The sequence below is a fragment of the Bos grunniens genome, chromosome 23, assembly GCF_055505025.1.
Source record: "Bos grunniens cultivar Pamir isolate PY7600 chromosome 23, Bosgru_T2T1.0, whole genome shotgun sequence".
Taxonomy (NCBI): domain Eukaryota; kingdom Metazoa; phylum Chordata; class Mammalia; order Artiodactyla; family Bovidae; genus Bos; species Bos grunniens.
The window spans coordinates 53,820,484-54,108,112 of NC_141187.1; the positions used below are offsets into that span (position 1 = coordinate 53,820,484).

General features: G+C 47.9%; 2 protein-coding genes and 5 long non-coding RNA genes across 16 annotated transcripts; 1 reads left to right on the forward strand and 6 right to left on the reverse strand.

The window, feature by feature from the left end:
• Window positions 1–3,827: 3,827 nt before the first annotated feature.
• Window positions 3,828–21,127, reverse strand: IRF4 (interferon regulatory factor 4). Of its 3 annotated transcripts, none has more exons than XM_086370958.1 (9): window positions 21,053–21,127; window positions 19,601–19,876; window positions 18,436–18,622; window positions 17,605–17,693; window positions 16,825–16,966; window positions 14,758–14,865; window positions 12,391–12,744; window positions 9,106–9,218; window positions 3,828–7,216 (listed from the first exon to the last, which is right to left on the reverse strand). In XM_086370958.1, the coding sequence occupies exons 2-9, from the start codon at window positions 19,814–19,816 to the stop codon at window positions 7,073–7,075; spliced, it is 1,353 nt and encodes a 450-aa protein (XP_086227084.1). In that variant the 5' UTR covers window positions 19,817–19,876; window positions 21,053–21,127; the 3' UTR covers window positions 3,828–7,072. The 3 variants fall into 3 exon arrangements, with proteins under 3 accessions (XP_086227084.1, XP_086227083.1, XP_086227085.1); XM_086370957.1 differs by having other exon boundaries at window positions 16,825–16,969; XM_086370959.1 differs by lacking the exon at window positions 14,758–14,865 and having other exon boundaries at window positions 16,825–16,969.
• A 17,482-nt stretch (window positions 21,128–38,609) lies between these two features.
• On the reverse strand, window positions 38,610–40,989 carry LOC147347885 (uncharacterized). Its single transcript, XR_015152918.1, has 3 exons — window positions 40,875–40,989; window positions 40,276–40,410; window positions 38,610–39,336 (listed from the first exon to the last, which is right to left on the reverse strand). It is a non-coding gene; the product is annotated as an uncharacterized LOC147347885 (long non-coding RNA).
• A 1,055-nt stretch (window positions 40,990–42,044) lies between these two features.
• On the reverse strand, window positions 42,045–43,241 carry LOC147347886 (uncharacterized). The gene is made up of 2 exons (XR_015152919.1): window positions 42,547–43,241; window positions 42,045–42,441 (listed from the first exon to the last, which is right to left on the reverse strand). It is a non-coding gene; the product is annotated as an uncharacterized LOC147347886 (long non-coding RNA).
• Window positions 43,242–50,201: 6,960 nt separating this feature from the next.
• DUSP22 (dual specificity phosphatase 22) lies at window positions 50,202–99,427 on the reverse strand. Of its 4 annotated transcripts, none has more exons than XM_086370961.1 (8): window positions 99,287–99,427; window positions 88,547–88,580; window positions 83,714–83,796; window positions 66,282–66,331; window positions 57,953–58,027; window positions 55,559–55,730; window positions 55,198–55,270; window positions 50,202–52,919 (listed from the first exon to the last, which is right to left on the reverse strand). In XM_086370961.1, the coding sequence occupies exons 1-8, from the start codon at window positions 99,305–99,307 to the stop codon at window positions 52,873–52,875; spliced, it is 555 nt and encodes a 184-aa protein (XP_086227087.1). In that variant the 5' UTR covers window positions 99,308–99,427; the 3' UTR covers window positions 50,202–52,872. The 4 variants fall into 4 exon arrangements, with proteins under 4 accessions (XP_086227087.1, XP_086227088.1, XP_086227086.1 ...); XM_086370962.1 differs by lacking the exon at window positions 50,202–52,919 and adding an exon at window positions 53,820–53,983; XM_086370960.1 differs by lacking the exon at window positions 50,202–52,919 and having other exon boundaries at window positions 54,004–55,270.
• LOC147347888 (uncharacterized) lies at window positions 99,366–107,034 on the forward strand. Of its 5 annotated transcripts, XR_015152915.1 has the most exons (5): window positions 99,391–100,342; window positions 100,436–100,492; window positions 102,045–102,199; window positions 106,050–106,138; window positions 106,732–107,034. It is a non-coding gene; the product is annotated as an uncharacterized LOC147347888 (long non-coding RNA). The 5 variants fall into 5 exon arrangements; XR_015152914.1 differs by lacking the exon at window positions 100,436–100,492 and having other exon boundaries at window positions 99,375–100,342; XR_015152917.1 differs by lacking the exon at window positions 102,045–102,199 and having other exon boundaries at window positions 99,390–100,342.
• A 128,959-nt stretch (window positions 107,035–235,993) lies between these two features.
• LOC147347889 (uncharacterized) lies at window positions 235,994–239,284 on the reverse strand. The gene is made up of 3 exons (XR_015152920.1): window positions 239,188–239,284; window positions 236,743–236,907; window positions 235,994–236,222 (listed from the first exon to the last, which is right to left on the reverse strand). It is a non-coding gene; the product is annotated as an uncharacterized LOC147347889 (long non-coding RNA).
• Window positions 239,285–283,478: 44,194 nt separating this feature from the next.
• Window positions 283,479–286,993, reverse strand: LOC147347890 (uncharacterized). Its single transcript, XR_015152921.1, has 2 exons — window positions 286,813–286,993; window positions 283,479–284,210 (listed from the first exon to the last, which is right to left on the reverse strand). It is a non-coding gene; the product is annotated as an uncharacterized LOC147347890 (long non-coding RNA).
• Between the last annotated feature and the right edge of the window lie 636 nt (window positions 286,994–287,629).

Genomic DNA, 287,629 nt, shown 5'->3' on the forward strand with positions numbered 1-287,629 from the left:
GATTTGACAAACACTGACACAAAGACCGTGTTCCTGGGAAGCTGAGGACCAAGAAGCCTGGTGTCTTCCCTGGAGGCACGTTTCAGATGCTTCAGGGGAGGGTGTCTCTACAGTCATGTTGCTTCAGTGGATGCTGGGAAATGGGAATAAAACAATCACACCCACTGTGTGTTTACAAACTGCCACTGCTTACAGTGACGCTAAAGCAGACATTTAAACTCGAAAAGTGAGTCAACCTAAAGGGTTTATTTTTTAAGTACTTTTACATGTATTTTGAAAAGTCACATTTTAAATGATAACAGTGAATTGAATAAGGATATTTGTCATAGACCCCGGGGAACTTTTTGGCCAACCCAACAGTAACTTTAGGGTTCCTGAGCCTCAGTTTCTTCACCTCCTTTACTGAAGGGCATCCTGCCACTGGCCAGGGAGAGCCTGCCCACGCCCTGCTCTACCATCCCTGGATGAGGATGGCCGGGAACACAGTGGGTCTTCAGGAAGTGCTTCAGAGTGAATAGCATTTGGTTTAATGTTCCAACCAGTGTGGTGAGGGCGTGGAGAAACTGGAGCACCTGTGCAGTGGTGGTGGGCAGTGGTGGTGGGCGTGTGAGCCCGTGCAGCTCTGTGGAAAGCGATCGGAGGGCCCTCGAAAGGTAAAAGTGAATTACCTCTGGTAATATGCCCCAGAGATTTAGAAGAAGGCTCTCAAACAGGTATTGTATTCACATATTGACAGCAGCATTATTCACTGCAGCCCAAAGGTGAAGGCAACCCAAATGCCCATCTGTGCAAGGATGATGGATGAGCATGTGGTCCTTCCCCCAAAGGAACATCACACAGCCTTAAAAAGGAAGTCCCGACACAGGCCACAACATGATTGGACCTTGAGGACATTATGTTCATGAAATCAACCAGTCACAAAGGACAAGTCCTGAAGAATTTGACTTACATGAGGCCCTAGAAGCCTCTGATTCATAGACTGAAAGTGGATGGTGGTTTCCAGCGCCCGAGGGAGGGGTAGGTGAGTGAGTATTCTTGGGACCATTTCAGTCTGAGAGACGAAGAGCTCGGGGACGACGGTGGTGATGACTGCACAGCGTTAGGTGACGACTTGGTGCCACTGAGCTGTGCACTTAAAAATCATACATTTTACTTCTGTGCTGTACCGCAATTAAAAATCTACATCACTGTTCTTTTCCTTCCTGTTTTCAAGCAACCTTCCCTTTTACCATTCACATGAGGTAAATAGTAGAACCAAAAGCAGGGTGAACCTGCAGGAGCAAAGAGGATGGGGGAGGGGGGAGGTCCCCAGGGAGGGTGGGGTGATGGGGGAGGGGGAGGTCCCCAGGGAGGGTGGGGTGATGGGGGAGGGGGCGGTCCCCAGGGAGGGTGGGGTGATGCAGAGAGGGGTCACCTCAGACACAGAGGGGCCAGAGGAGCTCAGCACAGTATAGAGCTTCCCTGGTGAAGAGATCATTTTGAGAGGAGAGTGTCCCAGGGGAAACAGCAGAAAGACAAAGGCCCAAGGCGGGGCGGGCCGGCAGGGCAGGGCTGAGCGCGCAGGCCCCTGCTTCCCGCCAGCAGGGCCCCGTGCTCACGCTCCGTGCCCTGGGAGACAGGCCACCGTGCAACCCTGACGAGCGTTTCTCCACCGCACATGCTGCAGTGGCCTTTGCGTAACCCACACGTCCCACACTGCCTTCTGAGTCTCGAGGGCAGGCCCCGCATGCACCAGGATGCGAGGCCCAGCACCTGTCTTCAAGGACCTTATGAAAGAAAATTAATGAACAGAGACTACAGCACAGAATGCAGCGTGACCAGGGTTGCGCCGCACACACAGCAGGTGCAAATCTAAGTCGTGGCTGATGTTTTTAAGAAATACGTCGTGTTTCATTTAGCAGTGCAATTTTCATTTTAGCTCTTAGTCCACCAAGGGAGCTCGACCTCTGTTCCCTTCGGATCGCACCCCTTCACTCGAGCTGGCACTAAATTTGGTGCTGGCTCTCAGTGTGGCCTCCACTCAGACACCCCCAACACCCGTGGCTCAGCCCAGCCCGGCGTGGAGCATGGACTGCTCCTCCGGCACGCTCTTCTCAGGTTTTCTCCACGGTGTCTCTTTCCAGGAGCACAGCTGGCCTTCACCCGGGAGAAGCTGATGCCTGGACACGCGTACCTTCTCACGTGGCCCCTTTCCTCGGCTCTGAGTATCTTTCTCTGGCCCGGGTGAGCGTCAGAGGGCTGAAGGAGCGGTTGATCTTTCTTAAACTCCCAGCCTCCTTGAGCCCTCCCTTTTCCCACCAAGGACCAGTGCTGTCTTTCTGCCGGGGAGTGAGCCAGGCGGGGTGTGGGGGGTGTACACAGTGGGGCAAGAAACGCCTCCAGAAGGGCCACGGTCGGAGCTGGGCCCTGGGTGAGGGGCAGCGGCCGGGCAGCCAGGAGAGGCTTTCCGGGAGAGGAGGCACCAGGCTGCTGTGCGATCCTGACCCAGAGGAGAGACCAGAGGAGGCAAAGACCCCTTATCTGCTGAAACGATTCTCTGCGAAGCCACCGTCATGCCCACCTGATGGGAAGGCAGGGGCAGGTGGTGGTAGGTGGGAAGGAGAATGGTAATTTCTAAAGAAGTGAAGCAACAGCTTTCAAAGATCATAAGATGTCCACAGATTCCAAACTTCTGACCATTAGCTCAAGGACTGGGATAAAATGAACCTTATAATATTTTGGACCAGACGCCCACTGACAGCTCCAGGGTCCCCACCCTCCAGAAAGTCTGCCCAGACAGCTGTGGGCCACACGCTGTCCCCTGGCAGACGGGGGTCACTGAAGAGTTCCTGGCTCACCAGGTGCCCGGAACAGCCCAGGACTCATAACTAATTCAGAAAACACTGACCCAGTTGCCCAGGTCAGCTCAGGGACAGCATCTCCTGGAAAAAGATGACCTCACTTGACCCCTGGAGCTTCTTTGCAGAGAGATGACATGGAAGATGATGATTCTCCCAGCAGAGGCATGCTTCATGTAAAAGGAAATGCTTGTCGAGGAGACTGAACCCGGACAGCCAGACCTGCCCTGTGGGTGGAGAAAGGCTTACCCCTGTGGTACCTGACAGATGCGGAGAATCACCTGAGACTAAGCTCAAGGGCACAGAATCCCTTGAAAGCCTCTTTCAGATGTAACGCACAGACAGGTTGTTTGAATAAAACTTGCTGTGAGACTAAGTCCACCTACAGTTTCTGAGCAGACAGAGCCCCCAGAGCAGTGTAATAGTTTATTTCCCCATTATTTTGATTTGGTTACCACTTAGCAAATCTGAAATTATTCAGATCTAGCATTCTAGGATTCCTAGATGCGAAGGACACGTAGGCTTCTGAGAGCATCGCACAGTCTCCAGCTGCAAGGATTTTAACAGCACAAGCCGGGGCAGGAGCCGGGGGCTGAATATCTGGGGGAGGGGCGCAGGCCCTGGGGTGGGGTTCTGTCTCATCTGTGCCCCCCCGCACGCAGCTTATCACTGTCCACGGTCTGGATGCTGGTGAACTGACACCCCCTTCCCGTTAGCAACAGCGACGAAACAGAAGGAAGCGTCGACACAGGTCCTCAGCTCTGAGACCCTCACGGTGGTAGGGAGCGAGGCGGGGTGCTGCTTGACACTGGGACGCGTGGCAGGGTGTGTGTTGTTTTTTTTTTTAAACAAGCTGAACATGTGAGATCTGATTTTTGGGAGGCTCACAGCAACCAGGAAGGAAACAGGCTGCCAAATGCAACAGAAGGAGGAAGTATTTAAAAAGCTATCAAGATGAGGGTTTAATAACACACACAGCCCATAAAAGACTGCTTTTTAAAAAAATCTTTATTAAGATTCTAAAATATCACAAATATAAATCTGCTTTGAAAAGCAATTTACAGCAAAATTCATGACAAGATTATGTACGACTGTCCAAGGACTGTTCAGCCTGGAGCAGTCCCAGGAGGGAGGTTGGGCTGTGGGAGGCCCTCTGCACCTGCAAAGCCCCCTCCCCAAGAGGCCAATGGCGAGTCTGCCCTGGAGGAGGCTGGCCTGTCTCTCCTGTACTTCAGCTGTGCTCCACACACTTGCCTTCTTAAAAGCCGTGAAAAGAGAAACCGGGAATCGGCCCTCACAGTCTTCCACATCGGGAAACAGGGCTAGACGAGACCAGCCCCCACACACTGACACGTGTCCAGCTCCGAGTTGGGGCCCGAAAGGCGAGTTGCAAGATGATGCACACGGCAGGATAGACCGTGTGAGCTACACCAGTGAGCTCCAGCTATTTAGGGAGACAGGTAACAAAGATGCTGAGCTTGTGGAATCTCAGCACCTTCAGAGGAGATTTGCCTGTGGAGAAAGGGGGGTGATGTGACCGCAGGAGAATGGAAGGGCTTACGCTGTGTCTGGATTTTCACGAATAAAATGATTCACAGAAATAAAAGACAGTCACTGGTGCAGGCTTCCCTGGGGATGCAGTTCGGTCACCAGCCTGAGGACACAGCCCATGTCAGACCTGCACCTGTGCTTGCTCGCAGGGACCTGGGAAGAGAGCCTTGTTCACAGCTGAGCCCACAGATGCCTCTCTGCTCATGCTGGGTACAGCTGGACTCAGGTGGTCCCCACGGTCGTGGGCTTGTTGGGCACGTGGAACAGCTCCTCCATTGCAAAACAACTGCCTGGCTGGATCTCCGCAAGGTGACCGAGGAGCTTCCGAAGCCGTGGTGTGAAGGAGCTCTCCGTGGTGCTTCAAAGACACTGGTGTCTGCCCGCGGTGTGCCCAAACCTCAGGAACAAGAAACAAGCCAGGGGTGCCCCCGAGACCTTCCCCGCAGACCTAAAACTCTTCCAAATAACAAGGGCCTAAATTCGACAGCATCCTCCACTAACAGCAGGCTAGACTGAACTGCTGAGCCCACGTCGGGGTCCCTCACCCAGACTGCTTCCTGGTTCATCTGCTGCCCCACGCTGTGGGTCCCCCAGACCACAGAAAGCCACCACACACATGCGCTATGCATGTGGACGGGCTGTGGCCCCAGCCAACAGCATCTGCCAGACACGGAGCTCGAGTCAGAGCAGTTTCATGTTGGAAAAGGAGACGAGGGAGCCGCACGTCTGCTTAGAGGGTGGGGTGCCGGCCACGCAGCAGAGCCACGCAGTGGGCCCGCGGTCTCCTGCCCCCTGGGGGTAATGTACCCCAGATGCTCACATCTATAAGATGCATAAGTCACTGTAGCCCACGGAGTGCAATCTATTGTCAGAAGGGGTTCACTCCGCGTGGCTAATGAACTGCTTAAACTGCTCTGAGGGCCTCAAGGTGGGCTTGGCAGAAGTGCCCCAGAGCAGATGAATCTGCACGTGTGGGGGCACGAAGGACCCCTGAGATTTTTTAAGTTTGTGTGTTTCTGTAGAAAAGTAAAATCTGTTGGAAGAATCAAATTCTTCTTGTGGGTACCTCTAAGGAGGAGAATTTGGATTGGCAAAGGGTTTTGCCTTTTTATACTGTCTAACATTTCCGTAGTTAATATGTATTATTTTATCCCTAAAAACGCCTGCCAAAAAAAGAAAAAGAAGAAATGACATTTCCAGGCCTCACTGCTTACTAAGCTGGATAAAAGCGACAATCTGTCTAATGCAAGTTTGCTGAATGACTTAAAGACACAGACTAGGATAAGAGAATGTTGGTTCGAACACCGAGCCTAGAAGTCATGGCAATTACTTCCTGCTGCTGCTGCATCGCTTCAGTCATGTCTGACTCTGTGCGACCCCATAGACGGCAGCCCACCAGGCTTCCTGTCCCTGGGATTCTCCAGGCAAGAACACTGGAGTGGGTTGCCATTTCCTTCTCCAATGCATGAAAGTGAAAAGTGAGAGTGAAGTCGCTCAGTTGTGCCCAACTCTATCAACCCTGTGGATTGCAGCCCACCAGGCTCCTCCGTCCATGGGATTTTCTAGGCAAAAGTACTGCAGTGGGGTGCCATTGCCTTCTCCAATTACTTCCTAGCAGGACAAAAATAAGCTGCTACACCATGGTCCAAATATCAGTACTTTTCCAAAAGGAACAATGAATAAGTGGTCAGGTTCACTTAAGCAAGTAGATATCTTAGTAATTCTATAAAAAGCTGTGTTTGGAAAAAGCCCAATAATTTTAAGGCCCTGTCAAACTGCCACTGGCATGAGGAAGCGTATAATATACAAAATAAGCAAAAACAGCTCCCTGGGCCTGCAGTTGCTCAATCTGCAGAGCCCCGTCCTGCCCTCGCTCGGGGCCTCCCCCAGGCCAGGCGAGGGCTCCTCCTCGTAGTGTTGCCACGGTAGCCGGTCTCCTAACAAACAGGACAAGAGGGGAAACGCTCACCAGGCTGCAGAAGCACATCTTGGGCTGTTGATCTGTCAATCTTTCTCTTTTTGCTATAGCAATAATTTCTATAGCATTAGAGATAAAAAGACAAACAAAAAATATCTTAACCAGTCAGTACGAAGTGACAAAACACGGTGCTCAGGGTGGCCCTAATGCTTTTGGCTTGAGAAACACCACAGGGTCACACCAGCTGCGTTCTGGGCCTGGGGGTTCGGGGATTGCAGACAGGAGGTGGTGGGCCACCCAGGTGGGGACCCCCGGAGCCGAGTCTGTCCTGCCGTCAGCGTCCCGAGGCACGTCAGCCACAGCGGCTGGCGCACTCCTCCTCTGGGCAGAACGGCCTCACACGTAGGTTCTACTTCCCTGAGAAACAGGCTGGCACTTGGGCGCCTTCGTGCCATCCTAGTGGTCAGCGACGAAGCACAGGTTTCTCGGTCCTCATGAAAGAAAGAGTTCACATCAGACTGAAGACTGCAAGTCAGTAAATGTAAACCACATGACGATGAGTTTTCACATTGTCATCAGGGTCCACAGAAGACCCTGAAAAGCATTCTTTCTTCTGGAAAAAGCTCATGTGTCAGGTTGATTTTCTACCAATGTTCTCCTCAGGAGGAAGTCCCCGTTCCCACATTTCACAGAGAAAGAGCAGGGGCCCAGCCAGCTGCTCTCCTCGCGCGTATTCACGCGCGCGCCGTCTCTGGCCCCGGGGCTCTCACTCCTGGATGGAGGAGTGGCGGGGGGGCCTGTGGAAGTCCTCCGGGCCGCCGACGTGCTCGGGCAGGTCGTAGCCCCTGAGGAAGTGTCCGCTGTTTTGCTGAGCAAAATAATACAGCTGTCTGGCCAACAGAGGCTCAACCTGCAGTGAAGATTGAACAAGACATCATGGCCATCTGGCAATAACCCTCCACACCTAAGGACACGGTCACACGTACAGTCAGGTGCTGCGACCGTGAAGACGTGTCACGTGAGGAGCCTTCTGGAGGACACACCGACCTACAAACAGGATCTACTGAATTCTACGCTTCAGGTGAACGGAAAGGTAATAATGCTGTTTGTAAACCAACTGCCGCTTGAAATTTACACTAAGCTAGAACTAAATGAAGCACATTGGTAAAATGACCACATTAAGGGTGGATTCACGGTGCGTGCGTGCTCAGTCACAGCCGTTGCGTCCAACTCTTTGCAACCCTATGTTCTGTAGCTAGCCAGGCTCCTCTGTCCATGGGGTTCTCCAGGCAAGAACACCAGAGTGGGCTGCCAAGCCGTCCTCCAGCGGATCTCCCTGACCCAGGGATCAAACCTGAGTCTCATTAAAGTTTAAGGTAATCCAGTAAGTTAGACCAATGGACTTAATTTTCCACATCTGCCGTTTAACAGGGATGGTGGAAAAAGAGACGTTAACTGACCCCAGATGCCTCTAGTCTCAGTACGAGGGTGGAGCACATTCACCGAAGAGTATTCAGTGCTCAGCTTCTTCTGAATCACAGTAAGAAACGAAGCACATTCGTCCTGGCAGGTGTGCGAGTCCACATACAGTGGCTCGAGCATAACTCATCTGAAGCCACTGAAGCAAATCCAACTCATGGTAAGAGGAGCAAGGCTCCTGGGCGCACCCAGGGTGCCGGCCGACTCAGGCCAGCGCGTGCCAGCCCCGAGACTCAGACGCAGGGCTCACCACCGTCTTCCGAGGTGTTGTGTGCCCGCGCCGAGGTCATCCAGGCCTTGGACAGTTGTTAACAAGAAGCCGTTATCATATCAGTAACTGTTGGCCAGTGAGAGTTCACGAGAAAACTCCAAAGGTTTATGGGGACTACATTTCTGCTGGTTGGTCAGTTGTTTTTTGATTTTATGACCAAGAAGCAGGGGTTGTGTGGATACATATACATGTATGGCCAAGCCCCTTTACTGTCCACCTGAGACTATCACAACATTGTTAGTTGGCTATACTCTAAAATAAAACTAAAAGTTTTTTTAAGTTTTAATTAAAATCTTTCTTAAAAGACGTGACCTGAATTCTATTATTGTTTGGTGTGACTTTCCCTGCTGCTATTTGTCACCTGGGCCTGTTAATAACTTTCACAGGTCACAACCACACAGACGCTTCAATTTCAAATTTGAAAATCCCAAGTACTCAAAACTCTGCTTTCTGTGGCCAATCAATGCTACATGTTATTTCTCTAAACCTTCCTCTTTCCTTTTCTGTGAAAGGTGTTTACTCGGTGCAGGTGAGCCCACGCTAGACTCTGCTGGAAAGCGTGACCTGGCCTGAGCTGCCCAAAGGCCATAAGAGATTCCGCTCCACCAAACACACATAGCCCTCAGCTCCTGACAATTAAATAAATTCTAATAACCAGAAATAAAAGAGGATGGGGGCCTTTTGGAGGGGGCTTACACAATACTCAAGTCAGGGGGAAAGCTTCCCCTTAAGGGAAGATCAGCTAGAAGGCATTTTTAAAGTAACATTAAATGTCAAGAATTTTAAAGGGCAACTTTTAGCCCCATCCTTTTAAATCCCTATGAAATGGGAATATGACTATTTCCTTGGAAAACAAAACAGATGGGACGGGTACAGTACAGGCCAGAGGTCACCCCCAGTGGTGATGGGCAGGTGTCCAGGGCGGGGAGGCTCTGCTCGCCGGACACCCTCCCTCCCAACCCACCCAGGGTCCGGAGCGCTTATTTCCCATCTGAACTCCTCTAAGTGGGGCCCTGCCCTGATTCACGCGAAGGTAACCGGACACTCACGTGGGCAGTGATGAGCTTGCGCTGCCTCTGAGGATCTGGGAACTCCTCCCCGAAGCACAGAGTCACCTGGAACCTTGGCAGTGGCCGGCCGTGGTGCGCGAACGCCTGCAGCTCTGCAGACCAAGGAAGAGGTTCAGAGACCCACACGCTGGACACGGGGCGGGGATGGGAGCCCACGCAGATGTGGAGGCCAGACAGCAGTGAGGGCGGGACCAGAGGCGGGGTGCACATGAGTGTTCCCACGGGTCTCCCCCTGCGCATCACCTTCACCTCTAGGGGGCTGCACCCCAAGAGGGGGTGCTCGTTTTGCAGCTTTGGACCCACAAGGAGGCAAAGGTCTTAGAAGGAGTAGGGGAGCCCGAAAAGGAAATGGAGCTATGTTGAGCCAAAAGAATCGTTTACACAGAGGAGAATCTACTTTTTCCAAAAAATCAGAAGTTTCTGATTTGACCCAGAACCTCCAAGCCACAGTCTGTGGTGCCCACGACCTCCGACACCGCAGAGTGCAGGATGTTATCTTGGAGACCCAGTGACTCTGAGCTGCTTCCCTCAGAAGGGAGGGTGGGATGAGGCCCCGGCCCCGGGCCACACCGGCCCACGTTCACCAGCGCCCTGGCCCCACCCCCAGAGCACATGTCAGTCCGCAGAGGAGAGGCTCACATGGGCGCGGCCGCGTGTGCACAGCCGTGGTGGCCTTATCAGATGTGCGCGCGGGCTGCGGGGCTGTCCCCAGGAGGTTGCAGATCCTGAATGGGTAGATATCAAAGATTTCCACTGTTCTCTTCAACCGAAGAAGTTTCTAGCTAACTCAGTGGACCATTGACTTCCTGCTTTTTTTTTCTTCCAGAATTCAAATCAAACCTAACTGACTTCAGCAGAACATGTGCCAGGCTTCCACACTGCGAGGGGGCGGGGGTGACACCCACGCCTCTGCGTTGGCTCAGTTCTCTGAAACAGTTGGCTGAGAGGCCTGGAGGCTCGAGAAGGTTCGCGGGAATCCCTGACTGGAGGGGCCTGTCTGCACAGCTGCAGCTTTTAGTTCACAGTTTCCTCCTCGAACCTCAGAAAACACTTCAGACAGAGGTTGCACCAGCACAGAGCACAGCCCTGGGTCACAGGGAAAGAGCAAAACCGAAGCAGCTCCTGGTCGGAGACAACATGAGGGATGCACAGCCCGACATGAGGGACACACAGCCCCCCATGAGGGACACACAGCCCCCCATGAGGACATGAGGGAGCACACAGGCCCCCATGAGGGAGCACACAGCCCCCCATGAGGACAAGAGGGAGCACACAGCCCCCCATGAGGGAGCACACAGCCCCCCATGAGGACATGAGGGAGCACACAGCCCCCCATGAGGACAAGAGGGAGCACACAGCCCCCCATGAGGACAAGAGGGAGCACACAGCCCCCCATGAGGACATGAGGGAGCACACAGCCCCCCATGAGGACATGAGGGAGCACACAGCCCCCCATGAGGACAAGAGGGAGCACACAGCCCCCCATGAGGGAGCACACAGCCCCCCATGAGGACATGAGGGAGCACACAGCCCCCCATGAGGACATGAGGGAGCACACAGCCCCCCATGAGGACAAGAGGGAGCACACAGCCCCCCATGAGGACATGAGGGAGCACACAGCCCCCCATGAGGACATGAGGGAGCACACAGCCCCCCATGAGGACAAGAGGGAGCACACAGCCCCCCATGAGGGAGTACACAGCCCCCCATGAGGACATGAGGGGACACACAGCCCCCCATGAGGACATGAGGGGAAACACAGCCCCCCATGAGGGAGCACACAGCCCCCCATGAGGACATGAGGGAGCACACAGCCCTCCATGAGGGAGCACACAGCCCCCCATGAGGACATGAGGGAGCACACAGCCCCCCATGAGGGAGCACACAGCCCCCCATGAGGACAAGAGGAAGCATACAGCCCCCCATGAGGACATGAGGGGACACACAGCCCGTCATGAGGGGGCGTATAGCCCCCCATGAAGAAGCACACAGCCCCACATGATGGGGCCCATAGTCCCAGAGGCTGACAGCCATGTCCAACAGAGCTCCCTTCCTACAGCTGCGGGGCCAGAGACACCCCAAGAAGTGAGGACCCCTTCTCCAGGATGAAGCCCCTCCCACCCACAGTGAACCTTCTGAATCCAAGACCTGTTACCTCAAAGAGACCCAGAGCCAGGCTCTTTCAGACTTGGCCACGGACCTCAGACTCCCGGCTCCTCCTCGAGCCCCGCGGCAGGCGGTCCACACGCTGGGCCCAGGGTGGACAGCCCCATGTGTCGCGAGGCCTGGGGGTTGCTGCCAGGGACCAGAGGCTAGCTCTCCCTCCTCCTCCCGGTTTGCCTCTGGGGGAGGGTGAGTCACCAGGGACATGTTTGCTTGGGCAACGAAAGAGAATCTAGAGCAGCCTCAGCAAATGTGAGCCACGAACCCTGGAGCTGAGCATGGTCTCTGCTGGCAGACTGCAGGGGCTGTGCTCCAGGTGAGCTGAATCAAGAAGCAGCTTTGGGGAAGGGGAGGCCCAGGAAAGCCCAGACACAGGCTGTTTCTGAAGGAGGCGCTTATACAAAAAGAGCTAAGGATGAGGGAGAACCAGCTCTCTGCCCAGAAGAGGCCTGATGATGGGGGCAGCCGAATGGGCACAAGACGGACTCCCCCACAAGGTGGCCCAGGACTCACAAAAGCCCAGACCCGATTTAGCTGCCACGAAATCAATACTAGGAAAACAAAACCTGGTGACTCTGGAAAATGTGATTTGAAATCTAGAAACAACTCATAATTTCCCCTCTGCAAAATCAGTTCAGCACACTCACCGGGGTCCCACCTGCTGGGAGACATCTGCTGAGGGTGACACATCTCACAACCATGAGCGTTGGCGACACAGCTCTACCTTAAACTTTTCTAGGAACCGTAAAAGAGCTGAAACACCAGCAGATATGCTTGCTGAGACCACTTGTGCCAGTAAAACAGGAGCCTTATTGGCCGGTGAGGAGTAGGTACATCCTAAAATTTTAAGACCTCAGCCTGAACCACAGCCCCGGGACAACCTCCCACTGTCCCCAGGCCCCCGCAGATGGGGTGACAGGTGAACCAACAGGAGACCTACTCCAGAGTCGGGCCTGGTGGGTGCAGGGCCGCAGAGAAGGAAGCCCTGCTGAGGGACCTGCTGCCATGACCCTCGCGGGGGCACACCAACCATCAGCAGCTCCACACTCCCAGGCCCAGCTCGCACAGGCGCCCCATTCCGGCCAAGCCTCTCCACCTCACCTGACAGGAACTGCTGCGTGTCAAACAGCTTGCAGGTCTGGTCTCTCTCCAGCTTGTTGGGCCGGTCGCTGCATATCGCCAGGGGCCCGTCCCAGTAGATTCTGCTCTGGCACAGTCTCTTGGCATAAAGCCCATCGGGGGCCATCCAGAGGACCACGCCCCTCTCCAGGTGGCTCAGCAGCTTCTCGATGTTCTTCCTCTGGCTGTTGTCCTCTGGGTAGGGAAACAGGACCTGGTCCAGGCTGCTGGCGTCGTAGGTGTGGCCGTGGGAGATCCGGCAGCCCTCGGGGCTGGATGTGGTCAGCTCCTTGACCAGGACTTCCCGGTAGTAGAGGCAGATGTGGAGCCGGCAGTCTGCAAGCACAGCGCTGACGGTCAGTGCGGGCTCCGAGCCTGGGGCTGATACTCAGCAGGGGGCCAGGCGACTGCCCGAAAAGAGCATCCTTGGTGGGACGCCTGTACCAAGGAGTCTGGGGGGAGACACTGCAAGGCCTATGACCCTCTCTGAGGCTGAGCCCGCCCGATGGTGGAGGACTTCTGCATCAGTCTGTGACGCTCTCTAACCCAGCATTTTTCCAAATGTGTGGGACACAGAATCCGGGGGAGAGCTCAGTAGTGGTGATGACAGCATTCATGTCTAACGCACCACGTCACACGCCACCAAACAGAGGTCGTTTTAAGCCTGGCCGTCAGTTTTGACTTTGGAAGAAGTACCCTACCTTAAATAATTCTTATTAGCAAAAAAGTACAATGGTCTTTCAGAAAAAAGGCAAATATGTCCACAAATCCAAAACTACACTAAAAACATCAGTATGATGTCATTTAGGAAAAGAAAATCACACACATAGAAACACACTGAAGTCTGGGGAAGGACAAGCCTCGATGACTGGTGAGCTCTGAGTGGCGGGACTGTTTTTATTTCACATTTTTGCTTTGCTGATTTTTACCTTATTTTCCCACTGTGCATATTCTACTCTTGTTATAAAATTACCTCGTGGAGGAAACAGCCCAAGCGTAAAGGCAGCTGAGACGCACCTTGCTCTCTGTTTGAGTCTGAGGATGGCTCTAGAGTCGTGCTTTCTCCAAAACTAAACAATATGAGCTCATTTCTGAAATATTGCTGATTTTAGAATCCTCTCTAAAATCTGACCAATGGCCTGAAAGGACCAACCTGGTTTGCCGAGGGCCCCAGACCTGAAATACGAGGGGCAACCGTGTGGGGCTCAAGCCTGAGTGGGTGGCCGACCTTGGATAAACGGCTAGGATGGTAAGCTGTACTGAGCGCAGCCAAAGAAACCCACGAAAGCCTCTCATTCCTCAAGGGTAGGTTTTGAGACTCAGACAATCCACATTACTGCCTCCAGCCGCCTCTGCCACTCCTGCCGCTGTGAACCCCAAGGAGTGGGTGTTGGCTACCCAGGGTTTCATTTCGTTGAACGTCATCCGAAATCACGAGGTCACAGGGATATAAATAGCTGTTTATTTCCTACTTTCTAGGCACGCACTCAAGTCTTAGGTGCTTAAGGAAAGGGTTTGAAAGTTTCTAAAAACAACACAGGCCTTTCTGCTCAGACACCTCCGCTCCCTCCACCATCCAGGAGCATCTGAGAAAGGCAGCAAGCCTTCTTCAGAACCTCAGAACCAGAAAGAGCCCATTGGCCAGCCCAGCTCTCCCGGGAGCAAGGGAGGGCCCCAGCTGTGCTCTCTTGAAACCTGGAGAATCCAGCTTGTTTCCTGTCGCTGATTTTCAAAAAGGGCAGGGAGCAGGGTGAGAATTCCAAAGCATAAGCTACTCATTTTTAACAATGCAAGTCTCATTTTAAAACAATCAAAACATTATCTAAAAGATAAATATACATATATCACACCTGCTTAGTACAGCTCAAGGTGTTTTCCATAAAACAGGTGAGATGGCTGAGATCCAGGCCTCTTTTAGAGATGAAACTCTAAAGACCAGATCTGATCTGGATTTGTTTGTTAGACACACCACACTCAGAGGAAGAGCAAGATGCTGGTTGCGAAGGCACCGTACGTGATGGGGAGAAAGAACCCAGAGCTAGCATCCTGGGAAGCCCACAGGCCACCTGTCTGCAGCTAAGCCTGCAAGGACGATGAGGAGCCCTGCTGTGTGGTATGAGAAGCTGCTGAAGGGTGGGGGGCCCTTGGCAAATGGAACTGGGGCAACTGCACATTCCTGGAGAGCTGACACGGCTCAGATCCACCTGGAGAAGTGGGCCAGCCTGGGAAGCTGGCCCCGGATGCTAACTCTTCTACCCACTCCAGACCCCAGCTGCGCTCACGGACCCCTCAAATCCACCCAAAGTGAGAGGACCCTCGCAGACGCCGCCTCCGGGGGGCCCCACTCACCTGAGAGGGCCAAGGCTTCGGCAGACCTTATGCTTGGCTCTATGGGGATCCCGGGGGCCTGGGACTCAGGCGGGGCACAAGCATAAAAGGTTCCTGTGACCTGGCAACCTGCATTTGCAAATAAAAATCAGATGCCGTCTAACAGAGTCCCTCGGACACAGAGGGAAGTTGCCTCTGCCTGAGGGTGGCCCGTCAGCCCCGGGGGTGCACCAGGCTGGGAGGGAAGGGCCTGGGCCCTCTAGTGCGACACTGCCCACCCACACACACCCCTCCCGAGAGGCGAGGAGGCTGAGGTCCTACTGAAAAACCGAGGCTGAAGAAGGACGGAGCCTTTTCGTAGCCGTAGCCGGAAGGAACCTTGGCGTTGCCTCTGCAATCTTCCTCCCTCTCTCCCTTCCTTCCTTCCCTGCTTTTTTGTCATTAACCCCTCCAGCGCCTCACAGTCACCTGTGTGTGTGTGAGTCTGCTGAGAATGTTTGAGACCTACTGTCCTGGTCACTTTCCAGGCCACAGGGCAGCGTTCACCGTGCACGCCAGGCTCAACCCCCAGGTGTCACTCGTCTCCTGGCTGGAAGGCTGTGCCCTGTCCCTGCACAGCTGATGGGCAGGGTGACTGAGTCCAGAGGCTGTGCGATTCACCCCATGTGCACAGCGAGCTCACCGCAGAGCTGAGCCCAGGTTTCTACATGAGTTCCAACCTCCAAAACCCTACACGTTGCTAGGCCCGGTTCATTAGTTGCTGCTCCTGGGTTCAGGAGGAAAGGGAACCACGTCTCCAGCCGGCACAGCAGCTGTATTGCGTGAGGTTAACAGAGAGTGTGTGCCAGAACCTCAGTTGGCTGGCGCATCATGTAAGGTCACTTATGTGTCAAGATTTGTCCACCAGCCTGCCCTCTGCACCAGGGTCACTAGTTCAGCGGAGCTGATGCACCAGACCCGGGTCTGAGCTGCATAAACCTGTCCAGCATCAGCTGACTCTCCCACCACAATATGGAAAACCGACTTTTGCTTCAAATCACTCCTAAAAAGCTAATAAAACCAAGTTTTGTGATTAAAAAAAAATATGTCACTCAAAACCAATCTTAAATCATAGGCTACTTCTTCAATTCCATAAGCCAAGAGTGAGCTGGACATGACTGGGAAAAGGAGCCGATACTACCAGAACATTCAAAAGATCTAGGTGTTGACGGGTCTCAGGATTGCTGTGTAAACAACTAACTCACAGGTCCTGACGGCTTCTGCTCTGATGCCCTGGACACACTGCGTGGAATTTTCTCTGCACTTAGCAGACGAGTGCTTCTGAGACGGGCCTCGTTCTGAGGGTGGGGGAAGGCCTCCAGGGGCCACGGCGTCCAGTCCAAGAGCAGCACCTGCCAGGCCCTCTTCTGCGGAGACCTTCTGTGTTTCCTTCACAGGATTTACACGGCCCTTTCCTACTATCACCTCTAATCCCAGGAACGAATGCCTGGACACACCGCTGCTTAAGAGAAATCCTCTGGGTCCCTGCGGGCTGACCTGGGTGCAGGAGGGCTGGGCCACAGCTGTGGGATGCCAGCTTTACAGATGTGTAGACAGAGACAGTCAGGATTAAAGGACGGTCCAGCCTTCTCTGGGAACACTAACAAAATCAACCACTTCTTGCCCAAGATTAAAAATAAAATTTAAGATTGTTCAAGGAGGGAGAAACATGTTAGCTTACTAAACATAAAGTCGGCCAGTCTGAATTCTGATGTTCCCTGTCCTGTGTAGCTGGGCTCTGGGGTCAGGGGACCTGGAAGTGGTCCCCAGCCCTCAGTCTCACTGGGCAGCTGTGGGCATACTGCTTACATTCTGTGAAAAGCAGGGCAGCTTCCTGGGGCCTGGCGTGACCCCTGGTTCCATGACGCAGCCCCGAGTCTGTCCAGGCACACGGTGGGCTGGGCACCGTGGACCTGGAGTCCTCTGGGACACGTGCCCTCCTTTACCGCATGCAGGGCCCTCCCCGGCAGCTCTGAGCAGGGAGAGAGCCACGCGACTGCCCTGAGGTTAGGCCAGGAGGGGCCCTCTGGCCACAGGCCCTGCCCTTACCATTTTCACAGGCTGGGCCTTGCCAGTGGTGGCCGCGGGGTCCGAAGGTCACGGGACACTGATACGGGATCTCTGCGTGCGGCTGGTCTGGGACGAACTCCCTCCAGCCCCGGTCATGGGGCGGGATCATGTAGTTGTGAACCTGCTGGAGGAATCAGAGGAGGGCTGGGGTGGAGAGCGGCCAGCTCAGGGTCAGCCTGGGGGAGCCCTCCAGACTCCTCAGGGACCGCTTGTGTGGGGGACAGCCAAATCCTCTTATTATCAGAAAAGCTGTGGTGGAAACTCGCCACGAAGAATCGAAAGCACAAATGAGACAGTGCTGTAAAGCGACGCTTTATGTGAGGCTTTATGTGACGCTTCATCATATGGCTAAACCAAGAGCCCTGCTGGGGGTTCTGCCTCCCTTCCAGCAAAGTGAATAAAACAGAGCTGGAATTCACATCGAAAAGTCTGACGGGGTCAGCTGCCCTGTGGTTTCACATGATAAAGCACTGCTTCCAAAATCTTTGGCTTCCACAAAAGGTCTGTTTCCCAGAAGATTTCAGAGTCAATGGGGAAATCTAACCAGCAAGCAGATACACCCACCCTCATCTCCCTCTCCTCAAACCAGCAGCACCAGGCAGAGACTGAAACATTCATCCAGTGACCTGGGATGTGGCTTGGCAGTTTGACAAACAGCAAAAACAGAGTTCTGTTTGCTTCTGTTCACAGGTCTCTCCCGCACGTAGGGTCTGGCCCAAGTGCCTCTCGCAGGCCGAGTCTCCCCTGCCCCTCCCATACCTGAGCAGGCAGTGAGGGGTAAGGAGTCGGCATGCTGTACGGGTGGCTCATGGGCATCTGCGGGTCCTCCAGGGTCAGCTGCTTCGCTCCTGAGGGTTTGGGGAAAAGGGAAATGCACAGTGTGAAAAAGGAACTGACAGGATGAAATGCCAAATCTTAGAAAAATACCTGAGAGTCTAATTCCTAGAATGCATAGCACAGTGTTGACAAATAAGGCATTTTTCTGCAATTCCCTTGGGCAATTGTTTGTCTGGGCCATTAAACTGGTTCCTACAAGGTGCCACAAAGCGAGCACAAGTAGAGAAGCCCGAGGACGATGGGCCTCGTGGCACGAGCTCCCCCAGCAGATGTCCATCTAGTGAGGTCACCTGTGGTTTGTTAAACTGGGCCCTGCTCTGGGTCAGAATCTTGGAAAGTGGGAACCTTAGTTTTAACAAGCAGCCCAGTTGACCATGGCAAAGTCTAAATGTTGACACTTCTCTTACTACAAATGGTAACGATGTGTAGATCATGAACCTTCCCTTCCTCAAAATGGCTAATCACGAGAGACAGATGAATAAGTAAAGCTTCAAACAGCTTTCCCATTTTTGGCTTGGAAATCTGGCCCATATCTTGGGAGAACAAACTAGAAAACACACACATATGCACATGCACAGCAGGAGACCAGGAGTCTGAGACATTATCCTGCACTGACACCACGGGAACTTCAACTTGTGACCCAGAGAAGCTGGGAAAACCGCCTGCCAGGCTTGAATGGGAGGCTACAAAAGCGGCAAAACAGGGAACCGTCGGGAGGCACAGGTGCAGGCGGCCCCGGCCCGGGAAGCCCACCTTTCTTGGCTCCCTCGGGGACGATCCGGTACACTTTGTAGGGGTCCGAGATGTCCAGCTGGCTCCGCTCCACCAGCTCCTCGAAGTCGTTGCTCTTGTTCAGAGCACACCGCAGGCGTGTCTTCCAGGTGGGAGGGTCTGGCTTGTCGATGCCTTCTCGAAACTTCCCTTTAAACAGTGCCCAAGCCTGGTGGGAAAGAAGTGGGGAAAAGTTAAAATGCAGGTCTTTCAAAAAAGAATCTGGAAATTGTATTTCTAAAGGAAAGAATGGCGGCAGGGGTTTCAGATCCACAGGAATGTGGGACAGAGACACACACACAATGTGTTTATGAAAGACAGGTAAGATTGAGGACCCGCAAGGCCCACCCACCCACTGGAGCAGTTAGGCTGGAAGCAAGGGCAGAGCTGTGGGCTGAGGGACCACCACATGGCACCTCTGGACGTTAGGGAGCCTGAGGCAAGCCTTACTCTTCGGGCAAGTTCCCTGAGGAAGTCCCCTCCACGCTCTGCCCACAGGTGGTGGGGCTGGGCCTTAAAGCACTGGCCGCTGGGTGAACTGCCCAAGGGGAAAACGGTCAGGACAGGGACACACACACAGGGCAAAGAGAAACCCCCAGAGAGAGGCCCAAAGGAGACCCTGAGAGGGAGAGAGAGGAGAAAGAGGAAGGGAGACACGGAGAAAACTTTCCAGGGAGATACTCGGGAAGAGGGAGTCACACAGAGACAGTGAGGTAGAGGGAGAGACGCGGCCGAAGGACTAGAGAGAGCCTTTAGGAGAGCGCTGGCCAGAGAGGGGGCCCGAGGGAGGGACAGCGTGGAGAGGGGCGCAGCGCACACGCCTGCCCGCGCGCAAGGAAGAGAACAGTCGATCCGCGGAGGCGAGGAGGTATCCAAAGTTCCAGAAAGAGGGCCCCAGGGAAAGACAGGCGCAGCCTTGGCCCACCCCTCTACCCGGCGGGAGCGCGGACGGGCATCTGACTCCGGGGGACCGCGCGCTCCACGCGCTCAGGCGTGGCACCGGGTCCGCCCTCTGCGAAGTTACCAGAGGAGCCGCGGGACACCCGCGCTCCCGCACGAGGCCCGGCGCGCGCGGCGCGGACCGGCCCCCGGAGCCCGGGTCGGGCTGCGCGCGGGCCCTGGCCCCTCCCAGTCCCGCCCTGGGCACCTTGAAGAGCGCGGCGTCCTCCTCGCGGTTGTAGTCCTGCTTGCCCGCGTGCTTCCAGGGGATGCGGAAGATGCTCTTCTCCTCGTTCTCCCACACCAGCCCCGGGTACTTGCCGCTGTCGATCTGGTCGATGAGCCACTGGCGGAGCTTCCCGTTGCCGCAGCTCACGGAGCTCATGCCGAACTCGCCGCCTCGGCTGCCGCCCTCCAGGTTCATGCCCCGCGCGCCGACGCTGTCCCTTCGCAACCCAGGCTCCGCTCCGGCACTCGCTCTGCGCTGCGGGGAGAGGAGGAGGCCCTCCGGCAATGACCACGAGGCCGCAGAGTCTCGGAGGCGGCGAGGCGCGCGCCGCTGAGTCTGTGACGCCGAAGACCCGAGAGAAGGCCCTTCTCAGCCGCCCCGGCTCGTGCATGCCCTTGGCGCGCCGTCCTGCCGCCACCCTGAGCCCGTCCGCGACCTCACCTTCTGGACGCTCCACTCGCATTTTCCCCCGCGGCCCGCGCGCTGCCCAGACTCAGGGCTCTGATCTTCGCGCACCCCCGAAATCCGGCCGCCACCACGCGTGGCCCTCCGTTTGCTCACTCGTACTCCCGCTCCCCTGCCCAGGCCCAAGCCGTGGACGGTCCATTTCCCCTGCCACGGTCAGTTTTCGCCCGCGCCCTCTCCCGAGCCCCCACTCCCGGGTGGCCCCGCGTGTTCCGCACGCGGGCTCCCCTGTGGCCTGGCTTTCCAGGTGCCGGGCGGCGGCAGCTCCCCCGCGGCTCTCTCTGAAACCCGCGCACTCTTTGCCCCAAGAATGCCCCGGAGCCCCAGGCAGGTAGCAACGACCAGGTGGCCCGGGAGCCACATGCGACAGAGGGACCTGGCCTCAGGCGGCGAGCGCAGCCTAGTCGTGGGGGATCCCCGCGCCGAGCATCAGCCGGGCAGGGAGGCCCGCGGGCGGAGCGGGGGCGGGAAGGTGCCGGGAAGGCGGGGGTCGCGGAGCGCGGGGCCCCTAGTGGCCTGAATTTGGAGCGCCTCCTCTTCCACCACCGGTTGGGAAGCCACGAGCTCGGGGCCGAGGTGAGTTTGAGCCCAAGAGCGAGGAGCAACAGAAACAGCCTCGGGAGGAAGAAGGGTCCGTCCCCCGCGGTTAAGCCTGCCGCCCGGTGTGGGTCCCTTCGACGACCCCCTCGGCCGCTGATGGCCCGGCGACCTCGTTATCACATCCGGTCCCGCGCGTGGCCTCCCGGGGCCCGGGCTCGGCCGACCCACGGACGCTGGGGCCGCGGGACTCCCCGGCCAAGAGCAGATGGGGTGGGCGTCGGGGCTCCCTCGAGGGGCGTGCTCTCTCCTGGCGCCGACGCTGGGGTGCCCTGCGCTGCCCCGAGGTGGACCCCGCACGGCTGGCCTCGCGCCGGCTTCCTGCGTTCCCCGGCTCGCAGCCCTGGTCCTTCCCGACCCAAGTCTTACCTCGCCCCGACTCGAGCTGAGGGCAGCGGTGAGTCCCAAGTCCAAGCAGTGAAACTAAGCCTCCGAGGTACGAAAGAGGAACTTTATAAAGCTTAAAAGCCGCGCTTGGGGCGGGGCCTACGCGGGGCGGGGCCAACCGGGGCGCCACCTGGCGGGGTGGGGGCTGCGGGCGCAGAGCTGGGCGCGCGGGGCTGGTCTGGGGGTTCCGGGCAGAGCGCCGGGCGCGCGGGGTGCGGCGAGGTCTGCGGACAGAGAGCCGGGGGCGCGGGGCCGGAGCTGGGCTAGGGGCTGCGGACGCAGAGCGGGGGGCGGGGGGCGCGGGGCCGGGTCGGAACCCGGGCTGGCGGAGCGCCGGCTCCCAGCTGGGCTCGCGGGGCTGGTCTGGGGGCTCTGGGCAGGGAGCCGGGTGCGCGGGATGGGGTAGTGGGCTGCGGACCGACAGCCGGGGGCCCGGGGCCGGGCGGCGCTGGGGACGCACCTCGAGTCGGGCGCACGGGCCAGGGGAACCTCACTCGGGCGGTTTCCTGCCGAGGGCAAGGCGCGAGGGGACCTCGCCTCCGCGCCGGGACCGCTGAGCAGCAGCTCAGCTACGGCGGCGCTGTCAGGGCGGGAAGTGGGGGCGTGCAGGAGCGGGAATCTGGTGCGAAGGGGACTGGGCTTGCAGAGCTCGTAACCAAAGACAGAGGACTGTCCGTGTCGACCGACCGTGGGTGGGTGGGGGGCACCCTTGGCTGTCACCGAGAGCCCCGCCCCTCCGCCGTGTTTAGAGAACATCACACTCATTGAAAAGAAAAAAGGAAATGGCCCAGATACCTTGAGCTATAAACTGCGCTCACACGCTGTCTGCTCTTGAAATGCTCGCATCCTGCTGGTCGGCTCAACTGGAGGACTTCAGTAACTGAGACAAGCACCCCCAGAGCTTTAGTTGCGGCAGCAGGAAAGAACTGGAAGTGCCCTGGTCCACCTCTCAGTGGCATAGTTTTAACCTCAACGTGGGAGAAACAGTTTACAAGTGGGAGTTTAAATGGCCAGAATAAGAACAATATTTAAACAGAGGGATTTTACTTAATGTTCCAAGATCTAACCACCTCCCCCCCACCCCCCACAGCATCTTGAATGCTTCAGCATGTTTGTGTAGTTACCAATTTCAGGTAAACCGTCAGATCACTGGTTTCTATATGATTTTAGACCACCACCACCCTAGGTCAACTCGCAACTTTTGAAAAGCTTTTGATTTCACTTATTTCTCAGTTTTTCTTTTAAATATCAGGCCACTGTCTCCCATCCAAAGAAACAACCAAGCTCAGCCTAGAGCAAAACAGCCATGAGGTACAGAGTGGGTAAGCTTTTCCTCAAACTAACGACTTTCTCAGAAATTAACAGGATGCTCTGTTTTTATTCACTCAAGTAAGTTTTCCACTATCAGAGTCTATGTAGTAAACAACAGGGTATTTTTCAAAGAAAATTCTGGTCACGGCGGTTTTCCTTCCTTTCTTCTTTCATGGATTCATTCATTCAACAGATATTTTTGGGGCCCCTCTACCTGTCAGGAGCTGAGCTCAGCACTTGGATACTTCAGCCAACAAAGTGGACGTGGCTGCCTCCCCGCTGCCTTGCGCTTTAACCAGTGGATTGCTTTCCCCAGCGTGCTCACCAGCAACAGAAGGGAGATTGCTCAGAACAAATACGGCCAGCTAGAGCTTTCTGCGCTTCGCACACGTGTCCTCTGCCAGGACTCGGTTGTCTCACCGTTCCCCTCGTGCACTTTCAGACACTGAAAACCACATCGGCCTTGTTTTAAAATGTGATTGCAAACCTTCAACGCCATCTTCTGGCTTACTCCTGTGTCATAGTGATCTACCAGAAGTGGTAGTTTCTCTGTCATGATGAGGTGGATACAGAGAATCATGTGTTCTAATTATTGAACTCTTGAAGTCCTCACTGCCCCAGGAGGTGGGGAGGGAGGGCTTGGCCTCACCAGTTAGCTGCTCACTGCAGACTTTTCTTAGTCACGGCTGAAACAGAAGGGACAGAAGGTTTAGACTGACCCTCCCCCACACGCTTGAGGAGATCTGAGTGCCCCTCAGAGAAGACTAGACTTTACCTTCAAATGGCGCAACCTGTGAAAAGGTGAAAGCAAGTAGGAAATCAGTTAGTTGAACGTGCATCCGAAACAGAGCCCATCAGCGTGTTCTGTGAGGGGTTATTTGCTTCAGCCACTTGTCTGGATGTCCAAGTGCTGTCGTAGACGGCGCCACAGGAGCTCAATTTTCACTTCACATTTATCATAGAGAAACCATAAAAAAAGTTGAATTTACCTAAATTCAGTAATTTAGAAATCAATCTTTAAAATTATACGTTCACATGCAAGAAAAGTATTTTAGAAAAACTCATACTAGATACAAAAAAAAACTTGTTTTGGATAAAACTATTTTCTCACTAATTTATTTTTCAAGAAGGGAGGAACTGTTGTTCAGTTGCTCAGCCGTGTCCGACCCTTTGTGACCCTGTGGACTGTAGCCCACCAGGCTCCTCTGTCCATGGAATTCTCGAGGCAAGAATACTGCAGTGAGTTGCCATTTCCTTCTCCAGGGGATCTTCCTGACCCAGGGATCGAACCCATATCTCCTGCATTACAGGTGAATTCTTTACCACTGAGCCACCAGGGAAGCCCAAGGAGGGAACGACAATGTATTAAAAACAGTGCAACTACATGTATCATTGAAAACATTTATAGGGCAGTGGTTTTAGGTGCTTATAAAAATCCAGGAAAATACTAAAAATGTTTGGTTGTTATGATGTAGTTCATTTAGATAAATATCTCCTCTAACACTCTTTGGCTGTTTGTATGCTGCTACTGCTAAGTCGCTTCAGTCGTGTCTGACTCTGTGCGACCCCATAGACGGCAACCCACCAGGCTCCCCCGTCCCTGGGATTCTCCAGGCAAGAACACTGGAGTGGGTTGCCATTTCCTTCTCCAGTGCATGAAAGTGAAAAGTGAAAGGGAAGTCACTCAGTCATGTCTGACTCTTAGCGACCCCATGGACTGCAGCCCACCAGGCTCCTCCGCCCGTGGGATTTTCCAGGCAAGAGTACTGGAGTGGGGTGCCATTGCTGTTTGTATGCAGTGCTAATTATTACCTTTGACCGTGGCACCCTATATGACAGTATTTTTATGTTATTATTGTATTATTAGTAATATATAGTAGGCCATGGAATTCTCTCGGCCAGAATACTGGAGTGGGTAGTCTTTCCCTTCTCCAGGGGATCTTCCCAACCCAGGAATTGAACCAGGGTCTCCTTTACCTGGCAGATTCTTTACCAACTGAGCTATAGGGAAGCCCCTGAGTTGGTGATGGACAGGGAAGCCTGGCATAATGCAGTCCATGGGGTCGCAAAGAGATGGACACGACTGAGTGACTGAACTGAGCTGATTGGTTATACATGCTACGTGGTAGCACAGTAACACAGTGTACGCCACTGGCGCAGTGCGGGGACGCCTCTGTGTGTGCTGGGCAGCACACCCCGGCCCTCTAGTGAGGCTGTGCGAGCGTGTTATGGTGCTCGAGTAGTAGACCATCTGTGCCACTAAGGCATCACGGTGCTCTGTGATGGCATGGGGCTGGATTCTGCAGACAGTAACGTTTCTGTGTGGTGTCATTAACAACTCGACGCTCGGGCACGGAGGCAGCAGCCCTGGCTCCGACTCCCGAGGCCGGAACTGACCGAGGTTTTCCCTTCTGACTTCAGTGGCGCTCCTGGCTTTCCTGTCTCCCAGCGTCCTGCGGGAACCCAGGCCTGACACACCCTGTGTACAACCCGTCAAGACTCTTGTCACTTATGCGTCAACATCCAGAGAAACCTCAGAGACTTTTCCTCACTTGATCTCCAGCTGAAGCTGCCCCGGGGGCAGGGCGGGCAGCACCCAGGCTGTGCCCAGCTAAGGAGAGAGAGATGGCCGCCCTCCGAGACCCCTGCGGCTCCCCTCGGCCACGTTCCGTCCTCCCTGCCGCCTGCAGGGCCTTGGCTGCTGTCGAGATGGCTCCTAGGCGGGTCTGTCTGCTGGGGGCAGCACTCCCAGGGCAGCCAGGCCCCTGCTCCGGTGAGAGAGGAGAGGCCTTCCGCTGCAGAGGCTGGCTGCAGGGACCAGGGAGACTTCTCCCAACCCTAAACAACTGTTTCCTCGTCTGCTCTCAGAACCAGCGGCCTTTCAGGTTACAGTGAGTTCAGAGTAAGAAAAACGGCCTTTTCTTCAAGCCGCTGACCTAACTTTGGTCTCCACTTCATTCTTCTCCATACAGCTCCGTTCCACACTCAGAGCATCCTGCTCGCGAATATTTCATCCTCTGGGAAGTCTAACCTTATCAACCACTTCCACAGAACAGGAGTTGCAGTGGAATGCTCTGGATGGAAAAGACAAGAACCTTAAATGCTGTCGCCACCACACACCCAGTCTAAAGGCACTGAGCTGGACTTTCCACCATGACGAATCCCTGGGCAATATCAACAGTACCCCTAAAGCTGATCGTTTTTTATGCAGGTCTGTGTACACTTTTCCACTTAATTCAGTGGCCTGAGCTTCTTCCATGAAACAGAGCAGCCTGGAGCGTTCTCAGAGCCCAGGCCTGGCTGGGGACCCTGTTGCGTGCAGGCACAGAGAACAACCCCCTGCCAGGCATGCAGGAAGATGGGTCTGCGACTTTAATCAATTACATGACAGAAAGTCACAGAATCAAAGATACTGTGTAAACAGCTGTTCCCTCTTGTCTCCTCTTCTTGCCAGTGTTCTGAGAAGCCTCTGTGACGTGTCTTCCTGACTCTGCATCAGCAGTGACATGGCTTGAACAAGGGACCCTGTGATTCTGCCAGCTCCCTTCACCAAGCCAACAAAAGGGCAAATGGTTTGCAAAGACTTTGGGCAATTTTCTGAAAGTTGAAGCAATAGGTGAAAAGCCAATTCCTCCCATTTGCAGCTGGGTTATTCTCAAGCTCACCCCTTCTTCCAGCTGGACACTGTGGGGCACGCGTCACTTGACACATAAGAAGTGTAACCCTGAGCCTTGCGGGTCCTGTCGGGGGCAGGCTGTGATAACGGGCTCTGCCCGGCACCCAGTCCCTCCAGTCTCAGGGTCTTGGAACCACGCAGGCTGCCTCTTGTTTACACGTGGCCATCACCACTCTGAGAATTCAGGCCAAGCAAGCTGCATGCACCCAGAACGTTCCTGGTCACACAATGTAGAGATGGTGCTGGTTCTCTGAGCATTGTCTCACCATGACCCCTGCACCCTTGGTGGGAGGTGAGGACTCTCCATGGAAAGCAGGAGGGCCTGGGTGAGGCAAGAACCCAGGGCCCCAGGGAGAGCAGGGGCTCTCAGTCCAGGGTGCGTGGAGGGTGGTCAGAGGAGGGCAGAAGGGGGCCTGGGTGCAGAGAGCTGGAGCTGAAATAAGGTGTTTCCAGGCACAGAGACTGGGGGTGGGGGCAGCAGGTTTCGGGGTGAAGAGGACACTGCGGGCACACCTCCCCGACATGGTCGCTGGGGGTGATGGCCCCGCTCCCCCTAACTGCTCCCACGCTGGCCCCCTGAGCCACCTGGGCAGCCAGTGGTGAAGACTGTGACGTGCAGGTCTTGCCCTGCTCCCACCGCTGCCCCCTGGGTGGGGCTGTTGCTCTCGCCTCCTGCTTGCGTGTGGCCAGCGTCTCCTGGGGGGCCTCGCTGGGGGTTCAGTCCCGTCTGTCTTAGTTGAAGGTCCCCAGACTGGACGCCTGGTGCCCTCAGAGCCCATCCAAGAGCACTGGCCTGCATCCTGCCAGTGCCTCCCCTGGGCAGGGCTGGGGTCCTCCTCACCCCCAGCCAGGCTGTCTAGGACCCTGACCCCAGTGGCCAGCCTGGAGGAGCAACGGGGCTAAGTCTGAGGGATGCATGTTGTCTGTGTCGATTCCGGATAGGGGAGCAGCAGCCTCGTAGGAAGGGGCGCTCCTGCCTGCTCACAGCTTCCAGGACAGGTTGCAGTTGGGCTCCGCTCAGGGACCCTGCAAGCCCCCTCATCCTCACCTGTGCCCACCACGGGCTGCGCCTGGCCAGCTTCCCTGGGTCTGGAGGCCGGCACCTCTCTGGAGGTTCTAGCAGGGGAGCCGAGGGCGACGGTACAGGAACTCGGGGAGCCTGAAAGTGGGGCCGGGGTCTGGAGGGGGCTTCCATGGCCAGGAAGCAGCCTCGTCCCCGTTGCCTGGAAGTTGTCGGTTCCTTGCTTGCTCTGTGCTTTCTGTGTTAGACGCCCTTGACGCTCAGCTGTTTAGAGGCTCTGTACGCATTAAGTGATTTTAGCTTGAGTTGCTAACCTTAATTTGGATACTAAAAAACTTTCTTTCCGCTACTCTCCACAGCTTAAAAAATCTGAACATATTTTCTCTTTAATGCTCTAAGGTCTTCATTTATGAATGAGGATGTTTCACCCTGTTTCTGAAGTGTGAGGGGGCCAAGTCTGACTGCGTCTGAGGACACAGGTCGTCCACTGAGCCCGCCACGCTCCCAGGGCTGTGGGAGCAGATGCCCTGGGAAGTGCAGTGTGGATTCTCGGCTCTGGGGGGGCCAGGCCTGGGTCTTCCCTCAGAAGATGCACGCAGGACGCCGCAGACCACGCTGTTCTGCCCCTTCCGAGCTCGGTGGGTGGCAGGGTGGCGCCATTGCCTGTCCACGTGCTAGTGGGGAAATGAGACAGGTGTTAGGGCTCCATCTGAGAGGTAGACACTCGTGAGTGGGGTTGGGGCACTGATGTCAACAGGACCTGCTGGTCCGTGAGGCCACGCAGCTTGCTGCAGCCCCCGGCCTCGGATCTGTCACCGGCCTTTCTGCGAGGCCTCCAGGACCTGGCCCTCACGTGCCAAATCCCCGGCTCTGCTGGTCCTGAGGAACAGCTGCCCACCGCCCTAGCCACCCTCCTGCCCTCCCGTGCCTCCCGCATCTGAGCGCTTGCTGCCCAGCTCACCTTTGTCCAGCGACCATGGCGGGAGCAGAGGGGTGGCTGGAGGTGCCCCCCGTGGAGTCCCATCTGGGGGCTGGACTTCCAGCCTTCAAAGGTCTGAACGGTCTGTGTGGCCAGGGAGACAAGGCAAGCAGGGTGCTCATGGCCCCTGGGGAGTGACAGGGGTGGGCTGGACACTGGCAGCTGTCCAGCTTCTTGAGAGCTTGCAGTGGGTGGTCTTCATAAGGCTTACCCTGCCGCGGCCCCGACGCCAGCAGCCAGGGCAGCTCTGTGGGAATGACCGAGGTCCCCGCGGGTGCCCACTCTCCCCCTGCTGGCCCTGCCAGTGTCCGGCTGTCCTCGCCTTCTGTCCTCTCTGCTGGGTGTGGTCCCCCAGCACCCTGGGAAGTCTGACCCCAGCAGCTCCTCCTAGGTACCCCGTGTCCAGGAGGCTCTCATGGGTTACGGAAGTAGCCTGTGTCCTTCCTCCTGTTTAAAGTGAAATTTGTCTTGAAACTCCCCTCAGAAAATCCCTTTCTCTTCTAAAGGTTGTGCTTCTTCAGCTCTTTGCAAAATCGTCATTCAAAGCCAGTAGGCAGGGCACTTTGGATAAGCCCATGGACCTGAGTGTCCCTTTCTGCTCACTGAATTCTGTTCTGTTTTCGGTCGATATTGTCTGGAACCAGCTTATACAGAAGTAAGGCCTCACAGGAGCAGTGCTGTGCACACCCTAGTTACACTTCTTTGGCTCATGCACTTTGCTTGTATCTTGAACAAAGTGTTGCCAGCGTCCCTGATGGTCACAAGTGGTGAATGGATTCTTACAGGTTGTTCTCCTAGGTGTTTGTTCTGGGTGACCCGCATAGAATCTTCGGGAGGCTTAACATTTTGCCAGTTTGTGATTTATACCAATTTTTATTTTATAAATTAATATGTCATCCCTCTGGGGGATACATTTTTGTTGTTCCTTGACTTCGTAGCATCGATAATGAAAGTCTTCTAACCCATTCTTCTGTGCCTCCATCTTTATAAAATCCTTTTTAAAAGTTTACTAAAAAAAAAGCTCAATGAAATTTCCCAATTACTTCAAAATTTCTTCCTTTTGAAAATCAAGTTCAGGGTCCATCAGCAAAGTCCTTATTTGTTTCCTTTGCATCTCAAAGCATCCAGTTGATGAGTGTGTATGAGTGAGTATGATGAGTGTGCTGTTTTTTTCTCTTAGCTAACAGGATAATGCTCAGAAAAAAAAAAAAAGCTTATTCTTGAAGCCCTGAAAATCACGCACAGGTCTCAGTGGGTGGTGCTTCAGTCCTTTGTAAGGAGGCCCCATGAACCCCCCATGTCCCTCCATCTGTTCATCCTGAGGTTTCTGTTCTGTTGTCCAGGTGTCTCGACCTGCAGCAGCAGAACCTCAGGCCCAGGCTTGGCCACAGGCTGCAACCCCCACTGTGGGACCAGGTCTCGGAGAAGCAGAAGCAGGTGCCCCAGAGATCCAGGCCCGAGCACCTGTCCAGGTCCCACCCTCCTCCATGGGTCAGGGACGGTCCTCCCCTCGCAGCAGTGGACAGTCCTGCGACTTCAGGGTCCCCTCTCTCAGTAAGATTCTGCTGTGGCCCCTCTCGTGGGAGGCAGGGCTTGTAGAAGCAGGGTCCTGAAATCGGAAGTAAGGACCCTACTCTCCCTTTCAGGCTGCAGTCATACCTTGGATCTCTGCAGAGATCTTCTTCTGAGATTCTCGGGGTTCCTGGAGCCAGGCTCCTAGGAACCCAGGAGGAGGGCCCGCCTGCCCCCAGAGGAAATCTGGTCAGGCCACTGGAAGGGGGCGGCACTGAGGGAACTCAGCGTCACAAAGATGGTGTTTGACCTGGAGCCTGACGGCGTCAGTGTTACAGAGGACGGGAAGGACGTTCGAGCTGGGGCCCTGTGGGAGAGCGTGGTCCGGACGAAGGGGGACTCGGGGAGAAAGGGCCAGGAAGCCCACGAGAGCCTCAGGGAGGGAAGCCGTGGGACCCGCACTGTGTGGGCAGGACCCTGGCTGTCCAGCATCACTGGAGTCCAGGGTGCAGACTTGGACACTGGGCCCAGGAAACTGCATTTCTGTCCACTTGTCTCTGGGGTCCCGGGACCACTCACTCTGGACACAGCTGGGAGAAGGGGGCCGGGGATCAGGAGGCCACTTCACAGCGGGGGCACTAGGGGTCGGAGGAGCCGGCTCAGCGGGCGAGAGATGGGGCGCTGCTTGGCCTGGGGGTGCCAAGACGCAGGCTCAGAGGGTGACCGCATTCAGGGTGGAGGATGGGAGCCGGACGGGGGGTCAGGGCCGTTGGGGTGGACTGTCCTCTGAAGAGCAGTGGAGTCCTCCTCAGAAGCCTGGGGGCGGGCAGACAGGCCCTGGTAGGCAATGAGGTGGGGGTACTCCAGCCTCTCTGGCATGGTGGGACCCCAGAGTGCTCAGGCTGGGGAGTGGAGGTCAGGAGGGACACGCTCCCCAACGTGGTCCTGTCACTTCCCTTCCAGGAGGTTTCCTGGCACAGCTTTGGGGTGGCCCTGATGCAAGCCACCCAAGGCGACTTCCTTCAAGGCTCCAGGTCCTGGAAGGACACGCGCTGGGGCAGGAGGGAGGAGAGGGTCGGGGGGGAAGGGCAGGGGCGCCCCGAGGAGGCAGCAGCTCTGTGGAGGCTCTTCTCCCAAACCGAGCCTGGACTGTGACGCTGCCCCACCCCGGAAGTGGGGAGCTGGCTGCGTGTGGTCAGGGACCTGCTCCCACGACTGTCCCCACGTGGCCTGCCCGTGTCGGGAGGTCAGAGGTCCCCACAAGGTGAACCTTTGGCTTAGGGGGCCAACCTCGCCTCTGGCCGGCAGCTGCCACACAGGGCTGCCCACAGAGAGCAGGCAGGACGGGGCGGGTGCTAGGGTTCTCCTTAGGGATGAACCTTTGAGATCAGGGGGTGCTAGGAGCACCCATGTCAACAGATGGGCGGGACACAGAGCCCCTCAGCCACCTGCCTCCTGTGAGCGGAGCCCAGTGCGACCCGCATGAAAACCACGGCACAGGAACAGCCCTGGGTCAGACGGTCCTTCAGGTTGGAGACCATTGGCCTCCGCTCCCGTCACTGTTCTGGCCGGTCACCCACGCTCGCTCTCCGGAGGGCAGCCCGTGAGGGCGGGGCGGTGTCCGCACACACCAGATGCTCACAGCTTGATGCCACCTCCTGCCCTGCATGTTCTTCTAGCCCCTCAGTCTATGCCAGCCCCACGCTCCCCTTCTTCTTGCTGTAAAATTCTCCTCCAACGTCTTTGATGCAAGTTATGCATCTTCACGCTGGTATGCTTTCCTGGATTGTCTGAAGTCTGGCTTGGACTGAAGCTCTTGGCAGGGAAACACAGAATTCCACTGTCAGAATTCCAGGATGGTCTTCTGGATGCGTTGGGTATTTGGGCAGAAATACAGAGATTTACTGGGCTTCCCAGGTGGCTCTAGTGGTAAAGAACCTACTTGCCAGTACAGGAAACAATAGAGATTTGGGTTCGATCCCTGGATCAGGAAGATCCCCTGGAGGAGGGAAAGGCTACCCACTCCAGTATTCTTGCCTGGAGAATCCCATGGACAGAGGAGCCTGGAGGGCTGCAGTCCATGGGTCGTAAAGAGTTGGACACGGAGCAACTGAGCATGTGTGCACAGAGATGTAATAAATACAGCGAGCCTGCTGCCCCTGACGCGATCTCAGTTGACCGTCGGTTCTCTGGTCTTCACCATGAAGAAGCTACTTTTATTAATAAACCACCAAGGACATTCTCCTGGCAGAAATCCAACACCCCCTCCTTTTTCTGAGTCTCAGGGCCTCTCGGCTCCTCTGCAGAGGCGGACCAACCCCTCCTCCACAATGGGCTCAGACCTCCTGCTCTGTCTTCATTGCTTTCATCTTCCGCTGGCATCCAGCTAAATTCCTTTCCTGCTTCTCAGCATCTCCTGGCCTCATAGTACTCTCGAATCAGCCCTGATCATCTGACCAAATACTTCGGAGACATCCATCTTCCTGATACAATCACCCTCGTGACCTTGGACCCAACGGCCTATTCTGTTCTCTTTAACCAGAAGCTCAAACCTCACTGATGTGTCTCAACTCCACCACCTCCGTCTCCTCGTGCCCGAGTACTGTGTCTTCTGTGGAAAAAGGCAGGTCTCGCTCCATCCCAGAATACTCTCCTTGCAGCCCAAATTCGAGCATTCACCCACAGCTCTCGACTGCGTCTTCCTGGACTGGCCCTGTCTGTGCTGCTCACTTTTAACAGGCTGTCCCTTTGCTTAGCAGGAGTTCCACCTCAGAGTTCATCTCATGTCTCTGTGCATGGCTTCTGAAAGTCAATTAATTATGTATTTAAATTGTGAGCTGCTATATTGAGGTCTGAATGACTTGTGAAAAGCTGTACCTACTTTATGTATATAACTTGAGTTTGGGAATAAGTGTCGTCTGGGACGTGATCAAGGCCACAAACATATCCATCCCAAAGCTTCCTCCCACCCCTTTTATTATTACTATTGCTACTACTATTGTTGTTGTTACTCTGCGGCAAGAACACTTAATACAGGCCAATCACCTCAGCCAAGTATAATTGCGTCACGGCGCCGTCAGCCGCAGGCCCCAGGCTCAACACTGACTCCAGGACCTGTGCGTGCAGCTGGTGCCTGCGGCTGCCGGCGCTGTCTGAGCATCACCTGCTCTCCTCCTCTGGCCTCCACGGCCACTCTTCTCCCCTCTGCTGTGAGTGTGACAACTTGAGATTCTGCACACAAGTGAGGCCACACAGGATCTGTCCTGCATCCGCCCGCCTCCCCAGGTACGAGGTCTGCCCTCCTCCCTGGGTTCAGCATCTGCCCACCTCACCGAGTACAACAACCATCGTCAAGGTCCGTCCATCATGTCAAACAATTCCCATGTATGTATATAACACATTTCTTTATCCACTCATCATAAGCATTTTTAGAAATTGTCAGACATTTTATTCATGGATCAAATATTCCTGAGTACCTTTAACAACATGCACGGCACTCCCTGGGCTGTGAGGCCGGCACTGGCAGGTTGGCACCATCTTCAAACTACCGCACGCTAGGGCGCCCCTGGTGGCCCAGTGGTTAAGAATCCACCTGCCAACCCAGGAGACATAGGTTCGCCCCTGATCTGGGAGGCTCCCACATGTCCTGGGGCGATTGAGCCCCCAGTGCTCCAGGACTTCCGAGCCTGCGCTCTGCACATACTGCAGTCTACATGCCCCCGAGCACCCGCTGCGCAATGAGGAAGACCACCGCACGAGAAGGCTGCCCCGCGCCTGCAGACAGGCTGCACTCAGCAGCAGAGGCTGAGCGCTGCCAAAGACGTGCAGACAGCGATTTAACCCCCAACCACTCGCAAGTTGGAGGCTGACGACTAGAGTTAGCAAGTGCTGTAGTTGAGGCAAGTGTGTGGTTAATGATTATAGGCATATTTTAATCTTTGATTTGTGTCTTCATCTTGCGATGCCTTATTTCCCCCGAGGTTCTAAGGGTAAGGATCGTGTTTTCTAATTCTTTTCTTTCTCCAAGGACTTACAATAGTGCTCTACACGAAGCAAGTTCTCAGGCAGGCAACAAGAATTCAAGAATTCAGGCAGTTTTTCAAATAAGACTAAATTAATTAAAAAAAAAAACAGACATCTGCGTTTGTACCATCTTAACTGTCCGTCTCCACCTCCACACTCAGGTGCTTTTCCCTCACGCCTCATTTCATCCCGACAGAGACTTTGGGGCCACGTTGCCCTGGACTGGCGAGGCTCCCAGGTGAGGCCAAGCTCAGGCCAGGCTCACGAGCTTCTCTGCATCTCAACCCTCATCATCTCTTTGTTTTTTAGGAGAGCAGATCATTAGAACTTTTCTATGGTTTCTCAACGTTTCCTTGTCTTGCATGCCCTTGGGCTCATGCTCTTGTAGAAAGTGTCAGCGTGAGGACTTGCCTGGTGTTTCCTCAGTGCAGAGTGGTTGAGGTGGCGCATTTCGGCAGGAATCCCATAGAGATGTGCGTGGTCCTCTGCGAGCATCACCTCGGGGTGCCTCTTCTTCCTGGAGATGGGCCTTCCTCACCGGTTACCACAGCTGCGGGTGCTCTCCACGATTCGGACTGTGCGGTTATTTTCTTTCTTTTAAACTGATCAATCTCTGGGGAGCGATAAGTTGCCTGTCTTATCATAAGACGTATCTTTCATAAGAGACTATGAAAACATCCTATTTTCCTCTCAAAGTCCCCTGACTTGTGTCCACGAGCAGATCTTTCCTGCAATGTCATTTACTGTGAAGTTTGCCTGTTGGTGATTCGGCCCTTTCCTCATTTTTTCCACGTTTGTTGGCTTGAATTCTTCTGTAAGGAGGAGCTGCCTGGCTCTGTCCTTTGCTTATCTATTTATGTGTTTATATCCATCACTGTGGACTCATGGACGCTTACTTTGTTCCATAGATTAGGACCCAACAGTTGTAATCCATAGGTTGGAAGCTCCTGTCTGCTGGCCGCTCACATTAGGCGCGTTTGCCTGGAGGTGGGAGTGGCCGGGCTCCTGTGCCGCCACTGTGTTCTCAGCTCCTCCCTCTCTTCCTCAAGCCGGCCAGGTTTCTGGCCCCACGCATCTCATCTCGGGTTCCTGGGTAGTTTCCCCCACTTCGCCCACAGCAGGTCATCTTGCTGGAATCAGCCCTTGGGGCGGCGGGGCTTGAACTTGACTGTTTCTGAGTCTTGTTTCACAACCACAGTTGTGCCCAATCCACACCTCCTCGAGCGAGGCCCCTGCGTCCATCCCTGGCAGAGGTGCCCCTCAGCCCCCACCTCGACCCTTATCCACCCCTCACCCCACCCTCGCCCATCCCCCTCCCCCCACCCCTGCCCGCAAATTGCTCTGGAGCCAAGCCTGCATGTGGGACACAGAAGGAATCAGGCTTTTAGGCAGTTCCAGCTTCTGCCAGCCTGGGGAGCCGGAAACTAGGAATCAAGCGTCTCATAATTCTAAAAGTAGCTGGTAAGGAAACAGAGTCCAGGAGAAGGTAAGTCACCCTGAGCGCTGTCAGAGCAGCCAGGACTCAGGACAGGTGTGTCTTAGGACATCGGCGGGCAGGGCCGCTAGGGCACATAGGCAACAGGTCGTCAGGGCTCCTCTGCATGCTCGTGGGGGACACACAAGCCCACGGGGGAGGCGGGGGTGGTGGTGGCGGGCGTCCAGAGCTGGGGGTGTCAAGAGCTTGGGGGCATCCAGAGCTGGGGGCGTCCAGAGCAGGGAGCGTCCAGAGCCTGGGGACATCCAGAGCTGGGGGTCATCCAGAACTGGGGGTGTCGAGAGCTTGGGGGCATCCAGAGCTGGGGGCGTCCAGAGCTGGGAGCGTCCAGAGCCTGGGGGACGTCCAGAGCTGGAGGGTCTAGAGCTGGGGGTGTCCAGAGCTGGGGGCGTCCAGAGCTGGGGTGTCGAGAGCTTGGGGGCATCCAGAGCAGGGAGCGTCCAGAGCCGGGGAGGGGGGGGGCGTCCAGAGCCTGGGGGTGTCCAGAGCCGGGGGGCGTCCAGAGCTGGAGGGTCTAGAGCTGGGGGTGTCCAGAGCTGGGGGCGTCCAGAGCTGGGGTGTCGAGAGCTTGGGGGCATCCAGAGCTGGGGGCATCAAGAGCTGGGGCGTTGAGGGCTTGGGGGCCTCCAGAGCCCGGGGGCATCCAGAGCTGGGGGCGTCCAGAACTGGGGCATCCAGAGCTGGGGGCGGGCAGCCCCAGGAGCGAGTTGGAGGGCGACACACCGTCCTGAGCGTGACTGTTGAATTCACCTAAAATGAAGCACTTTTACTTGTATCTTTATTATTGTGAGACACTCTGATACCGGACTTCTCTAAGACAAGGCCTGAGTGAACCCCACCTCTGTGTGAGGGTGGTACCCAGGGCTCCTGGCGGACTCCTAGGGCCCCGGTGCTGAAGGTGTGAGGCAAGCTTACAGGGCACACGTGCTGTCTGTGTCAGCCTGGCCCCCGATTCACTTTGGGAGGTGAGAGCACAGAAAGCAGAGTTTACACCCCGAGTCTCCCCCTGGCCCCCCATTACTCCCTGCCCATCCAGAGGCACCACTTCACGGCTCAGACTCCATGAGGCACATGTGGGAGTCTGGAAAGCTGCCTGAGCACCCCGCCCCCTAGACTAGACGGAGCTCCGAGGCTTAGCTCCACCCGAAGGTTTATCACCTGGCCCTGTTAGTCTTCGACAGGAAGGTGACTTCTGTCCAAATTCCTTCTCTCTCCCAGTGAGCCTGTGTCAGCACCCGCCACTGCACAGCTCCCTTCTAGGGGCCAGAGCACCGCAGGCCAGCTGTGTGTTCTTAGCAGATCTCCAGATGGGTATGCCAGAACTTCTGTCTGTTTTAACGCAAAGTCTAAACAAAGGCTTCCCTGGTGGATCAGACGGTAAAGTGTTTGCCTGGAATGTGGGAGACCTGGGTTTGATCCTTGGGGCAGGAAGATCCCCTGGAGAAGGAAATGACAGCCCACTCCAGTACTCTGACCTGGAAAATTCCATGGATGGAGGAGCCTGGTGGGCTACAGTCCATGGGGTCACAAAGAGTCGGACATGACTGAGCGACTTCACTTTAAACAAATGAGCTGACTCCTCGCTTAGCCAAGAGAGTGATAGTGGCCCCTCCTAGAGGTGACCAGCATGGGCACTGCAGAGCCCTGTATGTGGATTTGAGCAGACAGGCCCCCAAAGAACTATTAGCAAGAAACTGTGACTGAAGGCGGCAGGAATGAAGAGCAAGCGGATAGAAATGGCAGAGCCTCCTCACTCTAAACACAAGCCTTGTGTCCACCGCCTTTCTAGGTGAGGAACGTGCAGTGCTAACCTTACAGGAAGTCAGTGCCCACGGGTGAGCTGCCCAGAACGGCCGTTTGAAGCGTCGGTGCCCACGGGTAAGCTGCCCAGAACGGCCGTTTGAAGGGTCAGTGCCACAGGCATTCGCGTCTGCAGCCCTGGCCCCCAAGGTGAAGGTGTTAGGAGGCTGGGACTTGGGGGTTGGAGTGATCGGTCCTGAGGATGGAGCCTCAGGAATGGGATTAGCATCCCCACAGATCACTTTCACTTTTCACTTTCACTTTCCACTTTCATGCATTGGAGAAGGAAATGGCAACCCACTCCAGTATTCTTGTCTGGAGAATCCCAGGGACAGGGGAGCCTGGTGGGCTGCCATCTATGGGGTCGCACAGAGTCGGACACGACTGAAGCGACTTAGCAGCAGCAGCAGCAGAGGGGACCAGGCAGCTGCCTCGGCCTTTCCGCCGCAAGAGGACACAAGCGAGGATGGAGATCTGTGAACCGGGAAGGGGCCTCCCCAGATGCCACATCTGCTGACACCTTGACCCTGGACTTCTGCCTCTAGAACCGGGAGATATAAATGCTTGTCATCATCTGGTCTGTTTATGTTGGGTACAGATTTTAAAGGCCAGATCTCCTTTAGTACTGCTTCTCTTTTGGGAATTTGTATTTAGAGAAAACTCCATTCTAATCTCCACTACTTACCAGCTGTGTGGCCCTGTTAAAATCACTCGACCTCTCTGAGCCTGGGTCCTCAACTGTAACACAGACACAAAATAACTACCTGAGGGTGATGCCTGTGTCTCCACAGTGCTTATGGTCATTCTGAGGAATGTGTGTGCACCTGTGCTGTGCCCACGCGTACTGTGTGCGCGCACACGCGTGTGTCATGTGTCATGTGTCTGTACACGTGCCCGTGTGCATACATGTGTGCACCTGTGCCGTGCCCATGCGTACTGTGTGCGCACGCACGTGTGTGTCATGTGTCATGTGTCTGTACACGTGCCCGTGTGCACACATGTGTGCACACGTGTGCACCTGTGCCGTGCTCATGCGTACTGTGTGCGCATGCACGTGTGTGTCATGTGTCATGTGTCATGTGTCTGTACATGTGCCCGTGTGCACACGTGTGCATACATGTGTGCACCTGTGCCGTGACCACGTGTACTGTGCACGCGCACATGTGTGTGTCATGTGGCCACACACGCGCCCGTGTGCATACATGTGTGCACAGCAGCACGTGTATGTTTGCATTTGCCCTCAGTTTACCTCCACCACGTAGTTCTGACGTGAAGGCAGGAGGAGCTGATGAGACCCAGGGGCAATACGGGAGGTCAGAAAGCAGGCGAGCTTCCAGGAGACCCCACCCAGCCTGCCCCGCGCCCTGCCTCGCCTGCGGGGACACAGGAGTGGTCTGAGGTCTGAGCGAGAAGCCACCCAGCGTGGCGGGAGCACACTGCTTATTTGCCAGATACCCAGAGGTGCCCCTGCTGGGGCGGCTTTTCCAGTCGCAGCACTTGAGTCCCCTCTTGCGTTACTAAGCTCCAGAGAACCTTGTTTCCTACTCATCACCACACGAAGCTCAAAGGGACCAAGAGACAGTCCCATCTCTTGGCACCTCAACCGCTTGAGAGGGAAAGTCAAGCAAGGACCCTAGTCTCAGGGAAAACAAAGTATTTCCATTCTGGTTGATTTCCTTTTCTCAAGAGAGGTGTTAGGCTGGGTGATAAGAAAGTCTTCAGTTTTGTTTTTTGGATCTGTCTAACTCCTTGTAAACTTTATTCATTAATGTTAAGAATAACATTGAGATTCAAAGGTCTGGAGATGAAATGGAAAAGTATAACCAGAGTAGATAACGCTGTTATGCCACAGAAATTATGGTGCAATGTTTCCCTAAGTAAACTTAATGTCCTTTATTAAATTCCTTTATTATAAGCCCTCAACGATTCTTGAAGCTCCTAGAATTTAAGCTATACAAGCCACACCATTTGCCCCTTTTCTGTCAATAAATTTTCAGAACCAAGTTGTACTGAGACCTCAACCAGGAAACGAGAACTGTGTACTCCTCTTCCTCCTCTTTCTCCCTGGTGGACAATGCAGCCTGTCGAATAATATTTTTGGAGATTGCAAAATTTTCCCAAATGGTAAAAGAGTATCAGTTTTACAAATGAGTTTGTGTTTTAAACATACATGTAAATTAGACAAACAGAACGTCAGTGATACGTGGTACGCAGGCGATGCTTGGCTTTGAACGTGTGCCTCGAGGGTGAGAGGATGCTTCCTGAGGCTCAGCTCAGGGAGTCTCAGCTTCAGCACCGCTGGCATGTTGGCACAGGTCGCGTTTGCTGTTGGGCTTGTTTATCAGCATCGCCAGCCTCTCCACCAGATGCTGGGAGCAGCCTGCCTCCACACGTGACAGCACTGTGCCCCCAGACATCCCGGTGGAGAACTATCGGTGAATCCTTAACTCTGGTAAAAAGCAAAACAAAACCAAACTAAAACAAAGGCTGTTCAATAAAAAGGGAAGAAACAACAGCACATGCTACACCATGTATGACTCTCAAAACTTTATGCCAGGAAGGACACCAGACCCAGAGGTCACACACTGCATGGGCCTGTTTATGTGGCACATTCTGCAAGGCAGTTCACAGGGAACGCCAGTGCACGGGTGGGCAGCGGGGTGGGTGGGGGCTGCGGGCTGGTGGGAACGGCGCATCTGCTTTAGGTGACGGCTGCACAGCCAGGTTGGGTTCTCAGCCTCACTGAGATGAACGCTCCAGACAAGCGACGTCTACAGTATGTAAATCTGACCTCAATAAAGCTGTTTTTAAAAAATGGAAAAAAACACAAAACAATAGGAGGGTAAACGCACTGCAGAAGGATGGCAGCCCCGTCCCAGGGACTTCCCTGGGCTCTGGGCCGTGGTCCCCCCAAACCGAGGCCAGTCCCCAGCATGCCGCTGACCACAGTGACCGTTAGAGCGAGCAAGATGTTTTTGCCGGTCAAACAGCTGCACCGTCTGTTAGCACCTGATGCAACTCAACGGGCTGTGTAGTCAGTGCTCATGTGCGTCTTCTATGGAAAACAACGTGCACGCATGGCCACCCATGTCCAACCTGGCCACGAAGAAGACAGGCGGCCAGCAGGGTCTGCCCTGGAGGACCTTGTGCATTCTTCACGGGGTGGGGGGGCATTCGTGATGGAGCATGCCCACTGTGACATGAGATGCAAAGGGGAAAAAGGCCTGAAAGCCCCCAGAATCCCCCATGGCAGACTCAAAGCTCTGCCACAGTGAAAAAAAAAGAAAAAAGAAGCCTATCTCCTTTGCTATGTGTTAAACAACAGCTACTGTTGCTATTCAAACAATTCTGGGGCCTCTTCTTGGGGAACAGAAATACTCTCCCTTACCTGGAATCCTGGTTATTCCCAGGGGTTTGGAGCCTTCCTGGTGAAGTTATAATTGCCTACCATAAATACCCAATACATATTCAACCCTCCATGAGGCAGCACTTGACATTTCTAGAATCTTCAGCTCTAATGGACCTGTGAAACATGAACAGCGAGTTAGAGATGGAGGCTGTTGGGTAAATTATCCCAACACTTCATTGTGTTGGATAAAGGTGCTGATACTGAATTCATCCCCCACCTCCTTTCGCTGGAAGCTGTGGGGACTTTGTGGAAGAGAAGAGATGATTTCATTTTCAATTTAAATTTAACAATTTAAATTTCCCCCAAGGCCTCTCACGCAAAAAGATAACTTTCTGTTTTAATGATTCTACATCTGATATGTTACAAGACAGTGAAATTCTGAGAAGTCCTGTCCCTACTTGAAGGCCAGCAAACTGAGGACATGGGAACTCACACCAGCCCTGATGGAAGGCGCTAGGAGGAGGTTCACCCAACAACGCCTGCCAACGTCTCAGGAAAAGCAACTGAATGAATGATCAATAATTCTGATTAGGCCCAACCTCCAAAGTGAGCTGAGGGCAGGAAGGATGCTGACCTACCGATTAAACCCCACTGCTTTCCTAGAAAGTGTCATGTAGAGTGTTCTCTTTGACTTGAGGATCAGCCACAACAACGGACGGTGAAAGACAGAGGCTGCCTCACGCGTGTCCTGTGAAATACACACAGCGTCACAGGGGGCTTTGCCGAGTAGGGTCCGGGCAACGAACACGCAAAAACAAGCACGTTCTAACGCTGGGGGAGAAGGCGACGTTGCCAGAGCAGACCCAGAGTCGGGGCTTCCTTGCCTACCTCTTTTGGACAGATACATAAAGATAAGCTTCAGGAGTAATTTTGAAAGTTCTCTTTCCAAATGTTGACAGTTGTCGAGTGCCATGACCAGAGTGAGCAGCATGGTCCTCACCGCCCAAGTGATGCAAGCTAGGTGACTCGCTTTCTACGCTTCAAGTTATAAACTTACAGAAACCAAAGCGGGAGGCAGGGTTACTGGTTCAACAACTCAGCTAGGTTTATTCTAGCGAAGAGAATCAGAGATGTAGTCACCATCATACTTAACCCTTGTCCATGAAAATAGTTGCCATTGCCGCTTCAGATAGGTTGTTGTAACTACTTTTCAACTGCCCCATGGTTTCCTTTCCTACTCAAATTTTCTCTTGAAAAAGTCAGTTCTTTTCCATGGACCTGAGATCTATTTTTTTTAAGTTTTAGGGTAAAAGAATTTTGGATAAGAGGAGACCAAGTCTCTGGTCTTAAAGGTATGTTGAGGTATGTCTGATGCCTCGGTGGAGACTGAGGAGCCGCCACTGGTCTAGAGTTGCTGGAGAATGTGTGACTCACGCTGACCTGTCCAGCACGATGGCAGCACACTGCACTCCTCCTGGGCAGCCCCCAGGACCGCGGGCCCCGCTCCTGGTCCGTCCCTCCGCTAGACCAACTCCCCCTCCTTGTCTTTCTGGCTCCTGGGCCGCCTGCCCGCTGCCGCTCCCCTCTAGCTTACTGTCTGCGCCTCTGCCTCGGTTCTTCCCGAAGTGCCCCCAGCAGACCCCTCTCTACCTGCTGCCCTTCTACCCACTGGCTTCTCTGGGCCTCGTCAGTGACACAACCAGCTCCAGTCTACAAGCCTCAAGACAGTTTCAGAGCCTCATTCCTCCAGGAATGACACTTTCCTATGTGAGTGGATCATGTGGAGACCAGGTAACTGCAGCCTGCGATTCTGCGATTCAATTCTGCTTTATTAAATCATAAATCAATCCGCTGGGACCTGGCTGTGTCACATGGCAACACTGCTTCAACCTTTGTGCCCAAATTATTTTGGCGGTCATCTTTGTTTTGCTCACACGGAGAGCCCGTTGGTTCTGACGTGCTGTAGAGCAAAGAGCACTGGACTAGGAGTCGGACCTGAGTTCCAGGTTGCCTGAACGCCGGTGCTGGCCACTACGCAGCTCTGCTGGGAAGATGAATAGGTGAGCCTGCAGGTGCTCTCTGCATGGGAGCATTTTGCGAAGCAAAATGAATTGACCAAGCCAAAGTACTTTTCTGAATGCCATTGTAGATGCCTTTTATGGGCGGGGTGGGGGGTGGATAAATTTTCATAATCTCAGGAAGAACCTGTTGAGAGACAACCTAGACTGTAGACTTTTCCCCGAGAAACCTGGAGAAAAGGGGTGCCGCCATAAAGCAGGCACGTCTGCACGCAGTGACGCAGCAGAGCACCTGGCGCCGAGCCTGGGGCAGCTCAGCATTCCCGCCGCTGACATTGTCCGCGTCTTTTGCAGAGAGGTGTGCAGTGCCAGGACCAGCCGTGCCTCTCCGGAGAGAAGAAACGTGGCTTTAAGCAACCGTTTCAGCTGGTTCCATGAACTTTGTCCAGAGCTAGTTTCACAGCAATCAGCATCACCCTTTTCTGAGAAATGGATATAAATTGTGAGAAAGGCAATGAATGAAGAAATCCAGGAAACAGAACAGGGCTATCAGATAGCAAGTGCATGGATCAGAGTGAAAGGGGACAAGACGAAGGTCAGTGACATTGTAAGAAATACGTAGCTGTGTGTAAAAATCCCAGCCACAAGAACGCATCTGCAGTCGGAGAAGTGGAGCTGGGCTTTGGCTGCAGAAGGAATCCCAGAGGAGACCCTAGCACAGGCCTTTCTGTGCACAGAGCAGCCTGTGCCCTCGGCAGACCCATGGGCTTGGCTGGGCGGGGGCCTGGCCCAGGGCCGTGGGCACACTGGGGCCACTAGTGGTTTTGACTGATTGGCTTACAGAGAAGATACAAACGTGAAACATGTCAGCAGAATCGTACTTTCAGCTTGAGAAGCAAAACAAAACAAGACTCAGGTGCTAGTGGTGTTGCTGCTGCTGCTGCTGCTGCTGCTAAGTCGCTTCAGCCGTGTCCGACTCTGTGCGACCCCATAGACGGCAGCCCACCAGGCTCCCCCGTCCCTGGGATTCTCCAGGCAAGAACACTGGAGTGGGTTGCCATTTCCTTCTCCAATGCATGAAGGTGAAAAGTGAAAGTGAAGTCGCTCAGTCGTGTCCGACTCTTAGCGACCCCATGGACTGCGGCCCACCAGGCTCCACCGTCCATGGGATTTTCCAGGCAAGAGTACTGGAGTGGGTTGCCATTGCCTTTTTGTGAGGCCTTGATAAGAAGAAAGAGGCTAAAATTCAATTCTCAAAACATTTGACTTTTATGTATTTATTTCTTAAAGAAAGGGCTCAGAAATGAACGATGTGGGCACACGGCGGGCTTGGTGCTCCGGGTGGGCTGAACTGGGTCCTGCTCAGATTCCCGCAGTTCCCACGGTGCTAGCTGCATGCAAACAAGGCCCTGAGCACAGTTCTGGGACTGGGCGAGTGGGCAGGAGCAGGGGGTCCTGTCCTCCGATGATGGCTCAGCCCACACTCCAGGAGCAGGGCAAAGGACAGACTGTCCCCTGGGGTCTGGGGACAAGGGGGGCAGGAGCTGGGGCCTGGGGGCTTGCTGACCCGAGGGGCACCCAAGGAGGGGTTTGGGGTGGGGAGGGGGTGGACTCAAGCTCCTACTATGGGCCAGGCCCCACCCCCAAGGAGCTGAGGGTCCCCTGGCCTAGGCTGTACCCACTTCCTTAGAAACGCACCGGTAAGGGACAAGGATTTACCAAACAGCACAGAGATCTCTACTCAGTATCTTGTAATAACCTATAATGGAAAATAAATTTTTAAAAGCATCAATATATAAAATTGAGTCACTCTGTTGTATACTTGAAACCAACACAATATTGTAAATCAACTAAACTTCAATTAAAAAAAGAAGAAATGCATTTGATAATTTCTGACCAAGAGGAAAGGCATGCTTTTAAAATTTTTTTAAAGATATTTATTTTTATTTCTGGATCACCAGGGAAGTCCCAGGAAAGGCATGCTTTATGGCTGGTATTCATCAAAGCCTCATAAACACTTAAATTAGGTTCCAACAGCAAACAGAAGGGCTTTGTGATTTTTGCAGTAGAGGAGATAGGAAGTTGTATGTATGTAGAATGATTATATATCTGAGTCTCTGAAATGCACTGGGAGAGGTGGCAATTTGAAGATGCACTGATAGCAGAGAGGGGGTCCTTCAGCCTCTGTTCACCTCTTGTGAAATGTGCTTTTGTACTTGAGCCTCTTGTGAAACGAACGTTTTTGTACCTGAGTCTCTTGTGAAATGTGTGTTTTTGTACTTGAGCCTCTTGTGAAATGAACGTTTCTGTACCTGAGCCTCTTGTGAAACGTAGGTTTTTGCACTTGAGCCTCTTGTGAGATGCACGTTTTTGTACTTGAGCCTCTTGTGAAATGAACGTTTTTGTACTTGAGCCTCTTGTGAAATGAACATTTTTGTACTTGAGCCTCTTGTGAAATGAACGTTTCTGTACCTGAGCCTCTTGTGAAACGTAGGTTTTTGCACTTGAGCCTCTTGTGAAATGCACGTTTTTGTACCCGAGTCTCTGAGTGGAAGGGACACCACAGGAGAACGCTGCTCAGGAAACAGAGAGCTTTCTCTCCAGGGCCCTCAGAGAGCAACAGTGCACTGCAACTGTCTTTGAAGAAAGGGCCAGAAAAAACAGACATGGGAGAAGTCAGAGACTGTTCAGTCTTTTCACTGGAGCCTCTACAGAGAGTGAAATGGAAGCACGTTGGCCACACCCCAGTTATTAGGAAATATGAAAAAGACAGATCAGAATGGGACTGGCCCCCTCCCCCCACCACCACAGGCCGCAGTAACCCTGACAGTCTTGGCCTAGGATCCCTAACACAGCACAGACGACCAGGAGTCTCCACGTGATAGCCAGTAACGGTCACGAAATGAAACAAGAATACGGGACAGGAGAGAAACACGTGCTGTAAAAAACTTCTTATTGAATTTTATATTTATCATCATACCAATAAGTAAACGGGAACAAAATTAAAATAAACGTCACAGTAAAAAGGATAGAAAAAGCCATGGACTAATACTTTCAATTGCAATAAAAATGTATTTTGAAAAATGGGAAAATGCGTATATATATCTCTGTGTTGGTCTGTCACATTAATGAGTAATCATAATTTGTTTTAAAGTCTTAACTTTGGCAAATTTGTAGGTGATTGTGTCAAGGCTAAATTTCTCTTCATGTCAGGTTTTCAGCCTGTCTTTACGCATCGTTGATCACAGACCACTCGTTCTTTAATTTTGAAATTTTTCTTTCATGTTAAGTAACAAATAGGAGAAGTGTTAAAAGGATAAGATTGGGAGATTCATAGAAATCCCATTTGATGTCAAATTCCATTAACAGCAAGTCCACACTTCTCTCCTGGAGGCTCAAACAGTAAAGAATCCACCTGCAATGTGGGAGACCTGGGTTCGATTCCTGGGTTGGGAAGACCCCCTGGAGGAGGACATGGCAACCCACTCTAGTGCTCTTGCCTGGAGAACCTGTGGGCAGCGGAGCCTGGTGGGCTACAGTCCAAACGGTCACAAATAGTCGGCCATGACCGAGCACAGCAGCTACTGTGCTTCTTTGGGAGCAATTCTGGTGGCTTTCAAATGCCCCCCAGTCCCAATGTTGTTTAGGTAGGTAACTGTGCAGCGGGGCTGCCCTTGATTACTTCAAATCTACTCTGCATGTTAGAGACCAAACTGTCCCCATGGGGCTCAGATCCCAAGTCTTTCTGAATGAGAAGTGTTAGTGGCTCAGTTGTGTCTGACTCTTTGCAACCCCATGGACTGTAGCCCACCAGGCTCCCCTGTCCATGGGATTCTCCGGGCAAGAACACTGGAGTGGGTTGCCATGCCCTCCTCCAGGGGACCTTCCCAACCCAGGAATCGAACGCAGGTCTCCCACATTGCAGGTGGATTCATTAGTGTCTGAGCCACTAGGGGAGCCTTTTTCTGAATTCACTGAAAAAGAAAAGGACAAGACGAAGGCAGCGTATTCTCTCTGCGCGTGCTGGCTGTTAGGTGGAAGTTCTCCATGTTCACGTCCATGTAGAAGACATTGTTAATTAAAGGATATGTACTTAAAACAACCACGTCTGAGGTTGCCATTATATTATTAAAACTACAGCACACACAGTGGTTACTGAGACTTAGATCAACCACAGAAATTTGGGAGGAGGAGTATTTTAGCACCTGTATGGTTTAGGATTGCTGGCTCCCGGTGGTAACGAAAGACAGATGAACTGTGGTTGTTCATTACTACGAGGCACGTGTCATCACTGCTCTGTAGCCGGTGTGTCTCCCCCTCTATCGGGAGTGGCGGGGTTGTGGGCGGGGCACAAGGACCCTGGACCCAAGTCCTGGTACTGGGTGAGGGGCGGGCACTCAGGTCACCAGGGGCACCCAGTGACCACACGGCCCGGAAGCCCCAGGACTGGAGCCTGGAGTTTGGGTGAGGAGTCCCGGAAGCCCTGACGGGGACTCACTTTGTGCAGAAGTTCCTCCTAGGGTCATACCTCAGCACCAGGTGACGCCAGGGTGCCCCACGCTCTCTCCTGGGCGTCCCCCACCCGAACCTCTGCGGCCCAACAGCCCTCTGTCTGCAGGGGCTGCCCCGCCAGTCACCTCTGGCCCCTGACACTTTCTGCTCTGGGGAAGCCAAACCAGCACTGCCCACCACCAGGTCAAGGTTCCAGGAACCTACCTGCGCACGCCACCTTTCCTGGCGGATTGGTCTTTGGGAAGGGGGCTGTGGGCGTCCCATGGGACACCCACCCCCACAGCAGCTCTTGTCCCCGCCTCCAGCCCACCCTGCTCGTGAGTCACAGCCTCCACACGTCTGCCTCCAGGTCGCCCAGCTGTCCCCCCACGCCTGCCCTGCATGCTCTTCACTGCCCCCTCCCTCGGCTTCCATCCACAGCCAGCATACCCTGCACTGGGGGCCCTCTTGGCCTGCACTTGTGCTTCTAAGCGTGTTTGTTCACAGAACATTCTGGAGTGATATGTCCCCAGATCAACCGAAAAGCCTCTGAAGGCAGGGCTGCCAAGCCGTGCTCCTCCCCTCCCCCAGGCAGTCCCAGGCACCTGTGCAGGTGGGCACCGGGGCCTGACCGAGGTCCTGCCCCACCTTCATGGGGCAGGGCACGGTTCCCAGCAGACGTCAGATGACTCCTGACCCCGCTGGCCTTCCCTCGGAGGGGGTCATTCGTCCAGGTGGGCCGCGGGAAAGTACAGGTCGGGGTCCCACCAGGAGGCACGGACGCTTCAGGGACAGTTTCTAAAGATGAGGGCGGTGAGTCACAGGCCGGTTCCCAGCACCACGCTGCTGGGGCAGAGCGTGCAGGCGACCAGGCTCCTCTCTCTGGGATCCACTTTCAGCACCAACTGCCCACACTTACACTTCTTGGAAGCTGGGGGCGCGTCCTCCGTCCTGTCACGGAGTCTCTGGCCCTCCCCTGTGGAGGGCCTGGCCGGGGGGACAGAGTCTGGCCCACAGCGAGCAGGATGCCCGCCAGGTGGCTGCACTTCGGGTTTGGGAGTCAGGACGGGATGCAGCCCTCTGTACTTCTGGTCTCACCAGGTGCTGGCCGCTCCCCACATGGCCTCCTAAGAGCGTGTCAGCAGGGATGCCTGCGCCTCCAGGGATGCTGGTGTTCAGAAGGGAGGCGACCCTGGAGCGGCTGGTCAGGCTGCAGGGCCCCAGGCTCACATGGCCACTTTCTGACCTGAGACTGGGCAACACTCAAGTTCCCTAGAATCTGGCCTCTTCATCCAAAAACTGGGGATAATAGTAAAATCCCTGTGACGAGACTGCTGAGAGGGTGTGACTTCAGGAAAGCATCAGACACAAAGTGCTCAGTGACCGCTGACCGTCCAGAGGCTGGCCATGCTGTCCTCCAGACAGGAGGCGGGGTGCACAAGGGGGTCCCTAGGGCAGCAGGGCGCCAGCCAGCCCCACCCCAGCTCTCCAGGGGCGCTTCCTTCACGCCAGTCTCCCCACGGAGAGGCTCTCCACAGGAGGGAGCTGCCTCCTTGGGGCTTCCCCAGGTGTTCCAGAGACTCCAGGACCCCGCCGGCTGCTTGGTTTCCAGCCCATGCCGCACTCTCCCTACCCCGCACCACCGCCACCCTGACTACACATCTGCACCCGCAGCTCCGAGCTCCCGGCGGTGGACGTGGCAGGAGGGGACACTGTGCCGTGGGAACCAGGACGCCCCCTGTGCCCCCAACACGGAGCTGGCCTCAAGCCTTCCTGCCTGCCGGCCTGTCACGGCCGCTGCGTGCTGCACACACACCGGGGGAACGGAACATCCCACAGGAGGGGCCTCTCTGGACACCCTTCTGAGGAAGCTGGGTGCCTGCGGCCTCTTGCCATGAAGGGCGCACCCTTTGCAAAGCAGAAGGTGGCATTTCTCTGGGGCACACGTGGAGGCCTCTTGATTCTTATGTTCTAAACACGCTGCCATCAGTGCCCTGGGGAAACCCAGAGTGACTGGCAGAGGACAGAGCAGGCCCGCTCGCCAGGGAGCATGGTTCCTCTTTGTGCCAGCCTGGCCACGTCTGGGGGCGAGTGGACTCTGAGGGAAGCGCAGAGCTGTGTGAACAGAGCACCTGAGCTGGGCGCCTGCCTGGGTTCAGCTCATCAACCGCCCCTGGCTTGACCCGCACTGTCTCCAGAACCATTCTGCCACCCCGGGAGGGGCTGCTCCCCCAGATTCAGCCCCCCGCCATGCCCGGGTCTCCTAAACAGGCCTGGTACGAAGGACGCTGTCAGGCTCCACCCACACACAGGCAACCTGGCTCCCTTGCCAATTGATGCCGCCCCTCACATCCTCTCAAACTGAACCAGAGGCTTCAGGAAAGGGAACTGCAGACGGCTATCTCCTGGTAATCGACCTCACCTGGGGCCAAAATACCCCATACCTGCAGGTGTTCAGCCATCGACAGTGAGCCCAGCCCAGCCCTGCAGCCCTTGTCGAGGTAGGGGCCTCGGGGGCGGGAGAGAATGCTAACCCCGCTCCTGGCCGAATTGTCACAGGCCATCACTGCAGCTGGGAGGAAACGAGAGGGCAAACGTACCCCAGAAATGCAGCCAGCATCCCTGAATTCAAGCCCCTGACAGCCCAAGGAGACCCCAATATATCCTCAGAAGGGACAGTGAATGTTCTCAAGCCTCAGGGACAAGTCAGAGACCGCTGTTTTTTTTTCTCCCTTCCTCTGGGCCATAAAAAGGAAAGGGAAGAGGAACTTCCCTCCGAGGTCTCGGTGATTTCTTGTTAAGCACATCTATAAATACAGGCATGTTGAAAGCACATTCTTGATAAAATTATTAATAACTCAGTGTCAGCATGGGAGGGGTCACCTAACGTGGGATCACAGGATTTTGTGTCTTAGTGTTTCCCTGTTTTCAAGACTAGATGCTGGTGTGCAGGGCGTCAGGTCATCAACAGCTCTGATCTCCCTTGATGCCCAAGCCACCTGTGCTCGACACGCCCCTTGGCTTTGCACACGTGACTCCCCTGAAGGCTGAGGAATCCTCTAAACTTTAACAAGACACAGCAGTGCCCAGACACTGGGATTCACGGTCTGTCTCTAAGCAGCAGCAACAGGAGCACAAGTTGGAGTGGGGGTCCCTGCTGGGACAGACCTGGGGAGCCAGCACGCCATAAATAATAAAGCCCTGCAGGAACCATCGCCAGGGAGAAGCCTGATTAACAAAGGTTAACAAATGCACCCTGAGAGAGCCAGTGTGGGCAGAGGAGCACACACCGGGGTGGCTGCCGGGGGCCAAACAGAGACCTCCGCGGCTGCAGGCTGCGCAGATGCTCCTGGGTGCTACAGCAACAGCATCTGTCAGGACCACCACCCCCGCCCCCAGACCCCAGTCCCACGTCAGGAGGGCAGGGTGATGCCTCAGGACCAGTTCACAAGATGCTTCACTCTTTTTCTCAGCTTTATTGAGATATATTTGACTCAGAGCATTGTGTCCATTAAGGCTCCCAAAAATCCGGTAATGAAAGACAGCCTGGTTAGGGGATAAAATTAGTCTCTATTAACCTAGTATTTTCTCTTTCACAATAAATTAATAAATTGGATATCTAAATTGGATGTTAATCATCACAAGTCTAGTTCCTGGGAGTCAGTTCCGAGTTCATGGACAGACTTGAGCACCTCGTCTGCAAAGCTGGGTCCCAGCAGGGCCAGCCCCGTTCAGTCTGCCTTCAACGTGGTAGAGCCCACTGCGGAAGAGGCCGACCCAGAAAGCAAGCCCTTGGGGGCCCAACCCCGGAGCAGCTGCCCATCCCCAGCCTCCCTAAGCCCCCTCGCTCCCTTGGGCCTGTTCATCTCCACCCACAGCCACGCCCCAGGCTATGACGATCACCTGGACAGCCACGATGGCAGCCCCCTGAGCAGCCCCCACCGTGGCCTGTCCACCCTCCCTGACACCCATCACTGCTCGCCCAGAACGCCTGGCGGGACCCCCGCCACGTCCGCAGGATGGAGTCCACAGGATGGCATCCACATGCTTGCAATGCTCCATGTTGGGACCAGCCCAGCAGCTCCAGGGCTAGTTGAGCCAACCAGTCGCTGTACGGCAGCACCAAGCGGACGGACAGCCTGGGCCTGCGTCTGCGGCTCTGTCTGCCCCCCTCACTGCAGCGCATGCCACGCTTGCCCCGGTCACACAGCGGCTGTGCCTTCTCTCCTGTACATGTGCTGGCCCCGCCAGACTCCCCTCCCCGCATGCAGCAATCCCCGCACCTGGGCTTCTGCATCCGTCTCTGGGACACCTTCCCAGGACGTGACCCTCACCCCTCACCGGAAGGGCCTGTTTCCTCCCCAAACGTAGCACCATGAGCACCCACGCTAGTGCTTACGGCCGATTTCCCAACTGTCAACACCACCAACTAGCATTTCTGAGACTCAGGGCGGGTCTGTGCGTCCTGCCTGGGTCCCAGAGCGCCTACTGAGATGAACAAGCATTTCTCAAGAGAACCAGCAAGTGACTGAACAAAGAGAAGCAGTGCAGGTCTCCTCCACCATCGGCCACAATTCCGAGACCAGGCTGGACAGACCTGCGTTTGGAGGACATCACAGAAAAGAGAGCCTGAGGAAGCTGCCAGGGCCACGACCCACTCCGCCTCGAGGCAGGTGGGTCACTGTCCCCCGTCCATGTAAACTAAACACCTGTCTGGGCTTCAACGGAGAAGGGCTTCTACCTCTAACATTTAAGTGTGGTCAACACCATCCCAATGGAAATGTCCATGAGATTTTGATGAGGACAGGAATTGCCTGCCAGCCACCACGCCCCAAACCACCCCCGAGAGGCTGGGGGAGCAGGTAGGAAGCTGTGCTCAGACAGAATGAACATGGCACTGCCAGCTCCCCTGGGCCTGGGCCAGCCTCACAAGCCCCTGAGACCAAGGGTCAGGGCACCGCCCCCTCCTCTCTCTCACCCTTACACTGAGTCGGGACCAGAAGACCAGGCTCAGGCAAAGCGCACTAACATCTGTAGTTTCTGGTGAGTTCCTTGGCCTCTCTGAGCCTTGTGTGAATGAAATATCTGCTCTGTGGTTTACAAGCTTCACGGGGCAGTGTGACCTGCAGAGCACCAGTCACCGGGCGGCTGCCGTTGGTGCCATGAGCAGCGGGGCCCCAACAGGAGCCTTCCTGCTGCCGTTTGCTCATGCCCTGTGCTCAGCCTGGGTCTTCCGAGGCTCTGCCCCTGCACTTACCCACAGGTGGACCCTCAGGCCTCGGGGCCCAGCACCTACACATGCACTACTTGTGCATCCCCCAAGCAGGCCTGTTGAATCAGGACTGGCGTTTTAACACCATCACTCCACACCTGTCAGGCCTGCGCCAGCACAGGGTGCTCTCCGAGACGGTGGCAGGAGCGTGCTGGCATTGGACACTGAGGGCACGGGCCGAGCCTCCCTCAGCCAATGAGCCCTTGACTCCCTGCACTTAGCCAAACCTTTCCTTTAAGCAAAAATCACATTTCCATCCCCCTTCACCCAATCCCCGCGCCCCCCACCCCCCGCTAGTTAGATGAGAAAACACTGGGAAACCATCTTAAACTGCTGTCCACACCAGTTAACATTTTTGGCTTTAAGCTGAGCTTGGAATGAGAAGTCCCTGGGGAGCCTGGCGCACCCCCCTCTCCGATGTCTCTCTGCTCACTGGGCACCCACTGTCTCAGGGAAGGGAGTTCTCATCTCCTGTTGTCAGTACATCTCCTTCTGGAGGAGGGCAGTGGCCTTAAAATACAGCAGGGCAGCCCCCGAACCCGCCTCGTGGTGCCCGTGGCAGGAGCACGTGGGCTCCATACCCGGGCTGAGGATGGGGAGGTGCACGGGGCCACACAGCCCGGGAGACAGTCCCGAGGAGCAGGGTGCACCCGGCAGGGCCCTGAGATAGCCTGGGGGCAGCACAGCTTTCAGCAAAGAAGGAATTAGGCCAAAATCGTTCTCTTGTCAAAGAGAGTGCGTAGCTCCCAACGTGGAGCAACACAAGTGCACATTCACACACGTCTGGACACTTAAACTGAACTCTGGTTGCTTCTCTTCCGGCAGCACCTGAACTCTGGTCATGTTTCAGGAGCATTATGGTCTTCTGAGAAAGGGCCAGAGCTTCAGAATGCCTGGGGCGGCTGTGGAGAGAGAACGTCACAGGTGACAAGCACTGAAACAGCATTCAGGTGCAAGAATGCATCTGGGCATTCACACCACACAGGCACTGAATGTTCACGCTGATTCCTAAATACTCCTGTTCACGTATTCACATTCCTTTTTGGTTTAAGGAAAAAATTACTTTAGAGCAAAGTCTCAGCTATTGGTGGGGAACTTGCAGCCAGGCTTCCCTTCCCTGCTGTCCAGCTGGGGTTTGCACACACATGGGGCCCCCGGGGCTCACTGGGCCCGTTCTCTGCACACATGTAGGGCCCCAGGGGTTCATCTGGGCCTGCTCTCTGCAACATGTGGGACCCCAGGGCTTCATCTGGGCCCACCCTCTGCACATGTGTGGGGCCCCAGGGCTTCATCTGGGCCTGATCTCTGCACACGTGTGGGGCCCCAGGGTCTTACTGGGCCTGCCCTCTGCACACGTGTGGGGCCCCAGGGCTTCATCTGGGCTCACCCTCTGCACACGTGTGGGGCCCCAGGGCTTCATCTGGGCCTGATCTCTGCATACATGTGGGGGCCCAGGTTCTCACTGGGCTTGCCCTCTGCACACACGTGGGGCCCTAGGGCTTCATCTGGGCCTGCTGTCTGCACACGTGTGGGGCCCAGGACTTCATCTGGGCCTGATCTCTGCATATGTGTGGGGCCCCAGGTTCTCACTGGGCTTGCCCTCTGCACACGTGTGGGGCCCAGGGGTTCATCTGGGCCCACCCTTTGAAGGCAGGGAAAGCTGTTCTTACTCAGGGTTCCTTCCGTGGTGGGGTTCAGAGAAGGCTGTACAGGGAGAGGCCGAGCATGTTTTTTCGCACAGCTCTGAGTGCTTAGACCACGTGGGTCGACAAAAAAGGGCCACACCCAAGGCCACACTGTGGGCCTCGCCCAGCACAGCCAGCAGAGCCCGACGCCAGCGTCACCACCACCAGGCGCTCCCAAAGCCTGAGTCAGAAGCTTCAAGCAGCCCGGAGATGCACTCCTCTCCCTCTGGCTTCCAAAGCAACTGTGACCACATACTTTCAGCGCAAAGCTGCAGAGACAACTGGAAAAATGAAAAACAGCTTTTCAGAAACGATTTAATGAGGTAGCTGAGATCATCTCACATCCACGGCAGACAGAGGTGCTTAATGAGTTCACAGGCATTTAAACATATTCGTAAACGCAAACTGTGACCTTGCCTGATAACTGCTCTTTCTTCCCAAATCCCAAAGGTGCATGCATGCCTTGCAAAGAGGCCCAGGGAGACAGCGGCAGCAGGCCGGGAGGGAGGAGCTGGACGGGAGCTGAGGGAGGGCATCCGGGGTGCTCCCCACCCAACACCAGTGCAGGCGGACAGAGCCAAGCAGGACTCCGAGAAGGGCAGGGCTGAGTAGGGCCGACACCCCAAAACCACACTCAGGAGGCTGCCCCCATGGCCACAGGGCAAGCCCAGGATGCTCTGGAGAAAAGCTTCTTCACAGTCACCTCCCAACGCGGCCCAGTGGGTCTCAGACGAGGAGAGGCCACGAGATCAGTCTGGACACTGTGGCCTTCACGATGATACCCCAACACGCACACACCCGCGTCACACACATCCATGCATACACACCTGTGTGCACACACACCCATGTCTCACACACACCACACCCGTGTCACACACATCCATGTACACACACCTGTGTCACACCCACACCTGTGTGCAAATGTGCCTGTCACACCAATAACACACCCATGTCTTACACACATATCCCACACCTGTGTACATACACACCTGTGTCACAGCCCACACCTGTCACACACACACACCCGTGTCACACACACCCATGTCACACTCATACCCCACACCTGTGTACACACACACCTGTGTCACACACACACCCGTGTTACACACCTGTGTCACACACACACCACACCCATGTCACACACTCATACCCCACACCTGTGTACACACACACCTGTGTCACACACCACGCCCACGTCATACACACACCCGTGTCACACACACCCCGGCTCGCCCGTGGGCTTAACAGTCAGCAGTGTCTGGCAGCACAGAAGCTGGGGGGCGGCTGGGGGGGTCTCGAGAGGAGCCTGGATCCACTGGACACCCCCTTCCAGTCCTCAGGCCAGGCAGCGACGAGAAGCCAGCGGAAGGTGTCCGTGGCGCCGGCTAAGTCTCTGGGGTGTAGCTGCCGTAGGCCAGGGGGGGCGGGGCCCGCAGGCCGGCCCAGCGCCGCGCGCCTGGCGGGGGCTCCGCGCGCCCCTGCTCCTTGTATTTACCCAGGATGCTCCTGGCCTCCTCGGCGTCCCGCAGCGGGCTCTCGCCATACTCCTCTCTCAGCCACTGGCGGAACTGGGGAAGCGAGACAGCGGGGCGTCACACCCCCGCGCCCTCACCCTGCCCGCCCGGTGCCCTCACCCAGTCAGCTCTGACGCCGGCCAGTGGGCGCCGAGCGACACAATGACTTCTTCCAGGCTTTGGCCTGAGGATGTGAAAGCCAGCCTCGTCAAGATGACAGCACTCGACCCCCAGGCAGAGAGGCAGAAGCTCACCTGGGGCCTGCGGAAGGTGGACGGCTGCGAGGGGCTGGAGGGAGCCCGTGAGCCATCCGGCCTGGGGGTGAAGGTGGCGCGCAGTTACCTGGTGGACCTGGAGCTCCTCGAACTCCTGCAGCTGCCTCTGGAAGCCCAGGTTGGGGTTGGCACACGACCTGCCTGCACGCACGGTGTGCAGGGCGTCCTCCCAGCCAAAGTCGGTGACCGTCATGATGTAGGCGACCACCAGGGTCACGCTCCTGGAGACGCCCGCCAGGCTGCAGGTTGAGAGCCACATGGCAAGGGGCAGTCAGCAGACTCATGTAGGAAGCTGCCTGTCCTCGGTTATGAGTGGACAGCTAGCCAGTGCGTCCTCAGAAATCACTCAGAAGCATACCAGCTCTCTCTGCTTTACCACACTAGGGTCTTGGGCACTCCTCACCCACGCGGCCTCCGTCTCGGTTGGTTGTCTACTGGCTATGGCTCCAGACACTTGGTGCTATGATTCTTTTTCTCCTGACCTCCCCTTCAGATAGTCCCCATTCCCTGGACAGAAAAGTTGTGAAAGGACATCTGGGCACTTGAAGGGTCCAGGAGCCCAGCAATAGTCAGTTATAACCTCAGGCATTCAGACAGCTTCACACTTTTAAAGTCTGATTTTCTTAGGTACCTCTTCCCTGGTGGCTCAGACAGTAAAGAATCTGTCTGCAATGGAAGAGAACCAGGTTTGATCCCTGGGTTGGGAAGATCCCCTAGAGGAGGAAATGTAACCCACTCCAATATCCTTGCCTGGGAAATCCCATGGACAGAGGAGCCTCATGGGCAACAGTTCATGAGATCGCAAAGAGTCAGACATGACTAACACTTTCTTAGGTACATAAGGGTAAAGTCTATCACTTAAAAAACTCATTAAATACAGATGCCCTTAGCCAACATTCTCTGATCTCCTCCACAGACCCAAGCAGAGTACCCGCGTGGCACACTCCACGTGCTCTGGGGGGTGGGGGTGGGGACGTTCTGCAGGTGATAATGGCCAGTTTTCTCCAGCAGGCTGAATAAGGCGACCAATTTTAAATGTGCATGCAAATTAAGGTGGTCACAGAGAGGTTGTGCTACGTCAGACTTGGAGTGCTCAGCAACGGTTTAAGATGGGGAAGTTCAGCAAATTTCTCATTTTTAGAAAAGCTTATCTTCAGATTGACACAACCAAATGAAACACGAATTCCTAGAACATCAGCCCTGCACTTATTCAAATATAAATAACAATAAAAACCACTCTCAAGTAGTGGTTCTTCCCTTGGGCTGTGTATCAGAAATACTGATAAATCTTTTAAAAAACTCACATCCTCTTGGGGCGCAGCTGGGGAGATGCTCACCCCCCGAAACAGCTCTGGCTGCACTGCAGAGCGCGCTGGAGCAAATGCAAGCGAGCTTCACAAACCCGCACTTCATGTTTATTACACATCCTGCTCTTTTTTAAAGTAAAATGGAAATCCAGTTTCAAGCGCATAAAACTGCAGAACAACACTGCTAAAACAGGCAGTCTACCCAGTGCCCCTGCCTGACTGGGGGTTCCAGGAGGCTCCCCTGGTCCACACGGCAGGCCCCTCAGCCCTCCGTGGGGCAGCAGCACCCCCAGGGTGGGCCGTGTGACTCCACAGAGCCTCCACTGCAACGGCAGCTTCCTTGGGGGAACTCAGATGACTGAGATTCTCTCGTGAACCCAGACCGAACCTCACTCAGGAGCGAGGGGGCCTGTCCGATCCGTGCTCTAATGACAGCAGCTTCTGCCCCAGAACACCAGCCTCTGGGCCCCTGGATGTGTCACCATTATGAATAGCAGCTTATGTTTTCACTGTTAGCCATGTCTTCGGCATAAGCACTGGCAGTGATGCAATGAGGGCCCACAGGCCCCTGAGTGCTTGGCTGTGCCAGGCTGGGGGCACTGTCCTTGGGGTCTGCACCCAGCAGCAGCCTTCGCCACAGAACGTGTACACAGGTGTATGTGTTTATACCACACACACGGTGTGTGAATGGAGGCAACAGCTGCATAGACCTGCTGAATTTTAAAAGTCTGTTCAGCTCTGCTTAGAGCCAAGTACAAGCTCCAAACACATAAAAGCCCCAATCTGTAAATGGAGGAGAGATGGTTGTTCTGGTGTGACAGTAACGCAATGCTAAACACCCACATATGCAGCCAAAACCCTCCAGCAAGAAACAGTGCTTTGAATGGCTACTGAGCAGAGCCAAGTTCTGAAAGGATGTTGGGAGAGGATGGAAAAGGGGCTCCTTTTTTCCAGTAACCTTGACAGTCCCTGCAAAAACCTAACAAAAAGCGAAAATGCTAAGTGACAAGGAAGGAACAACTGTTTGGCTCACTTTGCACAAAAGCCAACCATGGCTGACACGCAGCCGGGGTGAGGTGGGTAGGTGCTGGACGTTCAGGGAGACCGTGAGCAGGGCAGAGCAGGCCCTCGCTGTCGGGCAGGGACACACGTACCAGTGAACCAGGCAGCCCTCGCCCTGGAGACGGCACTCATGGATGAATTTAATACTTTCTTTGAAGTGTCGCGTCCTGTGGGGAGGAAAAAAGAGAGAAGTGACATCTCTCTACTTTACTCAACGTATGAGGAAAAGAAAAACCCGCTGAGGTTTCTTGAAAAGGTCTTGAGTCCGCAGGTCCAGATCCCAGTCACTGTCCAGGGCTTTGAATCTGACCCACAGTGCTGAGGCTGGGAGGGGATGGCCCATCCACTGGGATTTTTGGAAGTTCTCTGCAAGGAACCCCTGAAACACGCAGGGCCACATGGACATTGGGGGCAGGTCCGGCCCAGCCCCACGGTCAGTCTGGGCCCCTCAACACCCAGCAGGGCAGCGATCCCCACAGTGACCTGCTTACCACCCACCAGGTGAGGGAGGTACCCACCCAGTGTGGGCTCTCCAGTTCACATCTGACCATCTTGGAGGAGGTCCTGACTGCCCATCCTCCAGGCTGGGGCAGGAGAACTGCAGCCCCCAAGCCCGAGGGGTCTGACTGAACGTGTGGCCGTGGGAACGTCACCTGCCTTCCCTTAGCCTCACTGGGAAATGGGAACTGGGCTTCACAGGCCGGGACAGAGAAACACACAGCAACGGGCTTCGCGGACTCTGAGGTCCCATGTGACCATGAGACTGCGATCTTTTCTCCTGATCCTTAGCTTTTATGGCTTCCCTGGTGGCTCAGACGGTAAAGAATCTGCCTGCAACACAGGAGACCCAGGTTCGATCCCTGGGTCGGGAAGATCCCTGGAGAAGGAAATGGCAACCCACTCCAGTGTTCTTGCCTGGAGAATCCCATGGACAGAGGAGCCTGGTGGGCTGCAGTCCGTGGGGTCGCACAGTCGGACACGACGGAGCCACTTCCCTTGTCAGCAGCTCTCTTCTCCCGCCCCGGTTCACGCCCAGCAGCGTCATCCAGACCGTGCGGTGGGTCGAGGAAAACTCTGAGGGGAACCACAGAGCCTGTGCTTTCCCAAGTCTCCTGCTTTGAAGTGGATTTTGCCCGTGGCCTGAAAGCACAGCGGCTACTGAGCACTGAGCGTGCAGCAGGGACTCTGCTAAGCCTGGAGATCAGAGAGGAATAGAACGTGGCTCGCAGCCACATGTAGGCCTGCGGTTCCATGAAGGCTGACCGGGTGAACAAACCTCAGAGGAACAGGGGATTCAGGTGGGGCACACAGACGCAGCCAGGTGTGGACTGCAGAAGAAACTTAGCAAGCTGCGTGTCCTGGATCTGGGCAGCAGACACAGAGGACTTTGGTGCAGGCATCTCTCACACGGCCTGAGGCTACTGTGCGCAGAGGGGCCAGGGTCCCAGCCACAGACTCCAGACTCTGAGCAGAGAGCCAACTAGACCACAAGGCAGGGTGAGGTGAGGGGTGTTTCTGCTGACCTCCCCGGGCACATGTGCTCCCAGGGTGAGTGCACATGGCAACCTCGGGCACTAAAGCGCCACCCCTAAACTGACGTGGTGTAAGACAGACAAGGGAAGACGCTGCGGTGACCCCGACATACAAAGACCTCGGAGCAGAGGCTGGGCAGAGGGCAGGGAGGGGTGCGGTGGCCCTAGGGGTCAGGTTGCCCAGTGCTGAGCACAGCGTCCACGGTGGGGTGCGTCCATCCCATATCTCAGGTAAAACCCGCCTTGAGCATGAGCTCTTCTGATGGCAAGTGCTGAGGCTGGGGGTGGCGGGGGGCGGGGCGTGGGGAGGGGAGAGGCTCATCCGTCCACACCCTCCCAGGCTGTCAGAAGCTCCCATCTTCCCTGCAGTTCCAGCCACAGAGAAGCAGAGGGGAGGCTGGGACTGGGCTCCAGGAGGACTCCCTTCCTGACAAAAGAAGGGTCTCTACCTCAGGCTTCCTGCAGGGCGCTGGGTGGCCAGCTGGTGCCCAAAGCTGAGCCAGCTGCCCTGTGACCACAGGCGACAGGCCTCGGGCTGCAACGGGGGCTCTGGGAGCTACTGCCCAGACCTGGAGCACTTGTCCTGGGCGTCTTGGGCAGGGAGTGAAGTAAATCAATGTCTTTATAACTTAAAACACTGTCAATCCTACTATTTACAGCCTAACCTGACATCAAAGGTGCAACAATTTAAGGACACTGAGCCTCTCCTGTGGCCGAGGAGCGGCTCCGCCTACCATGGTCTCCCCTGCAGACAAGCCAGCAGACGGGCAGCTCTGACTGTAGGTCCACAGCTGGGCCATGTGCCCGGACCCCAGGCTCATGCCCGCTGTAGCTGGCGGCTGAGGGCAGGCGCCTGTCTCCCAGGCCAGCCATGCTGCGGCACCAGGGTTCCCGAGAGGACTCGCCACACTGAAGCCCACACTCTGTGGTCCTCCACAGGCGGGACAGACCTCCTACCAGCAAAGGAAGAGGGAGTCAGGAGACGAGACACAGTAGCCTGAGCTTGTGAAGGACATGGGTGGCCTCAGAATATGCCGTGAAGGCCATGCCAGGCCAGAGGCTTGTCCTGGGGATGTGTCGGCCCTGTGAGCTCACCGACGTCTTGCACAGGTGACAGCTGAGCCCCCTTCCTGAAACCCTAGGGCAGGGGTGTGGTCAGCAGGGTGATGTGCAGACTGACCTGAGCCCAGAGCAAGCGTGTGAGGGGCCCCAGACGAGGAAGTGAGAGGAGGGTCCCACAGGCCTTTCCTCCGTCACCTCTGTCCGCATCAGGCATCAAGTCCAGGAAAAGCCCACGGACGGCTCCTGCCCACCACGGTGTCGGAACAAGGGCAGGAGAGTCAGGACGCTGATGGAGGGCCTGCTCAGAGCCCAGCCGTGAAACCTGACTCACGGACAGGACCGGGCATGAGGCCGCGCCAGACAGACATTCCTAGAAGCGCCTCTTCCGAGGAAAGCCAGGAGGCAGGCATTCTCAGGGCCCCCAGGGTGGGTCATTTCCAAGGAAGCTCATGACAGGAGCCCAGGCCTGGTCACTGCAGCCCCTCCCCCATCGTGGGAAATCCCCAGGGCTCAGGCCTCGCGTTGCTCAACCCCAGATCAAAGCAGAAGCCCAGATGGAAGCACACCCCCACAGGCGGCAGGTTCCCTATTCCTGGTCTCCGCGATGTCCCTTTACTTCCACGCAGAGACGTGGGGTGCGCTCTGTCGGGGGAGAGCTGGCAGGGTGCGTCCACAAGAAGCATGCCCACGTGAGTGTGCAGCTCCGTCAGCACAGCAGACCTGTGAGCCTGGCGAGCGCTGTCCTCCGTGGGGCTGGCAAACAGCCCAGCAGCGGCCACCACCCCCGGCTCCTCCTCTGTGGTCAGTGCTGGCCCTCCTCATGGCCAGGGCATCCACCCAGAGGCCAAGAGCAGAGCCAGCAGGGTCTTCTTGACCTTCGTGGGTCCAGCACACTCAGGCCACGCCGTGCCACGTGCATCCTCTGAGCCTGAACAGTCACTTCTCACTCCAAGATGGCAGGACCTGTGGGCTGTGGTCCCCACTGAGGGGTCTGTGGCGGGAAGGACTCTGCCTGGGGGAGGTCTGGCTCAGCACCATGTGGGCAGCTGGGCTCCCCCAAAGCCAGCAGAGACAGACCAGGCTGCTTCTCCTGACCCTCGTCAGAGCCCACACATGTGTGTGCACAGTGTGTGTACATGTGTGCACCTGTGTGTACAAGAGTGTATACAAGTGTGTGCAGTATGTATATAGGAAAGCGAAGGAGAAAAAGCCCAGGAAAGGCCAGCATCCTCAGGGGTTTTTCCTCAGAAAAGATGCTGAAAACAAAGTACGCGTGTGGTGCATTCTCCTGGGCGCCAGCTCTGGAGGGCGGGCTCAGGTCAGCGAGCTCCTCTCCTTAGAGCCGTCCAGCCCTGGCGCCACCCCCGGGGCCCTGCACTGACCGTGCAGCTCTCACCGCAGCTGAGGTGAGCAGGACAGAGACACTTCCCCACTCGGCAGACCTCACGGCCTTCAACGTGCTTCTGTCAAGGATTCCCCAAGTCCTGCATTTCCTGCACCGCCAACACGAGAAGAGTCAGGCGAGGCGTGCGTAGTGCACACTTCACTGTGCCGGACGAGGTCATTGTAAAAAGAATTAAACAAAACCCTCTCTACCACCTACTATCTCTTCATTTCACAAAGAACAGTTTCACCTCCAAAAAGAAAGAAACATAGTCTAAGACTAAAAACTAGGTTTCTAAGTTGAATAGGTGAAATCTTAGAAAGCAACACACATTTTCTACACATTTCTCCCTTCTGCTACGGAGTCCTCAGGAGTTACGTATGTGCATTTCTGTCTGGAAATAGGACAGTACTCCAGGGCCCACCTACCTCTGATGTTGCAGAACTGCTTTTTAACATTAAAGAAAAATGTAAATGAGAGAAAAAGAGAGCTGGAAGCACAAGAGACATAAACTAAAGAAAACACACACAAAAAGACAGGAGGTGGGACAGATAAGGAGGGTCTACTGCTGTTTATTACAAGCTCTCTGCATCGCTGACACCTCTTCTCCCCACAAAAACCCCAAGAAATTTAGACCCTGCTTGACTCTCAAGCCTCTGTTGTCATCAAGGCTCTGCTGTGAAGATGCAAACCTGCCAGCTCCTCAAAGAAGACAAAATGATAACTCTTCTCTTATGGTGTCTAAATACAGGCACCAATTTGAAAAATATTAAAACAAGAATGAATAAGCAGCGATACCTCCAACCACTCACTCTCAAGACACGTGAACACTCCTTTCCTGAATAAGCGGAAAATGGAAGCTAATTCTTTGGAGACACTTAGGGTCAGTAAACACTTTCACCACCTCACCTAAAGCTACAGAAATTGTGTGAGATAGACATTTCACAGAGGAGAGAATGAGGTTACAATGACTCGCCCGAGGAAGTACACAGAGAAAGCAAAAGCAAACACTCCCAGAAGCCTTGGTTCACTCAACCACTGCACGCCGGCCTCTGGCAGGAGGTGTGTGTGTCTGAGACAAAGCCTACGGTGCCTCTAATTCTGCAAATCAAGCAGAACACACTGGCCTGGGTTGGGACTGTCGCCACTATGAGAGCTTGAACTTTCCCGTTTCCTGACTTTGCGAGGCAGGGTGGTTGGGGGAACAGAGCTAAAATTCTGATGTGTTAACTGTCATCTCAAACCAGGTTTCTGCAATTTAAGTTCCTGGAAGATCAGAGGGGGAGTTTGTGAGGAGATGGCCAAGCCAGAAAACTGACCTTTTTGGAGCCTCTGCAGTGACTGAAAGCAGTTATTCTCCAAAGGTCATGGCCTTCTGACTGACGTAAGTAGCAAGAAGAATTCCTACAGGGATGTGTGGGGAAAGATTTAGGATACTAACCTTAAATCCTATCCTAAGTTGGAAACAACTTTTTAAATCTGTTTGAATAAGCAATACAGTTTTCTAGAATGTATTTTGTCCCCACATATAAGAACTCTTAGGCACCGAGAAGAAACTGCTCACCTGAAGGACCCTGGTTCTAGCCAGGTCCCAGAGCCTGAGGAGGCTTTGTGTCCTGACTGTCTACACTGGCTGGGGATACAGAAACTGAAGGCTTATGGTCAGCCTTCACATACTCCCCTATCTGGTGAGTAATGAGCTCAGGGAGGAGGTCACACAGTCAAGGGTTCTGCCTGTCAGCGTCAGTAGACTTTCTGTATCATGAACTCATGCTTACCATTAAATTGCAGGCTGTGCTTTCCAATGAAACACCTGTGACAGGCAAGGAGAAACTCAAGGTGTTTCACAGGCTGTCTCTTAAGATATGAACTACACTCGAATTCCAAGCCTAGCTTCACTATCTTCATAGAACTTCACTAAAGCAAGACACGTTTACAGAGCCATGGACACTTATGTACCCAAAGCCTTACTTGTGTGTAAGCTCTGCTATTACCAATGGATCAAAAATAAACATTTCCCCAAAGACACCCACATGCCTACGAGCCTATGAGCATAACTCCATCTCCGATGAATTATGGTCTGGACCCCCTTTCCCAGCTGCAGCACCCACCTGTCAACCACCTTCTCATCCAGATACAAGCAAAGAGTTAAAATAAGGCAAATCACACATCTTACAAGACCTCTGTACATGTCTGGGACAGGGGAGAACTAGTTTAAATCTTATGAGCTAGTCCTCTGGGCCCAGGTTGACTGTCGCTGGGCTGGTTTTGCCAGATTTGAGCAGACCTAGGAGATGCCAGAAGTCAGGGGACGGGCTACGGCAGCCTCAGTCCCCGGCCTTCCTGGGGCACATCCTCCTGAGCACCAGAATGGCCCTTCCTGTGACTCTCAGGCCACACCAATGCACTCTGAACAAAAACACACTCTTGTTTTCAAAAGTGCTTGGAGGTCACAAAGAAGACTTCCACACATGGCCTCATCTCCATAAATGCCAAAGGCAGGCCCTTGCAGACGAGAGAACTGGGGCTCAGGGGCCTTAGAATGACCTGCCCAAGGCTGATGGAGCTGGCCTTGAACCTGAGATTTCTAATGTCTGCACAGGGCAGGGTCGGGGTCCTCACCCCTGGACATCAAGCCCAGTGCTGCCCCCTCCAAAGCACCAAAGCTGGAGCGTCCCGGCAGGCAGCGTGGTCCAAGTACAGCGGCCATCTGCCCTGACTACAGATGCCAAGGGGTGCGGCAATCACACTGCTCCAAACAGAATGCCAATCAAGTATTGACAAGTTCAACAGCATGTCAGAATCTCGGTTTGAGATAAGACCAGAGCAACCATTCTAAAAATAGCCACCAAAACATGGGCAGAAGATCGCTGTGGTCTCGAGAGAAAGGCAGTGGCTCACTTCCTTCCGTACACACCATGCCCCCCAACCACTTCTGTTTCTCGACACGACTAGTAACCAAGGAAGTTCTCTGATACTTCTCCTCCTCCCATATCCAGGCTACTACTGTTTTCCTAGTGACCCTGTAAAGTCTTTCCTCTATCATCTTCAATCTTAAAGATGGATTTTCCTATGAAACATGGAGAGTCAGTGTGGAAACACGACCTTGGGTGGGAACTGCTGCCCCTCACCCAGGCCCCCCTGCCCCTTCCTGGTCAGACCTGCACCATCCGCCCTGCCCCAACCCCTGGTCTTCCCCACATCGGCTTATCTGACGATGCTCCCCTTTTCTCCAAACAGGTAGGATCTCACAAAATTCTTGCATAACCTGAGATGTCTCTGCTCTCCAGCAGTGGAAAACCAAGGCTGGCTGATGTTCAGCAGTGGACAACCTTCAGGGGGTAAGATTTTTATAGTCTACATTTCTGTAATATAGGACTTATAGGCAATAGAGCTTGAAAGCCATGAAAGCTGAATGCTGACAAGCTCTTGGACTCCCAAATCCTCAAACTACACAGGCTCTTCCTGTTGAAACATAGCTGTGTGTCGTCGGGAAGGGTCCTTGTGTCTGACTGAAAACAGGCAGCAAAAACGAGTTGGTCGATGGACGTCTGGGACAGCCATGTCTCAGCTCCTGAGCCTCTCAGCTGTCTGGCTCAAATCCAGGCTCAGGAAAAGGTCAGTTGGTCCACATAACCTCCAGACACCAAGCAGAGTGGTGTCCCAGCTGTTACCTCGTGGGTCTCCAATCCCTGTCCCCCGTCCACCCAAGCCCAGTTCAACGGGCCTCATATGACCGTGAGGATGGGGATCTGGAAAGGAGGGCGATTATGACTCTCTCCTTGGATGGAGATGCTTCCAGCTATGGGAAAGAGAGGGCAGGACCTTCCTAACCAGAAAAGCCTGGTCTCTCAACTCAGACAAGCTTCCCAAGTACTCTGGCCCCTGGGGTAGCCACTGGCCACGTGGGGCTGCTGGACATTTGAGACAGAGCTGGTCCAGATGGAAGGTGCTGTAAGTGTAAATAGCACCCCAGGTTTTGAAGACTTAGTATGAATAAAATGATGTAAAATACCTCATCCTTAAAATGCTGAGCACATGTTGCACTGGTAGTACTTTTGGGTATACTGAGTTGAATACAACGTATTATTCAAATTGTTGTGACCTCTCTTTCTTACTTTTTAATGTGGCACCTAGAAAATTTAAAATTACATGTGTAGCTTGCATTTGTGGCTCATATTCTGTTTCTATTGCACAAAATGCAACAGTTTACAGGGAAATGTGAACATGCTGAAGCATGGTTTGAGACACCCTTTACAAAGTCAGTCCCTGACACACACACCACCCGAGCTGCTCAGTGGAAGGACCAGCCACCTGGAGCACAGACGGAGGGCCTCCGGTTCCCAGCAGGGCAGCTGCCAGGCACTGAGGTCCCTCTGCTCTGGTGACTACACGTCCTTTCCCTTTAACATGTCCAGATAATACAGAAAGAAACCAACTTACAGGTTTTGAGATGGTGAATCCGCTGCTGGAATGCACAGGTATTTAACCCCCTGTGGAATGATAAAAACATATATAAAATAAAAAGATGATACTCAGTGGAGAAAAAATTTAAAGGAACTATTTACTCGGGTCAAAATATGAAAAATAAAAAGGAGAAGTTTTTCACTCATCCTTTGTTGCCAAGGAACTGAGGGGAAACTTTAATTAAGGTTCCTGGTTACTTTCCATGACCATATGCACACGAAAAGCGAAATAATTAGAGTACTTCTCAGTAAGTGTCTACTTACCGAGTTTCAAAACTACCACCTCCGATGCACATTCATATTCTCCCTTTTAAATCTATTTCACTTAAGACCCTGAATGGCCAGAAAGGCAGCACTGAGAACAGAAGCCTTGTCATGAAGACATGCTGTGTGTCAGTCCCAGGACAGGGAGAGCCGTAAGTCCACTGAAGAAGTGCTTGGACCTGCACACACTGGAAATGATTTGTTTTGCTTAGTTTTCAGGACAGTAAAAGTTTATATACCAAGCTAATTTTTTTACAAGAATGACTCAGTTTGGAAAAAAATGAACTTCATATTGTTCACTATAAACATCTATAAAAATGTTTATGCAAATTCATGCTATAAGAATCATGCTGAACTCGAATTTTATTAAAACCTTTTCTTTGAAGGGACTTAAGGTACAGTTCCCAAACTCTACAGTGTCAGGTGAAAATACAGAGTTCAGAAATCTCAGCAAACTTTTCAAAGCAATATGGCTCCATGAAGACTTATTAATGAATAAACCACTTTTAAAGCTTTTTCTTGTGATAGCCTAATCAAACAGAATATAGCCACCATGTCATAAAAAATCAATGGGGGGGGGACATACCAAAAACTAGAAAAATAACCGACCGGAGAGTAAATGCAGGAGAAACATGTGGAATCATGGTGCCGCCAACCACAAGTCCCTTAGCATTTGAAGCCATCAAACTATTATTTCTAAGTTATTTGCATTTTTTTGCAGTTGGACACTACAGTTATAGTGTCAGTTCACATGGCTAGGAATTTTGCGTTGCATTTGCTAGTGTTGCCTTGTAAGGAGCATGGGGTCCTCTGTGCTGTCGATCCCACACTCCAACATGGAAGCTACATGGACTGTTTCTCAAGCTCTGCTGCTGGGTGCGGACCTGGGACCTGGCTTCGTCGTCTGACGCACCTGCCTGAGGCAGATCTGGAAACGGGACACGGGAAGAGTCAAGCAGGTGAGGAGCACCTGCCCAGCAGGTGCAGGTGGCGGCCGGGCGGGGAGTGCTGGGTGGGCGTGGCAGCAGGTCTCAATGGGCAGTTGTGTACTGTGGTCTGCATGTTGCCCCTGGAGCTTCAGAAGACAGCCTGTCTGTCCAGCTCTTCTGAGGAGACCACAAGCCTGGACTTTTTCTTAAAAGGCCCCCTTCTGCTGACAGGGCTCAGAGTGGAAGCTGTTGTCTGCAACTAAGAGCAGGCTTCAGTTCAGTTCAGTTTAGTCACTCGGTCGTGTCCGACTCTCTGTGACCCCATGGACTGCACAGCCCATGGAATTCTCCAGGCCAGAATGTTGGAGTGGGGAGCCTTTCCCTTCTCCAGGGGATCTTCCAGACCCAGGAATTGAACCAGGGTCTCCTGCATTGCAGGTGGATTCTTTACCAACTGACCTATCAGTTCAGTTCAGTCCAGTCACTCAGTCGTGTCCGACTCTCTGCGACCCCACGGACTGCAGCACGCCAAGCCTCCCTGTCCATCACCAACTCCCGGAGTTTACTCAAATTCATGTCCATTGAGTCAGTGATGCCACCCAACCATCTCATCTTCTGTTGTCCCCTTCTCCTCCCACCTTCAATCTTTCCCAGCATCAGGGTCTTTTCAAATGAGTCACCAGGGTTAGGGGACACAATTCCCCTGCTTGTCTCCCACCATTAGAGAGGCCAGAAACAACATTTTTCCTGCTTCTCTCTCTCTCTCACATACACACATTTTTAATTTTGAGTCAATCATTATATCTTCTAACAAAGGCCCCTCTGGGTTTTAAAGACGATGAGTTTTATTGCTACTCATCCACAGAGCAGCTCATCACATGGGGCCAAACGTCCCACAGGCGAGCGGGAAATGCAAGGTCAGCTGCAGGGAAGAACCTGAGCCACAGGTTGCCCACCTCCCCCCAACGCCCGCTCGAGCTTCGCCTCGTGGCCCACTGTCTCCTGCCTCTCTGTCCCCTGGCCCTGGGCTCCTCTGCTCGACTGGAAAAAGCGAGGCAACTGCCTAAAGTTCTAACACACCTCCTGACCACAGAGGTCTGCGAGCCCGATGTAAAGAGAAGGAAAAGGGAAAAGGAAACGATACTGTTGGAGGAGTCATTTCACACCTTCCCTCACGGAGGCCACACAAGAGGTGGTGTAGATACACTCGCTGATCAGCTCATAATTCTCCATTGAAATGACTCACTCACTCTTTGCCTTTTGTTCCCGAGGGAGGGTTGGCTGTGGATTGGGCCCAGAAGCTTGTGCGATGCCCCCCTCCCACACGCGTCCCCGCTCCCTGCCGACCGGTCCTCCTGAGCCTCCACTTGCCCTGCTCCTGGCGCCGCTGCTCTGGGCGGCTGGCCACCCAGCCACACGCGGAGGGTCCCTCCGTGGGGCGACAGGTCCCGCTACATGTTCCAACCAACAGCCCCTCGATTCCAGCAGAATCCAGGGCCAGCCCAGCCCACGCATCTGGCGGAGAGAGAGAAATGGAGTGGAGGAAGAGAAGGAGGCGGGTAAACAGCTCTCGGCCCACCCTCGACGCCGGCGTCCACGCTCGACGCCAGCGTGGTGTGCCGGACGCACTCTGCTTCTTCGGGGTTCCCTGACGGGGTCTCCTTCCCTTTGGGGGTGCCCGAGGCACAAAGGGAAAGGGGCCGGCCCCACACGGCAGGAGAAAACCAGGCAACATGGCCAGGGGCGCCCCCTCTGGCCCCACAGAGGCTGAGGAGACTGCTCCTGGCCCCGCGGGGCCCTCGGCCGGGCCAGCTGGGACGGGTGTGTGGCCGCTACAGCATCCCGTCTGTGACGCATCTGCGGAGGAACAAGCAGCCCCGGCCACAAATCTGGGGACCCTCTGCTTCAAAGAAAGGCACAGAAAATATGAAATATAAGACCTTGTTCTTTCAAAGGCAATAACAATAATAATAGCCTTCCCTGGAATGATGCCTGGCACACAGCAGGTACTTACTAATGTCTGGGGAATGATGAGAACACGGTGAAGACCAGTTAACGTGAAGACCATATTAGAAGCATAGTAGAAGGAAAGAAAGCTATTGTGAAGTGCAAGCCTTATTCTGGTGACCACGATACCTAGAGCCCCACCACGTGGGGGGCACACCACACACACACGCTCCAGGTGTCAGCCTCCAGCCCGCCTGCCCCAGCGGCTCACTGTGACCTACAATAGGAAGGGAACAAACTATGCAAATGCAGTGAAGAAAGGAGTCAAAATTGCCAAAAAGGCTCAGTTGCTCACCACCCAGGACGTCTACTTATCCTGGCTTAGTCATTAACAAAGCACAAAGCATCTCCTTGGAGGCCAGAGTGCAGAACATGAGGTGCCTGAGAGAAGGCTTGTGATGCCTGCACACGTGTACAGTTCAGTTAGTTACTAATTCAGAAAGCAGCCAGGGTGCCGGCAGCCTGAAGGGCCTCAGCGCCAACAAGAAAGCTGGACACACTTGAGATCATCCAATATTAGAGGACAGGGCTCTGCAAATGTTTCAGGATGATGTGGAATAGATTCATCTGCTTGGACCGAAACAAAGGCCCACTCTGTAGTGCTGGAGTTCACAGAGACAGGAATAAGGGCCATGGTGTGTTTAGCTAAGCTATGGAAAGTTTAGCAAAAAAGAAAGGATATCTTATTGTAGGGCAAAATTCTACAGCAATCTGAAAAATTCGTAAGTAATACAAATAGCACCAATGTTTCCATTACTATAGCATCCGTTTGGTGGCATTTCCTCCCTCATATTACCCCTATTATTTTAAAACCCCTAAAATCAATTATGTTTTTTGAAATAAAATTCTTACTAAATAAAAATTCAGTATTTTCAAAAAGTGATTGGTGGAAAGGCAATTAACATTAAGCTTTTTTGGAACTGATAAATGTCAAGTTACAGACTATTAGTGTAGAGAGCTGGTCCTGAAGTGCAAAGACAGATTTCTTCGGGCTCCATGACACTTTGAATGTCCTCACATGTCCTGAGAATGGCATCAATACTGACAAAATGGGAACCAGAGGGAAGAAAAGGCAAAAAGCATATGTGCTGAGTGTTCACAAGGCCAAGTGCCACCAGTTAGCGCGACACAATGTAGGGAGACACAGGAGAGAAGGGAGAGTGAGGCGGGGCTGCCAAGGACAGCCTTTTGGATGAAGCTTCTGATTAGGTTTTAAAGGAAGCAGGAATTAGCACTTGAGTGAGAAGAAAGTTCAGAAAGCATTCCAGAGGCTCGTCTTGAACAAAAGGTTAGAGCTTTCTAACTATATTCTCAAAAGTTCTAATACTTTTCAGTTTTCTGTTTCAACAAGCATAGTAACCACCAAGAGTAGGGTTTTCGCCTTTCTTGGGGCCTGAAACTAAAGATGACACTTAAAATGATACATAGGCAAGTACTTGAAAAGCAGGGCCAAGGGTCTGATTTCAGGACTCGTAAAGGGATCAAACTCTCGCTTGTTTCAAGTACAATTTCTAAAACTCACTGCTTTTTTCTTTCTGAAACATCATAAGTAAGAGTCTTCTGAAGAACCTTGCTGACATTTTACTTTTCAAAGGAAAGTCAAGCCCTGCAGAGCTGTCTTCTCTCTCCCAGGAAGGCTAACGGAGACCCCTTAGAGAACACTCCTTTGTGCCTACCTACAACCTATGAGGAAACGTCGGTGGGAGGCGAGGGGGCTCCTATGGGATGGATATCAGGAAATACAGGCGAAACGATGTAATCACAAGCCTCGTTTTCTCATTTCTCCCATTCAGTGTCAGCAGCAGAATGGGTGTGCACGGGGGTCCCCTGAAAAGACCAGGTTTCCTTCGACTGCTCGTTTGGGGGCTGCACTGCAGAGTCTGAGAAAATAAGCTGAGACCCCAGGAGAGCTAGTTTCACCACACTCCCAAAATGCTGAGTCTAGAACAGAAACAGAAAATTAAAAAGAATTCAGCTTGAACTGTCTCACACCTGATCAGAAACAAGCCCACCAATTTAAAAAAAGTCTGTCTCCTTGAGACATGCTCTCCAGTTGTTGTGTGGTATAATATACATAACATAGGATTAACCATTGTAAGCGTACAGCTCACTGGCGTTACATGTGTTCACATTCACATTCCCGCCATCTGTCTCTAGAACATTTTCATCTTCCCAAAAAGAAACTTTCCCCACTAAACACTAACTCCGACCCTGCCTCAGCCCCTCAGAACCTTCTACTTTCTCTACGAATTTGACAGCTTCTGAACTTTAATATAAACCTAAAGGTAGGTAAACCCTGAAAACATCAGTCTGGGCACACTCTTAAAGGTCACAGACCCAAAGGATGGCAACTGCTGACCTGAAGTTGCTTACAAACGGGTCAGGGTTGACGGCCTCGCGTCTGTTACTGCTCACCCGCCCCCGCCCCCGGCAGAGCCTCACTGTGGAGAAAGCCCACGTCCTGGCACATTGATCAGTATTTCTCCTCAGTTTAAGAACTGTCACCAGTTAGTGTTTTAAGGAGAAATAGTACAAATTATATGCACAGAGACTGCATCTGGACATCAGCGTAAAACCCTGAGCAGGGAAGGTCCAGAGGGTGGGGTCCCATGACCTCTCTGTTTAGCTGTTGATACCCCAGCAAAAGTCTCAAAGAAACTACTGTAGAAAACCACGCAGAAGGCAATCCTCCCTTAGCTGCACATAAAACGTCCGAAGTCCAGGCTCTAAACTGACGATGCATTTTCTTAACGTCCCTGTTGGCCACTGATTGTTCTGCACCAGCTAAATTTAGGAAACTCTACCACAAATAACAACTTCCAAGAACTCTGTGGTGCCCGGTGGGTGGGGAGGGGTGGGAAGGTCAGAGTGGAGAGACAAGATTTAGCCTTCAGTTTGATTTTGTGAGAAAAAATGCAAATGAGAGCCCTCCAGCACCTGTTGGCTTCTTTCAGGTTAGTCAAAAGATGACATGCATTTGACTTGTCAGGTCCACAGATGGAGAAACCAAGTGCTTATTTTTGCTCAAACTCCTTTTGCTCAAGTGGGCACAGTCAGTGTGTCCGAGCTCCTTGGGCCTCACGGGTGGGCGATGGGGAGGCCACGCCAGCCACACCACCAACCCTCTTCCAGGTTCTTCCTGCTGGGGGTGTGCCTGACGGGACTCATGAAAACGGAGCATTTTAGGCAAAATCTCCCCAACCGAGCAATTCTACAGGGTCACCTAACAGGTGCTAATGCTACACGACCACGCTGAAAGTCACTGTGGATGAAGCACTCTGGGAGTGATCAGTGGATGGTCGGGCTGTAAGAGACACAAAGGTGGAGCTTCATCTAATTGCCCATCTCAGCTGGTCAAACAGCCCGTCAGCAAAGTGAAGAAGACCCTCCCAAGCCCCACGTTCTATCACAACGCCACCCCCCGCCTCTGCCAACAGCTCGCCTAGCCCACCACCTGGCTGCCGTGTCTCAGGCGCCCTGTGCCCCCCAGGTCCCATGGAACCTTCTCTCCCTCAGGAGTCTCGGGGGCGGGGGTGCTTCCTCAGAAAGCTGTCCCCACCTTGTCTCCCTGCCCCAGGTGGACTCTAGAGACGACTGCCCTAACTGCTGCCAGGACAGGACAGTTTTGGCGTGGGAGGATCGGGCTCCCCGTCAGACTGTCCCTGTCGAGTTGGGTCCTCGCTCAGTTCTTGCTGCAGCCTAGCTCCTCTCTCTCTAGCCATCAATAATGGGTCACTGAAAGAAGGGAGGGGATCCATTTTTAGAATCTTAAACTCCTGCGTGCCTTGAGAGCCTATGTCCAGGGAGCCAGCGCCCCTGTGGCTGGCAGGATGCACAGCCCCGGCCGGGCAACCCAACAGCCTCCATGTGCATGTCCTGTGTGCTCTGAATGGCTCCGTGGGACGCATGGGCCGGACCCACTAACCGTGGAAAGCCATCCCTGCGGTGGAGGCAGGCCGGGTGCTCAGGACTTTTCAGGTGTGCATTGCACTGGGGACACAGTAGCCCCAAGCTTCAGGCCTGATGTGGGCTCCAGGAACATGCAGGCTCTGTCACTGAGGTACGCCTGGCTGCGAACCCTGCCACCCAGCTGTAAGGACAGGAGCTGACACACAGGCCCATGTGCATCGGGACACAGCCTCGCCTGCCATCTGCGTGTCACCCACGGCTCCTGTCATGACATGGATGAGAGGAGAGGAAGACAGCACCCTGACGCACTCACCACCTGGCCCTTGACGGACGTGTGCCGAGCCCTGCTCAGATGGAGACGCTTCCCATAGTTCCGTGACGACCAGGAGCTCGTCTCTCGTGCGGGAGGCGTGGGGACACGGCGGGGTTGCCCGACTCTAAACCACTGCTCGTGCTCAGCCCCGCGCCTTGCTCCCTAGAGAGAGGGGCTGAGGGGTTTCCTTCCAGCACAGGATTCTTTTAAACAAGGAGATGAGATTCAATGTGTGGCACACTGAGTGGCTGGAAGTGCTAGTGAAGGAACAAGGCATGCGTTGTTGCCACCACAGACCAGGCTACAGAGAGGTCGCGGGGCCTGGAGGATCGTGTGCCAGCCGCCTGGACTATACGAGGCCCACCATCCTCACCTTCTGCAGGAAGGACGGTGCTGGATGCTGCCTCGGGGAGGAGCAGAGCGTTTGGGATGCTGTCCGTGCTCCCGCACCTGAGTCCGGACTCCACCCCTCGCAGTGGGACGAGACCTTCCCGCAGGCTGCCATCCTCCAGCGCAATACTGAGCCTCAGAACTTGAGCAGCTTTTCCTAAGCAGCATTCCAGGTCCCTTGGGCATGACGTTGCATCCTCCAAATGGGATTAGACCCCAAAAAGGGTTAGCAAACACGGACCCAGAGCAGGGCATTGTCCCTAGCCTGGCAGCTAGCCAGTCCTGTGGGGGTGGGGTCAGATCAGGACACACAAACGTGGTGCCCGCCAGTGCATGAGCCCATGACTCCCGCCTCCCCTGGGCGTCAGGAAGCGCGTCCTCTCTCTCTGAGGGAGGGACGTGTGGGGGTCAGAGACCACTGAGCTCCCTGGCGCATGGGTCACACTGCAGTGTGGGTGCCCAGCCCCCAACAGGACCGGGGGCTTCTCTTCACTTGGCTCTAAGGCTGATCAGCGTCCCAGGCCTTCCTTGAAGCGCAGTCTTCACCAAGCCCTCCCTCCCTCCCCACCAGCTGCCACTGAAAGCAATCTGACAGCTATTTTTATTTTGACAGCTGCATCCTCTCGCAGTGGGCACAGAGGGGAGAACAGTGTGGGGAGGCCAGCAGTCCCTGGGATGGGCAGGACCTAGAAATGCCTGGCAGAAAGCACTGGTCAAGAAGCCCCAGCGAGCGCAGGGGCCGCAGCAGGTGCTTGGGGAGGGGCCGGTTCAGGCGCACGAGTCGGGAGCATGAGTGTGTCAGGGCGTCTGTATGAACGCAGCCTGACTTCAGTCACTTCAGGTCCATCTGTGGATCTGGGTATGGCTTCCACCTAGAGGCTGGGGGACTGGTCTGGTTGAACAGGTAAATTCAGGTTGGACCAGGCCCACCATCGCCAGGCCCCGACCACTCTGAGGGCCAGCACAGTCTGGAATGACCTTTAAATGTCTTGGCTTAAGGACAATTCCCCAGACCAGAAGGCCGAAGCTGAGCTCTGGGCTCCACTCTGCTGCCCTGGATCCCAGGTGACCACATGGGTCAGGGGAGCATCCCTCCCGGCTAGGGGAGTAACACTGGATGGCCTCTCCTTTCTCAGGCTCCAGCCGTGGTTCCTGTAGTTGGGACAAGGTCCACAGCTGGCCCTCCAGAGAAGGAGGCTCCCACTCAGACCCAGATGCACAGTGTCCACTCCGGCAGCCAGGGCTGCAGCAACCACGGCTTGCCGCCCCCTCACCACGCATTCACTGGTCTTCCCTTGAACGAGAGGGCAGAGCTGGTGGAGACACCCTGCCCAGTTACAAATGCTGAAATGACATCTGTGCTCCTTGTGGTGACAACTGAAAGGAGAGAAACAGTTTCTCAATCCAGACCTGGGGCCTGACACCAGCCTCTGCCTCGGGGCACACACAGGCTCCAAACCATCCCAGGAGTCAGAGCAAGAGAGGGGATGGCAGGACCTCGGCCACAGCGAGGCAGCCTACCGTCTGGGGCCGCTGCTTCCCCCAAGCTTCGGGCCAGGTGGGCCCGCTTCCCTTGCAGGCCTGGCAGGCTCAGGGCCCACGGGCAGCAGCTACCAAAGAATGAATTATAGGAGCACCTGCAGGTAGCAGATTTGCTTAAACCAGTCTTCAGTATACCAGGCTACATTTAAATTAGTATTTTTCCTGTGGCTAAAAACAACAACGGCCCCCATAGAGCCGTTTAACTCTGCTTTGGGTCTTAACCAACTAACCACCTTTAACTGCTCATTCAAACTTTTGACTGTAGAGTTGAAGGCCCTTCTCCCAAGGAGCCTGTGACACCCGCAACACCCGCGGGCCCGCCGCCGGCCGCCACAACACACAGGACTCCCACTGGTCTACTGCAGTGTCCTGACCTGGACCCAGAAACATGCTGACACTGAGGCCCCACGAAAGTGAGTCCCGTCAGGCTGTGGCCTTTCTAAGACAAGAGCGTGTGCTCCATCAACCTAAGGCATGAGGGCAGCTGCAGCATGCCCGCCGTCTCATTGCTGACAGTCCTTCAGCTCTACTGACTCCCACCTCCTGGGAAGGAAACATGAGTGTGTCACCTGACTTTGTTCATGAATCTTTACTGACTGCTTCACATAAGATGAAGCTCAGACTCCTCAGCTTGACAAATGAAACTTCCCCTGATCATCCCTGTGCCCCCTACAGCCTGGCTCCCTGCAGACCTGCTCAGCTGAGCCCTCCAGCGTCCCAGAGCCTGCCTGTGCCTGCACACCTGGGCCCCCCGCAGGTCCTGCCCCTCCCCAGCTGCCCCCTGCATCCTCCAGGGGCACTCCATGGTGCCGGCCCCATGGCGAGGCCTGCAGGACCCGGCAGGGAGGTGGCCCCAGCCCCTCAGCTCTGCGGCGAAGGCACAAGTCTGCATGTTTTTAGGATTTCCATGCCTATCTCCTGGTGCTGGGCCGCACCTTACTTCTCACTGTCTTACACCCAATCCCTGCTACGAGGTATGTACTCAACCAGCATTTGCTGAATGTGAAGGAATAACGCCCAATTTAGCCAAAAAGAGAACTGAAGATGGCACCACCCTCGTCCCACCATGCTGACCACCCTAGCCACTCGGTACCCAGCCGCCATCCACACGTGTCCTACGTCCCCAGGGCTCATTTCCCCCTTCCTGACCATTCAGGAAGGGCTGGTCCCACTTGAGACACACCTCCCCCGGAACCGGACATACCAGTCCTGCCAGGCTGCCTCATCACTCCTCTTCACAAAGTCTTCCCAACCTCCAGCCCATGGAGCGAGGCTCTTCACGAACAGACCAGCTAGTGCCCTGGCCACCTGCTCTGGCTCTCGCGGGCCATCCTGTTGCAGTGTGTCCAGGCTGCCGTTCCAGCTGGAGCAGCGGGGAGAGGACATGGTCCTCACCTCTCCTGAGCCCTTGGTTTGCGAGTCCCGGCAGACCCTACCCCTGTCATATCCCTCACTGAGGACTGGGAGGGGTCCGACCCAGGAGCACCCCCAACCCCTGCATGAGGAGCAGCGCTTGGCACTAATCTGAGGGCCCGAGCACACAGGGGGGCTCAGCAGGAAACGCTCATGAAACTGGGACTTGAGAGGGAAGTCTAGGAAGGAGAGTGCTGTGCGAAAGTCTTCACTAGAGTGGAGAGGCTAATCGGTAAGTGTGCAAAGTCAAGAGACCACCCACAGCTGAAGGGCAGGGGCTCCAGGGAGCCAGGTACTTAGCACAGCATGCTCACTCAGAGACGAGAAGGCTGCTTTCCTCTCTAGAACCAGTGGCCCCCGATGATTTCTGCCCCTCTGGGCCATCCAAGCTGGGATTCCAGCTCCAGACCTCCACTTGACACAGAGGACCAGCAGCCAGGGGCCGGCATGGGGGGGGGGGCCACCGTCTTTGCACTTGACTGCCCCCACACATGGAACTCAGACACAGCTGGATTTAAGAAAGAGAGATTACTAGACAGTTTTCGATACCTACCATAATCATTTCTATTTGAGTCATTTCTATTTAAGTCTGGGGTTGGCTTCAAACAAATTTACCTCAACACATGAAAGCTGCAAACCTTTGGTACAGGACGTGCCACCGAAGCTCAGAGACTTTAGTGGAGAGATGGCAACAGCTGTCAGGCTGAGAACCGCCCCAGGGCCGACAGCGAGCAGCTTTCAAGGCCCTGAACCTCAACAGCAGTGACGAGAGTGCGGCGGCTGGTGATGCCAGTACAGTGACAGAACGCATCCACTCCAGCCACTCCGATCAGGATTTCTTGCCCAGTGTTGAACTTGTATCACCAGGGGATCTGTGAACTCTACAAGGGTATAAACTCACTCAACTGAAACAATCAGAGGAAAAACACAGCTGATGCTGCAAATAAAATGTATATAGCCAGAAAGTGTGTCTCGGCCGTCTCCCCCCTGAAGATCAGGATGGCTGAGAGAGGCGCTTTGTGGGCACTGACCACGGATGACAAGCACGCAGCATGTCTGAGGTCACACGTTTACATGTGAATCCATGGGGGACATTGTTACCAAACACAGAACCCGTTCCAGCCATGCCGAGACATCCAAGTGCAGCCTGCCTGTCACTGCTCTAGACTCCAAGAGGTGGCCACCTGTTTATCTTCCTTTCATGATCCCGCCATCCAAAAAAATACTATGAGGACCCTCCCATTGAGGAAAATAAGTAAGAAAAAAGTGACACTCTGTGTTCCCACCCTCTTCTCTTAACTGACTCCCTTTTGTCAATCCTAGGAGTATGACATGGTCCTTGCAAACTCTTATCTGTGCCTTTACACACACATATGTACGTGTATGCGTGCTAGGTCACTTCAGTTTGTCCAACTCTGCGACCCTAGGGACTGTAGCCCGCCAGGTTCCTCTGTCCATGGGATTCTCCAGGCAAGAATACTGAAGAGGGTTTCCATGCCTTTCTCTAGGGGATCTTCCCGACCCAGGGATCAAACCCAAGTCCCCTGCATTGGCAGGCGGGTCTTAACCACTAGCAGCACCTGGGAAGCCCCGTATGTGTACGTACTGGAGTCCATTATTAATGTAATTCACATAAGTGGGGTCACAGTGTGGGTATTATTCTACAACTTGCTTCTTTTGCTCAGCAGTTAACTGTTTCCTCTGCATACGCATAAGCCCTCCTCTTCTTTTTCAATGGCTGCAGAGTATTTCTTTTCTACAGAGGGTGGGTGTGCAGGTCAGCTCCAGTTTCCTGATTACAAGCAGACCTTGTAATCAGGCTCCCTTACAGGGAGCCTCCTGCCCACACCTGTGTGCCCGGCACGAGGTGTGTGCTGTCCAACAGGCTCTTGCTCATGGAAATAGTTCCTGTGACTTGAAGGTCATGGACAGGACGGGGCTCGGGGTCCTAAGAGCCAAGCTGGCCAGGTCACCAGGTCGGGAGGAGGGCAGAGCTGGCTCTGCCTAGGAAGCCTCTGAGGAAGACAAGTGGGCACAGGTCTCCCTGTGAATTGGAATGTGGGCCTCAGCTTCCCACGGTCTGCCTCCAAGCCCCCGGAGCCTGAGACGAGGTCTCAGCGAACTCTGCCCCCACCTCACCTGCCTTGATGTGGGAAGTCTTCTTTTAACTAATCACCCACTGTCCGTATCTGAGACTGCACTGTCCTTGTAGGACCAGACTTCTGATGCGGACCCAAGGCAGCCGAAAGACCACTGAGACCTGTCAGGGAGTTACAGGAGCGTCACTCGGTGGCGGGAGCTTAGCAACAGGCTCTTCTGGACTGCAGGCCACACCAACTGCGCGTGCTGAGCATCTGCACACCGGGCTCCCTGACTGTGGGGGTGCCGGGGAGGCAGCCCTGCACCACCTGACCTCTGACCTCACAGAGCGCTGTGGCCAGTGAGACTCCACTCTTCTTCCACACCCTGAAGTCCGGCACATACCCCCAGAGACACGGCTTCTCACCTGGCGGTGAAGCTGAAAAGCACTCGGCATGGAGTCTGTCAGAAGCACACTCAGAAGCCAGAGCCGGGCTGAGCGCTGGGGAGACCAAGAAACCCACTGCCTGCAGTGGCCTAGGACCAGCCCAGGAGGACAGAGGTTAGACAGCCATTTGATGACCACAGACATTACAGGGAAAGGGCAGCAGGCCTGAGGCTGGCGGGCACTGCAGTGTCCTTCTCAGACCAAGAGCTGGGCCCAGCTCTGAGGGATGGGAGGACTCGTCGGGAGCGGGGGCAAGAGGAGGGAGAGAGAGAGACGTGGACAAAAAAGCAAGTCTCTTAAACTTCAAGTGCCACTGCACACCTTGGATGGGCTTGCTTACATCTGGGAAGGCAGCAAAGCTTCTGAGGGCGAGAAACGGAGGGGGCCACCAGACAGACAGGTGGCGGGGGACCAGGCCCCTCCAGGAGCCCCTCAGGCGCTCGGGACCACCGTCCACACAGACCGGCGTCTCTGGGAGACACGCACCTGTACGTACAGACACACAGACACGGGAAGGGTCAGAGCCAGCAGAAGTGGTCAGCTGCAAACAGAACCAACAGCGTTAAATTCTGAGCCTGGACACCTCAAAAAAAATGTTTTTCATGTTAAAGAAAATATAAAACAGAATCACCAGGAATAAATGCTGGCCTATAAAAACATCCTAATCTGGAAAGCAAAAACAAATGCATAAACGGTTCAAAATACAAGTCACAGCTCAAAATGGGAAGAATATCCAGGCTGAACTCAAGCTCAGAAGACCTGTCTGGCATGCACACAGTGCCCTGTTGTGAATATGTGTATGCAAACTATTTTTTTTCTATTTAATCTGAAAATAGAAATCACTTTAAAATTAAATTCTTTGTGTCATTAGCCCAGTGAAGGAATGAGAATACTTTAAAAGTATTTTTGTTAATAGTGAAAAATAGTTGTTTCCTGCAGGTGCTCTGGTTAAATACCAACATGAAAAATGAAACAAACTCTGAAATTCTTACATTAGAGAGACAGGCCTCTGGTTCTTTTCTCAGGGGAAGGGAGAAACCTTTCATTGCTCAATATTACTTCCTCAGCACCTACAAACAACACAGGGTTTCTGATTTGAAAGAGCGCTGTCTTTCTGACAGCAGTTTTCACCACCCCCTCAAATCTGGAGCAACCAGTAGGCGCTGAAGACACAGCTCACAAAAAAGGGAAACGTTTTTAGCAGAAGGCCCGGCCCTCAACGTGGAATCAGAGGAAGGGATGTTCCTCCTTCAATGTTATAATTACGGTTTGGGCTTAATTCCTATTTGAAATTAAGCTACGAGGCAATGGCCCTTCCCCAGCTCTGCCACTTGCTAGAGGTGACGTGCTAGGCCCCAGGTCTGGTTACACCACAGCAGCTAGGATGCTGCCATCGTGCAGGCTGGGCTCCCGGGCCCTGGGGATGAGCAGGTGGTCCCGTGGAGGCAGGGCCATGCCAGGAGGCATGACTTGGCACTCCCCCAGCCAGAGTCTCCAGATCTTTAGAACTTCCACTAGGATGTGACAGGACTAAAACCTCTCAATTTTAGACAGTAACTGCCTCCCCACGTCTAGCCCGCCTCAGCCCGGGTCTGCCCAGAGAAAGCTGGGGTGCATTCCATAAACACTCTGGGCTTTGGAAACCCCAGACAGGGAAGGAGGCGGCGGCTCTGTCATCTCCTGTGTCCTGTCCCACTTGCCCTCTCCAGGCTGGCTCTCAGCACGGCACACGCTCTTCTCTCTCACCCCATCCTGGTCCTGCTCTCCTCCAAGGGTCAGGACCAGCACAGCACAGAGATAACTTCCCAGATTCATCTCAGCCTGGTGAGACTATGGCTTCTGGAACTGAGTTTGAAATTTAAGAGAGACGACTACATTTATGCATCAGGCAGAGGGCTCAGCCAAGGTCTAGCACTCTCAGGACCCTGGCGGACTCCCTCTGTCCACTCCCTGAGGGCGAGCAGGCACATTCACATCACTTTAATGCCTGTTTTCCCCACTTGTGCAATCAGAGAATCTATTGCTTTCATGTTTAAAATAAGAACATACTCATGAATCACTCGTGAAGTTAAAAATGAATAAAATAAGAAGGGCAGTGATAAACTATGCTATGCTATAAAACAGAGGTCCAACTTGAAGTAAACATGAAATCACAGGAAAGTACTTACTGAGTGAGATAGTAACAGCACCCAAAGCCTGAAACAGGACATCTCCAAATCAAAGAGGCAGTCTCATGGGGAAAAGGCACAGGGTCCCTTGTTTCTCACAGGGAATAAAGAGGATACGCAGTCACGGCTGGCGAGGGAACACAGTTTGCCCAGAGCACTGAGACTTTTACATCAACAGTGTTCTGTTTACACCAGGCTGCAATCGCATGGGCTCCACTCGCCAGCCCTCCAGCCCTCATTCTTGTGTGTAAAGTGGCGGGGGGGGGGGTGGGACAGGCGAGGGCGGGGCTCTTTCCTCCGAGACTTGAAGGCCAGCTCTGTGGGCAGAAGTGGCAGTGGCACAGACTCCCAGCCGGCTTCCTACGTGACGGCGGCTGTGGGCAGCGGGGTACAATGCCACGAGGCAGCCTGGAGGGTCAGGGTAGGCAGGACATCGATGCAGTTTATTAAAATAAAGGAAACCTAAGCCTCATCTTGGAGAAGGCAATGGCACCCCACTCCAGTACTCTTGCCTGGAGAATCCCATGGACGGAGGAGCCTGGTGGGCTGCAGTCCATGGGGTCGCTAAGAGTCGGACACGACTAAGCGACTTCACTTTCACTTTTCACTTTCATGCATTGGAGAAGGAAATGGCAACCCACTCCAGTGTTCTTGCCTGGAGAATCCCAGGGACGGGGGAGCCTGGTGGGCTGCCGTCTATGGGGTCGCACAGAGTCGGACACGACTGAAGTGACTTAGCACCAGCAGCAAGCCTCATCTTGTGATTAAAGAGCAAGTCAATCATGATCAGCTTACATTTAACTTATCACCTAGGCCATAGCTTGGCCATGTGTTTAACAAACTCTTGCTGATACATGGAAAATGGATACCTATTTTCAAAGGAGATGTCAGCCTTTGAAACAACGATGCTTTGTTGCTGTGGTTTCCAATAAAACCATGCTGCAGCACAAATTATAGCACCTTAACAAAACCATGAGACAAAGCAGCAGAGGGAACTGCGAGCTCGGATCCAGAGAAAGAGCCCGTTCACCTCCTGTGGTCCTCTTATGGTGATGTCATCAGTTGAATTGCTTATTATTCTAAGTTCTCATCTTTTTGGATACTGACTGAAATCCGGCAGCTCTAATGGCCAGGTAAAACTGATGACTTTGAAATAAGAATATATTACCTACTCTTGTATAATATGAATTTTAGTGAAAACTGCTTGAATGACGATTCTTTCAGAATGAGCCACACCTCCCTTCCAGTACCCCACCCTGAAATAGAAACAAACACACACACACCCCTCACAACCATATTCACACTATTTTCTGAAAAGAGGTAGCTTGGGCTTTGTCAAGGCTAATAAACAGAGAGAGACTGTGCTCCCAGCCAACAGCTCAAACCATCGATTAAAGTAAAATTGAAGATGTTTTTGGAATCAGTGTACAGGCAGACACATCCTATTTACTTTAAAACCTGAAATACAACACCAGCTTCTTCACTGACCGTCTGCAGAGAGAAGCACTAGAACATCTCTAGGGACAATTTATCCTCAGAGGCCTTGTTTTCCGAAATGCAAATGATTGACAATTGAGCTCAAATGGAAAAAAAAAATCAGGAAACGAGCAGCCTGAATTCTTTGGGATTCTAAAACAAGAGGTTATTTTGAAAGAAATGAAAATGGGTTTTAAATGTCCTTAAAATCTAAAGGAAAACACTGTATCAGCCTGTTCTTCGGTGTTCAGCCAAGAAAGCCAAGGTAGTGACATAACAGGAGGATGGTGAGAACAAGAAGCACCCCACTGCCGGCCCGGCCCAGCCCAGCCAGAGGCCCAGGCCCAGGCGTGGCCAAGCACGGGTTAGCACAGCCAGGACACGGAGCTGTTGCTGCAGAGCACAGACTGCCTGGCCAGCTGCCCCACCCAGGAGCACAGCACAGACAGGTGCACAGATCAGCAGCCTCACCTCCAGCATTGGCCTGGCGCTGTCGTGCACAGACAGAATGTGCGTCACCTTGTTCTTGCTCAACTGCTCTGCATCTCTGGCATCTGTCACAGAAGAAAGGGGGGGCATTTTAGTATTTTCTGCAAGTGAATACTCCTTAAGGAAAAAACACAAAATTACTTGCATATTTCTTTCTTAAAAATTCGTAATTGAATTGTGGTGCTTGAGAAGACTCTTGAGAGTCCCTTGGACTGCAAGGAGATCAACTCAATCAATCCTAAAGGAAATCGACCCTGAATATTCATTGGAAGGACTGATGCTGAAGCTGAAGCTCCAATACTTTGGCCACCTAACACAAAGAGCCGACTCATTGGAAAAGACCCTGATACTGGGAAAGATTGAGGGCAGGAAGGGAAGGGGACAACAGAGATGGCTGGATGGCATCACTGTCTCAATGGACATAAGTTTGAACAAACTCCAGGAGATAGCGAAGGACAGGGAAGCCTGGCGTGCTGCAGTCCATGGGGTTGCAAAAGTTGGATACAACTTAGCGACTGAACAATAAAGGGAATCTAGAGTTATTGCTTTTAGGTATTCTGCAGATAACTCAGTTTATTTCTGACTGACAAGTCTTTTGATACAAAGTGGTCATATAAAACTTGAAAAGTATGTAGACGGATAAATATTATAATGATGATTATTGCTGTTTAAAGGAAATGAACCACTAAGTCATGTTGTAGCTGATGCTTATTAAGTTGCAGACCCTCACATTAGCTATTCACATGAAACATGGAAAAAGAAAGATATTTCAAATATTTTTAATTACCTCTTAATGATTAGGAATCTAAATTAAAATTAAATACAAAACAATCTTCTAAGATACAGGAACCTGCCAGAGACTAATCGACCTAATGTCAAACAGCAGGAATGGGACCAGATGCAGGTATGATGTGGTTTACGAATGCACCCACTTACGCTAAACTAAAAACGGGTACTTAATGGAAAGTCCAGACAAAGCAGTTCATAAGTCATCTGGCTATGAAATTATTTGCATGTGAAACTAAGGAGATACCAAATTATATTCCCTTCCTATGAACCCACCCAGAGAAGAAAGCCACGCGAATCCCCTCAAGCTGGAACTTCTGCTAATCTACAGAACAGGGTGCAGCAGGAGACAAGGAGGTCCATTCCCCCGGGACACGTTTTCTAAAGTGATACAGGGTAAGATGATTGAAAACCGAATGTCTGATCATTCTGTTTCTGGAGAATATTAACGCCATGAGAAAACACTCAGGATGTAGCATTAAACAGGGGAAAGGGGAAGCAGGCACCAAACTACAAATACAATATGAACTCAACTTGTAAAAACACATAAAGACAACAAACACAGAGGGGACGCTGTTGTCAGGAATCGGCCTAGACAGTGACCATCTCGAAGAGACAGAATTACGTGTTAAGTTTTTTCTTTATCGTTTGTGTGTGTATATTCAATACAGATGGCTGTAAGAGTTCAACATGCCTAAGAACTACCTGGATTTTTTAAAAAGGCAGATTCCTGGGCTCCAACTTAGTTCAGGGTCTATGGCAGGGCCACATTCCGAATAAGCCTTAGTGAGTAAGAGTAGAAACGAAGAAGCACCGTTCTAAAACATTCTACAATAAGCATATACCACTTTTATAGTCAGGAAAATAATCTTTAAAAGTAATATAAAAATGCTGGCTTTTATTTTGACTCTCTTAATTGCTCCAACCACCTCAAACAGCCTCTCAATCCATTACATGGGGACTCATCTAGCCACCCAGCTCCCAACTACACCAAGTTGTGATCTAGGTGAGCTTTGAACTTGGCAGGAACTGGACTTATTTAGGGTCCACAGACAGGCATCCCCCACGTTTTAACTCAAATGTGATTTTCCAATCCCCACCAGGCTGTGCATTTTGGACAAGTAGTGGAACGGTCAAGCTGGAGCATTAGGCTCCCAGACAAGGTGAGGCAGCCAGCAGGAGGGGTGTTCAGAGCCGCTGGGCTGGGAGGGGCATGGGGAGGGTCTGCACAGTTGGAGGAGACACTGTGGGCCAGGATCTTCCAGATTCTGACTCCACCCAGGAACGAAGTTGGAAAATCAATAATTGTTTTGTTATTATTCAGTTGCTAAGTCGTGTCCCACTCTTTGTGACCCCACGAACTGCAGCACACCAGGCTTCTCTATCCATCACTATCTCCCTGAGTTTGCTCAAACTCATGTCCATAATAATTGTTTACATATATCTTCTTTTTTTCCTTTTTGTAAAAAGCAATGTTATTGAGACAGAACAGCAGTGGATAAACAGACACAGAGGACAGGCCCAAGGACATGGGGGTGGAGAGGGAGAGATGTATGGAGAGATTGAGGTGGGGACTTACAGCACCTCATGCAAAACAGAGCCTATGGGAATCAGCTGCCTGACTCAGGAGACCCGAACAGGGGCTCTGTGACAATCTAGAGGGGTGGGACGGAGAGGGAGATGGAAGGGAGGTTCAGGAGGGAGGGGACACCGATGACTGATTCTTGTTGATGTATGACCGAAAACAACAAAATTCTGTAAAGCAATTATCCTTCAATTTAAAAAATAAAGTGGAAAAAAAAGTGTTACTGAGATAATTCACCCTTTTAAAGTGTACAATTCAATGGTTTTCAGTATATTCAGAATTGTCTAACCATCACTACAACCTAAATTTAGAATATTTTCATCACCCCATGAATATACATTTGTAACACAGATTAAGGTAAACAACAACAAAAAAGGTGGTTTGAAGTCAAAATTACTTTGTTTTGAACATAACCACACTTGGTACCACACATCAGAAAAACTGACTGCTGTGCCCTTAAGAACACAGAAGTGGCTCCTGGAGACGCCCCTGCTCCTTCTGCTCCTCGCATTCCCAGTCCAGTCCGAGCCTTTCTATTCTGCGGTAGCGCCATCCGCACACACACACCGTAGGGCAGCTCTTCCCACAAGCGTGTGTCTGTCCACACGTGTGAGTGCACTACTGATGACGACATCCGTTCTTCAGGACTAGAAGCGGCTGGTGGGCGGCTGTCTACAGCCACGGGCACTGTGGGGAGGAGCACACGTGCAGCTGGAACCGGCCTTGGGGGCTCAGCCCGCCCACCCGCATGCGCACAAGCTCTCCCTGAGCAGGGAGTCCTAGGAGAACTCAGTCCTCTGTTGCTCAAACCAAGGTCTGCCATCCGCAAGTGTGCTGGAACTGCTGGCAGAAGTCCTGAATTTGGCTGGTTTTCATTACAGTTTTTTGATTTGTAAAAATATTCACCCAGCAATTCTACATCCAAGAATTTATCCTAAATTCCATATTGTTTCCAAACTCAAAGACATTCCCCTCTTCCCACGAAACCATTAATAACAACTCATTAAATAACCATAAAGATGTCCATGTATTCCAGCCCAGCTCGCCTACCTGCCACAAAGCACTCGCTGCTTTCTCAGAACAAAAAAGCTTACTAATTTAGGAACTCCAGGACTATTTTTAACACCTTCTAGCAGCGATGAGCAGCTGTCAGTCCAGTGTGCTCAGAATACTCTTTAAGGTCAATTAGCTGCCCTCTGAGCCCAGCGGGGAAGACGACATGAATATCAGGGCAGAGACGTCAGAGATTGTTTTAAGAGTCAATGTGAACCTGAACTTGCAGATTTACACAACCAGAAAACAGACAGGAGTGTGTTCCAGTGCGTGTGTCCAGAAAGGGAGGCGTGGTGAGGGGGGTCTCCCTACCAGCACGGCAGGCTCCTTCCTGCCTGTGTCCGGCCCATCCATGGCAGCACACCTGCCCTCCCCCACACACGGGGGGTGGGGCCAGCCCCTTCCCCCTCCCCTCCCCTCCTCTCCCCTCCCTGCGCATTTTGCTCGGTGGCTTTCTACTCACCTTTGCAACTACAGAGCATTTTGAGACAAATAAGCTAAAAATGAAAAGTCAACAGCTAATAGCATATCAGTAAATATCAAAGAAGTTGCAGAGAAATGTGTGACAAGAATAATCGGCTAGAGATGAAACTGCCACTTATTTTCCCCAGGTGACTAAAAAAATAGGTCTCTGAAAGTTTACTACTAACTAGAAAATAAAAGTGATAAAGATGATAAACAGGTTATATGACTGCTAAGTGTGCCTTTTAGCCATCCTCTTTTGATAGTGAAACTCCAACATGTGTGTACAGTTAAATGAAGGTCAGAGGTCAAGGTGGACCCTGCAGGGCTCTCTACACCACTCTTTGAGCCATGGGCCAAGACGTCGAGGCACAAGGATAAGGCTGCCGGTGGTGTCCAGACCAGACTGCACACACTGAGTCCTCACCTCGACGCCGTCACGCATGAGAGCCTAAAGCTGAGCTTTAAAGAAGCAAGCTCACCACTGGCAAAAGACACCCGGGTCCTTCCACAGATGAAGGGTAACACAGTGTGGCCCATCCACACACGGTTATTCAGTCTTAACAAGGAAGGAAATTACGACACAAGCACAGCAACGAAAGAACAACGTCAAGCTCCGTGAAGTCAGCCAGTCACAAGAGGACCACGGCCACATGAGCCTGCTCACACGAGGCCCCTGGCGCAGTCAGACTCGGAGACAAGCAGCAGGAGGGTGGTTTCCAAGGGCTGGGGTGCAGGGCAGGAAGTAGTGTCTAGTGGGGACAGAGACTCAGCTGGAAAGGAAAGCGTGCTGGGGATGGGTGGAGGTGATGGCTCCACAATAGCAAGAATGTACTTAATGCCCCTGAACTGCCGCTTAAAAAACGTTAAACGGCATATTTAATAGCTTTTTGCATATTCTACCACAATAATGAAAAAAGAGAACTCACCTTTGAAGTTGCCAATATACAGGCCAGGCAGGATCTATGGGGAGAAAGACCAGACAGAAGTGTTACAGGTTTCAGTCTGATGGCATTCGTCACAGAGGCTGGGCCCTCCCAAGGCCTGTGCCCACCACACCTACCTCCCAGCAGCTTCTCAGACAGACCAAAAGGTCTCCTTGTCTCCAGGCCTCACAGTGTTCACCACATTCTGAGTCCAGCCCCAAACCAGAGTCTCCACAGCCCGTCCTCTCGTCCTGCCTCCTGTCCCCCAGCCCCTCTGCTCCGGGCTCCAGCACCCGTCCGCCACCATCTGAGGACTTGCACCTGCTGTCCCTCCCCTCCTGCTCCCCATCCTTCGGGCCTCAGCTCCAACTCACAACCTGGGGAGGCCTGACCTGAGCCCGACACCCGTGCCTAGGGGGCTCCTGCTTCAGTGCCCCCATCCTCTGTGCTCCCCTCACATGAGACTGTCGTGGGCATCACCAGGTGGAGGGCAGTCCCCTCTGCTGGGCTGCAGACCCAGAGCCCAGCCCAGGGCTTGGCCCATGATGACCATTCAGTAGAGAGTTGCTAAATGAGTGAGTGAACTGTCTAAACATGCAAGTTAAGAAGAACACACATTTACTCCAAAACATCTACTTCTTCTAAGGTTCTCAAGCCAGAATCAGATTTCTGGAAAGCCCCAGGGTTGACACAGAGATTCAGCAGATCTGAGATGAGAATGGGTGACTGCAGGTCACAGGTACCCCCCACCTTGCAGAATACGAAGCCAACCTCCGCCCTGCAATACTCTGTATGGAAACTCTGAAATCCAAATGCAGACAACCCCCGGGAAGCTACACCGCCATTGTGATTTCCAAGTGTGCACAGCACACTGGCCGTGGTGACACTTCACTGCAAGCCCCGTGCCCTGGCGACACCCCGGTCAGCCACCACCAAACACTCCTCTTGGCCTGTCTGCTTCGCACTCCCTCTTCTCTCCACTCTCAGTAAGAAAGCTGAGAGCAAGGGCAGTAATGTTCATCAGCTGTGTGGATTCTTTCGAGCACTTTCCTGACACCCAGCTGCTGCTAAAAAGTGACTGCGGGGACCTACTAGGACACAGGCTCAGCGTCTGTGCTGGGAACCGTGGGACTAATTGACCAAGATGGGACACTCATGAGAGTGAAAAGAGATTCTGTTAATAATCACTCCAGGACAAGAGGCAAAACCCAGAAGGGACGTGGGCACTGGGCCTTGTGGTCACTCTGGCTGACTCAACAAGCTGGGAGCCAAAACTGGCTTGGAAAGCACCCCAGGGGACTGAAGGCCTGGGTCTGTTGCCGCCTGAAGTCACAGACTGAGGCAGGCAGGACTCTCCCTGGAACCAGGAAATACAAAACTGTGTCTCAGAGGAAACCCCGGCATCCATTGCCAAGGAGATAAAGCACTCAACAGGTCTCTCCTCCGACAGTTTGTGGAACTCTCCTGCGAGCAAGGGCGGAACAGATAGTGCACAATTCCTGTTCTAAGATGGAAGACCAATGCAAGCTCACCCAGGAGACAGCTCAAACTGCATTCCCTGGCAGCTCTTGCCTGTGTGGGGCTTTGTCATTTCCATCCCCAGCCCCCAGGGCCTGTCCTGTCTTTATGAGACATTCGAGGGCAAAACCAGCACAGTTCTTTTCACTGATGGGGACAAAGACAGCCTCCCGGACCAAGCGTTGCTCAGGCTCCTTTGAGTCTCCACTGCAGGCCTGGTCCTTGGCCACACTTAGCAAAGAATCCTGCTAAGCCAGTTGTCAAGCATCCACCTGCTCTTAGTATCAGCCAAGCTCCTCTTCCTCCACCCCTGGCATCTAACCAAGTTCCGTCAGTGATCTTCCATCCATTCATCTGCCCGTTATACTGGGAGTGGAACCCCATCTCTCACTTGTAATGTCTTGAATAAAAATCTTCATTGTCATTTTTAATGTGTTGAAATTATTTTTCTTTCATAATATTGACCACGAAAGTCTCCCAATTCACACAGCTGACAGTTACGACAGACCACACCATAGTCGCAGAGCAGGTCTGCCTGCCCGGAGAAGGCAAGGGCACCCCACTCCAGTACTCTTGCCTGGAAAATCCCAGACGGAGGAGCCTGGTGGGCTGCAGTCCATGGGGTCGCTAAGAGTCGGACACGACTGAGCGACTTCACTTTCACTTTTCACTTTCATGTACTGGAGAAGGAAATGGCAACCCACTCCAGTGTTCTTGCCTGGAGAATCCCAGGGATGGGGGAGCCTGGTGGGCTGCCGTCTATGGGGTTACACAGAGTCGGACTCGACTGAAGCGACTTAGCAGCAGCAGCAGCAGGTCTGCCTGCCCAGAGTAGCAGAACAGGCTCCAGTGGATGGATGGTTTACTGAGCTCTGGTCACACATGGACACCCTCTGGGCAATGGGGATGCAGTGTGACCAAGAGAGACTCGGCCCTGCCAATGTCCCACTTCCCTTGTTGAGCCCCTCGCCCAGGAAGGAGGAGGCACTGTGGCCACTCTGGGGTCCCCAAGGGCCTTTGGGGGCCCCTGATGTCCCAGAGGAGTGGGCCAGGAGACAGGAGGATGGGCAGGGGAACGGTGGAGATGGCCAGCCCTGCAAGAGGTGGGTCTCTCCTGGGAGCGGGCGTGGAGGAGGTGACACGGAGGGTGCAGAGATGGGCAGCCCTGCAGGTGTCCAGGGCTCTAGATCAAATGCCACTGAGATGCTGGGTGTGTGGGGCTGTTAGAAGGAAGTATTTGTATTTACTGTATCTCAGAAACATCCAAATGAGTACGAAGGAACGTGTTCCTTGGTGCTCACCCTGGCGGGGTGCTGGGGTCTGGAGGTCAGGAAGGACGTTTCCATATAGTGCACACACATTACTTCCATTTAGCTTCTTCAGAAATTCAAGTGGGCTATTTGGGGAAAAGATTCTATGACCCATTTTTCCTTCCCTTCTTTGTATTTCTACTATCTTCTCTACTAAACATAAGCAAATACGTTTCATATTATCTTTAAATAGAAGAAACAGGGGTGTGTGAATAGCTCACCTCTGGGCTCTGCTACCCTCGAGCCACGACTCTATGGTTCCTGAACGAACCCCTTGGCGCTCTCCTCCCGAAGCTCAGTCCCCTGTACTCCACTACCCCCAGCCCCGTCGCAGCCCTTGGCCCTTGGCTACGGGGCCAAGGACCCCAGTCTGGAACCTCATAGGCTGCAGAAGTAGCCACTGAACTTATCTATTTCATCAAATTAACCTTTGAAAGTCACATTCTCGTTGGGTCCTCTTCTAGATCAAAATGTTCAATGGCAAACCCTTTCCCAAGAAAATGGAGGCCAAACGGAAACTTTCACCGTGGCCTCCTGCCCCTGAAGGACCCCAATTCTCTTCAGTCTCCACCAAGCCAGACAGCCCAGACTCCCCGACCAGTTCCACCCTGGAATATCGCCTGCTCTGCTCCCAGTATTCTCACTAGAGAGGGCAGAGACCCTCACTGCTTGGGGTCCTTCATCCCATGAGTCTGCTCAAGGGTTACAAACCCTGCAACTGACAGCTGTTTACTGGTTTCCAAGACTTGGAAGCCCCTACTTTGGAGCCTGGTAGGCTGCACCAGCCCCCAGCCCACCGGCTCCCTGCTACAGCGGCAGCAGGCCTCCATGGCTGCTCCAGGCTGGAGCCGAGACAGCACAGCACCCACCAGCACCCTGCCTGGTAGCGGGGGCCCAGGGCTGGCAGAACCCACAGAGCTCACTGGCAGTGGCAGCAGCAGCAGCACCTTGGAGCAGCTGCAGAGACGCTCTCCCCAGGTCAGTCCTAGAATCGGCTCCTGGCAGAGTTGCCTGAATCTGGTTCTCTAGCCCTCCTGGCCTTCTGCCGTTTCAGCTCAAGCAGATGCATTTGGATTCTACTGCTTACAACCAGGCATCCTGATCCAAGAAGGCAATGGCACCCCACTCCAGTACTCTTGCCTGGCAAATCCCAAGGACGGAGGAGGCTGGTAGGCTGCAGTCCATGGGGTCGCTAAGAGTCGGACACGACTGAATGACTTCACTTTCACTTTTCACTTTCATGCACTGGAGAAGGAAATGGCAACCCACTCCAGTGTTCTTGCCTGGAGAATCCCAGGGACAGGGGAGCCTGGAAGGCTGCCGTCTACGGGGTCGCACAGAGTCGGACACGACTGAAGTGACTTAGCAGCAGCAGCAGGCATCCCGATGTAGGCCTTTCAACCCAGAAAAATGCACAAATGTAAATAAACTGCACAAATCTTCAAGCAAGTCACAGGGCAGCAAAGCCCTGCCCACCTGGGAAAGCAGCCCCACCAGCGCTGCAGGGACCACCAGGAGAGTCCGCCCTCCTCTGGGCATCACTCCTGCCTTGGTCAGCACTGGCTTCCACGCCTCCCTGGAATCCCAACCAGTCTGCTCCTCTGGAAGCCGTGGTGCAGGCCTTTGTCCAGCTCCCATCTGATCCACTGACACAACTTCTTAGAGATCCCCTACCTCTGGCTTTGTCCCCCAAAGGGCTCCTGAACCTGCCTTCAAGGTGCCAAGTTGACCATGTGACTCCAGATTAAACTCTTCCCAGGGCTCCAAATAGCTCTGGGAAATTAGATACCTCAACAAGAGCTGTCCTTCAGGGATGGAGGTTTCGATGCCTTTAGCCTCCGCCCCACAGCCCGAGGTGATGAGGCAGAGACACAAGTCAGGCTCCCCAGCTCCAGCACCTAGGTCTCATGGGAAACATCTCCATTTTCAAACACTGTCAACTGTATATTTTTAAAAACCTTAAATACTGTGATAAATGACTATGACCCCTATACGATGCCTGCATCATATCTGTGAATACGCTTTCTCTAAACCTGAGTGGTTGCTGCATGATCGGCAGATCACTACTTAGGTAAATGTCTCTTCAATGAATGAATGAACAACATGAGCCAGGTGGGAGGGGCCACGCAAAGAAGAGAGAGATGGAAAACCACTGTGGATGAGGCCTGAGAGATCCTGCTTTGCCCCTTTCTGCTCTGGGAAGGTCGGTGCCCAGGGCCAAACGACGGCAAGGACAAGAGGTCTGCCCTCACCAACATCAGGGAGGCAACTCACTCGAAACCATGCAAGCTGCACATTTATATGCATTTAAATATTTTAATTGTAAAAAGAGGACAGAGTTGTGTGAGTAAACTTTCAACTCCATTTTCCAGACGAGGAGAATAAATTACAGTTTCAAGGGCTGGAAATAGAAAGCAAATTGCATGCTAAGTTGTTCAGTTGTGTCTGACTCTTTGCGACCCCATAGACTGTAGCCTGCCAGTCTCCTCTGTCCATGGGGATTCTCCAGGCAAGAATATTGGAGTCGGTTCCCATGCCCTCCTCCAGGGGATCTTCCCAACCCATGGATCAAACCCAGGTCTCCTGCATTGCAGGCAGATTCTTTACCATGCGAGCCAACTGCTCAATCCCAATTTCTGTAGTTTCTTCCATCAGTTCAGTTCAGTTCAGTTGCTCAGTCGTGTCCGACTCTTTGCGACCCCATGAATCACAGCACGCCAAGCCTCCCTGTCCATCACCAACTTCCGGAGTTCACCCAGACTCACGTCCACTGAGTCGGCGATGCCATCCAGCCATCTCATCCTCTGTGGTCCCCTTCTCCTCTTGCCCCCAATCCCTCCCAGCATCAGAGTCTTTTCCAATGAGTCAACTCTTCGCATGAGGTGGCCAAAGTACTGGAGTTTCAGCTTTAGCATCATTCCTTCCAAAGAAATTCCAGGGCTGATCTCCTTCAGAATGGACTGGTTGGATCTCCTTGCAGTCCAAGGGACTCGAAAGTCTTCTCCAACACCACAGTTCAAAAGCATCAATTCTTAGGCACTCAGCCTTCTTCACAGTCCAACGCTCACATCCATACATGACCACAGGAAAAACCATAGCCTTGACTAGACGAACCTTTGTTGGCAAAGTAATGTCTCTGCTTCTGAATATGCTATCTAGGTTGGTCATAACTTTCCTTCCAAGGAGTAAACGTCTTTTAATTTCATGGCTGCAGTCACCATCTGCAGTGATTTTGGAGTCCAAAAAAATAAAGTCTGACACTGTTTCCACTGTTTCCCCATCTACTTCCCATGATAGAGTTATAAAACAAGATCCAGGAAAGCTAGAGAACTGGCCATTGACAGGGAGAGAAACTACATTTTTGTTTTCAAGGAGAATAAAAAGCCCATAAATATTTAAATATCTACATCAGTCAGCTTCAACTCAAACTTAAAACTCTAAATATTTGACTGGTAGGTTTCCCCAGTATAACTGGTGCTGGTAATCCCTAAGGACAAAGAAAGAGAAAATGAAATGAAACAATGTTCTAGCAGGCTCAGGCTCCTCCTGGCTCATGGAGGGTGAAGTGGCTGATCAGTGACATCACCGAGAGTTGGGGCTCAAGCCAGAATTGAGAACACAGGGGGAGTGAAGTCATCACCCCATGGCGAGAAGTAAGGACAGGTCAAAGAAAGTCTGTATGTGCCATGTGAGAATGTCCTAGGCTCTAAAGGAAGTCCTTTCCCTCTGCTGAGGGTGTTGACGCCCTATCGTCTACCTGGATGGCTGCTTGTCACTCAGATCTCATTTGAGATGACTGCTCTAGGAAATGGCAACCCACTCCAGTATTCTTGCCTGGGAAAACCCATGGACAGAGGAATCTGGTGGGTCCATGGGGTCACAAAGAGTAGGACATGACTGAGCGACTAAAATAACAACAATAATCTGTACTTTGCAATTTGCAAAAAAGGTCTTCTAGTATATTCTCATCTGTTTCTCCAAGAATCTGGGTAGTAATTGGGGGAGGCAACACTGTACTCATTTTAAAACAAATAAGGAGACTAGCTAAGCAAACCACCATCCCTACGAATCAAGGGCAATAAAGAAAGTGCTGCTTAGGAACACTGAGGGACTTGTTCAAGAACACACCCATGCAACAGCAGAGTGGTGGACACCCCAAATTAGGCTTTCTGACAGCTACGCCCCTTTCACAACAGTGCACTTCTCATAGCAAGGCAATGCAGTCAGGGAAGGATCTACCTCCCACTACCAAGAGCAAGTCTCCCATGAAAGACTAGGGTAGCCTCACTTCTACCAGGTAGGCTGCTTTCCAGGAAAACAGGGCAGTGAGGAAGAAAGAGGTCCCTTAACAACACTGATGAACTGAGCCAAACCTGGTGCTCACAAGCTGCCCCAGGATGGCAGTGCTCCAGCCCACTGTTAGGTCATTGGTTCTGGCTGACAAGATAAAAACGTGCACATTTCTCTAGTATGATGCTTAGCCAGAGAGATCTGATTGTTGTTTTTAATCAGTTATTATTGTACTTAAGACTAATAAGATGAGAATGAGGACTTTTCTTTACAGGTCCTTCCCCAAAAGATGTTGTGGTCAGACCCTGGAGAAAGCTTGGACTCAACTAGGAATTTTCAAAGACTCCACAGAAACACATTTGCTTGCAGCAACCTGTTGAGTTTAACCTGATCCTACTTGAGGCCTTTAGCAGCACAGCTAGGCAGTCAGTATGAAGAAAAGAGCCAGGCCACCGGGCCTTGAGTCCAGGCTCTGCCACTCACCCAGTGGGTGACTCTGGCCTGGGCACCTGTAAATGCCTAGGGATGGAATGGCGGTCTGGGGTTCGATGAGTTACCCTATGTGGTGAAGTTCAAAACAGGCCTTGGCACACACCTTGGCCAGTCTTGGTTGCCTAACCTTCCCCTCTCCTCTTTATCCGTATCAAACATGAAGGAAGACAGGAGATGGCTTTTTCCTATTTTACAACTAATTTGGGACTCTGGGGAGCTCTTTTCAGGTTATTTTCCAGCGTCTTTAGAAATCACTTGGATTAAACTGGCGTTCTAGTTTAAAGTAAAGACTTCTACTATCCTCAAAATCAGTGGCAGCTGGGTTCAAAACCAGTTCCGCCACTTCCTAGCTTTAAGACCTCAGTCATGCCACTTAATCTGAGCGTCCATTTCCCAATCTGCGTAAACAGTCAGATAAGGCGTACTGACCTCCTGGGGCTACAGTGACAAACCGCAGGCACATCATATGAGACTCAAAAGAAGTCCACCAGTGCTGTGCTCTTTTCTTTGTCTCCTCATCATCTTTAATTGCCCAGAATGCAAACACCTCTTCCCCTGCCCCTCTAGAGCTGTGTAGAATGCTATGTACACCTAGCTGACATGGGCACAATATGCTGCCACATAGGAGACTGGCATGTGTTGATGAGAAGACCCTCCACAGGGACATGGATCACAAATAAAAACTGCTGTATTCAAAACAGTAAGAACAGAATCTGCATTGCTTGGTTCATAAGTTCTCCTTGGCCAAGGATGACCGATTTTTGTGAGATGGGAAATAAATCTTGTGCCAGGCACCTCAGGACCCACACACACATTGCAAATTAAGTTTTCAGTTCCAAGGGCATTGTGTTCTAACCTACAAATGCTCTTAGAAAGGCATTTCTGTGGCCAGCACCTTATACTGCTTCCACTAGATCTGCAAATCAACCACTCCTGTTCTTACAGAAGAAATGAAGCCTAGTTCCAAGTCACACAATAACACATGAACACATTCTAGTTAAGGTTTTTAATTTCTGGCTTCCAGCAATCTACTTTGCCACCAAACAATCTTGCAACTTTGAGCAGTTCTTCAGATCTCAGCTTAAACATCTTTACTCCACATGATCCTTGGCCTGCACTGAACGCTGCTTCCAGGCTGTGCTCATCACATCTATTTCTGACTCTATCCTCTGGGGCCTCCACTCCTCTTGACCGTGTGTTTGTTCTCTCTCTCAAGTCACACACACATGCACACGCACACAGGCTGTCATGCAATACAGTAGCCATTAGCCACAGTGACTCTGAGTACTTAAAACGTGGCTAATCCCAAATGAGGTGTCATTTAAGTATCAAATATACACCAGACTTTGAAGACTTAGTACAAAAAATATATATACAAAAAGTGATTTTTATCTATTAGTTAAATGTTGAATGACAATATTCACAATATATTTCAGTTAAATAAAATATATTATTAAAATTATTTTTACTTTTTTAATGTGGCTACTGGAAAATTCTAAATTACACATATAGCTCACATTATATTTCTATTGGGCAACTGCTGGTCTCTACTGAAGGTTTCATGAAAGACCTGTCTGTGTCATTTACCACTGCACCCCCCACCTTGGTCCCCACAACCAGCACCTAATAGTAAGCACACAATAAAAACTCACTGATTTAATGGTGTCTCCAAATCTCTACCCATGTTTCCCCATCTCTACCTTGGAGATACTGGTTCTACTTACAATACAAGATGATTATGATAATAACATTAATAAGAAACATACTGCTTTCTTTGAAAGGTAAAAATCATGTATGAAAAAGACAGCTTTGGCTAAAAATCTGAAAATAATTTTGAACACTTAGGCAATGATCTGTATCCCTAAGTATGTTCTTTCAGTTTTAATAGAAAAATACTACAAATTAAATGCTGAAAAAAGTGGAGAGTGAACACCTCAAGTGGAGAAAACTAGGAAAAACACCAAAATAAACCTGAGGCATAATCACAACTAATGGGAAGGCAAACAGAGCCCACTGCCTCGCCGAAGACCCTTCAAGGTTCTGCTTTCACTAAAAAAAAAGTTCATGGTGCCGTGCTAATGGAGACATAATGCAAGTATTTATCCAAGAAACAGTCTCTTTCCAAACTTGATTACTGTCACCCGCCTTCCCTCCAAAAAGCCCTCGCAAGGAATAGGACCCTGGTTAACAAAAACCTCTGGTATGCGGGCCTAAACCGCGCACTCGACCTTTGATAAACTAAGTCTCAATGACACGGTGAACGTGGCAGGTAAGCAGTTGGGCAGGTAGACAGGACACTCCCTGCAGCACCTTCACTGCCTGCCTCGGCCGCGGACACTGAAGGAACCCCGGGGCCCACGAGTCGGCCGTGGACCCACCCAGCAGGACAGCTGAACCTGCACGGACCCTGGGTGAGTGTGGTGCGCGGGGAGGAGAAGAGGACAGTCCACCCTCTGGTCCAGGACCACTTCAAAGACCCGAGAACAGACAGTTTTCGATGAAGGCTTTTTAAAAAAAGTTCTGTATTCTTTTCTTTAAGCCGGCAGTACCAGATCATAAAATCCTTCGCCGTGTTTGCCCCACGCAGCTGGAGTCCGACCCCCTCCCCGGCAGGAGAGGCACAGCAGGGAGGGGTCTGGGCAGGGAGGGCTGGAGGGCCGGCCGAGCAGAGGCGGGGAGCAGCCGCACGACCGCGATAAAGCAGCTTCGAATCTGTGCCCCACACCGGGCAGTTACAAGCACCCCAGGATTTAGGCTTCTATCAACTTTTCTGTCCGTAAGAAAAAGTTATCCGCACACGGTAAAAAATCTGGGAAGAAGACATTACGGAAGAAGAGACACTTATCTCCTCCTGTTAGTAATGACGTGGGCGGTGATGCTTCAGGAGCTGAGTTGGGGGTGAAGCGGGAGGTGGGGGGACAGGGGGGTGGGGGGAGGAGAAGGGAGAAACCACAGCCCTCCCGGCTCAGGCCGCCGCGCAGGTCGAGCGCCGCCCGCCCGGAAGCGCGGCCCGGCCTCGCGGCGCTGGCTCCCGGCCCCGCCCTCTGGGCCCGGGCGCTCGGGGCGCCCCTCGCCGCAAAAGCCCCGCGCAGGGAGGCCGGGGGGGGCAGAGGGAGGCGCGGGGACACGTTACCTTGTTCATCCCATTCCCCATGGCGGCCGCGCGGTCTGGCCCGGGGCGCGGCGGCAGGCGCAGTCAGGGCATGCGGGGCGGGCGAGGAGGAGCGCGCTCCCGCGGACCAACGGCGGAGCCCGCGGCCGCCCGGCCGGTCCGACCGCTCGGCTCCTGCCTGCCCTCCGCCCCTGGACTTCCCGGCCGCCAGGCAGAGGCGCCAGCGCCCCTGTGGGAAGGGGTTCGCGACGTCCCCACCCACCACCGCCCCCCAGTGAGCTGGGCGCCTGTCACGCCGGACCCCCGGACTTGTGGACACGACTCCTTGGAGGCTGGGCCAGGGCAAAGGGATTTGTCTCCTGGGGACGCTGGGGGGCGGGGACAGGGACAAGACTCCTGGGGTCGGAGGCCTCCGGAATTACGGCTCCTCGGCGGCCGGGCCAGGAGACTGGGGACTGGCGCTCCTCGGAGGCCCGGGCCAGGGCGCACGCGCACCCCAGCCGCAGCTGCCGTGCGCGTTCTGAGTCTGGGCGGGGCCGGTGGTCACGCAGGCGCGCCCCGACCCGGTGGGGAGAGTCACGGAGGCTCCCCTGGGATCACGGTCACCAAAACTCCCGCAGGCCTTTCCCCGGGGAGACTGGGGGCCTGTTACCAGCAGTCACCGCCCTGCCTTGACTGCCTGGGTGAATCAGGTGCTAATCAGAGCCTTGGTCTTGGCAGCTCCCCTGTCTGGGTTTTCTGAGTGCGCCCGATTTAGGCCGGGTGGGGGGATTCCTACGGCCCTGCCCCACCCACGAAGACCGAGAAGGCTCACCCGGTGGCGAAAGGTGGGCTCGGTGACTCATCTCTGGGATGACCTCACCTCCCGACCCCAGCAGAGCAGATGTCCGGATTTGAGACCTCATACCGTGACTTTGGACGGCTAGTGCGTTCCCTTCTTCAGATTATATACTGGCTCGAGTAGGTGCTTGGGTGTGTTGGTTCAGGTGCTTCTGGAAAGCCCCTGCCCTTGCTCAGCACATGGTCATGTCCGCACCGTGTTTCTGCCCGGAGTGGAGTACTCTCTAACACAATTGTGTAAGTATTCTGCACTCCTGCTAAACTCCTGACTTCTTCCCTGCAGACAGAACCCTTGAATCAGGGTTTCATCTTTCTTTTTTATATCCTCAGCAATGCCCTGCACCTAGCGGACGCTTGATACTTGTTAAGTGGACAGATGCATCTCTGGTACGGCTGAGCTCACCGGGATGACCTCATTTCATCCGCTCCTCCTTCCTCCCAGAGTCACAGCCACGCAGACTTTCTGTGTTTCCTTGAACCTGCCACCCTTGGTCTCATGATCACTTGACCTTGTCCTTGAGCCTTTGCATGGCCTGTGCTCTCTAACCAGCTGTCTCACTGTGTCACTGGCTCTTCTCTTCGATGTCTCAGCTCAAATGCCGCCTCCTTAAAGAGGTTTTCCTAACCACCCAGTCCAAAGCAGATCCTCCAGTCACTCTCATATTACTCTGTGCAGTTTTCTTCATAGCACTTAACATGATTAGACACTCTCATATTTATTTATTTTCCTATATCTCACTAGAACACCCTCCAGAGGAAAAGGGCCTGTCTTTTAAGGGTCGGTTTTATTCATATGGCCAGGAGCAGTGCCTGGAACAAAACAGGTGCTCGAAAATATTGTTGAATAAATTAACGAATTCCAGAGGGCTGAGAAAACAGTCGTGTGGTTCTAAGGAGTGCTGACATTTTGCAAAGAACTCCACCTTAGTCATTTCCCCCCTTGTTGATGTCTTCTGGGCCAAACAGGTACCAGAGCCTCGTGTGTAGGAAATGCCCCCTCAGCGTGCTCCCACCTTGTCCCCGTGGGTAGGATGGCACGCAGACCAGACAGCACCCTCCCTGCCCCTTGCTTCTGGAGTGTTCCTTCCCTCCTGCCTTGACATCCTCTTTTCCCTCTGACCTCCCAGTCACCTGGGCAGCTCCTCCTCTGCTCTGTACCATTCTTACTTGTGTAGGCAGCACAGCATGGTTACTGGACTGCCTGGGGAATCCCAAGACCAACCTCTGATCCTAAGTCTCAGAGTGCTATTGGGCAAGATGATCAACTTTTCTGAACTGTGTTTTTTTTTTTTTTTTCCTCCTGAAAATTTACAAAGATCCTACCCTGAAATCAATGAATGACTTTTATTTTCCTTCTCTACTGTGCTATTGAGCTTGTAGTAGTCAGATGAACTTGTGAAATCACAATTCATAAGTTAGTATTTTGCCCATAAATAACAGATCCACACCCAGTTTTTCTTCTGCCATTCACTTGGAACATTTTCTTTCTCTTATTTCTCATAAATTTATTTTTCTAGCTCAGATCAGCTGCTTAGCAATCTCTCTTAAGCTCAGAACCAGCTCTGGCTGCCTCCTAACCGTCAGAAGTGGCACTCTGGCCTACATTCAGTATGGCCCTACAAGACTTACATGCCCAGAGCGCATTTCAAATTCTGCTTTTTGGTTAAATGAGAAAAGGTGAAAGCATTAGCATCAGAAGTCAGAAGAGTCAGTGTGTATGAGTGTGTGTGAGTGTGTGTGTGAGTGTGTGTGTATGTGTGTGTGTGTGTGTGTTGGGGAAGGTTTTCCATAAGAGAGAGTCTCCCTGTACTGCATCCACCTCCTTGAACCTGACCCCACCTAGTAATCGCCATTGTCTTGCAGTTCAAGCTAAAGAAAAGGAAAAGAGAAAGTCTGACCCATTTTGACAAATCCTGGTTCTCTCTCTTCATTTTCATAGACCAGAGATTTTCAAGTTCAGCTCTCATGCTGAGCTGGTATCAAGCAATTTCCAGGCTCCTTCCTGTCTTCCTCCTCATTCCATAAAGCCCCTGATAATGGAAAGAAGGGAGAAACAAAGACACCTAGAAGAAACTGGCTTTTGTCACATTTAAGGTAGAATTTGTTCATTTGTGTTCTCTCTTATTAATAAAATTGTTAAGGCATCATAAGCCTAGTGGAATTTCATGCTGCTGTTTCCCTATCTCTCAGCACAGCCAGCATCACAGATTTTGGCAGCAACTCTCCAACAGAGGTTTCATGTGTGCATAATGTGGAATGGTTACTAGTCATGTGGGCCAACCAGAACCATGCACATGTGGTTAAGGATAACCAGTTAGTGGTGTGTTTAGTGAGCAATAACTTTGAACTTTAAGGTGGGAGTGGGTAAAGGACCACAAGCAGAAGTTCAGCCATTAGAGCCAGCCGAGCCCTTTGGGGTGTTACTGACGGTTCAGAGAATTGAGATAAACCTTGGCGTGGGCAGAAAGTAGTTAAGTATGTTCCTTTGCTTTTTGAACATACTGTGGTCCAGAGTGTCTCAGCCTCGGCATTGCTGACATTTGGGGCTATCTCTTTTTGCCTGTGGGGTTGTCCTGTGCGCAGTGTGGTGTTTAGCAGTGTCCCTGGCCTCTGCTCCTGTGTGCCAGCGCCGCCCCCCACCAGATGATTGTCGGAAGAGTCTCCAGCCCCAGAGAGCAGGTGCGCCTCCTGCCACTACCCTCTGTGCAGTGGGGTTACAGGGATATCTTTTAGGGATGAAATGTCTTTATCGGTGTCTCTTTCCATCTGTTTCTCCCACTGATAACCGCTTAAATACATACTAATAGATAATGTCAACCCTCTGCAGCAGCCTCAGGCCACACTGTCAGATTAGAGCAAAGTAAGAACAAGAAGTTAAAATGAAGAGCTAATTAGCCAAAAACATGACTGAAAGTTTTTTATTTAAAAGCTGGGACCTAATGAATTGTGGACAGAAGTAAAAGGAAGTGGAATCTATAACTACTGAAGCAAAAACACAAAACATTTTCTCTGCTTCTCCAACTGCCTAGAAAGAGAATGGGCATCCAGTTGACTGCTTGATCATGAGGGTGGGCCCTTCAGTGACCTCAGCCTTTAAAAGGTCACTGATTTCCAGCCCTCCACACACACTCTCCTGAATATGAACTTGGTTTCCTCTTTCCACTTAAGAAGTTTGGAGACCTCAGATCTCAGAGCCCTGACTTCTGAAGAGGGTGGTGTCAGGGGAAGACAACAAGAGGAATGAATACCCAAGTAGGTAAACAGGGCAGAGAGACGTGAGAGAGAGCCTGGGAGAGGTAAATGGAGAGACCTTGGCATGCATATAGTTGGGAGCCTGTTGACGTGGAGTCCCCAACAGAGTTGGCAGAGGATGGCCAGCTGTGGAGGAATGGAGCTGTTCAGCAAATTATAGAGCAGAGCACCAGGCAAGGGGGAGCAAGACAGAGCCCAGGTTCCTAACGCTGGAGGAAGGTGACAGTGTTGTCAGCCTACGGTCATAGCATGTTGTGTGTAGGTAGTACTAGGTTTCCAAAATTGCAAGCTTCATGGGAGCAGGGACAAGTTGTCCTCAATCTTACTCTCCAACACCTGAAATAAGCCCTGCTGTGTGGGGAAGCGTTTAGATGTTTGTTGATTGAAGAGAGAAAATACGACTGGGAGATTGTTGCATTTATCCAGCTGCGAGGTTCACAAATAATTATCCCTTCATTTGCCAGCTACTCTGTCAATGCCGTATCTCCCTGGTGGGGCTTTTCTACAGCAGCACAGTTTCCCAGTGGGGTGGCTGTGATCTAGGAGTGACTGAAGTTCTTTTGAAATCGATGTTGTGTCTACTGGAGAGAAAGAGACAGAAGTAGGGAGGCGAAGGAAGGAGATGAAGGGAGGGGAGGCATTTCCCACAGTGTCTTCAGAGTTGCTGTAGTCTTCCTCCTGATTTGCAGCCATAGCTGTGGTCGGCAGAGCCCAGTACAGGCTGCAGTTCCGCCCTTGACATCCTGTGTTCTCTGAGCATTGGTTAGGAAGCATTCCTGGTTTATGAACATCATCTTGCCGCTTGGCTGTGGTTCTTTTTTTTTTTTGTCTGGGATGGTTTGCATTTCCTTCTATCTGGATGGTCTACCTGAGACAACAAACAGGTCCTTTAAAACTTTCTATGGTGAAAAAAACAAAGGAGTCTTCACAGTTGAGGATCCCAGCCCAAAGTATCTGACAAAATCTGAACAACCAGTGTCTTTTTAGGTTTAGTCGAATAATTGTCTTTTTCGCCTTTGACGGCTTGGGCCTTGCCTTTCACTCTAGCTCATCCAGGCACACACAGAGTTGCACTCTTTGTAGTTCTATTTTCATGATCTCCAAATCCTCATAAAATCCTATTCAAAATGACCACATGACTGCAATCCAGTGGAAAGGGATAGTCCCTAAGTGTCCCTAGTCAGAGGATCCCGTCTGTCTGCATTTACCACACCTACGTATCCAGCTGCCCTCTTGGAGGCACACTTCTGCTTCTTCAAATGCCTTTGGGGGTTGGGGCAGCCCGAAGTGATAGAAGGAAAGGGCTGCTCCCCTTCAGAGGAACTGACCCCCATCTGCTAAATGTTACTCTGCAGTTCTTTCCTACTGAAGAGCTCATGTTGGTCAGTTTTGTTTGTTTGTTTTCTTCCCCTTTTATGTGAAACAGAAATTGAGTGGATCTGAAGACATTAAAAGGTGTCTGGGTAGGGGGCTGGAGGGAGAAGGGGGTTTCCTCAGAGGATGGAATGTCCCAAGAGAAATCTCACTTATTGTGGGGGGGAAGTCCAGTTCATATTACATAATGGCGTCACTGTTCAACACTCTGTTGACAGTTTATTAATGTTTGTCGGTATTTTGATTAGTCATTCGTCTTTAAAGCCCTGCGCATTACAGAAAGACCATTACACATGAAGTGCTCCTCGGGCTCGATGACAGAGCGGGATCGTTTTCTTACCCACGGCAAGCACTGGTGGCTTCTCACTGACCACCTCTTGGTCTGCAGGGGGCTGTCTGCCTCCACCCAGACAGGACGGGTTCGGTCAGCGCGGCAGCTGCCGTCCAAGCCCACACGTCCAGTGCTGTGTCCCGCACTCTGCCAGCCCTGCCACGCTGCATGCCCTTTCTGTGCAGGGCTTCCACTCCAGGCTGCAGGCACAACCGCTAGCACAGGAGTAGCTGCCGCAGGGAGGACAGGGTTACTCAGTGAACAGGAAGTGAGGGTGTATTTCTCTCACATCCAGTAACCCCTGAACGAGGGCAGGGGGCCTGTGGCCATGCACGCCCTGGTTCACCAACACACAACTTGCACACCGCACAGGCTGGAGCAGCTCTCCATCTAAAAACACCTGTACTTGACTTTATACTGACGTCTTTATACTTGACTTTATGTAGTCTTTATACTTGACTTTATACTGACGTCCATTTCTCTCCCATTCTGCTCCAAAGTATAAGGGAGTGCTTATTTTACCACTCTTGTCATTAAAGCGTCCATGATGGTGTTTTAACCCTATCAAGGGCACAGTTTTGAAGGGGATATGAGATCTCTGTCTCTAAACAGAGAAAACTTTGTGACTTTTAAATGGCAGTCCCCCTCCCGCTTGTCACAGTTCTGTGAGGCAGACCAAGGACAAGTGCACTGTCTGTTAGAGACACAGATGACTGATCCATCAGACAGTATGACCTGTGGATATCTTTCCTCAACGCAGTGCTTTCAAAAACATGTACAGTTTTTTGAAGTATAGAATTTACCATATTGTTTTGGTTTCAGGTGTACAACAAAGTGATTCAGTTTTATATATATATATACACACACACACACACACACAATTTCAGATTAATTTTCATTACAGGCTATTACAAACTATTGAATATCATAAAAATGTGCAATACGAGGTGAACTTTTGCTTTTAAAATCTCACTATTTTCATTGCAGTCATAACAACCAAGCCAGTGGGGCAGGAAGCTCTCTGCTTTGTGGTTGTTTTATTCAAGCCATGTATGAAGTTTCTTTCTGTTATAAAGGTACGTGTGTGGTTTTTTCCTTGAGTAACAGCAACTCTAGAACTTCAGAGTCAGTATAAGTGTTGTTCTGATCGCCAGAATCACACATCTGACGGTGATAGGCTCAGAGTGAAGGGCCTCCTCTGTGGGAGGCAGACTGTGCTCTCTTCTAGTTATTGAATAAAGTTTCACAGAGTGGAGGTAATAATCCCTTAGCCCTCTTTACCTAGTTTCTAAAGAAATACTTGGTCACTTTCTGTTCCTTTTAGTCGTAAACATTTTCTTATTCATAAAATGCTCAGTTGTCACGTAAAGAAGAGGGGAAGTTGGGTCCTTGCACTCGGCGTAGAGTGTCTTTCACGAGCGGACCCTTTTGTCCAGTGTGCCCTGGGTCTCTTTCTTTCTGAAATAGGTGTCCTGCTTCCTAGGAGCCCTTTACTCCTTGGCCGCGGGACAACTGGTGACCCTTGATCTGTGGTGTGTTTGGGAAAACGTACATTGGCTTTAAACGAGAGACAATACTTAATTGTTGTTTAAGCAATTGGTTTAAATTGTTTACACTGGCTTCCTGTTTATTTACAAATGGCTTCCTGTTTGTTTACAAATGGCTCCAGGCGTGCCACGTTGGAAAGGAGCCCTGCTTCCTCCACTACAGGATGGGTCTGGCGGTTTCCAGCAGGCACTGGTCTCTCCTCTGACCTCGTCATTGGCAGCTGGCACTTGCCAGAAGGGAAGCATTGGTTAAAGAAAAGTCAATGTTAGTATTTCTCCCTGAAGAAAAATACATATTGATCTTTCCCAAAACAAATCAATAGTTGTGTTAAGTTCAACTTGAGTATTTGCCATAGAAACTGCCTCAGAGCAACCATGAAAGCCTAATAGATTTTCCTTAAAATATTAAATCGAAGAGATCACAATGCTTTAATGAGTATTTATTTCAAGGGAAATAGGCTCCTAAAAGTGGTTAGATTTTCATAAAGCAGGAGGTTTGAGTACAGAAGTGTTTTAATTCATACCCTTCTTTCTCCTCTCACACCCTCACCGCTTGCTCTCTGTCCTCAGCCCAGTCACTGCTCTGCAGGGAACAGGGTCATACATGTCCTCTGCAGCCCCGTTTCCAAGCACCGAGGTGGCATTTTTATTCGTTCAACTACCATTTGTTGAAAACCTACTATGTTCTACATATTGTGCCAGAAGCTGAGGATACAGAAATAAAACCCAAACTGTTCCCATGCTTAATTCACATTCATTCATAAGTTGTTTGGAAATAGGGACTTAATACATGAATGATTTCCATGTAACGTGGTACACTCTGAGCTTGTAAAGCTTGCTTTTATGGTAGAGGAGGTGCTCAAAACTGCCTCAGTGACTCTTCTTTTCTGTGAACGTAGGTGGCCTTCCATTTCCCACTTCTTGTGTGCGAGTTCTCTTCAAATGTATACACTCGTGTGCAAGTTCTCATCAAACACATACACTCGTGTGCATTTCAAGGACAGAGGTTCTGGTTATTCAGGGCTTGTCTTATTGCCACATCCAGGAACTCTCAGTTCATAAAATATTATTTTCAAGAGTGTTGGAACATATGGAATGATGCGATTCCCTCATGATTGGACATAACAAGGGCAGCCCTAGACTGTGCTCTTGCTTATGAGCCAAAACTGACAGGTACCATTGTCAAGACAAGACTGGACCTACAGAAACTGCAGATAAATGAAAGTGGCGTACAATATACAGGTTTGGGAAATATTCAGCCTGTGAAGAGAAAGCTTTTTCCCTTTTTCTTGAGGGAAATGTGGCCTTGAGAGATAGAAAGTTATGAGCTAAATCAGCAAATCAAATCTGGTGTATATTGAAGAAAATAAAATTGCAGAACTTGAAGGGCCTTTGAAGACCATCAGATTCTAGTCTAAGCTGCTGGACAACTGAGGCACCAAAATAAACAGTGGTTTCTTAGGCCCACACAGATACGCAGTAGCAGAATACACCTGCTGTCTCAGGCTTTCCCTCGTTATCCAGCCCATCCTCAGATACTCACGCGCCTTCCCCCTAACCAGTGACCAGAAGGGCAGCTCACCACAACCCAGCCTTTCAGCCCTGCTCCCACTCCAAGCTAATCTTGTTTGGGTGGGCCAGTACTTGTGATACCATGATGTCCTGAACGTCCACCCTAGAAGGCTGGGTGAGATTCCAGCCGAAGGTAAGGAAGGCAACCGCTTCAGGTGGAAAGAGGTTCGTGAGCAGCAGCACAAAGTTGGCAGTAGTTTTTTCTGGGTTGCAAGGCAGGTGGTGGTGACGGGCAGGGTAGGTTAGGACAGTATAGACATCACTGAGCATCACTGATTAGGAAGCTTAGCCTGTCATCAGCACTGATGGAGGAAGAGGTGCGGAAGGGTGAGATCCACTCAAGCTGTTTCTGTAGCCTGGGGGGATTTACTAGCGTTCTAAACAAATGAGGCTGCAAGAGGGTATAAGGGAGAGTCGGCAGGAGCTGCAGGAGGGTATAAGGGAAAGTCGGCGGGAGCGCCAGCCAATGGTCTAACTGCACGGCAGACTGTGACACCTGCTGTGCAGACCCAAAGGTACAAAATGCAAAAGGAATGGTTTTTATCCCCGAGGAGCTTGCAGTTCCGAAGGGAACATGGACAGGGGGTCAACAGTTGCCATACTGTAACCTAAGTGCTGGGGGTAGGCGAGGGAAGCCCCGGAGTAGCACCACATCAGCGCTGCAGCGGGAAATGGGATGCAGTTGGCTAGCTCACGCGACCACAGTGAGGCATTACCTCGCGGCAGTGTACCCAGGCTGAGGGCCACAGCAGATGCTGGCAGCTCACGTGACCACAGTGAGGCGTTACCTCGCGGCAGTGTACCCAGGCTGAGGGCCACAGCAGATGCTGGCAGCTCACGTGACCACAGTGAGGCATTACCTCGCGGCAGTGTACCCAGGCTGAGGGCCACAGCAGATGCTGGCAGCTCACGTGACCACAGTGAGGCATTACCTCGCGGCAGTGTACCCAGGCTGAGGGCCACAGCAGATGCTGGCAGCTCACGTGACCACAGTGAGGCATTACCTCGCGGCAGTGTACCCAGGCTGAGGGCCACAGCAGATGCTGGCAGCAGGGGAGAGCGCGGGGGAGCCGCTGCCACACCTGCTCCTGAAGGGGAGACCGCCAGAGGCCCAGTGGAGGCTGCAGCCGCGACACCAGGACACCTGACTGGAGCTGAGGGTGGGGAGTGCTGTGGGCTGAGTTGTGTCCCCAGCTGTATGTCGAAGTCAACCCAGCACCTCAGAATGTGACTGTGTTTGGAGAGAGGGTCTGTACAAAGGTGATGAAGGTAAAATGAGGTCCTGTGGGGGGGTCAGTCATGCCTGGTGTCCTTATAAGAAGGGGCGACCAGGGCACAGACCGCAGAGACGACTTCTTCGGGAGGACGCGGAGAACTTGGCCAAGGAGAGGATGCAGAAGGCACCAATCCAGCTGACACCTTGGTCTTGGACTTCTGGCTTCCAGAACCGTGGGACATGGATGTCCTGCTGTTAGAAGAGATGACAGCTGTTGCCTGTCCAGGCTGTGGTGCTTCGATATGGCAGCAGTTCTAGCAAACTAATACAGAGAAGGAAGCAGCCATGGCAGAACCACGATTCTGTCAGGGAGGCCATGGGGAAAGGTACCCTAGCCTCTCTTTCCAACGGCTCTGCGATCTCACTTAAAAAAAGCAACCTGGAGGCCGGCCAAGGAGCCCAAGTGACTTGCTCCACATTTGTACTCTCCCAGGGCTTTGCAGGACAGAGAAGGGTGAGAATGGATTCAGGGGGACAAATAGAAAATGATCAGCAGAGACATCTCATCAAGTTTTGAGAAATCGAGAAAGGCTACATGGAGGAGGTGACTCTTGAACTGAGTATGGGAATAATAAAGGGGTTAACATGAATAGAGCACTGAGATTTCTTACACCATAGTATAAGTTATGTGTGGTGCTGTTTTCACCACCAGACCCTTGTGTTTACTATTTCTAGCTCAACCTAGCAGTTCAGAAAGGCTGGCATTACTTTCCCTTCTTACAGACAAGAGGCTGAGCAAACAGCTCAACCTGCCTCAAGCCTGTCCAGCTCAAGAGCGGCCCATCCAAGTTGCATCCTGGTAGCCGTCAGCCAGATGATGAAGCCTGGGTGAAGGACAGTCTGAAAGAGGATATTATAGACAAAAAGGCATGTTGCCAAGAGAGACAGTGGCATGCTGGGGACCTGCGGAGGTTTAGCAAGGTGACAACCAGAATGCAAAGTGTAGAGAAGCTAGACAGCAGTGCAAGGGGGGCAGGGCAGTGTAGAGACATCTTCATATGCCATGCCAGGAAATGCCGACTCCTTCTCAGAGAACTTGGGGACCCTTTGCAGGATTTGGATTTTAAAATGAGCATCTTCAGGGCTTTATGGAGGATAGCATTTTAGTAAGTGAGAGTGAAGACGGGGAGCTCTCTTAGAAGGCCATTGCCAGATGACAAGTAATGAGAACCTTCAATAAAGATTGGCAGTGGGGCCTGGTTTGGGAAAGGGGAGGAGGGAGAATTCGTAAGACTTGAAGACTTACTAGATACAGGAAATTGGAAGAATTGAAGACCAAAGGTTTGCCCCCAGGTTCGTAGCTTGGGTACATACACATGTGGTGGCACCAGTCTCAGGGTGGGAACACAGGAGGACGAGGGCTGATGGGAGAGCGACAATTGTCTGATACGCTGAGTTTCACATGCCTCTGGATCATCCAGGTAGAAAATACAGAGCTAAATTACACCAGGAAATACAGAAAACCCAGTGGTAACTTAAATTTTGTTGCATCTTATAAATCACAATATTTTGGTTGCTCTAAAAAGTGATTATTTTTCCTACCTTTGTTCTGAGAGGTAAGCAAATACCACCATGATTAGGTCATAGTTATAAGCATGTTATTTCAGTACCTTTTAAAACATGAAACTGTTGTTCCAATTTTACGTAAAGTACTAAAAATAGGTATTGGGAGATGGGACGATAGTAGTGAAAGTTGAATAAAATAATTCTTCCAGGAATAGCAGGTGGAGTTACAGAAATGAAACAAAAGAGTGACCCGGAGAGGATGGGATAAATGCGCACACGATGAGTCTCAAGTTTGCCCGCTGAACACCAGTGTGGTGGCTGAGCTGCTCAGAAGCCACACTCCGCCTGTTACAGAAAACAGCAGTGAGGGGACTTCTTGGTGGTTCAGTGGTTGAGTCCACCTGCCAATGCAGGAGACACGGGTTCCATCCCTAGTTCGGGATGATTCCACATGCCATGAGGCAGCTGAGCCTGTGTGCTGCAACTGCTGAAGCCCATGTGCCTGGAGTCCATGCTCTGCAACTAGAGGGGCCACCACAGTGAGAAGCCCACTCACCACAGCTGGAGAGAGCCCTCACACAGCAGAGAAGACCCAGCACAGCCAAAAAAAAAATTAAAGACAAAGGAGTAGTATCTTATAAAAAAGAAAGACAGTAACAGTAGACATAAAGGGCAGATAAAGGCAACTCTTACCCATGGGTAGAGCGCATTGTACACATCATGCAGTAGGCCTCTTTCTAGTGTGACGTTTCAAATTAGTCAGCTCAAAGAGGCAGCGCATAACGAGGAAGTGAACTGTGCAATAGTGAAACTTGTGAAGATAATAAAAACGCCTATGTGTTCTAAAAAAGAGACTTCAAGGATGGCTTTATGAGATTTTAATTTGAAATCATTTATTTTATCATCCACCTCAACCTCAGTGGTTTGGTAGTTCTGACAACCCTAGTTGTGGTCAGCATATGCTCCTTGGAGCCAAGAAGTGTGTGAGAGAAATGGCTTTCAGTGGTCCTAAAAGCCCTTGGCAGAAGCCTTTGTGTGGTTACACTGTTGGTGCAAAAATGCCCCTAATATATAGCTGGCTAATAAGAAAGATAAGGCACTAAATATTGTATTTTCTTTATTACAATAAAGTGTTGTATGCTTTTCTATGTTCTAATAAAAATAGAAAGACAAGGAGTTGTGAACATCCAGAAAACAAGGAGTGTTTCTCCTACTCTAACAAGTGAGATCTAGATAAACCGTACAGTTGTAACTTGCCTTGAACCCATCAAAGACCTGAGGTTATAGGTTAACCAAACAGCTCCAAATCCAAGGAAAGGTAGGCCCTTTCAAGGCCTACCAGCACTTGCCCACCAGTGGGGGGACACAGTGGAAAGACGTCAGGCACCAGACAAGTAGGTAAGAGCTATGCTTTCTGTAACAGAAGGCACCAAAGGACATGAGGAGCGCCTGCGCCCTTCTGCAGGCTCATCCCACAGACTTTCACCACTTTCCCATCAGTGCGATCAGGGGTGGGAGGGGCAGGAGATTGAATAGAGCCCCCTCTCCCCGAGGGGGTGCAGACATGGAGGAGGAGGTGCTTCCACTCCAGGAGAACCGTGAGCCCCATCCAGATCTTTCTTCCTTGTGTGACTAAAGCTCTATGTCACGGGGAGAGCTTTGAAACATTGTCAGCCCTGGGGCACTAGTGAACGTGCATTGTGTCTGAAGAAAGTAGAAATAAAGCCCTCTATCTTTGGGGGAAGGACAGAAGACAGTCCTGCCCAGGACCCTGTACCAGGATCTCCTGCCACTGGGAGACGGCAGGGACTGCAACACACAGGGTTACCAGATTTAGCAATAAAAATAGAGCTAAATTTGAGTTTCACACGAACAATAAAAAATTTGTGTAAATATGCCACCTCCCAGTGGTAGACAATTCTTTCTTGTTCCTTAATGCTTACTGTCTTTGGATTCAAAACAGGGGAAGGTCTGTCATCCTGGTTCAGTGTGAGTCTCAGAAGGTGTGCCTGGGGCTCCAGGACTGGGCTTCTCCCGCTTCCCAGGGAGTCACATTGTTCTGCATATCTTTGGTAGGTCATGTGTGGGTAGGGTTGTCAGAAAAAAAAATTGTTTTTACATACATAATACATAATTTTTAGCATTAGTATGGGTTATTAACTTGATGCCTACAGGTCTATGATTCACTTACTGTACTCCCATTTTAACTGATCCAAAACTAAAGTTAAAAGAGGGTGTGTGAGTGCTAAGTTGCTTCAGTTGTGTCCAACTCTTTGTGACGCTATGGACTGTAGCCTGCCAGGCTGTTCCGTCCATGGGATTCTCCAGGCAAGAATACTGGAGTGGGTTGCCATTCCGTCCTCCATGGGAATCTTCCCCATCCAGGGACTGAACCCTCGTCTCTTATGCCTCCTGCACTGTTAGGTGTTCTTCAGCACTAGCACCACCTGGAAACCTTAAAAGAGACGAGCTCCGTATAATCACGTGCTGAGTAAGTGGGAAGAGCGATGTTTGTATCTGGCGGTGTGGCTTCAGGGAGCCAGCACCCAGCTGTTACTCCAGTGTGAGCTCTGCATGATGCACTCTTACTCTGCATTCATTAGAGAGAATCACTGAACAACCCCACACGGAATTCAAACAGCCATTTTAAAATAATAAAGTTATTTTTAATAATATTAATGAATTATCCATATGTTGAGCTGAATAATATAATCACAGATTAGAATTTATTGGTTTTCATTTCATACAGTTATTTCTAGACATCTACTGTGATTCTAATTAATTCTGCTAAATATTTGTTTCTGATTGGCTGAGTGTATCTAAGTTGATGGAGGAAGCAGCAAAGAGGAACCACAATTCCAGATATAATTCTGAAGAATAACAGAGAGCAGTACAGAAATTTCCTTGTCTTAGAGTACAGACTAACAATGACAACAACAAAAACATGATTATACTGGGCACATATCTGAGAGTATTGGGAGAGCATATTTTCCTTTTAACTCAGAGAATATACAGGCTTAATTTAATGAATCTAAATTCTTGAATTACAAAAATTCTTTTAGTTCTAGGGGAGATAAATTGAATTTACTGAGATGTTATGTGTATGTACTAATTTTCTCCTGCTGCTTTAACAAGTTACCACTTATACAGTTCTATAGGTTAGAGGTCTGACTTGGGTTGCACTGGGCTGAAATCAAGGTGTTGGTAGGAGGCATCCTTTTTGGAGACTGTAGAGGAGAATCTGTTTCCTTCTCATTGGTTTGTTGGCAGAATTCAGTTCTTGCAGTTGTAAAACCTATGTCCATGTTTTCTCTCTGGCTGTAAGTGAAGTTGCTCAGTCATGTCTGACTCTTTGCGACCCCATGGACTGTAGTCTGCCAGGCTCCTCTGTCTGTGGGATTTTCCAGGCAAGGACACTGAAGTGGGTTGCCATTTCCTTCTCCAGAGGATCTTCCTGACCCAGGGATTGAACCTGGGTCTCCTGCGTTGCAGGCAGATTCTTTACCATCTGAACTATCAGGGAAGCCCCTCTGGCTGTAAGCAAAGGGCCATTTCCTCTTCTGGGGATCCCTGGATTCCTTCCTCCATCTTCAAAGCAGTAGTAACATCAATCCTTTGCACATTGTGCTTCTCTGACACTCTTCTTTTAGTTTTCCACTTTGAAGGCTTCACTGGGTCTGGATAATATCTCTATTCCAGGGTTCTTAGCCTTAATCACAGCAGCAAAGTGCATTTTGCTGTAAAAAGCAACATATTCACAAGAGGTTAGGATGTGCACATATTTGATTTATTCTGTCTACCATAGAGCATCAGTCAAAAATTTTGAAGCTGTAAATAGAAAACATGACTAATAGCGATTTAAAGAAATAGAAATTATTTCTCTGCAATAAGATGGAGTCTGGAGGCAGTGAGATTCGATTTGGGTGGTCCAGCAAGGAATTAGTCTCTTTCATCTTTCTACTCCACCATCTTTAGTGTTTTGACTTGCTGCTATTGCTGCCGTCCCAGGCACTGTGTCTGCTTTCAAGGCCATAAAAAAGAGGGAGAGTTATTATAGAATCTCTCCTTCAAACTTAATTATGTATCCTTGGTCAGTATGGGGTCAAATGGCCACCTTTGTCGCAAGAAAGGATAAAAAATAGAGTATCGGGTAGAGATAAACTACATTGTCTGGAAAGTCTTAGAGCAATTATAAGTCATCTCATGAACAGTCATGAGAGATATCTAGGGGGTTTAAGCAAAGAAGAGTGAGGGAGGGTTCTTGACTAGGCAGTGAACAATGAGTTATCTCAGACTCAAAGGAAAAATGAAGCAACCAATAGTCAGGAGAGAAATATCCAGCACGTCTCCAAGGAACAGGAGCATTCCTGAGCAACAGGAATTGGTGAACTTTTCCTGAGATAGTGCAATAATGTAACTCTCCTCCAGCAACTCTTAACATCTGGGTTTTCATTTCCAGATTTTAAATGCCTGGGAGAAAAACTTTGATTGGCCCATGTTAGGTCAGATGCGTACACTGGGCTTATTAATTATGACCCTGAAATCAGGGACATTTAGTGTAGACGAAATATGCCTGGAAATCTAACCTTGTGTTTTGACTATTCTAGAGAAATGTTAATTATGGGATGAACCTTTAGTCAAGTGATGTCTGTTACATTAAAAAAGTAAACATGAATGAAACTTAAACTTGAACTTCTAACTAGATGACTGGGTCATGGTTTATTATGTGATATTGATGGCTAACACAGTGCAGCACCAAAAGTTTTACCAAATGACATTGAAATATATTTAAAATTACACGAACGCTTGCATCTCTTTTAACTCACTTTAAGAGGACTACAGTTACTGTGCTAGAAATGTATAGTGATGATGCTACCAAAACTATGAAGGATGTGAATAACATGTTACACTAATATTTCAGAGGTGGAAACCTTTACAGTTTGGAGAAGGCAATGGCACCCCACTCCAGTACTCTTGCCTGGAAAATCCCATGGACAGAGGAGCCTGGTGGGCTTCAGTCCATGGGGTCACTAAGAGTCAGACACGACTGAGCGACTTCACTTTCACTTCTCACTTTCATGCATTGGAGAAGGAAATGGCAACCCACTCCAGTGTTCTTGCCTGGAGAATCCCAGGGATGGCGGAGCCTGGTGGGCGGCCGTCTCTGGGGTTGCACAGAGTTGGACACAACTGAGTGACTTGGCAGCAGCAGCAGCCTTTACAGTTACCTATTTACCTGTATGGGAGTTCTATTAACATCATACTCAGTGGTGAAAAGCTGAAAACTTTTTATCTGAGATCAAGAGCAAGAAAAGGACACCTGGCAACCCTGGGCAGTTACTGAAGAGAATCAGTCGTCTCAACAGAGTGTGTGGCAAGATACAACCTCACACAGTTGTGAGAATTATGAGATGTGTATGAAAGTGGTTGGTGTAGCTAGGAACTCAGGAATCCACTGGTTACCTGCCTTTGGTTCAGCGGGTCTAAGCCTGGACCTGGGCATCTGAGTTTTAAAAGATTCCCTGGGTGGTTGCACTGCACACGCAGGTTCAAAGAAACATGTGAACGACTCAGTGCCTTGCACATGGTAAGTACTTGGTAGCTGTTTTATGTGCAGAATGTAAGGATTCTATTACATTTATTAAGGCTGCCATGACTTTTTAAAATTAGGAAAATGATAAAATTTGTCCTAAATAAGCAGCTCAGATTATTTTAACTATGAGAGAAAGAAAGAGAGATGGAGGTAAGAACAGAGGGATGGAGGGAGAGAGACAAAACTAAAATGAACAAAGAAAAAATATAAATGCTATTTATGGTCAACATTTGTACAATGGGATTTAAAGATTAAATATGAGAGATGTCAAAGGTCTTCAACTCATGGTCATGTATAATGCTTTTGAGGGAAATCTGAATCATTTTTGCTTTACAATGTGTAGAACCAAGTTACTTAGTTGATATGTGTGCTTTATCACTGATGAGCACACAAATTTCACTTACAGTTTGTTGTATTCTACTTATCACCATAAATAGGTTAAAGCTTTGTTCTTTGTGAGATGACCTCCAAAGAAATTCAACTGCTATGATACAAAGATAGTTGCAAATCTGGGGAAATGGAAAATATCTCAAAATAATCTAGCAACTGTCAAGGATTTATTACACTATACATTTTTAACATAAGGAAAAGATCTCATTCCATTTTGCAAATAGTTTTCAGCAATAAAAAGTCATATGTAAAGGTTATAGTGCTTAGCATATAGTGTTCCCAATATTTCAGAAGTTTGTCTGCTTTTCTTTGTAGGAAAAAGACAAAACAGCAAGCGTTAGGGAATGGAGAGAATCTACTTTCCAGAGTCACCATGTAACAAGACTCAAATATCCAGGTGTCAACAATAACAACAAATTATAAGGCATATAAGAAACAGGAAAGTATGACCCATGCAGAGAGACAAATAAATGGATAGAAATGATTCCTGAGGATGACCAAATGCCAGACTTACTAGACAAAGACTTTAGAGCAACTTTCTTAAAGATGCTCAGAGAGTTACAGGAAGACGTGGGCAAGTCAGGAAAAGCAATGTATGCACAAAATAGAAATATCAGTAAAGAAACATAAAGCACAAAAGGACCAAAAACAAATGCTGAAATTGAAAAGTGTAACAGAAATGAAAAATCCACTAAAGGGATTCAAAAGCAGATTTGAGCAGGCAAAAGAAAGAATCAGTAGACTTGAGGAAAAGACAATCGAAATTATCAGGTCTGAGGAACAGAAAAAAGGTTGAAGAAATGGGAATAGAGCCTAAGGGATCTGTGGAACATCATCAAGAAAAGGAACAGAGGCATCATCGCAGAAGGAGAAGAAAGAAAGGGGCAGAGAGATATTTGAAGAAATAATGATATAAAACTTCCTAAACTTGAACTAAGATAAGAATCTACAAATCCAAGAAGCTCAATGGACTCCAAGCAGGATACATTCAAAGAGACCCACACTGAGACAAGTTATACTCAAACTGTTGAAAGACAAAAACAAAGAGAGTATCTTGAAAGTAAAAGAGAAGTTATTCATCACACACACCCAGCACCCCCAACAAAATTAGCATAGTTCCCGCCAGAAACCTTGGAGACCAGAAGGCAATGAGTTCAGATAATCAATGTGCTGAAAGAAGAAAACCGTCAACTTAGAATTCTACATTTAGGAAAACTCTTCCTTAGAAATAAGGGAGAAATTAAGATGTTTCCAGATAAACAAAAGCTGAGGGGGGTTATTAGCATCTGACCTCACTGCAAGAAATGATAAGGAAATCTGCCAGGTTGAAATAAAAGGAGGTTAGACGGGAACTCAGAACAGAGTTGTGTAGGAGCAGAGGTTTTGCTTTGTATTAAACTCAGACAGGTATAACCTCAAACTAGAATGTTAACACTTTAGGATATTAAATGTAATCCCCATGGTAACCACAAAGAAAATAGTTATAGTGTGTGCACAGAAAGAAACTGAAAAAGGAAGGAAACTGTTTCAATCAAACACAAAGTAATACAGTAATGCAGGAAATGAAGGACAAAGACACAATAAACCCTACAGAAATGAACAGTAAAATGACAGAAACAAGTCCCTCCTTATTAGTAAATAGTTTAAATGTAAATGGATCAAGCTCTCAAATGAAAGACAGATATTGGCAGAATGAATTTTTAAAAATAATCCAACTGTATGCTGCTTTCAAGGATTCACTTTAGATTCAAAGACATAAAAAGATTTAGAGTGAAAAGATGGAAAAAGATATTCTATGATAGAAACCAGGAGAGCTTGGGAGCATATGCTAATATCATACAAAATAAGCTTGAATCAAAAATTCCTGTAAGAGACAAAAAATATCTATATAATAATGTTTCAATACAGCAAGATTATATAACAATTGTAAATATTTACACACCTAATAACAGACCCTCAAAATATATATGAAGAAAAATCTGGCAGAACTGAAGGGAGATATAGACAGTTCTACAATAATAGTTAGAGATTTAATTTCCCATCTTCAATAATGAATAGAACAACCTGATAGGAGATAAGGAAACAGAAGACTTGAACAACACAATAAACCAGCTAGATCTAACAAACATAATACACAGAACACTTCACCTAACAACAACAAAACCAGAATGCATATTCTTCTCCAGCGTGCATGGCACATTCTCCAAGATAAACTGTACACTGGACCACAAACTAGTCTCAATAGATTTTAGAAGATTGCTATCACACAATGCCTTTTCTAAACACAAGTTGAAATTAGAAGTTAATAATAGAAATAAAATAGAAAAAATTTACATATATGTAATAATGTAAAAGTATAGTCTTAAATAAGAAGTGGATCAAAGAAGAACTCACAAAAGAAATTAGAAAATACTTAGACTTGCATAAAGGTGAAAATATAGCATGTCAAAATTGATACAATGCAGTGAATGCACTGCAAAGAGTAAAATTTATAACTGCAAATGCTTATATTAAAAAAGAAGAAAGACCTCAAATCAACAATCTAAATTTATCCTTTAAGGAACTAGAAAAAGAAGAACAAACTAACCTCAAAGCTAGCAGAAGGAAGGAAATAATAAAGATCAGAACAGAGATAAATAAAATAGAGAATAGAAAAACAATAGAGAAATTCAATGAAGCAGAAGTTGGTTCTTCAAAGAGATCAACGAAATTGACAAGCCTGAAGCAAGTTGGAGTAAGTCAAAAAGAAAGACTCAAATCACTAGAATTAGAAATTAAAGTGGGGACTTTACTACCAAACTACAGGTACACCAAAGAATACAAGAGGGCACATGAACAGCTGTACATCAACAAATTGGATAACCTATATGAAATGGACAAAAACCTGGAGACACAAAACTTAGCAAGACTGAATCATGAATAGAAAATCTGAATAGAGATGTAGCTAGCGAGGAGCCTGAATCAATAATAAAAAAATCTCCCAACAAAGAGAAGCCCAGGACCGGACAGCATTTGAAGAAGAAACAACACCAATCCTTCTCAAACTCAACGAATTTAGAAGAGAGTTACTTCCAGATTTATTCTAAATGAAAGTGAAAGTCTCTCAGTCGTGTCTGACTCTTTGCGACCCCATGGACTATACAGACCATGGAATTCTCTAGGTCAGAATACTGGAGTGGGTAGCCTTTCCCTTCTCCAGGGGGTCTTCCCAACCCAGGGATCGAATCCAGGTCTCCCACATTGCAGGTGGATTCTTTAGCAGCTGAGCCACAAGAGAAGCCCAAGAATTCTGGAGTGGGTAGCCTATCCCTTCTCCAGGGGATCTTCCCATCCCAGGAATTGGACTGGGGTTTCCTGCATTGCAGGCAGATTCTTTACCAACTGAGCTATCAGGGAGAGGTTAGCAATGCTCTGATACCTCAGCCACGGAACACTACAAGAAAAGAAAACTACAGATGAAGGTCCCTCATGAATATTGATCCAAAACTCTTCTAGAAAATAGAATCAAACTGATCTTATCAGCATGCTGAAAGTATTATACACCATGGGCAAGTGGTATTTATTCCTGCAATGCAACGATGCTTCAGCATATGAATATCTTTCATATGCTGAAGTACACCCATTAACACAGTGTGGGGAAATTACATTATCATCTCAATTAACATAGAGAAAGCATTTGACAAAATCCAGCACTCTTTCATGGATCACTCAGCAAACTAGGAATAGAAGAAAACTACTAAACATAATAAAGGTCATATATGAAAAATGTACCGCTAACCTCACGCTCAGTGGTGAAATACTGAGAACTCTTCCTCTGAAATCAGAAACAAGACCAGAATGTTAATTTTTACCATTTCTATTCAACAGAGTATTGAAAGTTCTAGCCTTTAAAAGTTTTTTTCTTTTCCGTTTGGGCTGCTAGAGCAGAATACCATAAATCCAGTGGCTTAAACAACAGACATTTGTTTCTCACAGTTCTGGAGTCTGGGAAATCTAAGATCAAAGGCAATTTGCGTCCTGATGAGAACTCTATTTTTGGTTTGCAGATTGCCTCCTCACATTGCTGAGAGGAAGAGACAGAGAATCTCTCTTGTGCCTTTTGTAGAAAATAAGGGTATGCATTGCATTCATGAGGACTCCACCCTCTAGACCAAATTACCTCTCAAATATCAGAAGATCAAGGGTTAAGGCTTCAACATATGAATTTGGCAGGAGCATTTGTTCCATAATATAATCGTAGCTATTAGTCAAGAAAAGGAATAAAAATAATCAAATTAGAAAGGAAGAAGTAAAACATCTATTCACAGATGATAGGATTTTTTTTTGTCAAAAATGCTAAAATTTTTACACATACATACAGAGTGAGAAGCAAAAACTGTTAGAATTAATACATAATTCCAACAAAGTTGCAGAATACAAAATCAACACACAAAAATAATTTGCTTTTCTATACACTTGCAATAAACAATCCAAAAAGGAAATTAAGAAAAACAATTTGAAGACATTATGTAGAGTGAAAGAAATCAGACATAAAGGGATAAATATTGCATGAATCAATTCACATGAAATGTCCAGAGCAGGCAAGTCTACACACCAAATATAAATTAGTGGTTGCCTCAGGCTGCGGAGCAGGAATTGGGAATGGGGAGTGACTGCTGATGAGTTCAGTTCAGTTCAGTCGCTCAGTCTTGTCTGACTCTTTGCGACCCCATGAACTGCAGCAAACCAGGCTTCGCTGTCCATCACCAACTTCTGGAGCTTACTCAAACTCAGGTCCATTGAGTTGGTGATGCCATCTAACCATCTCATCCTCTATCGTTCCCTTTCTCTCCTGCCTTCAATCTTTCCCAGCATCAGGGTCTTTTCCATCAGGTAGCCAAAGTATTAGAGTTTCAGCTTCAGCATCACTCCTTGCAATGAATATTCAGGACTGATTTCCTTTAGGGTTGACTGGTTGGATCTCCTTGCAGTCCAAGGGACTCTCAAGAGTCTTCTCCAACACCACAGTTCAAAAGCATCAGTTCTTTGGCACTCAGCTTTATTTATGGTCCAGCTCTCACATCCATACATGACTACTGGAAAAACCACAGCTTTGATTGACAGACCTTTGTCAGCAAAGTAATGTCTCTGCTTTTTAATGTGCTGTCTAGATTGTCATAGCTTTTCTTTCAAGGAGCAAGCATCTTTACATTTCATGGTTGCATGAAATCATTGCATCTGCAATGATTTTGGAGCCCAAAAGATAAAGTCTGTCACTGTTTCCATTGTTTCCCCATCTATTTGCCATGAAGTGATGGGACTGGTCACTTCATGGCAAATAAAGATCATTCAAAAGTATGATCTTACTTTTTTTTTTTAATTTTATTTTTAAAATTTACATAATTGTATTAGTTTTGCCAAATATCAAAATGAATCCATCACAGGTATACATGTGCTCCCCATCCTGAACCCTCCTCCCTCCTCCCTCCCCATACCATCCCTCTGGGTCGTCCCAGTGCACTAGCCCCAAGCATCCAGTATCGTGCATTGAACCTGGACTGGCATCTCGTTTCATACATGATATTTTACATGTTTCAATGCCATTCTCCCAAATCTTCCCACCCTCTCCCTCTCCCACAGATTCCATAAGACTGTTCTATACATCAGCGTCACTTTTGCTGTCTCGTACACAGGGTTATTGTTATCATCTTTCTAAATTCCATATATATGTGTTAGTATACTGTATTGGTGTTTTTCCTTCTGGCTTACTTCACTCTGTATAATAGGCTCCAGTTTCATCCACCTCATTAGAACTGATTCCAATGTATTCTTTTCAATGGCTGAGTAATACTCCATTGTGTATATGTACCACAGCTTTCTTATCCATTCATCTGCTAACACAAGCTGGAATCACATTTTCCGGGAGAAATATCAATAACCTCAGGTATGCAGATGACACCACCCTTATGGCCAAAAGCAACAAGGAACTGAAGATCCTCTTGATGAAAGTGAAAGAGGAGAGTGAAAAAAACTGGCTTAAAACTCACCATTCAAAAAAGTAGGATCAGTAAGGGCACTTTTTTGAATGGTGAGTTTTAAGCCAGTTTTTTCACTCTCACTGATCTTACTTTTTTGAATGGTGAGTTTTAAGCCAGTTTTTTCACTCTCACTGATCTTACTTTTTTGAATGGTGAGTTTTAAGCCAGTTTTTTCACTCTCACTGATCTTACTTTTTTGAATGGTGAGTTTTAAGCCAGTTTTTTCACTCTTCTCTTTCACTTTCATCAAGAGGATCTTCAGTTCCTTGTTGCTTTCGGCCATAAGGGTGGTGTCATCTGCATACCTGAGGTTATTGATATTTCTCCCGGAAAATGTGATTCCAGCTTGTGTTTCATCCAGCCTGGCATCTCACTTGATGTGGTCTGCATACAAGCTAAATAAGCAGGGTGACAATATGCAGCCTTGACGTACTCCTTTCCCAATTTGGAACCAGTCCATTGTTTCATGTCTGCACATAGACTTCTCAGGAGGCAGGTAAGGTGCTCTGTTATCCCCATCTCTTTCAGAATGTTCCACAGTTTGTTGTGATCCACAGAGTCAAAGGCTTTGGCATAGTAAATAAAGCAAAGTGGATGTTTTTCTGGAATCGTCTTGTTTTTCTGTATGATCCAACATATGTTGGCAACTTGATCTCTGGTTTCTCTGCCTTTTCTAAATCCAACTTGAACATCTGGAAGTTTTTGGTTCACGTACTGCTGAAGACTCACTTGGAGAATTTTGAGCATTACTTTGCTGGCGTGTGAGATGAGTGCAATTGTGCAGTAGTTTGAACATTCTTTGGCATTGCCTTTCTTTGGGATTGGAATGAAAACTGAGCTTTTCCAGTTCTGTGGCCACTGTTGAGTTTTCCAAATTTGCTGGCATATTGAGTGGAGCATTTTAACAGCACCATCTTTTAGGATTTGAAATAGCTCAGCTGGAATTCCATCACCTCCATTAGCTTTGTTCATAAGTGATGCTTCCTAAGGCCCACTTGACTTCACATTCCAGGATGTCTGACTCTAAGTGGGTGATCACACCATCGTGGCTCTCTGGGTCATTAAGATCTTTTTTGTAGAGTACTTCTGTGAATTTTTGCCACCTCTTCTTAATATCTGCTTAATATCTTCTTCTGTTAGGTCCATGCTGTTTCTGTCCTTTATTGTGCCCATCTTTGCATGAAAGGTTCCCTTGGTATCTCTAATTTTCTTGAGGAGATTCTCTAGTCTTTCCCATTAGATTGTTTTCCTCCATTTCTTTGCATTGATTGCTGAGGAAGGCTTTCTTATCTCTCCTTGCTATTCTTTGGAATTCTGCCTGCAGATGGATATGTATTTCCTTTTCTCCTTTGCCTTTCACTTCTCTTCTTTTCTCGGCTATTTGCAAGGCCTCCTCAGAACAACCTTTTGCCTTTTTGCATTTCTTCTTCTTGGGGATCGTTTTAATCCCTGCCTCCTATATAATGTCACGAACCTCCATCCATAATTCTTTAGGCACTCTGTCTAACAGATCTAATCCCTTGAATCTATTTGCCACTTCTACTGTATAATTGTAAGGGATTTGACTTAGGTCGTACCTGAATGGCCCAGTAGTGTTCCCCACTTTCTTCAATTTAAGTCTGAATTTGGCAGTAAGGAGTTCATGATCTGAGCCACAGTCAGCTCTGGGTCTTGTTTTTGCTGACTGTATAGAACTTCTCCATCTTTAGCTGCAAAGATTTTAATCAATCTGATTTCGCCATTGACCATCAGCTGATTTCTATGTGGGGCTTCCCTTGTGACTCAGCTGGTAAAGAATCCACCTGCAACACGGGAGATGTGAGTTTGATAGCTGGGTTGGGAATATCCCTTGGAGAAAGGAAAGGCTACCCATTCCAGTATTCTGGCGTGGAGAATTCCTTGGACTATATAATAGTCCATGGGGTCACAAAAAGAGTCACTTGGACTTCAAGGATATCAAACCAGTCCATCCTAAAGGAAGCCAACCCCGAATATTCATTGGAAGGACTGATGCTGAAGCTGAAACTCCAATACTTTGGCTACCTGATGTGAAAAACTGACTCATTGAAAAAGACCCTGATGCTGGGAAAGATTGAAGGCGGGAAGACAAGGGGATGACAGAGGATAAGATTATTGGATGGCATTACTGACTTGATTGACATCAGTTTGAGCAAGCTCCAGGAGTTGGTGATGGACAGGGAAGCCTGGTGAGCTGCAGTCCATGGGATCACAAAGATTCAGACACAACTGAGCGACTGAAGTGAACTGAACTGATGTCTATGTGAGGAGTCATCTCTTGTGTTGTTGGATGAGGGTGATTGCTATGACCAGTGTGTTCTCTTGGCAAAACTGTTAGCCTTTGCCTGCTTCATTTTGTACTCCAAGGCCAAACTTGCCTGTTACTCCAGGTGTCTCTTGATTTCCTACTTTTGCATTCCAGTCCCCTATGATGAAAAGAACATCTTTTTTTGGTGTTAGTTCTAGAAGGTCTTATAGGTCATCATAGAACTGTTCAACTTCAGCTTCTTTTGCATTGGTGCCTGGGGCATAGACTTGGATTACTGTGATATTGAATGGTTTTCCTTAGAAACAAACAGAGATCATTCTGTTGTTTTTGAGATTGCACCCAAGTACTGCACTTTGGACTCTTGTTGACTATAGGGCTACTCCATTCCTTCCAAGGGATTCTTGCCCACAAGAGTTGATATAATGGTCATTGGAATTAAATTTGCCCAACTTGTCTAACTCAATGAAACTATGAGCCATGCCGTGTAGGGCCACCAAGACAGATGGGTCATGGTGGAGAGTTCTGACAAAATGTGGTCCACTGGAGAAGGGAATGGCAAACCCCTTCAGTATTCTTGCCTTGAGATCCCCATAAACAGTATGAAAAGGCAAAAAGATATGACACTGAAAGATGAACTCCCCAGGTCGGTAGGTGCCCAATACGCTACTGGAGAAGAATGGAGAAATAACTCCAGAAACAATGACTAGACGAAGCCAAAGTGAAAACAGTGCCCAGTTGTGGATGTGACCCAGATGATAGTAAAGTCCAGCGCTGTGAAGAACAGCACTGCACAGAAACCTGGAATGTTAGGTCCATGAATCAAGATAAATTGGAAGTGGTCAAACAGGAGATGGAAAGAGTGAACATTGACACTTTAGGAATCAGTGAACTAAAATGGACTGGAATGGGTGCGTTTAATTCAGATGACCATTCCTTCCAGAGATCAAGCTATTACCGCATGTTTCAAGGCCCCAACTATAAATCTAAATATCAACATAAACCCTTTGGTGAGGCCTCAGGCTGTCTTAACTGACAGGACTTAGAAGTTAACTCCCAGGAGGCCAGCAGTAGCTGGACCTTCCTTTGAGAAGTACAAGTCTGGATAACCTAGACCTGCTGAGCTCATGCTTTACTGCTCACAAGGCAGTCTTCTCTTTCAGAAGTTTCACTGTGATCTACTTGTGTTTAAATGAAACAAACAGTAAATTCAGAGAAACAAAATAGTGTATAATGAAAAGCAGTCCTCTCATCTCTACTTTGCTTCCCTTCAAAACACAACCCATGTCCTCAAATTTTGTATGTAGCCCCAGACACACTTTAGTTGTGTATGCATATAAGCAAATGTGTTGCTTGTTTGAAACCTTTACTACAAATAGCAGCTGAGAATTATAAGTGGAAAAATGACACATTAACCACTGTTTTTTTTTTTTTTTTTTTGAGGCCACTTTTTATTCTCCTTTTTTTTTATTGTGGAAAGTATACACATAAAATTTGTCATTTAAAACACTTTTAGGTGTACAGTTCGGTGGTATTGATTACATTCACAATTTTCTTCCACCATTATCTCTATTTCCCAAGCTTTTTCAATTGCTCCAAACAGAACCCTTTCCACCCTGATTCAGCCCTTGATGACCTCTAATTTACTTCTATCTCTGTGAATTTACCTATTCTAGATACTGCAAATAAGAGTAATCGTGATTTTTTTGGTCCTTTTGTGTCTGACATTGTATTTAGCATATGGTTTTCAAAGTTCATCTGTGTTGTAACATGAATCTGAGCTTTATTTCAATTTATGCCCAAATAATATTCTACTGAATGTATATACCACATTTTATGTATCCATTCATGTATTGGTGGGTACTTGAATGGTTTCCACCTTTTTACTATTGTAAATAATGCTACAATAAACATTGACATAAATTATCTGTGTTCCTGTTTTCAGTTCTTTGGAGCATATACCTAGGGCTGGAATTCCTGGATAATGTGGTAATTCTATTATATATTTAACCTTTTGCAGAGCTACCAAACTGTTTTCAACAATGACTGAACCATTTAAAATTACCCATCAGCAATGTAAAAGTGTTCCAGTTTCTCCACATTTTTGCTGAAATTTGTAATTTTCTATTTTTTAAATTATAGTCATCCTGGTAGGTGTAAAGTGGTAAGCCATTTTGATTTGCTTTTATACTTTGGTCACCTGATGTGAAGAACTGACTCATTGGAAAAGACTCTGATGCTGGGAAAGATTGAAGGCAGGAAGAAGAGGGGAAGACAGAGGATAAGATGGTTGCGTGGCATCACCAACTGGTTGGACATGAGTTTGAGCAAGCTCCAGGAACTGGTGATGGACAGGGAAGCCTGGCGCGCTGCCGTTCATGGAGTTGCAAGAGTTGGACACAACTGAGTGACCGAAGTAACTGAACTGAGTGACCAGTTGTATTTCTTTATATTGTATTTCTTTGGAGAAATGTCTATTCAAGCCTTTTACTCATTTTATTTATTCTTCAGTTTTTGTGTTGTTGAGTTGTAGGAGTTGTTAATATATTCTGTATATCTATCCCTTATCAGATAATGATTTGAAAATATTTTTCTCCCATACTGTAGCATGTCTTCTACTTTCTTGATAATGTCCTTTGATGCATAAATGTAAAATGTTTGATATTCAATTTATCCATTTTTCTCTTGTTGCTTGCATTTTTGGTGTCTTATCTGAGGATTCATTAACAAATTCAAGGTTGCAAAGATTTTTTCCCATGTTTTCTTTCTAGAAGTTGTATCATTTTCACCCTTATGTTTAGATCTTGACCTATTTTGAATTAATTTTTGTGTATGGGTTATCTAATTTGTTGGTTACCACTGTTCAGAGTGTTCACTTATAATTTTGTTATTTCTGTAAAATATATGTCCCCACTTCTTCTTTTGATTTTAGTTATATGTGTCTTCTCCCTTTTTTTTTTTTGTCAGTATAGCTAAATGTGTGTCAATTTTGTCATTTTTTTGGAAAAACTATTTTTGATCTTGTTGACTTTCTATTTTTCTGTTCTTGATTTTATTTATCTCCATTCTAATTTCCAACATCTGCTGGGTCATAGAAAAAGCAAAGGAATTCCTGAAAAACACCTACTTCTGCTTCATTGACCACACTAAAGCCTTTGACTGTGTAGATCACAACAAACTGTGGGAAATTCTTTGAGAGATGGAAATACCAGAACACCTTACCTGCCTCCTGAGAAACCTGTATGCGGGTCAAGAAGCAACAGCTAAAACCAATCATGGAACAACTGATTGGCTCAAAATTAGGAAAGGAGTATGTTGAGCAACAGAATAAAGAACATGGAATTGGACTATAACCCAAGGTGTAAGATAAATATCTATGATTCCATACTAAGATAAATAAGTGGTTGAATGAATGAATAACTGAAGAAATAAATGAAGGGAAGAAGGAAGAGAATCTTACACATACATAGAAGAATGACAAAAAAATTATGTAGACACTTGGCCTTCCAGGAGGTATAGATTAATTCTTCCTCTCTGCCCCATACTCCTCTTTAGCATGGGCTCTGCTTGATGGCTTGCTTCCAAAGAGAAGAATGACAAGGGAGGGGTAACTTTATGGTAAGGATACTTGGGAGCTTCCGCAAGCCTCTTATCGTTATCCATCACAGGGCAGACAGAATGAAAACCACAATCACAGAAAACTAGCCAAACTGATCACATGACTCACAGCCTTCTCTAACTGAATGAAACTATGAGTCTTGCCATGTAGGGCCACCCAAGACAGACAGGTCATGGTGGAGAGTTCTGACAAAACTTGGTCCCCTAGAGAAAGGAATGGCGAATTACTTCAGTATTCTTGCCTTCAGAACCCCATGAACAGTATGAACAAGGGAGAAAGGACACTGAAAGATGAACTCCCCAGGTCAGTAGGTGCCCAATATACTACTGGAGAAGAGTGGAGAAATAAATCCAGAAAGAATGAAGCAATGGAGCCAAAGCAAAAACAATGCCCTGTTGTGGATGTGACTGGTGATGGAAGTAAAGTCTGATGCTGTAAAGAACAGTATTGCATAGGAACCTGGAATGTCAGTTCGATGAATCAAGGTAAATTGGAAGCAGTCCAACAGGAGGTGGCAAGAGAGAACATCGACACTTTAGGAATCTGAGAACTACAATGGACTGGAGTGGGTGGAGTTAACTCAGATGACCATTATATCTACTCCTGTAAGCAAGAATCCCTTAGAAGAAATGGAGTAACCCTCATAGTCAACAAAAGAGTTTGAAATGCAGTACTTGAGTGCAATCTCAAAAATGACAGAATGATCTCTGTTCATTGCCAAGGAAAACCATTCAGTTTCACAATAATCCAAGTCTATGCCTGAGCTAATAATGCCAAAGAAGCTGAATTTGAATGGTTCTATGAATACCTTGAGAAACCTACATGTAGGTCAGGAAGCAACAGTTAGAACTGGACATGGAACAACAGACTGGTTCCAAATAGGGAAAGGAGTATGTCAAGGCTGTATATTGTCACCCTGCTTATTTAACTTATATGCAGAGTACATCATGAGAAACACTGGGCTGGAAGAAGCACAACCTGGAATCAAGATCACCGGGAGAAATATCAATAACCTCAGATATGCAGATGACACCACCCTTATGGCAGAAAGTGAAGAGGAACTAAAGAGCCTCTTGATGAAAGCGAAAGAGGAGAGTGAAAAAGTTGGCTTAAAGCTCAACATTCAGAAAAATGGCATCTGATCCCATCACTTCATGGGAAATAGATGGGGAAACAGTGGAAACAGTGTCAGACTTTATTTTGGGGGGCTCCAAAATCACTGCAGATGGTGACTGCAGCCGTGAAATTAAAAGACGCTTACTCTTTGGAAGGAAAGTTATGACCAACCTAGATAGCATATTCAAGAGCAGAGACATTACTTTGCCAACAAAGGTCCGTCTCGTCAAGGCTATGGTTTTTCCAGTGGTCAGGTATGGATGTGAGAGTTGGACTGTGAAGGAAGCTGAGCACCGAAGAATTGATGCTTTTGAACTGTGGTGTTGGAGAAGACTCTTGAGAGTCCCTTGGATCACAAAGAGATCCAACCAGTCCATTCTAAAGGAGATCAGTCCTGGGTGTTCTTTGGAAAGAATGATGCTAAAGCTGAAACTCCAGTACTTTGGCCACCTCATGCGAAGAGTTGACTCATTGGAAAAGACTCTGATGCTGGGAGGGATTGGGGGCAGGAGGAGAAGGGGACGACAGAGGATGAGATGGCTGGATGGCATCACTGACTTGTTGGACATGAGTTGGAGTGAACTCCGGGAGCTGGTGATGGACAGGGAGGCCTGGCGTGCTGTGATTCATGGGGTCTCAAAGAGTCGGACACGACTGAGTGACTGAACTGAATTGAACTATAATGCATGGTTTTTATTATGTTGAGGTATGTTCCCTTTAAACCCATTTTCTGGAGAGTTTTTATTGTAAATTGATATTGAATTTTGTCAAATGCTTTTTTTCTGCCTTTATTGAGATGATCAAATGGTTTTTGTTCTTCAACTTCTTGATGTGGTATATCACATTGATTGATTTGCCAATGTTGAACCGTCTTTACATCCCTGGAATGAATCCAACTTAATGATCATATATGATTTTTAATGTATTGTTGAAGTTTAGTTTGCTAACATTTTGTTGAGAATTTTTGTGTCTGTGTTCATCAGGGATATAGGCTTGTAATTTTCTTTGTGTGTGGTTTCTTTGGTTTTAGTACCAGGTAATGTTGGCCTCGGAGAAGGCAATGGCACCCCACGCCAGTACTCTCACCTGGAAAATCCCATGGATGGAGGAGCCTGGTAGGCTTCAGTCCATGGGGTTGCGAAGAGTCAGACACGACTGAGCAACTTCACTTTTACTTTTCACTTTCATGCACTGGAGAAGGAAATGGCAACCCACTCCAGTGTTCTTGCCTGGTGAATCCCAGGGACGGGGGAGCCTGGTGGGCTGCCGTCTATGGGGTCACACAGAGTCAGACATGACTGAAGTGACTTAGCTTAGCAGCAGCAATGTTGGCCTCATAAAATGAGCTTGGAAGTGTTTCTTCCACTTTTAAATAATTTGGGAATAATAGGTATTAGTTCTTCATTAAGTGTTTGGTAGAATTTACCTGTGAAGCCATCTGAACCTGGGCTTTCATGTGTTGGGAGTTGTTTTTTAATTACCCATTCAATTCTGTTACTAATAATAGGTTTATTCAGATTTTCTAATTCTTCATGATTTAGTCTTGGAAGATTGTATGCCTCTAGGAATTTATCCATTTCTTCTAGCTTGCTGAAGACCTGGCGTTACCTGATTCTCTAGTTTATAAAGAGCAGCTGGATTATATGAAATCTTTCAACTTTTACGTGTTGGCAACTATTCTAAAAATTGAAACCTTACGCAGAAAGAATGAAACATCCAACAGTGCCAGTTTGCAAGCTCTGCTGCATTATGAAGGGTCCATGTGCTCAGGAGAACACAGGTCTGAGTTAGGTCACATGTTGAAGCTGCATGGACATTGACTCTAATCACAGCATATGGAGGAACATCTAACAAGTACATCTAGACAACAGTGGAATAGTCGTTCCCCCTCAAAAGTGCAGCTCCTCCCTGGGGACCTGCAGCCAGCACGTATGATAGATGACCATCTCTCAGCTGTGCTGCAGGTGAGATTGGACTTCATGAGTCTCAGGCTCCTCCCATGTTGAATCTATAAATCTACATACTCACAGCAGGCTGCTATATGATGAGTGTCTTTTCTTTGGATTACAAAATAAATTGTTGTTTATAAAGAGCTGGTAAGGGCAAAAGGCATAGGCAGCAGGAGGAAGTGGGCTCCAAGAAGCAGCTGTCACTGGACAGAGATCAACACAGTGACTTGGTTATAAAATAAGTTTGAAACATCTTCCTCTCAAACTTGTCTTTATCTGAAAAAAAAAAAAAAGCCAAAATCTTTTACTATTCCCTTTTGGTTATCTGATTAAAACCAAGCAGAGATGTGAGCTCAAGCTTTCTTGTCCACCATTAAAAAGGAACCAGTTTGTGGTTTTAATATACTTCCCAAAACATAATAAACTTTAAAATGAAAGTGTGTTGCCCAGCCTGAATGGCCATAACTCAGTCACGTGTATCCGTGTTACTGTCTGCGATTTGTCACTCATGCCTCTTCACAACAATCACTCCTCGGAGAACTGTCTCAAGGAGTATCTTCACAGTAAATGAAATCTGTCTTATTAATGTACTGGTTTATGTGAAAGCATATAAAAAGCAAATGTATACAAGCAAAATTATCTCCAGGGATTAATCTCGTGTTCACTGCTGTTTTCTTGTACTAGAATGTAAACCATTTCATTTAGTGTAGCATATCCAGCACCTAGAATAGTACATGGTAAGTGCTGAAAGAATTCTAACATTTGAATGGAATTCTTCTCCTTTTGGCTTCTGAACTACCAATGTTGATGCTAGAGACAAGCAACAAGGGAAATTCCTCAAATCAAAAGAGTTGGCAGGGTGTGCAGCACGGAAAAGGCACAGAGAGGAGAAGAGGGACACTCTCCATGCCCACAGAAGGACACTGGTCTCCAGCCCTGTGACTTTGCTGGCTCCCAGGCTGGCCCAAGGGTGGGTCTGGATTCATGGCCCCTTTGCTGAAGCCATAGTGTGGGTGGCAGAATGTTTATTGGGGAGGCAGGATTCAAATGCGTGCACAGTCTTTACCAATCATTATTTAAAACTTTTGTTGGACTCTCAATGTTTGATGCAACGTGAGCAAAGGAGTATTAGGCAAAGCCTAGTTTCAGTTTTGGCCCACGATAACGTTCTCAGTGACCTACTGAAATCATCAATCAAGAGAGACATCTCCCTGTCCCCACCTATACCTCTCTCAAACCAGCTTTTCAGAAGTGTTGGAAAGAACCCTCCCCCTTTCCTCGTTTTCCTTTCCTAGCTCTTGAGCAATGGTAACTACTGGTGCTGTCCATTACAGATCAAGTTCAACATATATAGTTCTCTTCTTCTCCCCCTCTCTCCTCCCCTTGGGGTGCTCTCGCTCTCTCTCCCTCCCTCCATCTCTCTCTCTCTCTCAAGATTTTTTAAAACAGCCTGGCCACAGGATGCACCTGCCTTCCCCTCCCGGGGCAAGCCCAAGGAGCCAGGTGCTGCCCCTGCGGGGGCAGGCTACAGCTGTTCTGCCTGTGGGTGTGTGGTAACTTGAAGACCATTTGGGCTTTGGGCGCAAGCCAATCCTTTTGATCTGACCTTACGAGTAGCAAAGCCAACATGTTGACCCACATCTGGCTTCTGTGTCTGTTTGTCAACCGAGTGTGATATAGTACCATTCTCAAACATCAAAAACAATAGTGGATTCAGTTTTCCTCAAAAATGAAAGATATTTAAAAGCTAGTACTTTTAAGTAATAATTCTACAAGGCTTTAGCAAGGCTCAAATCCAGCACACCAGCTTTCCTTTCAGAGAAGCGAGGAGCTTTTCATCCATCTCACCTGGAAGACAAGTGTCAGGGGCTCTGCAGGGATATGACGATTGGCACATTTCATTCCCACCTGAGGCTTGAGCCAATTAAGAAATAAGATAGAGGAGCTGATATATTAATAAAGAAACAGCTTGTATTTGCAGGCAAGTGTGGACCCCCGATTCAATCACAGGCAGTGTCAGAGTCCCCTCTTGTGGCAGGCATGTCCCTGCAGGACAGTCAGGGAGGAGGGTCAGGGGTGGGGGCAGGGCATGGGGGGTCAGGGGCCTCCAGGGAGCCTCTTGTGCTGAGGAAGGAGGCCGAAGGGGCACAGTGCACACGGTCAGAGTCCCCTTCCGAGTTCCGTCACCTGAGGGGTGGAACCAATTCAGGAGTAGGTAAGAATCATTTCTGCTCAACAATAAAAGTAGAACAAGAGCCGTGCACATCCTACCAGTTGCCTTCAGACAACTGTCAAAGTGGAGTTGCTATGCGCCTGGGTGGTTTGGAGCTGGGAGCAGAGATGAGATGGGCTTGGTTAAAGCAGATCCTAGGTGTGGAGAGGTGCTCTCTACAGGGCTCACTAGCTGGCTTGCTGGTTTGTTCTGCCTTTTTTAATGAGATACAAATTACACACTATGTAATGATATAAATTACATACTATGTACATACAGGCAAGTACATAATACTGTTGGCCTTTTACATGTCAACACTCTTATAACAGTTTGAGATATAGAACATTTTCTGGGCTGCTTTCAAAAGATGTGTCCCACGCCTTTTGTTTCCATTTCCATAAAGTTTGCTTTCCATGCTTACCTCACAAACACAGTCTTTGTTTAGTAACTACTTTACTAATTATAGCAATAGTTTCTGCTTTGAAGCATTGAAAAATCAATTTTTAAGTCAACAAATTCAACTGAGCAATAGATGATATTCCTTCAGGGGAGTGATTCTCTGTCCTGGGCACTTGCTCCCTCCCTCCTAGAGAGAAATTAGAAGTTTTCTCCCCTGTGGCGACAGCATCAGAGTTAGAATTACCTCACCAATGGGAGATTTCTCATACATTAGTCAACTAATGTCAGTCGGAGCAAAATAAAATAAAATTTCAAAAGTAAACCGCTTCTCCAGGACATGTGTATTTTGCGAACACTTTCAGTGTTCTAGAGGAAAACACATCGTCGACTTTGTAAACGGGTATATTGTCCTTCAAAAACACAGGTAGTATTCTCATGCTGAGACATTTCTCATGAGCTTCCTTCCCCAGTGAATTTTAGATCCAAGTTAACTTTGAAATTATTAGTTTAAGGTGGTTAGCTTTAAATTTTTAAAAATAAAATGCCAAATATGCCTTCCCTTTAAAAGGCCCCATGAGGTACAGAGCAGATACATTCTAGGGAAAGGATACCTTGCCACAAGCTGTATATCTATATATTTATATATCTCTATCTCTATCTATGTTTAATATGTACACCTATATGTTATGTAAGCGTATATCTATATACACATCTATATCTATCTATAAAGATAAATATAAAGTTACATACAGTATTGCAGCTCTCCTACCACAGTGTGTTCATATGCTGACTGTATAAATGCTGACCCATGACCCTCTTTGAGCACCTACACAGGGGCCCACAGGGCTCAGGCCTGGCTTTAACAAAGCATTTGCTAGACAGGCCAGGGAGAATGAGAGTCCTCAAGTATGAGTGCCAAGTCGCTTGATTAGTGGCCGACTACATCGCAGTAGCACTAATATAGATGACACACAGCAAGTTCCTTGATGCAAACATGATGCTTAGCTCTGAGCATGTCCAGGTCAGGGCCAGACTTCTATTGACTATGTCAGCAACAACCGAATTGTAACAGCCCTCATTTATGCATTTACCCTTGGTTCTCCTCTTTACTCCGAGTAGTAGGACAGCTGTTAAGTGCTGTACACACATAAACCAGTGGCTGCAAAAGACTAATTCTCTAGAAAACCAAGCTGGGCCACTGCCACTAGCTGGCAGCCAATAGCTGAGTCTCTTCTACAAAATTAGGGCAAAGAATGAGATGTGGGTTGGGCTCATTTCAGCTCTAAAGCGCCACAGGTCTCCATTTGCGGCTTTCTTTAGGCTTTAAGGTCATAGCCACTAGAAGACAAGCTGCAAGGCTTCCCTGTCTACCTTGGCTCTTCTTTTTTCAGTATCTGCATTTTTAAAGGAATGTAACGAGCTTTGAGAAAGACCTCCAAATCACTGAAATCTCAGAAATGATGTCATTCTATTCCCACTTCCTTTTTGTTTGATGCCTTTAAGACAATACATGCTCATCCCAAGGGTCATGATCAGCCTTTCTTTCCATCACATGGATTCATACAATATTCCACGTGTGCAGCCAGAACTTCTAGGAACTTCTAATTCAGAATCATATGGCTTACTCTCTTAGGCTGATATCCTTTTAGTTTCATTTTAAAGCCAAAAAAATGAGGTTCTCTTGGTGAGCCTTTCCTTAAATTTTTACTTTTAGTTGACAGTATTCATTTGTGCATTCATTCAAAAAGCATGTAGTGAGTACCCGTTCTGGGCTGGAGCCCCATGGAGACGTGCGTGACAGCACTGATCACGGGCCTATCTCAGGGCTGACGCCAGAAGGCCTTTCCCAGGCATGTCTCCATACCCCACCCTTGTGGAGGAAGAACTCGCGGCACGCCTGGGTGATATAACCTCCCTAAGCCCCGTCCAGTTTGGCCACAGTAGATTGGATGGAAACGGGCCACCACAGTTCTTTCCTAGGAATTCAGAATTGAGACCCAGAGGAAACAGGCTTATCTCCTTCCATATAAAACAAGGTGATTGTCAAAGCTATTTTCTGTCAAGTGGCAGCTTCTGGAAAAATGAAGAAAGACGCCGGCTGACAGGAGAATCGGAGATAAAGATGGACAGAGGTGGTCTCCTGGGTGTCCCCCATAACCAAGCTGATGTCTCTGGACTTTTCTGGCTCCCAATTGTATTTCTGTTAATGATTTCATGAAGCCCTCCATACCCCGTGTTCTTACCACAAGCACCCTCTTTTGATTAAGGTGGTGCCAGCGTGCTTCTGTTGCTCACATTCAGCAGTCTTAACATGACGTTCTGCCCGTGAGCAGATATTTGCTCAGTAATGCAGATTGGAAGCTACATTTTACAATACCTTCTAATGCAGCCGGACTCTGAACTCCTGAGTTAGGAGCCACAGCGCTTTATTCTTCCCTGTGCTCCTGGTGCATTGTCGGAACTCAAGGGGCCGAATGTTGACTCTGCAAGAAGAGCCTCAAGACTCTCGGCAGCTTACTTAACCATTCCTTTTCCAGGTTCCTTCTCTGAAGGAAATCATCTGATATAAGTGTTGATTCTACAGAAGAGGAAGCTGAGGCCCAGAGAGGTAAAAACCATTTGCCCAAGGTCACACAGCTAGTGAGCAGCAAGACTGAAACTACACCTCACATCTCCAGGCTCTGGAGCCTGTGTTCTTTCCACAGCTCTGTGACACTCCTTCCTGCCGAGCCAACCTCCACTGACCCCAGTGGATGATACAGACAACAGCCCCCAAACCAGCCTCCCTTTAAAACTTCCTCAGTGTGGGTTCAAAAGTCAGCCATCATATAGAAACTCTCCTGAAAAGGAAACTCATGGTGTTGACCATCTCTGAGCTTGGCTAGCCACAGATACTGTTCAATGGGTGAGGAGGAGCTACCCAAAGCTGGTGTGTGATGAGCAGACCCAACATGAGGTAACAGGACAACTCACAGAAGCACTTTCTGGTTTTATCGTCCAGTGAGATGGGATTTTTCCTCTACCCTTGTCAGTCATAAGAATAAATGAAGAACTGATTACTTCAACAGTGATGAACAAAAACATTTTCTCACACACAATTATGTGAAAGGCATATCTGAGTGAAACCTAGGAAGAACTCAAAAATAAGCAAAATAAGTTGACCTGCTAATGAAGAGAAGGAAGGAAAAAGTTTACTTTAAAAAGAAAGGCAAGGGAATGATAAACACAGAATTTAGGATAGTGGCACAGTTCCTAAGAGGGCCAGAACACGAGGATTATACTATTGCCAAAGTACTGGCTTCTGTACTGGTGGTGATGGGTAGTGGGACCATGGGTGTTGTTATATAATTAAAAGTACATAAATGAGTAAGCTAATAAAAGAGAGCCAGATATGGGCCAGGGATTCCTTGGTGGCTTAATGGTAAAGAATCCGCCTGCAGTGCAGGAGATGCAGGTTCGATCCTTGGGTTGGGAAGATCCCCTGGAGAAGGGAATGGTTGACCCCTCCAGTATTCTTGCCTGGAGAATCCCGTGGACGGAGGAGCCTGATGGGGTATAATCCATGGGGGTCTCAAAGAGTCGCACATGTCTTAGCAATTAAACAACAACAAGATAGGGACCAACGGTGAGTGTGTCACGAGCCTTGGTTCATGGTTATGAATAATCTAATTCTGTGAAGATGACGTCCATGGACTAGAAAGAAAATGGAAAAGAAAGAGTAATTATGGTCTCCAAATAGGGTCATTGTTTCTCTCAAACTAGGAAATAGACATCTTTTTTTTAATCTAAAGGAAAAGATATTTACTATTTGAATTTTTATTAGCATATAGTTGCTTGAAAATAAACATTTTATGACATATCAAATATCTTTGCTTTATTGTTATTCTAGCTGTTGTGACAACCACATTGTCACTGTCAGGTAGAAAATAAAGATCTCTTTAATTTGTTTAACATCTGAGTTAAGCTCTATGTGCTGATAAGTGAGTGTTAGCCTTATTCTGTGGAATACAAGAAGCAGCACAGTTTGTGTATGCTCCACGAGAAACGCGGCTTCCTGTGGTAGCTCAGTGTCCGCTCCACGGGCTACAGCTTGCGCTTTCAGTTGTGAAATAATCGAGGACAGACGTTTCAGGTCCTGCAATGTTTGTTAGATGAATGCAAACATGTGTTCTCAGACTTTCTGAAACAGCGTTCAAGAAGCAAACAAAGAAGGAAAACAAGGAAACAAAACTGATTAGGAAAACTGGAGATGAGCTCTGAGCAGCAGCCAACGGCCTTGTTAGCGCCTTACGCTCTGTTGGTAGTTGCTTGATGAAATGAGAAGCGTTGTTCCACAATCCATCCTAGAGCTCACTGCTTTTTAAAACACATGAGCATAGGCAAAATAAATTGGTAAAATAATAACACCTGGGTACATCTGGTGGAGGAAATATGGGGGTCCTTTGAGCTCTTTTTGCAACTTTTCCGTAAATCTGAACCGATTTCAAAGTAATGTCTATAAGTAAATAAATGAGGCAAAATTTTAATATAGGCATCAGAATGCCAAAGGAACAAGACTGACAATTTGAAAGTTTCATTCAAAGACTTAGACATCATAATAAACATTATTTTTATAACTGTAAAAGAGTGGCGGCTTTAAGAAAGTGTAAAAGAAACTATAGAATTGAGTTTAAAAATGAATATTTATCTTAGGGTCTCACACAGTTTATTCTCACTGCAGTTTAAACACAAGTTTAAGGAGTATTTGTTGGTGGTGGTAGTGGTTAGTTTTTGTTTTTTAAGGTGCAATAAGGGGAAAATAATGCATCTCCTCCTAATAAGGCCTCTTTGCTCAGTTACCTTGGTATTACATGAGAGCTGTAATCTTCTTTTACCTAGTTCTTCGTGAAACTGATTCACCATCAATAAATGTGACGTTTCATTCAGAAAGAAAGGAAAGGAACTTACAACTAACTTTCATAGAAGAATCAGTGTTCTCTTCCTCTGGACAATTCTAAAGAGGAAGGAAATATAGAATTTCATGTTCTCAATTCTGCTGAAATTATGAATCATCACACCTTTCCTAACAGTTGCTCACTGTAAGAGCTTTAAAATGCCCGCATGGGCTGGCCCATTGGTGAAATCTGATGTGCCCATTTTTCACCCATGTGGCCAGGGCAAATAGACTCAGATCTCACTGGAGCGTCTCTGGCCCACCATGGGTCCCCCTCCCCCGCCCCAGGGTTTTTGTTCCTCTACAGTTGAGTAGTTTTCAAGACAAGGAGCGGTAGCTAAAAGGAGGCCGTGTATATGAAGAGAAACCACAGCAAAATCTAAAGGAATCCACAATATTTAAGTAGTATTTTTTCCTTCTCCTTTTTTCTATAGTCACTGTAGGGGACATGAACCTAATTAACAAGATAGATTAGAGGGAGAGAAAGAGGTTTCAAATTAAGTTTTTTCTTTTCACATGTGTGCACCGGAAGCAAACCACCAACACTGACAGAAAAAGGAACAAAAAATCTGAACATACATGTGATAAGTAAAGAGGTTGAATTAGTGATTAAAAACCTTCCCACAATGAACACATAGACTCTGATGGCTTCAGTGATGAATTCTACCAAGTGTTAAAGCATAACCATCTCCAACTTCTCACAAACTTTTCAAAATGCAAAATATAAAGGAACTTTCAAGTTATTCCATGAAGCCAGTATTACACTGGTACAAAAAACACCACAAAAAAAGAAAACAAAACTATAGACCAATAATTCCTCAAGGATACGGACACAAAAGTCCTCAACAAAATACTAACAAACTAGGTCCAGTAACATATAAAAAGGATTAATTCAAATAAGGTTTATCTGAGGAACCTAAGATCGGTTTACATTGTAAAAGCAATCAGTGTAATATACCATAATAAAAAAAATAACTAACAAAACTTCATGGTCATCTCAATAGATGGAGAAAAAGAATTTTATAAAATTCAGCATCATTTCATAAGAAAAGCTCCAAAAACCTAAGAATATAAAGGAAAATTTTCAATGTTATAAAGAGTTTCTATAAACACTCAAAATTAACATTATACTATACAGTAAAAGGCTGAATGCTTTCCCCCAAGTTAGAAACAAGGCAGGAGTGACCACTCCTGCCACATGTATCCAGCTTGTACTGGAGGGTCAACAGGGCAACCATACAAGAAAGAGAAGTGAGAGACATCCAGATTGTAAAGAGAGAATTAAAACTATCTTTATCTGCAGATGGCATAATCTTCTACACAGAAATCTTAAGTAAGTCACAAAGCAAAATATTAGAGCTAATAAATGAGTTCATCAAGATTATAGGGTGAAAGATCAATATATAAAAGATAATTGGTTTTATACACTAGTAATTAACAATCTGAAAATGAAACTAAGAAAATCATTCAATTTATAGCAGTCTCAAAAAGAATAAAATGCGTAGGGATAAATTTAACACAACAAATATAAAACCTGCAAACTGAGAGCTACAAAACATCACCCAAAAATGAAATAAGACCGATGTTAATGGAAAGACATTCCATGCTCATGGGTTGGAGTACCCAATATCTATTGTTAGGATGAAAATATTCCCCAAATTGATCTACAGATTCAATGTGATGCCTATCAAAATCCCAGCTGGCTTTCCTTTGTGGCATAAAATTCATATGGAAATCAAGTGGCAGAGAATATCCAGAACAATCTTGTAAAACGAGAACAAAGTTGAAAGAGGCTCTCATCTTCCTGATTTAAAAGCCCATTACAAAACAGCAGAAGGCAAGAGAGTGTGGTCCTGGCATAAGGATAAACACAGGGATGAATGGAAAGAACTTGGAGTCTGCAAATAAACCCTCACTTTGTGGTCAATCGATTTTTAGCAAGGGTACCAAAATTGTTTAAAGGAGAAATCTTTTCATCAAATAACGTTGAGAGAACTGGTTATCTACATACCAAAAAATGAAGTTGGCCTCCTACTTTATATACAAATGTTAACTCCATTTGGGTCAAAAAGCTTAATTTAAGAGCTAAAACTATAACACTTTTGGAAGTAATTCAAGGAGTACATTTTTGTATCCTTGAATGAGGCAAAACCTTCCTAGACACAACACTGAATCACAAGTGAAAAAAGAAAAAATAGGTGAACTGATCAAATTTTAAAACTTTTGTTCTTCAAAAGGCACCATCAAAGTGGAAAGACCACCCATATGATGAAAAAATTGTTCACAAACCATATGTCTTACATGGGACTTGTGTTCACAACAAACAGAATTTTTATAACTTCACGATAAAGAGAAAACTAACCCAATTTTTAAAACTGGACATTGGATCTGAACAGACAGCTCTCCAAACAAGATCTACAAATGGCCAACAAGCACATGGAAAAATGCTCAGAATCACCAGCCCTCAGGGAAATGGAAATCAAAGCCACAACGGGAGAGCACGTCACACCCGTTAGCGTCACTATAGTCAAGGAGGCAAACCATAGTACATGCTGACAAGGGTGTGGGGAAGGTGGGCCCTCCTGCTTCACTCATGGGAGTATACAGTGATGCAGCCGCTCAGGAGGACAGTCGGCAGCTCCTCACAAAAGTAAATACAGAGTTCTCACACGACCTAGAAATCCCACTCCTAGACAAATACTCAAGAGAAGTGAAAACATACACCTACATAAAAGTTCATAGTAGTAGCATTTTTTAAATAATAGCTGGAGAATGGAAACAGTTCAAATGTCCATCGATGGATGAATTGGTAAACAAAATGTGGTTTATTCGCACAATGAATCATTATTCAGCCAGAAAAGGAATGAAGTACTCATACATGCTGCGACACAGATGGACCCTGAAAACACTGCGAGTGAGAGAAGTCAGACAAAAAAGGCCACGTAGTGCATGAGTCATTTATATAAAATATGTAGAAGAGGCAAATCCACAGACACAGAAAGTAGATTGGCGGCTGTCAAGGGCTGGGGGAGGGGAATACAGGGAGTGACTGCTAATGAGTAAGAGAGGTTTGTTCTAAATGAGTGGCTATCATTACACAGCCCCTTGAATGCACTAAAATCACTGGATATAACACTCTAAAAGGTTGAGTTATATGTATACGAATAATATCTCAATAAAGCCATTATATAGAAAAGTGCTTACTCTCTCTCTTTTGTCTTGCCCTCGACCTAGTCCTTTCTCTAAGGTCTGTGCTGGAAGGTCACACGCATTGCTGAGAAGGTGAGAAGGTGCAGATGACTCAGTGAGAGTCTTCGCTGTGACTGAGCCAAGGCCGCTTGTGGCACCATGCGCAGGACACGGTCCTCGCCTGCCACCTGAGTCACTGTCATTTTGAGTGGCACGCTCACTGTGATGGATGTGGGCGAGCGTGGGTTTGTATGGGGCCAGTGTTCTGAGAAACAAAAATACAGGAGTGTCAAACTCAGAACCACCGCAGCCCTAAGAGGAGTCTCGGTTAGCGTCTGTGTTTGCTGCTCTCCTCTCGGGCAGAAAGAATTCAATCAGAGCAAACGTTCATATGAAGAATCTTCTTCTTCAAAACCCGAGGCAAACCAACCAAAAGTCAAGCAGAATTTCAAGCTCCAGCTCTACTTTACTTCCTGTTCATTCCAGACCGTCAGGGAAAACAGATGATCAAAATGGTACTCTAGAGAAACTGCAAGATCTTTCAGCATTGAAGACAATTTTTCTAAGGTGATGTGTACTAATGGAATGGATACATTTTCAAGCAAGAGTTAGACTGAAAGTCTTTTAATTCCTGGATTAATAAGTTTCTTACAATACTATCCTGCCTCTCTTCTTGACATTTCACTGAAAGTTTCAGAAATAAGAGCTTAAAGAAACGGAGAAACACAAAGACATGTGGTTCTCTGCTTTTTCCTAAGTCAGCCCAGAAAATTCCACTGCTGTTCAGGGCTTACTCTGCATAAATGTGTGCTGTGAGTACCTATATGTGCACGTAGACATGAGACTGAATGCTGTGAATGTGCTTGTGTTTGGCCATTTCAACCTATAAGATAGAAATTTCACATCGTTCAGCCAAACACATACATACATTTAACATTTGTCAAAGCAGAGTACGTGTATCTGATGATCTCAAACCAGTAATCAGAGGTTGGGTTTCCAGACGTCTCGTAGTGAGGTCGTTCCTCTTATAATGTTTGTTTTATTTGACATCTTTCCCTCTGTCAGATAGTCTAGGCCTATCATGGGCCTATGATTTAAAAACCCTGTTTTAGGATTTGGTCCATGTCAGAATGTGATAAGATTGTGTAAAGGAGGCAAGAGTTATCTCATCAATGGTGATGAAATATGTCAATAATTTTACAAAAAGGTAAAATGAGACTCTCAAGCAATATAAAATGAACATGTACCAAAGATCTTGTTGTACTCATTAATTAAATAAGGGAACCAGTAAGATGTTACAACCAGTTCAAGGGAGAATTCTAAGAACTAGATAGTGAGGAAATAAGGAACTATAAAATGAATAGTACATAATGCAGATAGTCTTATAACTGTTCTTCTCTTGGGCAATGATCAATTGCCTTGTAATAAGGGCTCAACTAAACTGCATTTGTGTGAACAAGAATCACTTGCACCATATTTTCACCTACTTTTTCCCCACTTGAAATATTTCACACATATTTATGACAAATGAATAGCTGAGCAAGACAGGCCTCAGGATACTACAGAATGTATCAATCTTGATTATTTTCATCACTAACTGGACATATATTTCTCCTCTGTCTCTCATTGTTGAAGTAACTCTGTTATGTAGCTAATTTTTAAAAACATGCTCAACGTGGATTATTCTATACAGGAGGTTAGCTTGTGTTTATGCAAAAACCGGGAGACATGAATTCCTCTATGAAGTGGCCATCATCACAGGGAAGTTTTAGGGATGTCCTGAATGTGCTGACAAGAGCAGAGGGAGGAAAATGACCTGATACCTAGACAGGCAGCTTCTGCTAACAGCTGCGCCATCAGCCAGCAGATTGTCTGTCATCACAGAAGGGAGAAACCCACGACGCATGCTGCAGATCAGCCTCCAGGAGAGGGGAGAAGCTGAGGGATGGGGCGGGCGTTACTCCTCCCACACGCGTTTTCTTCTATCCTCAGCAGCCCCGAGCTGAAGATTGTTGATCATTCCCGTGTTAGAGAAAAGAAGGAGACAGGGCTTGGGGAACTCATGATACCACGACGAGGAAGCCACGGGGCAGGACTGGGCACCCAGGAACTGTTAGGGCCCGGGACTGGGTGCAGGGCCAGCGCCTCCTCCGATTAAGCACAGGCTCCCTCTGAGATGCAGTGAAGGGCGCCGTGGCCTTTGTGGCTCCCTGATGTATAAGTGCTTGGAAAGTTATTTTACGGTTGTGTTGATGCAATGACGAAGTCCAGGTTGGAGTCGACGTTATACATTTACCATTGTTTATTGTTTCTTCTGATTTTATTTTTGTGGGTCCTCAAAGTATCATGGGTCTGGGCCCCGGGCCTCCCGGGCCTGTTGGAGAGCGGGCTCTCATCAGAATTAAGTGGGCTGAGGCAGATCCTGACCCTTGGCTTCCTCTTTGCGGTATTAGCCCCTGTTCCTTTTTTCCCTGTTTCCTTTTTTTCTAACATGGGGATGATCATCATTTTTCTGCTCAGGCTGCCGTGAGCACAGAAGAAGAAAATACGTGCAAGGGGAGCATCTCCCTCCATCCCTCCCCTTCTCCCCTCTCCTGGAGGCTGGGCTGTAGCATTTGTCCCGGATGTCTCCCTTCTATGATGACAGACAAACCACTGGCCAGTGGCACAGCCAATAGAAGGAGCTATTTCTCTAGACATAGGGCTTCCCTGGTGGCACAGATGGTAAAGAAACCACCCACAGTGCAGGAGATGCAGGTTCGCTCCCTGGACTGGGAAGATCCCCTGGAGGAGGGCATGGAAACCCATTCCAGTATTCTTGCCTGGAGAATCCCATGGACACAGGAGACTGATGGATCACAGTCCATGGGGTTGCATTGGGGTCAAAAAGAATTGGATACAACTGAGCAACTAACACTTCCACCGCACTCTCAGCTCTACTTAGGCCAAAGCAATCCCCACTAATTCTCTGTTCTGGAAAACACAGCTCTGGAATCGGTCCAAGTATAAGAATAACTGTCTCTAATAAGATTTTTTTGAAGATAATTCTTTTTAGCGTTATGTATGGCTGTGCTGGGTCTTCATTGCTTCTCATTGCTGCGGCTTCTCTTGTTGCGGAAGACCGGCTCTGGGTGCCCAGGCTCCAGGACCCGCAGCACACAGGCTCAGCGTTTGCAGTTGCGGGCTCTGGAGCGCCAGCTCAGGAGTCGTGGTGCGGGGTTTTAGCTGCTCCGTGGCATGTGGAATCTTCCCAGACCAGGGATTGAACCGGCGTCCCCCGCGTTGGCAGGCAGATTCTTATCCACTGGGACACCAGAGAGGTCCTTTAATACTATTTTTAAACTCCAGGTCAAAGGCCACAGAGAAATCAACCAGGGGAGATCAATAGGTGGATTTTAAAATAACAGAAAGTTATAAGCCGCTGTTCACAGTATTGCCCAAAGAAATGAGTCACTGAACTGGATGCTGAAATGATAACATGGTAACTCAAGGTATATAGGGAGGTTATTATATCCATTGAGATTCCTCAGCACTCCAAACTCTGAGCTGCAATGGGCTTGCTCCCTGAGTCACTGCACTTCTCTCCTGGGCAGCAGTACTTAGCTGAGAGCCTTAAGTGCCTAGGTGATGCAGAGGGGAGCATTTCCAGGTACTGGGAGCTGTGTCACTATTCTGAGATGTGATCTAGAAAAGGGTGGTGGAGGTGAGTGTTTCTTGGCTAGAAATGAGAAGACTCAGACCCTGGCTCTGGCTCTGAGGTTAACTGACTGTTTAGCCTTGAAATATGGACTTCGTTACTTCCCTGAGCCTTGGTTCTCAGCGTTTCAATTATAATATGTCTGGGTGTGGGTCTCTTTAGGTAAGTCTTCTTTGAAAATCTCTGGGCTACTGGGTCTGGATTTCTGGTTTTTTTTGTTCAGGTTAAGAAAGTTTTCAGCCATTATTTCTTTAAAGAAGTTTTCTGCTCATTTCTCCCTCTTCTCATTCCGATATCTCTGTAATGCAAATGTTAGTTTGCTTGATGTTGTCTTCACTGTTTTTTTCCATTCTGTTTTCTTTTTGCTTCTTTGATTGAATAAGGTCCTTTGCCCTACCTCTGAGTTCACTGATCTTTTCTTCTGCTTCCTCTAGTACATTGTTGAATCCATCTGGTGATTTTTTTTTTTTTTTTCATTTAGTTATTACATTCTTCAGTTCTGTGACGTATATTTGGAACTTTCTAACGTTTTCCGTCTCTCTGTTGACATTCCAAGTGTTTATCCATTTTTCTCCCAAGTTTGGAGAGCATTTGTGTGACCATTATTTTGAATTCACTATCAAGTAATTTATTTGTGTTTGTCTCATTCAGGTGTTTCTCTAAGGTTTTATCTTGTTCTTTCACTCAGGATATATTCCACTCTTTCTTCATTTTGCTTGACTCCTGTTAGTCTCTACACATTAGTTAGAATAGCTGCTTTTCCCAGTCTTAAAGTGTTGGCCTTGTGCAGGAGAACCTTATCATTTAATCATGCCCTTGGGTGTCTTTCAAACCTTTGTGACTGTCCACGCAACCTATTTTATTTTTAATATCTCCAAGTAGTTGAAGGTGTGCCATGACTGCTCAGTGTTGACTTCGGTCAACACTTAGACCAGGCTGTCTGGAAGCCAGACCATCAGGTAGCAGCTTTGAAATAATGCAAATATATATGGTCCTGTGCGACCACACGTGTGAGCCCCACTTGCCTTGGAGCCAGGCGATCTGGAGCTGCTCCTTGGGCTGCAGTTGCCAAAGCTGGGGCTCCAAGTGGGTGCACAAGCTCCATTCTGGGGAGCCTGTTGAGCTGCCATGAGGCAGAGGGAGAGCACAGGGATGGCCCCCGCACCCGAGGTCCCCTGTGAGCATGTGCACAGATCCAGGTGTGCCTGCCTCTACAGCTGAGGCTTCAGGACAAGGAAGTAGGTCTCTGTCATTTTGCTCTCTGTGCAGCACACTAGTGGTGTAACCTTCTTGGAACATTCCTTCTGATTGTCGCAGTCCTGTGAGGCCCGCGAATGCAAGCCCCGGCCAACAGAGTAAGGCAAAAGGGCATCTCCTGAGTGGCAGCTGCAAAAACCAGGGTGTAGACATAAAACCTCGGATACCTGACCTGTGTCAAAGCTCCCTGGCTCTCTTGCATTCAACAGAGGGCGAGCGTGCCGAGTGCCCACCCTCGGAGGTATCAGGAAAGCTCTACAGTCAGCCCTTGTGTGTATGCTGAATTAGAAGCCCCTCCAGCTGCAGCTATGAGGATTAGCTAAAGGGTCTCTGCCTGGAAAGACGGAGCTCCTGGGTCTGTTGCCCCTTGCTGCGCCCTGGGGGTGGTAGCTGTTTAAGTATTCTTTGCTGTTGGTTACAGTCCTGTGGCACCTGGAAGCAAAAGTCCTGCTGGACGTTAGAGCCAGGAAAAGCACAGGTGTCCCCCGGCAGTAGCCACAAAAAGCAAGGTTCTGGAGCAGGGTGTAAGCTCCTCTCTGTGAGATGCTGTGATCTGGGGCAAGGCAGAGTGCAAAGACTATATCCACCAGTCTCCATTCCTTGGGAGCCTCTGTTCAGGTCCCTTTGCAAACCAGAGCCCACTCCTCAAGCTGAATAGGCTTCCTTCTCAGAAAGACTGGGGTGTGTTTCAGCCTAAGGTCTTGATAGTGCCCTGGGAGCAATGTCTGCCAAGGACTGCCCTTCCAGTTGTCACAGTCTCATGGGGCCTGGGAACTCGAGACCCCCTGGCCTACAGAGCCAGGGGATCAGGGGTGCCTTCTGGGTGGTAGCTGCACAGAGTCGGTCACCAGGCGTACAGAAGCTCCTCTCCTGGAGACGCTGGTGCGCGGGGGTGTGGCAGAGCAGGGAGCAGAGACGCTGCCACTCAGACCAGACACACATGCCGCTTCATCAGGTCTTTCCAGTTTGTAGCATCGCGTGGTTTTATTTCTGTGAAGCGCATTCTTCCAAAAATTAAACAGTTAGTAGTAATGTAATGATATATAGTAAGAGCTCCCTCTTACTTCACTAAGACACTCCAACGATGGCTGTTTTCTTATGTGTACACCATGCGTATATGTACACGTGTGTTATAAAGAATCTTAAAGAAAAGAGCGCGTGCAGTTTGCATTCTGGATGGCACTGCTGTGTGCGCGCAGTCTCTCTGGTTGGCGCCCTCTCAGTTGCCCTATGCAGGTTTGGTTTTAGGTTTGTGCAGTTTCTGTATTCTTGGATTTCAATGTTGCCAATGATCAATAAAAGCTGTCTAGTTTGAGTGATCATTTTACAGGAAGAATCATGGGAGAAACTGGACAATCAACTAGAAAAAATGAATTTCACATTCACTGAAAGAGTATGTGGTAGATGGGGGGGGGTTGTTTGTTTCTTGAGGAGATTGTTTTTGTTTTTTGTGAACTTATTTTGAATTCAGCAGGAGCTGTTATCGTTAGTCTCCAGTTTACAACAGGTGTGTGAGACACAAGTGGTTTTCATTTCTGTGAAGTGTGTTCTCCAAGTTTGAATGAAGCTGAGCACAGTGCTGCCTTCTGTGGGCTTTATGTTGGAGAGAACATTGTGATGCAGAACAAAATACTAAAAACTATTTTAAAAATAAAAAATATTGTAACTGGCCCTCCAGTGAATTTCTTTTAAAAAGGTATAATTGTATACAATACAGACACAAAATACATTGTGAGCATTTTAGAAAAAGGAAGAAAAGTTTAATTTCTCATAATCTAGGAATATTAGTGATAACATTTTAGTTTTTAAGGGAATTTTTTTTGTCTTTGCTTTATTCATATCACATAATATAAATTTCTATAAAAACAATATTATAAATATTATTTTGTAATATGAACTTTACAATATCAGATCAGATCAGTTGCTCAGTCGTGTCCGACTCTTTGCGACCCCATGAATCACAGCACGCCAGGCCTCCCTGTCCATCACCAACTCCCGGAGTTCACTCAGACTCACGTCCATCGAGTCAGTGATGCCATCCAGCCATCTTATCCTCTGTCGTCCCCTTCTCCTCCTGCCCCCAATCCCTCCCAGCATCAGAGTCTTTTCCAATGAGTCAACTCTTCGCATGAGGTGGCCAAAGTGCTGGAGTTTCAGCTTCAGCATCATTCCCTCCAAAGAAATCCCAGGGCTGATCTCCTTCAGAATGGACTGGTTGGATCTCCTTGCAGTCCAAGGGACTCTCAAGAGTCTTCTCCAACACCACAGTTCAAAAGCATGAATTCTTCGGCACTCAGCCTTCTTCACAGTCCAACCCTCACAGCCATACATGACCACAGGAAAAACCATAGCCTTGACTAGACGAACCTTTGTTGGCAAAGTAATGTCTCTGCTTTTGAATATGCTATCCAGGTTGGTCATAACTTTCCTTCCAAGGAGTAAGCGTCTTTTAATTTCATGGCTGCAGTCACCATCTGCAGTGATTTTGGAGCCCAGAAAAATAAAGTCTGACACTGTTTCCCCATCTATTTCCCATGAAGTGGTGGGACCGGATGCCATGACATTTTTATGTGGTTAAGTATTGATCTACAACAAATTTTAACGGTTGCATACTCCTTCATTGTAAGAAAAGACCGTGAAATGTTTAGTGAGTCCATTTTTGGGTTTTCAAATGGTCTTGAATCATTCACTACTTAAGCAATACTTTAATAAATATTGGACTTCCCTGGTAGCTCAGACAGTAACGCATCTGTTTACAATGTGAGAGACCTGGGTTCGATCCCTGGGTTGGGAAGATTCCCTGGAGAAGGAAATGGTAACCCACTCCAGTACTCTTGCCTTGAAAATCCCATGGACGTAGGAGCTTGGTGCAGGCTACTATCCATGGGGTCGCAAAGAGTTGGGCACGACTGAGCGACTTCACTTCACTTCACTTAATAAATATTGTGCACACATATTTGGGGGTACACATGTCATTTTTAACATATAATTAAAATTTTTTTCCAAGTAGAATTGATGAGTGTTCAAAACATGTAAGGTTTTTTTGACACCTACTGCCAAATTACTCTGGAGAAGGCAATGGCACCCCACTCCAGTACTCTTACCTGGAAAATCCCATGGATGGAGGAGCCTGGTAGGCTGCAGTCCATGGGGTCGCTCAGAGTCGGACACGACTTCACTTTCACCTTCACTTTTCACTTTCATGCATTGGAGAAGGAAATGGCAACCCACTCCAGTGTTCTTGCCTGGAGAATCCCAGGGACAGGGGAGACTGATGGGCTGCCGTCTCAGGGGTCGCACAGAGTCAGACACGACTGAAGCGACTTAACAGCAGCAGCAGCAGCAGCCAAATTACTCATCACAGGGGCTGTGTACCATTTATATTTCTACCACGAGTAAACAGACTCCCACGGGCCTGCAGGGTTCAGCACCGAGAGCTGCTATGTGTGTGGTAGCTTTTTCATATTATAGGGAAAGTTGTCTTCTATTGGTTCTGTGACAAGACTCATTTTTAGCTGATGCTTTGGAGTCTTGAAGTAACATGAAAGACAAAAAAATCAAACAGGCTGGCAGCAACTTAGATTTCTTTCTCTTTATAGGATCAAAAAGCTAGATTTGCGTACAGTTTCCACTGCATTTTGTGGCACACAATACTTTCCTCTGAAACTCTAGGTGACTTCTAGGGAGATTGAGAGGGTAAAAGGGAATCACCAAGAAAGCAAAAATAGAAGTAGTGCATCTGGGAAGATGGAGACAGAAACCAGGAATCTGCAGGTCTCTGCGTGCCGGCAGCGCCAGCAGCCGGCGGCAGGGTGACCGCCTGAACGTGGAGGGTCCCGGGTGAGCGGGGCTGGAAGCAGAGCTTTGCTTTGTGTCTGAATCAGTCTTGGAGTGGGAGGGGATGAGGGCCTGTCTTGCCTGAGAACAAGTTTCTCCCAACAGGCAAGAAACATGGACTTTGAAAAAGAAATTGTTTCTGGTTACAGTAAGTTCTATTTATTGTCCACATAGGGCTGAGGTCAGATGTGCAACACTCTAATTGTTTGTTTTAACAGTTCTTCCCAGAACCCTATTGTTTCCTTATCAACATCCTGGATAAAATTCCCCAGAGGCCTGGGCTCCCAGGAGCGTGGAGAGGGCAGTGGGGCTGAGAGAGGCACGCATCGGTGGGGCAGTCTACGACGCTGTTCGCTCATTATTTCTCTGTGCCTCTTGGTCTTATGGACTCCGATTCTCGAATTTTATTTTGTCGATCTCAAGTGAGTAAATATTTCAACCTCTTCTCTCTCTGCTCTCCCCAGAAAGAGGTTTCTCTTTGTGAAATGATTAACCACATTCCCCCTTACAGCCTTCGGTGTGTGGGTGGGTTCCTCGTCCTAGATGGGTCTATGTGAGATAAGTTTCTTTTCTGCTTTGTGATGTCTGAAAAAATGGAAAATGAGGTCTTGAGAAAGAGCGCACAACAGGTGAAGGAAAATCGAGTCACCGAGGAAGTTTCCAAAAGCTCTTCCTTCCGTTTTTTTTTCTGTTCTGAATGGGAAATTATTCACATTCACTGATGAGAGTTTTGATTTAAACCTGAGTTTAAAATCTCTTTAGGCTTTCCTGGTTTCACTGTGGAAAAGAAAAGAAAATTTATGAATAAAATACTCTCTTTTAAAGTTTCTTTTTGTTAGAGGATCACTGCTTTGCATCACTGTGTTAGTAAGATCTGATGAGCATGTGCAGCAGGCTCTGGCACACTGGATGGCTGGCCTGGGACCCCCGCGAGGACCGGCTCCCCCACCCGCCGGGCTCGCTCCAGCAGCTCTAGTCCACCTGCCCAGGAATCCCCCTCCCACCCGACACCACTCTTACCAAGTGCCACCTATTTATGTGACATTTAGCTTTAGAGGAAGAGGGAAAAGGAGAAAAGAAAATATCGGGGTACTTGGTCCCAAACAACAAACCCAAGATATTGTGGAAGAAGGGGATATTAGGGACTAGTTATTATTCATATGAGTGCTGGGGGCCCGGGAAGGGGATATTAGGGACTAGTTATTATTCATATGAGTGCTGGGGGCCCGGGAAGGGGATATTAGGGACTAGTTATTATTCATATGAGTGCTGGGGGCCCGGGAAGGGGATATTAGGGACTAGTTATTGTTCATATGAGTGCTGGGGGCCCGGGAAGGGGATATTAGGGACTAGTTATTGTTCATATGAGTGCTGGGGGCCCGGGAAGGGGATATTAGGGACTAGTTATTGTTCATATGAGTGCTGGGGGCCCGGGAAGGGGATATTAGGGACTAGTTATTATTCATATGAGTGCTGGGGGCCCGGGAAGGGGATATTAGGGACTAGTTATTATTCATATGAGTGCTGGGGGCCCGGGAAGGGGATATTAGGGACTGGTTATTATTCGTATGAGTGCTGGGGGCCCGGGAAGGGGATATTAGGGACTAGTTATTGTTCATATGAGTGCTGGGGGCCCGGGAAGGGGATATTAGGGACTAGTTATTGTTCATATGAGTGCTGGGGGCCCGGGAAGGGGATATTAGGGACTAGTTATTATTCGTATGAGTGCTGGGGGCCCGGGAAGGGGATATTAGGGACTAGTTATTATTCGTATGAGTGCTGGGGGCCCGGGAAGGGGATATTAGGGACTGGTTATTATTCGTATGAGTGCTGGGGGCCCGGGAAGGGGATATTAGGGACTAGTTATTATTCATATGAGTGCTGGGGGCCCGGGAAGGGGATATTAGGGACTAGTTATTATTCGTATGAGTGCTGGGGGCCCGGGAAGGGTGCTTTGCCTCCTTCCTCCATTGCTTCCCTCAGGCCCAGCCCCGCCCTCTTCCCTGAAGTCTGGGGCCCTGAGGGAAGCCCCCAGCTTGTGACAGCCACTCTCTTCTGGTCATTCTGGTTGCCAGGGAGAGGTTGGGACTGACATGCACACACCGCTGTGTATAAAACAGACAACCAACAGGACCTACAGTGTTGCACAGGGGACTCTGCCCAGTGTTTTATAGTCGCTGACATGGGAAAAACTGAGAAGGGATAGACTCATGTAAATGTACAAGTGGATCAGCTTGTTGTACACCTGAAACTAGCACAGCGTTGCCAATCAACTGTACTCCACTGTAAATTAATTAGAAAAAGATTCCTGGGCCAAGAGTCTGAATAACAAATGTGTCTTCCCCAAGAGCTGACAGCAAGACCTTAGTCTGGAAGCCCCTGTGGAAGTGGCCTTATTGACCCTTGGTGCTCTCCTGTGCTCAGCCCTTACGACAACTTTCTATCAGGCCAGCACTTGGTATAGAGTCAGTTCATAGGGTTAAAAGTCATAGCCCCTGCTCTCTGTTGTGTGTCTTTAGGAAAGTCACTTTTACTCCCTGGGACTCAGGTCCCTCATAAAAGGAACACTGAGAAGTAGGGTTAGCTAGAGGACAAGACACAATAAACAACATGCTGTTTGCAAGCTCTCCACCTGAACTATTCTTCTATCACAACTATTATTATTAAGCCTTTTCTGACTTGATTTGTAGTCTTAAGATAAATATTTCTTAGCCAGACTGTGGAGTCATAGTTATTCTAGTGTGTCAGCCATTGCTTTGAGAAAGAGCCTGCTTGCAGGATTGCCAAGCTCAGAAAAGCAGCACCACCCTGGAGGCGCTTTCTCCTCCCTGCCTCTTCCGTGGTGTCTTCACTGGTGCAGGCGAGGCCAGGTGCCCCATCCAGTCACCGCCGCCACTCGTTTGGCCCTGTGGGGAGAGTGGAGTAGAGAAAAAACATGAGTCTTTTCAGGATCAGGCACACCTCAGTGTGAATCCTGGCTGGGAGGATTTGGTCAAACTTTCCACTTCAGGAGCCTGAGTTTCTTAAGTTAGAACTTCCAGGGCTGCCACAGCAAATTGCCACAAATCGGGTAGATTAAAGCAACAGAAATGCCTCGTTCCACACTTTGGAAACCAGAAGTCCAAAACCAAGGTGTTGGCAAGGCCATGTCTCTGTTCCAGCTTCTGGTGATTGCTGGCCATCTCTGCCGGCCCGTGGCCTACACTGCAGAATCCGCCTCAGTGGCCATGAGGACATCTGACCACTGGGGGTCCTTAGGGACCCTTGTCAGCTCATGTATTCTCACCCTCCCACATTGGCTTCAAAATGAATGAACTCAGGAATCTTCTCTGTTCATCCAACAAGAGTTAAATTTCTACACTATTGTTATTTAACTTTTCCCGACATCCATTATCTTTATAAAAAGTAAAATTAATACTGGTTCATTACATAATGATTGAAATTACGGAAAAGCAAATAAAAAAATAGCGCAACATTGCTGTGAGCGACTGAAGAACAATTTCCCGTTTGATATGTGGTATGTGTTCCCACCAAACAGCCTTTAGCACAACCTGGACCGTCTCTAAAGCACCACAGCCACAGCTGTGCTCCAAAGGAGGGGCGCGTGGGCCCAGGGCATCAGAGAGGAGCTGAATGCAGATGCTGCTGCCCAGCCAAGCCTGTCCTCCCCCTTCCTTCCCACAGACACGGGTCCTGAGCATGCTCAGTGTGCCCCTAAGGACACTTTCAAAGTATTTCAGTAAAAGAAATGTCACTCCAATTAAAAATAAATGACACTACCATTGAATAAGATTCATGTACATTCAGTTAGGACCATAATAGCCCAGGAATCTTTCATAATTAAAGAAAACTAGGAAAACTGATAGTTGTTACCATGAACGTTCACATGACTGTTTAACTGGCATTCAGCTTCCTCAGAGAGTCATGGTAGGAAGGACAGGTAGCTAATGGCATTTGACTTTGTCATCCTTGAAAAAAGGTCACTTAAGACACAAGCTTGCTTACAACTGCTAAGACTTTCATAGGAACATTGCCCAGGAGCCACTGAGATTATATAATCACCTTTAAAAATTTTGTGATCTGTTAAAATTAGTTATAACTGTGAGTTCTAAGAAAAGATGGCTGATTTCAAAAGTAATCTTGATAAAGGAAGGCCAGAATTAATAAAGAAAAATATTGATTAATTTTGCAAAAAAAAATGTTTTAAGCTTTTACTTAAAAAATACACAAAGCCAAAAGATAAACAATATACTGGGGAGGTTTTGCAGCACACGTAGGTCACAGGCTTCTTTCTGTACTGTGCAAAGAGCTGTTATAGCAGTAAAAAAAAAAAAAAGTGAATAGTTCTACAGAAAAATAGTATATCAACAGCCAGTTCATAATAATAAAAATGTATACAGCAACCAAACATGGGAGAGATTTCTCAATTACACACATAATTAAAGACATAAATCAAAACAACAATGCAATATAAATGGTCACCTGTGTCAACAATGACACCAAATAAAGTTTGATAAAGTCCAGTTTTGGTGAGGGTTACCCAGAAGTTTCCTGCAGTGCTGCTGGGAGAGTAAATTGTTATGATAATTTTGGTGGACAATTCCTGCCAAATTTAAAAAGCAATGTTCTTTTCAAGGCAAATCCATATACCACATGGATATGTATTTTTAAGTAAATATTATCTATCTATCTATGTCTCTATCTGTAGATATCTATGTCTAAGACTGTTTATTGCAGCACTATTTGTAAGGCTGAAAAAAAGAAGGGGAAGAAGAAATCTCCTATTTCTTAAAATAGAAGATTAGATAAATTGCTGCATATGTATACCATGGACTATTTTGCAGCTATTAAACAGAATGATGATTGCAGCCATGAAATTAAAAGATGCTTACTCCTTGGAAGCAAAGTTATGACCAACCTAGATAGCATATTCAAAGGCAGAGACATTACTTTGCCAACAAAGGTCCGTCTAGTCAAGGCTATGGTTTTTCCTGTGGTCATGTATGGATGTGAGAGTTGGACTGTGAAGAAGGCTGAGCGCTGAAGAATTGATGCTTTTGAACTGTGGTGTTGGAGAAGACTCTTGAGAGTCCCTTGGACTGCAAGGAGATCCAACCAGTCCATTCTGAAGGAGATCAGCCCTGGGATTTCTTTGGAAGGAATGATGCTAAAGCTGAAAGTCCAGTACTTTGGCCACCTCATGCGAAGAGTTGACTCATTGGAAAAGACCCTGATGCTGGGAGGGATTGGGGGCAGGAGGAAAAGGGGACGACAGAGGATGAGATGGCTGGATGGCATCACTGACTCGATGGACGTGAGTCTGAGTGAACTCCGGGAGTTGGTGATGGACAGGGAGGCCTGGAGTGCTGTAATTCATGGGGTCACAAAAAGTTGGACATGACTGAGCAACTGAACTGAACTGAACTGATTCACCAGTGAGATCTGTGGGCAAGTGAGCTGGGGGCTACTCAAAACAGTTTTCCTTTCTGATGGAGAGACATGGTGGAGGAAAAAGTGTTTTGTTCCTCTCCCTTGAAGGCATATGACCCCTACAACCATGGGAGGTGCTATCTTTCCATATTAATTGGTGAACACTCAGCAGAGGTGACCATGTCGGAGGACAGCAAGAGCCCATCCTCAGCAGCATCACTGTGGCTGAAGCACTTTGGACCCAGACATCTCTGGACTTAATAAGTAAACCAAGAACGTCCTTGTACTTTAAGTCAGATTTTTCTACTACTTGTAGCCAAAAAGCCACTTAATGTGTACACAGGCTTAGAAATCAAGTGGGGAACCTATTAAATTAAATAGAAAAGTAATAGTGTTAATTGTGGAGAGCTTTTGCTCCAGCAGATCGAGCTATCAGCCCTGCTGGAAGGAACAAGGGAGGGACTTCCCGGGGAGGGGGTGGGGGCAGGAGCAGGGGCATGAGGTGAAGGATGAAGGGAGCATGAGAAGTAGCCCAGTGGGAGGTAGGGGGACCCGGTGTCCTGGAGGAGGGAGGAAGGAGCAGGGAAGGAGGAGGCACAGGTATGAAGGACTCTGTGCGCCCTTGAGGCAGATGTGGTTTATCCTCTGGATGATGATGGACACGTACATGTACATGTATGTGAACACTCAGACATGTAGACACACACACTCCTGCCTAATAAAGCCTCCAACTTGCCTTTGTCCAGCTTCCTGGGAAGACCCCCAAATCCTTGGAACCTCCCCACTGATTGGAGTGACTCTGCAGTTCACCATAAGCCCTGATAGTTTATGCTGACCAAGTGACTCCTGGTGGGCCCCAGGGATCCAACCTGAGTCTCCTGCATTGGCAGGGAGATTCTTTACCACTGAGCCATCAGGGAAGCCCTTAAGCACCCCTCAGTTCAGTTCAGTCGCTCAGTCATGTCCAACTCTGCGACCCCACGAATCGCAGCACACCAGGCCTCCCTGTCCATTACCAACTCCCGGAGTCCACCCAAACTCATGTCCACTGAGTCGGTGATGCCATCCAGCCATCTCATCCTCTGTCGTCCCCTTCTCCTCCTGCCCCCAATCCCTCCCAGCATCAGGGTCTTTTCCAATGAGTCAACTCTTCGCATGAGGTGGCCAAAGTACTGGAGTTTCAGCTTCAGCATCAGTCCTTCCAATGAACACCCAGGACTGATCTCCTTTAGGATGGACTGGTTGGATCTCCTTGCAGTCCAAGGGACTCTCAAGAGTCTTCTCCAACACCACAGTTCAAAAGCATCAATTCTTTGGCGCTCAGCTTTCTTCACAGTCCAACTCTCACATCCATACATGACCACTGGAAAAACCCCTCAGCAGCATTAAATTCCCAGTGGGGTAAATGAGCTGAAAGATAGAAATCAGCACCTGGGAATCTTTCACATCACTTTCCTTAGAGAACACTCTTTTTCACCTTGACAGCCCCTCTCAGCAGGAGGGCAGGTGGTGTCCCTGCTGCAAGGCTGGCAGAAGATGGGTTACGAGAGGTAGCGGGAGCACAGTGGCTGGCACAACTCTTTGCACATCGAGGGAAATCACTTGGGCATTTGGGGTGGAGGGTGAGGGATGAGCAGGACGCAGTGACCACATGCTGAGCACCTGTGGCAGAGCCGGCTGGCCTTCAGTTAGAAGCTCTCACCTGGTAATTGTGGGATGAAATTTCTGAGCCCTATTTTACATATAAAAGAGATGAGGGTCAGTATTAAGCAACTGTGATGAGGTCACTCAAATACAAACTTGCAGGAATGAGACATTTTGTTTGCCTGACACCCATGGCAGTGGCCAGGCTTCCCGAGGGCATCCACTACCTAGCCCCTGCAGGGCTGTTCTGCAAAGAAAGTTCTAGCCCCACTCACCCTCTCTCACTGGGTCACCCCCGTGAACCCTCTCTGGTCTGGCTTTCCTCTTCTGGAATGGGATGGTGATCTTCTCTACCTCCTATGCTCACTGTAAAGGTTTAACGAATACAGTATCCACAGTGTCTAATCTGGGCCTGACACATGGCTGCCCCGCACAGCAGGTGATCAGCCTGGGTGCACACAGAAGAAAGCGCCTTTGCTTTCTGAAGACAAGGCAGACATGCTGCCTTCGGGGTCCGACTCCCAGCACCCAGTCCCAACCATGCCCCTCCCATCCAGACTGCGTAGGGGGCCTCATGAACCTTCTAGAGCCTGCGCTTGTGGTCAAGGGGGTCATTTCCCACACTGCAGGTGGAGAGACAGATGAAGTAAGATCCAGGAAACTTAACCCTCACTGTGGAGACAGAGCAGTGTGACAAAATCATTTAAAGTTACTCGAGTTAATCCCCAAGTAAGCCTAATAAGGGCCATATGGGCTGGAAGACATCCTTCAAAATTACTTCCAGGAGAACCATCATCTCCTACAATGAATATTAACAAAGAGAGTCTATGTTTGGAGTAGGAACATAAGCTTGTTCTGGTAACTGGACATTGCGTTTGGCTGTGGAGAGGTTGTATAAAGCACCTGGGATGGAAGGACTCATCAAAGCCAAACCCCTCTTCCCCAAATTCTGAGCAAACCGACACAGAAGAAGGAGATGACTGTGTCCCTGTCACTGTTGTGCGAAGCCCAGAAGCTTCAGTTCTGACAACTGTCAATTAGGAACCAAACCGCAAGCGTGAAAGCATAAGCAACTTAATTCTAATGTGTTTTTTTTATCAAAGCACTTTGTGCAGGCTTTCCACCAAAATAATCGACACCCTCACATTTATAAGAAAATGCATGGAATAGAAGGTCCTTTCAAGAGCCAGGCCAGTGAGGCCGCAGGCAGCACCCTGTTCTGCCTTTGGGTGTGAGGTGGCAGGAGCGAAGGGGACTCCCCCTGTGAAGCCTCTCGGAATTTCCACTCCCTGGACCACACAGGGACATGGGAAGTCAAATGTGTGAGCTCAGCCAGATACTAGAAAGAAAAAGACTCAGCAGAGGTTTGATTGAACATATCATCATGACATTTTCCACCATTAGTTAAAAGGAAGACCATCAACCCTTGATGCACACGGAGAGAACCTTGGAAGCACACGTCCACCTCCCAAGGCTCAAACACAATTGTCTATACTTCCACCCTCAACAGATCTATTACATTTAAAGGTTCTTAAAACTTTGCTTGTCTGCATAAAAAGTGAGCCTGCAGGGTGGGCAGCAGTGCGAGGTTTTCAGCTTGCACGCGTCATTTGATGATTCTGTTCTGACAATTACAAAACACTGTTTCCTGTAGTTTCACCCTAACAGAAGCCAGCTATCTTTCTTTACAACCTACTTACATGTTTTTCTTTTGAGGAAAATATTGGGACAAATTAAAACAACTTTTAGGAAAGAAGCCCAAGTGGAAGTTTCATGTTTGTTAATGTGCATGTGAATTCATTCATTTTTTCTTGTTATTGTTAGTCATCTTACAAATATAGGACCACAGAGTCTTCACTTCCTTTTGTAATATAGCTCTTTCAGCTCTGGGAATTACAAACTCGACAATTTTTTTTACCAGTTTCTGAAAAAATGGGTTTCCTTTCTTATCAGAAAGCATTTTCTCTCCCCAGATGCCACTCTACAAATAACTGAAATTGAGGCCTTTGATGCAGTGGGTAGAAAAGCTAGCGGCCGACCCAGCGGCACACTGTCAGTTGTTCCTTAATCCCTCAGTTGAGCAACTCAGTTCCCAAAGGCAGGATACTGTGTGCTCTGACTTCACCAGAGCTGTCCTTTGAGGAAGCCTGGAGATGGAGGCATTCTAAGGACCCTGCTGGAGGGCGCCAGCCGCTTCTTTGTGTCTTTGGCAACTCTGTTAAATTGTTTTAGAAGTTTCTAATCTCCTTTCTCAGGAAAGATTGGTCCTTGCTTCACGTTGCTCGTGGCTCTTGTCAAGGTGAGCCCCTTGGGTGTGCTTCTAGGAGTGCCCGCTCTTCCTCCTGGTGTCACCGCACCGCCCTGACCACTCAGCTGCACGGTCACACGGAGCTACGTGGGGCCACGGAGGCGCTGGCGCGAACCTGGGCGCCTCGCTAGCACCCTCGAGTAGAAACGCCACCTCAGAAGGCAGAGCCAGGAAGCGCACCTCGTTCACGTGGGAAAGACGCGAGCACAGTGCTCTGCTCAGAGGGAAAGCAGGAGGCTCCGTGAATGGAAATGAGCCACGTGTTTCTCCAGCGGGATTCCCAGACATCTTCAAGCTAGCCTAGTTCTAATATTTCGTGGCTTTGATTGCGGAGCCGAGAAGCCAGCCCCCATGTGAGAAAGGAGGCAGTCTCCTCTCGCCTGTTTCTTCGGCACCGCTGTGCCTAAGGTGTTCAAGGCCAACAGCATCTGTTGGGTGGGAAGGTGGTGGAGGCCGTGGCAGAGCCAGGCTGGCGGACACTTTGCCAATTCAAGCTGACTAGGGAGCAGCAGCGTGAGATCACGTTTCTCAGAAACTGGAATGAGGCTGTAAACGTGCAGTGTTCTCTCCACTATTCTGGTCCAAATTAAATCACATTAAAAGCATGTATGTCTTTATATGTTAAAATTCTCAGGTGTGACAGTGCTGCTGTCGTCATGTTGGAGAATGTCCTTGTTCTCAGAGAGGACAAACAGAAGTCTTCAGGGGTGAAGTGATCTGATTTATGCAACTCACTTCCAATTGGTTTGTCAAAGAAAGAGATGGAGAACACAAATATGGCAAACTGTTAACAATCGATCGGTCCAGGGTGAAAGGGAAAATAGGTGTTCCTTAGTATTTTCTGTGTGTTTGACACTTTTTTTAATTGTGAAAAGTACTTATGAATAAATATAACTGAAATACAGGACTTATGTGAAAAATGTATAAAATAATATTTAAGGATGTATGTATAATCTGAATATGTGAAAAAAGCTACCTAAGAGTGAACAGCTGTGAAATACTTTTTTCTTGTGTCTATATTTTTAAAACTCATTCATTTTTGTTAATTAGCAAGGATACTAACTTGGGTTGAAACAAGGAAATGTAGAAAATTCACTCCTTTACTCTCTTATTTCACATCTGCTCAGTTAACTCGCCACAAGGGGCCCGGCACAGTGGCTGTGCCCTCGGCACCCACCCCCCAGTCCCAGCAACGTGTGGCCTTGACAGGAGAGAAGCGGGGCTGGGAAGCCCTGGGAAAGAGCGGACGTGGGTGGTATAGAGGGCGCTGGCTCCAGGCTGGATGGGACAGAGTCAGACTGTGCGGAGGGTCTGGGGTCTGCAAGCTGCTTCGGCCTCCACACTTCCCACCGAGCTGTGAGGCATTGTTCTGTGACTCCACGTGGTGGAGAGTGTCGAATTGCTGCTAAGCGAACGTGATTCCTGCCCTTAGTGGCTGTGTGGCCTTAGGCACGCTGCTTAACCTCTCTGAGCCTTGGTCTCTTTGTATGGAAGGTGAGAGGTTGGACTGACAGTCTCCAAGGTGCTTATGGGTCTGTTGTTATTGCTGTCATTGCTGTTGTAGTTTAGTTGCCAAGTCCTATGTCTTTGCGACCCCACGGACTGCAGCACACCAGGCTCCCTGTCCTTCACTATCTCTCAGAGTTTGTTCACACTCATGTCTATTGAGTTGGTGATGCCCTCCAACCATCTGATCCTCTGTCACCCCCTTCTTCTGCCTTCAATCTTTCCCAGCATCAGGGTCTTTTCCAATGAGTCAATTCTTGGCATCAGGTGGCCAAAATATTGGAGTTTCAGCTTTAGCATCAATCCTTCCAATGAATATTCAGGTCTGATTTTCTTTAGGATTGACTGGTTGGATCTTCTTGCAGTCCAAGGGACTCTCAAGAGTCTTCTCCAACATCACAGTTCAAAAGCATCAGTTCTTTGGTGCTCAGCCTTCTTTATGGTCCAACTCTCCATCTCTCACATTCATACATGACTTCTGGAAAAACTATAGCTTTGACTGGATGGACCTTTGTCAGCAAAGTAATGCCTCTCCTTTTTAATATGCTGTCTAGGTTTGTCACAGCTTTTCTTCCAAGGAGCGAGCATGTGTGCACCTCATGTAGGCATCATAGTCCCCTTTTTCTTCCAGCCTGGTCCTTTCTTCCAAGGTAAACCCTCAGAATGTAAGCCCATGAGGAGCCGAAGGATCTTCAAAACTGAAAGTCGTCCCTGTCTCTCAGGTTGACATCCTCCCCCAAGAGCATCTGTGATCAGCTCGCCTGCCCCTTTTCAGCCCCTCAGGGCAGCAAGGTGCTGCTGCCTCCCTTTGGTGTGCATGCTGGTGCTAAAAGGGAATTTTGTTTCAGAAAATCAGGTACCCATACCAAACAGCACCACACACACTCGGCACCTCACATGATGGTATTCAGAAATCTCTAAAGTTGCTCTGATTAATTCAGAAGCAGGACCTCTCTCCAAAGATAATGGAAAACAGACAAAAGGAAAGGCTTCTGCCTGGTCCTCGCCCAGCTCCTCTGCTCAGAGGGGAAGAGAAAAGGGTGGCTGAAGTGGAGAAGGCAGTTGATCAGGAAGGCATCTGGGGGCTTTTGAGGTTTTACTTTTGATCATTAAGGGCGTGTGATGCCTCTTCCTTCTGGTCACATCAATTAGTTCCTTTCTTCTCCGAGAGCTGGGATTAGACTGTGAGCTTCCCAAGCACTGGGCTGAAGTCTCCTTCATCTCCGAGACAACATGGCCTCGAGGAGAGAGTCTGGTTTTGAAGGTGGACAAGCCTGGATCTGAGGCTTCCTTCAGTGTTAGGCTGTCAATGACTTGACCACCGTTGGACTTGACGGCTCATTTCAGGCTCTAGTACAGTGGACCACCGCCTGTGCCCCCTGCACCCCCACCCCCATGGGCATGCCCTGCATGCAGGTGGCTATGACACATTAAGCACAGCATCACTTCCAGTACTTGCCATCTGTGTTACTAGCCCATGGGAGGGCAGGGACCAAGAGGGGGGTTTCCTACAACCAGAGAGATGGTGTAATGCCCTGGGGTTTCTACAGGATCATCGATTAGGTTAATCCTCCCCTTTGGCCATTTTCCCTCATTTCTCAGTCATCACAGTCAAAGATGAAAATCTGTATGTTTTGCATAGAATTCATCTTCTCAAAACTCTCTGGAGCTAGTCATCGTATTCTTATTCAGAGTATGGAAAGCGAACTGAGCCTCAGGGAGCAATTAGGGGCAGAATCCAAATCTGAATCCAAGCCTGGGTGACTGAAGTGTCTCTTCCTTGTCACACATCACATAGCACTGTAGCACAAGCCTCTCATCCTCCCGAGGAGGCAAACTGTGAAGCTGCCACATTCTGAAAACCCATGACCCCAGCCACCCTGGGTCCCTCCCCTGTGCCTGTTCTCAGGCTCTGAGGTCCCCACTGCTCTGTCTCAAAAGACACCCCCCTCCCACCTTCCTTGCCTGCCTGAGGCTCCTTTTCTTCCTCAAATTTAACCAAATCCTACATTCCTGAGGTCTGTGTGCCAGGCACTTTGCTAGCCTCTACAACAGATGCAAAGACAACTAAGAAGTAGTTCCTCTTCCGGCCTTAGTCAAAGGAAAGACAGTCTTAAAATAAGTAGAAAACATGGCAGAGAGAGATAAGGCTTTAAGGGAGGTGCAAAGGGCCGAGAGCAGTAATCACTGTACCTGTGTGTGAGGCTTTATCAGACAAGAACCAAACTAAACACAATAAAATGCCATTGTTGGGAGTCATGTACTCAGCACTTCGCATTTGTTCATTCTCATTCTCTTAAAACTTCTCTAAAAGAGATACCCTTGTCCTCGTTTTTGCAGATGAGAAAATCAAATTATAAAGAATTGAAGTCCAGACAATTTAACTACGACCACACAACTAGCAATGGTTGGAGCTAAGATGGAAGAAAAGTTATGACCACATTTCATGCAAAGACGGGCTCGACAAAGGACAGAGATGGCGTGGACCCAACAGAAGCAGGAGATATGAAGAAGAGGTGGCAAGAATACACAGAAGAACTGTACAAAAAAGAGCTTCAAGACCCAGATAATCACGATGGTGTGATCACTCACCTAGAGCCAGGCATCCTGGAATGTGAAGTCAAACAGGCCTTAGAAAGCATCACTATGAACAAAGCTAGTGGAGGTGATGGAATTCCAGTTGAGCTACTTCAAATCCTGAAAGATGATGCTGTGAAAGTGCTGCACTCAATATGCCAGCAAATTTGGAAAACTCAGCAGTGGCCACAGGACTGGAAAAGGGCAGTTTTCATTCCAATCCCAAAGAAAGGCAATGCCAAAGAATGCTCAAACTACCGCACAGTTGCACTCATCTCACATGCTAGTAAAGTAATGCTCAAAATTCTTCAAGCCAGGCTTCAGCAATATGTGAACCGTGAACTTCCAGATGTTCAAGCTGGTTTTGGAAAAGGCAGAGGAACCAGAGGTCAAATTGCCAACATCTGCTGGATCATCAAAAAAGCAAGAGAGTTCCAGAAAAACATCTATTTCTGCTTCATTGACTATGCCAAAGCCTTTGACTGTGTGGATCACAATAAACTGTGGAAAATTCTTCAAGAGACGGGAATACCAGACCACCTGACCTGCCTCTTGAGAAACCTATATGCAGGTCAGGAAGCAACAGTTAGAACTGGACATGGAACAACAGACTGGTTCCAAACAGGAAAAGGAGTACATCAAGGCTGTATATTGTCACCCTGCTTATTTAACTTATATGCAGTACATCATGAGAAACGCTGGACTGGAAGAAACACAAGCTGGAATCAAGATTGCCAGGAGAAATATCAATAACCTCAGATATGCAGATGACACCACCCTTATGGCAGAAAGTGAAGAGGAACTAAAAAGCTTCTTGATGAAAGTGAAAAAGGAGAGTGAAAAAGTTGGCTTGAAGCTCAACATTCAGAAAACTAAGATCATGGGATCTGGTCCCATCACTTCATGGGAAATAGATGGGGAAACAGTGGAAACAGTGTCAGACTTTATTTTGGGGGGCTCCAAAATCACTGCAGATGGTGACTGCAGCCATGAAATTAAAAGACGTTTACTCCTTGGAAGGAAAGTTATGACCAACCTAGATAGCATATTCAAAGGTGAGACATTACTTTGCCAACAAAGGTCCGTCTAGTCAAGGCTATGGTTTTTCCTATGGTCATGTATGGATGTGAGAGTTGGACTGTGAAGAAAGCTGAGTGCCAAAGAATTGATGCTTTTGAATTGTGGTGTTGGAGAAGACTCTTGAGAGTCCCTTGGACTGCAAGGAGATCCAACCAGTCCATTCTGAAGGAGATCAGCCCTGGGATTTCTTTGGAAGGACTGATGCTAAAGCTGAAAGTCCAGCACTTTGGCCACCTGATGTGAAGAACTGACTCATTTGAAAAGACCCTGATGCTGGGAAAGATTGAAGGCAGGAGGAGAAGGGGGTGACAGAGGTTGAGATGGCTGGATGGCATCACTGACTCAATGGACGTGAGTTTGAGTAGACTCTGGGAGTTGATGATGGACAGGGAGGCCTGGTGTGCTGCAGTCCATGGGGTTGCAAACAGTCAGACACGACTGAGCAACTGAACTGAATTGAAGATAAAGATGTAAATGCTGTCTTTCTGGTGCCTGAAGCAACCTGGTTCCCATTATTCCACTTTTCACCCACCATCCCATTTCACTCCCATTCTGCAGAGTGGCTTCTCCGTGGCCACCCTAAGCTCTGGGTTTGGATCTGCCTCTGGTGTCCTGTCCCCGGGCCTGTGGTTCTTTCCTGGGACAGAGCAGCAAGAGCCACTGGCCAAGGCCCTGGGGAAAGCGTGCCTTGAAAGGGTCTTAGTAAAAGCTCAGGAGTGTTCATGTGGAGAGAGGGCAAGTGTATTCCAAAGAAGAGAACTGTGTGAGCTGTGGTTGGGCAGGAAGAGCAGGGAGGATGTGCCCGGGGCCTGGAGAAGGTGGGAGGGGACGTCGCCCTGGGGACAGCCTGCAGTGACGCACCTGATGGTGATGCCTGGGCAGCAGTGCTGTGACCAGAGCTGCGCTGGTGCGGGGAGGGTCACAGTCCTGGGCGGGCTGGCGGGCGGCTGGAGAGCAGAGAGCTACTGAACCAGGACAAAATCACAGGAGTGGGAAACAGGGGGAGAGGCTTCCAAGGAGAGTCTACAGGACTCAACTGGTTCTCTCACGTCAAAGGGAGAACCGGGAGACTGAGGTTTCCAGCCTGTGTGGCGAAGATATGGTGTCAACACTGACTGGAATGGAGAAGTCAGAGAGGATTAAAAAAAGTCTGACTTTGAGGTCACGGAGTGGCTGAGGGAGAGCTGGGTGCAGACGCTGTCTGATCACCAGAAGGTGAGCGTGGAGCTCAGGACGGAGGGAGTTCTGAGTCATCTGCAGGGGAGTTGGGTGATGCAGAGATTCTAGGACGGAGGGTCTCATCCCTGAGTGTGCCCCCATGTCACTCAGGGGCTCTGACAAGTGCTAGACAGTTAGCGCCTGTCTAACACACACCCTTCCTGCCCTTGTAGGTAACGTTTGCATAGAGTCTTTTTAAAAATATTCGTTCGTTTATTTATTTGGCTGTTCTGGGTCTTAATTGCAGCATGTGAGACCTAGTTCCCTGAGCAGGGATCTAACCAGGGTCCGTGTACTGGGAGCAGAGAGTCTTAGCCCCTGGATCACAAGGGAAGGCTCTGCATGGAGCCTTAAGGCGTTGATCTAAAGAGGTGAGGAATGTAAGGGTTTCAGGACATACAGATGATGTTTCAACTGTTGCTTGCTTGTTTTTAATAACTACTTACTGCCTTTCAAGTCATATCAGATATGCACTCATTTAATGTGTTAACCATGGTACTGACTCTCACCATAAACTTATTGGGCTGAGATGTGCCCAGGCTCCTTGTCCACAGTTAAGAATGTGGACTGTGGAGTCCTGGAGCTCAGAGCTGCCTTTCATTACAAATGTGATGTGGGGCGACTCACCCAGACATCACAGCCTGGCCTTCTCTCCTATAAAAGGGAGTAACGGATGCAGGCTCCTCATAAGGTTGCTGTGCTGATATAACAACACAGCTCTTGACACCTAGTACACGTTTAATAACTGTTGGTTATGAGTTTTATCATTGGTTAGCCCTTGGGGGAGGGAGTCTTGAATCGAGAAGCTGCAGGAAGGGGTGCTGGTGAGTCAGAAGGTCATGAGCAGGTCAGGTCAGAAGCAACATGCCAGCCTGTGCTACTGAAAATGCTCATACTGATACCCACCTAGGCTGCCATGGGCTGACAAGCAGAGAGGACCCTTTTGAGCCTTCTGGCTACTTGGTCAAGTTTTCAGTTTGGGGAATTACAATGATCTGTGGAAGAATTCCCCTTCCATTCCAGTTGGCCAGTGAACTGATCATTGTCATCACTTCCTATTCTTACTATTGGCCAAGAGTGGCCTTTGCAGAGCAGACACACTGTGCTCTTCACAGTGACTGGACAATCTCTCAAGAAGCCGTATCATCTGCAAAACATGCCATCACAGCCTGGAAAGCTAACAAGTCAAGCTAATAGCCTGGCTTCTTTCTGACCCACAATAATTCAGATAGCTGCCTGGGCTGACGTGCTTCCCCTGCCAGACTGACCAGTTATTTCTCGGCCTTGGTCAGGTTTTCTCCATCTGCTTCATCCTGCTCATCTTGACATCCTACTTCTGTCTTATCGTCATCCACAGCCTAATAAGCTGGTGTTTAGAGAGAGCATCTCACGTGTCAACACCATGCATACATGGTTCTTTGAAGCATAATCTTATTTAACCCTCACAGCATCCCATCTGAGGAAGGTACCATTTTCATGTCCTCTCTGCAGGCGCACAAATGGCGTTATGTACCCAAGGACACGTCGCTGCGGTGGACATATTTGAAAATGATCTCAAGGCTTAAAACTGGTGAAGCCTTGCAGTGCATTTGAAATCAAGGAGAGAAGATAAAGCTGTGTGAAATAATGAAACAGAGACTATAAGGAGAGCAAACAGCAGGCCCAGCACGGGAGGCCAGGTGCTCAGCTCAGAGTCGGCAGGACGGGACTCCAATGGCTGAAGAAGGAGAGGCAGACACTGCCTGGGGTGGGGGTGGAGGGGCAGATGTGGAAAATAGGTATTGAGGAGGCAGGAAAAGTAAACATTTAGGTGAATGTGATACAGCAGGTGTCACTTTAGGAACAAGTAATGCGATGGTGCATTATTTAACGGGACCTATTTTCACTTACTGAAGAAGCAGAAAAAATATTGGCTATTCAAAACTAATGCTTATTTTTATGCATTCTAGGAAGACCGGGCACAAAGGCTGTCACCAATGGGAGAATGGCTATACTTTCCCTGCATCTAGAGAGCTGGCTGGGGAGAAAGGAAAACCTGAAATTTTCAAAGGATCTGCCAACCTCTCTATGTTACTGAAGGATAAACCATTCATTTTAGCAGAGGCATGACTGGGTATCTGATGAAGAGAGGGAAGGCCTGAGCTGAGGCTGAGGCAGGGGGCACCAGTCTGAGGCGTGAGAGCGGAGAAGAGGGCGGGGGGACGTCTGCGGGGGTGGCCTGAGGGCTGGGTTGGGCACAGGCTGGGCCAGCCACCAGAGCAGCGGCCAGGCCTGGACCCCCGACCCTCGGGCCCCCACACACGGAGCTCGTGGTGTAAGCAGTACGCCGGACACCAGGGGCCACGTGTGGAGGTGCAGGACTCACAAAGGAACACGCTCCACGTTGGGTCTGTGTGGGGAGAGGGACGAGGGCGGCTGCGGGACTGAGACCGAGCGGACTGTGAGCTCAGACCAGCCAGGAGGGGACCCAGCAGTGGCCAGGAGAGGCCCCGCATCCCGTGGGACCACTCGGCCTCCCAGAGAATGTGGGATGCAGGAAGGGAGCCACGAGCAACTCTCCAGGCCCGGGAGAGCCCACTGGGCCCTGGCCCACCATGCACACCAGTGAAGGAAACGTCCTTTCACGCAGTTATTAATATCATCCCCCAGCGGCTGCTGCCTCGGTCTCGCTGTTTTTCCTTTTACCTGTCTCATCTAACAAAACGTCAGTTAGAAACAGGGAGTAACTGGTACTTTCATTATTTATGGCTTAGTTTCACGATGTATGTGGTCTCCTTCCCTTTCTCTTTTTACTGATCTCACCAGTATGTGAAAATTGAATTCAATGTAGCTGTTTGCTCAGTGGTCAGTTTTGTGCTTTCCCCTTCCTCAGAGACAAGCTCCCTTGTGGGCCACAGAGAAAGTCCCTCCTGTTCTCCTTCTTTCCTTGTGTTTCTGAGGTCACTGCTCATCACCACCTCCCTGGAGTCTCACCTTGCCCAGCCCTGCCCTCCCAGGACAGCTCTGTGGTTGCGCTTCTCACACACCTCTGCTGACAGTCGATGAGACAGCTCCAACCTTTCTGCAAAGTTCTAAACCATTGATCAGGCTCCCCACCCCTCCCCTACCATACACACCCGAACCTGAATTATTCTGAGAACTGTTGATTCATATTTCAAATGAGGGATATAAGTGGAGGAGAATGAAGCTAAAGATAATTAGGCTCAGTTCTCAAAACTCAAAGGAAAACACCACTGAAGTAGGTTATTATTGTTCCCACTTTACAGATTAGGGAACTAAAGCTGCTTCTACCTGGGAACGGGGCACAGAGGGCCAGTGGCTGACAGGGAGCGAGGATGCTATGAGCATGCCACCAAGCTCCCTGCTAGAGACCCTGGGATGTGCCTCCCCTCGACCCACACCCCCCCTCGACCCACACCCCAGCAGCCGTGGTTTGATCACTCAGGCAGAGAAAAGCCCTCGCCTGGTGGAGAGCACTTGAGGTTTCTTTAGAGCTCAGCTTCTAAAGAAGTTCTAAGAAGAAGTCTTTCTTCTTCCTAGAGGATTCTCAGCAGGGTTCACACATCCTGCTTACTCTGAAAAGGGCTCAGGGAAAGGGCCTTGGTCGACTGAAACTAGCCAGGCTGCTGGTAGAGGCGGGGGCCTGGGAGAAACAGGTGTGGAGGCCCCCCCGCTGCCTGTGGGACATGGGCTCACGTTCCTCATATAGATGCAAGCCAAAGGGACATAGAGGCATCGGGTCAGCTGGTTCCCAGCTGGCTTCTGGGCTTCCATTAGGCACCTGGCTTGATGTCATTGCTACCTGACAGTGAGCAGAACGCAAAGCCACTTTGGGACCATTTTAGCTTGTCTGCCTTCGAAGTAATTGATAGGGATTTTAAGTCTCAGAGAGGGAGTATAGGGAAGAAGCACCCAATTTTGTCTTGGGGGCACTGTCTGAGTCCCCTCCTTGCGTGACCTTAAGCAGGTTGCCCTTCCTCTTTGACTGTGTTTTCAGATCTGTAAAACAGGGACCAACTGTCTCCCGGAGTAACTGTGAGCATTACATCAGGACCTGGAAAGAGTCTGGGAGCAGTAAGGCATGCATTAAGTCATTTCATCCGTCAAGGACTGAAGGAACAGGGCTCAGACCTTGGGGCCTGTCTGAGGCACAACTGGGAAGTTTGTCTTTAGCTTCCCTTTTCTGAAAATTTGTTCCCACTCAGTGGTTTCTTCTGCCCACCTCAAGCCCCACGAGTCCAGATATCTTGCCTACTGCACTGGCTGTCAAGAAAACGTCAGAAGAAATTGTTCCCATGTTCTGCCAGAGAAGGAAGTGTCCTGCTTCTCAAGGTGGAGTGTCTTTCTGAGTCGATGTGTAGTCATTGGATAATTAAGGCATATTTTCCAAGAGCGTGATTTTTACTCCTTGATAAATCACTTTAAATGTTGTTTTTATATTTTAAAACACTTGGACATATCAGGAAGTAAAATGCAGAGCTCGTAACAATTTTAAAGATAAAAAAAGGAACTTTGAAGAGCTGTTCTCACTGATTCAAGAGGAGGGGACATATGTACACCTATGATTAATTCATGTTAATGTATGGCAGAAATCAAATCAATATCGTAACCCAATCATCAATCAATTAAAAATAAATAAACATTAAAAAATACAAGCATTTCAGTGATTTTTCCATCTGAAGAGGTTTAATTTCTGGTCCAGCCTCCCCAGTTCATGTGCTTGGGAGCAATGGAGGGAGCGCCCACCTCCTTCCCTCCTCTCATAGGTAAGAGCCCCAGGGCCTGCCTGCCACTCGGGTCCCTGTCACGCTGACAGGCATCTGGCAACAGTAGTTGGCACTCAGTAAATATTCACTGAACAACTCAAATAATTCCAAAGGGCAGGAGGACTGAGAAATCCTCTGAGTTTCATGGCGGTACATTAAGTTAATGTATGAGCATTAACTTAAAGGGTGGAGTGTGATACTCCCCAGGAGCAGGAGAAGATGGGTTTTCTGAACCTGTAAAATAAGAAGGGCCGTTTTCTTGGGTAAAAGTGACCATAATAAGCGTTTCCCTTATTTTCTAAGCACCCTTTTCAGAGCAGAAAATGCACTAAAATGTTCACAGAGGTAATTTCTCCCAGTGAGGGTACAGCGAGCTTTATTAATCACAGAATAAGAATCACAAGCCTTATTGTGCATCACTGAGCGCTTTTTGCACACCAGCAAAAGTGAGTTCTGCCCAAATCGTGTGCTTGTCTGTGTTTCTTTAGTGTGAGCAAGGCTTCTATCTGCGTCCCTCCTGGGGGCACAGGTGTGGCCACAGGCATGCTGGCTGATTCTGAGGGGCCTGGGGGCTTTAAAGGTGTCCGCACCCCTCCAAGGTGTGGATAGAAAGAAAATCATTGTGACACATAGTGAAGCTGTGAGAGCCGTCCCAGCAACCTATAGCTCCTCAGGCCAGCCCACCACACCCGCCCTTTCCTGCGGAGCCCACACGACTGCCCCCCTACCTGTGTCTGTGTGGCGGCGGGGGCGGAAGGCAGGAGGGCTTTTTAGGAAGAGAGTTGTGTTTGCCTAGGGTCAGACCAGTCAAGCCCGTGTGGGGTGCAGAATTGTTGGCTGCTCTGCAGAAGTGGTTCAGACGAGTTGGGGGATCTTAGGAAAAGGACAGAAGGCAGAGAAGGTTGACAGACTGAAGTTTGGGGCCAAAGGTGGGTCTCTGGGAAACTCCTGGACTGGGTTTACTGAAGGACTTTTAAAAATACGGCTGTCCGAAAAAAAAAACAGCAATAGGACTTTCTACTATTTCATTTTCCACCCTGTCTATCTAACCTTCCCTGGAGACTTCTATGCTCATTCAGGACCCTGTGGAGGCTTTAGGAGATGGGAGAGGAGCCGAGCGCCAGGAAGGATGAAGAGGCAGCCTGGGAGGGAAGGGGCGAGTGGGCATCAGCAGAGTAGACTGTGGAGAAGATTGACTTCTGAACGCATAACTCCCAGGGGGCCCCTGGGTGGGAAAAATGCTGATTTTCCCCATCCTTGAAGGGTTGAGTCAATTTTTATTTAAATTTCAAAGGCCAGTTGTGGCTCTAGCTGGTATTTGAGTTCCGTTTCCAGGTATTTTCCTCAGAATAAGAAGTTTAAGTTCTGTGGAAATTCTAGAACTTCCCTTTTAGATTTAAACAAGATTCCTCTGCTTCCATATCCTGACATCCTCAGGCATTGGCTTAATTCAACTTGGAATTTCAGTTTACTTATTTCATTCAGTGCTTCCGGAAACTACTTGGGTGAGCAGGTATTTACTACACACTCACCTTATGCTCATACCTATAGAAACATAAATATTACTGTCCTTGAGGATCTTACAACCTACTTGAGGATATGGGATAAAACAAATGCATGATTTGGTAACATGTTGGTAAGTGTCGAGTGCAGATTTGCGGTGGTAGGAGATGTTAAGCAGGCCAGGATCTAAGGAAGGGAAGTTGCTGGTAGACTCGAGGGGCTGCGAAAGGTTATGGGAGCAGTTGGGACTTAAGAAGCTTCAGAATTGACTGTTGCTGGAGAGATCCCTGCAGGCAGAACGCCTCAACCTTCTCAATCTGCTGGCACTGGGGCCGGAAGATTCTTTGCTGTGGGGCTGTCCTGGCACAGCTCACAACATCCCTGCCCTCCCCCATCTAGATGCCAGCAGCATCCACCCCCTAGTTGCGACAACCAGAAATGTCTCCAGTCATCATCACAGGTGCCCTGGGGGCACTTGCCCAGGGGGCTAAGAACCACAGCTTGCCCAGCTAAGAACCACACGTTGAGTACAGTGGGTTGCCATTTCCTCATCCAGGGGATCTTCCCGACTCAGAGATCGAACTTGTGCCTCCTGGGTCTTCTGCATTGGCAGGCAGATTCTTTGCCACTTGAGCCATAGGGGAAGCCCCAACTGTTCCATGTGAGTACCCAAATGCTAGGTCTTGGGCTGTAGGCGGATGAGGCTCAGGTTAGAGGCATTTCATGATGTATAATATAGTGAATCCAGAGGGTCAGAGAATAAAGGAAAATTCTGGAGGTGAAATCTGAGCTCTGCCTTGACAGTAGACGTTGGTGGTTGGAAATCACAGGCGGGAAAGGAGAGCCTGGACTTGCTCGTGGCCGAGGAGATGTGCGGTGAAAAGCAAGTCTAAGAGTTGCCATGAAGGAGCCTCTCATCAGTACAACACTTCCTGACTAATCACAGCAGAGATGGGGACTCAGGGGAGGTGAGTGACAGATTACCGAAGGTCCAAGACAGGAAAATGGAGGTTAAAGACAGCAGTGTCTGAGTTTTGAGTGGGAAGGCTGAGTTTTGTGTTTGACACTGAGTTTGAGGCAGTGAGAAGGTATTCAATTTCAGAAAATTCCTTGAAGGCAACTGAAGAAAAAGGATGCATGCTGGGGAGGTGTCAGGGGACGAGGTGGGCAGTGAGGGCCGCAGAGGAGCTGCCTCCATGGTGCTGCTTTCTCCGGGCGCCTCTTTTCACGGGCTTTGTAGTTCACAGAGACGCCTTGTGGGTAAAAGCAACAGTCTCACAACATTAGCATCACATTGCTGACTCTAGACTTGAGTGAGTATTAGCACCTCTTTCTGGGAGTGGTGACTGGAAGGGCTGTCAGAGCTTTACGGTGGAGTGGGGCTAGTATTCCTTCCTGGTCTGTCTGAAACAACTTCATGGACAAGACAAAAACTGTGCCACAGTCAGGCTGTTTAGGCAGCAGGAGGTGGTGGAGCTGTGAGAGCCTTCCTGGGACTGCCCTTCCTCTCATGAGGTTCAAGCTGGGCCGCTCCTGCAACTGCCCAGTAAAAGACGGCATTGCAGAGTCCGAGCTCCACTGTCCACTACGTCAGAGGTGTTCCCGCATGCCCAGTCTCTTGTAAGTGCTGTTCATCTGGTTATTCTCCACCTGCCGTGGGTCATTCTCCACCTGTCATTCTGGGTCAAGCCGTGTGCATTAGGCACACAGTGGGTGACAGGTGCTGTACCTGCTGTGGAAGATAAGCAGAGGTGAGGCCACCCTCAGGAAGCCAGTACTTGCAGGACCATCTGGGTAGAGGAGACCCCAAGGGGGCACCAGGTGGCAGGGCAGGGGGGGGATTTCACAGGATGGGACCAGAAGCTTGAGCTGTTAGAGAGATCAAGGGTGTGGTAAAGAAGGTCCGTAAAGACAGATGGGACCCCAAGAGCCATGCTTGGAAAATAAGAAACTAGAGTGGGAAGGCTGAGTTTTGTGTTTGACACTGAGTTTGAGGCAGTGAGAAGGTATTCAATTTCAGAAAATTGAATGGCACTAGAGATGAAGGCACTAGAGATGAAGGAAGAGGGAGGCATGACATGTACTGGGGAGTACTTACACAGCAAACACCCATGTGACAAGGACTGACAGCCAAGACGCTCCACCACTGGCAAGCAAGGGAACTAACCATCAGAATGGCGGTCCAGTCAGAAGGAAGAGGGCTATGGACAAGGAGCAAAAGATTCCCAGACCTCACTTGGGGACATAGCCAGTGAGGTCCAGAAGACAGCATGGATGCTGTTCATCTCAAATGTTTAAATAATTATGAAGGGATGCTTTCTATTGTATTCAATAAATGTGTATTCAATAATAAATGCAATAATAAATGTATTCAATTACTGTGAAATGATGGAAATATGTGTATATGTTGGCTGCATTTTAGTTTTATGGATCATTTTGTCAATACAGAACCTACCTGGGAATGCAGGCAGAGACCAAGGGGACAGAGATGGGTGGGCGGAGCCTTGGGCCAGCGACTTACCCTCTCTACACCATGGTTGCTTCATTTGTATGTTGCACTCAGTCATGTCCGATTCTGTGACCCCATGGGCTGCAACCCGTCAGGCTCCTCTGTCCATGGGGATTCTCCAGGCAAGAATACTGGAGTGGGTTGCCATGCCCTCCTCCAAAGGATCTTCCCAACCCAGGGATCGAACCCAGATCTCCCGCATTGCAGGAGGATTCTTTACCATCCGGGCCACCAGGGGAGCCCAAGGATACTGGAGTGGGTAGACTATCCTTTCTCCAGTGGATCTTCCTGACCCAGGAATCAAACAGGGGTCTCCTGCATTGCAGGTGGATTCTTTACCAGCTGAGCCACCAGGGAAGCCCTCCTCATTTGTATAGAGGATAATGAAATCCACCCTAAGGCTGTTTTGAGAATGAGACCCAATGTGTATAAAGCCTCGTCACAGAGAGGATGCCCCAGAAGAACAATGATAATAAAAACATTTATTTTGATTCAATTTGAATCATTCTGTTAGAACTTTCACATCAATTTCAATTCACTCAGGTTCATGTACCAACAACAACAAAAAAATCAAAACACACAATTTGAAACAACACCCACCTCCATATGCAGCTTGTGAGGTAGGTCAGACCTCAAGGTCTCCCACAGCCAACAATAAGCACGAAGGGAGGACGGTGCTGAGGGAAAGGGCAGAGCGTGTGAGCCACACCAGCTGCCAGGGCGCCCAGGCCTTCAGAAGGAACTGCGCATCCAGCCTTGTATGTGAGGTTTTCCTGTTTCTTTAAATGGAGGCAACTCGTTCTCATTTTTTGGTGGGTAGGGTGAGTTCAGGTGAAGCCACTCCCTGAGGTTGCATCATATTCACTGATGTCTGGGATTTCCTTCCAGACATATTAGAATGTAAATATGTACCTGAAATTATAGGTGGATTATTCACTGCATGGCTTCTAATGCACGACATAGCTGTAGCATAATTTATTTTACTGTTTGCTGTTGGGGGAAGACAAGTTGTTCTTAATTTTCACTGGTGCAGAGTTGCAGTGACCATGTTTGTATGTGATTCCAAACCCTTATGAATGTATCTGAGTAGATCCATAAACTCCTAAGACTGGATTTCCATATTCATATACATTTCCATATGCATATTCCACAATTTGATAGACGTTCCTAATTATCTTCTAGAATGTAGTACAAATTTGCACTCACATGAATAATTATGAGTGCCAGAAAAGCTCAGTACTTGGTGTCCACGAGGATCGCTGGGAGCTTGTTAGGAAAAGCTCACTGGCTCAACTCCACCTGCCCAGATTTTGATTTTTAAGTCTGAGGTGGGCTACATACAAGCTTTTTGTCAGTTTCTTTTTTGACTCTTGAGGAGGTGGTGAACTTTACACAGATAGTAGATCTGTGTGACCACGACCGTTGGGGTACAGAAGAGTCCCATCACCCCAACGGGCTTACTATGGCTATGTTTACAGACTCCCCACTGCACCCCCCTGGTAAACACCAGTCTTCTCTGCCACCATCAGTTTTTCCTTCTTGAGTCTGGAATCACACAGGATGCAAGCTGTGAGACTGTCTTCTTTCCTTCAGAGCAATGCCACCGAGCTTCACCCAAGTTGTCGCCGTATCAGTAGCTTGTTCCTTCCATTGCTGAATGTGTCCCTGGTGAGGACGTGCCACTGCTCATCAGCTCAACCCTGGCAGAACATCTGGGTTGTTTCCAAGTGTGGGTGACTGTCTTAAATAAACCCAGCAAACAATTCTGATACACATGCTCAGGAAAACAACGGCCTACATCCTCCACAAAAGTGGATACTGGCGATCTTTTAAAGGTTTGTTCACCTAATAAGTGGAAATGCTGCCTTGTTATCAGATTTGTATATCCCTGATCGTCAAGGGGATGAAAAGCTTTTAAAATCCGTATTTGTTCATTTTTGCTCAGTCGCTAAGTCATGTGCAACTCTTTGTGACATGCCAGGCTTCCCTGTCCCTCCCTATCTCCTGGAGTTTGCTGAAAGTTCATGTCCATTGAGTCGGTGATGCTATTGAACCATCTCATCCTTTGAGGTTCTCTTCTGGCCTTACTGAGGCAAGTGCTAGCCCTCCCGCCATCTTTTCATAGGAAACACTCATAGCCCATATTTCTACCCGTTTTGGGCTCCAGTGATCTGTGTGGGAAATTAAGCAAAAGCATTGGTCCTAAGGGAGATTTATCCTCCACCAAATGGGCCTGGGCTCTGGACTAGATGATTGTCTGGGGAGAATAACAAGCAACAGCCTTATTTTATTAGTATTGCCATATGGCTTTCACATGTTGAAGACTAAAATGTGGCTCTAGAAGTTTTTTCTGTTATGTTATTTGCAACTTATAAATATTACAGTAGCATTATGGAGTTCACTGACTCTTAGGTGCTAATCTGGAAATTAAATCATCATTTATACCATTATATCTAAGAGAAGTGACTCAGCATTCCAAACATGTAGCTTACTGTTATATACAGAACATCACATTAGAAAATCGGGTGATGTTTGAAATGTGTTAAACTGAGGAGCCTTGAAATCGTAAGACTGGTTGCTTGAATAGTAAATGTCTTATTCTGTCTTTTGAGTTCTTGTTTCTAATACTGTAAAATAGTGTCACATAGTCCTTCACTTTAAGCTGTCTCTTTTCTTAAATTCAGAGATTACATCTCTGGCAGCATTCTTTCTGTTTTAAATATCTTCTGTTAACTACTTCTGTCTAGTAAGCTGGAATGTTGTACTTCTTTCAATTGGATTAAGGCGGTGCTCACTTCTGCGGGGTCCGTAAACCTTGTTGCATCTGATTTTCTGTTTAGAGAGCTTTTATTATTTACTCTTAAATTTGCAACTAAATTTCAGATAGTTGAAATTGAAACCTAAATCTCTGAAGGTTTTTTTTTAAGTAGAAGGTTTTTTTTCAAGTTCAGATTCATTTTATCAACTATTCCGTACTTATATTTGAATGGATGTAAGTTGTCTGTGTGACTGTACTACGTGTTATATTTTTTTAACTTTCCCTTTTTTAATAGTTTAGCTTTAGGAGTTGCTTTATGACTCTCCACCTGAAAACAGAGAAAGACACTCCTTCCCTTTAGGACTAGGGGAGTGTAGAGTGCAGCTTCTGAGGTTATTTTGCCTTGTTCTCTAATCACATCTACTCCCATTGTCTTTTATGCTTAGCCAAGCTGTAATTCCTTTGAAGCAAAAATTCATGTTACCCTGTTACATTCAGCCCTCAATAAACCTTCACTAAACGGAGAAGGCAATGGCAAGCCACTCCAGTACTCTTGCCTAGAAAATCCCATGGATGGCGGAGCCTGGTAGGCTGCAGTCCATGGGGTCGCTATGAGTCGGACGCACTGAGCGACCTCACTTTCACTTTTCACTTTCACACAATGGAGAAGGCAATGGCAACCCACTCCAGTGTTCTTGCCTGGAAAATCCCAGGGACGGCAGAGCCTGGTGGGCTGCCGTCTATGGGGTCGCACAGAGTTGGACACGACTGAAGTGACTTAGCAGCAGCAGCAGCAAGGTGAACTAGAAACAAGTGTTTTTCGAATGTTGCTGGTTGAGTCGGACAATGCGGGTTACCCTAGGGGCAGCCCTAAGGGATATGCTCAGATCGCAATGGGAGTCCTTTACAAAGCCCAGTAGGTGGCTTACCTCATTACTATGCCTGTCAGAAATGGCCCCAAACTGTGTTTTCTTTGCTTTTTCCTAAGACCTCTTGTAAACTTTTCTCTTACCTAAGAAAAGAGGCAAACTGGCAGCCACAGAGGAGCACAGACCCACAGAGTACAGAGGAGGGTTTGCCTGCTTGGGCACCCGAGGATAGTGGATGTCAGCAGCCTCACGGTTGGGCTGAACCACATTTCCCAAGGGCTGAAAGTGGCTGGTGGATCTGGACACCTGACAGGAGGAACACACACGTGACTCTCGTGAGCAGCTGCAGACGGCCTGCAAGACAGCCCTGCTCTGTGGAAGCCCCTGAAAGGGGGGACGGGCTGCAGGGAAAGTGCCACAGTTTTGTTGCAATTGATGTACTTAGTGAGCAACCTGAGGGGTTTTACAAGGAATAGAGGGAAAGCGCAGGAACGCTCATTACACTCTTCTTCTTACGACTAAGGGCAAACACTGCCTAAACTGAAGCCTTATGTTTGGGGTGTGTGACACCCAGGTACATCACTTCAATAAAGCCCTCTAACTAAACTACAGAACCAACAAATCAGTACCATCTCATCCTATCTATTCACCCGCCCACCGGTCCATCCACTTATCCATCATCCACTCATCTACTCATCCATCTATCCATCCATCCACCCATTCAATCACCAGTCCGTCCACTCATCCAACCAGCCATTCATCCACTCATCTATCGATCTGACATAGTTTTAATTTCATGCCCATCAGATGTCAAGCACTCTGCTTGATACTTGGAATACAGAGGTGAACAGGACAGATGTGGTCTAACCTGTGCTCCTATGTAGTGGATCTTACATTCAAGTGGAGAAACTGAGACAGAGAATGGAATCTACTCAGTGGATCAAGGATGCCTGAGGACCTCACAGAGGAGTAGAACTGGTCTGACTCACCCCCAGCAGCTCATGGTTATGAGAAACGACACATATCTGTGTCCCCTGGACTCGGGCCAAATCACTCCCTCCCCCACAGGCCTCTCCTCCAGAAGGAAGTCACATGACCATTTCCTATAATGAATTCATCACTATGAGCCAACCTACACCCAAGACAAAATTTTTATATGTTATAGTAAACCTAAAGGGTAGAATTCAAAATGTCTTCATTTATTAAATTTTATGTGGTTTGGGGTTTTCTTTAGACAGTAACAGGCACAGACCCAGACACTGCAGGGTGCTGTGGTCTGGAAAACACAAACAGGAAGACCAAAGGAAAAAAAGGCCAAATTGTCTCAGTGTCACAGAGGTTCTTGCCCCCACAGCTGCAGCAGGTGACTCAGGAAGTACAGCTCTCTTTTCAGGTATTTTTATTTCAGGATTTGTTGTATGGTACATGACCCAGCACAGATCTGATGTTTGCCCCTGGAAAATGTCTGTGTTCTTCATTCTGAGGCTGTCCTATAGGATGGATGAGCTGGGTCACCAAGTGTGCTTCTGAATTCCACTCAAGGACCCAAAGTTCTTAATGAATTGTCTGTTTTGTAGTTCTCCTCTATCCTAGAACCAGAGGATGACCTTCAATAAAGAAGCAAGAGGAGACTTCAGTGAAATTGAGAAATGCTAATTTATATAATGTTAAGTGACAAAAAGCTGGCTACAGACATAGTACATACAGTCTGATATACTTTCATGTGAATAGAATGCTACAAAGACATCTACAAAAATGTTTAAGGTTGGTATATTTGCTTCTTGATGTTTTATAGTTGATGTTTTACACCTAGGTCTGTGATGCATTCTGGGTTATCTTTGGCCCTGGGTATGAGGTATGGGTTTAGGCTCATCTTTTTGTATATGGATGAAAACTATCCCAACACTGTTTACTGAAAAGACTATCTATCAGCTGTTTATGCATCTTTGTCAATGGTCAACTGACTATATTTGTATAGTTCTATTTCTGGATGGACTCTCTGTTCTAATGCATTGATCTACTTATCTATGTTTAGGTCAATACCACACGATTTTAATGTAGCTTTATAGTAATTCTTGAAGTCAGATAGAGACCTCTGTCTTTATTCTTCTAATCTATTTAGCTTAGTTTTGATATAATATTTCAGATTTAGATATTTACAGACAGCATGGCTTTTCTTTTCTTTTCTTTTGCAATGACACCACAAGCTACTATAACCCTTAACAACACTAATGCCTCTAGTTCTTGGTTCCATTTTCATATTTTCTAGGAGTGATTATGAGGTTTTAGTCCTCTTATTCCTTTCTCCCATAAAGATCCCCACCTCCCTTCTGGAAGGAAACAGCACCTGCCATTACCCATCACACCTGCTCTTCTCACCACTCATCACATAATACTGCATCCCAGAAAGCGTCAGCTAAGCATCAACCCCAGAGATACAGAAGAAGAATGCGATTTCTGAATATCAATTCCACTGTAACAAAACAACTGAGCCTTCTTCTATTTGCTGACATTTTGTTCTTGCATCAAATTCAATGTGCTAATTTGTTAGGAAAACCAATTTTATCTCTGAGTTGCTCTGTAGTCCTAAACAAATTCTTTCAGCATCCAACTAACCTCTTTATGAGAACTATACTTCCCTTGAATCCTGGTTTCAGACTAATAGACCACAAAAATGTGCCCCAAAGATGTCAAATGACAAGTACCCCTTAATGTGACTGTGGTTTTGACAAGAGAAAAGCAGCGCTATAATTAATCACAGTCCATTTCCAGCAACACAGCAAGTCACACAGAACAAACACACAGAACTGGGTCCCTGAAAAGGTCACAAGAAACCACGCATCCAGAATAAAAGAGTGATCAGAAGTATGCTGAATCATGTTGCAGTTAGAAGGGCGCTGGGGAAAATTTTCTCACTCTTGTTAATATGCTCAAAAGTTTAAATATGAAAAAAGGAAACAAAGAGGAGAGAGGAAGGAAAACCTAGCAGATGTGCGTTAAGGAAGTTACTTTTTTGAAACGTGCAAGGTGCTCGTCGGGGAGGTAGTCGATCTGGAAGACTGGTCACAACGCTCTAGGGAAATCGTGCCCTGCTGTGTGGGAGTCAGTCGTCAGTGGGAATGCCCCAAGGTGCTGCACTTCTTTAAAATTCAGAAGCTAGAAAGTACAGACAAGACTGTGCAACCTCCCTCCCCCAGAGCCATCTCAGGCAAGGCTTTGACTTGGGAATCATGTCCTGCAGTAATTGTGACTAATTGTGACTTGGCCCCAATAATAACAGGTGCCATTTGTAGAGTGTTTACTATGTCCTTGACACCTAAGCACAATACATGTATTAATTCATTTAATCTACACGCTGAAAACCCTAAATGTGGCTACTATGGATTAAACGAATTCATATAGAGAGTCACTCTGTCCCTGAGAAACCAGAAAAATGTTTTCAAACCTAGTACCAGGCGATTTCAGGACAGCGTACAGTGGTTTGCAAGGGAGAACTTGCTGGAGGAGATCAATCAGAGGGCAGAGGTCACCAAATATGAAGGTGCAGACTGGGGGTAGACATGGAGAGAAGCAACAAATCTTGGCTGGAGACTGGGGTTAGAAGCAGGGGAAGGGACCCTGAGAATCAAGTCTGAGGTTCCTCGCTTGGGCACCATTATGGTGTCACCTGTATCCGCATCAAGTTCCTATGTTAAAGTCTTAATGCCCAGAATCTCAGAATATAAGCTCACTGGGGGACAAAGTCTTACAAATAAAATGAGGTCATGAGGGTGAGCCATTGTCCAACGTGACTGTAGTCCTCCTGAAGAGGGGAGATATGGAGACAGGGAGGGTGCATTGGGAGGTGAAGGCAGGGACCAGACGCACCAAAGACTGTCGGCAGAACACAAGGGCCTGAGACGGAGCAGCTCTAACCCTTGATCTCAGACGTCTGGCCATGAGAGCTGTGAGAGGGCGAGTTTCTGCCTGTTGTTCTTAAAAAAAAGAAAAAGCAGAAAAAAAGAGCTACATTCTGAAATAACAAGAATTCCCACACAGCCCCTGAAGATTTTTGTTTTCTTTAAAAAAAGCTTCAGAGATATGGCTGACCAATGTGAGACTTAGCATTCAAACGAGGAAAGGACAAGAGGGCCCTGCGTTAAATTTCATAGAAGATGCAGAATTGTTACCTACATTTAGGTAGTATTAGAGACTCCAGTTTCATTTCTCACATCAAGTAAGGGAAGTTGCAAAGTTGCTCAGAAAGAAACAACCAGTTTATAGGATAACTGAAAATACATATGCAGTGATTACAATGATTTGGAGTTGGGGACAGCTCTGATTAAAACAAAAATGTTTTGCAAATGAGTTGGACAAACACAACAGTAGGTGCCTTATAACCTACTGAATAGGAGAGGATCTTTACAAATGATACCTCAAATGAGGGGTTAATATCCAAATTTTACAAAAAATACATACAACTTGCCTTCAGAAAACAATCCAACTATAAAATGTGCAGAAGATCCGAACAAACATTTCCCTAAAGAAGACAGACAGGGACTTCCCTGATGTTCCAGCAGTTGGGACTCCGTGGTTCCACTGCAGGGGAAGCAGTTTCGATCCCTCATTGGGCACCTAAGACCCTGCCTGCTACAAGGTGCAGCCAAAAAAAAAAATTGATAAAGAAAACAGGCAGCTAGCAAACAAGCACGTGAAAAGATGCTCAGCATTACTAATCATCAGAGAGTGAAAATCAGAGTTACATCATCTCACATCTGTCAAAAAGGCTATTATCAAAAAAGACAGCAAATATTAATAATAAGTATTGACCAGTATGTAGAGAAAAGATAACCTTATGCACTGTTCATGAGATTGCAAATTGGCGCAGCCACTATGGAAAAAAAATACGAGGTTTCCTCAAAATTAAAAGCAGAGCTACCATATGATCCAGCAATTTCACTTTTGGGTATTTACCTGAAAAACAGAAACAAAAACTCTAATTCAAAATGATGTGCACCCTGATGTTCACAGCAGCACTATTTACAATAGCCAAGATGTGGAAGTAACCAAGTGTTCATTAATAAATGACTGGGTTAAGATGATGTGACATGTTTGTCTATCTATCTGCTGCTGCTGCTGCTAAGTCGCTTCGGTCGCGTCCGACTCTGTGCGACCCCATAGATGGCAGCCCACCAGGCTCCGCCATCCCTGGGATTCTCCAGGCAAGAACACTGGAGTGGGTTGCCATTTCCTTCTCCAGTGCATGAAAGTGAAAAGTGAAAGGGAAGTCACTCAGTCGTGTCCGACTCTTCGGGATCCCATGGACTGCAGCCTACCAGGCTCCTCCGTCCGTGGGATTTTCCAGGCAAGAGTACTGGGGTGGGGTCCCAATGCCTTCTCCGATCTATCTATCTATATGTATCTGTATATTATATAATTATAACGGGAATATAACTTAGCCATAGCTAAGAATAAGGTCTTGCCATCAAGGACAACATAGATGGACAGCCTAGACAGTGTGACGCTAAGTGCAATAAATCAGAGCAAGACAAACACTGCATGATTTTGCTTATATATGGAATCTAAAAAAGCATACAACAGGCTCACAGAACAGGATAAACTAGTGGTTGCTGGGGAGTATGCTAAACGGGTAAAGGCGATGAATAGGCGCAAACTTCAGTTATAATATAAACAAGCCACAAGGGATGGTACACAGGATAAAGAGCATAACCGATAATACTGTAATAACTTAGTATGACATGATAGTGATAGCTAGGCTTATAGTGGCGATAATTTCAGAATGCATGAAATGTCAAATCATTATGTTGCATACCTGAAACTAATAAGATACGTTGTAAGTCAATAACACTTTGGTAAGAAAAAGTGATAGCAAAATCTTTTTAAAAAAGGAGCCACCATGTTTCCTCCTTTCCCACAATCATCTGGCTCCCTCTAGAGGAAACTTTGCCACTCGAAAGCAGGGGAGAAACTTGTTAAGGCTTCACCCACATTAAGCTGCCCTACATTTGGGTCAAGTCCTGCCCAGAGCTGTGGGAAAATGTAGTCACCAAATACAGTCTGTGGGCTGAAATTCAGACGAAATTTTCAGGACAAGTGAAGCTTTCACCTCCTTTGTGAAGCCCTCTTAGGTCTCCCCATGTGGCTTATCACTTGCTCATGTGTGTGATGCTTTGTGGCATGAAATGCACAGTGACCTGCTCACGTCTGTTTTCTCTCTGGACCACAGGCCACTTGAGTGTATCTTTCTGCCTTGAGTGTATCTTTCTGCCTTGTTCGTTCTGTCGTCTTGGCACCTAGCCACAGTGTCTGGCACAGGAGATAAGTGTTCAATAAAGCAGTGTTTATTTACTGCATAAATGATGACAAGCTAGCTCATTCATTCAGTCTCCTGCTTACCACACGCAGAGAAAGGATTGGCACCTCCCAGATTAACAACCTGCACATCAGTGAGCTGATCTGGAAGAATGAATATATTTGCAATAGAGATCATTAAGAGAGTTGAGGTTTCCTGGAAGAAATGAAATATTAACCAGAGAGCCAAAATTCTAACCTGTATGGTAAAATACAACCATCCTTCGTCACAGATGTCAAACCTTCTCTGCTCTTTGGGAAGAAAGCTCAGGGCAGGGACGTTTTGATAGGCAACCTGCCGACGAGGGGCCCAGGGCAGAGAGGGCAGCAGAAAGGAACTAGGGGCAAGGAGGCCTCACTCAGTGGTCTGATGGGGACTGAGAAAGCAGAGCCTCCAGAGGGAGCCACAGGTGTGCTGTGAGGTAGTGATGCAACAGGTGATGTGTGAGAAGCAGAGTAAGGGGCTCCACACCCGCCCAGCCCAGGCCTGGCACTGATGAGGGCACTGTGGCTCAGAGCCCCCCAGTGTCTCAGCCTTGCCTCAGATCAGGAACACCAGGGTGACAGCTCTGAACTTGTTTATGCCATAACAACCAAGCTTGTGGACACATCTGGGGTTTTGTCTTATCTGGCTGAGGCCATGGGACAGGGTGGCAACTTCATCAGCAGCCACCAGGCAGGAAGGGTTGGCAGGAGTTGCTAGAAGCCTGCAGTGGCTGGAATGTGAGGCCCTTAAGACCACTGGAACAGGTCAAGGAGGCTGTTTGGGGTTGGTTATGATGTCGAGTTCTGGTTGGCTTTCCTTTAGAGTTGACAATGCACAGAGCAGTACCTGAAAAATGCAGGGTGTGACCATTTAAATGTGATAACTGGAAAATCACCCAGAAGAGGGGCTGGCCTCTAGGTCTTCAGTAAATGGTAGTGCCTTTATATGTTACTGAACAATAGGAACATATGATTGCAAACTGTCATCCCAAACTTCAAAGCCCGTATTTGGGTTTGAATTCTGTTTTTGAACTTGCTTCTTACATATCTCTGCTCCTTCAGTCCATCACCCAAGAGATGTTTGTTGAAGCTTGCATGCACATGTGCTAAGTCACTTTAGTCGTGTCCGACTCTGTGACATTAAAAGACTATAGTCCGTTAAACTCCTCTGTCAATGGATTCTCCAGGGAAAGAATACTGGAGTGGGTTGCCATGCACTCCACCAGGGTATCTTTGTAACCCAGGGATTGAACCCACAGCTCTTATGTCTCCTGCATTGGCAGGAGGGTTATCACTAGTACTACCTGGGAAGCCCTTGTTGAAACTTATCCTGGGATTAAACTTTGGCATTAAAAACAGTGTAGAAAGGACAGACCCAATTCTTAGTCCTTAAAATCTATAGTCTGATGGGAAAGATATATTTTAAATGGATAGTTATGAGTTGGTTTTGTGATAATGTTACAGGCTTTTGGTCTGAGGTTGGATTTTACCCTCCAGTCTGTTACTAGTGCTTAACGGATGTTGGCAGAAGACGTGAACTTCTGGGCCGGAGACAAAGGCTTATTTATTTATGATTTATTTATTTATTGCTCACAGCGCAGCAGACAGTGGGGTCAGCTCCCTTTGCTATCAGTTCCCCTACACGGTGATAAAGTGGACACGGTGGATGCTGTGCACAGCGGTGTACATCTTCGCTGAGGAATACAGAGTTTAAGAAATCCACTGCTTTTACAGCAAGTACTAAGCAAGCCTGCTCCTTGCCTAGGGAGCAACGTTACATCTCTCAAGGTTACCAGCTGCACAAACAACCTGAGAAATGGCCCAGCCAAAGGCACAACCAGGGCCCTGCACCCTGGCATTCCCAGCAAGGTGTTCAAGGTCCACAGAAGACTACCCCTTCCAACAAAGACATTAAAGATGAAAAAACAGTACCGTAATCCCATCACTTCAACACCTTATTTTTCTTTTTTCGGTTTTATTTTTGTACAATCTATGTTCATACACACTTTTTGGAGTTTTAACCATGGCATGCATTAATATTCTGCTTGATTCATTGAACTTTGTATCATAAACAGTCTCATGTTTCTGCACAATTTCCACACAGCCCTGCACATCTCATTGTGGTTTTGGACTATAAAATAGACATTCAGGTTATTTACACTTTTGTCCTTAGCTTATCCTTCTGCAAAGCAAGGTCAAGCCCTAAGCCCAGCAGAGTGGCACACATCTCCTTGCAGATCTGCACCTGCCTTCCCTGCCTCTTATCCTGCCAAATGCCATCCTATCATCTGGCGACTTCATCCCGGGTAGACCAGCACTCCTGGAGCTTTCAGGTACGTTCTGTTCATGAATCTCACCCAGCAGTAATTTCAAACGTTATCCTGCCTCTGTGTAGAGGGGCTTCATTCCAAAAAAAAACATCGAGAGTAAGCGATAACACCGGAGAAGGCAATGGCACCCACTCCAGTACTCTTGCCTGGAAAACACCATGGACGGAGGGGCCTGGTAGGCTGCAGTCCATGAGGTCGCTAAGAGTTGGACACAACTGAAGTGACTTAGCAGCAGCAGCAGCAGCAAGTGATAACACAGCCAGAGAAGAGACTCCTTTTTTAATATTTATTTTTTGTTTATGGCTGAGTTGGCTCTTTGTCTGGGCACTCGGGCTCTCTAGTTGAGACACACAGGCTCAGTTGCTCCACGGCATGTGGGATTTTAGTTTCTTCACCAGGGATTGAGCCACATGCCCTGCACTGGAAGGTGGATTCTCAAGAACCAGACCACAGGGAAGTCCAGAAGACACTCTTTACTCTTGCACTCAGAGTCCCAGTAGGGAGGGTTGATGGGCCCAGATGCATCCCTGGACTGTGAATGCCACAGCTGTGCATGGTGACCTTTGGGGTTGGTTGAGATCTTACTGCAAGATTCCTCATCAGTTTTTCTATCTCTAAAATCTATAGTTCTTACCAACATATTAATATATTTTTCTCTTAAACAGTTGTCTGTTTTATATAAGACTGATTTTTCTCAGGGTTCTAGCAAAAAACAAGATGATTAGGATATTTTAAAACTACAGTATATAACATGCTGCTGCTGCTAAGTTGCTTCAGTCACGTCTGACCCTGTGTGACCCCATGGACAGCAGCCCACCAGGCTCCTCTGTCTACGGGATTTTCTAGGCAAGAATACTGGAGTGGGTTGCCATTTCCTTCTCCAAATATGAAACATAAGCTGGGCTTACTAAAAGGGCCTGCTGATAAGTGTGGACAGGGAACAGGGAAACCACAAACAGAAGTGGAGCTCACTTCCGCCCTTGTGACCAGGAAGCACTTGCCACCTCTGAGCTCAGAGCCTGGGGGGAGAGGTCAGCATGACCAGCGTGGCTGGCTGAAGGGACGTGGCTCCCCTCTTCGCTTCTCGCCTCCCCCAGGATTCCCACGGGCTGAGCCCAACAGGAAACTAGAGGGCAAGACCATTGTATAGTCCACTCTCTCTGTCTTCCACCAGTCAGGGTGGAAGGACAAAGGAAGAGATCTGGGACAGAATTCTTGAGGGAACAGACCTTAAGCTTCTCAAAGGGCAGACCATAAGCTAAGTCCCTGCCTGCTGGGGTTAGATAGGAGCACTGCAACCTTGCTTATTTGTAAGTGGCAATGATGACAGAACGGCGGGAATGAGGCTGAGGTCACTCTAGGAAGACCAGCCCCCAGAGGAGAAGGGATCCTGGAAGACACTGACGATGCTGAGTAGGTGGCAGGCGGCGTGGGAAACTGGAGGTGCTTTCCCTTGAGGTACCCCACCAGCTCTCTTCACCTGATAGCCTGGCCTCCACCTCAGCAGCTGCTGCCAGGAGGAAGGCCACGGCAGCTGCTCAAGTCAAGTCCATCTCTCCATCTGCCCCTGGCCTGTTCCTCTTAGCCTGCAGTCCTGAAAACACCTTTCTCTCCTCTGCTTTGCAACAGCCAATAAGGAGGCCCCAAACCACCCCAAACGGGGCCCAGAATCTGTTTGCCCAGTCTGCCTCCCAGCTGTGGGCCACCTGGAGAGGAACAAGAGCAGAACAGGAAGCACTCCCCCCACACCTGCCCCTGGAGCAGGGATCCCTGGCTTCCCACTTCTCTTTAACTGATTCCTCAGGCAAGAGTAGACAGGAGGTGGGCTGCAGGCAGCTTCTCCGGCAAGTAGGAAGTTGACCTTGAGAAGGAACCCTGGTGGCTGGTGAGGAGTGACGGTTCTTCCTTCGCTGTAGGCTCTGCAGGTGTACCTGTGCCACCAGGATGGAGCAGGGAAGGCGGGCTGGGAGGAGAGGCAGGAGCCCAAGGCCAATGCTTATGTCTTGATCAACAGCACCATTGGCTTGTGCACATTCTGTGACTGTGTGGCTTAGAGGCGCACGTTGTAATTTTCCCTAAATGCACTTTCAGTGCGTCCAACTACAGAAGTGTGTGCGGGTGAAGAGGAGCAGTAGGGGGATTCCCAGGGCACTGGCCCCGTGCCCGTGTCTAAATCTTGTGGCTAGAAGGCGTGTAGACCTGCTCTTGCTCACCTTCAAGGAAGGAAACCTCATTACTAACCCTCCTTTCTAAATTGAGGTATGATGGACATACAAAAAGCGGTACATACTTAACGTAAACAACTTGATGAGTTCGGTGTAAGCACACATCCATGACTGTCACCACCGTCTACATCATTACGCACCTGTCATCCCTTAACGTGCCCCTTGTCCTCCTGTTATCATTGCCATTGTTAGACAATGCTGCCTGATATTTGGCCAAGTAGTTGAAACACTGCCTGATGGGATGTTCATGTCCAAATAAACTTCTTTACATCATTAAAAAGATTAAAAAAATTACAAACTTCTGATATCTTGAATTCAGCCTTGATTAAAATCAGGGTGAGTTTTGATGCCTCAAACTTCAATTACAGGGACCTTAGAGGAAGCAATTGCTGTAAGGTTGTCAAGTGCTTGAGTAACCACTAGCTTCTGCATAGAAAGTTAAGTCTAGAAAATATTTGCATATCCTTTACAATAAATTTAAGTTAAATTTATACTTAGTAATATTTTATATATGTATTTTAAAATGAGTTTATCAGTCTGTTTAGTAAAGCAAACTCTTTTAGATAATATTGAAGGGTTTTGTTAATTGTTCTTCCTTGAGACGATGGATATTTATTACAGGAAATGGTATTTGTCAGAGGGTTTTGTTGTAGAAAACTATGATGTCCACTTCAGGTTGCGATCTGTTTGCCACAAAGGTTTGGTCTAACCCCTAGCTGTGTAGTGACCCTGCTGATTGATTCAGTGACCAAAGTGCCGAGGGACTGTACAGACTTATGGGATTATCAACGTACCTGAGGGCTTTCTAGCAACAGTATTTTATAAGCATAATACAGTAACCATAGTACATCATCTTTATAATACAAATTTGAATCTCAATTTTCCTCAACAGACCAGCATGTATATACATTTGAATGTCAATATCATTAAAATCAATCATTAGTAGGGAAACTCATATCATTTATTGCACCACTTTCGCATCTTTACTTTAGGTCTATATCAATGCGTAACATCCAGTGTACATGCCCATGGCCTGTTAAATGTTGACTTTTTTCCTCTTAAACATTCCACCTTTGTCTGGAATTTCATTCATAATATGCTAGAACCATATGGTACTTCAGCAGACCCTAACATATCATCTCAAACCATAAATTGCTATTTTCTCAATAAAATTAAGTGTTAATAAATAGTGTCTTTGGTATTGAATGACAATTAGCACCCTTCTCCCCCCAAAACCTGACATTTTGCTTTCTGATATCAAGAGCAAACTTTGCTGAAATTACTGTTTCACTCACCAAAAGTATCATAAGAATACTCAGGGGAGTGTTTTTTTTCTTAATTTTGCTTTCATAAAGGAAATGAAAGAAATGTGGAGATTGAAACAGTTCAGTCAGATGTCTCAGTACTGTGTATGAATTTGGTTGCATTCTAGGCAAGTTGATTATGTTTTGTATCTTCTTTTGTTTTATTTATGCGAAGAGATCTTATGCTTTTACAAGGTGGCTTTTTTATACTGAACTGCAAAGTGAAAATAAATTACAGATCTGCTCACCCTTAAAACAAGACTCTGTTTCCGGTGCACTAGTGCCCCAGGACCGTCTGGTACACCTTTCATAATTCTTCTTACTGAAAAGTTGATTTTGCAGTAAACCTTTGCCCCTCCTCCCACCCCTGCTGCTGCATGGCCATCTCCCCACAGGGGTCTGCACTGCCATTACAGCAGATGCAGCACTGTGCCCATCGCAGCCAGCTGCCTGTGGACACGCTGACATCCTCAACAGGTCCAGATGTTAGCACATCTCCTCCAGAAGTGCCTGCTACAGGCTCATATTTGTCACATGTTCTTCTGGACACACCTTTCTCCCTTTTCCTGGATGCTCCCCCGCCATCCTCTGTTCCCTCGTGAGGTCATTTGCTCTCCATACTGACCATGTGCCAGCAGAGGCTGACCGACATCACAGAGGCTGTGGGGCAGGAGGGTAGGCCCGCCATGATGCAGCCTTGCAGCCCCTGAGTTCTGAGAGCCTAGACCTCCCGATGCCCTGAGGTGATGCTCTCCTGGCCTCTCTGGCAGACCTAAACAGACCGGTGTCCTCCTGCTCTGCCTCCAACACCACATAGACGACCCCTCCGCGTGCTCGGCTTCCGTTCTGTGGGGAGCTACAGTGAAGTTATGTTTGAAATTGAAGACTGTAATTGCATTTGAAAACAGCATAGAGATATTGCTAGTGTTTGTGAATCTTGTTGAAGCTTTTAGACACTTACTAACGAGGAACTTCAGCAGTTGTTTTGCAGTTTTTCTTGCTCATTTCTTTTTAAAAGAGACATTGCTCATTCTTGTATAGGTTGCCCCCATCCTATCTGTGCTCCTATACAAAATCCTAAGAGACCATCGATTACCTGCTCACCTTTCCATTTCTGAACTTCTAATACATTCACAGTACTGAACAACTTGATACTCTTTCAGAGATTTTCAAATATATTTGTTGTCTGGCCGCTTAAAGATGTGACAAGATACTGAAAATCATAAATTTTCTCTTATGTCCCACAGTGTGTCCACTCTCAGATCCAGGCAGTGATACAGTGGATTTTTGGATGGCCACAAAGAAACAAAGACTGATTTTTTCCTTCTAGTGGGAGTGTTCCTTAGTTTACTTGTTTGTTGTCATCAATTCTTTTATTTATTAGTTCACTTATTCATGCAATAAACATTCATTAAGTGCCTCGTGTGTGGCCAAAACTGTCCACTTGAATTAGTCCCCGGGGCTCATATCATTTAATGAGTAAGAAATATAAATGTCTTTTGTGTTGCAAAAAAAAAAGCCTGTCTAGAGCACAGAAGAAATATAAAAAGGAAGCTGTTAATTCTACCCGTGGGAAGAGGAGTGGTTCTATGGGAGTATCACAGAAGCTCTAGCTGGAGCTTCAGGCATGTTTGCTCCAAACGCGGAGACTTTCTGGCATGCAGGGAACGTGGGCAGTCTAAGATCATGGAGCTGCTCCTGTGATCACCAGGAGTTAAGATTCAGCCTGTGAGCAAGTGGAGGGGGGACATGATCAGACTGATTAAGAGGAAACAAGGATGATGCACAGGGGGATGAATGCTACTCTGGGGAGGGACGAAGGATGAAAAGCAAGAGAGAGGGAACTGCAAAGTCAGTCTTGGATGAACCCAAAGTACCTACAGGACACAGATGTGGGGATGTTTAGAGCAGTGGCTTGAAGAGAGGCCTGAAGGCCAGCTCACGAGTACATACACAAGAGAGGATGAGACAGTGAAGAGGAGGTACAGAGAAGGAAAACAGGGAAAGAAAGAAAAAGAGAGGGGAAATGAGGGTAGAAAAGAAGGGAAAAAACAAGAGGAGAAATAGGACAGAAACATTAAAGAAACCATTTAAGAAGTTTTATTTATTTATTTTTTTTTACAAAGGACAATAAGAAGGAAATACCAGAGACAAAGGAGGAGGAAGGAATGTATGGCCAACTGTAAGTCAGAATGTTTGAATGTTTTAATGCAGATGTCATTGACTTTGCAGTTGCAGAAAGTTGACCCATGCAAAACAGGATATATGGGGGTTACAGGAGTGAAGAGGGAATGGTGCTCCCGTGTTCTAGCTTCACTGGCAACCCTCTGGACCATGAGGACCAGTTGGAGCAAGAGGCATGGAAGCCAGTAGAAGGGCTCCAAGAGAAAGGTGAGGCAGGGATCCATAGCCACAGGCTGCGTGGGGTGCAGCAAGTTCACAGGGGCTGGGAAAGGGGATCGAGGTGTGGACTCAGTGCTGCTGCAGGGATCTGGCCCACTCAGACGCTGCATGTGAAACTTTGTCTTCACCAACAGATTCTGCCTAATCAAGGGGCCATCCGATGAAGAGTCTCCCCACAGGGACTGAAGCTGTCACCTGTGGTTCCTGGCCTTGGACCTGTGCCCCCTTGGGTGAGTTCTATTGTCATTTGTGACTGAGTATAGTCTGGGTGCAATGAATCACCCAGGTCTGCTGTCTGCCTAGAAAAATGTGATTGGGTGATGGAAATGTAGGGGATTTCCCCCTAAATCAGTGCAGGGGCTTGGTCTGAAAAGAAAGGTAAAGACAGTATAGGAAAGTAAAAGGGCACTAGGGGTGGAGGGAGGGTAGAAACCAGGATGAAGAGGAGCTTTTATTTGCTTGTTATTTGGTTTTTCACACCATGGAAAGAAGAAGCTTGGAATAATCTCTTACTGTCCTTAAAAGTCTGAAGTCTGTAGAAATTAGAAGTCTGACTGTATAGTCGCTGAAATGGCTGTAAGGTTCTTGGTAATAAGGGGGACGAACAACTCAGGAGTCTGGGTAAGAGGGCATGGTAGGAGATGGAAGAGACGACACCCCAGCTGTTACTTGGAAATTAACAGCATTCAGAAGGGTTCCCCGATATTACACTAGATTTTATTGAAATATTTCATATGGCAAGGTCATTTTGAGATGAAAGTGAAATTAAGAATGAATTAGAATTTCAAGAATAAATTAGAATGATTTAGAGTTAGAATTAAATTAGAATTAGAATGAATTAGAATTAGAATTTCAAGAATAAATTAGAATGAAATAGAATTCGTTAGAATGAATTTTCGTTGTTTCTGGGGGCTTCCCAAGTGGTAAAGAATCCACCTGCTATGCAAGAGACTTAGGAGACCCGGGTTTGATCCCTGGGTCAGGAAGATCCCCTTGAGAAGGAAATGGCAACCCGCTCCAGTATACCTGCCTGGGTAATCCCATGGACAGAGAAGCCTGGGAGGCTACAGTCCAGGGGGTTGCAAAAGAGCTGGACACAGCTGAGGGACTAAACAGCAAGAATTGGTTCTGGAGAACTCTGGCTTCTGCAGTCTAACACTCCCTAGTCCCTACCACAGACCCCTGTCTCATAACTCATTCCAAAAATGCCTTTACTGAACCAAGGAATCTGGTGGGATCTTTACAGCCCCTCCCAGCATCAACATCTGTGACCCCTTGGATCATGTACCATTTAGCACAGACATGCCCAGGGCTCTGGGTGCATGGGATTCTGTCATGAACAACCCATAGAATGTCATGTTTCACAATTCCTTGTTCCCTTAGCTTTGTTTTAAAGTCTATTGAGTTCTACACTTGCAGAAATAATGAACAATGATGGGATAAAACATTTAAACTATAAAACTGTAAATCGATTGATGTGAAGATCTCTCTTGACTATGTCTAAATCCACTTCCCTGTTCAGACAAAAGGAGGCCCATGTTTTCAGTTCATTCTCTGCTTTCACATAGGTGTACATATAGGTATCTATAAAAACATATTTCTGGTAGTTGAGGTTTTTAAAACAAATGTGTTCATGCCATATATATCTTTCTGTATTTTTTTGCATATAATTATATGAAAGAATTATTTCTATAATGCTTGACCATCAGCAGCTCTCACCCCAAGAGGCTCCCAGGAAGATGCATGGACTTCCTAGGACCTCAGAATGGGACCTTGTGTTCTGTTGGGTCACTGCAGAGCAGCCCAGGTTGAGATGAGGCCACTCAATGTATGGGTCCTGACCAGTGTGTGTGTGTGTGTGTGTTGAGGTGGGGGGTGTCTTCAGGAAATGAAGTTAGAACACAGACACATGGGAGGAGAAGGTCTTGTGATGTCAGAGGCAGAAATGGACTGATATAGCCATAGGACACCAGGGATGGAACCCAGGAAGCTAGGAAAGGCTGGAACTGACCATCCCCAGACCCTGCAGAAGGAACAACCTCCTATACCTCGATCTTGGACTGCAGGCCTGAGAGTAAGTGTCTCTTGTCCCAACCCCTCACCTGGCATTTCGTGGTATGCAGCAGGAAATGCAAAGCCAGCCTGGAGAGGGGTGGAAGTGGGGCCTGTGCTTGCTGAAGCCCAAGACCATCACTGGCCAGCCCTTCTCTGTGCACTGATCTCTCTTTTCCCTGGGAAGGAAACTGGGGCCCAGGACCATCTACCCACATGGTCCTGTCTCTGCAAACTGCCCCCTCAACCCACCCCCAGGACCTCCCAGGCCCCAAACAGGTGCCATGGCCAGCATGCTGACCGCTGGGAGTGACTGCAGGCACCCCATCCCACCCCCTGGATTTGAGTGTAGCCATCTGAGAACTGACCCCCAGTCCCATACATGCACTGCATTTCACAGGGCTGCTGTTGTCTGTAGCTGGGGTGATCCTAAGGAAGGTGACTGGAACTGAAAACCCCAGCCCAGGGGACACGTGGACCCCAGGGGACTTTTTAAAGAGCTTCTAGCCCAGAGGCCCCACCATCTTTCAGGTGCAGTAGGCTTGGTTTCTCTGCAGAAGGGCTCTCCTGTACCTGGAGATTAAGGGCTCGTGTGGAGGGGCCAGAGGCACTTCAGGAACATCGTGGGGACACACTCCTGCCACGCCCTCCCAGCTCCCTCAGACCCTGACACTGCAGACTGGGGGCTCAGGCTCCAGGGGTGTGACTCCAGCCAAGGTCACCATGGCCTGAGGGGAACAGAGTCAACACTTTTTTCTTTTCCTTTTTTTTTTTTTAATCCAATAATTTGAACTGGAGTGTGTATCCTGGGGGACAAAAGTCCATGGGCTCACAGAGTTGGGCACAACTGAACATCTGAGCCCATATAGGTGAGTTACAATGTTATGTTGTTTTTGTCTCCCTTTTCAATCTACAGCAACTTGAGTCATTTATATGTAGATGTATTTACATTCTTTTTCGGGTTCTTTTCCCACATAGGTTATTGGAAAGTGTTGAATAAGGTTGCTTGTGTTACATTTTGGGTCCTTGTGGCTTATTTTACAAATGGTAGTGTGATATGTTAGTCTGAAACAGCTCATTTCTGCACCGCGCCCCCCACCCCTGCCCTCAACATCCTTTGTTTTTGGTGATCCTAAGTTTCTCTTTGAAGTGTGTGAGGTTGTTTTTGTTTGGTAAAGAAGCTCATTTCTGTCCATTTTTAGATTTAACTGGAAGTGATACCCTATGGCCCTTGTCTCTCCCTGTCTCCCTCTCTCCCCTTGGTGGGACCGTCTCTGCTTTCTCCCCGGTGGCTCAACGTGGCATGATTCCCTCCCTTTATGGCTGAGCAGCATTGCACTGTGTGTGCCCCATCTTTGGTATCCGTGCAGCAGTCCCTCTATGCTTAGGTGGTTCCGTGTCTTGGCTACGGTACCTAGCGCAGCCGTGATCACAGGGCTACCCTTGTGTTTAAAATGGTTTTGTCCAGGCCTCTGCCCAGGCTTGGGACCACTGGGTTCTAAGGTGCTTTTGTGTTTAGCTTTTTGAAGAGCCTCCATACTCTTCTCCCTAGTGGATGTACTGACGTGCATTCTAGGTAACGGTGCAGGAGGGCTCCCTTCTCTGCACACCCTCCAGCGTTAATTGCTGGAGATGCTTGGAGATGACCATTGTGACCCGTGTGAGGTGATACCTCATTGAACTTTTGATTTGCCTTTCTCCAATAATCAGTGACACTGAGCATCTTTCCATGTGCCTAATGGCAATCTGTATGACTCCATCACAGAAATGTCCTTTTTTGATCTTAGGCACATATTTTTCTTGGGTTGTTTGTATTTTTGATATTGAGCTGCACAAACTGACTGTATTTTTTGTAGATGAATTCCTTATGGGTGTCTTTGTTTACAACTATTTTTTCCCATTCTGAGGGTTGTCTTTGTTTTTTGTTTAAGATTTCCATTGCTGTTCAAATAGTTTTAAGGTTAATTAGGTTCATTTTTTATTATTTTTGGTTTATTTTTCATTATTCTAAAAGGCTGACCCAAGAAGAACTTGCAGTGATTTATATCAAAGCCTGTCCTGCTTATATTTTCCTCAAGAATTTCATAGTATCCATTCTGACATTTAGATCTTTATATTATTTGGAACTTGTGTATGGTGAGGGGGGGTGTTCATTCTCATTTTTTCCTTCAATAACCTCCACACTGTCCTCTGCAGTTTCTTTTAGCAATTTGTATTTCTAGCATCAGTGAAGGAGATGCACTAGCTGTTACGGTTTGCAGAGTTCCTGACAATGGCAATTTTGACTGGTGTGAGGTTATACTTTGCTGTTGTTTCAATTTGCATTTTTCTATTTCTTTGTGATATTGCCATCTTGCCATGTGAATTTTTTTAAGGGTTGTTAGAAGGCAATGGCACCCCACTCTAGTACTCTTGCCTGGAAAATCCCATGGACGGAGGAGCCTGGTGGGCTGCAGCCCATGGGGTCGCGAAGAGTCGGACACGACTGAGCGACTTCCCTTTCACTTTTCACTTTCATGCATTGGAGAAGGAAATGGCAACCCACTCCAGTGTTCTTGCCTGGAGAATCCCAGGGATGGGGGAGCCTGGCGGGCTGCCGTCTATGGGGTCACACAGAGTCGGACACGACTGAAGTGACATAGCAGCAGAAGCAGCAGATAAACCTTAGGGGCTTCCCTGGTGGCTCAGTGATAAAGAATCTGCTTGCAGTGCAGGAGACCCAGGTTCAATCCCTGGAGATCCTCCTGGAAAAGGGAATGGCAGCTCACTCCAGTATTCTTGCCTGGAGAATCCCATGGACAGAGGAGACTGGAGGGCCACAGTCCGTGGGGTTGCAAAGATTCGGACACAACTGAACTAATGCTTTCACATTTGGATAAACTTACTTCTAGAGATGGCTTCTTAAATGCCTGTCCTGTTTTGAATTTTGAATTCTTTTTGATGACCAACCCTAGGATGTCTCTTGAGGATGTTTCTTATAGGGCCTCAGACCTTCTGAACACGAGTGTCCATCATTTCGGTTTTTCAGGTTGTTATGGAAAATGGCCACAAGGTGGCAGAAAGGTAAGAGAATATGGGGGGCACAGGTTAGTCACTCAGTCGTGTCTGACTCTTGCGACCTCATGCTTTAGAGTAGCCCACCAGGCTTCTCTGTCCATGGAATTCTCCAGGCAAGAATACTGGAGTGGGTTGCCATTTCCTTCTCCAGTGGTTGAGGGGGGCAGGGTGGTGGTTACACTGCCTGCCATATTCTGCCAGCTTCCTGAGCCCCACAACAACTGAGCCTTGGGACCGAAGCCTGCTCAACCTCCAGAAACTGTGACACCAGCCCAGGTCACCAGGGCATGAAGGGCATAGAGTTAGCTTTTGTTTTTCTCCCTCTGTTTTTTTTTTTTTTTTTTTTTTGTGATTGGGTTTAATTCTGTAATTTTCACTGGAGTATATAGGGGAATTACAATGTTGTGGGTGAGTGTTTTTTCCTTTTTAACCGGTAGCAACTAGATTTACTTAGATCTATATATGTTCTTTTTTGGGTTTTCCCCAGGGAGGTTATAACAGAGTGTTAAGTATGGGTCCTTGTGTTTCACAGTGGGTCCTTGGTGCTTATTTTATAAATAATAGAGTGCTTCTATCAGTCTGAATCAGCTCATTTCTCACCACCCCACTCTTTTATTTTCTGGGGACATAAGCTTTTTTCTATGTATGTGAAACTATGTCTCTTTGATCAAGAAGTTCATCTGTATCCACTTTTAGATTTCACCTGAGTGACATCATATGACATACGTGTCCCCCTGTCTCCCTTACTTCGCTTGTTATGATCTTCCCCACCTCCTTCCTTGTGACTGGACTTGGCATTGCTAGCTCCATCTGTACGGGTGGATAATATTGTGCATGATAAACCCCATTCTTTGTCCATTTACATGTTTTCATTCACTTAGTTTGCTTGTTTCTATGCGACCCATTCCTGAGTCGTCGCGGTAGTGCCTGGCTGTAAACTATAGTTGAATAGGTGAGAGGAAGCCATCAAAGCTCTTGTCTCTTTAACCCTTTTGTTTCTCATAATAATATATAGCTTTTATTGGAGTGACAATGGCTTAGAAGTGTGTTGTGTTTGTTTTAGGTGTACAAAGTCTTGTTCAGTCATACTTATTTCTATATCTATTCATCTTTTTTTTTAACATATAGGTTATTACAGTGTGCTTAGTCCAACGCCCTTTTTAAAGTTGGTCCATGCTGACCATTTCTTTTTTATGTATTTGTGGGTATGAATTAATCCCTTCCTGTCAATTTACAACTTTTTCCCACCATTCCCCTTTGATGACCATAATTTGTTGCCTAAGACTATGTGATTGTTTCAATGTTAATAAGGGGAATTCAGTGAGTACCTCTTTCTCACCTGTACATGATATCAAAGAATGTTTCTCTGTCTCAATCTGACTTACTTCACCTTCTAAGATTACCTCTAGATTTGTCTACCCCTTCGAATGGCATTATTTCATTTCTTTAAGTCAGAGTCATATTCCATTGTATGCCTGTGTCACCTTTTCTTTATCCATTCACCTGTCCCTGTATATTGTGCTAACTTCCAGGTCATGGCTATTGTAGGTCCTGCTGCCGTGCAGGCTTCGGTGACGTGTTTTTAAAAATCTGACTTTATCCGTGTACACTCTCAGAAGCTGGACTTTCAGATTATATAGGGAGTCGATTTCTTTTTTAGAAAACGCACATCTTTGGAAATACTCATGACAACTGTTAACAATGAAATTTTACCAGCACCATATTAGGGTCTGTTTTCTTCCCCTCATTCTAGCATTTCTTGTGTGTAGGTTTTTTTTTTTTTTTTTTGAGACTGGTCTTTTTCACTTCTCTAAGGTGATTCGTCATTGTCAGACTGATTTTCCTGCGTCTATTCACCTGACTGAGTGACTTTTCATGTCCTTTTATTTTAAAACCTTGTAGATTTTATTTATCTCTTGATATTTTCTTCTGATAATTTGCACTGATTTGCATGTTTTTATTGTTTTGTTCAAGAGGTTTCTTGAACTTGTGTCATTTAGAACACAGCGTTTTTTGTGAATATTTAGTCAGTTCAGTTAAGTTCAGTTGCTCAGTTGTGTCCAACTCTTTGTGACCCCATGAATTGCAGCACGCCAGGCCTCCCTGTCCATCACCAGCTTGTGAAGTTCACTCAAACTCACATCCATCAAGTCGGTCATGCCATCCAGCCATCCCATCTTCTGTTGTCCCCTTCTCCTCCTGCCCCCAGTCCCTCCCAGCAACAGAGTCTTTCCAATGAGTCAGCTCTCCGCATGAGGTGGCCAAAGTACTGGAGTTTCAGCTTCAGCATCATTCCTTCCAAAGAACACCCAGGACTGATCTCCTTTAGAATGGACTGGGTGGATCTCCTTGTAGTCCAAGGGACGCTCAAGAGTCTTCTCCAACACCACAGTTCAAAAGCATCAATTCTTCGGTGCTCAGCTTTCTTCACAGTCCAACTCTCACATCCACACATGACTACTGGAAAAACCATAGCCTCGATGAGACAGACCTTTGTTGGCAAAGTAACATCTCTGCTTTTGAATATGCTATCTAGGTTGGTCATAACTTTCCTTTCAAGGAGTAAGTGTATTTTAATCTCATGGCTGCAGTCACCATCTGCAGTGATTTTGGAGCCCAGAAAAATAAAGTCTGACACTGTTTCCTCTGTTTCCCCATCTATTTCCCATGAAGTGATGGGACCAGATCCCATGATCTTAGTTTTCTGAATGTTGAGCTTTAAGCCAACTTTTTCACTCTCCTCTTTCACTTTCATCAAGAGGCTTTTTAGTTCCTCTTCACTTTCTGCCATAAGGGTGGTGTCATCTGCATATCTGAGGTTATTGATATTTCTCCTGGCAATCTTGATTCCCGCTTGTGCTTCTTCCAGCCCAGCGTTTCTCATGATGTACTCTGCATATAAGTTAAAATAAACAGAGTGACAATATACAGCCTTGACGTACTCCTTTTCCTGTTTGGAACCAGTCTGTTGTTCCATGTCCAGTTCTAACTGTTGCTTCCTGACCTGCATGTAGGTTTCTCAAGAGGCAGGTCAGGTGGTCTGGTATTCCCATCTCTTTCAGAATTTTTCACAGTTTATTGTGATCCACACAGTCAAAGGCTTTGGCATAGTTGATGAAGCAGAAATAGGTGTTTTTCTGGAACTCTCTTGCTTTTTCCATGATCCAGCGGATGTTGGCATATTCAGTTCAGTTCAGTTCAGTCGCTCAGTCATGTCTGACTCTTTGCGACCCCATGAATCGCAGCACGCCAGCCCTCCCTGTCCATTACCAACTCCCAGAGTTCACTCAGACTCACATCCATCGAGTCAGTGATGCCATCCAGCCATCTCATCCTCTGTCGTCCCCTTCTCCTGCCCCCAATCCCTCCCAGCATCAGAGTCTTTTCCAATGAGTCAACTCCTCGCATGAGGTGGCCAAAGTGCTGGAGTTTCAGCTTTAGCATCATTCCTTCCAAAGAAATCCCAGGGCTGATCTCTTTCAGAATGGACTGGTTGGTTCTCCTTGCAGTCCAAGGGACTCTGAAGAGTCTTTTCCAACACCACAGTTCCTGATAAGCAAAATGTTTATGGTTGCTATTTCAGGAAATGACCACAAGGGGAAGGATTGTCAGGCTCAAATATAGTTATGCTGGAGATGAAAGCTTTATGATGGTACCTCGCGGGAGAAGGAAATGGCAACCCACTTCAGGATTTTTGCCTGGAGAATTCCATGGACAGAGGAGCCTGGTGGGCTAAAGTCCACAAGGTCGCACAGAGTCGGACACAACTGAAGCGACTTAGCACCCTTGCATGGGTATGCATATCTATTCACCTTTGAGTTTTCCCCCCATGGAGTTTATTACAGTTCGTTCATAAGAGCCCTTTGTTATACCTAAGTCCTTGATGATTACCCTTTTTACATGAAATGACTATATTTGTTTACTCTAACTTTTTCTTTTATCCCTTTCCATTTGCTTTTATCCTCTAGCAATCAGAAGATTGTTTTCTGGGTCTGAGTCTTCTTATGTCTCTCAGTGAGTACATTGGTGTGTATTTTTCAGTTACAGCTATGAATAATATCTGGATAATAATAATAATATCAAGATACATCTCTTTCTGATTCTTATTTTCTTCATGTTGTTTGATCATCCCTAGTTTTATTAATGTTCCTGGAAATTATATTATTTAATTTTGTTTTCCGGCAGAGTCAGGTTTCACTGTGGAGAAAGCAATGGCAGCCCACTCTAGTACTCTTGCCTGGAAAATCCCATGGATGGAGGAGCCTGGTAGGCTGTAGTCCATGGGGTTGCTAAGAGTTGAGCACGACTGAGCGACTTCACTTTCACTTTTCACTTTGATGCATTGGAGAAGGAAATGGCAACTCACTCCAGTATTCTTGCCTGGAGAATCCCAGGGATGGGGGAGCCTGGTGGGTTGCCACCTATGGGTTCGCACAGAGTCGGACACGACTGAAGTGACTTAGCAGCAGCAGCAGCAGGTTTCACTGTGTACATGGGTCTCTTTATATTTATCCATTTATCTCTCCATAAATAATATGTTTACTTGCATTTTTAGGCTAGTGTAAAGTGTAGTCCAGTGCACACTTTGGTGGCATGTGCCTTTTCAAAACATTGTCTTCTTAAATTTTCCTGAGAGTGGTTCTGCAGGATCTTATAATAACTCTATTTTTATTTCTTTAAGACAGTTCCATTTTCCTCTCCACACTGTTTTTATCTTTTATGTGCTGTAAGTACCATATACGTGCTCCCACTTCTTCATGTAGGTGCATCATTTCTTCCCCAAAGAATTTTCATTATGGCCTTTCACACTGGTGCAGAGTGATCCCTCGTTGTGCTCTTGACTTGCACACCTCTTATAAATCATGATATTCAGCATGTTTACATAGGGGAGCTTTTTTTTTTAAACAACTTGAAGAGAATTTACAGTTGATTATATTTTTATTAAGTTTTTGCTGTTTTCAGTCTCTAAGTCCTGTCTCACTCTTTGTGACCCCATGGACTGCAGCATGCCAGGCCCCCCTGTCCTTCACTATCTCCCAGAGTTTCCTCAAATTCTTGTCCATTGAGTCAGTGGTGCTACCTAACCATCTCATCCTCTGCCACTCCCTTCTCCTCCTGCCCTCAATCTTTCCCAGAATCAGGGTCTTCTCCAATGAGTCAGTTCTTCACATCAGGTGGCCAAAGTATTGAAGCTTCAGCTTTGGCATCAGTCCTTCCATTGAATATTCAGAGTTGATTTCCTTTAGGATGGACTGGTTTGATCTCCTTGCAGTTATAGGGAATTTCAAGAGTCTTTTCTAGCACCACAGTTTGAAAGCATCAATTCTTTGGCGTTCAACCTTCTTTATGGTCCAACTCTCACATCTGTACAAGACAACTGAAAAGACCACAGCTTCGACTACTTTTCTTCCAAGGAGCATGCATCTTTTAATTTCATGGTACAGTCACTGTCCACAGTGATTCTGGAGCCCAGGAAAATAAAATCTGTCACTGATTCTACTTTTTCCCCTTCTTTTTGCCATCAAAAGTGATGGTACCAGATGCCATAATCTTAGTTCTTTGCATGTTGAGTGTTAAGCCAGCTTTTTCACTCTCCTCTTTCACCCTCATCAAGAGGCTCTATAGTTTCTCTTCAGTTTCTGCCATTACAGTGACATCATCTGCATATCTGAGGTTGTGATACTTCTCCTGGCACTCTTGATTCCAGCTTGTGACTCATCCAGTTCAGCATTTCACATGATGTACTCTGTGTATGAGTTAAATAAGCAAGGTAACAATATACAGCCTTGATGTTCTCCTTTCCCTATTTTGAAATATATAAGATAGCTCTTTACATAGAGGCCTTGCTACACAGTGGATGATGCAAAAAGCAATCTTATAAAGTAGACAAAGAGAGAGACAGAAACATAAAAATATCAAAATAAAGAGAACAAATCTAACCATGATTTGTGTAACTAGTTTTAATCTGGTGGCAATAAACCATTAAGTCTGTAGGGGAGTCAAGTGGAGATGGCAAATTCTGGAAGGGCCAGATAGCAAGAAAAATAGTTAAATGTTTCATCTTTGTTTACAAAGGTATACATTATCAACTTATGGATACATACTTGTTGATACATCCTTGAGTATGTGTCATCCCCTACATCCTCATGAGCACTCATCTAGCCTATTTCAACTCAAATCATTCCAAGCAAAATTCTACAATTTGTTGCAACTCTAGTTATTCATTTGTTGCAATTTCATTAAAAACACACATACACACACATTGTAATTCATTTGTATAGACCAGTAAATGCTAGGATTTCTGTCTAATTTTTTTCAGGGGCCTTAGAAACAATGCTTTTCCCTGCTTTACCGTGTTCTGATTCCTTTGATGTGAGAAAAGCTATGGAAAGAGTGTTTAATATAATCCGAACTCACCAGGTATTTATTATTGTGTGTTCATGAAGATCTGAGAAGCAGAATTGGATGGGTACAAAAAGAAAAAGGTTGAATGTAGGAACATGACTAGAAATTGGGAGACTCATGTTGACCAGAGAGCAATTATGATGGAGCAATGGATCAACTCCACCTTCCTCACCAATGAGGACAAGTTTATCTTGGTAATAATATCAGCAACTGAGGGGTTAAAGTATTATTGTGAAAAATCATTAACAAAAAAGGCAGAGGAACTGTTTTCATATAGAACACAACTTTCTAAGAGCCTGTAAATTTCAGATAAATGTTTTGTATTTGAAATCTTGAGTGGATTACATGTAAGTTTTAAAGACTGTTCAAAGTAACGTACTATTCCTGCCTGGAATGAATAGATCACCTTTTGAATCATAAAGTGGTGACACAGTTAGCCAGGCTTACAGACAATCTGACTGGAGAGCACTCTAAAGCAGTTTGTGTATACTAGCTACAACCTGACAAGAAACTGTTACTCTCACATAAAAAAAAAAGAAGTGAAAGTATCAGTCATTCAATCATGTTCCACTCTTTGCATCTCCATGGACTACAGCCAACCAAGCTCCTTTGTCCATAAAATTCTCCAGGCAACAATACTGGAATGGGTAGTTATTCCCTTCTCCAGGGGATCTTCCTGACCCAGGGATTGAACCCAGGTCTCCCACATTGCAGGCAGATCCTTTACCATCTGAACCATCAGAGAAGCCCTTACTCTCACATATGGAATATTAAATGTGTCTTCACATATTGCCTGCTATATATAACTCATGGTTCATACTCCATGGAACCACATACTGTTGTAATTAAATTCAATTTGAAATTAAGCTTTATTTTAAGGGTGTGGTTTGCATACCAGCAGTGTAGGAGCATTCCACTTTCTCCAGCCCCTGTTACCCTCTATGACATCTCAAAATTCAAAAACTCTTACTCATTGATATGATCTCAATTTCGCTTTAGCTCAGTTTGAACAGAGAAGCAACAAACCAGGGAGCCAATTTTTTCAGGTTTCTTTAGGGAGAAAAACATAACTGTTAGAAGACAAAGTACATGCAGCTTGTGGGCTCTTTGAGTTACTTAATTATTTTCAGGAATTTTCTTGTGTTTTTTTTTTTTCAAGCTTGACCTTTCATTCCTATAATAACAAATAACAGAATTAGAAGAAACTAATTTGAAATGATGGCTTGTTTCTACCTAGAAAATTGGAACACAAAGGAACCAATGGGAACCACAAAGATCAGGGTGCTAAGTTTTTAAGAATATTTTAGGTTTTCAAATAATAACTTGTGTGCTTGCAATTTCAAGAATATATTTTTATTCTGATAAAGAATATACTTTTGCAGAAGGCTTCCAGTGTGGTCACCTCCTCTTGGAAGCCTAGGATGCTGGAATCAGGCCACTTCCTGTGTCTGTCTTTATAGGACACTGAGCTGCATTTTAAGAAATTCCTGGATCTTCCCTGGATCCTGACCATCTGTGTTCAGAGAAATTGGTAGCATTTTTCTTTTGCCTGTTGAGATGTTTAAGGACACAGATTCTTTCAGTTTCCTGCTGTGTGTGAGTGTGGAGCCCAGTGATGATTTCTTTTTAAGAAATATGTGTCCTACTTCCCACATGAGGGCGAGGCCCCCTCCAAGGATAAGAGACCCTGCTTATGTGTGACCTGTGCCTCCTAGGAGAGTGAGTGAAAGAGTGAAGCCTCTCAGTCGTGTCCGACTCTTTGCGAAACCATGGACTGTAGCCTACCAGGTTCCTCCATCCGTGGGATTTTCCAGGCACGAATACTGGAGTGGGTTGCCATTTCCTTCTTCAGGAGATCTTCCCGACCCAGGGACTGAACCTGGGTCTCTCGCATTGTAGGCAGATGCTTTACCGTCTGAGCCACCAAGGAAGTCCAAGGAGGCACTCCTAGGAAGTGTCTCCTAGGAGAGTAGCTTTAAGCTAGCTTAAACCTGACAAACTTCTGTCTGTCATACATAATTGATTTAGACAAGTCCTGTCTACAGGCTTCCTCGGTAAAGAATCCATCTGCAATGCGGGAAACCTAGGTTCGATCCCTGGGTTGGGAAGATCCCTCTTAGTAAGAGACACACTTAACCATTTGTAAGTGACATCACCAGGGCTTTACTGAGGAACAGGGTCAGGCCTCAGTGAGGATCAGAGTCAGGGCTTAGTGATGACCAGTTTCAGGGATTTAGTGAGGAGCAGGGCAGGGATTTAGTGAGGAGCTGAGTCAGGAATTAGTGAAGACCAGTGTCATGGCTTTAGTGAGGAATAGCATCAGTCCTTAGTGAAGACCAGAATCAGAGTTTTAGGACTCAGCAATGGGCTGTAAAAGGTCAGTTCTCATTCCAATACCAAGGAAGGGCAATGCCAAAGAATGTTCAAACTACTGTACAATCTCGCTTATTTCACATGCTAGCAAGGTCATGCTCTATATCCTTCAAACTGGACTTCAACTGTATGTGAACCAAGAATTTCCAGAGGTACAAGTTGGATTTGGAAAAGGCAGAGGAACCAAAGATCAAATTGCTAACATCCAATGGATCATAGAAAAGCAAAAGAATTCCAGAAAAACAACTACTTCTGCTTCATTGACTATGCTAAAACCTTTGACTGTGTGGATCACAACAGATTGTGGAAAACTCTTCAAGAGATGGGAATACCAGGCCACCTGACCTGCCTCCTGAGAAACCTGTATGCGGATCAAGAAGCAACAGTTAGAACCAGACATGAAACAGTGGACTGGTTCCAAATTGGGAAAGGAGGATGTCAAGGCTGTGTATTGTCACCCTGCTTATTTAGCTTGCAGAGTATGTCATGAGAAATGCCCAGCTGGATGAAGCTCAAACTGGAATCAAGATTGCCAGGAGAAATATCGATAACCTCAGATATGCAGATGACACTGCCCTAATGGCAGAAGGTGAAGAGGAACTAAAGAACCTCTTGATGAAGGTGAAATAGGAGAGTGAAAAAGCTGTCTTAAAACTCAACATTCATAAAACTAAGATCATGGCATCTGAATAGATGTGGAAAAAACAGAAACAGTGGCAGATTTTCTTTTTTGGGGCTCCAAAATCACTGCAGATTGTAACTGCAGCCATGAAATTAAAAGATGCTTACTTCTTGGAAGAAAAGCTATGAAAAATCTTTACAGCATATTAAAAACAGAGGCATTACTTTGCTGACAAAGGTCCATCTGGTCAAAGCTACAGTTTCTCCAGTAGTCACATATGGATGTGAGAGTTGGACCATAAAGAAGGCTGAGCAAACTTCGGTGGTCAAGGACAGGGAAGCTTGTTAGCGACTGAACAACAGTAGAGTTAATGTCCAGCACTGGGTTTGTTTTAGGTATTCAGGAACTTAATTCAGTTATACATTAGAGGCATATTTATTATTGGGGGGCCAGTCCTTTTCCCCAGATAGGTTATTACAGTGTGTCAAGAAGATTTTCCTCTGCTATTCAGGAGATTATTTTGGATTACTTACTTGTTATTTATTAGTGTGTATATGTTAATTCCAAACTCTTAAATAATCCCTCTCCACCAACATTTTTTTGATAATCATAACTTGGCTTTGTATGTTTGTGAATCTGTGTCTGTTTTGTAAATTAGTTCATTTATAAGAATCTATAGATTCCATCCATGATATCTTATGACATTGGTCTCTCTCACTCTGACCTGCTTCACTTAGTCTGATACTCTCTCGGTGCATCCTTGATGCTGCCAATGCCATTATTCTGTAGAGTTTTTTGGCTGAGTACTATTCCCATGTAGGGCTGTACCAGTTAGTCTTAATTTTTCTGTCGATGTACATTTTGGTTGATTCCATTTCTTGGCTATTGTACATAGTGCTGCCCTGAAAACAGGTGTGCACGTGTCACTTCAAATTATGATTTTCTCAAGATCTGAGCCCAGGAGTCGCATTGCAGGATCCCATTGGTTCCTCTATGTTTCGGTTTTTAAGGCTCGCCTATGCAGCTCTCCATCCTGGCTGCAGCCGTTTACATTCCCACAAGAGTATAGGAAGACTGTTCTTTCTCTCCACCCTCTGCAGCATTTATTCTCTGTAGATCTTTTGATGCTGACCATTTAGTCCAGTGTGAGGTGATTTCTCATTGTAGTTTTGATTTGCAGTGAGGTGGAGTATCTTTCCAGATGCTTTTTGATCTTATACAATGTGAGGACAATTGACCTCTTGAAGTTGGTTTCCTGAAAGTTTGCCTGTTTTTAAACCTTTTTCCGATAATTTGCCTGAGGACATTACTTGAGGGCAGGTGTCATTCTTGCCTGGCAGGCCTTGTGAAGTTTGAGGCCACTTCAGTTTCAGACCATCGGTTTTAAAGTTGTTGTTATGAGAAACGGCCACAAGGTGGTAGCATTTCCTCCCAAATCTGGTTAGTTGAGCACGGAGAGTCTCATGGGAAGTTCTGCTCCTGGACTGTCAATGAGTGGAATATGCCGGAAGAAGCACTTAGGACTTGTGTCCCATTACTTCTTCCCCCTTATGCTTTATGCTCCAGACACATTCAGATTCCTACTAGACCGCTCTACAGAGGGTGCCGTCATCTGTAGGTGGGGTGACCCTGAGGAAGGAGGCTGGAGATGGGAACCCCACAAGGAGGAGACAAGGAGTCAGTCCTGGGAGGTTTTCACAGCTCTTCTGGCCCAGAGGCTCTACCGTCCTTTGGGTGCAGTAGGCTGGGTTTCTCTAGGAGGGCCTGTGGGGACCTGAGATGGTGCGTGTTTGCAGGGGAGTAGGCTGGGTTTCTCTAGGAGGGCCTGTGGGGACCTGAGATGGTGCGTGTTTGCAGGGGCAGCAGGCAGTCCAGGTCCATCGGGAGGGGCGGGCCCCTTGGATGGTGCATCCTCCCAGCTCCCTCAGCCCACAAGACTGCAGCCTTCGGCCCCAGGCCTGCTCAGGCTCCTGGGATGTGACACCAGCCTGGGTCCCCAAGGCCTGAGGGGAATAGACTCAGTGTTTCTTCTTCTTTTACATGTTTTAATTTGATTTGGAGTGTATGAGTGATTTTTTTGCCTTTGTTGATGGTATTCTTGAGGGAAGAATATTGGAGTGGTTTGCCATTTCCTCCTCCAGCAGACCACATTTTGTCCAGTGGAGGAGGGAATGGCAAAGGAGAGGTAAAAAATCCTTCTTGAGTGAAGAATGCAAAGAAATAGAGGAAAACAATAGAATGAAAAAGACTAGAGATCACTTCAAGAAAACTGGAGATATCAAGGGGACATTTCATTCAAGGATGCACACGGTGGTCAGAAATGGTAAGAACCTAGTAGAAGCAACAGAGGTTAAGAAAAAGCCACACGAACATACAGAAAAACTAAACAAGCAAAGAGGCCTTAATGACTGGGTAACAACGCTGTGTTCACTCACCTAGAGCCAGACATTCTGGAGGGTAAGTGTAGTGGGCCTTAGGAAGCATTACTACTGTTACTGAAAGGTAGGTGGGCCGTCTGGCTGCTTGTCGCTCAGAAGCTAATAAACAGGCCAGGCTGGTGGAAAGGAACGTTTGCTTTATTTCAGATGCTGGCAAGTGGAACAGGGGAGGGTGGTGGACATCTGTCCAAGGGTCGATTCCCACCCCCCCGCACCCCCCGCACCCCCCCACCCCCCCCGCACCCCCCCCCGCATCCCCCCCGCACCGCGCCCGCGCCGCCCCCCCCCCGCCCCTCGCCAACTGACAGCAGGGGGTGAGAGTTTTTATAGACAGACTGGGGGCGGGGTCTACTGCAGAAACAGCACAGTCATCTCGAAGTCATCTTCACGGCGGTCATCGGGGGCTGACCAGCGTCGTATTGGTTGTTTTCATTGTTGTTCGGTCACTCAGTCTTGTTTGACTCTTTGTGACGCCATGAACGGCAGCACGCCAGGTTTCTCTGTCCTTCACCATCTTCTGGAGCTTGTTCAAACTCATAATCATCGAGTCGGTGATGCCATCAAACCATCTCACCCTCTGTCATCCCCTTCTCCTCCTGCCTTAATCCTTCCCAGCATCACCGTCTTTTCCAATGAGTCAGTTTTTTTGCATCAGGTGGCCAAAGTATTGGAGCTTCAGCCTCAGTCCCCCATGTGGAAAACAGTGGGTTTTTAGTTAGATTTCTGTTAGATGATCTAGAGGGTGGCCAGTGATGTTTTTTAGTGTAGGTGGCCAGTTTTCCTGTCCCTGTTTCTTGGGAAGACTGTCCTTTCCTCTTCGCACGTTCCTGGTTTGATTTTCATGAACTGACCACGTACATGTGGGTTCATTCCTGGGCTCTCTATTCTTTCCTGGAGTCCATGAGTCTGTGTTCCTGTCAGTTCTTCACTGTGGTGGTTACTATAGCTCCATGATGTAGTTTGAAGTCAGAGAGGAAGATGCCTCCTTCCTGTGTTCTTCTTTCTCAGAGTCTTTTTGGCTATTTAAGATCCTGTTCAATATTAGCAGCCTAATATTAGGAATATTTCTGTTTCTGTGAAAAATGCCATTGAATATTATTTTGTGATTGCAGTCAATGTATTTGTTGATGACTTTGGTTGGAATGGACATTTTAATTCCTCATTGTTCCAGTGCATGAGCGTGGAATAGTTTTCTGTTTATTTGTGTTTTCTTTGGTTTCTTTATCAGTGCTTTCTAGTTTTCTGACTATTGGTCTTTTGTGTCCTTGGTTAAGTTTGTTGCTAGATGTTTCATTTTTTGATGCAATTGTAAGTGGGATTTTCTTAATTTTTGTTTTTGATTGCTATTAGTGTATAGAAATGCAACTGATTTTTGTATATTGATGGGGATTGTAAATTGTAGTATTTTATATGATTGTAAAGTGATCCCAAATTATTCAACTTATATATATAGTCTAACAACGTTTTGTGAAGTTATGGGAAAAATTTTATTTGTAAAATCTGTTTCTCCTGCAATAGGTCATTCAGAGGACCCAAGACATGGTGGTTACAGATAGACTTCCCACAGTACTTCTTCATTGCATGTGGGCTCCTTCAAGGGCAGTGAGCATCACAGCGTCCCTTGAACTTCGTCTGGGTAAGTCTTGGCCTCTATAAGAAAGTTTCATGCCTGTCTAATCTGATTTTCTTTTTAGTACTGACATGGTTGTTTTGAAAAATAATTTACTTTCCGGAAATTTAAAACGTACAGAAAACTCCTGGTAATGGTAAAAAGTACTCACATTTGCCACATCACCTAAAATATTTTATGCAAAATGGGCACATTCTCCTGCAGAACCAGCACATAACTTCCAAAATCAGGAAATCAAATGGTTTCTACATTATAATGTAATCCACAGCCCCACTTCTGCTTTCAGCAATTGTTCAATTGTATTAATATATCTGTTATTCCCATCCTCATCTGTTTTTTTATGTTTGTTTTTTAGAGTGTTACTGAGATTTTTGGTTACTTGGACAAACCTGATGGATTTAAAGCAGACATGGTGAATATAGGATCTGGGTGGCCTTTATATAGAAAAGGACATATAGAGGATTTTTTTCACAAAAGATGGTCTTAATGTTTATCCATGTATCAATACTACATTCTTTTTCCCCATAGTAATTAAAAATAAATAACATGCCATTTACCATTTACATATTTGTAAGCATACAGTGTTGTAGTATGAACTACCTTTATTTGTTTTGCAAACCAGTTTAATAATGCGTACCTTGTGCGTGCTTTTGAGAAACTCAGGAAACTGAGTCAGTGACTGAAATGGCCCAAGATATCACCTTAGATACCATCTTCATCTAAAAACAACAGGGACTTCTGGATGGTCCAGTGGCTAAGACTCTGCACTCCCAAAGAAGGAAGCCCAGGTTCAATCCCTGATTAGAGAACTAGATCTCCCATGCCACAACTAAGAGTTTGCGTGCTGTAGCTAAACATCTGGCTTGCATCAAGGAAGGTCAACCTGGCACAACCAAATAAATAAACAAATATATATTAAATAGAATAAAAACAAAGGAAAGGAAAGATACGGTTGTTGTGCAGATTTATGTCTTAGCTTTCCCTAGTGATAAAAAAAATGTTCCACAAGACTGTCATCCTTCTATCTGGTATATACAGAGAATTCCTTTGAAATGAGATTTCTCTTGTAAATGTGACTCACAGAACCATTTTGACCTGGGTTTCAGAGATGATCATGTGTCCTTTAAAAAAAAAAAGTTAATTAAGTCCAACTAAGTATGATGCTGAAGAGGTATGTTTTGGGGTAGCATTAGCTCCCCTTCACTTTGGATGTATCCCAATTTGCTTACACAGTCATCGTATAATCGGTTTTGGAGACGTCATGGGACGTCAGTTACCCCAGGGTAAACTGGGTCCATGAAACATGAAGTCTCTGACTACTGGGAATTACTTTCTGCTGTTTTCTGGTTTTGAATTTGACTTGTTTGGATATTTCATACCAGTGGAATCACAGAATGTTTGACCCTTTAGAACCGGTTTGTTTCACATAATAAAGGATTACAAGGTTTATCAACATGGAAGAATTGTGAGAATTAGCTTAGGGTTAGGGTTAGTGTCAGGTTAATGTTAGATTGTCAGAACAAGGTGTTGGGTAAGGGTGTCAAGATAGGGTTTTAGGGTTAGGGTGAGGGTTAAGGCGGAGAAGGCAATGGCACCCCACTCCATTATTCTTGCCTGGAAAATCCCATGGATGGAGGAGCCTTGTGGGCTGCAGTCCATGGGATCGCTAAAAGTCGGACACAACTGAGCGACTTCACTTTCACTTTTCACTTTCATGCATTGAAGAAGGAAATGGCAACCCACTCCAGTGTTCTTGCCTGGAGAATCCCAGGGACGGGGGAGCCTGGTGGGTTGCTGTCTATGGGGTCACACAGAGTCCGACACGGCTGAAGTGACTTAGCAGCAGCAGCAGCAGAGGGTTAGGGTGAGGGGTTAGGGTGAGGGTTTGGGTTCGGGGTTTTGGGTTCAGGGTTCAGGTTAGGGGTTAGGGTTAGGTGTTAGATTTTAGGTGCTAGGGTTAGGGTTAGGTTTAGGGCTAGGGTTTAGGTCTAGGGTTTAGGGCTAGGGCTAAGGCTAAGGCTTAGGGTTAGGGTTAGGGTTTAGGGTTTTGATTTAGGGTTTATTTTTAGGGTTGACGGTAGGGTTACGGTTTAGGATTAGAGTTAGGGGTTAGGTTTAGGGGTTAGAGTTAGGATGTTTTGGAGGGTAGAGGATTTTGTCAGGGGTGTGGAGAAGGGTGTTGGCAGTGTGGTGGAGGGGTTTGAGGGTGGGAGGCCTGCTGTCTGCACATAAGTCCCCACCCCCGACCCTCTTCAGAATTGCTCATTGGTGTAGCAAGCATTAATTGGGTTTTTGCTGTGTAACTGGTGGGTTCTTAATGAGTAATGTGAACAGTGACATTAAATGTCCTCAGTCAGGACTAGATACTTACTATGCCACATACAGGTGTAAGAACCTGGGGAGTCATGTGCCGTAGTACCCCTAGGGACAGGGTTCAGACTTGACCCCTCAACATTTTGGGGTCCAGCCACTGCTTTAGCATTTCTGAGGGTCCAGTTCTGACTCTGCTGCTGCTGCTGCTCCTGCTAAGTCACTTCAGTCGTGTCCGACTGGGTGTGACCCCATAGACAGCAGCCCACCAGGCTCCCCCGTCCCTGGGATTCTCCAGGCAAGAACACTGGAGTGGGTTGCCATTTCCTTCTCCAATGCATGAAGGTGAAAAGTGAAAGTGAAGTTGCTCATTCGTGTCCGACTCTTCGCAACCCCATGGACTGTAGCCTACTAGGCTCCTCCGTCCATGGGATTCTCCAGGCAAGAGTACTGGAGTGGGGTGCCATTGTTCTGACTCTAAGGGTTCTGTAATCCAGCCTCCATCTTCCTTTAGTGAGACCCACACTTTTAGGATCCTACAGAGCAGGGCCTGTGTGAGTTCACTGTGGCTTCTCTAACAACGACCACATGTTGGGTGATTTAAAGCAGCAGGAGTTCATCCTTCCCCAGTCCTGTAGACCAGACACCTGAGACCAAGGTGGTGCAGCGCTGAGGTCCCTCCAGAGGCTCTAGGATAGGGTCCTTCCTGCCTTCTCCAGCTTTGGGGCTCCAGGGGTCCCGGGGCTTGTGGCCCCCTCCTTCCCACCTCTGCCTCCATCTTCACGAGCCTTCTCGTCTGTGTCCTCTTTCATCTCTTATCAGGACTCTCTCAGTTGGATTGAAGGTCATCCTAACCCTAGATGACCTTACCTTGAGATCCTTAACTACATCTACAAAGACCCTTTCCCCAGATATGGCCCTGTTTCCGTGTTCTGGGGGGACACATCTTTGGGGGCCACCATTCACTCCATTATCTGTATATAAAATAACCCTTTTTTAGGAGATCACCACAGGCCCATATAGACAGGCACAGACAGTGGCCACACACGTGGGGTCTGGAGAGAATGAGGATCCTGGAGTCACCTGGAACAGATCAGGCCTGGCTTCTTCAGGTGAGGGGAATCACAGGGAGGAGTGGGGCATGGTCTTGTTCAGGCTTCAAAAAGACCATGTTGGGTGGGATGTGAGATGCACTGTGAGGGCAGAGAGCTTTGTAGGGCCTGATGGAGGGATTAGGCTTGGGCCAGGGCCGTGGGTGTAGAGGGGAATTAGTGTGGGGGTTGGCCATATGCCCTGGAGAAGGAGCTGACAGTCCCTGGGGCACAAGGAACTGGGAACCTGGGAGGCTTCTGTGTTACTGAACCAAACTTGAGTCCACACCCCTGAGTGCAGTAAAGCCAGTCGCCTGACACCAGGTGCGGTAAAGGAAAGTGCAGCATTAATTGTAAAGGCACCAATATGTGGAGACAGGTAACTCATGCTCTAAACCCTGAAATCCCTGAAGGGCTTCAGGAAAGCAGTTTTACGGGCCACATGAGGGAGAGGGGGTGACAGAGAACTGCTGGTGCACGGTTCTCTGGTTGGTGAGGTAACAGGTGGCTAACCTCACAAATCCTCAGGCACTGGACACTCTGGGGGTAACGTGTTCATGCTTATCAAGTAGTTAACTTCTTCCACTCAGTGGGGCTTTTAGCAGCTGTAAAACAACTCCCTGAATGTGCCTCAGATACTATTATCTCCATACTTCAGAAAGGAGTTACAGCAAAGGATACGGGACGGAGTCTGTTCTGGGAGGGCCCCATTGGCTCCTGCTCGGTTACACCAGGTGTCTGGGCTCAGCAGCTGGAGAAGTTGGGGCTGCCTCCTGGGCGTGGGGAGCAGCAGGATCACAGTCCTCGAGGGGCCTGTTAGTCCCCAGGATGAGGTGGGGAGGCTGTGGATGGACAGATACACCTGGCCTGGGAGAGGGGTAAAGGCTGGAAATGTCACTGGAATCATCACAGGGAGGAAGGGGAAAGGCCAGGAGGGGGCAGGTGGGTTATAGCACCTACGTGCAGGTGATGGTGGTCCTGTTGGACACAACTCAGAGCCATAAGGAGTGGTGGTCAGGGGCTCAGCTTCGTCCTCTTGTTCTTTATCTGTAACTTCCCACTCCTGTAGCCTGGCCCTTTTCTCCTCTTCAGGTTACACGTACAGTGGTCTCAGAATTGCTAGCTACTGCACTCTGGAACAGAGAAGGCAGTGGCACCCCACTCCAGTACTCTTGCCTGGAAAATCCCATGGACAGAGGAGCCTGGTGGGCTGTGGTCCATGGGGTCGCTAGGAGTCGGACACTACTGAGTGACTTCACTTTCACTTTTTGCTTTCATGCATTGGAGAAGGAAATGGAAACCCACTCCAGTGTTCTTCCCTGGAGAGCCCCGGGGACGGCAGAGCTGGGTGGGCTGCTGTCTCTGGGGTCGCATAGAGTTGGACACGACTGAAGTGACTTAGCAGCAGCAGCACTCTGGAAAGATCTCTATAAAATGAAGCCCAGTGTTTATGTGCAGGCCATTTTGCCTTTTGTGTATCGATTCACTCATTTCTAAAGTCAACACATTTTGCCCCATCTCCTACAGTGAGAGATCTTTTCAGTGCATTTCTAATGTGGTTAGGTTTTGTTGCACTGTGTATTCTGTCCTGCGACTCTCCTACACCCTGAATAACTATACTTGAGAAGATGGTTTGATCCCTTGGGCTATACAAATCGACGAGCGTAGACAAACGCATAGTGACAGGGGTCCATCCTAAAGCGTCACAGGGATACTTCAGCCCCTTCAGAGATGATCTGCTTATCGTCTGTGTGGCTGTGCTTTTCCTAGAATGTCATAAATGAGGTCATACCCCAGACTGTGTTCTTTCACTGAGTGATAGCACGTGAGAGTTAACCATGCTTTTCAAGGTTTGGTGGTTCATTCCTTACTACTGATGAGTAATACTCCATTGCATGTGTATGGGAGGAAAAACAATTTTCACTCTGCCCTTCCGTAATACAAGACAAATCACCAGGAGGAAAAACAGAAGCATACCTCCTCTATGCTTCCCTGGTGGCTTTGTGGTAAAGAATCTGCCTGTAATACAGGAGACTTGGGTTTGACCCCTGGTTTGGGAAGATCCCCTGGAGAAGGAAATGGCAACCCACTCCAGTATTCTTGCCTGGGGAAGCACATGGACAGAGGAGCCTGGCGGGCTATAGTCCGTGGGGTCGCAAAGAGGCAAACATGACTTAGTGACTAAAACAACAAATAGCCTCTGTATACAGGGGAGCTACCAAAGAAACCTGAGTCACTCCCTGAAATGCCCAAAGTCATCACTTTAAATGCCATCTTCAGCTAAAAACAAGACCCTGAAGAATGGGACAAGCCCATTATGGAAGGTAATTACACAAAACACAGTAAAGAAGGGTATGATTGTTTATAGATTTAAGTCGGGACCTCTCCATTGATAAGTTACTTGAGTTTTAATTAGCCTTTTATTTCTGGTGCAAACAGGGACAACCCTTAAATGCAGAGATTTCTCTGTTGTAAATGTCCATCACAAAACGGCAATTGCTACTTAGTTTACTGAGAGTCCTTTTTTTTTTTTTTTTTCATGGAAGTGGACTTAAGCAATCCTCACAGCAGAGAGGCATATTTTGGGGTGGCATGTTCTACTTGCTTTGACATAGATATACCCCAATTTGATTATGCATTCATCTATTGAAGGATACCATGATTACTTCAAGCTTTTAACTATTATGGATAGTGCTTCTGTGCCTAAGTTCATCTTCATTTGTGTTTGGGCATGGATTTTTCAAAGCAGTTTCCTAAATACTGGAAGTACGATTGTTGGATCCCAAGGTGAGGTGTGTTTAGCTTTGGAGAAAACTGCCCAACTGTGTTACGAGGTGGCTGTGCATGCATCCCACCAGCACTGAGGGAGCGTTCCTGCTATTCCTCAGCCTCCAGCAATTGGTATTGTCATATATTTAGAGTTTAGCAGCCCTAATATGTGTAGTGTGATAGCTTGTGACTTTAATTTGTAATTCCCTAATGGTGGATGATGTTGAGTGTGTTTCTGTTTTGTACTATCTGTATAACATTTGGCTGGGTGTTCAGATCTTTACTTATTGTTTATAGGGTTGTTCAAGAGGTCTTTGTCTATTTTGTGTCCAAATCCTGTTTCAAATATGAATTTTTCAAATATTTTCTCCCAGTTTGTGGCTTGTATTTTGATTTTCTGAATGAGGTCTTTCAGAATAGACATCTTTATTTCTATAAAGTCCACAATATTTTTCTTTTGTGGACTGACAGCTTGTGTGTTAAAACTCAAAGCTCATGATATACAGGCCAAACCCAAGGTCATGTAGATTTTCTATGTTTATGTCCAATTTTGATAGTTTCAAAATTTAAATGTCTGTTAATAAATCTGAGTGAATTTGGTGACTACATTTCATTCTATACAGTTTCAAGTTAATTATTCCTTAACTATTTTGGAGAAGTTTTGGATATTGGCAATATTTCAGTTTGAATTTCCATAGTTTAATGGACCTAGCAGAACTGCCCTGAGGGGCGGGGTCTCCACTTAGCTGCGCCTGCACGAGTGAGGGAGGCTTAAGCTGCAGTTCCCATTGGCTGGCAGGGAGCGGGGAACCCGCCTCCCCGACCCACCCCACCCCAAGCGGAATTCCCGCTCTGCCTGAGCATCTGGCTACCTGCTGACGGGAGTCTGGTCTCCTTAGGACCCGTTGGGGCTTCAGCTTTGGGACGTTGTGGGGTTCAGTTCAGGCTGAAGGGAGTCTGGTCTCCTCAGGACCCATTGGGGCTTCAGCTTTGGGACGTTGTGGGGTTCAGTTCAGGCTGAAGGGAGTCTGGTCTCCTCAGAACCCATTGGGGCTTCAGCTTTGGGACATTGTGGGACTCAGTTCAGGAAGACAGGGAGTCTGGTCTCCTCAGGACCTGCTCAGGTTTCGGCTTTGGGACATTGTGGGGTTAGTTCAAGCTGAATGGGTGTCCTTCTAAAGCACCGGGAATAAACATGATGCCCCAGGAAGCTGTATCACAGACACTCTGTTTTGCATCCCCCGTACCTCGAACTGGGGCCGTGCATGCTCCAGTTAGAGACGCGTGTAGGCATGTGGTCCTTGGAGTTAATCAGAGCAACTAAACGGAAAAACGATTTAAGTGACTCTCGACATTGCCAGTGTGGTCGTGAAGGGGAAAGGCTTGAGCCGCATTGCAGGACCGAAATGCAGAAAGTGTGTGCTAGCTTCCTGCACTCGCGTTCCAGAACACTTCTACAAGGACCGAGGGGATCTCCGAGGCCCTTATAAGGAAAACAGAGTCCTTGAACCAGGCGGCATGGGCAGGCGTAGAAGGTGGCGTGGGCGTGGCCGTCCCTGTGCAGCTGTCTCCTGACCGTCGCGCAGGGGCCTTTCCACGGCAAGTTCCCTTGTTTACAACGGGCGGTGGAGCAGCCCCTCTGAGAGGCTGGACCACAGTGGGAGCTGCTGAGTAGCTCAGGTCCTGGGGAGGCTCCTGTGAGCCACACGTCTCAGGGGGAGGAGTCAGGAGGAGACACAGCAGCCCAGAAGGGCGAGGGCCAAGGAAAGGGCCTTAAAAAAGCTAAGTTCCAGATTCCCAGGAACCAGGTGTTTCCACTTTAGGTGGTGAGTCTGTGTGTCAGATGACACTTTAGGTGTCGAGTCTGTCCCGGCGCTTGCACATGGGCTCCTGGAAGCCCTGGGCAGCTGCATGTGGCCCAGGGGCCCCATGTGCCCGGCTATCACCATGCAGTGACGCTGCCCATGGGTCCACACCGGTCCAGTCGGAGAGGACCCTCCTCCAGGCCCAGAAAGCGGACTGAGAAGCAAGAGGACTGGAACGGGGTGGGGGCCCTGCTGTACCCCTTTATCTTCCCAGTTCTGGCTGTCTTTGAGCTAAGATCCTCAGGACCTGCTGGTGCTTCAGCTCTTGTCAGCCTATGCCGTCCCTGCCACCAACAAAGAGTGAGTTCTTTCCATGCATTTCTAAGTCATTTAGACTCTGCTGCATTCTGTGTTTCATTCTGTAACACTCTCATATCCTAAATAACTAAATTTGAATAGATTATAATTTACTTGAGGTCTAAAGATCTATGGGTTTATACAAATGCACAGTGGTAGATATTCATCTGAAATGTCAGTTCAGTTGCTCAGTTGCGTCTGATTCTTTGCGACCCCATGGACTGCAGCCCGCCAAGCTTCCCTGTCCATCACCAACTCCCGGAGCTTACTCAAACTCACGTCCATCGAGTCGGTGATGCCATCCAACCATTTCATCTGTAATGTATCAGATGGAATATTGAATCTCCTACCTCATAATCTTTTTCTAAGTCTGTTTTGCCTTTTTCAGAATGTTGTGTAAATGGGGTCATTGGTGTGTAGACTGGATTCTTTCACTTAGCAATATACATGTAAGATTCATCCATAGTTTTTGCTTGGTTTGATGGTTCATTCCGTTATATTTCCGAATACTATTCCATTGCATGTGTATTGGAGGAAAAATAATGTTCCCTTTATATTTCTCTTTTCCTCATTGAGACTTTTCCCCACAATGAATAGCAGATGAACTGGAGGAAAACAGAAGCTTACTACCATGCATACCCCCTATATGCTTGTAAGGTACCTAGGAAAACCTGAAATGGCCCAAGCCTGTAACTTATGTGCTATCTTTAGCTAAGAACAAAAGAAAGATATGGTGGTGGGGGGTGTGGGGGGGCGGGGGGGAGGCGGTGGGTGGTGGAATGATTTGAGAGGTTTGGAGGCAAAGCACAGTAATCAAGGGTCTGGATATTATGCAGATTTACATCCAGGCTATCTCCATGGACTACCTTCTCTCAAGACTTAGTTATCCTTCCATTTCTGGTACACAGGTGGAGACAGCCTTACCAGTGGAGATTTCCCTAATAAATGTAAATTTAATTCCTAAAAGGGCATTTTCAAACATTCTCCTGGGTCTGCTGTTTTTTAAATGCCAGTCCAGAATGATCCTGATGTCAAAAAGACACAACTTGGGGTGGCATATTCTGCTCCCCTTGATGTATATGTGCCCTAATCTGCTTATTAATTCATTTACAGAAGAAGATTCTGATATCTTTCAGTTTTTAACCAATTTTTAACCCAGAATAAATCTGTGCATTATTTTATGCTATTTTTTGTTTGAACATTATTTTATGCTAGTTTTTGTTTGTATTTTGTTGTCTAAATACAAGAGGTGTAGTGTTGCATCCTAGATGAGTCTGTTTAGCTTTGGAAAAAACTGTCAGACTGTCTTCCAAAGGCGGCTGTGCATGCATCCCACCAGGATCTTGAGTATGTTTTTTTATGGTTGTTTACTATCAGTGTACCCTTTGTGGCCAGGTGTCTATTTCAGGTCAGATCAGATCAGTCGCTCAGTCGTGTCTGACTCTTTGCGACCCCGTGAATCGCAGCACGCCAGGCCTCCCTGTCCATCACCAACTCCCAGAGTTCACTGAGACTCACGTCCATCGAGTCAGTGATGCCATCCAGCCATCTCATCCTCTGTCGTCCCCTTCTCCTCCTGCCCCCAATCCCTCCCAGCATCAGAGTCTTTTCCAATGAGTCAACTCTTCTCATGAGGTGGCCAAAGTACTGGAGTTTCAGTCTTTACCAATTATTAACAGGTTTGTTTGCTCTAGAGTTCTTGGTATAATTTGAGTAAAAATTCTTTATCAGATATGCGTTTTTTAAAAAATTATTAATGTTTGGCTGTGCTGGGTCTTTGATGTGTGGGCTTTTGTCTAGTTATGGCGAGCAGGGGCTATGCTAGTTGTGGCGCGTGGGCTTCTCACTGGTGGCTCCTGTTGTTGTGGGACACAGGCTCTAGGCTCACGGGCTCAGTAGTTGCAGCTTCCGGGATCTAGAACACAGGCTCAGTGGTTGCGGTGTGTGGGCTTAGCTGCTCCACAGCATGGACAGGGATCCAACCTACGTCTTCTGCATTGGCATGAAGATTCTTTATATTCAGCCACCAGGGAAGCCCTCAGCCATGTTTTAGATTCTAGTTTGCCACACCTGTATCTGGTGAGAGAGGCCAGTATCAAGAGGCCTGGGAGCTGGGAGTGCTCAGCCACAGTTCTGGCTGTGCCATTGAAAGCTTTGGGGCCTTTGGTGAGCTCCTCAACTTTCCTGGGACTGTTTCCTCTCTTCAAAAATGCCCTGCTGTTGGACTGTAGCCCACCAGGCTCCTCTGTCCATGGGATTTCCCAGACAAGAATACTGGAGTGGGTGCTATTTCCTTCTGCACAGATACACATTTGGAAGATATTTTCTCCTGGTTTGTGATTTTGACGCAGGAATGGGGAATCCCTTCCATGGCCTGAGAGCAGGCTCTTGTCTGACACTTGGAAATGAATTGTCCGAGGCGACATGTGCTGTCAAAGAGACGTTATTGGGAAGGGCTGCTTGGGTGGAGGGCAGGAGGGTGAGGGAAGCTGAGAGAACTGCTCTGCCATGTGGCTCACAGTCTCAGGTTTTATGGGCATTGGGTTAGTTTCTGGTTTGTCTCTGGCCAGTCATTCTGAATTGGGGTCCTTCCTGGTGGCATATGCATCACTCATCCAAGGTGGATTCTGGCAAGGAGGATCCTGGGAGGTTGGTAAGACCTGCGGATTGGAATCTCCTATCTCCTTTGACCTTTCCTGAATTCTGGTTGGTGGTGGCTTCTTAGTTCCTTGTCCTTACCCAGGACCTCCTGTTGTAAGACGACTCCTGCAGGTGGTTTCTCTGGTGCCTGGCAAGGACGGGTGGGTGGTTTTGGTTAGTGGTTCCCCTAACACTTTGTCCTGTGGTTTTTTTGAGTAAGGTCCTTTACAGAGTGAATGTATACATTTTTAAAAGTCAGTGTTTTAATGTATTTAAAACATTTTGTATATTGGCTTTTTTGTTGTGTTTTAGAACTCATCACCAGACTCAAGGTCATGTAGGTCTTTTGTTGTTTTCTAAACTGTTTATAGTTTTTAATTGAAATGTGGTGTCAGTTGCAAAGTTTGTGTTTATGCTCCTTTCATTCCGTATGGTTTTTAATCAATTGTTCCCTGGCCGTGTGTTGAGCAGGGTCATGGAGATTTTTGGCTCCATTTCAGTTTGGGTTTCCAGTCTGAGCGCTCACAGCAGAGCTGCTTCTGGGTGAGCCCTCTGAGGTCTGTGAGCGCGGGGCTGCCCGCTCTTCTCTGGCGGCCCGCAGGGGGCGCCAACCCCCCTCTGACCCGTGGGCACAGGACGTTTGCCTTCGGACTCGGCTCAGTGACCAACTGGCGGGAGCTTTGTCTCCTCAGGACCGTCAGGGCTGAGGCTTCTGGATAACGGGGCTGCGTCCAGGCTGAGAGGAGCGGAGTTTCCTCAGTGCCCACCAGCAAGGAGGCGCTGCAAGAGGGAAAAATGAGGACGAAGTAGACGTTTCCTGTGTCGAGCTGAGCGCTGACCAGAGGTCCATCTCAGAGGACTGGGGCGGGGCGGGGAAGAGCTCCACGTGCAAAATGGCGGGTTTTTAGTTAGATTTCTGTTAGATGATCTAGAGGATGGCCAGTGATGTTCTTTGGTGTAGGTGGCCAGTTTTCTGTCACTGTTTCTTGAAAGGACTGTCCTTTCATCTTTGCACGTTCTTGGTTTGATTTTCATGAACTGTCCACATACATGTGGCTTTATTCCTGGGCTCTCTATTCTTTCCTCGAGTCCCTGTGCCTGTGTTTGTGCCAGTTCCTCACTGTTGTGGTTACTACAGCTCCGTGATGTGGTTTGAAGTCAGAGAGGAAGATGCCTCCAGGTTCATTCTTCTCTCTCAGAGTCTTTTTGGCTGTTTAGGGTCCTTAGTTGTTGCAGAATATTATTAGGAATATTCTATGAATATTTCTGTGAAAAATGCCATTGGATATTATATTTTGATTGCAGTGCATTTGCTGATGGCTTTCATTGGAATGGACATTTTAATAACTCATTCTTCCAGTGCACGAGCATGGAATATTTTCCCGTTTATTTGTGTTTTCTTTGGTGTCTTTATCAGTGCTTTCTAGTTTTCTGACTACTGGGCTTTTACATCCTTGGTTAAGTTTTTTCTTAATTTTTGTTTCTGATTGTTATTAGTGTATGGAAACACAACTGATTTTCATATATTGATTCAAATTGTAAATTGTAGTATTTTATATGATTGTAAATTGATCCCAAAGTATTCAACTTTACTGAATGTATTCTAACAACTTTATGTGGGAAATTTTATTTATAAATTCCATGTGGACTCCTTCAAGGGTAATGAGCATCTCAACTTCCCTTGAACTTCGTCTGGGTAATTCTTGGCCTCTATAACAAAGTTTCAAGCCTGTCTGATCTGATTTTCTTTTGTGGTATTGACATGGTTGTTTTGAAAAATAATTTACTTTTCAGTAACTTAAAATGTGCAGGAAACTCTTAATAATGGTAAAAACAAACAAACAAACAAACAAAACACCTCACATTTGCCACATCACCTAAAATACTCCATGCTTTTTATCCAAAATGGGTGCCTTCTCCTGTGGAACCAGCACATAATCTCCAAAATCAGGAAATCATATAGTTTCTACATTATAATGTAATCCACAGCCCCACTTCCACCTTCAGCAATTGTCCAATTGTGTGAATGTATCCTTTTTCCCATCCTCATCCAATTTTTTTAAAGACTGTTACTGAGATTTTCAGTCATTTGGACAAACGTGGTGGATGTAAAGCAGACATGGTGAATATGGGATCTGGGTGGCCTTTTCTATATGGATTTTTTCACTAAAGATGTTTTTAATGTTTATTCATTTTGTAACATGTATCAATACTACATTCTTTTTCCCCATAGTAATTAAAAATAAATAACATGTGATTTGCCATTTACATATTTGTAAGCATACAGTGTTATAGTATGAACTACCTTTACTTGTTTTGCAAACCAGTTTAATAATGTGCACCTTGTGCGTGCTTTGGAGAAACTCAGGAAACTGAGTCATTGACTGAAATGGCCCAAGATATCACCTTAGATACTGGCTTCGTCTAAAAACAAAACAGAGGCTTCCTGGTGGTCCAGTGGCTAAGACTGGACACTCCTTAAGAAGGAGGCCCAGGTTCAATCCCTGATCAGAGAACTAGATCTCCCATGCCACAACTAAGAGTTTGCATGCCACAGCTAAATATCTGGCTTGCCTCAATGAAGGTTGACCTGGCGCAGCCAAATAAAAAAACAGATAAATATTTAAAAATAAAACTAAAGGAAAGGAAGGGTATGGTTGTTGTACAGATTTACATCTTAGCTTTCCCTATTGATAAAAAAAGAGTTTCACAAGACTGTCATCCTTCTATCTGATATATACAGAGAATTCCTTTGAAATGAGATTTCTCTTGTAAATGTGACTCAGAAGAGCCATCTTGAAATTGGGTTTCAGAGATGATCATGTGTCCTCTAAAAAAAAAAAAAACGTTAATTAAGTCCAGTGAATTCTCATGCTGAAGGGGTATATTTTGGGGTAGCATTTGCTCCCCTTCACTTTGGATGTATCCCAATTTGCTTACACAGTCATCTACCGAAGACATCCTGATATTTGAAAGTTTTTAGCTATTAAAAGTAGAGCTCCTGTGTCTAATTGTGTGACAATTTTTGTCTGGGTACTTTTTCAAAGCTGTTTACTAAGTACTAGACATGTAGTGTTCAGGTCACAGGTGAGCCTTATTTAGCTGAGGAAAAATCCAGCTGTTTCTCTGTGGCATGTGGGATCTTCCTGGGAAAGGGATTGAACTTGAGTGTTTTGCATCGTCAGGCAGATCCTTTACCACTGAGCCACCAGAGAAGCCCCTCCCCCCGCCCCCCTTTTTTGAGTTTCCTGGATCTAATAGGTGTGCAGTGCTACTTCACTGTTGTTTTAGTTTGTAATTTCCTTACGGTATATGATTTTGAGTATTTTTGATATGCTGATTTACTATCTTTGTATTTTCTTTGGCCAGGTGTTCAGATTTACACATTTTAAATGAGGTTGTTTGTTCCAGATTTTTTGTTATAGTTGGAGTACAATCCAGAAGTAGATGGTTTTTTGGAATACCTTTGCTTTCTCCATGATTCAGTGAATGTTGTCAACTTGGTCTCTACACTTACAGTAATAAAAGAACCATTGCTATTTAGAATGCGGGGGCTTTAGGGAAGTCATTAGGTCATGAAGGCTTTGCTTTGCCCTCATGAACTGAATTAGTGCCTGCTCATGCTTAGTCGTGTCCGACTCTGTGACCCCATGGACTGTAACCCGCCAGGCTCCTCTGTCCATGTGGTTCTTCACATACTGGAGTGGGTTGCCATTTCCTGATCCAGGGAACATTCCCTACACAAGGATCAAACTCAGGACTCCTGCATTGCAGGAATATTCTTTACTTTCTGAGCTATGAGGGAAGCCCATGAACTGGATTAGTGCCCTCATAAAAGAGCCCAGGGCACTCCCTTGCCCCATGTGATGTGTGGGCACAGCAAAAAGACAGCCATCTACAAACCAGGAAGAATGCTCTCATCAGAACCCAATCCAATCTTAGACTTCCAGCTTTCAGAACAGTGATAAATAAATGCTTATGTTATAATTACTATAGCAGTCGAAACAAGCTAAAACAATCATCAACATAATGTTCAGATATCAACAGAGTTTTCACCAGAAGACTATACATCCAAGAATGTGTTCTGTTTGATTTCAGTTGTGTAAAATTCAGTAAAATACACAAACTTTGTAGAGTGCTAACAGTAAAGATTCATCTAAGTTGAGGAACCCTGACTCGGAAAGAAGAGGGGAAGTTTGTCTGATGTAGTGTTGGTCTTCTCGGTTTAGAAGTTTGGTCATAAAGGCATTTTTACTTTGAAAAAAATTCAATAAATTGTAAACTTATGTTTTGTGCACATTTTGAACGTATACTATAAATATTTGAAATATATTAAAAATGATACTACTCTTCAAAGAACCAAAACTTCCTTTGAATATGAAAGCAGTCTCTTTGTCTACTGAAGGCAGAACGTATTAGTTTGCGAGGGCTGCTATAACTAAGTACCACAGACTGGGGTGGCTTAAACAAAAGAGACTGATTTCCTTCCAGTTTGGAGGATAGTAATTCAAGATCAAAACGTTAGTAGGGTTGGTTTCATTTTGAAGCTTCTGTCTGGCTTATAGACGGCCATCACCTCCTGTGTCTCTCACAGTCTTTCCTGTGTGTATTCTTGTGTTCTAATCTCCTTTCTTAAAAAAGATACCAGTCATCTTGGGTTGCTGCTGCTGCTAAGTTGCTTTAGTCATGTCCGACTCTGTGCGACCCCATGGACGGCAGCCCACCAGGCTCCCCTGTCCCTGGGATTCTCCAGGCAAGAACACTGGAGTGGGTTGCCATTTCCTTCTCCAATTCATGAAAGTGAAAAGTGAAAGTGAAGTCGCTCAGTCGTGTCTGACTCCCAGCGACCCCATGGACTGCAGCCCACCAGGCTCCTCCATCCATGGGATTTTCCAGGCAAGAGTACTGGAGTGGGGTGTCATTGCCTTCTCCATATCTTGGGTTAGGATGCACTATTTGAACCGATTACAATTTAATTTCCTCTTTAAAAACTATATCTACAAATTCAGTCATATTCAGAAGTACTGGGAGTCAAGATTTTGATATATGGATATTAAATAAACTTTTCAACCCATAACCCAAAGTGAGATGGTAATAGGTTTTGGCACAAAGTTATGATAATTGTGTGGAAGAAACTGTGTTAAATTGGATTAAGCAAATATTACGGGTAACAGAATATGGCATGAGTATCGATGGCAGACATCAATATTATGATGTAGACTTCCCAATGTATGAAGGAAAATATTGACACTGAATCCAAAAAAGAAAAGCACTAGAAACCAGTTGGGCTCCATGGCAAATCTGCATTGTACCCAATTGTTATTTCTCCAGAGAACTCATTTAGTGCAAAATAGTATCTAACAAAGCAATTATTTAATACTCACCTATATGTATAATCTCTTAAGGAAATGGCACCAGTCTACAAATAATATAAATCCTGCCTGCATTATTGAGCAGAAGAGCCATGACACTGATGCTCTTTCTAAAATAGTTCTTCCTTCAAAGGTATATAGACTCTGTATTATACATTTATTTATAACCATCAAAACTCTGCTTTCTTATTTGGGCAATCATGTGCCAAAACTAGACTTATGATTCATAAATGACAAGAAAGAAAAAGGAAATACCAATGACCAGAAAAGTGTGGATATTTACTATTTTAGGTACTATTACTTATATAATTCATTGAGTCATTTAGGTGGATGATAAGGAATATATTGAATGCCATTCTCTATGATTCTTTACTTAATGACTAATAGCTACCATTTATTGATGACTACCCAGTCCATGGATGTACAAAGTGTCAGAAATGACTGAGCATGCACACAAACACACACAGACATGTATGGAGAACAATATGTTCCATAGTGCATACTTTCTGTTGCATAATCCTCAAAATAAACCTACCTATATAAGGAATCCATTTTGACAAAAAAAAAAAAAAAAAATGAAGCCCAGAAATATTAAGAAACATTGTCCAGAGTGCATGGATCAAAATTGTTAAAGCCAGAATGGGAATTCAACAAGTTGACTCCATAGCCCATGTTTTTACCAGTAAATTCTACTCAGTTCAGTTCAGTCACTCAGTCGTGGCTGACACTTTGCAACCCGTGGACTGCAGCACGTCAGACCTCCATGTTCATCACCAACTCCTGGAGTTTACTCAAACTCATGTCCACTGAGTTGGTGATGCCATCCAACCATTTCATCCTCTGTCATCCCCTTCTCCTCCCACCTTCAATCTTTCCCAGCATCAGGGTCTTTTCAAATGAGTCAGTTTTTCACATTAGGTGGCCAAAGTATTGGAATTTCAGCTTCAACATTAGCCCTTCCAATGTATATTCAGGATTGATTTCCTTTAGGATGGACTGGTTGGATCTCCTTTCTGTCCAAGGGACTCTCAAGAGTCTTCTCCAACACCACAGTTAAAAAGCAACAATTCTTCAGTGCTCAGCTTTCTTTATAGTCCAACTCTCACATCCATACATAACTACTGGAAAAATGATAGCCTTTTTAATATACCAGCCTGGAACTCTCTTGCTTTTTCCATGATCCAGTGGATGTTGGCAATTTGATCTCTGGTTCCTCTGCCTTTTCTAAAACCAGCTTGAACATCAGGAAGTTCATGGTTCACGTATTGCTGAAGCCTGGCTTGGAGAATTTTGAGCATTACTTTACTAGCATGTGAGATGAGTGCAATTGTGTGGTCGTTTGAGCATTCTTTGGCATTGCCTTTCTTTGGGATTGGAATGAAAATTGACCTTTTCCAGTCCTGTGGCCACTGCTGAGTTTTCCAAATTTGCTGGCGTATTGAGTGCAGCACTTTCACAGCATCATCTTTCAGGATTGAAATAGCTCAACTGGAATTCTATCACCTCCACTAGCTTTGTTTGTAGTGATGCTTTCTAAGGCCCTCTTGACTTCCCATTCCAGGATGTCTGGCTCTAGATGAGTGATCACACCATCGTGATAGAGAGTAGACTAAATCCCAGTCCGGTACCAGCTTACCAGATAACAAACAAACAAAATGTGTTTATCGATGAATCTTAGAAGTCTTTTCCATAAATCTTCAAGTAGCAGTATTCTTGCAAAGGCATCAGAATGAGACCATAGAAGGTGTGTTTAAAATCTGATTAAATTGCAATTGACAAAGTAGCCTGGTCATTGCTGTGATATGTAACACTTTAATATGATAACTAGAATTATAACTGACAACATTTTACCAGGACATATCAGATTCTCATGAATTTCACATAATTTCTAGGATATCTATATTAGTAACATCAACCATACACTATAACCTGACAAGATTCACCACTTTCCAACAATACTTCCCATGTAATTTAACATGTCAAATGAACTCAGGTAGTTTAATATCTCTCTTTGGGATGTCTCAGGGGCCCTCTGAAGCACCCCAAAGTTAGCTAGATGTCAAATGCTTTAGGAAATGTTTTCAATAAATATCGAACGGGTTTATAACACTCTGTCGGATAGGATCATATAAGTCGCTATGAAACAATAGTTACTCACTTAGCCAAAGGTAACAAAAGATTTCAAAGGTAAACATAGATCACTTCAGAGATAAAGAAACTTAAAATCCATTATCAAAGGCAGTTCAACATCTCCAGAAAACTTGTATTTATGCACAAAACTCTTCCCTTGGGGTCCACTTCCCATAAAACCTTCTCATCACATTCTGTACCCATAACTTTGTTCTCCCATCCTGAAACAGCCACCTGTAAGTCAGACCCACTTCCTTCTCCCTCCATAAAATGTAATTTCATGTATCATATCTTTTTTACTGAAAACACACATCCTATTTTCCTTAAGCAACCAAGAACTGGCCTTTATATTAGCATTCTATAGATTGGTGAACATAATTACCAGCGATAATTTCTAAAGAAAATTCTAGAGAACATCTCAGGATGGCATCAAACATTATTCATTAATCGTCCAAAATCTCTAGTTTCTCCCTAAGAGGAAGTTAGTGTTCAGTGATGAATGCTTCAGAATCTTATTTGGAAATGGCCTAGCTATTCAATACACTTCTGTCACTTACTTTAGCACCCCCCTAGAAATTCAAGTTACCCCAATCTGGAGAGACTACTTTAGACAGGCATTTCTAAAATATAATGATTCTTAATAGTTTATCTAAAAGTTCATATCTCATTTACATTTTTTATGAGTTTTATTTTTTTCTAGAGGTACTTTCCTTGTTGACAAACTTGTAATAGATGTAACAATATAACAATATGTAACTTATAATAAACCTAGGCACAATTAAAATACTATGCTTAATGTTAATGACTCTTAGACATGTCTATATTAGATTAGCAAACAAACATTAATACTAGATATTTCATATGGAATATTTCTCAGTTCATGTGAATATGATATTCATTTAGATTAATTGCACTTGTATTTAGAATTGTCTGATTTGTAAGTACTTATTTTTCTTTGAAGTGAAGTGAAGTGAAATGAAGTCGCTCAGTCATGTCCAACTCTTTTCGACCCCATGGACTGTAGTCTAACAGGCTCTTCTGTCCATGGCATTTTCCAGGCAAGAATACTGGAGTGGGTTGCCATTTCCTTCTCCAGGAGATCTTCCCGACCCAGGGATCGAAGCCAGGTCTCCTGCATTGTAGGCAGATGCTTTACCATCTGAGCCACCAGGGAAATGTGACCCTCAAATCTATGGCCAGCTGACTTTCAACCAGCATCCTGAAAGGACAGTCTTTTCAACAAATGGTGGTGAACAACTAGAGAGCCGTTAAGTGAAACAAACCAACCAACTCCCCCCAACCCTTACTTTAAGAACTTTTATTCTTCAACTTCTCTTTAGGCCAATAAAATTAGAACTCATTTACCATTTTGGCAATATTATTAAAACAAACAAACAAAAGACACACACTGAGACATACATAAATCGAGACAGACAGACAGAAATCTCATAGTTTTCCACTTGACATTGAAAATGTCTCTGTGACGACCCCCCCCCCCCCCGATTTTCTTGAAGTTCTAATTTGCCCAAGGCTGAGGTTTCAGGCAAAGTGGGCTGTGTATTTCATGTATTTCAGGGAATGAAAGGGGTTAACTTCAAGCTTTTCCCTAGGCAGTCTTTTTAACAAACTTGTTGTAAGAAAAAATTTTTCTCAGTTTAACAAGTTTTCTCCGAAGTCTAAAGAATATCATGGCCATCCTGTGTCAGAAAGTCACCTTTCCTTTCTGTAGTCATAGTTTTATACCTAAATTATAGGCTGAATAGTGCTCAAATTGACTCTGCTGTCAGGGGCAGATCAGCTGATACAAATCTTGGATTGTCCCTCTGGTGGGAAGGGAGGTCTTTGTTCCATCAGAAGGATCTGAAGGGTTAAGGGAATTTGCAGGAGTGGGGGAAGCTTGGTCCTTCCCCATCCTGAGAAGCAGGAGTAGTTACAAGGGAATTCTTTAGGATGTTCAGGGGTGGGGGAAGCTCGGTTCTCTCTCCACCTGAGAGATAAGCATAGTTAGAAGGGGATCTTCAGAATGTTAGGAGAGCTTTTGATCCTTCAGGCTTTTGAATATAGGAGGAAGACCTGGATCAGAGGGAACCTCAGAATCCTCTCCAAGAGATCATGTGGGCATGAAAGATCGAGTAGGGGTCGTCTAGGAAACCTGATGGAGAGAGACAGAGGGAGACAGGAGACAGGGAGGCAACAGGAAGACATGAGGCATGAGTCCCTGAGACCCGGATTCTGACTAAGGGCCCTGAAGGACTGAACGTAAGGAGATTCTGAGTTCTCTCACTGCTTTTGGCAAAAGCTAGTGTGCCTTTCAGAGGCCATTTTTTGGGGTCCCCCATGGCGCAGGAGTGCAGCTGGGAGGAGTTGCTGCACTTCCAAGGTCAGGGGCGGCAGCTGAGAGGAGCTACCTCATGTCCGAGGTAAGGAGCAGCGGCTGTGCTTTGCTGGAGCTACCGTGAAGAGATATCCCACATCCAAGGTAAGAGAAACCCAAGTAAGACAGCAGGCACTGAGATAGGGCATCAGAGGGCAGACAGACAGAAACCACAATCACAGACAGCTAGCCAATCTGATCACACGGACCACAGCTTGTCTAACTCAATGAAACTAAGCCACGCCCTGTGGGGCCACCCAAGATGGACAGGTCATGGTGGAGAGGTCTGACAGAATGTGGTCCACTGGAGAAGGGAATGGCAAACCACTTCAGTACTCTTGCCTTGAGAACCCCATGAACAGTATGAAAAGGCAAAAAAGATAGGACACTGAAAGATGAACTACCCAGGATGGTCGGTTGGTGCCTAATATGCTACTGGAGATCAGTGGAGAAATAACTCCTCAAAGAATGAAGGGATGGAGCCAAAGCCAAAAACAACACCCAGTTGTGGATGGGAATGGTCTTAGAAGCAAGGTTCAATGCTGTAAAGAGCAATATTGCAGAGGAATCTGGAATGTCAGGTCCATGACTCAAGGTACATTGGAAGTGGTCAAACAGGAGATGGCAAGAGTGAGCATCGAGTTGGACTATAAAGAAAGCTGAGCACTGGAGAATTGATGCTTTTGAACTGTGGTGTTGGAGAAGACTCTTGAGAGTCCCTTGGACTGCAAGGAGATCCAACCAGTCCATTCTAAAGGAGATCAGTCCTGGGTGTTCATTGGAAGGACTGATGTTGAAGCTGAAATTCCAATACTTTGGCTACCTGATGTGAAGAGCTGACTCATTTGAAAAGCCCCTGATGCTGGGAGGGATTGAGGGCAGGAGGAGAAGGGGACGGCAGAGGATGAGATGGTTGGATGGCATCACCAACTCAATGGACATGAGTTTGAGTTAGCTCTGGGAGTTGGTGATGGACCGGGAGGCCTGGTGTGCTGCAGTCCATGGGGTCACAAAGAGTCAGACACTACTGAGCGACTGAACTGAACTGAATTCGTATTTGGGCCAGGCCTTTTGTAGGGCTAAAATTTCGTTTCTGAGAATGTAGCCAAGGGGTGAGTCTGAGAGAGGCTCCCGAGACGTACCAGAGCTCACTCTTAGCCTATCTGCCATAGAATGGGGTACTGAGAGTCACTGGCTGACAGAAAAGCATCCCTTTTGTCCCAGTGATCTCCCCGTGGGACTAATGCACGGAAATGGCCGACCGACCCAACAGTCGCGCCCGACAGTGAGAGGTGACCCCTGAGAACCGTGCAGCTAGGGCACCGTGTGACCTGGGCAGAGACAGATTCCATACTTTTCACAAGTGCACAGGGAATATTCTCCAAAACTGACCATATGTTAGGCCAGAAAATAAGTCTACTCTAAATACACTCAAATCATACAAAGGAACTTTTTCCTGTCACAATGTAATGAAACGAAAAATCAATAGTAGAAGGAAACATGGGAAAATCCACAAGTATGTGAAGATTAAACACACTCTTAAATAACCAGCAGGCTAAAAAATAATTTAAAAAAAGGAACTTAGAAAACACCTGGAGACAAATCAAACTATAAATAGAACATACCAACATGTATGGGATTCTGCAAAAACATCACCAACAATGAAATATAAAGCTGTGAATGTGTACATTAGAAAGAAAGCTCAAATAAGCAACCTGTCTTTACAGCTAGGCAGAAAAGGGAGAGCAAACCAAACTCAAAGCTAGAAGAAGGAATGAAAATAGTAAAGACTAGCTCTCAGATAAATATACAGAAGAGGAAAACCAAAGAAATCAATTTTAAACAAAAGTTACTTCAAACAGATCAACAAAAGTAACAAATCTTTAGTTATACTAAGAAAAAAGACAACTAAAATCAGCAACAAAGAGAAAATGTAACTGCTGATATGAGAAAATAGCACAGTAAGGGAGAGCTCTGAGCAGCTGAGTGCTGTGAGATGGGATAACCTGATGCAATTCTGTTAAGCCTCAGTCTGTGATATTCTATTCTGGCAACCCTAGCAAACTAGCATAGCTTTATCCTCTTTCTTGCAAGTAAAAGTTATGAAAATATAAAGTATCCGAAAGGAGGAAAAGAGAAAAGGACAAACTACCTAGGGTGTTTAGAGATAAATCTTTTTCTTTGTTTCTTACCAAAGTTAAAATAAAAACATCAAAACCACAAGAAAAAAACTCACGAATAGACATTTTAGAGAAGCCAAACAACAACCATGGTAAAACAACTAGAAAGTCATTCAGTTGGTAAAAACAGTAAAATAATATAGTAAAATAAAAAACAGTAAAATGCATTTTATTCTTTGGAAGTTTTAAAAATTCAATTTATTGAAAATTCCAAAGAGGTTATAATACAGGCACATGATTCAAGATACTGAAAATACACTTTGCCTTAATCTGTGCCTCCTGTCGTTTACCCGGTGTGTCCAGGGCCATCTCCCTCCACAGGTAGTATTTTGTTTCTTACAGATCCTTCTAGAGTTCCTTATAAGCAAACATGAAAATATATTTCTCCTTCATGCCCTAATTCAAAACATAAATAGTGGTATATTAAGCATGGTGTTTTGGTACATGTTGCTTTTATTTATTTGACAATGCCTTGGAAGTTGTCCTCTATCAGGACATAATTTCCTGCACAGCAGTGCACTGAGCGGCTGATGTAGTAGTATAATACTTCTTGCCCATCCACTTTGGGATGAACACTGACATGCAACACTCTGTTTATATTACGAGCAATGCTGCAATGGAGAACTGTGACCTGTGCTATTCTGCTGCTAGCAAGTGTAGGATATATTTCCAAAGGATTTGGAACCTGGAGTATTTGTAACTGAGAGAGCATTTGATAAGATGGTACCAGTAAGATCCTTCTGAGCCAGCAATGAGCCTTTCTCTTTAAACTGTAACTACTCTATGACACCACTCCCCCACCTGTGTTTAAAACTGCTTTCCAACGTTTTCTAACCTTCAAAACACTCTACAGTCTTTCCTATCATAAGCACAGTCCTTTATTCTCAGTGCAGTTACAACCTCACTGGGTACGTACCTGTTGTCTCCACTCTTCTCTGGGTCCATCACTGCTCAACTCACTCCATTAGAGCTGGAAGCAACGTGGCCAGATAACTCCTTGAGTGTAGACAAATGGATCATGGAGGATCTGACCCAGGGAGCCTGGTGCCCAGGAGAGAGGGAGGGTCTGTAAGGGGTGTAACTGGGGAGAAGGAAAGGTATATTAGGTTTGATCCATGGTAATTTTTCAGGTGAAGATTCTACAGAGCCCAGACATGGGAGCAGGAGTCTTGGTTGGAGAATTTGTACTTGGGAATTTGTACCCAAATAGCACAGCTAAAATGGGAGGCAGGGACTCCAAAGGGGACAGCATGTGAGTGAGTCTGCTGTGAACCTGCTGTGAGTGCCAGGGAGAGACACACACGGGGACAGGATGCAGCAGAGAGGCAGGAAGGCAACAGCAGGCATTCCAAAAGGAAGGAGAGAGCGTCATGGCAATAAGGACGTGCCACAGAAGCATGTGCCACAGAAGGGTGGCAGTAAATGGAAAAGGGATCAGAAGTCATTCATAAGTCCTGGCGAGTTGCTTCATGAGAGGCTAAGAATCAGACCATAGGATACAATGAAAAACAGATAAAATCGGTAGGTAAAACCCATTCACGTTCAAATTGAGATTTTGTTAAAATGCTCTTTTAAGGAACATAGAAATACAACCTCACATGGCAGGACGTTGAAGTTTAGGTGATGGCTGACAGAATGACTCCCTGCCTAGAAGAGATGCCGTCAGCAACAGTTCTGTGCAGAGTTGGGCAGAGAGCCCATGACACTGGTGGACAGATGTGATGGGAGACACGTGTGGAAAAGGCTGCTGACTGGAGGGCTTCAGGGAAGAGGGGGTTCCTGCAGACTACATGCGCCAGTGGGCAGATAACATGAAGGGGGAGCTACTTGGGTCTTAGGAATTACTTAACCTGAAAAAAATTAAACTGAATTTTAAATTGGCACCATGTAAAGTGCAATGGCTTCCCTGGTGGTTCGGGTCGTAAAGAATCTGCCTGCAATGCTGGAGGCATGGGTTTGATCCCTGGGTCAGGAAGATCCCCTGGAGAAGAAAATGGCAACCCACTCCAGTATTCTTGCCTGGAGAATTCCATGCACAGAGGAGCCTGGCAGGCTACAGTCCATGGGAAAGCATGGGAGGAATAATCCCAGCAATGTGAGGAAGTGTGCTGTGTGCTGGGTTTTTCACCAGGACAAAGCCTGCTGGCTTTGGATCAACCCCTTTTGTCTCTGAACTTTTCTTGTATTTTAGTGTCTTCTTCTTTTATAATTTAAAAGTCACATTCTGTAAACTTTCCAAGCAGTTTTGCTGGTGGGATTTCTCCCATGGAAGTGGGATTTCTAGGCATGGGTTCTATATTTCCTTTCTACATAAACTTCATAAAAAGCCCAACATTTTTTTGAGGCAACAGTTCTGCAAACTGTAGAAATAAATTTATTTTGGTCCATACTGGCCAAGACTACAAAAATTGCTCCTCAGTCTCCTGAGTTTAAAATAGGCTCTCTGGTACCATCAAGGTTCCTGCTGATCTCAGATCCTGTGATCTTGCTGGTGCCTTGACTACTGCATGCACTCTGTCTGACTGCCAGGGCCCTGCGTCATCCATCTGTGTGGGCACGTGGCATCAATGTGCTGTATTTATTATGTGAGAAGTATTCAGAGCAGGATCAAATCCCGGGATCAGGGACTGCCAGCACTGAGCTAGCACTGACTCTGCCCTCCGCCCCGCCCCCCTTCCCGTCACCACGTGTGCGCTCACTCATGTCAACTCAGCCCCCATGTGTTTCCACCCTCCAAGTTGGTGCCCATCTGAAGACCCTGGTACCTGCTCTTCCCTCTCCTAGAATGCCGTTGTCCTAGAGCTTAAAGTGGCTGCTGTTTTCTGCTCATCTGGATGGCAGCTCAGATATTAACCTCTCAGATGGGCATCCTTGGACCAGCCTGTCTAATGCTGGTGTTTCCCCTTCACCATCCCTCGTGATCCTGATGTTTTCCATCAGTGTTGTTGTTTAGTCACTAAGTCACGTCTGACTCCTGCGACCCCAGGGACTGCAGCCTGCCAGGCTCCTCTGTCCATGGGATTTCCCAGGCAGGAATCCTGGATCGGGTTGCCATTTTCTTCTCTAGGGGATTTTCCTGACCCAGAGATTGAACCCATGTCTCCTGCTGGGCAAGTGGATTCTTTACCACTGAGTCACCTGGAAAGCTCAGTTTTTTTTTTTTTTCTTTATAATGCTAATCAAAAAATTTTCCCCGATTAAAATTTTTATTTATAAGAGTCTGTGTACTCCAGAAAGCCACATGAGGGCAGGGTCCCTATCTATCCCATTTATTAATGTGCCTCCAGTGATTACAATTCTCAGTTGATAAGTATTTATTGAGTAATGAATGTAATATGGCACCCCACTCCAGTACTCTTACCTGGAAAATCCCATGGATGGAGGAACCTGGTAGGCTGCGGTCCATGGGGTCGCTAAGAGTTGGACACGACTGAGCAACTTCACTTTCACTTTTCACCTTCATGCATTGGAGAAGGAAATGGCAACCCACGTCAGTGTTCTTGTGCCTGGAGAATCCCAGGGATGGGGGATCCTGGTGGGCTGCCGTCTATGGGGTCACACAGAGTCGGACACGACTGACGAGACTTAGCAGTAGCAGTAGCAATGAATGTAAGAGCCTTAAAGTCCCTTTAATTCTAATTCGTGGATTAGAAATGAGATGTGAGCTGCCAGGTGTCACACAGGTGGTCACCTCAAGCCAATCCAGAGACAGTGAACTGCAAACTTTAGAGCAGAATGAACTGCTAGTGGGTGAAAAAGAAGATGGACACTGGGATTGAGGAGAAAAAAAAAAATTCTCCACCGAATAAGCTGTGGGAAAATTTAGTGTGACTTATTACACCAACAGATCTTGTGAAAACAGGAGCAAAAATTGCCACAGTGACTTGATAGTAGCTGAAGGATTCAAATTCAGAGACTCCTAAGACCTTACCCAGGATTTATTGACATAAAGTTCTTCTAGGGGGTGGGGAAAGCCATCTAGGTGTGTCTCCTGATATTTCATTTTAACATGTTCATGAGCAAAACAAAGACTATAAAACAAAAGACACCTTCAAGCATGTGTGGTTAGGTGATTTTAAATTATTGATGCAAAAGTATAATTTTCTCTTAAAATAAAATGTGATTTTCTGCTTCCAAATAAATACAAAGAGTGTCTGGATTGCCTCACCAGTATTAATTGGTAATTAGAAAGCTGAACAAAATATGAAACAATGGTTCTCGGACCCTGAACAGCAGGCTAACAGTGTTAGGGTTCCAGGACTAGGTTCCTCGAGTGAGGGTGAACACACACATCAACCTGATGACTCCGCAGCTCTCTGCCTTCAGGCGGTTTTCACGCTGCAGCTGCAGGTAGAGGAACCATAAACATTCTGGCAAAAATCTGAATTGAGGACACTGGTGAGCTGGGAGGACAGGGAGGCTATAATCTGTGTGGCAGGGCATCAAAGAGGAGGGAGCTACTCAGAGAAAATGTTCCACAACTGCTTCATGATCCCTTTGAGTCTTTATCGAATATCAATCTGAGGACAGACAGGTGAGATTCCATAGTGAATAAAAACACAAAAACATAAAACATTGGTCTCACAAGCAAAAAATAAAACACTTTCTTCCACATTATTTTTTTTCAAAGTATGGCAATTAAATGAAGGCTAGTGCGCAGTACACACATACATAAATGGATATGTTTCTAGAAAGCAAGTTTTTAAAGATGTCAATAAACCTCTTGTCATTCTAATTTTAGAATTCTACTAAAAAAGTGAAAAAATGTAGCAATATGTCTTTGCATCCAAAAGGCATTCGCATAGCTTTAGTATTCTTTCTTAAAATTTGTTTTAATTGGTGGAAAATTGTTTTACCATTTTGTGTTGGTTTCTGCCATACAACCATGCAAATTACCCGTAATTATTTATATATATGTCTATCACTTGCTTCCCGAGCCTCTCTTCCCTCCTTGAATAGCTTTAGTTTTAGCATGGAAAAGTTATAAGGAGCCCTATATGTAATGTCTAAATAGTAAGGAAATGGTTAACCATGTCACACATGTTCCTGACTCAATATTATGCTTCCATTACCATGTTTATGAAGATTTTAAAATACAGATCAGTAAGTTTAGCAGCTATTTGCATTGCAAGGGGTCAGCCAGCACCACTTGCACTAGGCTGAGACTAGCGGTACGCATAGGAGCAGTAGCAAAACAGGAAGGCATGTGCTGCTCAGAGCTTGTGATGTAGGGAAGCTGGAAGCAGGCTCAGGGGAAGAGGGGCGCCCATAGGACTGCTTAGAGGAACCTATTCCCACAGATTTGTTTCTAATTGGAAAGGATACAGAAGGAAACAGTCACTGACCAAGACCGGACCTTGAGGCCTATTGCAGCAGAGTTTGGGGGTGTGGATTGCCAGAATGGTTGCTGCAGGGTATGGCCTCATGGATTGTAGAGTTTCCTCTACTTTTAAACAAATATTTAGACATACTGAAACTCCTCTTTGGTCATCTTCAAAGCAGATGAGCAGCTGTTCTGTGGATAAACTTTATAATCACAGACAACGGTAATAATTAACGTTGAATAACAACAATAGTAATTTTCATTATTATAGATTTCAGTACTTTCATCTAAAACCTGCTGCTGCTTCTCCTAAGTCACTTCAGTTGTGTTCGACTCTGTGCGACCCCATAGACGGCAGTCCAGCAGGCTCCCCCATCCCTGGGATTCTCCAGGCAAGAATACTGGAGTGGGTTGCCGTTTCCTACTCATTAATGCATGAAAGTGTAAAGTCAAAGTGAAATCAGTCGTGTCCCGACTCTTGGAGACCCCTGGACTGCAGCCTACCAGGCTCCTCCGCCCATGGGACTTCCCAGGCAAGAGTATTGGAGTCAATTGCCATTACCTTCTCCCCACTAAACCCACTGTAGCAAATTTTAAGGTACTAAAGTCTGGCCATCTGGACGACCTGTCGGCGGCCCAGCTACAAACAGCATGAATGCCACCGGGACAAATTTGGATCGCAGGGTGGGGAAGGCACAGCGTTATCACTCCTCATTCGTTCCCTCCGTAGGTTGCATTTCTCTCCCGCATCCTCTTTTACGCGTGTTCAGAGGCTCTCAAGACTAAAAACCGCGCCAGGCTCTCGTGTCACCAGGACCCTCATCGGACGGCCCCGGACGCTTTCTGTGTCTCAAACATTTGCTTGGCGCTTCTGACCGCCGAGCCCAAGCAGGACTGGAGCCGCGCATTGGGCGAACTCCTTGCTCGCCCGCCACGTTCCCTGTTGTCACCCACGCTGAGGGGACACGTGTGTGTGGGGTCCATACAACCGCCGAGGTCGCTAGGGGAACAGAAGAGACCACAGGCGGTAGCCGCGAAGACGCAGCCCGTCCTGCGGACAATCGCAGAGAGGAGAAACGAGAGTGGCCGTCGGAGAGCAGCTACCCCGCTTCCCGGCCTTGGTGCGGACCTGAACCCCAGGCCGCGAGGACGGGGCCCACAGCCGAGCGCCAACTTGTTCCGCGCGTTCGGCCCGTCCCCCACTCCAGGGGAAGAGGGACAGGATCCAGGTACGGCCGGCGGAAGTCAGCGTCGTCCGCCGACGGAGACACACTGCCACTCCCAGCCAAGACGGGAAAACTGGTCAACGTGGCTCAGGACACCGCTCGTGGCACAGTCACTCTTGGTCGCGAGCTATAGGCCATGCTGTACACTGGGGCAGGGGAAACGTCCCGTCCGCCATCCAGCTCCTAGAGAAACGGCCCGGCCTCGCCACGCAAGCCTGTCCGTTCAAGTCAAGCGGGAGCAGGACGCGTCCAGGCCCGTAGACGGGGCCCCGGCTCGCCCGGGAACGAGCCCTCGGAGCACGGACTCGGGCGGGCTGGCCAAGCCCCGGAGCCTAGTATGGGGGTACCGAGGAAGGGAAACGAGCGCCCTAAACGGTGACCCAGGAGCCTGGCCGCTGAGCCTAAGGCACTCTGGAGCGAAAAGACCCTCTCCCTGCCTGCTCCGAGGCCCCGCGGATGGATGGGCGCGGGGAAATGCTGGTCGACCCGAGAGAGCAGCCACACACCCACTACCGCGGCGCCAGCCCACCTCCTAGAAAACCTACATGTCCAATCTTCAGCAGAAGCAGGCTTACCCAGATCTCCGAAGCACCGGGGTTATCGCCGCCAGTGATGCCGGCCTCTGGAGCTCTGCTCCGTGTTTGCCGGCTGAATCGCAGCCCTTGTGAAGGTCGCCGAAGGAAAGAACAATCTGAAAGCGGCCGCCAGGGGCGCCCGACAACCGGTTCGAGTGTCCCCGGGATGAGGCGCCGTCGCCGGCAGGCCGCAGCGGCGACGACCGTCCGAACGCCCGAGCTCGCCGGGGGCCTCAGCCTCGGAGGGGGCTCCCCGCTCGGGGAGCACGGCGCGGAGCGGCTCAGGCGGCAGAGGCCCAGGTGGCCCAGGGCGGGTGGAAAGCAGGAGGCCGCGGCGGAGAGGCCCTCCCCGCGAGATTGCAAGGCCCAGGCCAACCTGAGCAAGGGAGATTCTGCAGGGGGCTGGGCTGTGTGAACTGTAAGCTGGAACAGTGAAAGTAAAACAGAAAGCAAGCAAGCACGGAAGACATTTTATTCTGTAATTTCAGAGTTGAGACGTTATTGAAGTATTAAAAAAACAAGGCTCAGAAGACATGAAAGAAAAGTCTGAAAATTTGACTACGTAATTGGTCTTTTAGTCTTTACCATGCAAAATCAGATGACAAGAAATGGGTGTGTGGGAACATTTGTGCAACTACACGTATAGTAAGAATGTTGATATCAGCATTAGTTAATAACAGAATATTTAGAAACCATGGCAAGAGACCAGTTAAGTAAATCTTTCACTGCATTCACATAACACAAGACTATCAATTTGCTTTTTGGTTTATTGCTGTTATTTAAATGAGTTAGATCTATAGATATTGGAAAGATATCTATGGCAAACTGTTAAATGAAAACAGAAAGTTTTAGCACTTCCAGTGGTGCATATATATATTGCATTTACTTTTTTAAAAAAATGAAGTGGAAAAGTAAAGAGAATAGCTAAAGCGGTTTTAAAAAACAAGACTCAAGTCTTCCCTGTAGCCTGGTGTCTGGACAGAAAGACGTGCCAGAAACAAAGATGGGCCACACTACGTGCTTCTCTGCTCCCTCCTGCTATAGTCTTGGGACAGGCAGCTGGCATCTCAGCCCCTCCACGTCTCTGCTGCACTAACAACCAGAGCCCCTGCAGGCAATCAGAACTCTGAATCCGCAGGCCTGGGATCCCTATGTCCACAGTCTTTTCCTTCACATCAGAAGCCTGTACCAATTCACTTGGTTTGCCCAATCATCCATGCCCAAAGCTGCTGGCTCTAAGATACACCTGTGTAGTCCTTCTCTCCATAAGTTTTGAGCTAATATCCCAAGGGAAGACCACTCCCCTCACAAAACAGGTATGAACCACGGAAACAACTGGATATTTGCACCTGGACCCATTATACAAACTCTGTGTGCACACTCAACTCCCAAAGATACTACCCTTTTCACTGTGCTGTTTGCATGTCATGGCCATTGCTTACTTGAAGCATCCAGACTCACTTACGTGGCAGGAAGTATACACACGCACACACGCACACACACGCACGCGCACACACACGTACAAACATAGAGGCACACACACACCCCAGGAGCTAATCTGGACTCCTGCTAGGGTTGGCAATGGTGGGAGCAGAAAAGAGATCATTGGTGCTGCTTCTCGGGCCCTCTGCGCTGGCAGACCCTGGTTGCTTTGCTGACTTCACCGTGGGGAGTGCGGGCTTGGGGCGCCCTAGTCTGCAGTTTGCTGTCCAGCGCCCTGCGCTTTATTCAGTCCACTCTACACTTTCTCCTCAATGCACAGTCACCATTAAGAAATAAGAATCAACACATATTGCATTCATTTTCAAATTTGAACAAAGTTTAAGAACAGAGAGAAACTGAATTATTGTGAAGAAGGTAGTGAGAAAATTTTATCTGTTTTGTAGCTACCAGAATGTTCAAATATAGTCTATAAAAGCTTAATATTTTTTAAAATTAGGAAAAGTAAATAATCCCTCATTACTCCTTCTTAGCCATCACCACCTCTGCACCAGCTTCTGTCACACTGGGCTCACCTGATGACATGCCTGTTCTCCTGGTTTGGAAACTTTTTTTCATACTCATTACTATCATCTATGCTCACTATACACTTGAGGCCATGGTAGCCATTCACACGGTAAATCGGGGGATTTTTCTCTAGTGAGCCTGAGGGTTTTTTTTTTTCCCCCCTTTTAATAGAAACTCTCCCATCTGTCCTCTAAAGTTACAACCTTTACAGATGCTGTAACAAGTGGGTGTGAATGACTGAAAGAGGCTGTTTCCATATCAGTCCCTGAGCTGCCATATTCCTAACAGAGTGGTGGGTGTTACTGGCATTAATATTTCCTGGGTGATGTTAGAAAATCCAGGCTGAAAGGAGAAACCCGACAATTTGGCAAGACACAGATCAAACCAGGAATGAGAGCAAGTCCCCCTCATTGTTTCAAGGTCAAGAACTCAGCCACCACTGTCCTCCTCTGCATCCTCATGCAGGATGGTTGAAACTGACCAGATAAAGCTGAGGAGATGGAAATAAGTCATGAAAGCCAAGCCTCTAAAGCCCTGCTAGATACTCCAGGTATGAGTCCCCAACCACTCACTTAGGTGACCCCTCCTACCAAACCACAGGCATGCAGAGATATGGGGAACAATCTTCTCTGGGGTCAAAGCACTATGGGCTATTCCCCACATAAACAACATAGTAATATTTCCATTTTACACAGAAAAAAAAAAGTCATGAGCTGTTATACTCTGATTAGACCTACTTGTTCAGAGTTATTTAATTAATATTCAATTCCTATGATTTACATCAAATCCCAGGAAACCCTCACAATGATCATTGGGGAATCTTGACTCCACAAAACAAACACCACTCTCTAACATTTCCATAACTAATTCTTGATCAAATGCATCAGGTGTTGTTCTCCAATACTCACCAAAGTGGTTTAGAGTTCCCCGTCCTTCCTGCTGTGCCCTCATCCAACCCTCTGGATGCAAGTGCCTTCAGTCATCTTGAGACCTCCCCATGTGGGAATCAGGCAGCTTTGGAGCCCTAACCTTAGTTCCATCATCCATGGCCTCAGATATGTGGCCAAGCGACTCTGAATCTTTTCAATGGTGGGTGAAACAATCTAAGGAGTCATATCTTGGTGGAAGGTCAGGCACTCTGGCCGCACAGATAAGCTCTTAAACCCCCTTGCACAGGAAAGAAGCAGGAGCACATACATCATGAGTCCCCTGGTGGGTGTCATAGTCCCACAGGGCAGACACGCTCATCAAATGCAGAGGAAGTTTAATTTGGGGTGAAATCTAGTTGACACCTTCAGAGACATGGTGAAATACTACATGGATTTCTGCCCTACTAACTATTATTTGTAGAAACAGTCATCATTTCATAATTTTTGTTTAGGAAAGACTTTGTCTTTAAGAAAGAAAAAATAAACTAATTGCATTCTTCATTGAACAAATTTATGTGCCCACTCAAAGCATATTCTGACATTAGTTGACACTCTCCATCTTCTAAAAAGATAAGAAATATAATCATTTGTTTCATTTCACCCTGCTCATCTCCAGGTTTCCCATTTTCCCAGAAGGGTGTGCTTCCTCTGAGTACAAGTCCCACCTACTCTCTTGTCTTCATAAGAGAGCTCAGGCCTCAACCATAAGTTCGCCCTCAAAATAAATACCTCAGATGATCTAATGGCCACAGGAGAATGAGAAGCTCTCACTAATGTGGTGAGAACTTGGGTTCTCTCCCCAACTAATCTTCTGCCAAGCCTCCCTCCCCTCTGGGTTATTATCCTAAAGATGTCTGTGGGCAGCAGCTGATGTGAAAGAGAAGAGGGTCTCCAGAGGCCCAGCACCACCCCATCCTCTCCCCCAGCAGCTCTAATTCTGGGTCTGGTTTCTTTTTTTGTTTGTTTGTTTGTTTTACCATGGGTGCTCTTTCCAGCCATCCTAGGACTTCCTTTAGACTAGTTCTTTAAAGATCCCCCAACCACCATTGGTCTCTCGTTTTCCACTTCTATACTTCCCTTCTGAAACTAAATTCAGTTCTTTCCAAAAGATTGAGTCCAGGGACTTCCCTGGAGGTGCAGTGGAGGGGACACAGGTTTGATCTCTGGTCTGGAAAGATCCCACATGCCACAGAGCAACCAAGCCTGTGCACCCCGAGTACTGAAGCGTGCACACCATGAAGCAGGTGCTCCACAACAGGAGAAGCCGTCACAGTGAGAAGCCCAAGCACCACAGTGAGGAGCAGCCTCTGCAGCACGAAGGCCACAAGCACAGAAAGTGGTGTGCAGCAGTGACGGCCCCGGGCAGCCAAAGGAAGTAATTACTTAGCTGAATTTCTAAAAGACTGAATCCGGAAAAAAAAAATTGAATGACATTTCATTTCTCTTTATGTTCATTCTTCTTCTGACATTCTGCACCTGGTTCTGTTAGATATTTAGGGTGTTTACAAAACTCCAGGTCACAGAAAAGGAGGAATTCCCAGTGTGTTCAGCCTCTCAGGGAACAGGCACACATTACTTCTGCTGAATAGTCCAAGGAGATGTGAGGGGAGCTGCCGGGGTCCAGCCCTGGCTGATCCAGGGTATTCGAAGGACAGACGGCATAGGCAACCTATTTATTTAAATATTTATCAAAGATATAAAGAGCAATAGAATGAGGATAGCTCAGTGAGGAAATTCAGTGGAGAAAAGAGGCTGAATAATTCAGCCAGAAAGTGAGAGAAAGAACGACATGGGGAGACCAAGTTTCGGTGAACAAGGCCCGCACTTTATTTTCCAAAGCAGTTTTTATACCTTAAGTTATGCATAGAGGATAATGGGGGAAGGGGTAGAGTCAAGCAGCAAGCCAGGCTTTCTTCCTGCAAACTTATCATATGCAAAAGCTTAGGTGATTTGCATCATCTTCTGGCCCAGAGGCCTGTTAACATTTTAAGACCCTTTCTTCAGAAAACTTATTTTTCTCTAAAGGTGATTGGTCAGGAGCCACCCTCCAAAAGCATTAGATAAAGTTGCATTCCTATAGAGCAAAGGTATGGTGGGCTATAACAAGAAAAAGAATTAATTCAAGGGTCCCAGGTTACAAACATTAAAGCTACTACTTACACCAATTATATTAATCAATACACTGCCAAGGACACAGCAGGTAAGGGATATGGAAACTTAGCAGCAAACATTGGCCCAACAAGTGAAAATCCCTTCACCAATACAATTTCTAATCAATCTTTTAACTACTCAAAAGAATCTGTGTTTAGACAGTTTAGAACATCTCCTGCCTCTCACAGTTGGGAGGCTCTGAACAATCACATGTGGCCAGAAAAACCTATTCAGGCAGGCTAGAGGATTTCCAAAGGAGTTTGTAGGTTGAAACACTGTCACACCCAGGAATTATTAACTGGAGCTGTAAGCTAACTTTTTTTTCAGAGAGGTAGTGGGGGACAGCCCCCTGTAAAGTCAGAGGTGTAGGTGAAAGCACAAAGCAGAAAGTAGGCAGACTCTGGTTTTGGGGGTAGATGCTGGAGAATTTCCAGGGGGACTCCTGAGGCTCGATCCCGCCTTTGCGTATGCCGAGCCTCCTTCCTCATGACCTTTGTCATGGGTGGAGCGCCTCACGCGGGCTCCTGGCAGTGATAGAATTCCAGTTGAGCCATTCCAGATCCTGAAAGATGATGCTGTGGAAAGTGCTGCACTCCATATGCAATATGCCAGCTCCCGGCAGGGAGCAATGAACCAAAACCACCAGAAAACTCCAAGAGGAGAGCAGCCCATGGACACTGGAGCAGCATCTGTGGGCTCCACTTGGGGGCAACAGAGGACCCACAGGCTGGCCGGGCTTCCTGAGCCCCCAGACTGCTGGGGAAGGCTTCCGTCTTTCAGTGATGATTCAGACTCAGTTCAGTTCAGTCACTCAGTCGTGTCCAACTCTTTGTGACCCCATGAATCACAGCACACCAGGCCTCCCTGTCCATCACCATCTCCCGGAGTTCACTCAGACTCACGTCCATCGAGTCAGTGATTCAGACTCCCCATCAGCAAAACCTGATCTCAGCATCTCTGACTCGGTAAATACCTTCAGGACCCACCCCAAGTCCACCCTCTCCTCCTCTATCTCAGGCAGAACAAATGCAGTGTGGGCTAGGTCGCTGATCTACCTGGGGTGCTAAGGCCGGGGCTGGCCACATAACTCACCACCTGGGGATTCTCGGGGTCATAAGAACTTACCTACTTCCTCATTCAGGGTGAGGAACAGCAGTGGCTGTGACAGGCAGGACGACCCAATAAGGCAAAGGGACAGGCAGAGTCAAGGTGAAGTGACAGGAGGCTGTCTGTGCGGGAAGCTGACCAGGGCAGCGTGGCCAGCCCTCTGTTCAGGGACAGGCGGGCGCCCTTGTCGCCAGAAGCAAATGCAAATCAGCCAGGGTCCAGGGCTGTGACTCACAGCAGGTAACGTCAGGTTTTTGGTCCCTGAACCAGGCGGGCACTTGTAAATCTGGGATGGCTACAGAGAGCCAAGCCAGGTGGAAGGTCAGCCCACGGAGCCTGCAGACCTTGACACCCACTGGGCGGAACACAGAGAGAAGTGCTGACCGGTCACCAACTCTCAGTGAGGGGAGGCGGCAGGAAGCTTTGGCCTGAGTCTCATTTCTAGGACCTACCTACAAGGTTAAAGACTGGCCTGACTGTTACTAGATTCTTTTTAACAGAAGCCCAGGGTTCCTACTATACCCAGGTTCTAATGGGCCAAGGTGAAGATGGAAGAAAATGTTAGCATCATTCCTTCTTGGATTCATTTGTAAATTCATCCTATATTTACTGGACATTTTTATCACTAGTGATAAAGAATAAAATCTGTCTTTGAGAAGCTCATTCTCTGCTGGTAATACAGAAAGTTACCCCCATCACAGGGCAGTGGAGAGTCCACTTGCTCTGCCCAGGTGTCTGGGGGCCCTGACAGTCTCATAGAGGAGGGGAGGTTCAGGTGAGTCTTTAAAAGTGAGACTTTTTTTACCCGGAGGCAGAGGCAGCTCATGTGAAGAACAGGAATGTTTGTGAAAATGAACCTCATTCCCCCCTTCTCCTCTCAGGTGCTGGACCACATGGCACCCCGGGCTGTTCTTTGAAATCCCCATGCCCCCCGCAGTCACAGAGCATTTCCCTTCTCTCTGAAATTCCCCCTGAAACAGGCTTCTCTTCCAGCGACAGACAGCTCATTCCTCCCCTGGCTTCAGGCCTTTACTTAAACGCTCCCTCCTGGGGGAGAGACCCCACACCTCACATGGAGGGCATCAGCTCCATCCTTCTCCTCCACTTGTCCTGCTCTCTTGCTCTCTCTTTTATTTTTTTACATCTCTGACAGCCTCTAGGGATGGGGCTGTGGGTGAAGGGAGACATGGGGAGAGGGTAGGGTGGTATCTTCTCTCCACAGGCTTTGCTGGAAAAGTAACAGTTTTTCTTCAGACAAGGCATGAATATAAAATGCAGGTAAATTGAAACTTAAATTCAAGGTGTTAATACATTGAACATTAAGTGTGAAAGACAAAAAACATGAAACCTTTTGGAGCATACCTAACAGAATGCTATTATGATGTCTGGGGGATAAAGAACTTCTTTAAAAAGCCAAACAAATGGATAAGCAAAACATGGATAAATATGATCATGTTACAAGTAACAACTGCTGCTCATCAAAAGACATCACAAAATGAGGAAAGCAAAAGCCAGGGAGTGGGAAGTGACATGTTGAACAAGTGTAAGATCTTTCACCAATAAATATTTTTTTAAAGTAGATGTCAAAAACATGTTAACAAGCATTGCATGGAAGGTGAAACATGGAAGTCCAACGAACATTTAAAATGTGATCAATTTCATTTGTGATAAATTAAATACTAGTTAAAATTGCAACAAAACACCATCTCAGAGCTCACAGTTGAGCAAACATTTGTGAGTGACTATGAAACGGCTGGCTCAGATGTGGAACAGAAGAAGCTGTCATTTCTTGTTAATCGGAATGGCAACTGTTGTAACGTAGCACAGCTGCACAAGTGCACACCCTAGGTTTCATTAATCCCCATCCAGCTCATAAAGTAGATACATGCGAATGATATTCTTAACAGCAAAGAGCTGTAAACAGCGCCAACACCCAGCAACGATAGGATGGGCAGACTCGGTACATTTAGAGTGTGGACTACTATATAGCCGCTGCTGCGTCGCTTCAGTCGCGTCCGACTCTGCGGCCCCACAGACGGCAGCCCCCCAGGCTCCCCGTCCCTGGGATTCTCCAGGCGAGAACACTGGAGAGGGTTGCCATTTCCTTCTCCAATGCGTGAAAGTGAAAAGTGAAAGTGAGGTCGCTCAGTTGTGTCTGACTCCTAGCGACCCCATGGACTGCAAGGCCACCAGGCTTCTCCGTCCATGGGATTCTCCAGGCAAGAACACTGGAGTGAGTTGCCATTTCCTCCTCCAGTGCATGAAAGTGAAAAGTGAAAGTGAAGTCGCTCAGTTGTGTCTGACTCCTAGCGACCCCACGGACTGCAAGGCCACCAGGCTTCTCCATCCATGGGATTTTCCAGGCAAGAGTACTGGAGTGGGGTGCCATTGCCTTCTCCAACTATATAGCAGTAAAAGTAATTCAATGACACGCATACGAATGAATGAACCTCAGAAACCAATACCACACACAAAATAAATATTATGTCACAAAAGGATAATCACTGTGATTCTACTTACATAAAGGGACAAACGAGGAAAAGCCCGTCTACTGTTTAGGAACTCATATGCATATGCAAATTTCAAATAAAAGGCAGAGAATGACATAGAATTGAGATATCCAGAAAAATTAGAATCTTTTTAAATGAGAGTGGGTGTTGAGAACATGAGAATTTGCTTTACTAATATTCTGCAAATTATGTACTTATATTACCTACAAGCTTTTCTTTGTATAATCTATTTCTCAGTAAGATTTGTGCCACATATCAAAATAAATTCCAAGTGGCATTTAATATAAAATTTGATACCATAAACCTTAAGAATAAAGTATAAATATGTATGCAGTCTTGAGATGGGGAAGACCTTGATAAACTCAGATGGACTGGGTTGTGTCCCCCCAGGGAGATGTGTTGAAGTGCTAACCTGCAGGGACTCAGAATGTGACTGTATCTGCAGACTGAGGTTTTAAAGAGATAAATCAATTGAGGCCTTTAAGTTGTGCCTTAATCCAGTATGACTCTTGTCCATGTAAGAAAAGGAAATTGAACACAGAAAGAAACCCCAGGAAGGGTGCACACAGAGGAAGGGGCAAGTGAGGACCCAGAGAAAGTCATTATCTGCAAGTCAAGGAGCAAGTCGTTGGGAGAATCAACCCCAACCACACTTATGATCTTGGGTGTCCAGCCTCTGGAGCTGTACGAAAACAAATGTCTGCCATTCAAGCTTCTGGGGATGTGCTATTTTGTCATGGCAGCCAGCAATCTAATATATAAGCATTGCATTGAATGCCAAACTACATAGAAAAGTCTTTGTGGGTTTTACTACAACATTGCTAAACACTTACATGTCAAAAAGTAAAAGGAAAATTACAAACTCAAAACTATAATACACTTAACAAAAGTCTGACATTACCAATACATAGCTCCTATAAGTTTCCTATAAACTGAAATGTTCATATAAAGAAATACGAATGCTTGTTAGAAGACAGAAAAAAAAATCAGCTTCCCTTAACAAATTAAGGCTGAGATATTATTTTGTCTTCTATTAAGAGACAAGAGCCTCATAAAGTAATAGCATACACATTTAACAAAGATTGTAGCTATCATCCTTAGCAGATCTAAGTATTCAACATTCCTTCTTGTTTGGTCCTTTGACAGTACATACAGATCAAAAAGCAGTAAAAATGATTTATGTTTGGCATGGAAATTTGATGTCTCACTTCTGGGAATTTACACCAAGTAATTAGGTAAATATTTTGGCTCTCAGAATATGTACTCTAAAATGAGAAATAATCTTTACTCTCAGCATAAGGATTTGGTTAAACAAAGTATAGCAACTTTCACACCATGGAAATGTTTAAATTGGAAAGGAAATAAACCAAGATATGAAGCAAGATCATCTCTGATAGGTAGATTTTCTGAATTCTATACAGGTAAATTTAAATGTCTTCTTTCCTAGTTATCAATATTTTTCAAAGTTTGCTACAATAAACTATAGATTGCTTTGACAATAATGTGGAGGTGGTTTCATCACTAAGTTGTGTCTGACTCTTTGTGAACCCATGGACTGTAGCCCGCTGGGCTCCTCTGTCCATGGATTTCCCAGGCAAGAATACTGAAGTAGGTTGCCATTTCCTTCTCCAGGGCATCTTCCTGACTCAGGGATGGAACCCATATCTCCTGCACTGCAGGCAGATTTATTACAGCTGAGCCTCCAGGGAAGCCCAAGAAATCTATAAAGTCAGAAACATGAAAGCAATTGCTGAGGCGATCTGAGTAGAATGGGAAGCAGACTTCCTGTGGGTCTGAGACCCAGGGACAGGACTCCTCTGCATTTGAATCGTGGTCACTCTAACTTGCTCTAATCTAAGCTGGGTTTCTAAAAGTACCAAAGTCTGAGCTTTGTCAGAGGCCTCAGAACCTTGTTTCCTGAACTCAAAGGGCTCAGAGTGAGCACAGAGAAAGGCTGCTTCTCATCAACTCCTCCAACCTTGTACAGTGAAAAGTAGATTTTTAAAGTTGAGAGTAATAAGGTTTTTTGAATCAAGGGGGATGCAGAAGTAGAAACAGGCCAGACAGATGGAAAGAATCCAAAGCAGGACAAGATTCCAGAGGATGCTAAGCATGATCCCTCTGTGCTCAGTATCATGAGTCATTCCCTGGGATCTGGGGGGATCTCTAGCTACCTTCACAGATGTGAAAAACCGACTCACTGAAAAAGACCCTGATGCTGGGGAAGACTGAAAGCAGGAGAAGGGGACAATAGAGGATGAGATGGCTGGATGGCATCACCGACTCGATGGACATGAGTTTGAGTAAGCTCCGGGAGTTGTTGATGGACAGGGAGGCCTGGTGTCCATGGGGTCACAGAGAGTTGGACATGACTGCGTGACTGAACTGAACTGAGCTACCCTCATATAAGTGCCAATACATTTCTTATCTCATGTAATTTTCCACACAGCTCTATGATGCAATAGGATTGTCATTTCTACTCTAGAAGTAAAGAAACAGGTGATTAAAGACATTAGGTGTCCTGTCCAAAATCACACAAGTAGACAGGAGTAGCGATAGGATGTGGATGTTTGTGTGACTCAGAGCCAGCTCACGTTTGCCCCGACTCACACAAGCACAGTTTACTTCAGGCTTGTGCACTGAGAATGCCTGGCTTCTTACCTCAGCATTTGATAACATATTGCTGTCACTTTCAGCTAGGTGTCAGAAGAAAGAGACAGATGCAAAGCTAAATTTATGTGGAGAGCGTTGTGATATAAGGTCATTTTTTTTTTCCTGGTTACTCTTTCTCTTCAGTGGGACCACCCCTCCCCCCCCCCGGTTCTGGATGCTCATCTTTGAGGGATGACACTCACCTGGTGGTCAAGATGCAGGTGCAAGACCCCAGGAGCCCCCTTGTGCATCACCCTCTCTCAGCTCAGTTGTCTCCAGAGCATCTCCAGATCTAAGTAAGACCACGAGTACACACCCTCCCAGCTGTTTCCCTGAGGCTCCTCTGCCCACAGTCCCTTCCTGCCCCCAGGGAGGGCCTTTCATATCTACCCACATCTTCCCTTCCCTCTTTCTCAGGAGAGTGGCTCCTGAATTGCTTTTCAGAGGATACATATTATCGAGTTACCTTTACTCATTCTAACTCCCTGATACAAAGAAATTCTTCCTACCAGTAGGGGGGGCATGTATCTTTTAAAATGATACATTAAAAAAAAAGAAAAACATTTTAAATTTTAAAGAAATTCTTCCTACCAGTAGGGAGCCATGTATCTTTAAAAAAGATACATTTCCCTACCTGTATTCATTTCTTACTGCTGGTATAACAAATGAGCACAAGTTCACTTTCTCATCCATCTGGAGCAGTCCAATGTAGATCTCGCTGTGCGGACATGGAGGTGTCAGCGGGTCTGGGTTCCTTCTGGAGGATCTGGGGGTGTTCATTCTAGGGGTCACCGCACTGCTCGCCTGTGGGCCCAGCAGCCACTTCAGCCCCGCTGTGGCTCATGTTCTCACGTCTCCACCAGCTGTGACCCTCCTAACTCCCTCTCTGACTTCTGAGGACACTTGGGACTACATTACACCCTCACCATTAACCCAGAGGGCCTCCGGTGTAGATCCTTTCTTTAACCACACCCACACAAGTCCCTTTTGCCATGTGAGTTAACAGTCACAGGTTCTGGGGGTTAGGACCCGGACGTCTTTTGGGGGGAGGGAAACTGTTGATCACACTACTCTTTCTGCACAACTTGAGAGAAAATTACTTTAAACAATTGTGAAGTACCTTCACAACAGCTCAGAGTACAATCACCTACGAAAATATGATATACAGATAATACAACAATTGGGTCATAATGTGGGTCACAATAAACAAGCCTAGAAGAATGCTTTCCTAATTTTTCACCAGCGAGAAACAACGATCAGATTGTATTTGGGTGACACCTGTCAGGGTCATTTCCTGAAGCATGAGGTCGGGGGGGGGGGGGTGGGTGGGGTCTGCACAGACAGGGCTGAGCCTGGAGAGGTCCTGGTGAACACAGGCACAGAATCCAAGGGACAGCTAGGCCTCTGCAGGGTTCAGGCAGGAGCAGCCCCAGACATTAGGGTGGGAGCTGGGTGGGCAGGATGTGGCTGCGGGTGTGGGGGTCCCTGAGAAGCCGAGTCTTCTCACCACCTATTTGTGCAAGTGCCCACCCTCTCTAACTCCTAGTTCCCCCGTGATGTCCTGATCTACAGCGTCCATTCAACACAAAAGCACAGCGTGGTAACAGCAGCGTGGCAGGACTGCAGAGGGCGGTTCGGACCGCTGAGATCAAGAAGCACTTGAGAAACAGCAGCGCTGCTGAGCCCGGAGCCCCGGGAGACTCCTTCCGCCCCGCCCCGTCGGTGATCCCCAGCCCCGGAGCTTCCCGCTCGGGTCCTCTGCTGGAGAGGGGCCCGGGCGCCCTCAGGTCTGAGCCCTGGGCCCCGCGACCGAGCTCGGGTGTGCCGCGCGCGCCCCTTCTCCCGGTTCTCTGCTCCCGGTTCCCGCAGCGGCCGGAGGCCCAGGGTCGGGCCCGGGGCAGCGAGCGGGTGGGGACGCGAGGCCCCGTCGGTGGCCGCGTGCAGGGAGCGGGTGCAGTTTCTCCCCGCGGGGCCGAGCCCGGTGGGTCGGAAGCCCTTAGACCGGCGGAGGGGCTGCTGTGCCGCCGGCGGGGTCCCCGGGTCCTCCGCATCTCCGGCCCGCGGGGTATCCGTACCGTCTCCGGGGCTCAGAGACCGCCCCGCTCTCTCCTCGCCGCCTCCCGGCTTCTTGGGGCGCACCCGGCTCCCGGGTTCCAGAGGCGGCCAGGGGCCCGGAGCTCCTGCGGGGACTGGACCCCAGATCTCTCCCGGCCCCGGGCCCTCCGTGAGCGTCGCCTGCCCCGCGGGCGCGGCTTCCCGGAGCGGCCGACCGAGCGGCAGCCCCAGCCGGGGAGATGCCGCCGCTGGAGGCGCCGTCGGACGGGGACACGAGGCCGCCTGGGCTTCTGGCTCCGCCGGCCGCCCCGTCTGCAGCCCGAGGGCCGGGGGACACCAAGCGAGGCGGCTTGGCCGTCTGCCCGCCGAGCCTAGGGGCGGCCCGGAAACTACGACTTGGGGTCAACTGCACGCGCGCCGCTTCTTTGATCCATGTCTCTGGTGTGAAAGAACCCAGATTTCCCACCCTGGGCGGAAGAAATGTTCTTTATAAATATTCTGTAGGCATTCTTTCCCCGGCCAAAATAAGACGGTTGGTGATTTGAAACGCCACCGTCACCCACACTGTTGGCTTGAGCCTGAAGGGCAGGTCTGAGCCCGACCCCCTGTGGGTGCGCGGAGCATAGAACACGGCCCGCCTGGGCTGGTGGTCATCAGCCGTCAGAGACTCAGACACTCAGGGCTGGACTCCAGCTCCAGGGCTGGGGCTGGAAAGGCGGCTTCTGTCCCTCTGGGAGCTTCAGTAGGTACTGACGACGTGATGGGTGAGGAACTGTGCCCAGCAAGTAACTGCTGCTCAAAACTCGATGGGCGCCAGCGCACAACAGGAAAGAGGGTAACGGACAGGACAGCTTCACTCCCTGCTGGAGGCTGGGGACACACAGATGAGGTTGTTGCAGCAAAAATAGAAACGAAGTGTTTTCTCTCCTGAGAACAAGCGAAGCCTAAAGAAACACGAGCAGTCGTCATTCACCCCTAGTTTTACTTAAGTGTTACTAACCTGTGGTGTCTGTAACCAGAAGTCCCCTAATTCTACGTGATCTTCATCGTGTACCACATTTTTGCTCTCCCTGCACCCTCCTCTAGCAAGTCACCCCTTAGGGCTGTTTGCATTTTGGAAGGAAGGTGGCAGGCTGAGGGACCCAGGAGACCCCGGCTGTATACAGTCTCTCAGGTTCCCCAGGTGGGGACAAGGCACTGTTCCTGGGGTGCTAGCCTGCTGTGTGCTCCCCTCGGCCAGCTGAGGAGTAAGCCGTCTACTTCCTCCAAAATTCCCTCATTGTATTTTTTAATTGGGCATTGGTGGGCAGAGAAAGGCGAGATTTTGGCAGTAACAAGGCGGCCATGCATGAGAGGGAGGTGGTGGTGGGGGAAGCATCCCGGCAGGGGAGGGGACTTGAACCCCTCACACCTCAGGCAGCTTTTTGGTAATTTGGGTTTTGTTTTCTGAGTGTAGCTTTCATAGTTACAGCACATAGCACAATCAGTCTGTTTTGGAATGGTGGTCCCTACGTGTGGGAGAGTCCACTATAAATGGATAGGATAGGCCACTGCATCTTACGTCCCATGGACCAAATTCCACCCCCAGATTGTGCTGGTAGGGCCTGAAAGCTAAAAATGGTTTTCATATCTTTAAATGGTTGAAAATAATTCTCAAAGATAATATTTGCAGCATAAAAACTATATTCATTATACTCATATTCATCCAGATTTCATGGTCTATAAGTAGTGTTTTCTTGAAACAGGCTCTTTCATGTACTTTTAAATCTGTGGTGCTTCTTGGATACAATGACTGAACTGAGAGGATGCAACAGATGTCATATGGCAAAGCTCAAATACTCTCTGGATCTTTATAGAAGTTTGCCCACCTCCATGTAGAACTATGGTAGGGTGTTTGTTTGTTTGTTTTAATACATATGCTGAGAGCTATACTTTAGAAACATTGTGAATTTTGTTCACATTACAAATTACTGTGAAGTTAATTCATGTTACATTGTGAATGTTGTTCTTGAAACAAACCTCCTGTAGGCAGATGTACTGGTTACATTGCTCTCAGTAATCTCAGCCAGAGTGAACACTGAGCCTGTGTACTCAGTTGCTACTCAGTTGCTAAGTTGTGTCTCTTTGTGACCCCATGGACTGTAGCCCTGCAGGCTCTTCTGTTCATGAGGATTCTCCTGGCAAGAATACTGGAGTGGGTTGCCATGCTCTCCTCCAGGAGATCTTCCCAACCCAGGGATCCAACCCAGGTCTCCTTCATTGCAGGTGGATTCTGTACCATCTGAGCCACCAGGAAAACCTCTCAGGAGAATGGTCAAGCTGAATCGAGTTCTCAGAGTGATGTTTACTCTACTTTCTGTCTCAAATGTCACCCCTTAATTGAATCTCCCACCCTTTTTTGCCTTGATTTGTTGAAGTTTCCATCTCTGCCTGCTCCCTGCCCCCAAAGGGTCTCTCTGCATTCCTTCCAACCTATCCTTCCTACAGCAGAAAATGTAACTAAAAAAATAAAAACCCAAATCCTCCTTAAAAATTTCAGTAGTTTCTCACTACCACCAGGCCCAAGATTCCAGGACCTTCCATGAGTGACCCCGGAGTTTCTCCTCACTCTAATCTCCCTGCCACCCTGGACTTCTTTTAGTGCCTGGCATCATATGGCACCATATGTTTCCCCCTGAGTCATTGCTTTATATACTCTGTTCCTCCTGCCTGGGGAGCTCTTCTCCCTGCCCCTTGTTCCACCAGCTCCCCATCATTTCATCTTGATGTCCAATACTCCTTGTTAAGGGGAGTCTTCCCTAACCCTTCCAGCAGCTCCCAGAGCACCTGCATTCACTCTCTGTAACATTCATCAGATTGCCAGTTCTCATGTAATCTCCTGCTGGACTGAAAACTCTTCGAGGGCGGGGCTGTGTCTTGCTCGTGGTTCTCTCCCGGCTCCTGACATGAGTTGATTCTCAGTCACTGTTGAATGGATGGTTGAAGGATGAGTGATGGGGGTAGTCTGGGAGGGGCCTGGCTCTTTGATGATCTGGAGATGCCACACATCTTCAGAGGATTTGGAGACTGGACAAGGTAATCATTAAGGTACATCAGTTCGGACATGTATTAATCTTTAGGCTTACCCCCAGCCTGTTCCATTTGCTCCTAGGTATTTGGTTGAACATTAGTTGCACTGAACTTGAGATTCAAGATTAGGCTGTGGATAAAAGAGTTAAAAGTGACAGTTGCTTGGTACACACATAAAATAATCTGCATAATTTCTGTGATCTTTCTCCAGTTACACAGTTCAGAGAATAGCCACCAAAATCACATAGTCATGAACTTGGCCACATAGTTTCCTGGGTACTAAAGCACTGTTGGAGAAGGAAATGGCAACCCACTCCTGTGTTCTTGCCTGGAGAATCCAAGGGACAGAGGAGCCTAGTGGGCTGCCATCTACAGGGTCACACAGAGTCGGACATGACTGAAGCTACTTAGCAATAGCAGCAAAGCACTGTAGCCAAAGAACCAAGTGTTATCTCTGAAGGTCTAGGAACTAGCCATGCTTGGACAATGGAGAAGGTAACTTATGACAGTCTTTATCTTCTGGTAAATACTGACACTGAAAAGTGTTTGATGATCAATTGGATTTAATTCCCTTACCCCAGGTCCCTCTGGGGGGACTAATCAATCAAGTTGAAACTTATACTCTAGAAACACAAGGGGTCCTCCCCATGGGAATTTCACTGTATTCAAAGCTTTTAACAATCTCTGAAATGGGAAATATTCAGGGTAAAACTCTGCCAGCCATACCTGCAATTAGAATTTGAGAAAGGGTTAGGATCTTTGCGTGCGGCTTTTTATATGAGTTAATTCTCATTCCTATCTGTCCATAGATTCCAAGAGCATAATTAATGTTCCCTGAGTTACAGAAGTCAGTTCTGCATCACCTAGGATTAGGGCAGGTTCAAATCTACTCCTATGGTTTAATTATTGTAAAAGCAACCTTCTGTAAAGGCCTATAGAACATGTGAAGTTTTCATGGTTTGCTGACTCTGGGACTAAAATCTGGAGGAAAGTCTCCTAGGGAGTTGTTTTTGTGCAGGATGTTTGATATTTCAAACGGAGAGATTCAAGTCTGGACTCGTGTTTCCAAACAGCAGTTGCTCTAATTAATGAAGCGTTTATCAAAGATGATGTCCATTATCACGATTGTTGGAAACAGAGTGATTACTGAATGACCACACACTTTACTGATGTGGAGTGGAAGTGCCCCAGAGCCACACACCAGGGCTGGGAGAATCTGCCCCAGGACAGGCGGTGGGAGGAGATCACACTCCCATCTTACCGAGTTTACTTTCCACTGAATGATCATTCTCCACAGCAGCCCAAGATTCCACATGGAATGTTGAGAGGGTAACAGATCCAGGACCTACTAAGACCTGCACTAGTCCTACAGGTGCACAGAAAAAGGGTGAGCTCACTTACGTGTGGCATCTTAAAAAAATAAATAAATAAAATAAGAAGCAAAGCACCAAGGTCCTCAATACAGGGCACAGGTTGGTGTTTGCAGAAGGTGGGCTGTGGTGGGGGTGGGAAGTAGGTGAAGGTGGTTAACAGGTACTAACTTCCAATTACAGAAAATAACTCATGGGATCATCATGTGCAGCATGGAAACTATAGCTAATGATACTATTTTAAACAATTAATTTGTATATTTGAAAGTTGCTAAAAGAGTGGCTCTAAAAAGCTCTCATCACACACACACAAAAGATGTAACAATGTGAGATGATGGATGTGAGATGGACTCATCATGGTGATGATTTCACAATACATACAGATATTGAGTCATTATGTTGCTTACCCAAAATGAATATGAAGGGGTATGTCAACTATGCGTCAGTTAAAAAAAAAGAAAATGGTGGAAGGACGATATGCGCTCTCACAATTGCTGAGAAAGATGAAGCACTGAGCTTTGCATCAGGGTCTGCAGTCTTCCCTCCTCTCAGTGATGTAAAGGATACTTACGGCCTTGGACGCAGTGATGGGATAGACCTGGGGCTCCGCGTTTCTCACAAGCTCCCAGGAAATGTCAATTCCTACAGATCCCTGGCTGCACTTTGAGAAGCAAGGTGTTAAAGCTGCTGAGGGTGGAGATTAGCTGGGCTGGATTCTAAGGGATCCAGTTATACTTATGAGTACAGCACAGGGGCTTTTTTGGCCTCCAATCCTGACAGTGTGAAATAGCTGCGGGGTGAGCTGAGGTGGTGTTTCCCTTGCAGAGAAGAGGAAATGGCAACTTTCATCAGACTGGAAATGATGCTGTTTCATGTTCATATACCGATCTCCTCAGACAAATGGGGCCCACCAGCAAAGACCTTCAGAAATAAAGGCAAAAAGATCATGGTGACTTTTAAAGTATTATTTTGGAGTGCTACCCACAATGAATAAACTAGATTAAAGGAAATGACTCTATGTCACAGCTCAAGTGGTTCAATTGCCTAGGAGCTTTTTTTTTTTTTTTTTTAAGTTTTATCTTGAACCCTTCTTAGAAGTGTCTACAATTACATGAGGGCTTGATGGGGTGTATCACTGCTTGTTCAAAGCTCTGGTGGCAAATAAAATATACAATGACAGGAAGGACCCTTTACTACACTTGTTAAAATATGGAAGGGACCTCCTTGGGAAGCTATAAATTATTGGTTACCGTGAGGAGTAGAAAGTGAGCCTGCAGAAGACACAGCTGGGCCACAGGAGAGGAGCCAACTGAGCTCCTGCCCCTCTCAACCTCTCTGATGAAGGCTCTGTCTGACCTCCAGACCCTCAGACATGCCTCCTGGGGCTCACAGACCCTGAGAGGCCTCGCGTGGGTCCCAGTGCTCTTCTCTGACCTGGAGGAGGAAGCGGTGGGCTCAGGAGAGACCCTGGGCATGGAGTGAAGAGCCCGGCCCGAGGTGCGCCACGCGCCGAGGGACACCATCTATGGGCTCCGCTGGTGTCGGCTTCCACGTGTGTAAGACGAGCAGCCCGGCTGCTCTTGGGTGTTTCTTGATTCTTCAATGGTCCTTGGGCCTCAGCAAAACTGGCAGAAGTGAGAAATGCGTAATCTCAGGCATCCCTGCTGACTCAGGGGTAAAGAATCTGCCTGCCAACGCAAGAGACACAGGTTCGATCCAGAAAGACCCCACACGCCGTGGAGCAGCTGAGTCCGCGCACCACGACCATTGCTCCTGTAGAGCCCGGAGCCGCAGCCCCTGACGCCCGGGCCTCCCAGAGCCTGTCTCTGCAACAAGAGCGCGGGGGGCTTTCTTGGAGTGAAAGCTGCTCCCCCACAGCACGGACAGTGCCTGAGATGAGAGCCAGATGGCCCTGCAAGCCTGACCGGGGAGCCACAGCCTTCAGTCACCGTGCAGGTGAGCAGTGAGCACCTCTGGGCCTCAGAGAGTCGTGGAGAGTCGTGGGGCCTGGATTCCTGTCCTCAGGAAGCCCTGGGCCTAAGAGGGGCATCAGACAAGACTTAAGTGCCCCACCATGTGGCACATGTTCACTAAGAAGAGGCACACAGGACCAGACAAAAGACAAGGAGTTAAAACACAGCCTGAGGGAGTCAGAGGAACATCAGCAGAGCAGATGGTTTTCAAGCCAAGGCCTCGGAGGCACGCAGTTCAGCAGCCAGGAATCCAGAGCTAGGGCCAGTGGTAGATGCAACAGAGAGCAAGTTCCCCCAGAAAGGCAAATGTGAAGGCAGAGCATTCATCTCAGCTCCTGGATGATGTTAAAGGCGGTGTGGACTGTGAGGTGGACACAGGGGGTGAGGGCTGGCAGAGGAAGTGGGCAGGGGAGAGAGAGTGAAAGGCATTTAGAGCCTGGCCTGGGATGCCACTATCCTTCCTGGGAAGTGGGAGCCACTCAAATGCTGTGAGTAGAGAATGGACATGTTCAGAACTGCAGTTAAAGCAGATCAGTTATCAGAGAGAGAAAGCAAACAGGAGGGCAGAGAGGCTGTAGCCAGAGGGTGGTCAGGAGCCCAGCAAGAGCACCGGTGAGAGGAGCCCAGACTGAACTCAGGAGGCAGAGCTGGAGGGAAGAAGCCCATCAGAGCAGGGGGAGGAGAAGGAGAGGGGACGGTAGGAACATGGAGAGCACCTCCTGCAGAGGCTGAGGATCCTCATTGTTTGGTGATGAAGGGATGCTCAGAGAAGTCAGTCCCTGAAGGAGGAAACCTGAATCCTCATCCCTGTCCAGATGTTTGTTTGCCTACAGATGTTATAAGGGTGAGAACCAAACAAAACTTAGGATAAGACCTGTTTCTTGTGTGAATTCTTAAAAAAAAAAATTCTCTATCAATCACAATTTTTAAGTTGGAATCTAATTCACATATCATAAAATTTACTCTGTAAAATGTGCAGCTCAGTGATTCATCATCTGTTTGCAAAGCTGTGTCGCTATCACCACTATCTAAATCAGAGCACTTCATCTCCTCACAGAGAAAGCCATTACCCACTAAACAGGCACTTCCCCTTCCGCCTTCCCCCAGCTTTTGGCAATCGTCTGTGTGTTTTTTGACCCTAATGATTTGCCTATTCTGCATATTTAAAGTACATGGATTTGTACAACTGTGGCCACATATGCTGGTTTCTTACACTTAGTGCTATGTCTTTGAGACTCATCTATGGTTTAGCACACGATTCATTCCTCTGTTTGACTTGAAAAATTTCCTTTATAGGCCATTATAACACACACACACACACACACACACACGAGTTCTTTTCTTTTTAATTGTGAAAAACTCATGGAATATAAAGTTACCATTGTTGCTCAGTCCATGTCACTAGGAACCATCTTTGTGCAGGGAGCCTCTTTGCCTCAATGACCCTGAGCCACCAGTGAGCACAGAGCAACCAGCCCAGCCACGACACCCCTTCTCGGGACCCTCCGAACCACCCACCTGACCTGGACTCCACGCGGGCCTCCCCACGGAGGCCTAAGACGAGAGATGGTGAAGGAGACAGACCAGGAGAGAGGAGAGCAGAGGTGGGCGGAGAAGCTGCCCATGCTGAGCTCCTGTCCCAGTCGCTTGCCTGCCAGACCAGCCCTGCTCAACTGCTGGGATCAGAAACGGTCAGATGGGTGAGGGAGCTGTGACCACAGATGTCAGCAGCTTCAGCCAGACACCTGACAGTCTACAGTGCAAACATGCCAGGCCCAGCTTCACTCCCTGGGCCAGCTTCAGAGCCCCAGAGCCCCAGCTTCATGTGGGGGGCTATCCCAGCTCCATCCTCCAGAGCTCCACATCCCAGCTCTCAGTAGAGTCTTCTGAGCTCCCAGGAGGTCATGTCCACTCAGGGTGTATGACAAGTGGCATTAGGCTGGGACCAGCTGGAAGTGGCCAGAGTGAAATCAAGTCTCTCTGTATCTCCTCTGTCCCAGAAGCACCCACTCTCTCCTACTCGCTCATGCCTGTTTTGTCCAGGTGTTCCCTGAACACAGCCAGGCTGCAGGGAGGGGTTTCAGGGCAGGGCAAGAGCTGCAGCATCTCACAGTGAGCAGGGCTGGCCACCAACTCATGCCCGACTCTGGGAGAGCATCACTGTGGGTCTGAAACTGACCCCTGAAGGCATAGGTGACTGCTCCTGGATCACACAGGGGCCCCAGAATTTAGATTTGTCTTGTGACCTTTATAGCTGGCTCTAAGGGACAGATCATCAGCAATGAGACATATGGACCCCGGTAATCACAGTCAGGTTGGTTAAGTACAAAGAGGGTGGGGCGGGGCAGTGAGAACGGGGGTGGGCACCACCTGCCTCTTCTGTTTCACACCTCCCACCCCAACTCCCCTGACCTTCTCCTCCTCAGCATCCTACCCCCGGGGCGGGGCACTGAGGATGGGGGTGGGCACCGCCTGCGTCTGCGGATTCACACCCCCCCTTGCCCTGACCTTCTCCTCCTCAATATCATACCCCCGTATTGGGCTTTCTTGGTCCAGACACAACAGAAGTGATCATTAAGTTACTCAGAATTCAGTGGAATAGCCACGAAGTGACTTCAAGTGTAAAAAGAAATAAAATTGAAAATAAAATCCACCCAGACTGTTAATGTTTTGGATGAGGTTAGTGTCAGAGAAGATCCCTGGGCTCCTGGTAAAGGTCCCCCTGAAACTCTGGCTCTGGAAGGAGGGAGAAAAGATGACCTTTGGTGAATGTGACCTAAGCCTGGTTTGTGTTTGACCAGCTCATTGATTTGATTATTGGTCATCATCACATTTGCTGAGCCCCATTCTGCATCTGTTCAAGGTCCTCACAGGGCTGACAAGTTGGAGAGCTCATCGCAGTGTGCTTAAAGACTTGAGGGGTCCTGGGTGAGGCAGAAAATGGTGGGGGCAGAGCATGGGATGAAGAAAGGCGTCGTGGACCCGGTGAGGTCTGAGCCTGGTCTCCAAGGGTGAGTTCGGCAGGGCCTGGCTCTGAGCAGGACTGAAATACACGATGAATAACTAAATGAGTGAAAATGGAAATACTCCCAAAAAGAGCAAGACTGTCAGCTCTTCTGTAACTGAGTCCAAGCTTGCCCTGCTCACCTCACGACAGGCCAATAAACTGAGAGATGAGTTCTTGGGTCAAGGAACAGCAACTTTATTCAGAAACCCAGGACTCTTGTCCCAGGACCCATCTCGCCTGAATTAGAATTCAGGCTTCTTTTATATTAATTCTCAAAGGTGGTAGGGGAGGAAAGTCAAATATTTCCTCATTCTGATCAGGCTCCAGAAGGATGTGTTAATGTCTGCCTCCTTGCCATGATTCACAGGTGAGTCTGAGCAGGAAGTTTCCTGTGAGCTAAACAAAATTATTATTTTAACTTGGTGCTCATTGCCTGGGATGCAGGGCTCCCAGAGATGGGACTTTATGTACAAGCTTATAGGCAACATTCCTTTAGTGGTTAACTTGTAATAGGTAGAATGCAAAGGCTCCTTCTTTATGACACTTTCAGGCCAAAGCTTGCAACTGCAGGGCACCCCACGCAGTGCCCACTCCACTCCCTCACAGCTGTCTTGTTGACTGAGCAGCTTGTGTCTTGACTCCCAGGGGGCACCTGTTTGCCCTCTTCTCTAGAACAGTGCTGGTTGTAAGGTATAGATTGGGCTGAGGCAGAAAAGGAGAGAGGACCTCAATGAAACGGAAGTAGGTTACCTTTATTCAGGCAAAGAGGGGCGGCAGTAGGCCTAACGACCAGGCTGAGCCTGAGAGGGATCAGGGAGGCTTCATATTTAAAGGGAGGTTTGTGGAAGCAATAAGGGAAACAGTCAGGTGGGATGTTTTGGGTATTCTTTAGTTGAGATGGCATTTGTAGTTGGGCAGGGGGTGATCAATCCTCTGGACAAGGGGTGATAGAGGCAACCAGCCTGGAGCATCAGGGCGGGGCCTAAAGTTTGGTTTTGTTTTCCCTCTTTTCTAGGCCCAAAGACTCTTTCACTTGTCAGAAGCAACACTCACCTGTGCCCCTCCCTGATCAGGCCCCAGCAAACTGGCTGTCCTCACCTGAAAGGGTGTTAGTCTCTCAATCATGTCCCTGGGACCCCATGGACTGTAGCCCATCAGGCTCCTTTGTCCATGGGATTTTCCAGGTAAGAATACTGGAACGGGTTGTCTTTTCCTTCTCCAGGGATCTTCTCGACTCAGAGATGGAACCCAGGTCTCCTACATTACAGGTGTATTCTTTACCATCTGAGCCACCAGGGAAATGCATAAGAGACTGCTACCTCCCAAAACTGGGGTCAGAAGGCTGGGCGTGTGGTTCAGGTTTTACAGGGCATTTCACATCCTCCTAGTATCTCCTCTTGTCTCCCTAAGAAGCTCTTACATCTCAGGACACCTCTAACCAATACCCCCTTTTGGTGAGAGCTAGTGCTCAGCAGTTAATATTTTCAGCCCAGAGAGACACAGCCTGTGCTTTAGACCATGGAAACCCTCCCAGCTAGCCCCAATCCATCCAAATCTCTCCTGTTCCTCAGATCCCAAGGTCAACAGGCAGTCCTTGAGTCTGTTCAGCAGACAAGGTCCCACAGTGTCCAGCGCTGAGGCTCCTCTCACCCCCGTGTCCCCTCGGCCTTGCACGATGAGCCCGCACTCCTGGGAATGGAGGGTCCCCTGTGAGCTTCTTCCGGGGCTGCTGCTGGGCCTTCTTCCTCCTTCAACCAGAGCAGGGAGCTGGCTCGGGCAGGCCTGTGAGCAGGGGGAGGAGGGGATGAGCGGTCAGTCCCTCCATCTCCTGCAGGCCGGGCCCTGTGGGAGGAGGCGCTGGGAGCTGAGAGTGGGCTTGGCCTGCTCAGCGGTCAGGACTCAGGGCGGATTTGGGGGAGGCTGAACCTACTGGGGAATGGTGACAATGTTGATGGTCACAAGCTGTTTCCATCTCTGTACGAGCTGGTCCAGTTCACCAAATTCTCCCAAAACTAACACCGGTATATAAACACTGTTCCTCTGGCCACAGGGGGTGGGCTGAGTGTTTTCCAGGAAACTCCTCACTAACCTCTGGGAAAGATTCTGACAGAGTCTCTGATGATGCAACAAATATCCGCTTTGGTTCGGAATCAACAAGGACTCCCTGTTTGGCACATGGATGTCAATGCTATGTAGCAGCCTCGATGGGAGGGGAGCTTGTGGGAGAAAGGACACATGTGTGTGTTTGGCTAAACTGTGCCCCTTGGTGTCACTTGAAACTGTCACAACACTGTTTGTTAATGGGCTACACCCCAAATACAAAGTAAAAGTTAAAAGAGAGAACATGTGACCAAACACAAAGAGAAGACACTGGGTGATTTGAACGTTGGCTTCAAAAGTGCATTTTGGTAACACAGAAAACTACAGTATTTTAAAATCCTAGTCTATGATTTAGAATCTATGATATTTAGGTGACTGATCAATTGTTTAATATAGGCACTGACAAAAATACAAGCTAAAGGCTAACCAGTTTTAATATAATAAATTTCACACTACAGTCTAAAGCCAGGGCACATAGTCTATTTATCTGTCTCCCTCCCTCCAACTCCCTCTCTCTATAGTTTTAAGATTTATGTCACCAGTGAGCTCACTCCAGCTGTCCTGCAACACACACCCTTCATTCTGTGGGAGAAGTGATAACACTCGTTTACACTAGTGTAAGTGAGGAGGTGACGCACGGTGACAGAAGGAAGGAGACTGGTGGGGGGCTTGGCCCGGCCTCGGCCTGGGGGCTTTGCCCGGACCCTCACTCCCTCTCTCACTGCTGACCATAACAGGGCCCTGGAGAAGCCTGTGAGGGGCCCTGGCCAAGAACCTTCATGCACGTCTTGCCATTTACATCCTGAGCATGGCGTTTTCACAAAGATCTTCAAATTTCTGTTTTCTGACTTCTTTAGTCTTCATTAGTCTCACCAGGGGTGTCATGACCTAAATCGGCCTATATTATTATTAACATATATTATTGATATATAAATATTATATTAAAATAATAATAGCACATAACACTTAATATTTATTTACATTATATATGCATATGCTTATGTAGCATTATGTTAGAATAAATTAAATCAATAAATATAAATAAACCAGCATAGCGATATGAGTATATATTACTCCTCAGAGGCAGACCTTTGCCTTTTATGCAGTCAGCTCTGCCTGCTGACCATATTTTGTTTGCCAGAAAAAAATGAAGACTGAGGCCAGAGTGAAAAGTGAGGGGAAGGCATGCAGAGAAGACCCAACCTGCAATTACAGGGGAGGCATAATTGAATCACTCAAGTGAAACAAGAAGTGTGTTCCCCAGACCAGCCTGAAGTGCAGTCTTAGTGAGGGGAGCAGATACAACCCCGCACCGGGCTCATGGGCACCTTCTGGGGTGGGGTGAGTGGGAGGGAGCCTACTCCTGGTGTCTCTCTGTCGGCTCCTCCCGCGGACCCGGTCTTCCTCCCCAGGCTCTGCTGCGACCTTCGTGCTTTGCCGCCAGGAGGCCCGTTTCCTGCCCTCCACAGTCCTCCTCCTACCCTCTCTCTTTCCTGGATTCTCTCGGCTGCTACCGGCCAAGTTGGAGACACAGGCATCACAAGACCTTCCCCGCTCTCGCCGCGCCCTCCTCCTTTAGCGCTGGGTTAACGGGGTGCCTGGTGTTCATTACTGAGACTTTCCTTGCTCATATTTTCCTCCATTCCTGATGGTGGGATGTGCAGGGCAACTAAAGACATTTCTGAATTTCCCTGAATGTGGATGCTAGATGAACCTAGTTTGCTTATAGCAGAATCATGTCGTTCTAAAGAAAGATTTTTATATTCCTATTGAAAACCACTGGAAAACCCCCAAACAGGAAATGGTGACACCTCGAAGTCATACTGTTACATGACAAAAGCAAGTTGTAAAACAACACACATTATTTGTCTAACTGAACTAAAAATGAGCCTATATTATCTGCATGTAAATAAATATATATTTGAAAATGTTTTTTAAAAAGCTGGAGGAATATATACAAGTGAACCACAGATACTTTGATAAGGATGAAAGAGAAATTCTACTTTTACTCTAAATTATCCAGGTTTTTTTTTGTGTGTGCGTACTTTTAACTCAGGAGGAACTTGAACAAGAGTGTATATTGTTTGTATTTAAATAAACACTTTACATATGATTGTACAGAACCAGCTTATCATAAAAACAGAACCAATGTATTTCAGAGTCAAATGATAAGCTGCATAGAGGAGAGTGAATATCTGCTGAAGGGCTAGAGACAGAAAGAGCACACGAGCAGCACAAACAGTGAAACGCTGGCTGCACACTGCTGTGCCCTCCAGTCACTGGGCCATTCCCTGAACACTGGCTGGGTTTAAGGCAGCCTGGAAGTCAGTCACCTGTCCAAGGCATGTCTGAATTTATGTCAGGCCCATAGTAAAGACATGTTTTATTTAGTATCTCTCAGAGGTAGGAATGTTATTCTCTAAACTTATTTTGGCCTGTTCTATAATGGATTGTTCCATTAAAAACAAAACACTCAAACCAACATTAAAAACCACCTTTTTGGTGTACCTGAAAGCTTTTGCTATTTTAGAGCTTTCTCTTTTTCTGTCATCTCTTAAACATGTAAAATAAATACAGTTCAGTCCCCAGCAGGAGGGGCCACTCAGGGAGCTCTGGGCCTCAGTCGTTCCTAGGAATAAAAGTGGCAAAGAGCATTTTTGCTCCAGAACTCTAAAGGCATTTTGGTGTGGGATAATCGGGACCCGTGGAAAGCATATGATAGCCTGATACTGTTTCTTACATCTGCCACAGTTAGGTGATTTTCAATATCTTACTTTCTGTAACCAAAGATTGAGAATGCTCAGGAGAGAGCATAAATATAACTACATAACTCGTTATAAATAGCATATAAGTAGGAAGTATAGTCAGATGTGAGTCTAACGTACCTTAATATCCTAGTTCCTGTGGCTGTCAGTCCATAAGGCTCAGACTACATTCCTCGGGCACCTCTACAAATTGGACAGTAGGTGGCGCTTTGAGCCTGTTTGAAAAACAGTTCACGGGCTTTGGCTTGTTGACTTGCTTTTTAACTGTTTTACCACCATTGCACAGAAAACAGAGTAATTTGGTACATAAGTGTATGAAATCCAGATCAGTGTCATGGGAGCAATTCCAGAAGAACACAAAGCCATATAACTGGATCTGCAGGAAGCATTTACAAATATCCACAGAAAAGACTTTACCTCTCTGTAGATCCAAACTGAAAAAAGAAAGTGAAAGTCACTCAGTCGTGTCCGACTCTTTGGGATCCCTTAGACTGTAGCCCGCCAGGCTCCTCTGCCCATGGAATTCTCCAGGCAAGAATATTGGAGTGAGTTGCCGTTCTCTTCTCTAGGGAATCGTCCCAACCCAAATTATCCAGTAATAAAACGCTTTTAGGGTCTGTGTCACAAATGCTCTCTGCTACTTCGATTCCTGGTAATGACAGAATCTCAGGCCGACCTGGGACCCGCCCTAAAGTAGTTTGTGTCCTGTAACCCTGGTCAGACACATAGACTTTAGTTTGGTTTTCTTGTTTGTAAACAATTTGACCTAGCTGCTCACAAGCGAAAAGCAAACTGCTAGACCTTGAAATGTTCCAGTAGAGTACAGTCAAGTGCTCTCGATTCTAGGTACTTCAAAGGATGTTTTTAAGCCTTGTCAGCCACCAGCTTCTCTTGATTCTGAAAGCTGGGTTTCCTAGGGACCGGCAGCAGTGGAAGTGTGATGAAATCACTGCAGCGGTGTTGTGCTTCAAAGCACAGGGTCTGTACAGACTAGGAACAAAGATAAAATATTCTGAAGGGGTGAATCCGGGGCATTTACTCTTATCTGAACAAAAGCTTGTACACAGATGCATTTTATGCATCACTTCAGGGAAGCCACAGGCTCCCTGGGCTCTCCAAATCCCTCAGGTTAAGAGCTCCTGGCCCGGGAGTGAAAGAAAGCAAAGGCAGCCCTTCCATCTTCCCCATTCCGACCTCTGGTCCCATCACATTCCGACCTCTGGTCCCATGAGAGGGAAGGTGGACGCTCAGCGCGGTGTCCCAGCCGCACGGCTGCCAGAGGAGTTTCAGGAGCAGACCTGCCCAATGGCGCCGCTGCTTCCTGCCTGCTGCCGGGCCTTGTGAGAAGGCCCCAAGGAGATCTAGGAAAAGCAAAGGGGAGTCCAGCTCAGCAGAGCAGCCCCGAAGCACAGGGAGTTAAAGAAACAGGAAGCAGGAGTCAGGTCAAGAAACGACCCCTTTCTGACGGCTGCTCTGATAACGGGTGTGGCTGAAGCATCCCGCTCCCTGCGCAAGAATCTCTGCGTCTGCAGGCACTTCCGATTTGCCTCACCGTGAGCAGCGCCTGCTTGTCAGAAGGCAGATCTTTTCTACCATCAACAAACTGTCTTTTCCCCGCTGTCAGCCCTATAATCTGGCACTATATGAGCCTTGCTCCACTGGCTGCTAACACTTCTGTTAAAAGGAGATCTAACAGTCCAGGTGTCTGTGGATTCCCGCCACCAATTCCCGCCCCCGCCCACGCCCCAGAGTTGTGTTTGAATCAGGAAAAAAACGCTCATTACAGGCTTAGGATTGAAGATACTAAAGTGAGAACATGAATGGATTTAGAACTTTTGGAACGTCCGATTTTAAAAGTATTTGTTTATCTTTAAAGTCCAATAAGAAAATTTTACTCTTGATTATCGTGTCTGAGGAATAAACATGGAAAGATACTTACTGAAAAAAAGCTACAAAATTTGAGGCTTTGAAGAAGGGAATTAAAAGAGAATGGGTCTCATGAAGAGTAACTCCTTTCACATGGAGAAGCTGAAAGGAGAAAGAAATTGATTTAAGAAAAGATCTTACTATTGGAGCTGAGGCCATTTAGTCAAATTTGCTTTTCTGCATGCAGGGTCACCTTGTACAGACTCGTACAGACACACAATACAGCTACCATCTCCACTGATACGCAGAGGGGTGCCCTGGCCACCGCTTCAGACCACCTTGTGGGCACTCAGGATGCTCAGGACTCTGTCTTATGTGTCTCTGGGAAGTGACTCCCAGGACGTCCATCCACTGAGCCGAGTTCGTCTGTTTCCAAGCAGCCCTTTAAATCCCTGAGGCCAGCGCCCCTCTCTCACCACATAAAATGTCCCCCCGTGTGTCACTGCTCCTCATCAACATGGCTGCTGCTTTTATAATCAGTCTTCAGATATGGTCACCTGATTCTATTATTTTTTATTATGCTGAAGTCAGTCAAGTGTCTTATATCTTACTAGCATATTAATATGTCAGATTCAGAGAAATAATTCAAGGATGAAGTCAAATGATTATCCTCCTATCCATATGAAGTATATAAATATAATCTCTGGGAGATGGTGAAGGACAGGGTAGCCTGGTGTGTTGCAGTCCATGGGGTCATAAAGAGTTGGACATGACTAAGTGACTGAACAATGGTAAAATATTACCTCAATTGATAAAGAATGTACAGTGCATAGGGGAGAGTGGGAGAAAAGTATTTTAAAAATTGGATCAAGCTTAGCTAATAAAATTAGCAGTTGCAAATGTTGTTTGAGGGAAGAACATGATGAATAATGAATTAGGAAATTTTCCTCTTATATGAAAGGAAAAAAGCAAAAGTCACAGAACATTCTCATGAGTAGACATATTTATTTATTTAGAAACTGCTTATTTTCTGTCAACCAATTTCCATTTTAAGAGCTTGTGGGGTTTCCATAATGGCTCATGGTAAAGAATCCTGCCAATGCAGAAGATATGAGTTCAATCCCTGGTCCAGGAAGATCCCACGTGCCTCAGAGGAACTAAGGCCATGAACCACAACCACTGAGCCTGTGCTCCACAGCCTGGGGGCCACAGCCACTGAGCCCACGCTCTGCCACCACTGAAGCCTGGGGGCCCTGGGGCCCACGCTCCATAACAAGAGAAGCTGCTGCAATGAGAAGGCCAGGCACCACAACCAGAGTGCGCCCCACTCGCCACAACCAGAGCAAACCTGTGCAGCAGCAAGGACCCAGCACAGCCCCCACCCAAGAAAAGAGCCTGTGAAAGAACAGCTGAAGCCCACACAGTGCTGTGCCTACCCGTCCAGTGGCCTGAGCAGTGGGTGCTGCAGGCCAGCCTTCAGGGGAAACTGTGGAGTGGGCAGCAAGCTCACCTGCCTGCCTGTGGACTAGGCCAGCACCTCAGATTCAGTAGCGTTGCACTCAGCTGCTGAAGTGACCCATTCACGGTGAAGTCCTCCTTGGTCAGAGCTTGCTCAGCTGCCACCTGCTCTTCCCTTTTAATCTCTTCAGAATCTGCAGACGTAGAGATCAGGCACGACCTCCCAAGAGTGTTCACAGGAAACGGTGCACTGGGCAGAACTTCCCAGGTGAGCATCCGTCAAGTCAGACCCACCGACTGAGCTCCCTGGTTGCCGGGAATGGGTGGTCTCCAGAGTGCAGAGGAGAGTCCGTGTCACACAGACCGACGGTAAGAAGTTCACATACATGCCTCTGGGAGAGGCCAGCGGTCAGCCCTGGGCTCGTAACCACCAGGAGTCTTGGCTCCTGGAAGCTGCCTGGGTCTGGTTAGTGGAGGGTCCAGGAGCGAAGTGGAGGACCAGAGAAGCGGTGGCAGCAAACTGCAGCTCAGCTCGCTGGCGAAGGTTCCTGGAGGACGCCGCAGGGACAGCAGCTGGGTTTTCAATGGCAACGATGGCATGAGCTGCCTACAGAAGCTTCTCCCAGGTTCTCTTCAGATTCCTAATGTAGATGCCGTCACTTTTCCTTCTGTAGATACACTGCTCCATTGGGAAGTAAAGGTCGGTGCTACCTAAGAGGGCCCCTGCTGCAAGGAAGGTGATGACGTCGTCCTTCATTTGCTGGACAGCAACCCAGGATAGTGTAAAAGATTCACTTCAAGTTATGACAAGAATCCAGACAGTGCTGTATGGACCACTGTCTGGGTGGCGTGGGAAAAGCATCAGAAGATATGTTAGAGAAGCCAGATAATCTTTCTGATAAAACAAACTTGACTTTCATTCAGTTTGTAGAAATAAAGCTGTGAGTTTTATTCTTTAGAGGTTTAAAATTTTTTGTAATGTCTTGGCTTTTCTGAGAAACTTGTAACACATGTACAGGGTTCAAGAACCTAAAAATACTTCATATTCCATTGTTCTTCCTACCCTCTCCCTTCTTGTCAAGGCCCTGCTGCTTCCACAGTCAGCCGCGTGTTTTGTTTCTCAGGAATAGCTTCTGGAGGTGTATTTTTTTTTTTTTCCTAAGTATATATTTGGCTGTGCCTGGGGGACCTTTTCCATGGGAACTCTTAGCTGTGGCATGTGGGTTCTAGTTTCCTGACAAGGGATTGAACTCAGGCCCCTACAATGAGAATGCAGAGTCTTAGCCCCTGGATCAAGAGAGAAGGCCCAGAATGTCATTTTATGGATACACAAGCAACTATGAATATCTATTTCTTCTTCACTCCACATGTGGTGCTGGTGGTAAAGAACCCACCTCCCTATGCAGGAGACATAAGGGACTCAGATTCAATCCCTGGGTCTGGAAGATTGTCTGGAGCAGGAAATGGCAACCCACTCTAGTATCCCTGCCTGGAGCATCGCCATGGGCAGAGGAGCCCAATGGGCTACAGTCCATAGTGTCACAAAGTGTGGGACATGACTGAGTGACTGAGCACAACCACATTTAAAACCATACATGGTCGCATACTGTGCACAATGTTTTATGGTAACTTGCTTATATTCAGCTGACAATATCTTGGGGAATATTCTCTCTTGGGACACTATTTTCCACAAATCAGTCCACTGAATAGATGATGTATTATAATACGCTTTACTGGTCCACATTGTAATAAACACTAATATAAAATGACATCTTGACATCACAAAAAACAATGTAATGCATAACCTTAGCCTAATTTATTCCATTGCAGGAAAATGTATCAATTTCTAATACATTAGGAATTTCTACAAATCTAATGGATTTGTAGCCTGAAGTATTTCCAGCTGAAATATAGCATCTGATAGGATGTTGCTGGTAAACTAGCACGTTGCTGGATTCCCACCCCATCCCCACCCCCCACCCCGAGGAGCTATGCAATGATCATTTCTCTTTCCTTAAGACTCAACCTCTCCTCTCCCAGATTTCTCCCTGATCTGTTTTTAAATACATTCTCCAACCTCTTCTATCCTTGTGACTTCTCTATAATCTGCTCCTCTTCTTAGCACTGACCTTCATTCTCATGCCCTCATTGCCTGGCCTGGTCTCTACCTGCCATCTCAACATTGCCCATCATTGCTCCACCCACTCCCCTGGAGATGGTATCAATACGGCCAGATAGATGGTTGAGTATAGCAAAATGGTTCATGGATGATATTGAATCACTGAGCCTGGATGAGAAGGAGACATCCACAGGGGAGTCTAAGGTAGCTGGGGAAGAAGGAGAATTTAGGTTTTATCTGTGGTCTTCACTCAGGGGAAGATGCTACAGGGCCCACCAGGGAAGAAGTCAGAGTCAGAGGTAAATACTTGGGAGGTGGTGTCCAGAAATTCCAGCAGGAACTCTGGAGAGAAGAGTGAGGGACAGCGCCTGCTGTGAGGCTGCTGTGAGTGTCAGGCAGGGACACACACGGGGCAGCAGAAAAAGGAGCAGGAAGGTGATAACAGGCTTCCCAAGGGAGGGAGGGTGTCACGGTGATAGTGATGTGCACACAGTTACACGTGTCATGGAGATGAGGGAGGACGGAAAAGAGCCAGTGAGAGGGAGGGCGGATGCAACTAACACATCCTGTATACTGTTTCCTGAGAGGCCAAGAGCAGAGGCCAAGAGAGAGGCTGAGCCAGAGCACAGGACACAATGAAGGAGACATGAAAGTTGATAAATAAAAACATAGGTGTTAAAATCAAGATTTTGTTAAAACACTCTTTTAAGGAATACAATTGGGGTTTTAAGGAACTCCTTTTAAGGAATATAGAAATAAAATTGCAGGTGAGATATTAATTCTTAGATGATTCACAAGAATGACTCCCCTGCCTAAAGAGTGACACCATCAGAAGCAGTTCTGTGCAGAGGAGAACGGGGAGACGGCACAGCACAGTGGTGGAGACACATGGTCGATGGAGACTCTGGGCCTTCACGGGAGGAGGGGGTTCCTGTAGACCCCATATGCTGGTGTGCTGAGAATGTAGAGCAGGAGTTACTTGAGCCATTGAGAGTCGCTGTACTTGAAGGGGTTTTTGTTTACATATAATTTTATTTCTTTTTGGCTGCACTGGGTCATCTTTGCTGTATGCAGGCTCTCTCTAATTGTAGCAAGCAGGGCCTGTGCTCTAGTTGGGTGATTGGGCTTCCCACTTTGGTGGCTTCTCTTGCTCTGGAGTGCTGGGCTCTAGAAGGCCTGGGCTCAGTATTAGCTGTGTACAGACTTAATTTCTCTGTGGCATGTGGGATCTTCTGGGGACCAGAGATCGAACCGGTGTCCCCTGCACTGCAAGGTAGATTCTTAACCACTGGACCACCAGGGAAGCCCCTGTACTTGAAGTTTTCATTGGAGCTACCTAAAACATGATAAAAGTGACCTCAGCAAAAGGGGGAAGGAGCAGTGAGTGCACGGCCTGCCTTCCACCAAAGAGAGCCTGCTGGGTTTGCACAGACCCCTTCCCGTTTCTGAACCACATGTGCCATTTACTCACTTCCTCTTTCTCCACCTAAAAACCACACATCTCTTAAATTCTCCAAGCAATCTTCCTGGTGGCTTTCTTCCATGGAAGTAGAATTTCAAGGCAAAAGATTCTGTGCAATCTTTCTATGTGAATATCAGAAGAAGGTGAACATTTTGTTTGAGGTAATTGTTCCGGAAATTCAGAATTAAATATGTTTCAGCTCACATTGGCCAAACGTGCTGTACCTAGCCTCAGCCTCCTGTATTTTAGTTGGCTCACTGGTGTCATTAAGGTCCTGGGATCCCTCTAGCCCCTCAACTACTGCATCCACCTCCTACGACATGGCAAAAAAAGGCTCTCTGGTACCATTAAGATCCCTGTTGATTGCAGATCCTGTGATCTTGCTGGTGCCTTGACTTACTGCAGCTTCCTAAGTCCTTACCTAGGATTTGTTGGCATAAAGTTCAACCAGGAAAAATGGAAAACAAAACCTGTTTTAGTGTGTCTCTTGATATTTGGTTTTGTTTTTACATTTGCAAGAGCAAAACAGAGAAAATGAAGCAAAAGATACTTTCAAACATATATGGTTAACTGATTTAGAATTACTGATTCAAAGAGTGTCTGTAAAAATAAAATGTGACTTCCACTTCCAGCTTTAAGAGGAACAGTATCTGAACTTCCTCACCTGGCACTGGTAATTAGAAAGCTGAACAAAATACTGGAAACAACTGTTTCCAGACCCTGGACAGCAGGCCACACAGGACTAAGTTCCTAGAGTGAAGATGGATACACAAATCCATCTGAAGACTCCCAGCTGTCTGCCTTCAGGCAATTTCCATGCTGCAGGTACAGGGAGGGGAACCCAGATGCAGCCCAGCAAAGCCTTGATCTGAGAACAGATGTTAGCCAGGGAGGTGCAGAAGGTGATATGTGTTGGGCAGGGGATGGAAAAGAGATAGCTACTCAGACAGAAAGAATTATTCCAAGTGCCTAATGAGCCTGCTGAGTCTCTGTCATCTGATCACACACAGGTGAAATTCCACAAGGCTGGGCAGGAACAACTTTTGAGGAAAGAATGATGACTGGAGACCTATGCATTGAGTGGGACTGGATGCCATGATCTTAGTTTTCTGAATGTTGAGCTTTAAGCCAACTTTTTCACTCTCCTCTTTCACTTTTATCAAGAGGCTCTAGTTCCTCTTTGCTTTCTGCCATAAGGGTGGTGTCATCTGAATATCTGAGGTTGTTGATATTTCTCCCAGCAATCTTGATTCCAGCTTGTGCTTCCTCCAGCCCAGCATTTCTCATGATGTACTCTGCATATAAGTTAAATAAGCAGGGTGACAATATACAGCCTTGATGTACTCCTTTTCCTATTTGGAACCAGTCTGTTGTTCCATGTCCAGTTCTAACTGTTGCCTCCTGTTCTGCATATAGGTTTCTCAAGAGGCAGGTCAGGTGGTCTGGTATTCCCATCTCTTTCAGAATTTTCCACAGTTTGTTGTGATCCATACAGTCAAAGGCTTTGGCATAGTCAATAAAGCAGAAATAGATGTTTTTCTGGAACTCTCTTGCTTTTTCGATGATCCAGTGGATGTTGGCAATTTGACTCTGGTTTCTCTGCCTTTTCTAAAATTACCTTGAACGTCTGGAAGTTCATGTTTCATGTATTGCTGAAGCCTGGCTTGGAGAATTTTGAGGATTACTTTACTAGTGTGTGAGATGAGTGCAATTGTGCGGTAGTTTGAGCATTCTTTGGGATTTCCTTTCTTTGGGATTGGAATGAAAACTGACCTTTTCCAGTCCTGTGGCCACTGCTGAGTTTTCCAAATTTGCTGGCATATTGAGTGCAGCACTTTCACAGCATCATCTTTTAGGATTTGAAATAGCTCAACAAATAGATGGGGAAACAGTGGAAACAGTGGTTGACTTTATTTTGGGGGACTCCCAAATTACCTCAGACGGCTATTGCAACCATGAAATGAAAAGATGCTTACTCCTTGGAAGGAAATTTATAATCAACCTAGACAGCATATTAAAAAGCAGAGATGGTACTTTGCCAACCAAAGTCCTTCTAGTCAAAACTATGGTTTTTCCAGTAGTCCTGCATGGATATGAGAGTTGGACTATAAAGAAAGCTTAGCACAGAAGAATTGATGCTTTTGGACTGTGGTGTTGGATAAGATGCTTGAGAGTCCCTTGGACAGCAAAGAGATCCAACCAGTCAATCCTAAAGGAGATCAGTCTTGGGTGTTCATTGGAAGGACTGATGCTGAAGCTGAAACTCCAATGCTTTGGCCACCTGATTTGAAGAGCTGACTATTAGAAAAGACCCTGATGCTTGGAAAGATTGAAGGCAGGAGGAGAAGGGGACGACAGAGGATGAGATGGTTGGATGGCATCACCGATTCAATGAACATGAGTTTGGGTGAACTCAAGGAGTTGGTAATGGACAGGGAACCCTGGCATGCTGCGGTTCATGGGGTTGCAAAGAGTCAGACATGACTGAGCGACTGAAGTGAACTAAACTGAATGGATTGAAAAGTGTCCAACATTCATGTGGGGCTGAGAATCCTCAGCAGCCAGAGTGAAGAAACCTCCCTGAATATGTGGTGCATTCAACTGAGACAGAAAATGCATGTATTAGAGCTGAAACTAAAAAAGAGAGAGAGAGAGAGATGAAACTAATCACAAGCCTTAAAATAAAGGGCACATAGAATTGTACTAACAAACCTTAGCAATAATCCTCAAAGGTGTCTGTTATGAAGGTAATCATTTCCTACCAGGAAAAAGCAAAATTAGCACTTTCAGAAAAAAATACAGGAAAACAAACCAAAAGACATTTCTATTGCCCAGGAAACTTCAAGACATTTAGGGGTCCTGTGTCAGATAACAAGTCTGATGTATATTTCATATTATCTCATACCCACCCACAAAATGAATATAACCCCCTTTATATACACTGCTAATATTCTAGAATATTCAAGAAATTGACTACTTTCTGGAAAAATATGAATTCTCAAGACCAATATTTAAAGCAGCTATAACAAAAGAAAAATAAGCAAGGAAGGCTATACAATAAATTTTTACAAGAATTACTTCTGAAAATCATGTGAAGGCTTTGCAAGCAAAGAACGACTGACTACAAAAAAGTACCACATAATTTTAGAGAATCAAGAATAGACGAACAGAAGAAATCTGTATTTTGTGAACATAATTTAACCCTGATAGGAGTCGGACAGGCTGAGCGACTTCACTTTCACTTTTCACTTTCATGCATTGGAGAAGGAAATGGCAACCCTCTCCAGTGTTCTTGCCTGGAGAATCCCAGGGGCGGGGCAGCCTGGTGGGCTGCCGTCTAAGGGGTCGCACAGTCGAAGCAACTTAGCAGCAGCAGCAGGATGAGAACTTGACATAAGTGACATAAAACAAGACCACACACCAATTTTACCTACTATTCTTGGTCTCCTAATCTATTAAATGCTAATTAATGATATATAAATCATTGCAGAGAAGTTCTCCATCTCTAAAAAACCTTAGGTTTACTCACGATTTTTGTTCCTTAAAAGGAAGTCAAGCTGTACAGTCTAAGAAGTGCTTGCTCCAGAAGATGTGGAATATATATACAATGGAAAATTACTCAGTCATAAAATCAGATGAAATAATGCCATTTGCAGCAACATGGATGAACATGGTGATTTCACTTTAAGTGAAGTAAGTCAGACAGAAAGAGACAAGCATTGTATGGCATCACGTATGTGGAATATTGAAGAATGATACAGATGAACTTATTTACAAAGCAGAGGTAGAGTCACAGACATAGAAAACATGCTTATGGTTACCAAAGAGGACACGTGGGTGTGGGGAGAGGTGAGCCAGGAGTTTGGGGTCAGTATGCACTCATTGCTGTATGTACACCAGGTGACACAAGGATCTGCTGTGTAGTGAGGGAGCTATACTCAGTATCTTGTGACAACCTGTAACGGGAAAGAATCTGGAAGCATATATAGTTGCTCAGTCATGTCCAACTCTTTGGGACTCCAGGGCTTGTAACCTGCCAGGCTCCTCTCAAAGGACGGGTCACAAGGAGCTGGGCACAACAGAGGGACTAACCACACAAGTCCTACTCTGCTCGTTCTCAGCCAACTTGGAGAAAGACAGGACGCCTTGTCAGCACTGCAGTAAAGTTTTGCTCTAAGATGCCTGCCCTGTAGGGAACAATTTGAGCATATTCTGAATTTCAGTTGTGCTTGCAAGTAATTTTGTCAGGAGAAACAGTTGGTGAAAGAAAGCATAGCTGACCCAGAGGAAACTAACCAGGTGGGAAAACACAGAACACATGCTTACACACAATCAAACATTAAACTGATTGAGGACATTGCAGGAAGTGTCATAATTCATGCTCCATTTGTCCACACTTAATTGAGTGTGCTCAGTTAAGACACTCTGTGTCTACAGAGTGTGCTGTCATTCTTGGCTAATTTAAAATATAGTGTATTAATAGGAAATTGGACGCATAATAAGGCAAACAGATCAGAAGACAACTGTCCTCGAAAAGAGAGTTGATGACTTAGAGTTCCCAAGAGGAGGGACAGGCCATGCCATTGGGCCACATGGGAAGGGACTGGACTTGTCCGAGAGGGAGGGAGGGAACTCAGCACAGGGGCCTTGACTGTGACTCCTCAGGAGGGAACAGTGGGCTGGGTGCGCAGGCTCAGGACTGGCTGGTGTGCGTGATGTTAGCAGCCATCCTCGGTGTCTGCCTCTGGGTGACAAGGGAAGGGGACAGTGGCCCGGAGCGCAGTGTAAATGTCACCTCCTCAGAGACACGTCCCCGTGTGCATCTGCAGTGACACCTCCCCCATGTCTCCTACCCTTACCACCTCGGTCCTTCACAGCACCAGGGCCGGCCCTGTCTGCACCCGCTGGGGCTCATCACCCATCCATCCTCAGGCCCGGGGACTCCTCTCCTCCCCGCCACCCCCCCCCCCCCGCCCTAGCCCCCGCTTCCCGCTGTGTTGTGTCCTGCCCTTCACTCCATGGAGCTTATTCTTCTACAAGCTGTTCTGTTTATTCCTTGTCTCGCTCCACAGCGTCAGCTCTGTGGGAGCAGCAGGATCGTTTCTTTTTAAAGTGTGGTGGTTTTCTGTCTTACTCTCCTCTTGAATGTCAAGGACTGTGAGGTGTTGTGGCTGGATCCCTGCCCTCAGCCCAGGCCTGGCACAGAGCACATGTGCTCTCAGCATTTGGGGAAGAACCAGCAATGGTAAGCCTTGTTGCTGCCCCCAGGGGACTGTTAAAAACAAGACAACAGCCCCAAAGGAGTTGCTTAGTTAGGTACCATACTAGCAAAATAGACTTAAATGCAGTTTTGGCTCTTCCAGAAATGAAATCTTGAACCAGTCAACCAGGAATCTTCTGATTATCCTTAGTTAAGTCATCTGCCTGAGAAAGCTTTCCAGCCTCTAATGGAAAGTAACCTTGCAGTAACCACTGGGATTCTTTGCCCAGTACAACTTCCTTGTTCCCGATCCCTTATGCCTATAAAAGTCTTTTATTTTGTGCAACTCCTCAGAGTTTCTAACTGCTAAGTTGGATGCTGCCTGATTCATAAATCTTTAAATAAAGGCACTAAGATTTTAAAATTTTAGTCAGTTGAATTTTATTTTATTTTAATAGGGCGTATAGCTTATTTTGGAGAAGGCAATGGCACCCCACTCCAGTACTCTTGCCTGGAAAATCCCATGGATGGAGGAGCCTTGTAGGCTGCGGTCCATGGGGTCGCTAAGAGTCGGACACAACTGAGAGACTTCACTTTCATTTTTCAAATGGCAACCCACTCCAGTGTTCTTGCCTGGAGAATCCCAGGGGCAGGGGAGTCTGGTGGGCTGCCATCTGTGGGGTCGCACAGAGTCGGACACGACTGAAGTGACTTAGCAGTGGCATAGCTTATTTTAAGATTATATTTGGCTTTTAAGAGATTGTTATAGATTCAATCGAACTTACTGTGAACGATGTCGGATACAGGATCTCCGAAGAAGATTTAGCTTCAGGACCAGGGACCAGGATTGATCACTCAAGAGCGTTTGTGTAGCAGAGTTTTATGACAGTGGAAAAAGGTCAGAGAAAGCTTCTGACATGGACAGCAGAAGCGGGTGGAGAGTGCCCCCCTTGCTAGTGTTAGCAAGGGAGGTATATACTTTTTAAATTAGTTACTACAATAAATCAAAAGAATGTCTCAAGTGTGTGAAAGTTTTACCAGACCCACTCCCACAATTAACATTTTAGGATAACAGGACTAGAATTTAACAGAAAGATCCTACCAGACCCATTCCCATAATATACATTCTAAGATATCAGGATTAATCAGAAGGTTTTCAGGAAGGAGAAACTGTCCTCAAGCAGGATACATTGTTGTTATATAATCCCTAGTACAGAGTTTAAGTGGCTCAGATGGCAAAGCATCTCCCTACAATGTGGGAGACCCGGGCTGGATCCCTGGCTTGGGAAGATCCCCTGGAGAAGGAAATGGCAACCCACTCCAGTACTCTTGCCTGAAATATCCCATGGACAGAGGAGCCTGGTAGGCTACAGTCCATGGGGTTGCAAAGAGTCAGGCATGACTGAGCAGCTTCACTTTCACAGAGTTTAAACTGAGTTGTGTAATCATCAGTTCTGGGCCTAAAGAAAGAAAGAAAAACAAATGTTTTAAGTGACTAAGACTAAGGAATGTAGAGGGAAAAAGATGTTTGTCCTTTCCTCCTCCTTGAGAACTCCAGACCCCTCTCTCCTCAGCTTCCCCTGGGCTTCTTATCAACCTGCCTAGGGATTGACTCTCTCGCTTTGAGTACCTCTTCAGCCTGTGAGCTCCATGAGAACATCGGGCCAGAAAGATAAAAGACCTTGAGTAAATGTTATGATGACTGAAAAACTGTACAGATAAAATGACTAAACAGAGCCCATGTGAAGGTTACATTCACTGAAGATTAGCTTTTTCTTCCTCCTCCCTCCCTCTTTCCAGAACAGAAGTTCAAGGGACCTTATATCACCCTCACCTCATATGGAACTCCAGTGGTCTGGGTGAGTTTTATCTTTTCTCTATTTGTACACTGGAAGACATTTCATGACTGTACCCCTCAAAACTGAGAAAATTACTGCTTGAGGGGCAGGGACCCTCCATGTTGTCTAAGTCAAAAGAGAACAATATGTGAACACAGAATATTGGGATGACTTGGGCCCCTGGGCAGCTGGAAGGAGGGAGACAAAGGCAGAGGGGTGTTGTTTCCTCCTCCCTCCTCCCAACATGACACACTTGTCCCTCTTTGTACTTAATCAATCTGATCCTGATTATCTGGAGATTGACATGTCTGCTGGCAGATGGTGTGGTCTTAGGTCACAGCATTAAGGCCACCAGACCTCAGTTCTGAGCTGTTTGCAAGACCTAGGACAAGTCTTCAGCGTCTTAGATCTGCTGTTTTTATCCCTAAGCATTGACAGCGGTACTACCTGTGTGAGGGTGCAGAGGCGGAGGCATCGGCACTTGGGATTGGTCACTGAAAGGCTGCAGCCCCGTGAAGGCTGCCCCTAGAACCCCACCTGGAACACGAGTGGTACGTGGAATATCTGGATGAAGCAGTGAAGATGTCAGTGAGAGACACTCAGTTGGTGCCAGGACAGCATTGAATTAGAGCACTGGGCTTTTCTCTACTCACTTCCAGAGGCCCTATTGCCACTGGCCACATACCCTGAGTGATAACCATCTCCTGGGAACTCCAAGTCACAGCCTGATGGCTGGGCCTCCAGAGGGCTGAAGGATGTGTCAGGAGCGGTTTGCCCACAGATGCTGGGCACTCCAGGGCTCTGACAGGGGCTGGTGAGGCTGGCATGGCAGGGCCCCACAGCACAGAGTATCGGGGTGCCTGGTTGGGGCTGCCATCATCTAGGGCCATAGCACCATGAAGGCCCCTGGTAATTTCTGAGCTCAGAAGCTAAAGCAAGGTTGAGCCTGATTAGTACTTGGTTGCAAGACCAGCTGGAAAGACCAGGTGCTGTGGACTTTCCCGCTTGCCTCTCCTTTCATCTCTCTCACCCTTGTCCACCACCCCCTCCGCTGGCACAGATGGGCTCTCCTTTGGCCATTGGGAGGTGCACCTATTGTTGAGTCTTGGCCTGGGTGGGTGCTGTGGGGAGTTCTGACAATGGGCAGCACAGTTGTGCTGGCGTCCTCTGTGCTTGCTGGCCTCTCTGGGTTGGTGGGCAGGTTGAGTGCCTACAGGAAGGCAGTACTTTATGCCATGGAACTGTCTGCATAAAATGGTTCTAATGGTGACATTGGACCTCTGTGTATTTTCCACATTAAAAAAACTGTAGCATGTCTGTGTGTGTGTGTGTGTGTGTGTGTGTGCGTGTGTTAAAGACTTAGGAAAATTCTGAAGTCAAACAAAAAATTGGATCACATGATAAAATATGAATAAGCTTCAAAAACATGACACTGTGTAAGAAACTGGACCTAAATGGCCACAGTTGTACAAACCCATGTGCTTGAAATACACAGAATAGGTGATTCCATGAGGATGAAAGAGTGAGGAATGTGGAATTTAAAGTGACTGATTAAGGAACACTAGATGTCTTTGTAGGGAGATAAAATATAAAATATTCTGGATCAGATAGTGATGATGGCTACACAACTATATAAATAGGCAATCACTAAAATATAGTGCTCAAAGGAGAATTTTTGGGTATACGATATATATCTCAACTTAAAATGATTAATTTGATTTTTTTTTCAAAAATAACAAAACCCACATATTATCCTCAGTGCTTTATGTGGTTCTCACTCTAAGCTCTGTAGACATAAACAAAGGTGCCTGTGTCTGTGTGTGCATGCTCAGTCATGTTTGACTCGTTGTGACCCCATGGCCTGCAGAAGGCCATGCTCCTCTGTTCATGGAATTTTCCAGGCAAGAATACTGGAGTTGGTGGCCGTTTCCTACTCCAGGATATTTTTCCGATCCTTCACTGTTTCTTCAGAATTTGTCTCCAGAGCAAGGAGTCAGCCAGCACCACTCGCCTAGGCTGAGACTCAGGGCACACACAGGAGTGGGGACGCACTCTGGTGGGAAAGAGGGAAAGTGTGTCCTGCTCAGAGCGTGTAATGTGGGGAAGCCGGAGGCAGGCTGGCAGGAAGAGGGCCGTCCCAGGTGACTGCTTAGATGAGATTTGGCTTCCCCTATTTGGTACTAAATTGAAAGGAAGAAAAATAAGGAAGGTGACAGTCACTGACCACGCACTGAATCCTGGAGCCCATTGCTGCAGGGGCTGGGGTCTGGTTTTCCAGGTCGGTTGCTGCAGGGCAGGGCCTCGTGGCTGGAAGGAGAGGTTCCCCAACTTCTCAGTGTGTTAAGACAGTTCTTCATTTCAACATCCTTCTCTGGTCGTCTTCAATTGGATACTCTGTGGATAAACTTGAAACAGTGTTTCTTAAATTAACTTCAAACAAAGGTAATAATTACGTTATTGTTGAGTAACAATGATAATGGTGATTTTCATTATAATTAATTTCAAGATTTCTCATTGAATACCTACATTACAATACAGATAGTAACAAAAATCCCCAACAACCTGTCGGGCCATCTGGTCGACCTCGCCACAGAGGCCACCAGTCTGTCGGCTTTGTGATCCTCACACAGATGTATCCGTGTCTCACACCCCTGAAACACAGCGCCTCCACACGGACACCATCCTTTCTACTTCCGAGCCCGAGGAGAACAGAAGGGACTCCTGGCGCCCCTCGAATAGAGGCAGCCGGACCCGCAGGAAATCCGTCTGCTGAGTCCTGAGCACGTCAGCGGGAACCGAGGCCGCCTGGGAGCAGCCTCAGCGCCAGGAAAGCAGCGGGACGACCTTCCCCCAAGGTGGCAAGGAAGCGCTTCCGGGCGCCCTTTGGGGAGGAGGACGGGCGGCCCGTGGTCCCTTCCGGTGCCTCCTGTTCTGGACACCAGGGCCGGCCGTCTCCGGGGAGAGGACACACGTTTGTGAATCGGGACTATCGGGGTCCATGGGGGAGGCTGGGAAGACTGGACATGTCTGCGTGCGTCCGT

What these genes read in the sequence shown, in the direction of transcription:
- IRF4 (XM_086370957.1), bottom strand. Translation starts at nt 19,816, where the DNA reads ATGAACCTGGAGGGCGGCAGCCGAGGCGGCGAGTTCGGCATGAGCTCC. An exon ending in CCCCGAGGGAGCCAAGAAAG is followed by an intron (nt 17,694 to 18,435) that starts GTGGGCTTCCCG and finishes CCAAACCCTCAG; the next exon opens with GAGCGAAGCAGCTGACCCTG. An exon ending in AGGCCCAGCCTGTGAAAATG is followed by an intron (nt 14,866 to 16,824) that starts GTAAGGGCAGGG and finishes TTGCAAATGCAG; the next exon opens with GTTGCCAGGTCACAGGAACC.
- DUSP22 (XM_086370960.1), bottom strand. Translation starts at nt 99,307, where the DNA reads ATGGGGAATGGGATGAACAAG. An exon ending in TGGGGAATGGGATGAACAAG is followed by an intron (nt 88,581 to 99,286) that starts GTAACGTGTCCC and finishes TTCTCCCCATAG; the next exon opens with ATCCTGCCTGGCCTGTATAT. An exon ending in AGGAGCTCCAGGTCCACCAG is followed by an intron (nt 55,271 to 55,558) that starts GTAACTGCGCGC and finishes TCGCTTCCCCAG; the next exon opens with TTCCGCCAGTGGCTGAGAGA.